This window comes from Podarcis gaigeae (genome assembly GCF_964106915.1).
Source record: "Podarcis gaigeae genome assembly, chromosome: 6".
Lineage (NCBI taxonomy): Eukaryota > Metazoa > Chordata > Lepidosauria > Squamata > Lacertidae > Podarcis > Podarcis gaigeae.
In genome coordinates, this window is record NC_139682.1 from 88277204 (window position 1) to 88564323 (window position 287120).

Genomic DNA, 287120 nt, shown 5'->3' on the forward strand with positions numbered 1-287120 from the left:
GTTGCGTGGCGATTCCCGCCCCCTCCCACAGATGGAGTAAATAAAGACACCGGACACCAGAATTTAGGTTAATGGGCGAAAATGACCACAACTTTATTGATTACAGGTAAGAGTGGTATTGGCTTTTAGGCATTGGCCCTAACAGACTATCCGGTCTAACCAGGAAGGGTTAAGCACCAACAGGGGGAGCCCCCGAGATGCATATCCCTAGGCGCTCCCCAAGGGGTTACCGCTCGGGAGCGCGCTTTAGGCCCTAGCCTCCGTAGGTTTTGGACGAGGCAACGCCCCTTGGAGTCCTTTAACGAACTACCCTTCAAGATTTGGAACAGATGCAAGGCTAAGATCTGTACTCTGGAACAGATGCAAGGCTAAGATCCAGGGCTAAGAGATGGGGAGAATGTTCTGTTGTGAAAGGAAAAATCCCAGTGCTGATGGAACATTCGCTTTAGTGCTCTGTTGAATGCAACCCTTTTAAGTTTAGTTTCGTGAGCACTTATCAGACCCCCTTGAGGGTTTGCCTGAGTTTGTCAATAACACTTGGGGGTGCCATTGATTTTCAGAGCAAGAACAGCTACTCTCACCTATCCGTAATTTATTTTAAGCTGTGCACAAATGGACTCTCAAAATTCTCCACACTCTTTGTGGGACAGAGACGTTCACTGGCATGGATGGGGAGAGTCATTTAAACGAATTTCTCCACGGGGAGAAGACATTTCCCATTTTTCTTCAGGAGCAGGGCACACCGTTAGCAGGGGCAATGGCACTGCTTTCTCTTTTCCTGAGGTCTGTTTGTTAGCTTGCTCTGCTTCTGCAAATCTGTTGCGATTCTTGCCCACTGTTTTGCCTGTCCCACGGTGCCCTGGGCTTGTGGTTCTGGAGTATTGTCATGGAGAGATGGTAGCTGCCTCTAAAGTTAAACAAACAAAACAGTTGAGAGTATTCAGAGAAAATTCTTCCAGGCAGGATGAGAAAAATAAAAATCAGAAAAACCTCTTGCCAGGAATTTCAACTAAGCTCTAATTTATTTACTCCTGCTCTCTGCTTCCAGTTCTTTTAAGTTGCTACAGGGACTTGTCCTTCTATTCCACGACAGTTTAAAGTTCCTTAGGCACTTTGGGGGAGATAGTTTGTCGGGAGTTTTTGGGAAGTACAAATAAGGAATTGTTGTTGGCTCACACTCCTAACTAAGCCAAACGGCAAAGCAGGACTTCCTTTAAGAATGCTTTTTACCCCTTTGTTTTTTCTCTCTCCATGGCTCCCCGCAGGAAACCTAAGGAAATAATTACGCAGAGAGGTTGCCCCAACATACAGTTCCTTGTGTTGCTTGTTTGCCTCCCCAGAACTTCATTCTCCATATTGTCAGATCAGTTTCCGTCCAGCAGCACTAAATCCACTTGCAAGATTTACAGAATGTGGAAATGAAATCAATGTGGCTGTGTTTTGAGTTATGTGAATATAATAAACTCGGAGTGTCCTGCTTTAGATGCAGTTTGTGCTGCCCATAACTCATCAGCTTGTTCATTAAATAAACAAAAAGGAGAGGTAGGCAGCTGAGCTATTAGTAGACATCCCCAGGGGGGGAGGCAAAGGCAAGCAAATCTGGCCAGGAATACCCTGGGCTCTATCCAAATCCCACCGCATTAGCATTCTGCTCTCACCAACATCCTTTGCAAGCTCAACCAAATAGTCTCCCCAGGCAGAACGGTCAAAGGGCTGTCATGGAATTCTACTCAATAGGATGCAGAGCAGAACTCCAGCGCATAGTTAGCAAAGTAAAAACTTAAACACACTGCGGGATTCCCCCCCAAAATAGACCAGAGGCAATTGTATTTCATCCTGCAGAGCTTTACTGCCCCTGAAGGCAAATGAGCAGCATGGTTGCAAATCCAATACATCCAGGATTGGCACTGTCCATAAGAAATCCAGTTGTGGCAGACTTAACTTAAACTTACAATATCTTATAATAAGTCTAAACCTGAACACTAAGCATACTATGTACAGAACACTACACCAGAAGGGATAGAAAGAGAAAGTGAAATCCAGGCTCCTTCTGGCCTTATTATTATACAGTCAAACCTCCCGAACGACAAAAACCCGTAAGTAAATGCTCCGGTTTTCAAACATTTTTCGGAAGCCGAACATTCACCCCGGCTTCCGCTTGAGTGCAGGCAGCTCCTGCCACCAATCGTTTTGGAAGCTGAACGGGCTTCCGGAACAGATGACGTTCGACAACCGAGGTTTGACTGTAGTCAGCATGACCTTGACTAAAGAGATAACAGAGGCAGTTTAAGCCAGCTATACTCGGCTTCTCTGAAGGAATAACCCAAACATCATGAACCTTCTGCTTGCTTCTTTCACACAGAGAAGCTTCCAGAACCCTCTTGAATTAAGTAGAATAGGAAAGATCTGTCTGCACATCTGATCAATACTTTCTGTACCAAGAAATGCAAACTGCTGTGCATCAGCCGATACTTGATGCTGTCATTTCTTCATTCACCTGCAGGTCCTTAAATCTTAACAAAATGACCTCTCTTTGAATATTATTGTCAGGGTTTCAGGGACAGAGAGCGAGGGGGAGGGGTCCCAGGGCGACGAGGAAGAGGACGACGACGACCCGAGGTTGTCAGTGAGTCCGTCAAGTGAATCCGAGGATTCCCAAAAGGGAGCCCCCCTGGTCAGGCCAAGGGGCAGTAGAGAGGGAAGCAGTCAGAAGCAGGGGAACGAAGAGGGAATCCCCAGTGGGGGTTGGAGATCGGGACCGGCCTCTCCGTCGGAACGGAGTGAAGGGGGTGGAGTTACCAGTGTGTCAGAAAGAGCAGAACAGGGAGCAGAGAGGGGAAGGAGTTCGGAGCAGAACGTCCTGCCGGAAGGGGAGGAGTGTAGTACCGAGAGTAGCGTAACGGTCGAAAGGAAGGTCAGAGGCAACGTACGCGCGCCAAGTTCAAATGTGGAGGCGCGCGGAAATGAGGAGAGCCCTGAGGAGGAGCCTGGTCCCAAAGCACGAAGGAGGGGGGAGCAGGCGTCAGAAGACTCAGCCTCGGGGGAGTCCCGAAGGGAGGGAGCACAGGGGGGCAGGAAGACCCTGCGGAAAAGGAAGGAGAGGAAAAGGTGGAGCAGTACAAGCCTCTTAAGCTGGTGCAGGGGCGGGACTGACTCAGAGGGGACTTCTAACATCTAAGGGTAACAGATGCTGAGCCACGGAGCTTGGATGTAACGACAACAATGTTCTTCAATAAAACCTTTTGTATATAACTTGGACTGGACTTTGGTCTCTTGTGAGCTGGGACCTCGGGTGGCTCTGACAATTATGTTCAGTGAAAATGCATGACTATAGCTGCACATATATTAGGGTTGCCGTACAGCAGGCTGGGCTGAAATCTGGGGAAATCTGGACATATGGCACCCCATGTTGGCAGTGCCGTTTTTCCATAAAAATAGCTGAAAAAACAGCTTTTTGTGATTCCCCCCCCCCCCATTGCTTCAGGTGGGAAGAAAACTTGGTAAATTAGGATCTATGGGAAGTATGTAAGTTGCAGTAAAGTGCCATTGATCAAGTTGTGACCGTGGTCTGAATTTCATTTTGGAGCCCAGTACAAACATGTAATTTGGGTCCCCTTTCACAACCCCAGTTCCAAAACTCCACCCTCTCATGAGTCACAAAGTGGAAGTTTCTGCTTTAAATCTGAAATGCCATTTTCCACATGTCTGAAATCAATACCATACATGGGGTTTTCTGCTATGCCCCCCCCCATTTCTTTTCTTTTTGCTATTTTTGTAAAACATAACAGTCTGTTTGACTGTTTGGTAACATTTTCACTTACACAAATAAAGATATTGTCCTGTTGGTGTTTTGATTTTTAAAAATATCCTTATTATAGACGGACATGACTGCAACCTGCTTAGAAACAGACCACTTCACTTCATAGCTTGATTTTTCTGGTCTTTTTCATTTCATTTCTTTCCACTTGTTCTTCAGCTAAAAGGATGGTCGGGTAAAAATAATGAATTAGCCCTCAAAGTCGATCTCTTTTGCAAGTTCACATTTACTAGACAAAGTAACTTGGTTAATTGCTGCCATCAGTCAAGCACCAGCAATTTGAATTGCACTCGGAAACATACTGGGAGCCAGTGTAGGTCTTTCAGGTGTTATATGGTCTCGGCAGCCACTCCCAGTCACCAGTCTAGCTGTCGCATTCTGGATTAATTGTAGTTTCCGCGTCACCTTCAAAGGCAGCCCCACATAGAGCGCATTACAGTTGTCCAAGCGGGAGATAACGAGAACATGCACCACTCTGGCGAGACAGTCTGTGGGCAGGTAGGGTCTCAGCCTGTGTACCAGACGGACTGCTAGACAGCTGCCCTGGACACAGAATTGACCTGCGCCTCCATGGACAGCTGTGAGTCCAAAATGATTCCCAGGGTGCACACCTGGTCGTTCAGGGGCACAGTTACCCCATCCACGGCCAGAGAATGAGATTCCAAAAACTATCAAGACCAATACTCATTCAGTGTGAGCTCTTCTTTCTTCTCTTCTTCCATTTACTATTCTGCTGGACCCGGGGGGGGGGGGGTTACCGAGAGGCATGGTCAGAGTCCGGTCCTGAGTCAAGGGCCTGGAGACTGTCCACCAAGGGCGAAGTGGGGTCCAAAGCAAGAAGCCGGGCGTGGTCAGGAACTCCGGAAGAACAGGTCTGGGTGCTGGCAGAAACAGGTTTCCAACGACGTTGCTCCCACAATCTGGGACTGGGCTGACTGGCCTTTATCTTCTCTGAGGCCTGGGGTGGTCCCGGCCCACAGGAGCCCCGCCTCTCCTGGCCTTAAGGCGAGGACTCCTCCTGAGAGAACTTAGTTCCCTCCGCCTCTCTGCCCTGAGCCTCTGCAGCTCAGGAGAGGCTGGAGGGTTACTGGACCCAGGGGCAGCTTCACCTTCCCCTGACAGGGCTGGGAGAGGTGCATCTGCAGGCAATGGGTCCTCAATCACCTCTGGAGCCAGAGTAGATACATCTGGTGTCTGCTCCTGAGGATGCAGCATAGGTGAGGACCCTTCAGATTCAAGCCCCAGCCCTGGCTCAGCCGGTCCTGGAGGCAGGGACTCCTGTGCAGGCTGGGACTCCTCAGGTTCAGCTTCTGAATCAGATTCCCAGGCCATCACAACTATGCATTTTCCTCACAGGTGAGGTTTCTTGTTATTCTGCCTTTTCCCCCCCTGAGCCCCATCATTGCCTCTTCCCCTCTTGACACAGCAACCAGCGGCTGGTTGTAAACTGATTAGGTATATTAGTAGCCATTTAACATTCAACACTTAGACTTCATAACTCTTCCCACCTTGTCATTCTTTATACTTATAAGACATCTGGCAAGTAATTGATCCTTGTTGGGACCTGCTGGTCATTCTCATTGGCGTATCTTTCACACAACGGGGCAAACCAGAGATTTATAGCAGCCACTAAAGGTTGCTTCCAAAAGTAGAGTCTCTCTCTCTCTCTCTCTCTTCCCCTTTGTGTATATGCTAATTTCTAATAACTCTTAGGCATGATAGCAATTACTGACAAGAGCCAGCCTCTGTTAATAGTTTATCACAGTTCATCATACATCCTTTGTCAGTGGAAGCACTTTGACAAGCCTGGGGTTAATTAAAACCAAGAAGACAATAAAATACACCTAATCAAACATTACAGGTACAGAAATCAATTAGCAGATTTATGGTTCTTTGGAACTTTCTATAATGTGCCAAATTCAAAGAAAACTGTCAGCCCCGTCTCCCCAAGACAGTGTAATTGAATTTTTAATTGAAACTACCTTTCAATGAGTAACACAATCTAGCAAAGTTTGGTTTGCATAAAGGGAGGTCTACAGAGGCCAAAAGAAGCCCAAAAGAACCTGCATCTCCCAAGCTGCTTCCTCATTACAGCCATGATTTCAAGTGTTTGGAATCAATACGATGTAGAGGAATTGCTTCTGATGGATCTCGGATGGTGTCATATCCTGGCCAGGAAAGCTGAACTGTTCCTCAAAACAAGCGCTTGGAAGACTCACCCCATTAATGCAAACACACTAATCAATAATTCCTATGCCAGACCTATAGGATAGATAGATAAAACTTTATTCGCATTAGCCAATGGCCATAGCAACAGTAAAACATTCCAGTATACGCAGAAATTTGATATAAGAGCACAATTTAAAGTCCTGAATCAGCCGTCAGTTAGTGGCCCTTATTCTGATTGCCCCTGCTATGAACCTAGCTACCTTTGCTGTTATCTGCTCATTTTGATCTGATGGAAGAAAGGACATTGTGGCAGTGGTTGAGCGCCCTGGGGTGGTTAGTACGAGTGGGATGATGATTTCGTTCCTCAGGTCTTTGTACAGCACAGGAGGACATGAGCCGCTGTTTCGGTGCTACCATCTCCATAGGGGCAAAGACATTTCTCAGGCGGGATCTTTTGGAATCGACCCTCAAATACCGCAGATGGCAAAACATCCAGTCTTGCAAGTGTAAAAGCACGTCTGTATTTTGGGATAATAAGTTTGTGCAGATATGGGGCCAGAGAATCAAAATGGAGAGGTGGAAAATGAACATACCAAGGGCAGAATTTCCTTATAGTGGCCAGGTTGTTCTGATGCTTGATATCTTTTAGACGTTGACCAATTAGACTGTTTGCTTTGTAGGCTGATCCAGACCTATATGGATTATATGGCATAATGAAGGCTCCATTTCAGAACAAGAACCCCAAAGCTCAGGGCAGTCTCAGAGTTGCACCACCAGCTCCTGACTCTCTTGTCCCAAATATGTGGAATGGAGACCAGTTCTGGTTACCTGATGATGAACGAAAAACGCTTGGTCTTTGCTGAGGGCACTAGGGCTTTACAGGAGATGCTAATGGATCTGAGTATGAAAGCTGGTGCTAAGGTTAATGCTTGGCTCAAATTAAGCCCCGGAAGGACCGAGAGTCCAGCGGCTTGGAGGGACCATGGTGGGGGAATATGAAGAAGAAGAAGAAGAAGAAGAAGAAGAAGAAGAAGAAGAAGAAGAAGAAGAAGAAGAAGAAGAAGATTTATACCCCACCCATCTGGCTGGGTTTCCCCAGCCACTCTGGGCGGCTCCCAACAGAATATTAAAAACACGATAAAACATCAAACATTAAAAACTTCCCTAAACAAGACTGCCTTCAGGAGTGAAACAGACAACGTCGGGATTTGTTTTGGCAAAAACGTGACCCAAATTAGACCCAAAGTCTAATTTTTTGGGGTGCTGTGAAACGTGAGGTTTTCACTGCCAAACATTTTAGGGGGTCTTTTGCGAGTATTTGGCACCGCTTTTGACTGAATCCTACAACGTTGGGTTTTCAGTGAAATTGTGACCCTTTGGGTTTGGGGGCCGAGGGCTCATTTTGTGGGGTGCCGTGAAACTTGGGGTGTTTCCGAAAGCAGAAATCTTGCAGTGGAATCTGACTAAGTCATTTTCAAAGTGGACCCCCAAAAGAAATAGGCAGAGTTAGTCATGATGATGAAGTCTATTGATTTCAACACGTCTACTCAAAATATGACTAAGTCAGATATCACCCATTGGAATGAATGTTCCGCTGCTCCATGATGTCACAGAATTATTAAACCTTTTAAGCTGCAATCCTAACCCCAATTACCTGGAAGTAAGACCCTCTGAATTCAATGAGACTTCTGGTTAGACATGGTGAAGCTTGCAGCCTTGCTTGTATATCCTCGCCAAGCTTTCACAACGAGGGTGGCTAAAAATCGGAATGACTTACACCCATGTGCAAATTAATTGAAATAAACAATGTAGTTTATTGTACAAAACTCACATATACATATACAAAACTCACTTATACGTACATTAGTAATGGATATGACCTCTGCTATTTTTAAGCAGCATTTGAACACAGTTTGGCATGGAGTCTACTAATTTTGAACAGTCACTGTTGATTTTTGGATCCCTGTAACACACTTGACGCGGGTGGTGCTGTGGGTAAAACCTCAGTGCCTAGGACTTGCCGATCGTATGGTCGGCGGTTTGAATCCCCGCGGCGGGGTGAGCTCCCGTCTTTCGGTCCCAGCTCCTGCCCACCTAGCAGTTCGAAAGCACCCCTAAGTGCAAGTAGATAAATAGGTACCGCTTTATAGCGGGAAGGTAAACGGCGTTTCTGTGTGCTGCGCTGGTGCCGGTTCGCCAGAGCAGCTTCGTCACGCTGGCCACGTGACCTGGAAGTGTCTGTGGACAGCGCTGGCTCCCAGCCTCTTAAGTGAGATGGGCGCACAACTCTACAGTCGGACACGACTGGCCCATAGGGCAGGGGTACCTTTACCTTTAACACACTTGAATCAGCGCCTGAATGAGCTTCTCCATAGTCGTATAGTCTACAGCACGCAGGCGACTTTTGCATATAGCCCACAAATTCTCAATGGGATTTACGTCCGGGGAATTCCCTGGCCAATCAAGTACCTGTATTTGCTACTCTGTCATGAATTGCTTCACCACTTTTGACGTGTGACAGGGGGCCAGGTCCTGCTGCAATATCCCATCACCGTCAGGATACCTCTTTTCCAGCTCTGGAATTAATCTCTTTCGTAGAACCTCAATATATTGTGGCGAACGCATCATTCCTTCTATTGGTTGCAGGCTTCCAACACCATAATGATCAGCTGACTTTTCGTGTTTGTTTTGAGTACAGGATTACGAGTAAGACAGAAAACGTGCTTTGTGTCAATTAATTTGCACAAGGCTGTAAATGTGTTTGGATATGTGTAAAAGTAAAGAGAAAGGGAAGAAGAGCTCAGTGCAGTTTGAACAATTGCCCTGTCCAAACAAAGAGTTGCAACTACCATTTTTAAAGGTGGTTTCACCAATTCGCAAGAAAGTTTTGGGGAAAGGACTGTCAGAAGCGTGAATACGTTTCGGCACTAGATTTACAGTGTCAGCATTATATCATAGCAAATATTGGCAACTACTACTTTTATTTTTAAAATTTGTTTATTTGATTTTAAAATCAAAATTTTACAATATCATATCCAAATATATAACCTAGAAACAAGATTCCAAGGAATCTTCTGGACTTCCCCTTTGTGGGTCCTATTGTCAATCATTTCCTTCTACATCTTTTATAATAAACCAAATATTTTAAATCTCCATTATATCCATAATTGTAGTTTAATTCACCATTAAACTACAAGTGCTAACAGTTTTAACTGTTTACAATGGTTTTTAAGATAAGTTGTAATTTTCCCCCATTCCTTATTGAAATTTTGGTCTTTCTGATTCTTCTGGTCATTTTGGCCAATTCAGCATAATCCATCAACTTGATCTCCCATTCTTCTCTGGTAGGGACTTTATATTCTTTCCATCTCTGGGCCAGTAACAACCGCGCAGCCATAGTCTCATACATAGTCTTTTCTGCTCCCTTGGGATTTCGGCACCTAAGATTCCTAAAAGAAAAGCTTTGGGGTTTTTAGAAAAAGTTATTTTAAACATTTTTTTCCAACTCATTATAAATCATTTCCCAAAATTCAACTACCGCTTTTCAACACATTTAGTATCAATGATGTGTTAGAAATGTACGGCAACGGCTTGCCGAGCTTAGGGTCAGCCTATGTTCTGTGAGAAATTTGCTAAAGGAATGTGGGCAGGTGGGGGGAAATAGAGGTGCTTAACGGGTTCATAAAATCGTAAGATTGAAGAGTTGGAAGACACCCAGACAATCTTCTGGCTCAACCCCTGCTTTGTTCCTCTGAAGTTTTGGACTAGCATTACAAGAGTTCATTTTAGATAGAGAATGGTTTAGATCCTTCCCAATCATTTTTATACAAACACCTATTCAAAAGCATTTATAGAATGCTTAAGATTTCAAATATCACCACACAAAAGTTTAGGGGAAGAAGAGTGAGGTTATTTTGGAAAGATCTGCCTGTAGGCATGTTTTTGAAAGAACCAGACAAAGATGGCAAAACAGATCCCTCTGCTTTGGTGATCCATCGTAGCCAAATAAAATTGTCTTCCATGAACACGATCTTAACAGTGGTTCCATAAATGACTGTGGAGGCCAATTCTGGATCCACGTGTCCTTCCACAGTGAGGACATAGGTTTCCGGGCGGGAGTTGATCATGGTGAGAGTTGGCCAAATGTGCCTTCTTCTTAGCTCCCTTTCGTCCGAATTCAAGTGTCTTCAAAGCCCATGACACCTTTGGAAAAGGCTGTTCTCCAATTGGAGCGCTCGCAGGCCAGAGTTTCCCAGTTGTCAGTGTTTATACTACATTTTTTAAGATTTGCCTTGAGAGAGTCTTTGAACCACTTTTGTTGACCACCAGCATTACGCTTTCCATTTTTAAGTTGGGAATAGAGTAGTTGCTTTGGAAGACGATAATCAAGCATCCGCACAACATGACCAGTCCAACAAAGTTGATGTTGAAGAATCATGGCTTCGACACTGGGGATCTTTGCTTCTTCCAGTACAATGGCATTAGTTCACCCGTCTTGCTCCAAGTGATGTGTATAATTTTTTGGAGACACCATTGAGAGAATCTTTTGAGGAGTTGGAGATAGTGTTTATAAGTGGTCCATGTTTTGCAAGCATACAGTAAGGTTGGTACAGTGGTACCTTGGGTTAAGTACTTAATTCGTTCCGCAGGTCCGTTATTAATCTGAAACTATTCTTAACCTGAAGCACCACTTTAGCTAATGGGGCCTCCTGCTGCTGCCGCGCCGCCAGAGCACGATTTCTGTTCTCATCCTGAAGCAAAGTTCTTAACCCGAGGTAATATTTCTGCATTAGCGGAGTCTGTAACCTGAAGCGTATGTAACCTGAAGCATATGTAACCCAAGGTACCGCTGTATTACAATGTAAACAAGCATTTTGGTTTCCCTGCAAATGTCCTGGTTCTCAAACACTCTGCACTTCAATCGGAAGAAAGCTGCACTCGCAGAGCTCAGGTGATGCTGGATGTCAGGCCTTGTGGAAAGATAACTGCCCAGGTAGGAGAAGTGATCAACCATTTTCCAACGTTACACCACTGAGTTAGATTTGTGGCGCTGCAGAGGGGTTATTTTGTGCTTGTTGGTTTTTTGGATGTTGAGCAACAGGCCAAGGTTTTCGTAAGCTTCTGCAAAGATAGCAGGGTTTTAGATAAGGTGGGAAAGTTAGGTGGTTGGCAGCCAGGCACTGAATTAGCGGCTGAATTTCTGTTAAAGCAGAATTTTGAGATGAATTTAGAGGTTTTGGTTTGATGGGAATTCCAAGGAATTTTAAGCAATGCAAAAAGAAAAATGATTTGTTACAACCAGTGAGATTCCTGGGGCAGGGTCCACACATCCCTTGACCATGATAAGAGGGCAGAGTAAAGTTGGGTGTGTTTTGACTCTGGCTCCAGAAGGCCCTTTCCTTCCAGTCTTTAATGTGTTTTGCTTAGAAGTCTGCATCTTTTGTATATCTGCAATTTATTCATGTTCCTTTGCAATAGATAAAATTACTTGAATGCCATTCTCTGTGCTCGCAATAATGAGATTGAAGAGAAAATGCTTCTCCCCTTTCACCCTTCTACTTCCTACATTAAAAAAAACCCGACTCGCAACCCAGCAGTTCACAAATATTACTCATGTCATTTGCGTGAAGAAAAGGGGAGCTGAATTAAAAGTGTTCAAACTGCACACAAGGAACATTGTTTGCATTATCAGAAAAATTAATCTCCATAGAAAAGCACGAGAGCCTGCAATTCAAAAAGCAAAGAATTAGGACAGCCCAGCTGAGGAAAATTTTCTAGCCAGTTAATTTAATTGCATAAATCATTCCTTTGTTAGCAATAAAGAGATATAATTAAAATGAGATTGCTTCTCATTTCTATTCTCTGGAAATTAAAGGAATTGATTCTGGGGCATGCATTCCCGAATACCACATTGGCAAATTACACACACCTTTTCAGAAAGGCTACACCATCTTGTGCCAATATTGTGGAGAGGTTTAATTAATTATAGATATGCCATATGATCTTAAAGAAATAATTTACTTAATACCTACTGAACTGAAATTTGCAAATGTGTGCATACCCTTTGGACAGAAGGTGTTCTGATTTCTACAAACAGGTTGGGAAGTCTAACTGGTAGAAGTCAAGGGAAATGCAAGGAAGCACAAATTAATATGATGGTAACCAGGGGAGGAAGCAGAAGGCAAGAGCTGCTTTGCCCTAAATGAGACCAATGGTCCATTGCATTCCCATCGGCTCTGCTAAGTAGCAACTGCCCTTCGGGGTTTGCAAGTTACAACTCCTCCATCTCCATATGACGGTTTGGACCATCTGACTCAACGAGCGATGGTTTTGCTGCATCAACTTTTCATTTCAACTGGCTATGAAATGGTGATCCAAAGCGTTTGGAGGATCTCCAAAGATTTAACAGATTAAAATGGAAGATGCGTCAGAGAGAAGCGACGAAATACCAGCTAAAGAACAACGGCAAGAGAAATTGATGGGATGTGCTGAAATGGCAAAGTTAACTGAAAGACTTAGAGATAAAGACAAAAGAGACTTTAAAAAAGACCGGGAACCATTTACCGTATTTTTCGCTCCATAAGATGCACCTGACCATAAGACGCACCTAGTTTTTAGAGGAGGAAAGGGGGAAAGCCCCGGTTTTTTGAGGATCAGCTCAAAGTTGTTGAGCTTATGTTGCAAAGGGAAAAAATCCTGTTTTTATGGGGTTCAACTCACAGTTCTGCAACTTCTTTAGGAAAGGAAAGGGAGCCATTTCTACAGTTTCCAGACAGATAATCTAATCAGCCAGTCACATGTCACTGGGGAAACAAATAGCCCCCATCTGCAGAACATTCAACAATGGAGGCCTGGGCAAGGGGGTGGGGCCAGAAAGGGAGACAGCGATCAACCACACATTCGCTCCATAAGACACACAGACATTTCCCCTTACTTTTTAGGAGGAAAAAAGTGTGTCTTATGGAGCAAAAAATACGGTAGGGTATATTTACGGAATCAATGTAAAGAAATGGACTCACTAGTAGGGTTTCAGTAAACACTTACAACGAACAAAACCAACATAGAAGCTATAAAGATGACGTTAAAGTGATAAGAATACAACAATATCTGATTCAAAGAACATAATTTTGAAGCAGGACAAATTCATACGTAAAAAAATCCAGAAGGGGAATTTTGGGGTAAGGGGCAGATTCAATTTTTTATTATTTGTTATGATGTGAGTGTGATAAAAATGCAAAACCCAATAAAAATATTTTAAAAAGAAGATATGTCAGAGAAAATTATATGAAAATGATATATCAATGGTATCTAACACCGAGTGAATGGGCAAAATAACTACCTGACATTCAGAAGACATCTTAAGGCAGCCCTGTTCAGGGAAGTTTTTAATCTGTGATATTTTAGTGTATTTTTGGTTTCTATGGAAGCCGCCCAGAGTGGCTGGGGAAACCCAGCCAGATGGGTGGGGTACAAATAATAAATTATTATTATTATTATTATTATTATTATTATTATTATTAGTGTTGAAATAAAAATAAAAATAAAAAATTGTCCAGTAGCACCTTAGAGACCAACTAAGTTTGTTCTGGGTATAAGCTTTTGTGGGCATGCACACTTCTTCAGATACATAAAAATGTATAAATCTAAATCAAATAAGTGTTGGAAATGTAAAGAGAAAGAAGGTTCTTTTTAATCATATGTGGTGGTCTTGCAGTAAGGTTAAAGCTTACTGGGAAATGATATATAATGAAATGAAAATGTTTGAAATAATGTTTGTAAAAAAACAACAGTCAGAAGCTTTTCTCTTGGGAATTATAGGGACAGAACTACCCAAATTGTTTGGAAACTTATTCATGTATGGCAGTATAATGGCAAGAATGTTTCTCTCCCCAAAATGGAAAGAAGAAGTCCCAGCAAAAGAAGAATGGATACAAAAGCTTGTGGAACATGCAGAAATGGAAAAACTGACCAGAAGAATAAGAAATCAAGACAACAAACTTTTTATAAAAGAATGGAAATGGTTTATTGAATATTTACAGATAATTTGTAAACAGATAAGAACATTGGAAGGATTATTGTAATGACCTGCAATCTGATAAGGGTATATATTTGTAATGGTTCTACGGGTTGCTCGTGCGTAAGTTGCCGCCACTCCTGGCTAGGTTGCCTGGTTGAACCCTTTCTCTCTGGACAGCCTTGCACTCGTGGCTGTCTCAGTCGCTGGCAGAATCCGTCAGTGGGCGTTTCTTGAACTTCTTCCAGCAAAGAAGTTCTTTGACGCCAAGTCTCCTCCTACTCTCCCTGCGCGGAAGTCTTCTGCGCAGGGAGGGTGTGGGCAGCGGAGGACCCGTGCTCTCCCCACTGGTCTCCGGTGAAGAGTCCTGGAGCCTTCTCTCCGATTCCCCCATCTGCCCCCCTTGTCCACTGGTGTTACGCTGATTTCCTTCCCCAGAAGATGGGCTGCTTCTCTCCCTCCCGGGACGCTCTCCGGCATCCCTCTGGAGCCCTCCCTCTCCCTCTGGCTCCGATGGCAGTTCCCTGACAATATTTATAGAACATGAATAAATGAGCAAATTAAGTTAATTAGGATATGCAGAAGATATTGAAAATAAATTTAAGCAACCGCAGAAAGAGGGGGAAGAAAGTCAAGATTTGAAATGCTAAAATGATTGTAAAATCAGTGAATTGTATAAATCTGAAAAGTATAAATAAATAAAAATACATATTAAAATAAATATTTTCACATTGCCAACCGCCGCCCCAATATTTTACTTTATTTTATGGCAATTCATAATTTCAGAAATGATGTACATAGTTCCAGTTTAGGACAGTAAGTTAGGGCTTGTATTATATTAAATGGCCCAGATTGGGTGCTGGTCCCAAACAAGACTGGTTGGGTATCTTACAATGCAGCAATGTGGCTTCCACAAAATAGAATCATAGAATCATAGAGTTGGAAGAGACCACAAGGGCCATCGAGTCCAACCCCCTGCCAAGCAGGAAACACCATCAGAGCACTCCTGACATACGGTTGTCAAGCCTCTGCTTAAAGACCTCCAAAGAAGGAGACTCCACCACACTCCTTGGCAGCAAATTCCACTGTCGAACAGCTCTTACTGTCAGGAAGTTCTTCCTAATGTTTAGGTGGAATCTTCTTTCTTGTAGTTTGGATCCATTGCTCCGTGTCCGCTTCTCTGGAGCAGCAGAAAACAACCTTTCTGTAGTAAAAGTAGTAAAAGTTTAGCTGTGTACCCTATGTTATAGGAATTCTAAGGTCTTATATATAAAAAATAAATGTTCATAAATGTACAAGGCAATCACATACATAAGTATATAAACCACATGTCTGAAATAGTACAGGAGAACAATCCTGAAGCCATTTTGACTCTCCCAAATTGACCTCAAATATTTCTCTGCAAGGAGGGAGGAAATGGGAAAAGCTTTCTGATTCTCTTTGGACTATTACACCTCCCTGTAAATACAGTCTGGCAAGTATCTGTTAAGCTGAGCACACTATCAATATGGGTAAGAGATTCAGGAACTTAAGTATTTACCATCTCAAAGGAATGGCCAGGCTACCCAGGAGAGGCGATCAGATAAGGCATTATCAGGTATCCTGGCAGACAGGAGAGAAGCAACACACTCAAATTTCTGCTGGGGACCACCTCTTTCCATGATGTATGTATGATGTTTTGGGGGGTGGTCTTGAGCTAAAGGGTGGCAATTTCAAAAGTCTATATAAGGGCTTGCACCCCATTGTTATGGGTTCCTCCTCCTTTCCAACGTGTGAGGGGAGCACCCTGTTGCAACAGAGCAATAAAGATCAGGCTTACTAGCTGTTTTGCTTCTCAATATTCTCCGGTTGGCCTCTGTTATTTTCTCCTACCAATAGAGAACCTACTTAAGGACTCTATATGGGCTCTTAGATACCCCATAAGGGAAAGGGAGCAGTATTTTTCTGATAACACCTACGATGCAATTGTTACCAGAATCTCCATAAAAAGCATGAGAGCTTACTAAGCATTTCGGCAGTTACCATATTTTTCGCTCTATAGGACGTACCGGACCACAAGATGCACCCAGTTTTTAGAGGGGAAAATCAAGAAATCAAGTTTCTCGCGGCTGCGGGGGAAGCCTGGGTCCCCCCCCCCCCAGCCCCAAAGAGCAAAGAAGCCAAGACAGCGAGTGGGATCCATCCTGCTGGCTGTCTTGGCTTCTGCCATAGCCGCGCAACCTCTCCAGCCGGGAGCTAAACCTCTCCAGCGTGGCTAAAGAAGCCAAGGCAACGAGCATGATCCATCCCACTCGCTGCCTTGGCTTCCTCTTTAGCTTGCGCAGCCTCTCCTGGCTGGAGAGGCTGCGTGCGACTATGGCAATTCCCCCACCTCCCGCAAAAGCCCACAGGAGCTGTGCACCCTTTAAGGAGCACGCGGCTCCTGTGGGCTTTTCTACAAGGAGGGAGAAGGGCTTCTCCCTCCTGGGGAAAAGCCCGCAAGAGACACGCGAAGCTTGTGTGCAGCTCTTGGGGGCTTTTCCTGCCTGCCTCCCCCCTGCATTCGCTCCATAAGACGCACACACATTTCCCCTTACTTTTTAAGAGGGGAAAAGTGCGTCTTATGGAGTGAAAAATACGGTACCCATAAGACTGGCAGTTTTGGAAACGCCATAATTAGTGTCGGATATCTAGATAGCCAGACCTTTCGTATCTTCTAATGTTAATGTTATTACTTTAATACTAGGCTCTTGAACTAAAAGCAGCATGTGTGCTAAACAAAACACTAAAATTAAAACCACTTTCACTCTATTTTTAGCTATGGTCTTCTACTTCCTCCATGGAAACATGAGACTGTAGCATTCACAAGCACTTTTGCAGAGGTCTGGCTCCTAGCGTTCAGAGAATTTCAACTGCAAGTTTCCATTGCAACGTGTCAAAGTGGACAAAAAATCCCAACAGTCAGTTTAACATACAGTGGTACCTCAGGTTACATACGCTTCAGGTTACAGACTCTGCTAACCCAGAAATATTACCTCGGATTAAGAACTTTGCTTCAGGATGAGAACAGAAATCATGCTCCGGCGGCGCGGCGGCAGCTGGAGGCCCCATTAGCTAAAGTGGTCTCCAGGTTAAGAACAGTTTCAAGTTAAGAACGGACCTATAGAGCGAATTAAGTACTTAACCCAAGGTATCACTGTATAGAACAAGAGAACAAGAAGAACATATGTTTAAAGAAGATTGGAAAACGTTTATTGAATATATGGGAAATAATTGTGTACAGCTGAATACACTAGCAGCATTAAGATAAATTCAACAGTGTAAATAAGTTTTGATGGATGCAATAATGGATTACTGAATGGTATAGTTTTTCTAAAATATGCAGAGATTTATGATCTGTAAAATGAACCATGGAAAGAGAAGAAGGGGAGTCACTGATATCTTAAGGATGTAAAATGAGTATTTTAAATTGTAAAACAGAAAAATTAATAAAAATTACATACAAAAAGAAAACCCAACAGTCAACATTTGACTTCAAATGAGGAAACATCTAAAAAGGAGACTGGTAAAACAAAGTTAAAGGGACAGTCAAGAATTCAAAATCTTCCCAGAATGCCAAAGACAGCACAATGTCTTCAAAATGCGGCCAGGAAGCTGTTCAAAGCAAACACTTCTGCTGTGCTGATAATTTCGGCTGGTTTGGGCTGTGTGAGTTTCACCATTTGCCGTGGGAAAGGGATGCAAAGAGGCTGTTCACAAAAAGGTGCGAGTTCAGACATTTGTGTGCACATTTCTGGCGCAGGGAGTGTGCTTTGAAGGTTTGTATCTTGCTTTAAAATCACAAGGTGTCAAAACAGAAATCAAAACAGCATTGCACCGGCTCCTCAGCCTCCTGTGCTTTTTTTAAAATGCCCATCTAGATGACATTACACCAGAACCCCATATAAAGTAGCCCTCTGAGAGTCCTAAAATTGGAGCCCCTTTCCTGGGCTTTGGGTGAGGATGAAGAAATAGCTAATGGGGAGGAGTTGCCGATGCAGAGATTGCTTCAAGCAGTTAAAAGGGTAAAAAGGTAAAGGGACCCCTGACCGTTAGGTCCAGTCGTGGCCGACTCTGGGGTTGCGGCGCTCATCTCACTTTATTGGCCGAGGGAGCCGGCATACAGCTTCCGGGTCATGTGGCCAGCATGACTAAGCCGCTTCTGGCGAACCAAAGCAGCGCACGGAAACACTGTATACCTTCCCAGCAGAGCGGTACCTATTTATCTACTTGCACTAGTGTGCTTTCGAACTGCTAGCTTGGCAGGAGCAGGGACCGAGCAATGGGAGCTCACCCCGTCACGGGGATTCAAACCGCCGACCTTCTGATCGGCAAGTCCTAGGCTCTGTGGTGTAACCCACAGCACCACCCGCGTCCCTAGTTAAAAGGGTACCAATTTATTAACTTGCTGAAAAAAGCAAAAACCATCCAACATCACAGAAGACTCATCTCCAAGCCTGTGATATGAATTGCACAATAGGTGTTTGCACTGACTTTTAGTCGGTGGCTGTTTTATTGTTTTTAACCTTAGCTGCTTGTACAATTTCAAAGTAAAAAAATTAACTGAGTGTGGTTTTCATCAGAATCCATTGACAGCCCAATTACTTCTACTTCCTTCCTGCCCACCCGGTCCTGTTTCCTCCTCCTCTAGGAATTTATTCTGCAAGCTCCCTCTGCCTGTAGCTTGTTACTCCTATAGAGCACCGTGCATATCAATGGTGCAATATCAATTATACCCATAATTGCTTAGAAATTATAATAAAAACAAATTGAACTGTTGTGGGAACCTTAAGACTCTGGATGGCCTTTGGCTAGGACAAATTAAGTTTCACTTGGAAAGAGCTTCGTGGCACAGGAACTCCTAGTTTAAAAGAAAATTAATTGACTTAAAGGCTCATCTCATTTGAGACACGCAGGATGCAATACACTTCGTTTTTAAAAGTTGCCTTTTCAGGTGGGGGATTCAGCAGAATTTCAAATCTTGCTAGCCCCTTTGCTGGAAGTTCTGAGAGGCTTCCTACATGAGACAGTAGCATACTGCGCCCCTCCCAAGAAATACCATCTTCCTAGAACAGCAGTGTCCAGAGACCCAGTGTGGTGTAGTGGTTAAGGGCAGTGGACTCGTAATCTGGTGAACCGGGTTCGCGTCTCCGCTCCTCCACATGCAGCTGCTGGGTGACCTTGGGCCAGTCACACTTCTCTGAAGTCTCTCAGCCCCACTCACCTCACAGAGTGTTTGTTGTGGGGGAGGAAGGGAAAAGGAGATTGTTAGCCGCTTTGAGACTCCTTAAAGGGTAAAGGGAGCCCTGACCATTAGGTCTAGTCACGGACGACTCTGGGGTTGTGGCGCTCATCTCGCTTTATTGGCTGAGGGAGCCGGGGTACAGCTTCCGGGTCATGTGGCCAGCATGACTAAGCCGCTTCTGGCGAACCAGAGCAGTGCACAGAAATGTCATTTACCTTCCTGCTGGAGCGGTACCTATTTATCTACTTGAACTTTGATGTGCTTTTGAACTGCTAGGTTGGCAGGAGCAGGGACCGAGCAACGGGAGCGCACCCCGTCACAGGGATTCAAACCGCCGACCTTCTGATCGGCAAGTCCTAGGCTCTGTGGTTTAACCCACAGTGCCACCCTTGGCCCTTGAGACTTCTTAAGGTAGTGATAAAGCAGGATATCAAATCCAAACTCTTCTTCTTCTTCCAAGCTTTTTTCAAAGAGGACCAGATTTGATGAAGTACACATGTGTGAGGGCCGACCATTTTGCCTGACATTATTTGTTCCCCCAAAGCTGTTGGCCCTTTTTTAGGATTGTGCAGGGTCTCACAATTCTTAGGAAATACCTTTTGGAATAGTGGAAACTAGGTTCATACGCAGAACAGAGAGCCAAACAGCGGGCGGCAGAGTGAGCAGGCAGTGATCTAAGGTGAATGGCTGCGTGCGGGAAGGGGAACGAGATTCCAGGGGCTTCGGCGCCTGATCCTCGCAGGCTGCTGCAGAATTGCCCTCTTGCTTCGCCTTGCCTGCTTCGTCCGCACCGCATCTGCACGCTGAGCTCCCGACAAACGGTGCAACAAGAGTAGTACCGCCCAAGCAATCAATCACGCAGTGCCGCCGCCGGAGATGCACCAATCGCAGCCCGCCCTGCCCGCCTCTAACCTTCCTTGGCGGAGTGTTGGAAATGTAAAGAGAAAGGAGGTACCTTTCACCGTATGTGATGGTCGTGTAAGGTAATAAAAGCTTTCTGGGAAATGATATATCATAAACTGAAAAAAATGTTTAAAATAACTTTTGCAAAAAACAAACAAAACCCAGAAGTTTTTTTATTAGGAATTCTAGGTGCTGATATCCCAAAGGAGCAGAAAAGACTTTTTATGTATGCGGACAGCCACACAGATGCTACTAGCCCAGAGATGGAATGAAGAACGAGTCCCTACCAGAGAAAATGGCAAACCAAGCTGTTGGACTACGCCGAAATGGCAAAAGTGACCGGAAAACTCAGGAAGCAAGAGGACAAAAACTTCAAGGAAGAATGGGGAAAGTTTATAATTTATTTAGGAGACCACTGTAAGCAAATGAAAACATTAGCAGGGTTTTAATCTCACTTGTAATGTAACAAATACTATGGATAATATGGATAGATATAAAATATAGATATAATATGCAGTTGAAAACTTTGACAATAGGACCCATGGAGGGGATTGTGGGGGGAAAATCTCAATATTCAGAGAAATCTCTTTCTATGGGAATATAAAGAGCCCGCAGACTGTCTCGCCTAAGTGGTGCATGCTCTAGTTATCTCCCACTTAGACTACTGCAATGTGCTCTATATGGAGCGACTTTTGAAGGTGACCCGGAAACTACAACTAATCCAGAATGCGGCAGCTAGACTGGTGACTGGGAGCAGCTGCCGAAACCACATAACACCAGTCTTGAAAGATCTACATTGGCTCCTAGTACGTTTCCGGGCACAATTCAAAGTGTTGGTGCTGACCTTTAAAGCCCTAAACGGCTTCGGCCCAGTGTACCTGAAGGAGCGTCTCCACCCCAATTGTTCTACCCAGACACTGAGGTCCAGCGCCGAGGGCCTTCTGGTGGTTCCCTCACTGCAAGAAGCCAAGTTACAGGGAACCAGGCAGAGGGCCTTCTCGGTAGTGGCACCTGCCCTGGGGAACGCCCTCCCACCTGATGTCAAGGATAACAACAACTACCAGACATTTAGAAGACATCTGAAGGCAGCCCTCTTTAGGGAAGCTTTTAATGTTTGATGGACTACTGTATTTTAGTATTTTGTTGGAAGCTGCCCAGAGTGGCTGGGGAAACCCAACCAGATGGGCAGGGAATGAGTAAAATAAATGTATTTGGTTTTGTTATAAATTTATATTTGTAAAATCAAATAAAAAAGATTTTTTTAAAATGCACCTGCATCTTCCTGGCTGTAAGAAATCAGCGCATCCTATAAACTCTCAGGCTATTCCCCAAGGCTGTTTGTCTCTTGTCTTCTTTATCCTCACCGCACCCCAAACTCAGGACTCTTTTTTCAGTTTAAGAAAAACCAAGTAGCAATTCAAAGTTTGCATTGACTATAACCCAGCATACTTTTTGCTCTGCTTCTGCATGTTAATGTAAGAAATTGGTCACAGGCATTTTGACTAAACCCCTCTGGATCACCGGCAAGAGCATATAAATGGGCAATGGAAGCATGCAGGCTTTTTGGAGCAATCATGGTGACATGCAGGTCTTTCAAAGCTTCCTTTTGAGGAGCTGACAAGAGGATTCACCTTTGTCCTGGAGGCTGCAAATAAAGATTTGTTCAGCTCAGGCGGAATATAAATTTCAGGGTGCAACAGTGTCACCCAGTGGACACATGTGGAACTTTTTTGTACAGGCACACTTCCTTATTCTATCTATTCTAGAGAATGCAAAGGGAAGTGGGATATCACAAACATAAAAACTTGGGCATCCCAACAAAATATGATAATGCAACATTCTTAGTAGCACAAGTGACCTACTTCACAGCAATAAATTAATTCCAAGATCCAAATTCTATCTTCACCACTGAATAGATTTCAAAGAAATAATATCTAGCATCTACATAGTGGCGCTGTGGTCTAAAACAGAGTCTAGGACTTGCCAGTCGGAAGATTGGCGGTTTGAATCCCCGCGACGGGGTGAGCTCCCGTTGCTTGGTTCCTGCTCCTGCCAACCTAGCAGTTCGAAAGCACGTCAAAGTGCAAGTAGAGAAATAGGTTCCGCTGCGGCGGCAAGGTAAACAGCGTTTCTGTGTGCTGCTCTGGTTTGCCAGAAGCGGCTTAGTCATGCTGGCTGTTAAGTTGTGGGCAAACATATTAGACGACACAGCGATTCTTCCAAAGCAGCTCTTTATTTGTAAGCTGGGACAGAACTTAACTGAGGAGCTCAGTCAGCCTGCTTATATAGAGCTCCACTAGAATGCAACAGTAACCATTTTCTGTAACTGGCCAATCACTGAACATCACTTTTGACCCTTCATTTGCATAATTATCTACAGTATCCCCCTGCTGGCCCAGGGTGAGAACTTCAGTACATAACACTGGCCACATGACCCGGAAGCTGTATGCCAGCTCCCTCGGCCAATAAAGCGAGATGAGTGCTGCAACCCCAGAGCCGTCCGTGACTGGACCTAACAGTCAGGGGTCCCTTTACCTTTTTACATAGCATTTTCTGTGAATTACATGCACTCCACAAACACGCATCACAGTAATCTTACATCAGCCTCTCTTGCAGATTAGGGACTTAGGCTCCCTTTTATAGTGTTACAGGAATTCTAAGGTCTCAAATATAGAATGTTGATAATTTCACAAGGTAAACACACATACATAAGTTACATAAGTATATAACCCACATGACTAAAATAGTACAGGAGAGCAACCCAAAAGCCATCTTGGTTCTTCTAAAGACTCTCAATATTTCCTCTGTCTCCTTAATCCCCCTTGCCTGAGAAAACACAGTCAGATAACAGTCAGAAGGAGTTCCTGAAGGGATTCCTCTCCTATATCTATGAACCTCCTTGGTATCATTGTTTGCCCAGATGCTCTGCATTGAGGGATGTCTGACAGGCATCCTGATTGTCTTATCAAACGCTAATCTTTTGTGTAAACTTTGTCTGGAACTATGTGAAATTTGCTAAATCCTCAGGAATATCACACCTCAGCCTGCCTCCATCCAATCCTCTCTGACCAATCATGGACTTAGGGGACACGGTGTCCCATGGGGAGTTGGTCAGCAAAAGCCGAACACCCCTATTTTTCTAGGTAAAGGTAAAGGTACCCCTGCCCGTACGGGCCAGTCTTGCCAGACTCTGGGGTTGTGCGCCCATCTCACTCAAGAGGCCAGGGGCCAGCGCTGTCCGGAGACACTTCCGGGTCACGTGGCCAGCGTGACATCGCTGCTCTGGCGAGCCAGAGCCGCACACGGAAACGCCGTTTACCTTCCCGCTGGTAAGCGGTCCCTATTTATCTACTTGCACCCGGAGGTGCTTTCGAACTGCTAGGTTGGCAGGCGCTGGGACCGAGCAGCGGGAGCGCACCCCGCCGCAGGGATTCGAACCGCCGACCTTTCGATCGGCAAGTCCTAGGCGCTGAGGCTTTAACCCACAGCGCCACCTGCGTCCCCCTATTTTTCTACATCAATAGAAAAAGGCCTCGTAGTTCAAGCTATGGTTTTCCCAGTAGTGATGTATGGAAGTGAGAGCTGGACCATAAAGGCGGTTGATCACCAAAGAATTGATGCTTTTGTATTATGATGCTGGAGGAGACTCTTGAGAGTCCCATGGACTGCAAGAAGATCAAACCTCTCCATTGTGAAGGAAATCAGCCCTGAGTGCTCACTGGAAGGACAGATCCTGAAGCTGAGGCTCCAATACTTTGGCCATCTCATGAGAAGACTCCCTGGAAAAGACCCTGATGTTGGGAAAGATGGAGGGCACAAGGAGAAGGGGACGACAGAGGACGAGATGGTGGGACAGTGTTCTCGAAGCACCAGCATGAGTTTGACCAAACTGTGGGAGGCAGTGGAAGACAGGAGTGCCTGGTGTGCTCTAGTCCATGGGGTCACCAAGAGTCGGACACGACTAAACGACTAAACAACAAAGGAAAAGGCTGGTGAGAAAGTAGTCTGGGGAAAGGGCAGCTTGCACAGAACAGCCTGATCTGTCACAACACAGAGAGAAACCTAGAATCCTAACAGGTACGTTTGTTGACTCCAACACACTCAAACCCCTGGGAATGCTAGGACAAAGCATTCTACACAGGTAAGGGTCAACAAAAGCCTTATAGGATAACCACTCCAACCCCCTCTTCTATATTCCCCCAACCTCATCCCTGTGTTACATGTGAATGCTGTGAAAGTGTGCAGCCTAACCCATCTCTCTCCACAAAGCAGCGAACAGTGTCCTCCAAACAGTGGGAAGGCACACCCGTTGCCACATGTAGGCAAGCCCTCCTCCACCTCAGCTTTCTTCTTCCTTGGCGATCATGCATAGCTGAGTAAGATTGTCTTCCATGAACGCAGTCTTAACAGTGAGTCCGTAAGAGACCAAGGAGGCAAATTCTGGATCCACACGTCCTTCCACAGTGGGGACATAGGTTTCCAGGCGGGAGTTCATGGTGAGGGTTTGCCAAGCGTGCCTTCCTCTTAGCACGTTTCTCCCTTTCATCCTGAGTTCAAGCGTCTTCAAAACCCATGACACCTTTGGCAAAGGCTGTTCTCCAACTGGAGCACTCACAGGCCAGTGTTTCCCAATTGTCAGTACTACATTTTTAAAGATTTGCCTTGAGAGTCCTTAAACCTCTTTTGTTGACCACCAGCATTATAATAATAATAATAATAATAATTTTTTATTTATACCCCGCCCTCCCCAGCCAAGGCCGGGCTCAGAGCGGCTTACAAGCAATAATAAAAACAAGATGAATGATTACAAACTTAAAAACAAAAATAAAACACAATTAAAATAATGGAACATTAAAATATTAAAATGTAGCCTCATCACAGGAGAAGGAAAAGAAGGGGGGAAAAGGAGAGAGGGGGGGGGAGGGAGGGAATCAAACTGGCTCCAAGCCAAAGGCCAGGCGGAACAACTCTGTCTTACAGGCCCTGCGGAAAGAAATCAGATCCTGCAGGGCCCTGGTCTCATGAGGCAGAGCGTTCCACCAGGCCGGAGCCAGAGTTGAAAAGGCCCTGGCTCTGGTCGAAGCCAATCTAACTTCCTTAGGGCCCGGGACCACTAGGGTGTTGTTATTTATGGACCTTGAGGCTCTCCGTGGGGCATACCAGGAGAGGCGGTCCTGGAGGTACGAGGGTCCTAGGCCGTGAAGGGCTTTAAAGGTCAAAAGCAGCACCTTAAATCTGACCGACCCTGTACTCCACCGGGAGCCAGTGCAGCTGGAAAAGCACTGGGTGAATATGCTCCCATGGCAGAGACCCCGTGAGGAGCCTCGCTGCAGCATTCTGTACCCGCTGGAGTTTCTGGGACAGCTTCAAGGGCAGCCCCGCGTAGAGCGAATTACAGTAGTCAAGCCTGGAGATGACCGTCGCATGGATCACTGTGGCCAAGTCAGGGCGGGAAAGGTAAGGGACCAACTGCTTGATGCGGCGAAGGTGGAAAAATGTCGCCTTGGCTGTTGCTGTAACCTGCGCCTCCATACTTTCCATTTTTAAGTTTGGAGTAGAGCAGTTGCTTTGGAAGACGTGGCTTATACCAGATATAGTGAACATGTGTGTGCGTCAAGAAAATATTGGGGGAAATGGTTTCAGATTTAATGTACTGTAATAAAGAAAACTGATTATCTCCATGTGTATTAATCTTTATTGCATACATTAATTTTTTTAAAAAAAATAATGGTTCCCAGTTGTAACGACAAAATCACATGCTTCCATTTTCAAGGTGTGGGAAGCCTCCAAAGCTTACTAGCAGAAATTGACATGAACTGGAGCTTGAATTTTCTGACATCAAGGACATGGCCTGTTTGCGCAGCCCAGCCATTCCTTAGAGAAGACCAAGCCTACCACTAAAGATCTGCAAATGCTAGAACGGTTGTAGCATAGGAACAAAATGAAATAGCAAACAGAAATAAAGTACAGAAGGCCTGAACAAAGCACTCCGGCAGGATTTATTGGTTGGTACAGCTAGGTCTAGTTTTGCTCCCCTCCCTTGCCAATCAAGGCCAAAAGAATGCTTATTTTACCATTGTTCACGCACAGCTGAAATACAACCTTAAAGATGAACGAGACAGAACAAAATATGTACAAATCAGTTGCAGAAAGATGAACTCAAAGCAGTTTAGTTAACTCGGCGATCTTCTCTTCTCTTCCAGATGTCGTCTTTTCCACTATACTTGCCAGAAGTTCATGGTATTTATCCAAGCCAACCCTCAGGCTAAGGCAAATCTCCTTTTGGGGTCAGGGTGGGGGAGAGATAGGTAGAGTTACTTGTTACGAGCGAGGAAAAAGCATGCTGGACAAACCTATAGGTGTCAATATCCCTCTGCTATAATCTATATAGCTCAGCATACTTCTGTCATGTGCTAAGCTCATCAGAGCAGGACAAAACTGGACTGCTGTCTTCAAAGCATTTCATTTAATGGTATCATCTGCAGCCTCATCTCATCTCTGTCACATCCATTTGAGGGCCATGCAAGGACTTTATATGACCCTTAGCACATGATGCATAGTGAAGCTCTATAAATGACAGCCGGTGTTTTGTTGCTGGCAATTATGGAATTGTGGGCCGCAGGTGGCGCTGTGGTCTTAACCACTGAGCCTAGGGCTTGCCAATCAGAAGGCAATTCGAATCCCCGTGTGACGGGTGAGCTCCCATTGCTCGGTCCCAGCTCCTGTCAACCTAGCAGTTCAAAAGCACGCCAGTGCAAGTAGATAAATAGGTACCACTCCGGCGGGAAGGTAAACGGCGTTTTCGTGCACTGCTCTGGTTTCGCCAGAAGCGGCTTAGTCATGCTGGCCACATGACCCGGAAAAACTGAGGGCAAATGTTGGCTCCCTTGGCAAGTAAATGAGATGAGCACTGCAACCCCAGAGTTGTTCACGACTGGACTTAACTGTCAGGGGTCCTTTACCTTCACCTTTATTATGGAATTCTATACAAACTGCACCACGCTTTCTGCGCTGGGTCCTAGTGCTTCAATGATATTTCCCAAAATTTTAAGCGCATAACTCGGTCATTTTTCTTGGCAAAGGCTTTACCAGCATACCCACCATTTTACCATCTTGGATTAGTAATAATAATAATAATTTATTATTTATACCCCGCCCATCTGGGCGGCTTCCAACAAAATATTAAAATACAACAATGCGTCAAACATTAAAAGCTTCCCTAAACAGGGCTGCCTTCAGGTGTCTTCTAAACGTCTGGTAGTTGTTTTTTTCCCTTTGACATCTGGTTGGAAGGCATTCCACAGGGCGGGTGCCACTACCAAGAAGGCCCTCTGCCTGGTTCCCTGTAACTTTACAGGCAATGAGAACATGTTTTATATTGGGAACCTAGACTTCCGGGTCGGCGCCATCGCCGAATGGCGGGCTCCCTCCGAGCTCCGGAGGGAGCCGGCTTGGCAGGGGCTGGGTACTACCGCACCGGCGATGCGGGGACCCTTAAAAACCACGGCCAGATTGAGGCCGTGGACATGGAGACTCAGCTGGCACCGTTAGCGCTCTCCCGACTCGTGAAGGAGCCTTTTTAAAGGCTACGGATCGGGTGCCGGGGAGAAGCGTGGTGCTTTGAGTTCTCTGCTATCCCTGCCGAGCGCAGCCGCATGCCATCCGGCGGAGAGCGCTGACTTCTTCTATTGAAAATTCGGCTCTAAAGAAGAACCCGTGAGTAATTGGAATATGGACTAAAAAAAAGGGGATAAATTTTTAAAATTCGGAGCGAACGGGGAGGTGGAAAAAAGGAAGTCAGCCCACCCCTAAATTGTAGAAGAGCCAAAACAAAGGACTGGACAACTAAGATCGAGTGTAACCTTATCTTGCCGAATCAGCAACTTCGCGAGGGAAAATTATAAGATTGAGCTGGAGGAGAAAAGTGGAATTGTTTTAAAAAAAAGCAACCCCCCCGGAATCCCTGGAGCGATTCGTGAAACTGCCTGGAGAAAAGTGATGGAGGTATTGACAGCTGTCAAAGAGCTGTCAAAAAGGAAGATTAAAATAGAGACTTTGTTATGAGGACTTTGCCGGTTATATTTGTTACAAATTGAATACAAACTGTTTTAAATATCGGTCAACAAGCTACTTGGTCTGGTGGATGTGATTCTGGAAGGGAACTTTGTTACTGCAATCCACCTAGAGGAGCCGAGGGACATTGCATGTGTTTTTCACAGGAAATGTGAACAGCTGAATGGAACTTTCAATCTCCTGGGAAACTGCAGGAATGGAACATTATTTTGTCTACAGAGGTCTACACACTACAGGAAACAATGGAACTATTTGTTGGAAAATGAAAGGAATACGATGCAATGCTTTGCTCCATGAATAACAAACCTCTGCAGAGATACTAGAAACTTTTGGAAAAAGAACATTTCTGTGGGAGAACAGAGAAATAAAAAGGAGGAGAATGATTGATAAGAACAAGGAAACAACAAGAACTGGACAGAACTGGGGGAACATTTGGGATATTCAGGTTTGACAAGCTTATGGATACAAAATTGGAGTTTTTACTCCTGGATATAAAAACCTGGATAGAAGAAATGGGCCCTTATTTGATAGACTCCTTCTACGATTGGACATCCGTAATTAAAGACTGGCAAAGAACCGGAGGGACATAGTGTAATGTGGGAACTCCAGGAAGATATTAGAAGTGGAGGGATAGGTGAAACGCAAAGGGGAAAGAGGGGAGGGAAAATTGGAATCCAAAGGCTGTAAAATTATTATTCATATTTATCTTATTTTCATCTGTACTATGTTTGAAAGGGGGAAACTCGTGGAAGGGTATAGATCGATCTTAGGGGATGAGAATTTGGATAAATTGGGTTATTGATGAAGAGTGTAATTTGGGGATAAGAATTTGTTGAATTTAATTGCTTATTTGGAAGATTTGGAACACAAGAGGGGGTAGGGAGGGGAAGTCCTAGTTATTGGCAATAGATTGGATTTAATTTGTTTTGATTTGTTTTAATTTGGAAAACCTTAATAAAAATTATTATAAAAAAATATATATATTGGGAACCTAAATATGTTCAGGCCCATTGGCATGTGTGTTGTGTGTGTAGGAGGATGTGTTGATTTCAAGCAGAAAGAAACCTCTATAAAAATGTTCCACAGGTTCCTCTCTGGGTCCACGCACATTAAGTACTAGTGTGTATCTCTTCTCACCAGCAGACGCCCCATCAGCATGATCTACATTGGCTCGCAGCACGTTTCCGAGCACAATTCAAAGTGTTGGTGCTGACCTTTAAAGCCCTAAACGGCTCGTTCCAGTATACCTGAAGGAGCGTCTCCACCCCCATCGTTCAGCCCGGACACTGAGGTCCAGCTCCGAGGGCCTTCTGGCGGTTCCCTCGCTGCGAGAAGCCAAGTTACAGGGAACCAGACAGAGGGCCTTCTTGGTAGTGCCACACACCCTGTGGAACGCCTTCCCACCAGATGTCAAAGAGAAACAACTACCAGACTTTTAGAAGACATCTGAAGGCAGCCCTGTTTAGGGAAGCTTTTAATGTTTGATGTATTATAGTATTTTAATATTTTTTGGAAGCCGCCCAGAGTGGCTGGGGAGGCCCAGCCAGATGGGCAGGGTATAAATAATAAAATTATTATTATTATTATTATTATTATTATTATTATTACCCACTTGGTTTGTGTGAAGTTTGACCTATCCCACTTATGCATGTGTCGGCGTCATGTCTAATCTTTGCACTCACCTGAGCTTTCAACTTCTCTTTCTCCGCATTGTAATTTAGCTGCCGAATAGCACTTTTGAGCTGCTTGATTTCTGCATGAGTTGCTGTTAACTTCTCACAGACAGCTCCTCTCTTCTCCTGAAATTTGTTGCAGTACCTAGAAAATAATTAACGAGTTATTGCAGCACTAATCACAAATAAAACCACATAGATAAAAATTGTACTAGCAGCAAATGTCAGTTCACATACTGGCGATTCACTACATCTGGGGTTTTTTTCATGCTTTATCTTGTAATAAGACAAAAGCAGAACTGGGTTTCTCTACTCGTGAATGTTTAGACCAGTTTCCCAGACTTGGTTCTCCAGCTGTTTTGGGACTAAAATTCCCATCATTCCTAGTTCTATTAAGTAGTAATGATGGGAGTTGTAGTCCAAAAACAGCTGGAGCAGTTTCTCAAGTTTGGGGAACCCTGGTCTAGATTAATATTACTCTATTCACAAAAAAATGCTGTGGAATGAGGATTTTAGAATATGAAACATATAGCTGAGTTTACTAACGATGTCAATTGTTTCTGAAGTTTTGAAAATAACTTTGGGAGACGTTTTGCTTGAATTCAGTTCTATTGGCATGGCAATAGAGCTACCTTATTTTTTTATCATAGCTATCTTTTTTAAAAAGCTCCTTTTTCCAAAGGAGAGCAGTTTTAAGGATTATTCTTGCTTCTCCTATTCCGTCCCTCCATGAGCTCTCCCTGTCACTACTGCCCAAATTTACCAATTACAGTGGTACCTCAGGTTACATACGCTTCAGGTTACAGACTCCGCTAACCGAGAAATAATGCTTCAGGATGAGAACAGAAATCGTGCTGCAGCAGCGCAAGGCCCCATTAGCTAAAATGGTGCTTCAGGTTAAGAACAGTTTCAGGTTAAGAACGGACCTCCGGAACGAAATAAGTATTTAACCAGAGGTGCCACTGTACATAGGTCCAGTCGTGACCGACTCTGGGGTTGCGGCGCTCATCTCACTCTATAGACCAAGGGAGCTGGCGTACAGCTTCCAGGTCATGTGGCTAGCATGACTAAGCCGCTTCTGGCGAACCAGAGCAGCACACGGAAACGCCGTTTACCTTCCCGCCGGAGCGGTACCTATTTATCTACTTGCACTTTGACATGCTTTCGAACTGCTAGATTGGCAGGAGCAGGGACTGAGCAAAGGGAGCTCACCCCGTCGCGGGGATTCGAACCGCCGACCTACTGATCGGCAAGTCCTAGGCTCTGTGGTTGAATCCACAGCGCCACCCACGTCCCACAGACTTTTGCTTATTTACTCAAAGACCTGCTGCTCACCTTGAGCCTCCAATCCCCTTTCTGCCCTGAGGGCTGAGATGGAGAAATAAGAATGGGCTTTGCATTCTAAGTAACTCAGGAGCTAAGCTGCGTCAAAGTCCTAATTCCTTGGAGGGGATTGGAACTGTGATGCGGCAAGTGTTGCCATATGAATCTGCTGCAGCAGAAAGAAGAAACAAATGAACGAACAAGAGATGTGTTGCATCTCTTTCGGAAACAAGAACAAAAATTCCCTACAGGTCTCGAGATTCTTGATAACCAGAAGAGGCAGAAAATTATGAAAGATTCATGAAAGGCAAACGGACTTTCGAGGGAACCTTTGTGGCTTTTTTACAAGAGAATGAAAGAAAGAAGCCTTAAATGAGGACTGTGCTCAAAGTCAACTTGCATTGCGACAAACCACCTGCCAGAAGCAAAACTGTCTTCACAAAGTAGCAGAACCCCTTCCCAAAGGGTGTCATAAACATGTATGCTTTGGTCAGAATGCAAATTTTGAAACTGTATTATGATGTTTTAAGATGCCAAGCAAAATAAGAACAGAAATATTAACTCATTCTTACTGAGTTATTGCTTGCTTGCGCTGTTCAATATCCTCACATGTCTTTTTAAGTTTGATTTCAGCAGTGGCGAGTTTCTCCCGCTTCACAGTCACTAGTCTCCTCAAGGTTATTTCCTCCATCTTGGCATTCTTTAATTCACTTTTGTTGCTCTCTATCTGGTCCTCTAGGGTTCGGATCTGATATGCAAAAAATACAAACAGCGGTTATATAGAGTCACTTCACAGTATTGTTGAGCTACTGAGTTATGTTTGGAATTTGTTTGGGTTTTTTTAGAAAAGAGCGTACCTGCCCCCACTCACATCCGATTGGCTAAGATATAAGCCAAGCTATTTATGGTCAAATTGGCAAATAGGTCAGTTCATTGCACAGAAATGTTTCTTGTCTTGCTGGGGGTAAGAGGGGAATAATTCTCCCCCAGTTTAGACATTAACCCAAGCTAAACTGACTTTGGTGGAGAGCCACAATAGAAATGTTAGTTCCCAATTACATTAACATTTCTTATTCTCAGGCAGAGGAAAAATGCCTCTATAGTAATAAGCTTAGCTAAAGTAGACGTTCTGATCATAGAACAGTAGAGTTGGAAGGGACCTTGAGGGTCATTTTGACCAACCCCCTGCAATGCAGGAATCTCAACTAAACCGTCCAAGAAAGATGGCTGTCCAACCTCTGCTTTAAAACCTGCAAGGAAGGAGTCCACGACCTCCTCAGACCATTCCACTGTTGAATAGCTCTTATTGTCAGGAAGTTCTCCCTGAGGTTTAGTTGGACTCTTCTTCCTTGTAACTTGAACCCATTAGTTTTGGTCCTACCCTCTGGAGCAGGGGAAAACAAGCCTTTTCCATCTTCCATGTGACAGCCTTGAGATATTTGAAGATGGCTATCAGATCTCCTATTATGCAAGGCTGAACATACCCAATTCCCTCAACCGTCACTCAAAAACCTGGATTTCCAGAGCCTTGATCATCTTCGTCCTCCTTTCTACATGCTTGTCAATATCCTTCTTAAACTGTGATGCCCAGAACTGGACATAGTACTCCAGGTGTGTGTGTGTTTTGCTGCTACATCACATTGTTGACTCATGTTAAGCTTGTGGTCTACTAAGACACCTAGATCCTTTTCACATGTACTATTGGCAAGCCATATGTCCCCTGTCTTACAATTGTGCATCTGGTTCTTCCTGCCTAACTACAGAAGCTTTATCCCTATTGAAATTCATTTTGCTAGTTTGGGCCTAGTTCTCCAGTCTGTTAAGGTCTTCTGCGGCATTAGCTACCCCTCCCAGTTTGGTGTCATCTGCAAATTTGATGAGGGCCCCATGTGCATAATTCCTTTGTCCAAGTTGTTTATAAAGACGTTGTACAACAACAGGCCCAGGACAGAATCCGAAGCACCCCATTTGTCACAGGGTGATGAGGGACCATTATGGGCTGGACCAGTATGCAGATGATACCCAGCTCAACCTCTCATTTGAATTGGAATCAGGCACACAGGCAATGTGAGTTTCTGGATGCGGTTGGAGGAGGGATGGCGTTCAATGGATTGAGGTTGAATCCCAACATAATACTAGAATTCTGGGAGCATTAATTAAACTGAATGTTGAAAGATTCAAGAAAGTCAAAAGGAAGTACTTTTTCACAACGCTTCATAAAAACTACATTTGCTCCCACAATATGTACCTGGATAGCTTTAAAAGACAAAATCAGAGGACAAGACTATCAATGGCTACTAGCTACAATGACAAGTTCTACCTCCAGTCTCAAAGGCATCCGAATAAGACAAAGGTAAGGGACCCCTGGACACTTAAGTCCAGTCAAAGGGGGCTATGGGGTTGCGGCACTCATCTAGCTTTCACCAAGGGAGCCGGCGTTTGTCAACAGACAGCTTTCCGGATCATATGGCCAGCATGACCAAACCGCTTCTGGCGCAACGGCACATCGTGACGGAAACCAGAGCATACAGAAACGCCGTTTACCTTCCTGCCACAGTGGTACCTATTTATCTACTTGCACTGGCATGCTTTCGAATTGCTAGGTTGGCAGGAGCTGGGACAGAACAACAGGAGCTCACCCTGTTGCGGGGATACGAATTGCTGACCTCCTGATAGGCAAGCCACCTGCATTCTACATCTGAATACTAAAGAAGCGCAAGAGGGGAAAGCGCTGCTGCACTTTGGTTCTGCTTGGGGACATTTCATAAGCACAGGGTTAGCCACTGTGAGAAGGTTGCCGGCCCAGCAGGTTCTCCTTATTTCCTTACATCAGAATTAGATGGTTGTGTGCTGCAAAGATTGCCCTAAGTCCACAGCACCTTTTGAACTTTCCCCTTCCTCTGCACACACACAGGGACTGCCACACAATGTGTCTTATTTTTCTCATTTCCCCATCAAGTCCTCCATCTTGATACCAGGAACCTACCAGGAATTAACCTCAGAATTGTGCTAATGCCAAAAAAATAGATTTAACAACAGTTCCATAGCTAAAATGTAAAGGAGAGAAATTTGTAATACATACCTCTGCTATTATATTTGACAGCTTAGCCACATTGGCTACTTGGGTTTCCATTTTTTTCTGGTACAACTGGATCTCCTGCTGGCACGGTGGTAAGATTTCTACCAGGTCTCTGTAACTTTCATACTTCTTAATCACTTCTTGCTTTATAATTTTTTTTGAAAAATTGAGCAGAATTTTAGCATCCCATGCACTTTGTATAGCAACATTTTTCAGAAAACCTACCATACCTGGCCACTTTCAAGAACGTAGCAAAATTTTCTGAAGGATTTGTATGCATTTATTATTTATTTAATAAAATTTATATATAAAAGGGAAAAGAATAAAATGAAATTATTAGCAAACGCCATTAAAAGATTAAAAAAATTAAAACAGCAATAAGCTATAAAAACACATCAGCATTCTAGATAGATATTCTATTATACTTTTTCTGAAGGGTGCAGAAAAAGCATTCAATTCCTCTTTTGATGCAATCATACAGATAAGCAATCCTAAGGCAGAAAAGGAAGATTTTCTGCATGTGAAGCACACAACAAGCAAGAGGAAAGTTGTTTTTGCTCACTTGTCCAGCAGGTTTAATTGCTGCTGATATATAAAATACAAAGGGGAAAAAAGATGACTCACCTTGTCTTTCTTGAGTTTTTGCACAGTCTGCTGGAGTTGTTCTTTACGAGTAGCCAGCTCCTCTGGATCATCTGCGATTTTGGACTTTAGTTGTTTTTGTTCTTCTTTTAGATTACATAGGGTTAGTTTTTGCTCATTCTAATTAACAAAGAATATAAATATTCTTAATGTTACCACAGGTTTAAATTAGATATTGAACAACTGTTTTGAAGCACATTGTCAGGGAACTGACATCGGAGCCAGAGGTGGAGGCAAGGCTCCCAAGCGATGCCGGAGAAGGGCCCAGCAGGGAGAGAGGGAGCTCATCGGCTGGGGAAGGAAATCAGCGTAACACCAGGGATAAAGAGGGGCAGATGGGGGAATCGGCGAGGGGGCTCCAGGACTCCTCGCCGGAGACCAGTGGGGAGAGCACGGGTCCTCCGCTACCCACACCCACCCTGCGCAGAAGACTTCCGCGCAGGGAAAGTAGGCGTAGACTTGGCATCAAAGAACTTCTTTGCTGGAAGAAGTTCAAGAAACGCCCACTGACAGATTCTGCTAGCGACTGAACAGCCACGAAGTGAAGGGCTGTCGAGTCAGGAAAGGTTTAACCAGGCTACCTAGCCAGGAGTGGCGGCAACTTACGCACGAGCAACCCCATATAACCATTGCACACATCTTTTACTGGACTGAAGATAGTTACGATTAGACTTTTTCTGCTTTCAAAACAAAGCAAAACAAAGCCATTTCACTTAATTAAAGTAGTCAAGGCTTTTATTTCCACGTGCATACTTTGGAGAGCGGCACAAGGAGTGCAACATTTCTGAATTTCCAAACTCTGGAACCTGTTCTACAAGGAGCAGCATGCCGGTAATTCTGCCTTAAAGTAGAGGAGATGCTTTATTCAACACTATAAAGAATTGTAAACAGCTGAATACAGAGTTTATCGAAGTTTTACTTTACAAACTAATAAAAGGTATTGGCATTGCAGTGTCCATGATCACATGCTAGTTTAAAATATAACCTCCTAGATTAAAAAGGCTGTTGCTGTAAATGAGGCACAAAAATACCTCATGTGAACCTGGGTCACTCAGAAGAACAAAAGTAGAAACCAAAATCATGAGATATTTCAGGACTTGTGGAATGTTGAGAGCACATTGTCTAGAGATGAAACGTGTGGCTTAATGCCAAACACAGAAATTTCTCTCTTTGCTGCTACGCTTTGTCTGGGGGATGAGCCATGTTACTGCTCTATCACAATAAACACACAAGACGTAACTGGCTGTACTTTTGAATAGATAAAGTATACTATTCATTGTATCAAACTGTAAATTTCAACAGAAGTCTCAAAGTTCAACGAAAAAAGTAGACGACCCAGTGGATCAGTTCATTCTCTAACAAAGAATTTCTATCTGTGCGTTACTTATAAGGACACACTTTAATTCTTGATTCATCCACAAAAAATTCTAGATGATGAAGAAAGGGTAAATGATGTGGGCTTAATGGATTATTGGACTCCAGGAAATAGACACTTATACATGTATGGACTTTATGCATGAACTGATTAGAGAATGAACTGATCCACTGGGTCTTCTGCTTTTTTCATTGAACTTTATGAGACTTCCGTTGAAATTAACAATTTGATACAATGAATAGTATACTTTAGTTATTCAAAAGTACAGCCAATTACGTCTTGTGTGTTTATCGAGTACGTTTCACGTAACCATAGGTTTGTTGTTGTTTTGTTACTGCTCTATCACAAGCATCACATGAATCTTTTTTTTTTTTTTTTTTGGAGGGGAATGAAAATTTGTAAATGCTTAGGACAGAATTTACTCCAGCAAATTACTTTTCAGCAAATTTGTTGTCGTAAGTTGCTGATGGTAACCAATAACAAATACCTCTCAAATGAAAATTTCAGTGACAGGCATTTCTTAAGACTGTTTTAAAACTAAGGATTCCCATATCAAATATAGCTAGTTGGAGATAAATATATGCTGCTATTTCTTCAAGACTACCATTCCAGCTCCCCACTGAGCTCCACTTACCAGCTTCTGTGCTTTTTCTGCAACTTCTGTTTTCTTCTGGGAGATCTGTTCTTGCAAAATAGCCTAGTACGAAAGAACAATCACTTTTGCTAGTCAAGAAATGAAATTCGAAAGGGCTCACTCTGAACTCTAGAAGAACCTAAGACTTTTACCTCACATGTCGTCCTTCAGATTATAGAGCCGTTTTGTAGAAAGCTAGGGGAATAACATACCCACAGGACCATAGATGAAATAATGGCAGTAGATAGATGCCCAATGCAAATAAGCTGGTCTCTTTCTCTCATATTGCTCCTGCACAGGGCTGTCATAAGCCCCCACTCAAATGAGAGAGATGCCAGCATGTTTCTATGGCTGCTCTAGTAATTCAGAATTATTCCTGGAATCAGCTGTCTTTTATTTTCTTGCTCTTATCTACAGCAGCACAGCATAATGAGCAAGACCGCGGAAAAGAAGCAAGATTTTTCAAACATATTTTGTTAAAAAAAGTGAATAGATTTTTCCATATTTGAACCATTTTATGTTGCCATCTCCTTTTCAGTTATTTTGGAGGTGGCAACCATTTTGCTCAGTCGCACCCCTAGCAACAACCATTTTGGGACTGGTGCCCATCATCTTAAAATTCCAAATGCACCCCCAAAAAGAGAGGCAACCACTCATGCCATTGACTTTAATGTTCTGCAAATGGCAACAAGAGAAATTTAAAGGACGAGGTGTTCAACACTCTCCAGCAAAGACAAAAACTAAACAAAAACCACAAGTATTACTAAATAGCAAATTTTAATAGCAAAGCAACTTTGGATCCCCAGCTGACTTCCGTAAGAAAGAACACACACCGTTTTCTGCCGATATTCATGGTTCAGTTTTTGCTCCAGCTCTTGAATATCTTGAGAGAGTTCCTTGAACTCTGCCTCTTGATCTGCAGGAACAGTACTGCACATACAGAGAAAGGGTATTTGTACTTGCCGTGTATGTTCACAAAGACCTACTTGTTTTCACTTAGTTCAAAAGCTCATTTTAATGCAATTGCCTTACAATCTTAGGGGTGGTATTCCACCAAAGGCTCTGCATGCAGCTGAGATTTCCCTTGCCCATTCCCTGTCTGGTGGCAGGGAGAGCAATGTAGGAGAGAAGACAGGGGAAGTTCTGGTGGGTGAGCTGAAGTTCACAAGTGCAATGACTTCACTGGATTCAACCCCAATTTTCACAACATACAGGATGCTGCTAAATTTAGGATTTATTTATTTTTAAGTGTATAAACGTGAAGCATTCTCTCAACTAACATCTCTCAGATAGATTTGCTTAAAAGACTTGTCTAAACCAAATGTAGTCCTACTGCATAGGAGCTGTACAGTCTTCTTGGTAGTGGCACCCTCCCTGTGGAACTCCCTCCCGTCAGATGTCAAGTAGATAAAGAACTACACAACTTTTAGCAGATATCTGAAGGCAGCCCTCTCTAGGGAAGTTTTTAATGTTTGTTATTTTATTGTGCTTTATATATGCTGTGAGCCACCCAGAGTAGCTGGGGAAAACCAGCCAGATGGGCAGGGTATAAATAAAAAAAATATTATTAGTAGTAATATTATTACCAACACCACCCGTTCACTCAGTTTAGAGAGGTTTTGAAGCTCTTCGAAATCATCATCTTCTTTTTTAATGACCCTGTACAATTTAGTCCCAATTTTGGGAAGCGGGTGGCGCTGTGGGTTAAACCACAGAAGCTAGGACTTGCCAATCAGGTTGGTGGTTCAAATCCCTGAGACGGGGTGAGCCCCCGTTGTTTGGTCCCTGCTCCTGCCAACCTAGCAGTTCAAAAGCACTTCAAAGTGCAAGTAGATAAATAAGAACCGCTTTGGCGGGAAACTAAACCGCGTTTCCGTGCGCTGCTCTGGTTCGCCAGAAGCGGCTTAGTCATGCTGGCCACATGACCCGGAAGCTGTACGCCGGCTCCCTCGGCCAGTAAAGCGAGATGAGCGCCGCAACCCCAGAGTCGGCCACAACTGGACCTAATGGTCAGCGGTCCCTTTACCTTTACCTACAATTTAGTATCATCAGCAAACTTGGTCATGTCACTGTTCACTCGTAACTCTAGGTCATTTATAAACAAGTTTAAAAGCATAGGTCCCAGTGCTTGCTAGCACGGTAACCTATTAGCATGGTCAGCAGACCTCTGTCTGCAGATTCCTTTGATATTGCATATAAATTCCCTCCCACTTAGAAGACAGAAGTATTTATGCACAAGGAGAAAATAGAACAGTCCAAAAGTGAGCTGGAGATTAGGCTTTACTTTACTCTCCTGTAGGCAGGGGCTGACTTCTGTGGGAGAAAGGTAAAATGATTCAATCTGACAGCACCCCCTGAACTTGCTGTGTGTTACTCCCTACCAGAGAAAAAGAGAGTTACAATTTCCTTAAAGTTTGTAGGTTCAAGAATGCATTGGCACGCTGGAATTAATGTTCAGCACTGAACAATTCCATCTAAGGTTAGTTGACACATCGAACTAGCATGGCTTTATATGCAGCGGGATGTTAAAATGTAGTGGGAGGAATGAGCTGCATTGGCCCTGGCCCTGTGAGGCACCAGGACGGATGCAATTTGTTCCTCCTTTAGCTGCCGTTCCCACCTAGGGAAATGAGGTGGTTTCCCTCCGGTGTCTTGGCCAATACAGCTCATTCCTCCCTCTGCTTTTCAACATCACAATATTGCAATGTTTGGCTGGGGATACATCACAAAGTTGGAAACTGGTAGCGCCCAGCCCTAGTAGAATGCAGGGAGAGATTGCACAGAGGACAGGTAAGCACTGTTTATTCTTGCCAGTTCCAAGTAAGACTACAGATTGTATGGAAAGGCATGCATGTCTCAAGGCGTAATTCATGTATTTCCATACTCTGGAGCCCTAGGAACTGTCCCTTAAATTTCAAAGGTTGCTTTAAAGCATGGGTAGGCAAACTAAGGCCCGAGGGCCAGATCCGGCCCAATCGCCTTCCAAATCCAGCCCACGGACCATCCGGGAATCAGCGTGTTTTTACATGAGTAGAATGTGTGCTTTTATTTAAAATGCATCTCTGGGTTATTTGCGGGGCATAGGAATTCATCCATTCTTTTTTTCAAAATATAGCCCGGCCCCCCACAAGGTTTGAGGGACAGTGGACCGGCCTCCTGCTGATAAAGTTGGCTGACCCCTGCTTTAAAGTGAGGTATCCAACCCTTAGTTGACTTACTCAAGTTTCTCCAACTTCAATGTTGCCTCCTGAATTGCTGTTTGAAGTCGCTGCTCTTTTTCCACAGCTGATTTCTGCAAAAAAACAAACAAACCGGTTTACATTGCATGCACCTCAACTTGGGTCTACAAAACAGTTTGATCTTACAGGCCAGAAAACTTGCATATTACCTGGGCCTGTGCTTAGGTCCAACTGAAGCAGGGACTGTTTTTAGCCTATAGTACTGTACTTTATAGACTCAAGATTCCACAACTTTCTGAAGACAGTTGAATGTCATATAGAGTGATGAACGTCTGCAAGGTTCATTAACCTAGAGGCCTATCATGCTGGGGGGAGTCAAAACCATGAGTGGCTCTTCCTAACTTCCACAGTGGAAATAGGAGCACTTTCCATACAGGGAGTCGCTGCTGCTGCTGCTACAAAAGTAAGGTGTTCCAGCCTGATTTTTTTTAGATTGGAATTCCAAACTTACCACACGTTATTCCTGCACCCTGATGGTAAGAGGACTGATTGTCTGAAGGCAAGGCAGGTGGGGGAAAGATTTCTTCACTTTCTTACATTTATATACACTGCCTTTCTTCCACCATGGGACCCAAGGTGGCCTGCAAGGAGTTCCCAGACATTCATGTACACGGGCACCAACTGCACCCAGACCCACTTCGCTTCAGCAAAGTGGCCCTTCAGCCCCATCAGACCACATCCTGGTAGGCATATTTAGCAGAAGCACGCGGAGGAAGAAGTAAATGAAAGGCCCTGCAGTGCGGTACCTCTAGGTACAAGAACTGGGGAGAAACTTCTGCTGCCAAATACGGCTGGGGGGTGTCTGGTTTTCAACATCGGAATGCATCACCAGCCAAAAACTGTGGTCTGGCGATACATTGCAATGTTGAAATGAGCTGCATTGGCCCCAGCTTGCAAGGTGCGGGGTGAAACTGCCTCAGCTCTCACCACAGAAGCCAAGGCACTTTTCACCCCAATGCCTCGCCGCTGGAACGCAGCTTGTTTGCAAGGCACAACTGGGGAGAGAGAGGGTTCCTGTCCCCCAACTGAGCGAGCCCCATACCTCTCCAGCTTGCATGTACATTGCACCCCCAGCGGTACACTGCAGGTGAAACCACCGCCGAGTCCCTCTGCTACCAGCAGCCCGATGTTGAAAGCAGCGCTGGTAGCAGAGGGACTCAGGAGCACCATCAGTTTCACCTGTGATATGCCACCAGGTGAAGCTGCCATCAGTCTGCCCCTTATACAGGTCCTGGGCGATGCACCGATACATCACCCAGGCCTACTACCAATTCTACGAAGCATGTCTCCAGTGACTGATGTGAGAACTCACACTGGATCTCCTCCTATTCTGAGAGAGAACCAACTGGCTAATTATCAGTCTGTGAAGTTCAGATCCCCATACCCTTCCCTCACTGCCTTTTGGGTTTTGCCACACTTGTTAGCCTTTATCTCCAGAGTCCTGTATCTTAACTAAAAGGTTGTTTAAAAGGGAATAATTTCATTATGGGTTTTTCTCTTAGTTCTGGCAATAAATAGGTGACATTCCAAAAGAACAAGAACCCACCTGGCAATCCTATATCCGCCTTGGCTTCCTACCCCACAACCACCAAATCCCTAAACTTTGCCTCTGAAGTCCCTTTCTGCTCTCACCTATTACACCCCTATCTCTGTCTGAATCTTCTTCCCCTCCTTGACCCGCCTTTCGTTGAAACCCATGCCTCCACCACCCACTATTTCTCATAGTTGCTGTCGAAAGGAAGATTTGAGGTGTCCTGTAGAACAAAGAACTGGCAGGGAGTTAGACAAACTAAAGGAAGTAGGATCGACTTCCTAAACTGGGATATTTTCCTAATGAGATTTACTACCCTTAGCCGTTTTATCTTGCTTCTGCTGTCCCACTTTCTGCCAAACTGACCTTTATTAAAAAAAAACTGAAATACTGCATATATCCTATTGCCCTCAGCTTCATTCTGTCAGTACTAGTCTACGATTCTATGAAATGATACTATGGAGTGATCTTTGTGTTGTGACATGCAAAGTCTAGAAACCCCAAACCCTGCAATTAATCTTACAAACGTGCTCTGGATTTCCAGGTAGACCTCACGACGCGAGTCACGGAAGAAAAGGAAGTTAATGAGGCCACTCAAAAAACGAGCTGTCCTCTTGGCTTCTGGAAGAGCAACATAAAAGGAAATGCTTTTGTAAGACATATGAGGCATACAATTTTTCAAATTCAAAAAGCTGCCTGATGTTTAAACCCACAATAGATGGAATCTACCACATACAAATGATACGTAGAAACTCTGGAAGCCATGAATATCGTGTGTGGGGTACAATCAAGGGAGTGAATCGTAAAGTTTCAGAAAAGAGATCCCCTTTGAGCTGGCCACAGCATGTCTAATGGAATATTTTCAGGAACTGTACATGTAGTTCTGCTATTGTTTTTGCAGACTTTATCCTAATGCTGTTGTTGGAAACTGCAATAAGAACCGGAAAACTGAACTTTCACACAAAAATTCATCACAACTGTCACCATTCCCAGTATCCCAATTCAACAGCCTAAAACTGGGTGGGTGAGTTTTTACTATTATCATGCAATCTTGCTAACCTACTGAAAATCACCCAGAGATCAACACTAGTAGATCCTGATCAATCTCTGCAATAAACAATATGGCTCTTTTTGCATTTAACACCAAGCCAAAACCAGGGCTTTACACAAATGCACAAGTTCCCAGAAATAAGAACGGTACCTATGCATTCTGCCCCCTGCCCCATCTCCTGCTGCCATGCTACTAGAGCTAAGCCACGGTTTGGCTCAGTGTGTCATCCAAACCTGGATTCATAGTTTGCCCCCTCCAGACAAATCATGAATTGTAAACCAAGAACGAACCTTAATTACAGCTAAATTACTAAAAAAATGTGCAAGCTAGTGACTCTTATGGGCTCATTTATGTATTAAATATCTGTACTGCTTTTCATCTGAGGATCACAGGGTGGTTTGCAATATGAACACAAAAACATATAACACAGTAACTAACAAAACAATATTTACAGGGCTGTCGTAAAGATCCACCAGGAAAATGAATTAATTAAAACTTCAGTTTTCACGCTGGCGGGGTCGTAAGACGAGAGGAACATACTGGCATACATGGGGGGATGTACCGTATATATGCCATGCATGTACACAATTTCTAAAAGCGGGCTGCTATGGAGATTGGGACCCAAGGTGGCCTGCAGGCACCTTGTTGGCAGGCAGTTCGCCTTGGACGCTAAGGCATGTCTCTTATCCGTTTTTGATGATAAAATGTTAATGGAATAAAGTTCAGGACTTGTTTCCTCCTCCTGTAGCAAGATGCGCCTTCCGCTTGGCTGCAATTCTACCCTGTGACGGCAACAATTGTAACCCGAAGACCTGACTGGCCCAAGGTTCCCCCCGTGATCTTTACAGCTTAACCAGCGATACAATAATCTTTATTGTCATTGTCCCATACAGAACGACGAAATTGAAAATCTACATCAGACATTCAGAAACCAACAAGCCTGCTATCCCAGCCTGGTTAGCCCCCTAATAACTCTGATACCCCATAATTAAATACAATATACTCCCATAGAGATTACCTTTAAAGGTATAGGGACTCCTGACCATTAGGTGCAGTCGTGACGGACTCTGGGGCTGTGGTGCTCATCTCGCTTTACTGGCTGAGGGAGCCGGCGTACAGCTTCCGGGTCATGTGGCCAGCATGACTAAGCTGCTTCTGGCAAACCAGAGCAGCACACAGAAATGCCGTTTACCTTCCCGCCAGAGCGGTACCTATTTATCTACTTGCACTTTGACAGGCTTTCGAGCTGCTAGGTTGGCAGGAGCAGGGACCAAGCAACGGGAGCTCACCCCATCGTGGGGATTCGAACCGCCAACCTTCTGATCGGCAAGTCCTAGGCTCTGTGGTTTAACCCACAGTGCCACCCGCGTCCCTAGAGACTACCTTACACTGCGTTTAAAACCAAAATTGCATTTGAATAGAAACTGTTTCTCAGGCGGCTAGTCCTAGTCTTTATAACCCTGTACCTTCTTCCAGTGGGACACAGGTGGCGCTGTGGGTTAAAGCCTCAGCGCCTAGGACTTGCCAATCGAAAGGTCGGCGGTTCGAATCCCTGCGGCGGGGTGCGCTCCCGCTGCTCGGTCCCAGCGCCTGCCAACCTAGCAGTTCGAAAGCACCTCCGGGTGCAAGTAGATAAACAGGGACCGCTTACCAGCGGGAAGGTAAACGGCGTTTCCGTGTGCGGCTCTGGCTCGCCAGAGCAGCGATGTCACGCTGGCCACGTGACCCGGACGTGTCTCCGGACAGCGCTGGCCCCTGGCCTCTTGAGTGAGATGGGCGCACAACCCCAAAGTCTGTCAAGACTGGCCCGTACGGGCAGGGGTACGTTTACCTTCTTCCAGAAGGCCAAAGCTGAAAGAGATCATTTCCAGGGCGCGCACTATTCTGCACTAATTTGAACCTGGGCCTGAGCAGTCCTAACAAACTGTAGGACAGGCAGTTGTGCAATAAAAATCCATGACTGCACAACACATCCTGGGTAGTGCTAGTGCGGAAATTCCCCCAGACGAACCCTTGCTGTGGGGAACACTGCGACTGCGAAACAGAATCCCAACCAAACTGCAACCAGTGAGCCCTCGGTGGCAATTCCCTTAAGATGAAACCGAGAATTGTTCAAGACACAACACATTAGAACACACAAGAGACATTAAAAGCTTACTTGGATTTAGAAGGTCAGCAATCTGGAAGTCGTTGACACGGCAGAGCGGAAAAAAGCGTTCCCTGTCAATTGTACAAAACATTAAGCATTTTTAAAATAGACTCAACATATACTTATAAACTTATTATTAGGGCAAACGATTAGAACCTGACAGATCTTTTAATGGGGTTACTCCCTAGTAAACATGTTTAGGATTGCAGATTTTATCTTAGCGCTCTGAATCCGAAGAATTAAAATTTGTTGTTGTTTTCAAAATAAAGATATCTAGCAGAAGCATGGGCTTAACTCTATGAAACACACTTCATGTGACACAGCACTTGAAAAAGCTGTGGTGCAAAGCCCGGCTGAGTAGAACTTTGAACTCTGCTTGCAAATTTAGCAGAACAAGATCAGCCTTTACACAAGATTTATGTATTTAAGAAAATATATTTATGTATTTGAGAAAATGCTCTTCCCTCACTATTACAACGCCCATGTAGCTTCAAGAAAATTTAAAATTGCAAAAATGAGTCAGTGCAATAAAAGCAAGAGATGGGCACAACAGATTAAAAACACACTGAGGACGAAGGATCACTAAGCTATTAAAAACTCAACAGCCCCAGCCTGCTGGAACAAAGAAAAGTTTTTTAAAAAGCATCAGGAGGGGCTAGATAGATCTCCTGAGCCAGGCAGCTCCATAACCCAGGCAAAGCCACAGTATCTATACCTGAACTCACAAAACCTGCAACAAATTTAATGTCTTACTAGAATAAAAGATGAACACAATGAAAAAAATTGAATCAAACCATACAAAATTCATTCACAGATCCATTTCAAAGGATAAAAATGAGTGTACAGAATGTGATTTCAGCATACTCACATGTTAGTAAAGAGATTCGCTATTGGCAGGAAGCCATCAAAAATCTGGGGATATGGAGTTTCAAAGGACACTGGCATCTAGGAATCAGTAAACAGAATCAGTAAAGAGATGCATTTTCTTTACTTAATTCTTCAGACAAATCTGAAAAATTTCTTTTCGTAGTATTCTTATCTGCTCACCCCCTCCAGGGGTAACACAGCATTTGCGGCTCAGTGCCTTTACTGCCACCACCTGCCATACCACTGTGGGTCTTGCTTCCGGTGACCAACATGAGACAAATTCCCCTCTCCTGGTGGCCTGGAATTCAGAATTCCTGCCTGTGATTTGTCCAATCATGTGCAGACAGAGCATGTGGGCCTGAGGCTGATTCTCAGGAGTCTTCAGGACTCCCGGCATTTAAAAGCCAGAATGGCCTTCGCTCGAGACCTATATTCATGGTTTATAATGTTCTGTTTTTCAATTGCCTTGTTACCTTTATGGACTTTGCTGCAGTCATTACTGTCACCGTATTTGGGTCCAGGCAGGAATTTCTCCCATCAGACAAATTGGGTTTTGCCTTCCTTACAGCCATCGTCACAACACTGGAAGATATGGCATTTGGGTAGGTTCCTAGTTGTTGGCAAAGGGGGAACTGGGAGCCTCTGCTTCCTGCTCTGGGGTGGTGTGGTATCCCATTAAAGGAATCCCAGGGAAGGGGCTTCTGTTCATAAGCCCAGGCAGGGGCTGAGGGCCACAGCACTACACAATGCAGCAAGACTGTGGGGGTTGCATCCATTTGATGTATGCCATGGGTCAATCCTTGATTCAGCCTTGACCCCTCGTATCCCTCCAGCCCACCTGCTGGATGGTGACTGACCCAGTGCCATGCCAAACTCACTGACATTTGCAATCAATAAAGTTGTGGACCAATTTTAACCCATAAAATGTAGCCTGTGGTTTTGGTCTACTGAGATGTCCTGATGTTCATGGCACCAAGGCGCACAAAACTAAGCTGCTTCTGGCAAAACCAGAGCAGCGCACGGAAACGTCATTTACCTTCCTGTGGTTTTGGTCTACTGAGATGTCCTGATGTTCATGGCACCAAGGCGCACAAAACTAAGCTGCTTCTGGCAAAACCAGAGCAGCGCACGGAAACGTCATTTACCTTCCCACCGGAGCAGTACCTATTTATCTACTTGCACTTTGACGTGCTTTCAAACTGATAGGTTGGCAGGAGCTGGGAGCTCACTCCGTCGCAGGGATTTGAACTGCCAACCTTCCAATCGGCAAGCCCTAGGCTTGGTGGTTTAGACCACAGCGCAACCCGTGTCTGCTATAACTCTGCATAAATACACAAGAGCTTCAAATTAGCATTATCTCCTGGGTTGTGAAAATGACTGACTGTTCTGAGTGGGGAAGCCATGTTTGCTGTAATAGGCTAAGAATGTTGAAGACTCCTTAAGGCCTAATGTTATTTCTTGCAGCCTAAGCCAAACAACGGCTGCACTCACACACCACAGAAAGCCCTAGTGTGGATTCCAATAAACAATGATCCCTGGTTTGGATGCAACACTATGTCACAGATTGTGGCTTGCTTTTCCTCCAACGTGAAAAAGGAGAGGCTAAATGGGCATAATTTGCTTGTGAGTGCTGAACAATGATTTATAGTTTACCACGACTGGCAAATACAGCAAATAAATTTGTTGTTTTTTAAGGTGCCCCAAACTCTCCACTAAAAATAACTACGGTTCCATTATACTCTGGATTCATTGCACTTTTCCCCCATGTCTTGTTTATATACTTACCATATAAAAGTGTTCCAGGCGGATTCCATACACAACTTGCAAGGCTCTCATAAAGATCATCTGCAGCACTTCAGGCTAAGAAGAGGTGAAATTTTATTTGCCATGGCAAACCAGACTAAGTTTAGATTTTATTTGTTTCACTTTCCACTGCCAGAGGCAATTTTTTAAACAAATGCATATATTAATAATAGTATGTTTCTGCACAATAGCAACATTTGAATGCCACACTAAACCATGGGGAATGAGCTACAGGAAGAGACTCAGGTTCACACTTCACCCTCATGACCAGTACAAAAATAGAACATAAGAAATTATAAAAACAGCCACAGATCTTAACTACGGCTAGTTGGAAGTCAGCTTGGTAATCCATAGTCTGACGCTGGTTGGTTTTCAAGAAGCAAGTATTAACATTAACCAGTTTGTTGGTCCAGATGATGCAACAAGCTATGGTTAAACAAACACAGAACAAAATGCTTCGAAACTCCTCCCTGAAGCGTGGGAAGCGGGTTTGTGGGTGCCAGCCCAATACTTGCTGCATCTCATTGATATTACACTAGCCATATGGAAGATGGAGCAAGCTTATTTTTTTCCTGATCCAGAGGCTAGAACACAAACAAAGAGATTCAAGTAACAAGAAAGGAGATTCCAACTAAACATCAGAGAGGTCTTTCAGAAAATAAGAGCTATTTAACAGAGGAATGGACTCTTTAAGAAGTTGCTTAACTCCTTCCTTGGAGGCTCTTAAGCAGAGGGTGGATAGCCACCTGCCATGGCTGCTTTAATTGAGATTCCTGCATTGCAGGGGGTTGGACAAGATGACTCTCGCGGTCAGTTCCAACTCTACAATTCTACAATTCCACCCCCTGAGCTGGGTCTGTTTTGCCATACAGTCATATGCTGCGCTACCATAGCGCTGAGTTAAAGCGACATATTTACATGCAAACAGCTACTTTGGCTAAATTCACACAGGGAAAAATCAAATGCATATTTTACCCACTGCAGTGCTGCACTTTGATTCTGTGCAATAAATCCACTCTCTTACAGCACTTACCTTGACGTTTGGAAATAAGTCACCCTTGGAGAAGGTTTTGGCCTCGTTCGCTGTGAGCAAGCAGCTGCGGATGTGCGTGATGATGTCATTCTCACTGTACCTCGGAAAGGTGCAATTATCCATTTTGTAAGGCGGTCTACCCTAAAAAGAAAAAGTCAAGTACAACTTTTAAACCGCTGCCAGGTAGGGAGGTGGGAGGAATCAACGACCAGTTTCTGCAGTCCCTGCCCAAATTCTCTCACCAGCCTTTGTGAAATGTATGCGTGCAAAGGGGTTGATACCGAACAGGTGATTGCTTATTTTTAATTTCAGGGGTTCTTGGGAGCTATTGGGGGGGGCGCGGTTAAAGGTTCCCCTCCCGCCTGCTTATTTCGCCCATGTTGGGTGTTTCTTTACTTTTCTTGAATTTTTATGCTGCAATGTTGGGACAGAGAGCTGCCTGTGAATTTAACTAATACAGTGGTACCTCAGGTTAAGTACTTAATTTGTTTCGGAAGTCCGTACTTAACCTGAAACTGTTCTTAATCTGAAGCACCACTTGTTTAGATAAGGCTGGGCAACAAAAACAAAGCAACCTCATTTAGCAGTGTCATGGAATTGTGTTTAAATGTTAGGGTATGGTTCTGCTTCATAGCAGCACTTTAACACCATTAAACACTTAATAAAGAAAAAGAAAAGTTTCACTGAATAATAATAATAAAAATAAAAAACCTTGTTCAACAAAAAGCAAAAAACAAGGTAGCGTCATTTTACCAGTGCAGTGGAATTGTGTTTAAATCTTAGCCTAAGGTTCTGCTTCATAGCAGCACTATAACACCATTAAACACTTAAAAAAGAAAAAAGAGCTTCAATAGAATAATAAGAAGTAAAATAAAATAATAATATTAATAATAATAATATTAATAATATTATTAATAATAATAAACCCAATATAACAACAGCAGCAGCAGCAGCAGCAATAAACTATGTTCGCGGTGGGGAGCTATAACAATAATACTAATAATAATAATCCATGTTTTGGGGGGAGGGGCTCTTTCTGGTTCCTGCCGAAAAACATTCCTACCCAGAGGCCTATGAAGTCGCCGTTTTATCCTCGCCTGTCTGTTTACCGCAACCGAGCAGCGGAAGTTCCTCTCTCGGGAAGCGCGGCCTCCTCGGCGCTGAAGCCTCCCTTCTTCAAGCCCGGACGAGCCGACGCCTCCTCTTCGGCGGTTTGAATTTGGCGGGTAACGCCTCGCGCACGCCCGCACAAACACCAGCCCGGCGCCTCGGATGACGTCACGCCCAATCAGCGGCCCGGCTCACGTCGTTCCGCTCCTTCCCTCGCTCGCGCGTGCGTGCGTTTGCGTCTTGCCCTTGACGTCACGCCCAATCGGCTGCCGAGAAGCCTTTTGTTTTCTTGCTCACCTTCTCTCCTCCACGCCCCCCCCTCCCCGCTATTCGGTCCTTGAAGGTAACACGTGTCAGGATTTCTGTTGGCCGCCCTCAAATTTAAAAAGTTTTTTAAAAAGCACACTTTAAAAAGAGTGGAGAGTATGAGACAAATGGGGAAAAGGAGGTGGGGAAATTGCTCCGCTCTTTATTCTCCTGACGGAGCTGTGTTTATTTTACTCAGCTGCCAGGAGGGTTTCTGCCTCTCTTGCCTCTGGTGTCATGGCGGCGGGAATTAACGCAGTAGAGTGACGAAAAGGTCAAAGGGGATAGAGCAGTGCTCTGAACACTGAATTCCCTTCCTGTTTTCATTTATTTTATTTTCCACCTCGCGGGGAACAACAACAACAACAACAACATAAATTAATAATAATTTTATTATTTATACCCTGCTGAGCAAACTTGGGAGCTTACAGAACATAAATTGTAAAACATTAGACATTGAAAAAATCCTCATACATGGTTGCCGTCTGATGTCTTCTGTAAGTCAGATAGGGGAGTAATAATAATAATAATAAAAAAAAAATTTTATTTATATCCCGCGCCCCCCCAGCCGAAGCCGGGCTCAGAGTGGGTAACAACAGTAAAATAATACTACATTCTCAAATATTACATTATAAAATCAGTTCAAATCAAATTAATGGCAACTATTGGGCTAGAGTTCTGTGAGGATTGCCAAAGGAGGGGGTCAGACTGTGCCTTGGCCAAAGGCCTGGTGGAACAGCTCTGTCTTGCAAGCCCTGCGGAAAGATGTCAAGTTCTGCAGGGCCCTAGTCTCTTGTGATCTCCTCTGATTTTTATATGAATATAATAGTTGCTGTAACTGGGACTGTTAACCCTGGGAATGCCTTTCCCACCTCCTGTCTGGGTTTTTTTTTTTGGGGGGGGGGAGCTTTCTCCCCTTCCTTATTTAATTCCCACAACAGCCCTGAGATGTAGATTAGGCTGAGAGGGGGTGACTGGCCCAAAGTCGCCAAGTGAGCTTCATGGCCGGGGATTTGAGCCCTGGTTTCCCCAAGTCCCAGTCCAACACACTGAGCACCACACTATGCTGACTTCCTGTCTATTTACCTGGGGAAAATATTCCAAAACAAGGCTAGATTTAAGATGCTACAGCCACAGGGTGTCACTGATGTATTTTTTCCACTTGGCATTTGGGATGACAAGCAAACTAATGCCAGTGTAGTGGAAGAAGCAAAGATCCCCAGTTCTGAAGCAATGATTCTTCAACATCAACTTCTTTGGACTGGTCATGTTGTGTGGATGCCTGGTTATCATCTTCCAAAGCAACTACTCTATTCTGAACTTAAAAATGGAAAGTGTAATGCTTGTGGTCAACAAAAGAGGTTCAAAGACTCTCTCAGGGCAAATCTTAAAAAATGTAGTATAAACACTGACAACTGGGAAACACTGACCTGCGGTCGCTCCAGTTGGAGAACAGCCTTTACCAAAGGTGTCATGGTCTTTGAAGACATTCAAACTCAGGACGAAAAGGACAAATGTGCTAAGAGGAAGGCACACTTGGCAAATCCTCACCGTGATCAACCTCAGCCCAGAAACCTATGTCCCCACTGTGGAAGGATGTGTGGATCCAGAATTGGCCTCCATGGTTACTTACAGACTCGTTGTTAAGACCATGTTCATGGAAGACGATCTTACACAGCTACGAGTGATCGCCAAAGAATCCACTCAAAGCCAGTTCGTCTTGGGGGAATCTCTACGACTTCTTCTGGTGCCACTCCAATATAAGATTGGAGGATGGATGGCGGCGAACAAATTAAGGTTGAATCCTGACAAGACAGAAGTACTTTTCTTGGGGGACAGGGTGTGGGGGACTCCCTGATCCTGAATGGGGTAACTGTGTCCCTGAAAGACCAGGTGCACAGGCTGGGAGTCATTTTGGACTCACAGTTGTCCATGGAGGTGCAGGTTCATTCTGTGTCCAGGGCAGCTGTCTACCAGCTCCATCTGGTATGCAGGCTGAGACCCTGCCTGCCCGCAGACTGTCTCGCAAGAGTGGTACATGCTTTGGTTATCTTCTGCTTGGACTACTGAAATGCGCTCTACGTGGGGCTACCTTTGAAGGTCACTTGGAAACTGCAACTAATCCAAAATGCGGCAGCTAGACTGGTGACTAGGAGTGGCCGCCGGGACCATATAACACCGGTCCTGAAAGATCTTCATTGGCTTCCAGTACGATTCTGAGCACAATTCAAAGTGTTGGTGCTGACCTTTAAAGCCTTAAATGGGCCTCGGCCCTGTATACCTGAAAAAAGCTACAGGACTGGAAAAAAAAGGAATCTGAACAATCAGTTTGTTCAGAAGCACCCTCAGCCAAGGGCAAGCAGTACATGTAGGTTTTGTGTTTTGTGGAATGAAAGCATGAAAATATGCTTAAATAGATATCACCGTCTCATTTCAAAGCTTTACTGAAATCCACATTGAAGAAGCTGAATTTCAGTGTTCTGTTGCAAGGTTTTATGGGATGCTATCTATTTGAAAAGATAAAGTGACAAGGAAATGGGACGGACAGGCTAAATATTAGAGTTTAGCAAAGGAAGAAAGGATTTGCTGAAGAGAGTTGGTGCACTTGAGAATTATCTCAGCTTATCTCATCTTCACTCACTGAGTCTGGGAATGGATTGTCTATGTCCAGTTCTGGCACATTCAACAGATACTTGTTTTTATGGAAGGCTCCCACGTCTTTCTCTGCCATTCCTACTTCCCATATGGGAAAATTAGGAGCCGTCTTTAACCAGTAATCTTCCATGGGACTTTTGCCAGTGAACCACCACTCCTAGGAGAAATAAGGAAACAGGAACTGTTCAGAATGTTACTTGAGAGAGTCCGTTTGGGGTAGAGAGAGGGGAGCGGAGAGGAATCCATTCATCTTTTGCCTGGTACTATCTCTGCACCCTAGAATCGTGACACAGTTGTGAAAGGGCCACTTTCTGGCCAGCACACCATTCTGCTAGGTGGGAATTGGCAAGGAACATAGCCAGTGCTATTTTTCCAGGGAAAGAGGTGTCAGAACTCACCATGAACTTCTTCCTTGCTGGGACTGAGTTCTGGCTGAAAAAAAGGTTCCGAGCATACCACATGGAAAAGAGCAGGCTGCGCAAGATATTAAGCCACTCTGATGTTTAATCGTGTGCAATTGAGGTTTTTTTAAAGTTGTTGCCTTTTTATTAAGAAATACAGATCAATCAAAAGTCCACACCAGCCATGCCATTCTGTATATAGTCGTCTCCCAGGAATATTGGTCCAATCTCAGGATTGTCCCATTTATATCTATATCTATATCCCCTATTTCATTTACTCTCAACCTGTTACATACCACCATGTTATTCTTGGGCATCACAAATAATAATAATAATAATAATAATAATAATAATAATTATTATTATTATTATTATTTTACTATTTATACCCCGCCCATCTGGCTGGCTTTGCCAGCCACTTTGGGCGGCTTACAACATGTCTAAAAACATAATGAAAACATCCTTTAAAACGACCCTAAACAGGGCTGCCTTCAGATGTCTTCTAAAAGTCAGATAGTTGTTTATTTCCTTGACATCTGATGGGAGGGCATTCCACAGGGCGGGCGCCACTACCGAGAAGGCCCTCTGCCTGGTCCACTGTCCATTGTCCCTGGAAAAATATTTTTTACTGACTGGCGATCTCAAGACTTTACCTTGGTAATTTCCAGCCAGGATTGCTCCAAATGGTTTCCATACATCTCGCTGACCTCAAATGCCTTCTCAAGGAAGCTTTGGCTGTTTTCGTCCTGCCCAAGCATGAGTTCGACGTAGGCCTTCATATGGTAAACCCTGGAATAGTAGACGGGGCTTGTGGAGCACTGCGTAATTGCTTGTTCCAAATTCTAATGGGAGCAATAGAAGAATCAGGCCAGGCAAAGTCAGAAGGATGGTGAGGTTGTTGTTGAAATGGAACACTCAAGATGAAACTGTTAAATCTGCTATGATTAAATGGGCACAAGATGTTGGACATAACATTATGTTTGCTGACTGGGAGCAGTTGTGGACCACAGGTATGAAATTTACGGCTTGTAATGCCTTAAGAGAGAATATTATGAAAATGATATATAGGTGGTACATGACCCCAGTCAAGCTTGCAAAAATCTATCATTTGCCCGATAATAAATGTTGGAAATGTAAAGAAAATGAAGGTACATTTTTTCACCTTTGGTGGACGTGCCCAAGGATTAAGGCTTTCTGGGAAATGATATACAATGAAATGAAAAAGGTATTTAAATATACCTTCCTGAAGAAACCAGAGGCCTTTCTCCTGGGCATGGTCGGCCAATTGGTGCCAAAGAAGGACAGAACATTCTTTATGTATGCAACAACAGCAGCAAGAATACTCATCGCAAAGTACTGGAAGACAAAAGATCTACCCACCCGGGAAGAATGGCAGATGAAGGTGATAGACTATATGGGACTGGCAGAAATGACTGGCAGAATCCGAGACCAGGGAAGAGAGACGGCGGAAGAAGATTGGAAGAAATTTAAGGACTATCTTGGGAAATATTACAAAATTAATGAATGTTAGAATGATGTTGGTTTAGAAACTAAGTGGTTTTCAGCTGTAATGATTAAGTAAAAAGAAAAGAAAGGTTGAAAATTAAATGACAATTAAGGGTGAGGATTTGCTGAATTAATAATTAGAATTGGAATACAAAAAGGGGAGGTATGAGGAGGTCTGGGAAGTAAGTTATAAGAAAATAAGGGAATGAAATCTTACTTGTTTTTAAATTGTTTTTAGTTTTGTATTTTTTATATTTGATATGTTTTTTGTTTGTGTTTTGTTTTTATTATTGTTTTTCTGTATAACTTTTGAAACGTTAATAAATATCTTTTTTAAAAAAACAAACAATTGGTGTCAAAGAAGGATAGAACTTTTTTTATGTATGCTACAACGGCAGCAAGAATACTTCTTGCAAAATACTGGAAGACACAACATCTACCCACTCTAGAAGAATGGCAGATGAAGGTGATAGACTATATGGGACTGGCAGAAATGACCGGCAGAATCCGAGACCAGGGGAAAGAGTCAGCGGAAGAAGATTGGAAGAAATTTAAGGACTCTTTACAGAAATATTGTAAAAATAATTAATGTTAAAATGATGTTTGATAGAAATTAAGTGGTTCCCAGCTGTAATGCTTTAAGAGACTATGAAAATCAGGGTTTTAGAAATAAGTAATAACTATTGGTGAGGATTTGCTGAGCTAAAAATTTGAATTGGAATACAAAAAGGGGAGGCGAGAGGAGGTCTGGGAAATAAGTTAAAAGAAAATAAGTAAATGGAAATTTTATGGGTTTTTAATTGTTTTTATGTTGTATTTTTGTTATTTTTTCTTTCTTTTTTGTTTTTTATAATGTATTATTTTTGAAATGTCAATAAATATTCTTTAAAAAAAAGAGAGGAAAAAAAGAAGGATGGCAAGGTTGAATAGGAGAAGAAGGATGGGAAGCAAAGACAAAACACGACTTCTCCCTTTTTAGTTCGCACAAGACAGGGAGCCAAACTGCTGTCCAAATTGTGGCTTGCGATGAAGCCCTCACCTCACTAAAGACAAACTGTAGCCAAGGTTTCTTCTTGGATGCAGCTCAGGGTTAGAGAGGAGATAGCGTAACCGCAGGTCACAGCTCAGGCAATAAACCTCGGCTTAGCTCAGTATGGGACGCAGGTGGCGCTGTGGGTTAAAGCCTCAGCGCCTAGGACTTGCCGATCGAAAGGTCGGCGGTTTGAATCCCTGCGGCGGGGTGCGCTCCCGCTGCTCGGTCCCAGTGCCTGCCAACCTAGCAGTTCGAAAGCACCTCCGGGTGCAAGTAGATAAATAGGGACCGCTTACCAGCGGGAAGGTAAACGGCGTTTCCGTGTGCGGCTCTGGCTCGCCAGAACAGCGATGTCACGCTGGCCACGTGACCCGGAAGTGTCTCCGGACAGCGCTGGCCCCTGGCCTCTTAAGTGAGATGGGCGCACAACCCCAGAGTCTGTCAAGACTGGCCCGTACGGGCAGGGGTACCTTTACCTTTTTTTAGCTCAGTATGGCAAGGAGCAAAAAGACCCAAGGAGAAGCAACATAGTCCATCCCAGAATCAGCTATTTGGTGGCTATTATCTTGTATTTAATGTGTTGCAAAAGTGTAGTCTCAAGAGGCTAAGGGAGACAATACATGCTGTGACTCCTATCTTTTGGTGTACTGTAAAGGTAAAGGGACCCCTGACCATTAGGTCCAGTCATGACCGACTCTGGGGTTGCAGCGCTCATCTCTCTTTATTGGCCGAGGGAGCCGGAGTACAGCTTCCGGGTCATGTGGCCAGCATGACTAAGCCGCTTCTGGCGAACCAGAGCAGCACACGGAAACGCCGTTTACCTTCCCACCGGAGTGGTACCTATTTATCTACTTGCACTTTGACGTGCTTTCAAACTGCTAGGTTGGCAGGAGCAGGGACACTTGAGACAGAGGAAATTTCCAGAGCCCACCTCCAAGCCCTTACTTTTGTGATCTTGTTGCGCATCTCACGAGCCTTCCCGGGCCTTTCCTCAATATATTTTCTCAGCAGCAGAGCCTCACACTCCACAAACTTGCAGAATCCATGGTTAGCATAAAGCGACGCGCTCGTTCTCCTCACCAACCTTCTCGCCTGTTCAAACAGCTCCATAAAGTCATCCCACTCTTGAAGTCTGCCACACCTGTAAGACGGAGCGATGTCAGTTATAGGTCAAGAGGAGAGTCCTCTTTCTAAAGCTGTAGCCTCTAAGCTCCAATTTCCAGCACAAATGGACAATAGATCTAAAAGACTGTCAGAGGTGGATTTAGGGCAACGCGACCAGATTCCCCACAAAGAGTTCAGGGGCCAAGTGGATGCCTTTCCACCATCTTCCCAAAGGCCAAGAAGCACTTGCTTTGGGAAGGAGGCTATAGCGCAAGGGTGCTGACATGTCCTAGAATCCTCCCTTCTTCTTCCTAAAGTCCTGCATGTGCCTGCCCAGTTTAGGGAAGGAGCTGGGAGGGCTCTAAGACCCTCCTAGAGCCGCTGCGCCTCCTACCCAAAGCCCAGCGGCCTACTCACTGTGAGTTGGGGGGGCAGTGGATAAGGGGCACGTCAGATTTTGGCCTTGTAGAGGGTGCCCTATTACCAAGGTCCAGTGGCGTAGCGTGGGGGGTGCAGGGGGGCCGGTCGCACCGCACCAGGCACAACATCTGGGGATTAGGGTTAGGGGGCGCAAATCCACGGGTTAGGGGTCGCAAATCCATGGGTTAGGGGGCGCAAATTACTTGCCTTGCCCCGGGTGCTCACAACCCACGCTATGCCACTGCCAGGTCCACCCTTGATGCTGTGATATTTCTAAGGTTGCAAGCACCTTGCATTATCTTAAAATAATAATAATAATAATAATAATAATAATAATAATAATAATAATAATTTATTATTTACACCCCGCCCATCTGGCTGGGTTTCCCCAGCCACTCTGGTCAGCTTCCAACAAAACACTACAATACAGAAACCTATTAAACATTAAAAGCTTCCCTACACAGGGCGGCTTTCAGATGTCTTCTAAAAGTTTGGTAGCTATTTTTCTCTTTGACATGTGATGGGAGGATGTTCCACAGGGCGGGCGCCACTACCAAGAAGGCCCTCTGCCTGGTTCCCTGTAACTTGGCTTCTCACAGCAAGGGAACTGCCAGAAGGCCCTCGGAGCTGGACCTCAGTGTCCGGGCAGAATGATGAAGGTGGAGACGCTCCTTCAGGTATACTGGACCAAGGCCATTTAGGGCTTTAAAGGTCAGCACCAATACTATGAATTGTGCTCGGAAACATACTGGGAGCCAGTATAGGTATTTCAAGACCGGTGTTATATGATCTCGGCGGCCGCTCCCAGTCACCAGTCTAGTTGCTGCATTCTGGATTAGTTGTAGTTTCCAGGTCACCTTCAAAGGTAGCCCCACATAGAGCGCATTGCAGTAGTCCAAGCAAGAGATAACTAGAGCATGCACCACTCTGGCCAGACAGTCTGTGGGCAGGTAGGGTCTCAGCCTGCGTACCAGATGGAGCTGGCCGACAGTCGCCCTGGACACAGAATTGACCTGTGCCTCCATGGACAGCTGTGAGTCCCGAATGACTCCCAGGCTGCGCACCTGGTCCTTCAGGGGCACAGTTACCCCATTCAGGACCAGTGAGTCCTCTACAACCGCCCATTTCCTGTCCCCCCAAAACAGTACTTTTGTCTTGTCAAGATTCAACCTCAATTTGTTAGCCACCATCCATCCTCCAACCACCTCCAGACACTCACACCTTCACCGCCTTCACTGGTTCCGATTTGAAAGAGAGGTAGAGCTGTGCAACTGAAAAGTGCAACCTCAAACACTGCCCCCTCCAAACAGAGTGGCAAATAAACATAGTACTGTATTGGCCCTAGAATAAATGGCTTAAACATGGAAATTAGTGTGTGTTGCTTAAATATTTTTTGGCCTTTTTCACCCACAACATTTTGTTTCTTTCTAAGAAACTAGGCAAGTGATGCAGGGACGCCATCTATGGGACAGCCCCACCACCCATTCTTTCTCTCTCTCCAATTTTTATTAGATTTTCTGTTTTGCAATTTAAAAAACTCGTTTTACATCCTTAAAATAACAATGACTTCCCTTCTTCTCTTTCCATGGTATTTTGCATATCATAAATCCCTGCATATTTTATATAAACCATATCATTCAGTATTTTGTTATTGCATCCATCAAAACTTATTTACACTGTTGAAGTTATCTTAATGCTGCCAACGTTTTCAAGTGTACACGGTTTCCTCCTATACATTCAATAAACGTTTTCCAATCTTCTCTAAACCTATGTTCTTCTTGTTCTCTTAATTCTATATGTTAGGTCTGCAAGCTGCACATATTCCATCAGTTTAAGTTGCCATTCTTCTTTGCTCATTTTCCATTTTGGGGCTAACAAAACATGGGCCACAGTAGTAGCATACATAAATAAGCTTTTCTGACACCTGGGAATTTCAGTCCGAATTATCCCCAACAAAAAGGACTCTAGGTTTTTTTTGTTTTTTTTTTGAGGAGGGCGTTGAAAAGTACTTTTAAACATTTTTTTTTCTCCAATTCATAGTGGATTATCTCCCAATACTCTTTTACCCTTTTACAAGTCCACCAAATGCAGTCTTAAGGTTGAGATGAGAAACACCGAGTGCTAAAATTTACCAAATCGCCAGAGAAGAATACAGGCCAAGCATGATGCTGTTTTGAGACATAAGGATGCAGTTCATTTGCTGGTTCAAAACAAAGTCCAGGCAGAAGTCAAAGGACTTAAATGAAAAACCTGCAAAAGGAAAGACACTTGTAAAAAGCAGCCTGCCTCTGATCTCACAGGGAACGAAATAAACGTATGCAGTGCTTTTTCTGGGGGTACGCATATCCCTAAACATTCTGTGAATTTAAGTTTGGCCTCATTGAGGGGTAGTATTTCAATATGAGTAGGAAAATGAGAGTACCCCCTAACGATTTTTTTATATAGAAAAAAAGCATTGAACGTATGGATTTCAATTTTGAAATGACATCCTCTGCATTTATGAAATTTCATCGTGAAGTTCAGTTGGGACATTCCAAGTATTCCCCAATGCAGAGAGCCGGCCCGTCCATGAGGCAGGGTCATGCACTCGCCTCAGGCAGCAGAAGTCCAAGAGGTGGCACTCTGTCTGCCCCACTGCTTTCGTAGTCTTGAGGGAGGAGTTGCCTACAGAAAACGCTTTTCCAACTTGAAAACATGCCCTTTGGTACAAACCTCATCCTTCTTTTCCTTTAACCAACTCCTTACCAGCCTTAACAGCTGTACATTTTGAGACCCATGCTTTCCAGTTACAGTGGTACCTCGGGTTACAGACGCTTCAGGTTACAGACACTTCAGGTTACAGACTTCGCTAACTCAGAAATAGTACCTCGGGTTAAGAACTTTGCTTCAGGATGAGAACAGAAATCGTGCAGTGGCAGCGGGAGGCCCCATTAGCTAAAGTGGTGCTTCAGGTTAAGAACAATTTCAGGTTAAGAACGGACCTCCGGAACGAATTAAGTTCTTTAACTCGAGGTACCACTGTACTTGCTTCCTTTCTTTGGCATTCCTCTCTGTTTTCTTCTTCTCAAGATGCCTTGAGAATATTTTGCTACAAGGTGGGCTATCGATGTTTCAGATAGCTACTTGTTTCTCGGACGTCACACGCAGTGCTATTTTTCTAGAAAAAGAGGTGCTGGAACTCACCACGAAAACCTCCCTTGTTCTCTTGGAATGGCAATGGCGCTGTGGCGTTTGCCTCCTAGGTGGGTCATAAGGAAAGGGTTAAATGAGTGTGAAGTGATTGGCCGGTGGGAACCGAAGGGGAGGAGTTAGAGTTGGAGTTGTGTGGAAGTCAGCTGGGAGCTGGAGAAGGAAGAGGGAGGATAAGTCTGTGGGTTGGTCTAGTTTTAATGTGAGAGAGTGAGAGGACCTGTTAGGTGGAGTCAGATAGAAAGTTGGGATAATCAGTTTGAAGTTGTTAGGAATGTATACATCAATAAAGAAACTAAGATTAAGAAACTGCCAAGAAAAATGAACTGAAACCATAAACTTGTTCATGCTTATAAAATAAATTGATGATTTGTTCATGTTAACAACTGTCTGGACTCGTGTGTACCCGAGAGAAACGGGTTGGTGGCAGCGAGGAGGCAATCACAGTGGTGGCACAGGGTCAATAGAGCATTAAAGGTCCAGGGACCCTGTGCGCCCACCTGAGAGGTGTCGGAAATGAGTTCCAGCGAGTTCCAGCTGAAAAAAACCAGCCACATAGTGATAAGCGCACAGTTCTTACCAGCATAAAGCATGAGATCGAGACAGCCAGTCACAAAGCAGGCCTGCCCAATGACATTATCATCTCGCATGGATAAGTCCTCCAGCCAGCTCAGCACATGCACAGAGTCCTGGTATCTAGAGAGAAGCACAAGGGTTGGGGGAAAAGTCTCTCCAGGCAATTCTGGTAAGGTACTGCAGTTCTTCCCAAAGCTGGCTTGGTTTGTTGTCAAAACTGTTAGACTTCCTGCTCCATGACTGCAGTCATGGGATTTTTGTATATCACATGACAGTACCAGTGGTACCTCGGGTTACATACGCTTCAGGTTACAGACTCCACTAACCCAGAAATAGTACCTCAGGTTAAGAACTTTGCTTCAGGATAAGAACAGAAATCGTGCTCTGGCGGCGCGGTGGCAGCGGGAGGCCCCAACCTAAAGTGGTCTTCAGGTTAAGAACAGTTTCAGGTTAAGAACGGACCTCCGGAACGAATTAAATACTTAACCCGAGGTACCACTGTATATGTTTTGACTCCACAGAGTGGGAAGTGACAGAGACAGGATGTTTGTGTTACTGTGTTACGTGAAGTGGGACTATTGTCCTTTGTTCTTTCTCTCTTTGCTTTCTGATGCTAGAGAGAGAGAGAGGGAGCCATGTTGCAGTTCTCTGTGTGGGTTTATATGTAAATAAAGTAGATTAGCCAAAATGCTGAGAGGCTAAGGTCTGTTACGCAACTGCACAAACTCTGCGGATCCCTGAGTGTGCCTGGTGTCGGTTGGCATCAGTCGCTGTGATGTTCGGGCTGAAGAAACCTTTGAATCTCCGAAACAATCGACCAGGGGGGAGGGAAAATGCCAGTTGGGCATGTGTCTCTGCCACGGTCCTACTCGAGTGCAGGCTGAACTCCTGACAGCAACATGGTGGGTGGGCATTTTTCTGGCCATACTAGGCAGCCGCTAACTTATCATAGCTGTGCACTTCATGTAGGCTTTCCAAACTGTTTGTTGCCCAAAGCGCTTTTTTTGTGAGAATGCAAAAGCTGTGTTGTCCTCTTTGCAATGTCGTTCACAAGAAATAGCATGTGAGGGGCTTAAAGGTGACTTGAACCCAGTGCTGGCTTTACGTATAAGCTAAACAAGCTATAGCTTAGGGCCCTATTCTCTTGGGGGCCCCAAAAAAATTAAAGGAAAAAACCCCCACTATATGTACATTTCCAAAATATAAGATATAAAACAAATAAAATAAAACCTACATACAGCAACAGTGTTTTGTGTTGTTTAGGCTCCTATGATGTAAGTAATGGGGGCCCCCTGCTAGCCTGCTCCCTAAAATATCACTGGCTTGCTCATTTCTATATACAGTGGTACCTTGGTTCTCAAACTTAATCCTATTTGTTATGTGCAAATGGCTTTAGATACCTATTAGGTCCATAAAATACAGTGGTACCTCGTGTTACGTACGGGATCCGTTCCGGAGGCCCATCCGTAATGTGAAATGCCCACAACTCAAAGTGCTGCGTCTGCCTGCGCAGGCACACAGCGCAATTTGGCGCTTCTGCACATGCGCAGAGCATGATTTAGTGCTTCTGCGCATGTGCGATCGGCGAAACCCAGAAGTAAACTGTTCCACTACTTTCGGGTTGCTGTGGGACGTAACGTGAAAAGACGCAACATGAAGTGGAAGCGAGGTATGACTGTACCGTATAGCATATATTCAACACAAAAAACAGTGGCAATTTGTTGTCAACAAAGGACAGCTAGACATATAAAGGGCCCCATTACCTTCAGTAGCTTAGGGCCTCATCAAACCTAAATCCGGCCTTGCTTGAACCTCAAGGATGAAAGCACACTGTTGTATCTACACTACAAACTGGTGTCAACATGGGGCTTGAAAGATCTGTCCGTAACATCCACCCATAGTATTGTTGCTACAGGAAACATAGGTGTCCCTCACCAGATAATGTCAGTGTATCCCACTGTAATTCATGTTTCTGCATAAGGTGTAGAGCTACTTTTCTGCATAAGGTGTAGAGCTATTGTGATGGGCTTGATTCTTTTTCATCTTAGGGGAGGAGGGTCATTCTCTGTGACAGAAACTTTAAAACTGCCGTTTTAGTGTATGGGCAATCTATCTGGAAGATCAATTGTACTTTGAGGAGTTCGTGATCTTCCTGCCTCTGTTCCTTCAGTTCTTTGATGGCCTGAAGAACAGCATTTAATGCCCTAATCGGTTGGAAGGAAGTAATAGTGCTGGGTACTGTTAAGTTGTGGGTGAACATATCAGACGACACAGCGATTCTTCAAACAGCTCGTTCATTCACAGGCCAGAACAGAACTGAAGGGTTCAGCCAGCCTGCTTATATAGAGCTCCAGTACAATGCAACAGTAACCATTTTCTGTAACTATCCAAACACTGAACGTCACTTTCAATCCCTTATTTGCATATGTGGACCTGAGTGAAAACTATCTACAGTATCCCCCTGCTGGCCCAGGGTGAGAACTTCAGTACATAACAGGTACCTTCTTTGATGTTGGACATTGTTTTGAGAAAGTGGGGCATTGGGAGGGGGTAGCTAACGAATAATCTGCATGTAACCAGTAATGAATGATCTGCACATATCCAGTCGGGCAAGCCACACAAGCTAGCTAGCTATAAATCAGATGATTTTGGGCAGAGTCTTTAGAGAGAAGCTCATGCATGGTGGCCGTGTAAACTGAGGCTACCTAGGGGAGTCACTTCACCGCTTCTTGAGAGCTTCCAAGTGGCAGATTGAAGTGCTTGCTTGGTTTTCGAACAGCTTAGTTTTCGAACGTTTTGGCTCCCAAACGCCACAAACCTGGAAGTGAGTGCTCCAGTTTGCAAACCATTTTTGGAAGCCGAACATTCAACGGGGCTTCTGATTGGCTGCAGGAGCTTCAGGTGCCACGCTTTGGTTTTCGAACGTTTTGGAAGTCGAACGGACTTCCAGAACGGATTCCGTTCGACTTCCAAGGTACGACTGTATATTGCTTGCTGTTTAGAATAAAATCTTTAATCTTCTCATTCACTTGTGTTTTATATTACTTCTGAGTCTCATTTTTTAAAAACTACCTTCATTTGGCAAGACAACAATGGGAGATGCACGAGGCAAAGTACCTTGTCCTGAGAAAAAGAGCGTTGAAAAGGTCATTGAGAACAATGCAGTCGAGTTTGGGCTTCTTCAGTTGCACACACAGCTCATGCGCCCGGTAACCTGAAAAGAAAACAATGCATAAAATTGCCTCTCTTTCGATCCCAAAAGTCATATTTGGGAGCCGGCCAGCTGACTTACCAAGCTGGACAGCTAAAGGCAAGTTCCCCAAGCAGAGCTTCATGTAGGCTAGTGACGTTGCCAGCTTAGCTATGATTAAGAGCTCTTCTCCAACAACTCGAAGGTGTGCGCTACGTTGGATAGCCATTAACTCATATTTCATCCATTCATGCTGGTAGCCCATCAGCTGACAGCAGAGTGAGAATTCCATGTAGGAGGAGATTATCTGTGGCGATGCAAACAATAAGACAAGTGAACTTTGTTGCCTATTGAGAGCTCTCAATCAGAGAGCACTCGAAATGGATTTAAGGAAGCATCTTGATAGATCAGAAGCCCTCTGAATTGATGCTGTTCTTCCCTTGATAACAATAACTATAACTGTAATTTTCAATAAGGCTATGATTTATGTTTGTCTGTTTTGTGTGTACATTTGTTTATAATATTGTGAAAACTAATAAAATTTTTGGGAAGATGCTGTTCTTCCATTGACCCTTTTCATTTTTTAAAATTTTTATTATTAAAATAATTCAAGATTAATACATACATGTTACGAATATACAAACATACAAACATACATTTTGTACAATCCTTAAGAACATCCATACATACCTACACTCAATCCCACAAATACTTCATTTCCCCACCACCATCCCTCACCCCTCACCCCACCCTTGTGATAAACTTCCAATCTACTCAATTGCAATTTCTTTCCACTTCTATTACTTTCTTTCACATACTTTTAAACCAGTTTTCTGCTTCTTTTTCTGTTACACATTGTTATCCATCTTATTTAGTATTTCCATATTTATAACGGAACTTGTTTATTCTAATAGGAGTTCTGATTTTTCAATATAATTTTGGAAGTATCCTTTAAACACCTTCCAGTCCTTTATCTTCTCTTTTGAGATCCTTCCAATTTCTCCCATTGTTTTGGATATATTGCAATACTCCAATAATTTGGCAAGCCACTCTGTTTTTGTCGGTATAATACCACTTTTCCAATTTTTCGCAATCAATAGCCTTGCGGCTACTGTTGCATATAAATATAATGCCTTGTCTTCTCCCTTTAGACTTCCTGGTACTAGGGGAATAGGACCCTTTTCATTCTGACTTCCACCCCAGTGAGAGGGCCAAGGGGGGAGTCAGTGACTCTGGTGGGTGGGTAACATTTCTCTGGAGATGACCCAAGTTTAGGGTCCTGTGCACACCCAGCCCAGGAAGGACAAAGGGCCAGTTGCAAACATGAACCTCAGGGAGCTAGTAAGGTGCACTAATGCAAACACATACACACACACTTCTGCAGCTGGTGCGCCTCCCTGGACTTCTTCTCTGAGCTGCACTGTTGGTAAGGTAAAGGACCCCTGGACGGTTAAGTCCAGTCAAAGGCAACTATGGGGTTGCAGCGATCATCTCGCTTTCAGGCCGAGGGAGCCAGCGTTTGTCCGCAGACAGCTTTCCAGGTCATGTGGTCAGCATGACTAAACCTTTTGACACAACAGGAGACCGTGACGGAAACCAGAGCGCGCAGAAACGCCATCTACCTTCCCACCACCTATTTATCTACTTGCACTGGCGTGCTTTTGAACTGCTAGGTTGGCAGGAGCTGAGGCAGAGCAATGGGAGCTCACCCCGTCGCGGGGATTTGAACCGCTGACCTTCTGATCGGCAAGCCCAAGAGGCTCAGTGGTTTAGCGCCAGCTGTGCCAGGACTGTTGGAGCAATGGATGGCAATGTATACACTACAAAATCCAGTATCCTCGTCTGACGGTCTAGCACAGACCCCTCACCTTCTTCCAGCTCTGGCACAAAACCCCATAAATCTCTACCCCCTTCCCCTGCATCGGCCTCCTGCCCCCCCCAGCTAATCCTACCACTCCTCAGAGCCCTGCTATTCCCTGACATTTAGAGGCGATAAGCCTACTTCTGAATGATGTTGTAGGTGTGACCTTTTGCTTTGCTTTTGGAGAAATACAGAGCTAGGTGTGTCCTTTTGGGGGGGGGTCTCTAATTGTCACTGTGGGTTAAACCACAGAGCCTAGGGCTTGCCGATCAGAAGGTTGGCGGTTCGAATCCAGCTCCTGCCAACCTAGCAGTTCAAAAACACACCCAAAAGTGCAAGTAGATAAATAGGTACCGCTCCAGCGGGAAGGTAAACGGTGTTTCTGTGCGCTGCTCTGGTTTGCCAGAAGCGGCTTAGTCATGCTGGCCACATGACCCGGAAGCTGTACGCCGGCTCCCTCGGTCAATAAAGCGAGATGAGCGCCACAACCCCAGAGTCGGTCACGACTGGACCTAATGGTCAGGGGTCCATTTACCTTTACCTAATAGTCCAGGAGGCTTTCCCCTCTTTTAGATTGCTATGCTGGTCCTTACTTCCATATCGGCCGGGTTCTGATCATTGCAATGCCATCTAAAGAGAGCTGCCAACGAAAATGATTTGGAAGATGCAGTCGGTGCCAAGTGCTGCTGCACACCTCATGGGCAAATTTTCCCATGAAGGAGTGGCCAGCAAAAAGGCGGGAGCAAAAGCTTTCTGTACCTGGGACTCGTCTTGAGATTCCTCTGCACAGTTCACATTCATGAGAGCTGCTAAGCGGGAGAACTTTTTGCTGCTGCTGGCAAGATCCAGGCTGAAGAGCTGCCACAGCAGGGAAAGGCAGTGCCCTTGCTGGTACAGAAAAGCTAGTTTCTTCTCCCTGCTATAAAAGATACCATAGGAGTGCAGGGGATCAGAAAGCCTCAGGCTACCCACTCTCCTCACAATCCCTCTTCCTATCATTGAGATAATCCAGGAAGTTCCAATTTACTGGTGCAATAAGTCCGCTTACACCTTACTCTAAGGTAGGTCTCAGCTAAGTACCGTATTTTTTGCTCTATAAGACTCACTTTTTCCCCTCCTAAAAAGTAAGGGGAAATGTGTGTGCATCTTATGGAGTGAATGCAGGCTGCACAGCTATCCCAGAAGCCAGAGCAGCAAAAGGGATTGCTGCTTTCACTGCGCAGTGATCCCTCTTGCTGTTCTGGCTTCTGAGATTCAGAATATTTTTTTTCTTGTTTTCCTCCTCCAAAAACTAGGTGCGTCTTATGGTCTGGTGCGTCTTATAGAGCAAAAAATACGGTACCTCTTTTGGTCGCAGGGCAGCAGAGACTCACCTGGGACCCCAATGAGAGAGGCATGGCCTCAGTGCCCCTTCTGGATGGCTGTAAGGTTACCAGACATCCTCATTTCCTGGGGACAGTCCCCGGATTTACAAGTCAGCCACCATACAAAATCCACTGAAGTTGAAAAGTGTCCCTGGATTCACTGGAAAAAATCTGGTAACATTACTTCACCACCTATCAGGAGCCGAATCCTAGCCTGCACCCCACTTTGGCGAATGAGGAAGCAAGCTCGGACATGGGCTGTGCCAGGGGGCAGAGCTGCGGAGCTGGAAGGCTTCCCTTGGGTCCGCCCCCTGGCCATTTAAATAGCCCTCACCCAGGGCCCTGCTGACTTTCCTTTGTCGGGTTCCCCTGCCCACCCACCTCGGTTTAAGCTGTTAGTCAAGGACTTTGCTGTGGCTACAGAGGTCGCCGTTTTATGGGGCCAGGTAGGAATTTGTCTGATCGCCGAAGAATTGATGCTTTTGAATTAAGGTGCTGGAGGAGACTCTTGAGAGTCCCATGGACTGCAAGAAGATCAAACCTATCCATTCTGAAGGAAATCAGCCCTGACTGCTCACTGGAAGGACAGATCCTGAAGCTGAGGCTCCAATACTTTGGCCACCTCATGAGAAGAGAAGACTCCCTGGAAAAGACCCTGATGTTGGGAAAGATGGAGGGCACAAGGAGAAGGGGACGGCAGAGGATGAGATTGTGGGACAGTGTTCTTGAAGCTACCAGCATGAGTTTGACCAAACTGCGGGAGGCAGTGAAAGACAGGAGTGCTTGCTGTGCTCTGGTCCATGGGGTCACAAAGAGTGGGACACGACTAAACAACAACAGGAATTTGTCCACTGGGCTAATTGGCTCTGGCCCAGTGGTTTTGCCTACCTCATAGCAACCGTCACAACTGATTGTGCATTGAGACAATCCTTTGTTTTGGATGGAGGGGAGATTGTAGTCTCCGCCTGCCCCTCCAGACGCTGGGGTATCCTGTTAAAGGGATCCAGGGGGAGTGGACATGTCCTCCTGCCCAGGCGGGGCCAGGGCCGAAGGCACTCCCCCAGACAGCGGTCCTTCTGAGGGTCACCCTATTTGATGTAAGTCTTAGGAATCCCCACCTGGGTTGGCCTATGCATCTTAGCCGATGGGACAGGTTGGAGTTACAAGGCTGCAAGGTGACCTGTCTTGCACCAGGTGATGTGGAAGCACAAACATAGGTGCAGATGCAGAGAAGAATGTACAGTGGTACCTCAGGTTGCTGATGGGATCTGTTCCAGAGATCCCAGAGGGACCACTTCTGCACATGCGCGTGGCATGGTAGAGCGTTTCTGCGCATGTGCGTGCGATGAAACACTTCCAGGTTTGCCGCTTTCGCAACCCAAAGTTTACGTTACCTGAGGGTAGCATAAGCCGAGGTGCTACTGTATTTCTCATCCTCTCTAAGAAGATGAGGAACAATTGTCCATCCTATGCAGAGTGACTGGGATAAAATCCAATCCAACACCTTACTCTAAGGTAGGTCTCAGCTAAGTACCGTATTTTTTGCTCTATAAGACTCACTTTTTCCCTCCTAAAAAGTAAGGGGAAATGTGTGTGCGTCTTATGGAGCGAATGCAGGCTGCACATCTATCCCAGAAGCCAGAACATCAAGAGGGACTGCTGCTTTCACTGCGCAGCGATCAATTCTGAGATTCAGAATATGTTTTTCCTTGTTTTCCTCCTCCAAAAACTAGGTGCGTTTTGTGTTCTGGTGCATCTTATAGAGCAAAAAATATGGTATATTATGAGAAAAGTTTATGGCCCAAACAGCAGTTGAAGACAACAATATGCTGCCTAGAGGGGGACAGAGTTGGAACAATTCCTCAGCTTGAGAAGCTTCCTACTAGAGGCTTGACAGGCACCCAACTCTAGGTTACTTGAGATCTCGGCAGTGGACCTGTTGATCCACAATACCCCTTTCAATTGTATAACTCAGCAGCACATCCACTCCACCCTCTAAAAACAATTTGCCAGAATCACCATACCCACTGGCCATTTGCCAAGGAACCTGCTTCTTCTGATGAGACAAGTGTTTGGAAGTTTCCACCATGGACTTGAAAAAGGCTCCTATAATGGTCATTGGGAAGCTTCTCTTCAATAAACGCAAAGCCTTCTTCACCAGTTTTTTTGCCAGATTGATTTGACCCATGTTGTAAGAGACCTACAGAGACGTGCGGGAGACAACAATGCAATGGTTATTGGCGAGTTCTTTAGTATCACCTGATAACTTCGCTTCTCGCAGTGAGGTAACCAGCAGAAGGCCCTCGGAGCTGGACCTCAGTGTCTGGGCTAAACAATGTGGGTGGGGATGCTCCTTCAGGTATACTGGGCCGAGGGCATTTAGGGCCTCAAAGGTCAGCACCAACACTTTGAACTGTGCTCAGAAACGTACTGGGAGCCAATGTAGGTCTTTCAGGACCAGTGTTATATAGTCCTGGTGGTTGCTCCCAGTCACCTGTCTAGCTGCCACATTCTGGATTAGTTGTAGTTTCCGGGTCACCTTCAATCACCCCACGTAGAGCGTGTTGCAGTAGTCCAAGCAGGAGATAACCAGAGCATGCACCACTCTGGCCAGACAGTCCGCGGGCAGGTAGGGTCTCAGCAGGCGTACCAGATGGAACTGGTAGACAGCTGTCCTGGACAGCTGTGAGTCTAAAATGACTCCCAGGCTGTGCACCTGGACTTTCCTGGGCATGGCTACCCCTTTCTGGACCAGGGAGTCCCCCACACCCACCTGCCCCCATCCCCCCCCAAAACAGCACTTCAATCTGATAGCTGCCATCCATCCTCCAGCCGCCTCCAGACACTCACACAGGACCTTGACCACCTTCACTGGCCTCCCCCTGAATCCCAGACACCTTGTTTAACCATGGACCTACAAGAGAGCCTCTTGGGCACATCTTTTCGTGGGGGTGGGTTGATATGGGGCAAGGAGTATTGCATTTGTGCAGCAAGACTCCAACGGAAATAATGTTTGGCCATGATCATCCATGTTGCCTAGGCAGCGATTGGGAGTATGTGCCTACAAGAGGGGCTGCTGCAAGAAGCAGAGTGAAGTTGCTCATAAAAGTGAACACCACTACTTAATGTTTGCAAAGAAAATCGTTTGGTGTGCACCAGCTCTGCTCACCACACAGCAGCAACGACTTCTGTAGGAACTATTGTAGCCAGTTTTCCCAGAGGGGATGAGAAAAAGAAGGAACTTACTCAAGAGGTGGGAGGTGAAGGTTATCCCAGTGTGGAATGCCCAAGAGATGGGTTACCCTCAACCACACCACGAGGACAGATCAGTTGGTGGAGCACAAGACTCTTAATCTCTGGGTCGTGGGTTCGATCCCTGCATTGGACGAAACATTCTTGCACTGCAGAGAGTTGGACTAGATGGTCCTCATGGCCCCAGAGCCATCTTTCCCATAGGGCTTAGTGGTTCATTGCGCCAGGGCGCTGGCCTTTCAGGGACGCCCCAGTGAGTGGGGGAGCTGCGCACCTTGCCGGTGGTCTCCCCTTTCCCCGCACGCCCAACCATATGGCTGGTGGGCGTGCAGCTTGCCTCCCAAGCCTCCGCGGGAGGAGAACAATCCCTGCAGAGGCTTAGGATGGAAGCTGCACCCCGCCAACTATATGGCTGGTGGGCTGGTGTGGAGCTTCCTTCCCAAGCCTCCCTCCCTCCCTCACCCCATACCCCCCGTCTTCCCTCTGTGAAAGTAGCATTTATTACTATTCGGGAGGAAGTGGCGGAAGCAGCAAGATAAACATTTGGGGGTGCTGGGCAGATCTTTGCACCCTGGCATCACATATGCTAAAGACGGCCCTGCATGGCCCCTTGCAACACTACAATTCTATGATTCTATTATCTGATTTTGCCATTGCAGGGTCTTTTTCCTGCCTCCATGTGAATTAGTGGCTCCATTAGTTCCTATGGGGGGTGGAGAAACAGCTTGTGGGAGGAGCAAAAAGGTTAAGCCACCCTTGCCGGTCATCCACAGGGCGGTGGCTTTCTGCCCATACTGTCCAGTATTAACCAATTTGATTTTTAAGAATTGAGAAGGTTGCTATTTTTAAAACCCTTCACTGCTTAATGAATAATAATTTCAATTTTAACAAATAACTTGAGTGGAATTAGCATCTCGGCCTGCACAAGACTTCTGACAGAGCAACTGGGTAGGAAATGATGGATTGATTTAAAAATAGAGATGTGGGGAAAGGGGTCATACTTGAGAAGAAAGGGAAGCCCCATAGCTCTAGCCCTCAGGGCATCTCTATGGGCATGTGTGCACCAAGTGATAAGGTGCACATTGTTAGTTCTGCATGCAGACCAACCATTAAAAACTAATAGAATAGAATTAAGGGTGTGTTTGTGCATGTGTGTAAGATCTATTAAAGCCATACAAATAAATGCAATTTAGAAAGCACAGCGTCAGTCCCCTCATTAAAAGCAGTCAGCTCCCAAAAGACTGTTGGAAGAAGGAGGTCTTCGCCAGCTGGTGATGCAACAACAAGGAAGGAACAAGTCGGGCATCTCTAGGGAGGGAGTTCAAGAGTCTGGGAGTAGCCACCGAGAGGCCCCTCACCCCAGGGTGCTTGTGAGAGTGGCAGGACCAAGAGACAGGTCTCGCCTGAAGATCGCAGAGCCCAGGGAGGTTCCTATGAAGGAATACAGTCTTCAAGAAAGCCTGGACCCAATCCATGTAGGGCTTCGAAATTTCCACCCTCCCCGTATCAACCAAATCCAGCAGGTCCTCTTACCTCTCCCTTGAGGCTGTGCAAGACTGACTCCTCAAACAAGCTAATGTTTCTTTGCTTGGGATTCACAGATTTCAGCATGAGCTCTGCTGTGTTCAGATATGTAAAAGCCTTAAAGAAGGACAACACAGAACAGAGTATTTACTTCCTTGATCTCTGTTTACTCCCATCCCTTGCCCATATTCCGGTGCATCTGGGGTTGAGCTCAGAACTCTCCATTCATCAGAGGAGTACGAGGAAACGGGCAAGGGGACAAGATTTCCTCTTTGCCTTTCTGACAAGTCCGCTCACCCCTCTTAGCGCCATGGCATTGCGGGATGGCAGAGGCTTCAAAGAGGGAACTGGAACTTCAGGGCCCTTCCTGATAGGCGGTGGGAGCATAAGCCCCCGTCGCCTTTCGGAAACCAGATCCTAGCCTGCATCCTGCTTTGGCAAATGGGGCTGAAGGCTGAGATTTGGGCTGTGCCAGGGGGCAGAGCTGACGGAGCGAGTGGGCTTCCCTCGGGTCTGCCCCTTGCCCATTTAAGCAGCCTGTACCTGGGGCACTACCTGTTTGTTCCTTCACCAGGTTCCCCACCCACCCTAGGTTTAAGGTGATAGTCACTGATTTTGCTGTCGTTACAGTCATCACCACTTTATAGGGCCGGGTAGGAATTTGCCCACTGAGCTAATTGGCACTGTGACCCGGTGGTTTTGCCTACCTCATAGCAATAGCAATAGTCACAACTGATTGGGCATTGGAGCAATCCTTTGCTTTGGATGGAGGGGTGGTTGTAGTCTCCGCCTGCCCCTCCAAACGCTGGGGTATCCCGTTACAGGGATCTGGGGGGAGTGGCCATGTCCACGTGCCCTGGGGGGGCCAGGGCTGAAGGCACTCCCCCAGACAGCGGTCCCTGTGGGGGTCACCCTATTGGATGTAAGTCTTAGGAACCCCTGCCTGGAATGACCACGGTGAGCGGACCAGAAGTACTGTATTTTTCACTCCATAAAACGCACCTGACCATAAGTCCCACCTAGTTTTTAGAGGAGGAAAACAAGAAAAAAAATATTCTGAACGAAACAGTGGATGCATGATTTTTGTGGTTCATGCTGTGGCCACAGACATGATATGTGATTTGACGGTGAGTTTCTCTCCTCATTGCTTGCTTTAGTATTCCTGTCTCCTCTCTTTGCAAGTTTGCTGTCTTTACCTCCCCCCTCCCGGGCAGCCTCCTTTATCGCCAGAGTCCTTTATCTCCCTCCCGATCGCTTGCTGATCAGCTGCTCAGCGGCTTTGTTTCAACACCCCCTCCCCTCTTTCTGGAAAAAAAAGGCACGATCTGCTTTTTGCCCCTGGGCAATTTAGCTCCAGGGACCATGCATTCGCTCCATAAGACGCACAGACATTTCCCCCTCCTTTTTAGGAGGAAAAAAGTGTATTTAGATTGCCCCATGTATTTAGAGTGTATTTACAGCGAAAAATACGGTATTTAGATTGCCCCATGCCCATGCCCAAACTCTTTCACCTGTATTCAATAATGTTGTGGCATGTTTTGACCCAAAACCAGTCTTACTGGACTCTTATTTATATGGGTTGGGGTATGGGGAGCCCAGTGTCTGGTCCTGCAAAGCTCGAATAGTCACCCAACCCCAAGCCATTTTTGTCCATTGACAAAACTGACCCTCTCACCCGCTCAACCAACAGAAGAGGGGGAGCAAACTCACCGAGCAGGGGAAACTAGCCTGCAGTAGATTAAAATAAAACTAGCAATGGTTCTGTTCCCCACGTGGAACTACATATAAGAGGACAAACTTCTACCATACACAGTTTTGCCCTACCTCTATCGTGAGGCTTGGACTTTCACATAACTTGACACATGCAATGTTGTGCGTGTTTAGGGTAGCCTCTGACTGTGGAGAAGTTGAGAGGGATGAAGGACATGGGCAGCTGGAGTGGGGAAGATGGAGTAGGTCTTACTCACCATATAATTGTTGGAAAGGTGGACATAACCACATGCAGACTCCAACAAGTAATAAAAGGCCCGAGGGGTATCTTCCACAGCCACGCAGTGTTGAGACAAAGGTATGATGATGTACTCCACAATCTCTTCACATTCACAGGAGCTCAGGTTCTTGAGTCTTTTCTTGCCCATCTCAGTAAGCATGATGATTTCATCCATCCTCTCTAAAAACTTCATTTCTATATCTTCCGCTCTGACCAAATGGGGACAGTGGGGGGGGGGATCTCAGCAACTTCTAACATGTGCTTGGCTCCTCAACCCAGGACAGAAGGACTTAAGGCTTGTCCACCCTTACTTTTGCTACGCATTTCTGATATTTAGAATATACTGGACCCCATTACGTTTGTTTAAAAAAGGACTACCTAAGGTAGTTTGTTTCAGGGGCCTAATCCGGCCCGCTGGCCGGTATAATCTGGCCCCTGTGGCAGTTTATTTCCTGGGGTAAGATCCTTAAAAAAAAACCTCCACAACTTCAACCCTAAAAGAAGCTCAACTACCCCAATCTAAAAGAAAATTTTGTGGTAAAATCATAAAACAGCTCAACAACTTCAATCCTTAAAAGAGGTCAACAACCTTGGTTGGCCCTTTGGTCGGCCCTCACAGCCCTTCACTTCATCAAATCTGGCCCTCTTTGAAAAAAGTTTGGACACCACTGATCTAAGGTATCTAACTGTTGGAGATGCATTAGGGAGAATGCTTCTCTAAAATGTATGTCTTTTGATTGTCCTATATGGAAAGATTTTTGGCAGAAGGTAACTGAAACTATCAACAGACGTGTATGGAACAACCTTACATTTACAGAGCAAAACATTCTTTTGAATTAATATTTTTTTTTAATGATATTTATTACTTTTAAGAATTACAAAAAAGGAAAAGAAAAGAAGAGAAGACAAGAGAAAAAAACAAAAGAGAAAACAATACAATACAATACAAAACACAACCTAAACACATTAAACTAAACTAAACAAAACCCGGGACGCAGGTGGCGCTGTGGGTTAAAGCCTCAGCGCCTAGGACTTGCCGATCGAAAGGTCGGTGGTTCGAATCCCTGCGGCGGGGTGCGCTCCCGCTGCTCGGTCCCAGCGCCTGCCAACCTAGCAGTTCGAAAGCACCTCCGGGTGCAAGTAGATAAATAGGGACCGCTCACCAGCGGGAAGGTAAACGGCGTTTCCGTGTGCAGCTCTGGCTCGCCAGATGCAGCTTTGTCACGCTGGCCACGTGACCCGGAAGTGTCTCCGGACAGCGCTGGCCCCTGGCCTCTTGAGTGAGATGGGCGCACAACCCCAGAGTCTGTCAAGACTGGCCCGTACGGGCAGGGGTACCTTTACCTTTTTAAACAAAACCCTATCCCCAACCCTAACCCTAAATAAAACAAAACAAAAACAATTTAAAAACATACATCACACCTTTTCCATACTCCATCTTTCATTCCCTTGTTTCCTCGACCTCCTCACACCTCCCTTTTTGTATTCCACTTCTATTAATTGTTTCAGCAAATCCTTTCTATCTTTCTCTATTTTCTTTTGAATTATATGCCCAGCACATCGAACCTTACAAAAGGACAATGTGAGTGGACTCTCTGCGCCCTTACCACAGCAAAAAGACTGATGCTGATGAATTGGAAAAATAAAAGTGCAGCTTCCCTTCTACGATTGAATTGAAGACTTATACAAACTCGCAGTGTATGAACAACTTGCAAATAAATGCAGACTTGCCATGGACAAATTCAATGATATTTGGAATCCACTTGTCATGGACACGACAGAAAATCGTGAAGAGTAGCCGGAGCTAGAAAGCGGGCAGGCAGAGGAAGGACAGGAGACTGACAGATTTCTCAGGCAGCGAGAGACAGTGGGCGAATGCCTCCCCTTTCTGAAACCGTTAGGAATGCTGCTTATCAGCAAAGCGAAAGTGGGCTGGATGAGAGCCAGCTCTCTGAACCTGTCAGTCCCAAAACTAGGTGAATGGAAAGGCTCAAAGACAGAAGGAAAACCAATAAATGTAAGGGGAGAAAGTTCAGGATATTCTGCAGTAGCCGGAAGTATTCTTCAGAAGACTCAACTTGATCGTGATTTATGGACGCTCTGAGAGACAGCGGCCAGAGGCTAATTGCTTGTATGCAATAAATCTTCTGTAAATTACTGCTGGCGTGTTGTTTTCTCAAGCCGGCAGCTGGCCAGCTCCTGACACCACTCTTACAAATACTGTAATAGGTTGAAATCTGGTGCAGTACAATAACAACTTTGTAAAGTATACAGTTTTTTGGGGGTGGTTTCCCCTGCCCCTTTTATTTTCCCTTATACACAGGTACTGTTCACCCCCCTCTTTTATTTACGTCTCATCGTGTTTAGTTGTACTTTTTGAACTTTTTGAAAATTAAACAAATAAATACAACCTTTGCTCCTTATTTCTAGGCACAAGTCCAGGCTTTTCAGGTCCAGATCCGAGACTCCTTTTTATTTTAATTTTTTTGCCCCAGTGCTTTCCCCATGAAAATCAGCTCTTTATGACTAAATTGGAGCAAACAGCAATCTGTGGAAAATCCAAGTTGCTGTTTCCTCCAGTTAAAAGAATCTCGTGAAAATTCATCAACCTTCATGTGCAAATTTCTCCTAATCAACATTCTTATTTGCGCTTTTGCCTAATATATACATTTCTGTATGATATTTGCACTAATATAGCCAGCTCCTTCAGCCGTTCCTCATAAGGCTTAGTTTCCAGACCCGTGATCATCTTAGCAGCCCTCCTCAGCACACATCCCAGCTGGTCAACGTCCTTCTTAAACCGTGATGCCCAGATTTGAACACAGAACTCCCAAGTGTGGTCTGACCAAGGCAGAAGAGCACTATTCCTTCCCTTGACCTGGACACTAGACTTCTGTTGATGCAGCCTAGAATAGCATTAGCTTTTTTTTGCTGCTGCATCACACTGTTGACTCATTTTAAGCTTGTGGTCCACCAAGACCCCTAGATCCCTTCCACATGTACAGCTAGTAAGCCAGGTGTCCCCATCCTATATTTGTGCATCTGTTCCTTCCTGTCTTAAGTTCAGAATCTGACATTTGTCCCTACTGAAATTTGTTGTGGCCCAGTTCTCTAGTCCAAGGGTAGGCAATCTAAGGCCCGGAGGCCAGATCCAGCCCAATTGCCTTCTCAATCCGGCCCACAGATGGTCCAGGAATCAGTGTGTTTTTACATGGGTAGAATGTGTCCTTTTATTTAAAATGCATCTCTGGGTTATTTATGGGGCCTGCCTGGTGTTTTAACATGAGTACAATGTGTCCTTTTATTTAAAATGCATCTCTGGGTTATTTGTGGGGCATAGGAATTTGTTCATATTTTCCCCCCAAAATATAGCCCGGCCCACCACATGGTCTGACGGACAGTGGCTGAAAAAGGTTGCTGACTCCTGCTCTAGTCTGTCAAAGTCCTTTTGAATGCCGATTCTGTCTTCTGCGCCATTAGCTACCCCTCCCAGTTGGGTGTCATCTGCAAATTCGATGACCGTCCCCACAATTCCTTCATCCAAGTCATTTATAAAGGCGTTGAAAAAAACAACGGGCCCAGGATAAAACCCTGCAACACCCCAATCCACAGAACTGCTTTGGAGCAGAGCAGAAAGTTAATTAACTATCGCAGATAGAAAAATAGGGAGCACCTGAGAAATGGGGCTTCATGGAAACCATGAAGAAATGTGGTGAGGTGGGGGGAGATGAAAAAATGAAAAAGTACAGAACTATCAAGGAAGCTAAAGCATTCTAGGGAAGGGAGAGAGAGAAAGAAAGGGGGCAGTGGGGTTCAAAAGAAACCTGTGGAGAGGGAAGTATATTTTGGGGTTATGAAGAATAAAGATGATTAATAGACAATGGCTTTAAAAGAAAACATGGGATTGAAAAATCAACAAAATATTTTACTATATTTTGACTGAGCCATCTTTTGAGTCAAAATATAAAACTGGTAAAGGTAAAGGGACCCCTGACCATTAGGTCCTGTCGTGGCCGACTCTGGGGTTGCAGTGCTCATCTCACTTTAATGGTCAAGGGAGCTGGTGTACAGCTTCCAGGTCATGTGGCCAGCATGACTAAGCCGCTTTTGGTGAACCAGAGCAGTGCATGGAAACGCCATTTACCTTCCCACCAGAGCAGTACCTATTTATCTACTTGAACTTTGATGTGCTTTTGAACTGCTAGGTTGGCAGGAGCAGGGACCGAGCAATGGGAGCTCACCCTGTTGCAGGGATTTGAACCACCGACCTTCTGATCGGCAAGCCCTAGGCTCAGTGGTTTAGACCATAGCACCACCCGTGTCCCTATAAAACTGGACCTCAGAGCAATTTCAGTTGAAAAGAGCTGAGTCCCCAATTCTAACCTCTAAGGAAGCTCACTGTGCCATATTTATGATGACATAATCATATCACGAGTTTCCCCATTTCTGCTGCACGTAATTACAACTTGGGGGGGGGGGGAGGGAGGGAGTAGCAATGTCACATCAAGCGATGAGTTGCACCAAATTACGGGAAGCAGACTGCCCTGTGTCTCCCAGATCTTTAGTTCTGCCCTAAGCTACTGCCCTATGCTGGTGGCACTGTGGGTTAAACCACAGAGCCCAGGGCTTGCCAATCAGAAGGTCGGCGGTTCGAATCCCCACAACGGGGTGGGCTCCCATTGCTCGGTCCCTGCTCCTGCCCACCTAGCAGTTCAAAACACGTCAAAGTGCGAGTAGATAAATAGGTACCACTCCGGTGGGAAGGTAAACGGCGTTTCCGTGTGTTGCTCTGGTTCTCCAGAAGCTGCTTAGTCATGCTGGCCAAATGACCCAGAAGCTGTACGCCGGCTCCCTCAGCCAGTAAAGTGAGATGAGCGCCACAACTCCAGAGTCATCCACGACTGGACCTAACGGTCAGGGGTACTTTTACCCTTTAAGCTACTTTGCACTCTTTGCAGAAAGGGTGGTGAAATGCAGTCAAGAAAAATGAACACTGAATCTGCCAAGATACAGCAGATATGGATTCACGCATGGCAAAAAGCCCTGCCTGTAAGCTCTCTATTTTCTGACTCTTAGTAGACAACCTCTGGTAGTCTTCTGATAGTGACAACTATCAGTGGGCTTCTTATTTAATCCCCTACATTATCTCTAAGCTAAGGGCTCTCAGGTGAACAGAGCTGAAAAAGACCCCCAGTCAGTGGCGTAGCGTGGGTTGTCAGCACCCGGGGCAAGGCAAGTAATTTGCGCCCCCTAACCCATGGATTTGCGCCCCCTAACCCTAACCCCCAGATGGTGCGGCCGGCCCCCCCTGCACCCTCCACGCTACGCCACTGCCCCCAGTTGATCAACTGGATATACAGTGGTACCTCGGTTTAAATACATAATTCATCCCGGAGGTCCATACTTAACCTGAAACTGTTCTTAACCTGAAGCACCACGTTAGCTAATGGGGCCTCCTGCTGCTGCCATGCCGCTGGAGCACGATTTCTGTTCTCATCCTGAAGCAAAGTTCTTAACCTGAAGCACTATTTCTGGGTTAGCAGAGTCTGTAACCTGAAGTCTATGTAACCTGAAGCGTATGTAAACCGAGGTACCACTGTAATAACAAATACCAGCCAACGCTTTTAGTACTGGGTAAGATGAACTATTACTCTGATTTCATATAAGAGAGATCCTTGGACCCTTAAAGCACCCCAGTCATAGCAGAATGCCAAAGAATATAGAAGTTCTTTTCATCAAACCTAAAGGACTCTTGCAAGCTGGGTCTCCCCTGAAGCTCTTCTAGAAAAGGAAGGGAAGGGAAGAATGATAAATGCATTGCTGCAGACATTATGGTTTCTTGTTAAGTAAGAAAAGGACTAAACCAAGACTAAACCAAGCATTCATTTGGATGTGTGTGTGTGTGTGTGTGTGTGTGTGTGTGTGTGTGTGTGTAAACATGGAAGCATCATATGGAGATTTTTCAGTCGTGAACTGTTAAATACGGTTGAGCCTACCTGTGCTAAGATTGCGTCTTGTGATTCTATTTTCCTTCCAGATGTCAGAAACAAGATTTTCTGAGGGAGGAAAAGAAAGCAAAGGAAGATGCATCTGATATAATAATAATAATAATAATAATAATAATAATAATAATTTTTTATTTATACCCCGCCCTCCCCAGCCAAGGCCGGGCTCAGAGCGGCTTACAAGCAATAATAAAAACAAGATGAATGATTACAACTTAAAAACAAAAATAAAATACAACATTAAAATAATGGAACATTAAAATATTAAAATGTAGCCTCATCGCAGGAGAAGGAAAAGAAAGAAAGGAGAAAAGAGAGAGAGAGAGAGAGAGAGAGAGGGAATCAAACTGGCTCCAAGCCAAAGGCCAGGCGGAACAACTCTGTCTTACAGGCCCTGCGGAAAGAAATCAGATCCTGCAGGGCCCTGGTCTCATGAGGCAGAGTGTTCCACCAGGCCGGAGCCAGAGTTGAAAAGGCCCTGGCTCTGGTTGAAGCCAATCTAACTTCCTTAGGGCCCGGGACCACTAGGGTGTTATTATTTATGGACCTTGAGGCTCTCCGTGGGGCATACCAGGAGAGGCGGTCCCGTAGGTACGAGGGTCCTAGGCCGTGAAGGGCTTTAAAGGTCAAAAGCAGCACCTTAAATCTGACCCTGTACTCCACCGGGAGCCAGTGCAGCTTGAAAAGCACTGGGTGAATATGCTCCCATGGCAGAGACCCCGTGAGGAGCCTCGCTGCAGCATTCTGTACCCGCTGGAGTTTCTGGGACAGCTTCAAGGGCAGCCCCGCGTAGAGCGAATTACAGTAGTCAAGCCTGGAGATGACCGTCGCATGGATCACTGTGGCCAAGTCAGGGCGGGAAAGGTAAGGGACCAACTGCTTGATGCGGCGAAGGTGGAAAAATGTCGCCTTGGCTGTTGCTGTAACCTGCGCCTCCATGGAAAGGGAGGCATCAAGGATTACACCCAAACTCTTAACGGAAGGCAATGGCACTAATTGGGCCCCCGCAAGAGAAGGGAGTTGGTCCCTCATCCCCATGCCATCCCGACCTAGCCATAGGACCTCTGTCTTCGAAGGATTTAGTTTCAATCGGCTCCCACGAAACCATCCAGCCACAGCTTCCAAGCATCTGGTCAGTGTGTTCGGGGCTGAGTCAGTGTGGCCATCCATCAGCAGATAGAGCTGAGTGTCATCAGCATATTGGTGACAGCCCAGCCCATAGCTCCGGATAATCTGGGCAAGGGGGCGCATAAAGATGTTAAAAAGCATCGGGGAGAGAATTGCGCCCTGCGGCACTCCACACACCAAGGAGTGGCGCGACGACATTTCCCTCCCTAATGCCACCCTCTGTCCCCGACCAGGGATAAAAGAGCACAACCAGTTACGGGCTATGCCCTGTATCCCTACGTCTGCAAGGCGGTGGTCCAGAAGATCATGATCGACCATGTCAAAGGCTGCTGACAAATCTAAAAGGATCAGCAGTCCTGACCTGCCTCGATCCAGTTGTCTACGGAGATCATCTGTTAGGGCAGCCAGAGCCGTCTCCGTCCCAAAACCAGGACGGAAACCGGACTGAAATGGATCTAATGCCGATGTTTCCTCCAGAAACCTACCAAGCTGTTCAGCAACCGCTCTCTCAATTACCTTACCCAGGTATGGAAGATTTGAAACTGGGCGGTAATTGGATAGGTCTAAGGGATCTAATGAAGTTTTTTTTAAGAGTGGACACACCACTGCTTCCTTCAATTCCCCTGGGAATGTCCCCGTGTCAAGGGACAAATTGATAATTTCAACCAGGGGGGTCCGCACAACATCTGGACACTCCCTAATCAGCCAAGACGGGCACGGATCAAGGAGGCAGGTGGTGGGCCTACCAACTTGGAGGAATCTATCCACATCAGTAGGGAGTATCCGATTGAAATGGTCCAACACTGGACCTGAAGTCAGTCGAGGGGCCTCCAGTTCAGTCACTGTATCTAAATTGGCAGGGAGGTCACGGCGGAGCAACAGGACTTTCTCCGCAAAAAAACTCGCGAATGCCTCACAGCTGTGGGTCGAATTTGTGCTTAAATTTGGTTGTCCTCCTAAGGACGTTATTGACCTAATTATTTTAAAAAGTTGTGCCGGGTGAGAGCTAGCGGATGCAATGGAAGCTGCAAAGTAAGATTTCTTAGCAGCTTTCATAGCCATCTCATAGGCTTTCATAAGCGTCCTATAAGATGTTCTTGAGGCTCCATCACGAGTCCGTCGCCATACTCGCTCTAGCCGTCTGAGATCCCGCTTCATTTTCCGGAGCTCCTCAGTAAACCAAGGGGCCCGGTTTTGACAGGGTCGCAGAGGGCGCTTAGGCGCGATCTCATCAATGGCTGCCAAGAGCCGGTTATTCCAGTCCTCAACAAGGTCATCTAATGAGTCGCCAGGAGGAGCAGGGTTCCGCAAGGCTTGTCGGAATCTATCAGGATCCATCAGTTTTCGCGGACGAGCCCAAATGGGTTCGCCACCCGAGCTGGGGAGGAGCGGGAAGTCTATCTTGGCTTTCAGAGCGTAGTGATCAGACCATGGCACTTCCATAGCAGGGAGCATGATCACATCTATGCCAGCCCCAAAGATCAGATCCAACGTGCTTGATGAGTGGGGCCCAAAACAACCTGGGAGAGCCCTAGTGTTGCCATGGAAGTCACTAAGTCCAGAGCCTGTGAGGAGGGAGCGGCATCGGCATGGACGCTGAAGTCTCCCAAAACCAGTAGGTTTGGGAACTCCAAGGCCCAGCCCGCCACCACCTCCAGCAGGTCTGACAGGGTGGCTGCAGGTGTGCTGCGTGGTCGGTACACCAGCCAGACAGCCAAGCTCTCCTTGGTGCCCCACACGAGACCAACACATTCAATGCCGGAGATCGCCGGTGATGGCAGAGCCCTGAAAGAGCAATCCTCCCGGAATAACAACGCTACTCCTCCCCCCCAACCCACAGTCCGCGATTGATGGAGGACAGAGAAACCTGGGGGTGTTATCTCATGTAGGGAGACTACTTCGCCTTCCCGTACCCAGGTCTCCGTCACGCAAGCCAGGTCAATCCCCTGCGAGACAAAAAAGTCACGCATGGTGGCGGTTTTGTTGCCTATGGACCTGGCATTGCACAGCACCAATGACGGAGGTGTGTAATCCTTGCTCTCCCTACCCTCATCCCTTGGGATGGGGCATAGATTGGAAGGGGTTCGAGGATCACTGCATCTCGAAACCCTTCGCCGATAGAGATATCTAGCCCCACCGCCATTCCTCCCTAGCCCTTCAATTGTGGAAATCCCAGATCCCATACTAGCCTCCCCAATAGATGGGTAACATCCCCTCAATAACAAGTCATCCTTGGGCCAGGACTCATGGGTCAAAATGGTATGGGAAAGAGGTGGAGGTCTGATAGGGTAAGTATCCCTAGAAGATAAAACCCAACCAACCGCACCCCAAGCGGGGGGGACAGTCCCATGGTGTTTCATTAACTGTCAATCCCCCTCTCCCTCCTGGGTTAATTGGAGGATTGTTGGTTCTATCTGTGGCTGTGGAAGTATTAATGAGGTATGTGTTATAAAATGTGGATCACTGGCCAACAAAGAGCCAGATTTGAATTCGGAAGATCCGTCCATCCTGTCTCGCCAGGAGTACAGTAGAGAAGGCTGATCATTCTGGTAAGTTTTTGATTTGATTTTGATATGATTCCATCATTCAAGAAAGCGGTTAATTGTGTACATCTGGGGTTTTGGTGAAATTGGTTTACCGTTACTTGATCCTAGAAAACGATCTGAAGCACAATGTTTAATGCTGGATAGGTATACTGTAAAACAAACAAAATTCAAGAATAAGTCCAGTGTTAAGCCTACTAGCACCTCTCAGTACCTGCATTAACATCACTGTTTCTTGGTTATGGGACACTGGTTTTCAATCAGTTTATTGTGCGTAACCAAAGGCCGCTACAATGCATAGCAGAGGGCAAGGCAAGGTTTCCCTCTGAAATTGCATGATAGATATACCCTATAAAACGTTTACAGCATAAAACTTTAAAATTAACATATCCAGAACAGAGCTTCTTAGGTGTCAGAGCAAATTTGGCTACCAGGTGCATAATCTGTAGGTCTTTATCAGCTAGGAGCTCAAGCATCTCCTCCTGGGGTATCATTCTGAGAGACAGTCAGTCAGTCAGTCAGTCAGTTTTATTGCACATAGCCAAAGGCTGCCGCAATGTACACAGAATTATTTGACAATTAAAAGAAAATATACTGAATTGATACAAAAGACTTAAGACATTTATATTATCAAAACATTACGTACTCTAAACAGAGCTATAAAAGTACCCCAATGTACAAATCAAGACATTAAACAATAAAATTCATAAGCTAAAATCATGACATGGCCACTAATGTTCAAAACAATGTCAATTAATACAGTGTGCAATTTATACTCAGAGTTTGGTGACAAAGATAGCGCATAGCCTGAAGTAGATAGATAGGATCAAATGAATTCACCCCCTTCACAGTTAATGGCCACCTTAGCTATATAATTTGCTCTAATTTTCCTAGCAGCAGTTGCAAAAAGTGCTACATGCCAAGTCAAATACTTATCTGTGTCTGCGAGGAGATATAAAATCATGTCAAAGGGGTTCTGGCCAGGGGACCTTGTCATTATAGGTACTAAAAATATTTTTCTTGCATCATTATATAAGGGACAGTGCAAGATAAAATGCATAAGGTCCGCTACTTCAGAACATCCCCTAATGCAAACACGTTCGTTTGTTGGTATGCCTCTGTGTTTCCTATCTCTATAAGCAGAGTTTATTGTATTTAGTCGTAATTCTGTAAAAGCTTTCCGAAGTTGTGCAAAAGTCAAGAGAGACAGTGAAGAACAGGGGATAAAAAAAAAATCTCTGGGGATTCAATATAAGGGGCATAGCAGCAGGTAATGCATGACACCCTTAACCTGATTGCATCCATAAATGCACTTGCGTTCCATATGGGCAATTCCGAGGTACCGTATTTTCCGCCCTATAGGACGCACCGTCCCATAAGGCGCACCTAGTTTTTTGTGGGGGGAAATAAAGGGGGGAATATTCCCCCCCCCCCCAGGCACAGGGCCCAGAACAGGCAGCTCTCTGCAAGCCGTGGGAGCCCAGCACCGGCTCCCGCTGCTTGCGGAGAGGTGCGCGAAGCCTGGAGAGCGAGAGGGGTCGGTGCACACCGACCCCTCTCGCTCTCCAGGCTTCAGCAAAAGCCTGCATTCGCCCCATAGGACGCACACACATTTCCCCTTCATTTTTGGAGGGGGAAAAGTGCATCCTATAAGGCGAAAAATACGGTATTTCCCCTCTAAATACACCGAGGGCATCTGTTGGAACCTTAGTTCAACAAACGCCCTACACAGCTGCAGGAAGTCAGTGTCTCAAGGTAATGAAGGTTTAAGTGGTTGATCTTGATTTGGGGGTACCAAGCAGAATAACGGGCATCCATAATGAATGTTCTATCTTGGTGGGCATCCTGATCAAAGATCCAATTTCGCATGGACTAAGGGCTAACTCAGGGCTATGCCAAATTACAGGGAGCCAGGCAGAGGGCCTTCTCGGTAGTGGCACCCGCCCTGTGGACTGCCCTCCCACCAGATGTCAAAGGGAATAACAACTACCAGACTTTTAGAAGATATCTGAAGGTAGCCCTGTTTAGGGAAGCTTGGTTCTCTGTAACTTAAAGCCTCATTACCTTGAGACACTGACTTACTGCAGCTGCGTGGGGCGTTTGTTGAACTAAGGTTCCAACAGATGCCCTCGGTGTATTTAGAGGTGTATAGCTGTCAACCTTCCCTTTTTTTGCGGGAAATTCCCTTATTCCAGTGCTGTTTCCCGCTGCTTCCCGCTGCTATCCCGGGTTGTTAGATATCCCGTAGACTGCCCCTGGGACAGGTGAGGCTGCTGACCCCTTGTTTTCGAGGCTGACGATCCCTTATTTTCAAATCTGAAAGTTGACAGCTATGAACAGAACAACATTCCACTGGATCCTGCCTCCATCCATTCTTCTCTGACAGATCATGGCCTTAGGGGACTCAGAGCCTCATGGGAAGTTGGGCAGCAAAAGCCAAACCCCAAATTTCTACATCATGCTATCCCATTCGTCCTCCAATCAATATAAAACTTCCAGAAGGAGTTTTACCTGTTTCTGATGTTGGAGAAGATCTTGCAGTGCTGCCTGAAGATTGCAGCGGAACAAACACTGAGGCATCTTCATTCAGACCTGCAGTTAAAGGGAGACAGGAGCTGATGTGAACACTTCTTGCATTTGTATTTAGCATCAGTACAAACTATGGGCTGCACTACAGAGGGATGGAGAAGCTTTTGCTCCTTGGGCGACCATGTCCCCATGAGGGGGCCGCATATCGGCGGTGGTGGGTGAAGCAGGGCCACAGCACAAAGCTAGTGGACCCAAAGCGCAGATAATAGGCATATATCTCACACAGCACATAGATATGTTTAACATATTAAAGGTAAAGGGACCCCTGACCAGTCATGGCCGACTCTGGGGTTGCGGCGCTCATCTCGCTTTACTGGCCAAGGGAGCCGGCGTACAGCTTCCAGGTCATGTGGCCAGCATGACTAAGCCGCTTCTGGCAAACCGGAGCAGCGCACAGAAATGCCGTTTACCTTCCCACCGGAGCGGTACCTATTTATCTACTTGCACTTTGACGTGCTTTCGAACTGCTAGGTTGGCAGGAACAGGGACCGAGCAACGGGAGCTCAACCCATCACGGGGATTCAAACCGCCGACCTTCTGATCGGTAAGTCCTAGGCTCTGTGGTTTAACCCACAGCGCCACCCGCATCCCTATTTAACATATTAAGCAGTTTATAAACAACATATCATAGTTAATGGAGTTGGACTAGATGCCTTTGAAGGCCATCCTATTTTCAGTTTTTGTTTCCATCTTTACCTTTCATCTACAGTTGTCAGGATTCTGTCAGCGGGCCACGGCTGGTTGCCCAGGAAAGTATAAAGACAAGGGAACGTTTCTTACCATCCTTTTTTATTTCAGTGTTACAGAGAGAGGCTATAGAACCCAACCTCTTGGATAATGGTGTTGTCCCGAGTGAATCTCCACACACACCCTGCCCCTGTCTCTCCCACTTCCTCGTTCCTCATTCTCATCCTGTCCTCTAGGGTTCCTGCTACGTGCCCTCTGCCTTTGAGCTTTTTGCTCTCTTACTTTTAAGGCTCGCCAGTTCTGGGAGATGGAGGGTCTGGGATGCTTTCTAATGACAACGTGTCAACTGGGTGTTTTCCCAGCTGCCCCATGATTTCCCAGCCTCCCCCCTCATCTGCCTCTGAGCTGAAACCTCCCTCAAACCCCTGTTGTAAATCTATACTGTCTTCTTCCTCTTCCTCCTCCCTGGGAGGGTCAGGATGGGGAGGCTGTCTCCACCATTCCTCCTCTGCCCGGTCCCTGACAACAGTGCTCTCAGAGACTTCAACTGATCCCTTGAGTTTGTTGGGATTCACAGAATGCTGTGTGAGATAGTAAGTCTGCAGGCTTGAGTTTGCTAGCTGATGCAACTGGCTGATGCAATCAGCCTGCAATAATTTCTATGGAAGTGCTGGGTCAGAATGACTCAGCAGTAATGTGCTGTCAGTTGATTGGCTGTCATCGGTTTAAAAGCCAAACCTGTCCAGCAGTAAGGACTTCCTATTTGCGTTAAGGTGCAGGCAGGTACTCTGTTTGACTGTATGAACTGCTTGTGCATTATAGCCTGTAGATAGATATGTGTATATACAAAGGTAAAGGACCCCTGACCATTAGGTCCAGTCGTGACCGACTCTGGGGTTGCAGAGCTCATCTCGATTTATTGGCCGAGGGAGCCGGCGTACAGCTTCCAGGTCATGTGGCCAGCATGACTAAGCTGCTTCTGGCGAACCAGAGCAGCGCACGGAAACGCTGTTTACCTTCCCGCCGGAGCGGTACCTATTTATCTACTTGCACTTTGACGTGCTTTCGAGCTGCTAGGTTGGCAGGAGCAGGGACCGAGCAACGGGAGCTCACCCCATCGTGGGGATTCGAACCGCCAACCTTCTGATTGGCAAGTCCTAGGCTCTGTGGTTTAACCCACTGCGCCACCTGCGTCCCTTATGTGTATATATAGCTCACAATAAATATACTGGAACCTGGAACTCTGAGCATTTCTGCTAAAGCGCCGCGGAGAATTCATGGCAGAGTTTCCGTCCATTACAGATTACTTCCTGCCCTCTGGGCTCTCTGCAAAGTGACGACGCTCGCACCCAAACACTCCCGTCCTTCACGCGTCACCAGAGTTTCGCACCTGCTAAGGTCATGGCTTTTACCTCCTTGATCTGTTTGCTCCAGTTTTTTCAGCGTTACAGAAACGATGATGGAGGCGGCCTCGTTCAGGATGCTTTCCTTGCTTCTGGTCGCTTTCGTTCCCTGCGGGTCTATGTTGTGCAGCATGCCATCCACGGCGTAGCGGTGGAAGGGGATGAAGTCTCCTCCTCCACAGCACAGGCATCGGTGAGCCTGGCTCTCCAGGTAACTGGCGCATTTGAGATGCAGGGCTCTCTTCTGGCTCTTAAGCCACAACTCGTAGGCTGCTTCTTGTAGCAGGGGTGTGCAAAATCCCATCACCTTACACTGCATCACGGACTCCTCTTGCTTCAGCCTGTTGGCAACGACCATTCCAAGATCTGAAAGCCAAGGCGGGGTTTGCTCTCAGCTCTATTATTATTATTATTATTATTATTATTATTATTATTATTATTATTAATAATAATATTTTATTAGTTGAATATAAGAACAACATATAATCAAATATAGTGGTATCTCAGGTTACATATGCTTCAGGTTACAGACTTCGGTAATGCAGAAATATTACCTTGAGTTAAGAACTTTGCTTCAGGATGAGAACAGAAATTGTGCAACGGTGGGTTGGTGGCAGCAGGAGGCCCCATTAGCTAAAGTGGTGCTCCAGGTTAAGAACAGTTTCAGGTTAAGAACGGACCTCCGGAACGAATTAAGTTCTTAACCCGAGGTACCACTGTACAGTCATACCTCATGTTACGTCCGCTTCATGTTATGTTCTTTCAGGTTACGTCCCGCGGCGACCCGGAAGTACCGGAAAGGGTTAGTTCCGGGTTTCGCCACTTGCGCATGTGCAGACACGCAAAATGACGTCATGTGCATGCACAGATGTGGCAGATCGCAACACACACATGCGCAGACGCGGGTTGCGTTCTGCTCATGTTGCGAACGGGACTCCAGAACGGATCCCGTTTGCAACCAGAGGTACCACTGTATTATTATTATTATTTTGAATATTTTATTAGTTGAATAGAAGAACAACATATAATCAAATACAAGCAATCAAATGCAGTTTCCCCCCCCCTAACCACCCCTCTCGCAAAACAGCCCCAACTACGTCCAGGTAATTACATTAGTAATATAATCAAAGAAAAAATTATTTCTACAGTTGCTGGTTTAAAAAATACCATTCCACATGCTCCCACATGTCTTAGGTGGTTTAAATGCATGCTCTTTCTTTGATGCATATGTAATAAAGGAGGACCACGTTATGTAAAAGTTATGTAGTTTCTCATGTTGCTTTCTTTCACGTACCCTTTCTGTTAACTTTTCCATCAAAATTAATTTTAATATTATTATAACATCTTTATTGAAAGTTCAAAGGTACATAATTATATGTGCACTAAACATTGTGAGACATTAATAGAAGACAGGAAAAGAGAAACAGAACCCATGTAGAAGAGGAAATAAAGGCGAGGGTTGGAAAAACCCAAAACTGTATATTTTACAAAGTTATTATTGTACTTTACCAGATCTTAACCTATTACAGTATTTGTAAGAATGGATTCCAAATATCATTGAATTTGTCCATGGCAAGTCTGCGTTTATATGCAAGTTGTTCATATGTTGCGAGTTTGTTTAAGTCTTCAATCCAATCGTAGAAGGGAGTCGCACTTTTATTTTCCCCATTCATCAGTATCAGTCTTTTTGCTCGTGGTAAGAGCAAGGAGAGTCCAATTGTATTGTCCTTTCGTAAGGTTCCATGTGCTCTCAGCTCTTATCAAAGCACAGAATCCCTCCCACACAAACTGCAGCGGCTAGAATTTCAGTGTGGTGTAGTGGTTAAGAGCAGTGGACTCGTAATCTGGTGAACTGGGTTTGATTCCCTGCTCCTCCATCTGCAGCTGCTGGGTGACCTTGGGCTAGTCATACTTCTTTGAAGTCTCTCAGCCCCACTCACCTCAGAGTGTTTGTTGTGGGGGAGGAAGGGAAAGGAGATTGTTAGCCACTTTGAGACTCCTGCGGGTAGTGATAAAGCGGGATATCAAATCCAAGCTCTTCTTAAACAGTAAAAGGTAAAGGGACCCCTGACTGCTAGGTCCAGTCACAGACAACTCTGGGGTTGCGGCGCTCATCTCACATTACTGGCCGAGGGAGCCGGCGTACAGTTTCTGGGTCATGTGGCCAGCATGACTAAGCCGCTTCTGGAGAACCAGAGCAGCGCACAAAAACGCCATTTACCTTCCCGCCGGAGTGGTACCTATTTACCGTATTTTTCGCTCTATAGGACGCATTTTCCCCCCTCCAAAAATTAATGGGAAATGTGTGTGCATCCTATGGAGCGAATACAGGCTCCTTGGCTTTAGCAATAGCAATGCGAAGCCTCCGGAGCGCAGTGGGACCTCCCACTGTGCTCCAGAGGTTTCAGGCAGCTATCCCTGAAGCCTTCGGAGCGCAATGCAAGTTCCCGCTGCACTCTGGAGGCTTCAGGTTCCTTTCGCTGAAGCCAGGAGAGTCTATCCCTGAAGCCTGGAGAGCGAGAGGGGTCGGTGCGCACCGACACCTCTCCTTCTCCAGGCTTCAGCGAAAGCAACGCAAAGCCTCCGAAGTGCGGAGGGAGTGCTCCCTCTGCGCTTCGGAGGCTTCACGTTGCTATTGCTGAAGCCAAGGAGCCTGCATTCGCTCTATAGGACACACACACATTTCCCCTTAATTTTTGGAGGGGGAAAGTACGTCCTATAGAGCGAAAAATACAGTACATATACATTACCAGTTTGACATGAAATGCACATATAGAAACACCCAAGATCTTGTGAAATCACCCTTTTCCTTTTGAGTAACCAACTTGGAATATTCTGAAAAGCATCAGTTTCCTAGGAATGTGCTTACCGGACTCTTGTCCCATTGATTTCACAGCTTTGGGGGAGAAGCAGAGCTCATTAGAAAGTTCATCCTGAATTTGGTTGGTGTTCATTTCTTTCCTTTCCCCAAAACACTTGAAGATGTGAGATTCCACCAGGGCTGCCAAGGTCTGGTTCATCTTCATCTTGGTCCATTCAGGGAGGATGTGAAACAGCAACTCTGTAGAGAAGGTCACACCAATAATAGCTGCACATTTCACCACCATCTGCTCAGAAGGGTTCATGTTGTCCAACTCAGCCAGAGCAATCCCTAGACAGGGGGGAAAAAATTAAGTCATGAAGTGAGAAAACAGGCCAACATTAAAAATGTCGCCGAAGGATGAATAGCACAATCAAATGTCAGCTTTATCAGAGAGGGTAGCTGGATATTCTGTCTAAAATCCTTGACTTCTATAATTTGTACAAAGATACTCAGCTGGCTAAAAACCCCTCTCAGGGAATTTCCTCCATATGTGGTGGACCTGTTCTAAAGTGAAAGCCTTCTGGGACACAATATATAACAAACTGAAAAAGGTTTTAAAAGATAACTTTAATAAAAAGCCAAACGTCCCATGCTGTACATACTTCAGGAGGAAGGATTTCACAGAGACGGGCCCAATGCCTCACCTTTTAATGTCGGAGGGAGCATTATGTTGTGCATCTTCACGTTCTGTGTGATGGTGCAAATGTATGAATCCGACTCACTGGAGGTCCTGGAGGTTTGAGTCTTGAGAGCAGTAACAGCTGCACGGAGAAAGAACAACGAGATAACAGGGTTTAAATACCGTGTTTTCAAGGGTTTGGGGAACAAATATCACAACTGGAGAGAGACCTGTTGGAATGTAATGTAAAAGTGCTGTCTAAAATGTGTAAAATATTATTGGAATGGGAGACAAAGGATGAGGAAGTAAAATCCTCAGTGAAACATTGGGCAATAGATATTGGTCATAATATAGACATGGAAGCGTAGGAACGATTGTGGAATAGGGATATAACATTTACAGCATATTATAATCAGAGAGAAAATGATATGAAAATGATATACCGATGGTATGTAACACCAAGTAAATTGTCAAAAATGTATAAATCTCAATCAAATAAGTGTTGGAAATGTAAAGAGAAAGAAGGTTCTTTTTATCATATGGGGTGGTCTTGTAGTAAGGTTAAAGCTTACCAGGAAATGATATATAATGAATTGGAAAGGATGTTTAAAATAACGTTTGTAAAAAAAAACCAGAAGCTTTTCTATTGGGAATTATAGGGACAGAACTACCAAAACTGTACAGAAACTTATTCATGTATGAGACTACAGCAGCAAGAATGTTACTCTCCCAGAAATGGAAAGAAGTCCCAGCAAAGGAAGAATGGATATAAAAGCTTAGTCACGACTAAGCAGGGTAATAATAATAATAACAATAACAATAATAATAATTTTATTATTTATACCCGCCCATCTGGCTGGGTTTCCCCAGCCACTCTGGGCAGCTCCCAACAGAATATTAAAAACACGATATAACATCAAACGTTAAAAACTTCCCTAAAATGGGAAGTTAGACCAGACTTCCGGTTGGCCGCACGATTAATGGCGGATGGGAGTTCTTTCGGTTGAAAGAACCCCAGCGCTTTGAAGATTGGGGTGACCACGAGAGTGTCGCGCAACCCCAAAAAACCCTCAGATTGAGCATTCTGAGGACCTGGTGTTCCTGCGGGTACCCCTTGTGACTCCCCTGCTCCCCAGTAAGCAGTGACTCCTCTTGGATTTCCCTGCAAAATCTGCTGGTCTGCGTCTTGTTGCACGGCCGGCTCCTGCTGCCGTTGCAGGCCAGCTGTGTGTTAATGAGCCTTTCCTAAAAGAGATGTTAGGATGCTGCCAAAATGGGAGAGCCATCGCTAGCACCAAGCGCCGGCCATTCTACAGGAGAATTGGCACAGAAATCCAGGCCAGTTAATAAGCGGCCGCTTACTGAAAAGGTTGTCCCACTCGTCTTCTCTCTCTTCGTCTTCCTCTAGCATGTGGAACTGAAGGACGTTGTTTAAGTGGAGGTTCCGCAGGAGTTCCTCGCAGTACAGTGGATTCCCATGGCTTCTTTGTATTAAGAACCTGGGGGCAGAGAGTCACAAGTGAGTTCTAGGATAAGGTTACCAGATTTTTTTCAATGAATCCGGGGACACTTTAATTATTATTTTTTAAATTTGCATTTTATTTATTTGTTAACTTTCTTATATTAAATCAGTAAATGTTGTCATATTACATTACAGGACTTACTATAATATAATTTCCAACATGTATACAAAAATTATATACAAATTTTATATACCTAGAAAGAAAATGAAAGAAAAAAGAAAGAAAGAACAAAGAGAAAAAACAAAAACAATTTCCCCCAAAAAATCATATACATACCAACACACTAGACTTCCTGTCTTTCCTGTTGTATATTCCTTTTTACAAATGAATGTACTCTTATTATTGTATATTTCTTTGCATATTATCTAATACATACCTATATCAATATGTGCTCTTAGTCTCAGGTTACATATGCTTCAGGTTACATACACTTCAGGTTACAGACTCCGCTAACCCAGAAATAGTGCTTCAGGTTAAGAACTTTGTTTCAGGATGAGAACAGAAATCGTGCTTTAGCGACATGGCGGCAGCAGGAGGCCCCATTAGCTAAAGTGGTGCTTCAGGTTAAGAACAGTTTTAGGTTAAGAACGGACCTCCGGAACGAATTAAGTACTTAACCCGAGGTACCACTGTAGTGATGTATGGAAGTGAGAGCTGGACCATAAAGAAGGCTGATCGCCAAAGAATTGATGCTTTTGAATTATGGTGCTGGAGGAGACTCTTGAGAGTCCCATGGACTGCAAGAAGGTCAAACCTATCCATTCTGAAGAAAATCAGCCCTGAGTGCTCACTGGAAGGACAGATCCTGAAGCTGAGGCTCCAATACTTTGGCCACCTCATGAGAAGAGAAGACTCCCTGGAAAAGACCCTGATGTTGGGAAAAATGGAGGGCACAAGGAGAAGGGGATGACAGAGGATGAGATGGTTGGACAGTGTTCTCAAAGCTACCAGCATGAGTTTGACCAAACTGCGGGTGGCAGTGGAAGACAGGAGTGCCTGGCGTGTTCTGGTCCATGGGGTCATGAAGAGTCGGACACGACTAAACGACTAAACAACAACAAAATGGTTCAAGAGAAAAATTTAAAAGATCCACTGGACAAGCACTTCCCACTTACGTCTCCAGCTCCCTGGCAATGCTGACCACCCCAAGATCTTGGCAGGCCTTCTGAACGATGACTGAAGGGGTCAACTCCCTTAGCTGAACGTAGGTGGTGTCTTCGCTGCTCATGAGCCGCGCTGCGGCAGCGCAAGGCAGTCTCCCCTTGCGGGGTGATGGAGACAATGACATGACCACAAAGATGCCGATATCGCTTAGCAGGTTCTCCAGGAAGTCCCACGACGCCGGATCCATGAACTGAGCTTCATCAATGACAAAAATGAGAACTTCTTTCATCACTGCCTAAAATGACAACAAACCCCACAAAAAATGAAGTGATAACTCCTGCAAGGAACAGTACTTTTTAACTGTTCCCTGGGTTACCAGGAGCTTTTATCTTAGGTGGTTCGTGTCTGGTACACATTTTAAATTGTTTCATTTCTTTCTTTACACTGCATGGAAGGCATTATAGAAGAGTTCTAATAAATAAACTCACTGTTTAGCCTTTGATTTAGTCACTACATATATTTTTTGTTGTTGTTCTTAATTTTATTACTTATCGAATTTATAGCCCACTCTTCCAAAGAATGTACCTAGAGGCAGAAAACTGAATTTTCTTAATCCAGTTTGCATGATGCTACTGGTGGTTTTTAAAAAAGTAACTGTAATATTTTCAAAACCACCCTGCAACCTGATGGTCCCCTCTCTTTCCTGTAGTTACTACTATTTTTCCTAATACTGTACTAGTCATTGTAAAACTAAAAAAAATCTTCTCCCCTCCTTACGGCTGAAACCATGACCAAAGCAGTTTCCACACCATGATTAAAATGTGTGTGGCTGTTAAGAGAGAATTACATGAAAATGATGTATAGATGGTATATTACACCAGTGAAAATGGCTAAAATGTTTAGGAAAGAAAATAATAGATGTTGGAGATGTAAGGAAAAGGAAGGAACTTTTTATCATATGTGGTGGGAGTGTAAATGTATTAAAAATATTGGGAAATGATATATAATGAATTGGGGAAAATGTTTAAAATGAATTTTGTTAAACATCCTGAAGCCTTCTTGTTGGGTATTTCAAATCAAGAGCTGCCAAAAGAAAAATGGACACTGTTTATGTATGCCACAACAGCGGCTAGAATGTTAATTGCACAACATTGGAAGACAGAAGAGATACCATCAAAGGAACAATGGCAAGAAAAACTGATGAATTATGCAGAATTGGCTAAGCTAACAGATAAACTACAAGAGAAGGACAAAACGGACTTTAAAAGAGTCTGGGAACCATTTACAGTCTGTTTGCAGAAACAACAAAACGGACTGGATTCATTGGCAGGTTTTGAATAAACGTTCACAACTTTATTACAGTAACATATACAGTGGTACCTCAGGTTACATATGCTTCAGGTTACATACACTTCAGCTTACAGACTCCGCTAACCCAGAAATATTTGCTCAGGTTAAGAACTTTGCTTCAGGATGAGAACAGAAATTGTGCAACAGCGGCACAGCGGCAGCAGGAGGCCCCATTAGCTAAAGTGGTGCTTCAGGTTAAGAACAGTTTCAGGTTAAGAACAGACCTCCAGAACGAATTAAGTTCTTAACCCGAGGTACCACTGTAATTTAGAGAAATGATAAGGGAAGTTACTTTTATATAAAAAATGCAGGAGACAATAAATAAAATCAGACAGAAGAGGGGGAGTTGAGGGAAGTACAGGGGGAAGGGAGGGAGAATAAATGTATATAATATGACTGAGATTTGTATTTTTATTTGTTATAAAATTCAATAAATATTCTTTTTTTAAAAAAATGTGTGGCTGTCAGGGGTGAGATAAAGATTGTATTGAGAAATGGATCCATGTCATAGGGACCCAGTTGATCAGCCATGTTTCAGTGGTTAGGATCTATGGGTTTGCCTAGAGATAGATTCCCATATACCATGGTCTGGTTCTACAAAATCAACTTCAAAACAGAAAGATTATGGCATCAACTGAATGCAGATGGTTCTGACATTGTCGTGGGGTAGTAAATGTGATAGAGATCAGTGGGTCAGTCTTTCCTTTTTATATATAATTTTATATATAATTTTTATTAAATTTTCTATTTTACAATTTCAAATACTCGTTTTACATCCTTAAGATATCAGTGACTTCCCTTCTTCTCTTTCCATGGTTCATTTCACATATCATAGAATCCCTGCATATTTTACAAAAACTAAACCATTCAGTATTCCATTATTACAGCCATCAAAACTTGTTCACACTGTTGAATTTATCTTAATGCTGCCAGTATTTTCAGCTGTACACAGTTATTTCCCATATATTCAATAAACGTTTTCCAATCTTCTTTAAACGTATGTTCTTCTTGTTCTCTTATTGTGTATGTTAAGTCTGCAAGTTGTGCATAGTCTGTCAACTTAAGTTGCCACTCTTCTTTGGTTGGGACTTCAGTCTCTCCTGAACTTGGGTCGCCAGGTGTTTTGGGACTACAACTCCCATGATCCCTAGCTAGCAGGACCAGTGGTCAGGGATGATGGGAATTGTAGTCCCAAAACAGCTGGATACCCAAGTTGGGGAAACCCTGCAATGGGTGTTAGCCATACTTGGAGCAGACCCAATGAAATCAATGGACATACTTAGGTCCATTGATTTCATTGAGCCTACTCTGAGTAGGACCTAGTTTATATCACCCAGCCAGTTTATTGGGAGCTGCCAAGAATATAATAACTACTGCCCACCTTGCAGTTCTGCATGATGAAAAGTATCACTTACATTCTTTAGAATATTGACGAGAATGTTCTCCAGCTTTTCATTCTTTGCTTCATTACTCATTTTGGAAACCTCTTCTGATGTGGGGAACTGACCAGAGAAACCAAACAAAGAAATCACACAGTGCTTTTGTTAGCAACAGAGAGTTCTACATTCCTTGTCAGAAGTGCATATGTTAAGAAGCAACCTCAAATCCATTTGAAGCCTCAAGGTATTGATTTCTCACCCTGTGAACTTGGGACTCAGCCAGACTGATAAGGAAAAAATTGTTTTATATGTGTTGTATATGCATTATAAAGGTAAAGGCACCGCTGACCGTTAGGTCCAGTCGTGGACGACTCTGGGGTTGCGGCACTCACCTCACTTTATTGGCTGAGGGAGCCAGCGTACAGCTTCCGGGTCATGTGGCCAGCATGACTAAGCCGCTTCTGGCGAACTAGAGCAGTGCACGAAAATGCCATTTACCTTCCCGCCGGAGTGGTACCTATCTATTTACTTGCACTTTGATGTGCTAGGTGGGCAGGCGCTGGGACCGAGTAATGGGAGCTCACCCCGTCACGGGGATTTGAACCGCCGACCTTCTGGTCGGCAAGTCCTAGGCTCTGTGGCTTAACCCACAGCACCACCTGTGTCCCTAGGATCGTAGAATGCAACAACTGATTGGCCTGCAGGAGAAGACCAATCAGGCTCCAGGAGGGAAGCAGAATCAGCCAATCAGATGGGACTCATTGTGTAAATAATGTATATAAAAGCCTGAAGTTTGGGGGGCAATTCAATCACTGTTTTACAAGCTGCAATAAAGAGCATGAAATCACTACAGGACTCCGAGTACATTTCACAAACCAACTACCAAGCACCCAGAAAATGAATTCAGAAGAGAAAGGTCTTGCCTGCTTGCATCTTTACCTTAACATGATAGAGATTGTTGAGAAGGCAGAAATACTCTTCCTGAACTACTCCTCGGATTCGGGTCACAAGGATATACTGTCTTGCATCGTAGGTCTTGCAAGTATCAATCCCCAGAAACATAGCCATGAGGGTCCGGATGACAAAGAAGTTCTGCCACACATTGATCTTTGTGAGCTCCATCGCCACCACCCTGCATGATGACAAGAACTATTGGTGAAAAGGTTTCACTGCCTCTTCCACGACCGATGGAGAAAAATTAGTTGCTGGGTGGGGGAAGATCAGACCCTTGAACTGGGTGGCTAGCCTCCTCTGCCTGAACGTACAAGGGCACAGGTGGCTGTTGCCCACCAGAAAGTAACAGCTGGGAAGGGCTTCTGGAACGGATCCTGTAGGGAAACTGTGTACGTGCAGCTACTCACACAGAGTCAATTAAGGTTTGGCAGACAGCCACAAGGCAATCTGAAGGAGTAAGTCTGCCTGGTGATAACAGAGGCATGGAGACAGCTCCCTGATTGGTCAAGCTCTTTCAAGGGAGTGATAATTAGAAGAGTTTGGATTCGATATCCCGCTTTATCACTACCCGAAGGAGTCTCAAAGCAGTTAACATTCTCCTTTCCCTTCCTCCCCCACCACAATCACTCTGTGAGGTGAGTGGGGATGAGAGACTTCAAAGAAGTGCGACTGATCCAAGGTCACCCAGCAGCTGCATGTGGAGGAGCGTAGACGCGAACATGGTTCTCCAGATTACGAGACTACCACTCTTAACCACTACACCACACTGGCTCTCAATTAATTTATGGCCTACTAACTGGAATGTGTTAGTTCAGTAGTTCAGTATTCAGAGGTTCAGAGTTCTGTGTGTCAGTGTAGGAGTTGTGAGTCGTGTCAGAGAGAGCTAGCAAAAGATCCGTGTTCTGTTCCTGTAAATAGTCCACTGTATATAATAAACACCTAACTACAAGTTCCTGGTTCCTGCTTCGTCTATCCTGTCTGCAGCCAAGTTGCCAATTGCTTCCGTGGATTCTGCATGTACTCTGCTAGGTCTGGCTAAGGTCCTGCAACTAGTCAGAAAGTTGTGAAACACCAAATAGGTTTTACCAATAGATCCTGCTTACACGGGGGACAGGGAAGTGTTTCTGGAGTTAAAGACTCTTGCTGCCCAGCCCTGAGTCAAGAGAGTTTGGAATACACAGCAAAGTACGGTTAAAAGCATTAACCTGTGGCCTGTGTCCTGTCCTAAGAAGGCAATCTCAGCCAACAGCTGGCTTTTACCATATCCCATGAGGCCTTCGTAGATGATAATGCGGCTTTTTCTGTCGGCTTTAAAATCACTCAGCAAGTTTTCAAAGAGGTCCGTCTCCTTCTTGCGGCCTAGGGGAAGCAAATAAAGCCAGTGGGACTTCTTCAAAAGAGGAAGCCTTGCACAACTCAAACAAATATTCATGAAATTGTTCATATTTTGAATTCAAAATTTACATTTGCATTCTGAATGCAAAAAACCTCCACCGGTGCTAACATTTCAGTGCTGTCCTACACCTGAATTTTTGAGTGCTTCTTTGTTTTTGTTTGTTTGTTTGTTTGTTTGTTAAACCCATACCCCACTTCTTGCGTGCTGTTAGCTGCAAGTCTACGCTTTAAGAAGCTTGTGTTGGGACAGACCCAGGAGTCGAGAAAGGAGGTGGGAGGATGGAGAACAAAGAGGTAGAGAAAAATATTCTCAGGATGTGGCATTATGAAGTGTGTTCTTTATGGACCATATCCTGGTTTTTCTGACGACGCACTATTTCTACATGCCTATCCCCAGAACGAAAGCCCTGCGTCAGATGCGAACATAGTGTATATAAATAAACGCTGCCAGATTTAAAAAATAAGCCATTTTACATGAAAGACATAATCAAGTCTAAGCTTAAGCATGCAGCAGCCCCTTTGCTCTCAGTGGGAGGGTTAAGCCTAGTGGGGTTTCAAAATCTTTTAACTCTCACTTGATTAAAATGTCACTGGTCTGGTCTGGCCTGGTTTTGTTTTGTTTCTACAGGTTAGCATGGCTCCCTTTCTGAAATCTGGCTGGATTGTATTCTTGATACTTAATGATATCATTTGATCCTCTAGGGCAGTGATGGCCAAACTTGGCCCTCCAGCTGTTTTGGGACTACAATTCCCATCATCCCTGACCACTGGTCCTGTTAGCTAGGGATAATGGGAGTTGTAGTCCCAAAACAGCTGGAGGGCCAAGTTTGGCCATCACTGCCCTAGGGCATTGCAGCTTTTGAAAGTTCCCCTCTTAAGATTCCTTTTGGGGAGGAGGGAGGGTGGGGGTTATGTCTGCAAACCTTGCCCCCCCCCACCCTACTGGTACCTCTTTCTGCATGGGTGGTGCTGTTTGGGCTACAAAGGCAACAGCAATTGCACCTGAACATCAATAACAGAGCTTATTATAATATGTAACCATTTGAATATCACAGATCCATAGCCTTTTCTCTCTCTTGCTCCAATAAATGATCATCATCAATGTCGCTGAATGAAGAATATGTCACCTACCCAGCAAAGGGTAATATTCGCATCTCTCTCTGCTCAGATATGCTTTGTAAATCATTCTAAAGGAATGAAGACAAGAAAAGGAAACCTCGTAAGTTCTTCAACTCAAATTGGGGGCTGCTTTCGTTCCCTGAGCCCATTCTTCATTCAAAAGTGTCCCACGCCAGGGTTTTAGTAACCCATCATGACAAAAAAAAACCCCACCCTTTTATTGCCCGGCTGTACACGAAGCTAATACTTACGTTTTCTCCGTGACCCCAAGGAATTTATAGACTGTCCCAGGGTTCAGAACACCTTTCATCTCAATTAACGGGAGCTCTTCAAAGAAATAGGATGGCAACTTGGATTTGACGCAAGTGACAGCATCACAGGTCACCACCCCGGGATAATACATCATCATTCGGGCCGCAAGGTTCACTTTCCGGCCGATGACTGTGTCATGGGAAAAACAACAAGGACAAGACATGCTTTGTCTTTCTTCTAGCTGGACTCTTAGCACAGAGAAACAGGAGCGGCGTTATGTCTGGGCCACCTCAAGCACCACCTTGCCCCAGACAACACTTCTGACAAGACAGAAGTACTGTTTTGGGGGGACAGGGAGCGGGCTGGTGTGGAGGACTCCCTGGTCCTGAATGGGGTAACTGTGCCCCTGAAGGACCAGGTGCAGAGCCTGGGAGTCATTTTGGACCCACAGCTGTCCATGGAGGTGCAGGTCAATTCTGTATCCAGGGCAGCTGTCTACCAGCTCCATCTGGTACGCAGGCTGAGACCCTACCTGCCCGCAGACTGTCTCACCAGAGTGGTGCATGCTCTAGTTATCTCCCGCTTGGACTACTGCAATGCGCTCTACATGGGGCTACCTTTGAAGGTTACCCAGAAACTACAACTAATCCAGAATGCGGCAGCTAGACTGGGGACTGGGAGCGGCCACCAAGACCACATAACACTGGTCTTGAAAGACCTACATTGGCTCCCAGTATGTTTCCGAGCACAATTCAAAGTGTTGGCGTTGACCTTTAAAGCCCTAAACGGCCTTGGTCATGTATACCTGAAGGAGCGTCTCCACCCCCATCGTTCAGCCCGAACGCTGAGGTCCAGCGCCGAGGGCCTTCTGGCGGTTCCCTCATTGCAAAAAGCAAAGCTACAGGGAACCAGGCAGAGGGCCTTCTCGGTAGTGGTGCCTGCCCTGTGGAACGCCCTCCCAAGCGATAAACAACTACCTGACATTCCAAATACATCTTAAGGCAGCCCTGTTCAGGGACGTTTTTAATGTGTGACATTTTAGTGTATTTTTGTTCACTGTGGAAGCCGCCCAGAGTGGCTGGGGAAACCCAGCCAGATGGGTGGGGTACAAATAATAAATTATTATTATTATTATTCTGCCAGACGAAAAGATCGAACTTCCTGTGGCACAGCAGCAGCCGGCAAATTAATGACAGAAGTGCCGCAGGCCCATCTCATGGAAACTTGCTTGATTCCCTCCCTTCACAACACTAGGTCTCAACAAGACCTGATGGAGGACTCTCTCTGGGAGGGAGCATCTGCAGCAGGGAGATTTAGAGGTGTGGTCTGGCTGTTAGGGCACCGAGTCTCTTTCCTTGTGGCCGCCTACTCTGGATGTCTCAGGGCTCGCCCAGACTTCTGTGTGTCCCTTGCTTAGAAAACACAGGGGCCAAGTGGTTTTCTGCTTTTCCAGTACAGTGGTACCTCAGGTTAAGTACTTAATTCGTTCCGGAGGTCCGTTCTTAACCTGAAACTGTTCTTAACCTGAAGCACCACTTTAACTAATGGGGCCTCCTGCTGCTGCTGTGCCGCCAGAGCACGATTTCTGTTCTCATTCTGAAGCAAAGTCTCATTCTGAAGCCCTATTTATGGGTTGGCGGAGTCTGTAACCTGAAGCGTATGTAACCCGAGGTACCGCTGTAGTGGTTTTGCCTTTGCTGCACAGCTTCCCCAGAGAAAACCCACCGCTCTTTAGCACTAAATCAGAGCAAATGGCAATTCATGTTTATAATAATAATAATAATAATAATAATAATTATAATTATTATTATTATTATTATTATTATTATTATTATTATTATTATTTATACCCCACCCATCTGGCTGAGTTTCCCCAGCCACTCTGGGCGGCTCCCAATCAAGTGTTGAAAACAATACAGCATTAAATATTAAAAACTTCCCTAAACAGGGCTGCCTTCAGATGTCTTTTAAAGATAGGATAGCTGCTTATTTCCTTCACTCTGAAGGGAGGGTGTTCCACAGGGAGGGCGCCACTACCGAGAAGGCCCTCTGCCTGGTTCCCTGCAACCTCACTTCTCGCAATGAGGGAACCACCAGAAGGCCCTCGGCTCTGTATCTCAGTGTCCGGGCTGAACAATGGGGGTGGAGATGCTTCTTCAGGTATACAGGACCGAGGCCGTTTAGGGCTTGAATTCAGTGCTAAACCACAGGAGTTTCCCAGGAGAAAGCAGCAGAGTGAACCGAAGAGTGGATCAGCACTGCATCTTGTTGTTTCTTTAATGTTGCTGTGCATTCTAACACTTTATTTGGGTTTTTTTTATTATTGAACTATTTTGTTGCTATGATATGTTTCTTTTAATGTAAGCTACTTTGGAGGCTTAAACATTTGCATAAATAGAGGACACAGGAAAATAAATAAATAGAGGACACGGGAAAAACCAATGCTATAAACCAAAAGGATTTCAGCAGCCAGATTTCTTTCCCCCCTTTTTTTGGTATATAATTTTTGCTTTTTAATTATTGTTATTATTTTTAATTTATTACATTATTTTGACAAAGTAATAATCATACATAAATAAGAATAAAATGTGCACCCCACTCCCGAGATCATTCCATTGTGACTATCCAACCTCCCAAAATTTCAACACCTCTTACAATGGTTTGACCCCTTTCCATTTTAACAGTACAAGTTCTCCAAATACCCTTCAAAATCATTTCTCCTGCATAATCAACGTTTTACCTTAATGGCACATGTTAATTTATCATTACTAACTATATCCCACCATATACCATTCTTTCATATACCATATACTATATCCCACTATATACCATTCTTTCATTTTATATTCTGCTTGCCCCTTCCAATTCCTAGCTATCATAATTCATGCAACTGTCAATAGATTTGTGAGCAATGCAAACTTTCCACCCCATTGTAAGCAGCAAGATTTCTGCCCAGTTGTGCAGTACGGGAGAATCCTTAGAAGCAACAACCTAGAGAAGGCAACCCACCAAGAGATGATGATGATGAAGAAGAGTTTAGATTTGATATCCCGCTTTATCACTACCCTAAGGAGTCTCAAAGCGGCTAACATTCTCCTTTCCCTTCCTCCCTCACAACAAACACTCTGTGAGGTGAGTGGGGCTGAGAGACTTCAGAGAAGTGTGACTGGCCCAAGGTCACCCAGCAGCTGCATGTGGAGGAGCGGTGAAGCGAACCCGGTTCACCAGATTACGAGTCCACCGCTCTTAACCACTACACCACACTGATGAAACACTAGTTGGGTTGAGCAGCAAGGCAAAGGCTCCAGGCAGCGGGAACAGGAGCAGGAGTCTGCAGGTGAAGGAAGCCGGTGCTGGGAGTTTGCCAAAGCACAGGCCATGAGGGGGCGAACAAGGAAGCAGTGCAGGGAAGCACTGAGGTGGGAGCAAATCTTTCACTTACTGCACGAACATTCGTAAAACTGGCCTTGAACACAGGGAAGGTACAACAGTCACGATACCTGTGTATTCATGTCTCAAACGATGGCCTACTACTCCACAGAAAACTGGCCCACTGGTGACCCCAATGGAGACAAGTCTGAAAGCACAAGAGAGGGCAAAGGTAAAGGTAAAGGACCCTTGGACGGTTAAGTCCATTCAAAGGCGACTATGGGGTTACGGCGTTCATCTCACTTTCAGGCTGAGGGAGCTGGCGTTTGTCCACAGACAGCTTTCCGGGTCATGTGGCCAGCAGGACTAAACTGCTTCTGGCGCAGCAGGACACCGTGACGGGAACCAGAGCCCACAGAAATGTTGTTTACCTTCCCACCACAGTGGTACCTATTTATCTACTTGCACTGGCGTGCTTTCAAACTGCTAGGTTGGCAGGAGCTGGGACAGAGCAACGGGAGCTCACCCCGTTGCGGGATTCGAACCACTGACCTTCTGATTGGCAAGCCCAAGAGGCTCAGTGGTTTAGACCACAGTGCCACCCACGTCCACCTGTGTTGATGTGCTCCCCAGCCCAGTTCTATAGCATCGTGTGAACTTTTTGTCTCTGGCGAGTGCTTTTCATTCCTGCGGTATGCAATATTGCACCTACAGGGAACTTGCAGCTTATGCGAGGGTTCAGTTCTGGGGGGTCCACACAGAAATGCAAAACTGCGTAAAGCCGGGAACCCCAAGAACCTCCCCCAATGAAACCATCTCTACCTGTCCAGAGCAGGTCTCACCCTCTGCCTTGCTATCTGGGCAAATGAATACAATTACGTAGATGAAACATTCGTAACAGTGTGATTTTGACTCCCACCTTTAGGTTTTTCAAATTCTAAGGACAGGATTAGAGTTGACCCTGCGGGCCAAGGTGTCAGATAGCCAACACCTTTCCTGGACTTCTGAGGCCCACTTTTTCTTAAACCATAATGGAAACTCAGTTTGGAACTGGTTCAGCAATTACAAGCATCATTGGGGTGGGCAGGGGGAATTGGAAAAAAATCAGTTTCAAGAGTTCTGGATCAACTGGCGATTTTGGCTGTATGCCTTACTGTTATGTACTGAGCTGAATCCTAGAACAATAGGATCCAGAATGTAGCAGCCTGATTGGTCCGCAGGAGCCACCCAATCCAGCTCCAGGTGGAGGTGGAAGTGAATCAGCGACCTGGTTGGCCTGCAGGAGCAGCCAATCAGGCTTCTGGAAGAGGCGAATCCGCAACCTGATTGGCCTACAGGAGCAGCCCGGAATTAGCCAATTGTGTAAATAATGTATATATAGCTAGACATTTTGGGGAAAGTTTCATTCACTGCTACTATGAGCTGAATAAAGAGCATGATATTCACAATCGACTCCGAGTATATTTCACTTATACTGGCTTCCTATTATATACAACTAAGCTTGCACCAGGATCCAGCAATGCTGTTGTGCTCTTTGTTGGAATGCCTTTTGGAAAACAGAAAACAGACAGTCTCCTCCCCTTTGAAGCAGAAAGAGACCAGCCAACCACACCCAACCGCCGAAACTCCTCAGGGCTGCTCAGCCATTCTGGTTTGCATTCCTTCCCCTAGCACAGTCCTTTCCCTTCAGCACTGAGTGATATGTCTGGGCTGAGGCCTCTCCTCCTCACCCACATCTACACTTCCACCTCTTTCCACTCGAAGCAAATAGTACTGCGATAGAGGAGTGGGAGACAAGGGCCACCCATTGCCCGCTGCATTCTAGGGCATGCCAGACACCTCCACAAAACTGGATGGGCCCTAGTTTCCCAGTACCTTGCTCTGTTGCATTGAACCTGTTATGAACTGAAGTTCTCACCCTGGGCCAGCAGGGGGATACTATAGATAGTTATGCAAATGAAGGATCGTGTGCTGGTCCCGGGGGGAAGGTACTGTTACCGTAGTCAGAGTTCACAAGATGTGGGGCGAGGTCCGATTTTTCCCTTTGACATCTGGTGGGAGGGCATTCCACAGGGCGGGTGCCACTACCGAGAAGGCCCTCTGCCTGGTTCCCTGTAATTTGGCTTAGCCCTGAGTTAGCCCTCGGTCCATGCGAAATTGGATCTTTGATCAGTATGCCCACCAAGATAGAACATTCATTATGGATGCCCGTTATTCTGTTTGGTACTGTGCTGGTCCCGGGGGGAAGGTACTGTTACCGTAGTCAGAGTTCACAAGATGAGAGGCGAGGTCCGAAACAGGGAGCCGGGCGGGGTCAGGAACACTCGAAGATCAGAAGCAGGAAGCCGGGCGGGAACAGGAACACTGGCAGTTCAGGTCTAGGTCTGGGTAAGAGCAGATACTCCACAATGACGTTGCTCCCGCAACCTGGGACCGGGCTGACCGACCTTTATCTTCTCTAAGGCCAGGGGCGGTCCCGGCCCCCAGGAGCCCCGCCTCTCCTGGCCTTAAGGCGAGCACTCCTCCTGGGAGCAACCAGTTCCCTTCGCCTCTCTGCCCTAAGCCTCTGCAGTTCAGGAGAGGCCAAAGGGTTACTGGGCCCCGGGGGAGGCTCACCTGTAGACACTGAGTCCTCAAGCACCTCTGGGGCCAGAATGGTTTCACCTGGTGCCTGCTCCTGAGGATCTGACACAGGTGCAGGCTCCTCAGAATCTAGGACTTGCCCTGGTTCAGCCGGCCCTGGAGGCGGGGACTCCTGTGCAGGCTGGGATTCCTCTGGTTCAGCCTCTGAATCGGAATCCCAGGCCATCACACCATCCCCCCTCCCAGGCCCCCCCCCTCAATCGAGGGTCTGGACCCGGCTTGCTGGGGTACGCCGCATGGAACTCTCGGAGGCAGGCAGGCGCGTGGACGTTGGCCGCTGGTTCCCAGGAACGGTCCTCCGGTCCATACCCCTTCCAGTCTATGAGATACTGCAGCTTTCCCTTGCGGTATTGGGAGTCCAGAATGCATTCCACCTCGTACTCAGGCTCTCCCTGAACCAAAACTGGCTGCGGTCGGGGACAGTTCGGGTGGAACTTATCGGGTGGTGCCACCGGACTCAGAAGGGACCTGTGGAAGACCGGGTGAACCTTCAGGGTTGCGGGCAACCGGAGACGGAATGCCACAGGTGAGACTTGGTCCACGATAGGAAACGGGCCGGTGAAACGGGCGTCCAACTTCCGCGAAGGTTGAGAGGGGTGGAGGTGGCGAGTGGAGAGCCATACCAGGTCACCAACGTGAAGTTCCGGCCCCACCTGGCGGTGGCGGTCGGCCTGGGCCTTGTACGCCTCCTTGGCCTGGTGCAGTTGCTCCATCAAAAGCTGTTGCTGGGACTGGAGCTCCTGAAGCCACTCCGTCACCGCAGGGACCGCGGATGCCGGCAGCACATCTGGAAACAGCCGTGGATGATAACCGTAACTGGCCTGGAACGGGGTCTGCTGGGTGGACGCATTCACCGCGTTGTTGTAGGCGAACTCCGCCAATGCTAGGTGGTCGACCCAGTCATCCTGCTGGTAGCTGCAGTAACACCGGAGGTACTGCTCCAGCACCGCGTTCGCCCGTTCCATCTGGCCATCGGTCTGTGGGTGGTAGGCTGACGAGAGACAGACCTCTGTCCCGAGGGTCTGGTGCAATGCTCGCCAGAACCGGGATGTGAACTGAACGCCCCAGTTGGACACCACACGCTCAGGTAGGCCATGCAGGCGGAAGACATGCTGAAGGTACAGCTGAGCGGTTTCCTTGGCTGTGGGTACAGATGGGCAGGGGGCACAGTGCACCATCTTAGTGAAATGGTCGGACAAAACTAGAAGGCAGGTACAGCCACGAGATGGGGGTAAGTTCACTACAAAGTCCAGCGAAACCGTGTGCCAAGGACGTGGTGGAACTGGCAATGGCTGCAGTAGGCCGGGGGGTCGCCCGGTAGGGCCCTTGGCCCGCCGGCAGACATCACAACCAGCAACGTAGCGAGCCACGTCAGCCTTCAGGCGGGGCCACCAAAACTCATGGCTTACCAGATGGGTGGTCCGATACCGCCCGAAGTGCCCCGCTGCTGGGGCATCATGGGTCATCCGGAGAACCTCAGTCCGTAGTGGCCCTGGTGGGATGTACAGGCGACCGTGGTGCAGCAGAAGGCCCTGATGCAAGACCAGCCCTGGATACTGAGGGCTGGACCCTTCAGCCAGCTCCCGGAGACGTTCCTGGGCCCAAGCATCGACCCGCTGCTGTTCCCGCACCCAAGCCTGCAGTGGCTCAGCCTCCTGGGTGGCCAGGAATGCGGCTGGTGGTAGGATCGTGGTGGGTACTGCTTGCTGTACCGTGTCTGCATTGTCTTCAGGTTTCCGGGACAGGGCATCCGCCTTCTGGTTTTGGGAGCTAGGGATATAGCGGATCCGGAACTGGAACCGGGAAAAGAACAACGCCCACCGGATCTGCCTTTGGTTTAGCTTGCGAGTGGTCTGGAGGTACTCCAGGTTCCGGTGGTCGGTTCTCACCTCCACCGGGTGTCGTGCCCCCTCAAGATGGTGGTGCCAGACCTCAAAGGCCACCTTGATGGCCAGTAGTTCCCGCTCCCACACGGTATAGTTACGCTCTGCTGGAAGGAGCTGGCGGGAATAGAAGGCACAGGGTAAGAGTGGCGCTTCAGGTCCATACTGCTGCGACAAGACAGCACCGAGAGCCGTACTGGAGGCGTCGGTCTCCACCACAAAGGGTCGAGAGGGGTCAGGATGTTGCAAGATCGGCGCCCTCTGGAAACAGGCCTTCAACCCCTGAAACGCCTCCTCTGCCTCCTTGTCCCAGGAAAATGGCATCTTAGGGCGCAGTAGCCGGGTCAACGGGGTGGTGCGATGAGCATAATCTGCAATGAAGGTCCGGTAATAGTTGACGAACCCCAGGAAACGCTGTAGGTCCTTGCGGTTCCGAGGTGCCGCCCAATCTCGAACCGCTGCCACCTTCCCAGGATCCATCTGCACCCCATCTGGAGAGAGCCGGTGACCAAGGAAGTCCACAGACCGCTGATGGAACTCGCACTTGCTGAGCTTTGCATATAAACAGTGCTCGCGCAAGCGCTGCAGTACGGTCCGGACATGACCCTCGTGGCGAGCCGGGTCACGGGAGTAAACCAGAATGTCATCCAAGTACACCACCACGTACTTGTCTAGCAAGTCCTGGAACACGTGGTTGATGTACCGTTGGAACACAGCAGGCGCGTTGCACAAACCGAAGGGCATAACCAGGTATTCGAACTGCCCGTACCGGGTCCCGAATGCTGTCTTCCACTCATCCCCTTCTCGGATCCAAATCAAATTGTAGGCCCCCCGGAGGTCTAGCTTGGTGAACACCTGCGCCCCTTGCACCCGCTCCAGGAACTCCGAAATAAGGGGCAAGGGGTACCGGTCTGGGATGGTAATTTTGTTCAGGGCCCGGTAATTATGGCAAAGGCGGAGCTCCCCACATTTCTTCTTAACAAAGAGCACTGGTGCAGCGGTGGGCGAGGTAGAAGGCCTAATGAAACCACGCTCCAGGTTCTTGCGCAAGAAGTCCTGCAAAGCCTCGCGCTCTGGCTCTGTTAGAGAGTATAAGCGACTCACCGGTAGGGGCACTCCGGGCTGGAGGTCTATGCCACAGTCAAAAGACCGATGCGGTGGCAGCTGGTCTGCCCCCCGTTCATCGAACACGTCTTGGTAGTCCCGGCTGGGAGCGTGGGTGCTGCCTCCTCCGTGGGTGCGGCTGCTAGCATCTCGGTCTGAGCATGGGAACATGGGTCTGAGAAGTGCACAGTCCGTTTGACCCAGTCAATCTGCACATTGTGAGCCTCCAGCCAGTACATCCCGAGCACCAGGGGGAACCGGGGCATGGAGGCAATGTCCAAGGTTCGCATCTCCCGGTGCTGCTGGAGACACAGGACCAAGGGCTGGGTCTCCTGAGTAACGGCACCCGAACGCAGGAGCCGTCCGTCGATTGCCTCCACCTGTACCGGTTCTGGCTTGTTCTGAAGTGGCACCCGATGATGGGCAGCAAAAGCAGCGTCCATATAGGAGCGGGTTGCCCCCGAATCCACCAGAGCATGGGTAAGAATCCAGGGCCCACCTGGAGGGTATAGACGTACCAGAACCATAAGGTGTTGCAATTCAATTGGTGCAGCCCCATTCTGTGCTGTTTGGGACCCCAGGTAGCCAGGGCCATCAGCTACTGGGGTTGGCGGTTTCCCCTATGGCTGGCGCTTCTCAGGACAGGACCGGGCGTAGTGTCCGCTTCCGCCACAATAGAGACATAGATTCCCCTCCCGACGCCGCGTCTTCTCTGCGGGGGAGAGGCGTGTCCGCGCTGCCCCAAGCTGCATAGGCCCCTCCGATGACTCGGCTGTGGCCGTGGAGTTGCTGGTAGAAGCTGGTACCGAGAACTGGAAATGCCGGCGGCCCCGGGCCTGACGACGGTCCTCTAGCCGATCGTCTATCTGTAGACTTCGTTGAATGAGGGTGTCTAGCGTGGTGGGGCGTTCCATTGTGGCCAGCTGGTCCAGTATCTCATCTGAAAGCCCCTCGAGATACTGGTCCCGAAGAGCAGAGTCATTCCAGGTCAAGTCCTGTGCCAGCAGCCGGAATTCTGTGGTGTATGCGGCCACAGTGGACTTGCCCTGTTTCAACCGCCTGATTGCCCGGTTGGCTTGACTCCCCTTCTGGGGGGTGCTGAACGCGGCCTCCAAATGATTGCAAAACCCCATATAGTCTGTCAGCAAGGGGGAGTCTTGCCTGAGCAGCGGCAACGCCCACTTGGCCACCTGGTCCTTTAACAAACTAATCAAGAAGTGCACCTTGGTGCGGTCGTCAGGGAAGTTCCGGGCTCGCCCCTGAATATACAACTTGGCCTGGGCAAGGAACATGGGGAAGCTGGCCGGGTCCCCATCAAATTTCTCTGGCAAAGCCACTGGGTACTTGCCAGGAGCCGGGGCGTCGGCCCCAGGAGCCGGTAGGGCATCCAACCGCTGCTGAAGTGCCGTAACCGCATTGCTGAGCTGCTGCACGGTGAGAGTCAAGGCCTGGTTCTCCTGGGCGATTGCCAACAGCGTAGCCGCTTGGTCGGCCATGGCTTCTGGCTCTTCCCGAACGCACCCCAACAAAGAGGGAGTGCGGGTGTGGCGGGAGCAAACTGTGCTGGTCCCGGGGGGAAGGTACTGTTACCGTAGTCAGAGTTCACAAAATGTGGGGTGAGGTCCGAAACAGGGAGCCGGGCAGGGAACAGGAACACTGGAAGGTCCGAAGCTGGAAGCCGGGCGGGAACAGGAATGCTGGAAGGTCAGAAGCAGGAAGCCGGGCGAGGAACAGGAACACTGGCAGTTCAGGTCTAGGTCCGGATAAGAGCAGATACTCTACAACGATGTTGCTCCCGCAACCTGGGACCGGGCTGACTGACCTTTATCTTCTCTAAGGCCAGGGGCGGTCCCGGCCCCCAGGAGCCCCGCCTCCCCTGGCCTTAAGGCGAGCACTCCTCCTGGGAGCAACCAGTTCCCTTCGCCTCTCTGCCCTAAGCCTCTGCAGTTCAGGAGAGGCCAAAGGGTTACTGGGCCCCGGGGGAGGCTCACCTGTAGACACTGAGTCTTCAAGCACCTCTGGGGCCAGAATGGTTTCACCTGGTGCCTGCTCCTGAGGATCTGACACAGGTGCAGGCTCCTCAGAATCTAGGCCTTGCCCCAGTTCAGCAGGCCCTGGAGGCGGGGACTCCTGTGCAGGCTGGGATTCCTCTGGTTCAGCCTCTGAATCAGAATCCCAGGCCATCACAGATCGAAAGTGACGTTCAGTAATTGGATAGTTTCAGAAAGTTGCTACAGTAACGTTGTACTGGAGCTCTATATAAGCATGCTGATTGAGCCCTTCAGTTCAGTTCTGTTCTGGCCTCTCAATAAACAAGAGCTGTTTGAAGAATCACTGTGTCGTCTGATATGTTCACCCACAACTTAACAGAACCCACATCCCAGCTGCCATGTTTCTTACGATGCTCAGCTAGGGCTGTGGCACAAGCATCGCCAGGAAGCAGTAAGAGGGTGGGACTGACAACAGCCCCGTTGGGTGGCAAGCCAGGGGTGGTGATTCTGGTGTGGGCGGCACCCGTAACCCTGCCAAAAATATATCCCCGGCCCACTCAGTCACTTACCTTACTTTCATGAGAGCCGTGGAACAGAAAGCATGGATTTTATTGGCACTGTCCAGAGCATTTGCACCCTCGTCAGACTGTTTATCCCCAGGGAGGCCAAAGATGCACAGCAACGTGCAACCCTTATGGGGACAGGAGCAAGAACATCGGAGAAGTTGTTATAAGAGCAGCTTATTGCCATTTGCAAAATGCAGATATTTACGCATGTAGGGTTTCTGTGTGCAGATTTCCAGGCTATGGTCTCCCGAAGCCGCCATATAAAATTCTAAAATAATTGTCCCATAAAATTAATACATGAAACAAAGCTAAGTACAGTGGTACCTTGGGTTACAAACGCTTCAGGTTACAGACTCCGCTAACCCAGAAATAGTACATTGGGTTAAGAACTTTGCTTCAGGATGAGAACAGAAATCACGCAGCAATGGCGCGGTGGCAGCGAGAGGCCACATTAGCTGAAGTGGTGCTTCAGGTTAAGAACAGTTTCAGGTTAAGAACAGACCTCCAGAACAAATTAAGTTCTTAACGCGAGGTACCACTGTAGTAAAGGTAAAGGGACCCTTGACCATTAGGTCCAGTCATGACCGACTCTGGGGTTGCGGCGCTCATCTCACTTTATTGGTCAAGGGAGCCAGCATACAGCTTCTGGGTCATGTGGCCAGCATGACTAAGCCGCTTCTGGCAAACCAGAGCAGCGCATGGAAACACCGTTTACCTTCCCGCTGGAGTGGTACCTATTTATCTACTTGCACTTTGACGTGCTTTCGAACTGCTAGGTGGGCAGGAGCAGGGACCGAGCAACGGGAGCTCACCCCATCACGGGGATTCGAACCGCCGACCTTCTGATCGGCAAGTCCTAGGCTCTGTGGTTTAACCCACAGTGCCACCCGCATCTCACCACTGTAGTAGGGAACCCTAATGTCAAGTAAACCATACAATAAAATAGAAGAACACTATGTTTTCAGCACTGGCGGGTAGTTCTGACAGAGAGTGTTTACAGTGAGGATGTCGTAACTCCAACTGGCCATTGACCAGCTCTGAGGGTGGTGTTGCCATGATTCAAATCCTGGCTCATTCGTGGCACTCACTGGGTGATGTTGGCCAATCACTGCCTCTAAGCCTACCTTGTAGACTTTTGGGGAGGGTAAACTGAGAGGGAGGAAGAAAGGTGATTCTTCTTTTCTTGGAAGAAAGGTGGGTTAGTAAACGTGTTAATTAATACTGCACTTTATTCATTCCTTTTGGGAATTATAGGAACAGAACTACCCAAACTGTATAGAAATTTATTCACGTATGTGACTACAGTGGCAAGAATGTTACTTGTCCAAAAATGAAAAGAAGAAGTCCCAGCAAAGGCAGAACGGATACAAAAACTTATGGAATATGCAGAAATGGCAAAAATTACCAGAAAAATAAGACATCAAGATAGCAAACTTTTTATTAAAATAATGATAATCGTTTATTGAATGTTTACAAACAAACTGTAAATAGATAAGAACATTGACGGGATTATTGTAATAACCTGCAGTTTTGTAATAATCTGCAGTTTCATCACCAGCTACTCATACCACATGACTGCAACAAAATTTCTGAAAGACCTACATTGGTTCTCAGTACGTTTCCGAGCACAATTCAAAGTGTTGGTGCTAACCTTGAAAGCCCTAAACGACCTCGGCCCAGTATACCTGAAAGCGTGTCTCCACCTCCATCATCCAGCCCGGACACTGAGGTCCAGCGCTGAGGGCCTTCTGCCATTCCCTCACTGCGAGAAGTGAGGTTACAGGGAACCAGGCAGAGGGCCTTCTCGGTAGTGGCACCCGCCCTGTGGAACATCATCCCATCAGATGTCAAGGAAATAGAGAACTATCGGACTTTTAGAAGACATATGAAGGCAGCCCTGTTTAGAGAAGTTGTTAATGTTTGGTGTTTTGTCGTGTTTTTAATATTCTATTGGGAGCTGCCCAGAGTGGCTGTGGAAAACCAGCCAGATGGGCGGGATATAAATAAATTATTATTATTATTATTATCTGAGGGCACAGTTCAAAAGTGCCCACAGCCACCCCAATGACATGAGTACATCATATAAAGAATGTCTGTAGGACCCTCCCTCCTACAGTGATCTGTGCCAACTCCAACTCTTGCCATGCTTTGCTGATAAGGACCATGCTTGCAGGTGACTCACTTTGTCAAACATGAAGACCTTGTTAATCTTGCCACTGAGCGGGTATATGATCGCCGCAATCTTCGTGTTGGCATCCTGGATGGCCTTACAGAGATGGTGAGTGTTGGCACTTTCGTCAAACTGCAGATTCACAAAGACGATCGTCACAGGTCGAAGCTCTGATAAATATTCCAGGGGCTGGTTGTCATCGATCTGAAAAACAGGACAGGAGAATGTACAGGATGAGTAGTAAGACATGTTGGAAATGCAAGGATAATAATCCTGCCAATGTTCTCATTCTTGATTTTTTATTCTTCCGGTAAGCTTCGCCATTTCTGCATATTCCATAGGTTTTTGCAGTTTTACGAGTATATATTTAAAGAAGATGAATAAATGAACAAATTCAGTTAATTTGGATATGCAAAAGAAGATATTAAAAAGAAATTTAAGGAACCGCAGAAAGAGGGGGAAGGAAGTCAAGTTATGAAATGTCAAAATGATTGTAAAATCAGTGAAATGTGTAAAATTAGTGAAATGTATAAACTTGAAAAGTATAAATAAAGAAAGAAAATATCAGAAGACACCCCCCAAAAAGAAGTGGCTCTGTGCCGGATGACAAATGAATGGGGGCCCATACCTCAACTGCCTATTAGTAAGACAAAAAGGCGGAGTTGGGGCTAGAAGTTAGAAGCTGGGCAGCTGAGTGACAGAGCCATGCTTGATTTCTTATGGAATGCAAGGCTATGGCTATGAGATAAGCAAGACCATCTTGCAGTGCTGGTGCTGTAAACTCCTCCATCGTAGGCTCAGGTTGTTGTTGTTGAGTCGTTTAGTCGTGTCCGACTCTTCGTGACCCCCTGGACCAGAGCACGCCAGGCACTCCTGTCTTCCACTGCCTCCTGCAGTTTGGTCAAACTCATGCTGGTAGCTTCAAGAACACTGTCCCACAATCTCGTTCTCTGCCGTCCCCTTCTCCTTGTGCCCTCCATCTTTCCCACCATCAGGGTCTTTTCCAGGGAGTCTTCTCTTCTCATGAGGTGGCCAAAGTATTGGAGCCTCAGCTTCAGGATCTGTCCTTCCAGTGAGCACTCAGGACTGATTTCCTTCAGAATGGAGAGGTTTGATCTTCTTGCAGTCCATGGGACTCTCAAGAGTCTCCTCCAGCACCAGAATTCAAAAGCATCAATTCTTCGGCGATCAGCCTTCTTTATGGTCCAGCTCTCACTTCCATACATCACTACTGGGAAAACCACAGCTTTAACTATACGGACCTTTGTTGGCAAGGTGATGTCTCTGCTTTTTAAGATGCTGTCTGGGTTTGTCATTGCTTTCCTCCCAAGAAGCAGGCATCTTTTTATTTCGTGACTGCTGTCACCATCTGCAGTGATCATGGAGCCCAAGAAAGTAAAATCTCTCACTGCCTCCATGTCTTCCACTTCTATTTGCCAGGAGGTGATGGGACCAATGGCCATGATCTTCGTTTTTTGGATGTTGAGTTTCAGACCATATTTTGCACTCTCCTCTTTCACTCTCATTAAAAGGCTCAGGTCGTGTATATGTGTAAATAAACCATGTATTCTGGAGACACCAAAGTGTGCCTCAGTCTGAGGAAACCCAACCCTGGGAAGCACAAAAAAACCCCTGGAATCTCACACAGCTCAGAGATCAGGGTGTTGTGGAACAATATATAAAATTGCCACAGCGATCATTCACTAACCAGGCTGAGGGTAACACAAACAACACAGAATTGATAAGCTGATGATAGACATTATCTCAATTCAGACCATTGGGATAGAAGTGGACTTATTGATGAGGTGCAATTTAGCGGTTTTATGTTAGAGACTCCTTTTGAAGTTCCTTTGTTCAAGAAAGGTAACTTTAAGGTCTGTGACTCAGGAGGCTTCATACATGGAAGAAATATGCACATTACCCTAATTTTAAAAATAATAATAATACACAGAGAATTGCAATAGCACTGCCTGTTTGCTACACGCCACGTAATAGTAAGAAAGCAACCGTCAAGCACTGAAGTACCTTCTTTAGGATATTCCTCATCACGTATTTTCTCAAACACTTCTCAAGTTTGTCATTTGGAGGCAACACAGACGCATTTCTCAAAATCTCTAGGGAGGAAAGGGGAGAGCATTTTCACGGAGGAAAGAAAGACGTGATTAGGAAAGTTTAGAACAGGATGGAAGCTTCTCCTGTTATAGCCCCACAAATTGCGAGTCGGTTATCCCTGCGCTAAGTAATTTTGGGGTGGTGGAGGGTCTGGTGCCATTTGCTTGAGCCACTATGATGTATATATGTCACTAGACATCACACATATTTATGTTAGGCAACTATTACACCTTCTGCCCAGACACTGAGGTCCAGTGCCGAGGGCCTTCTGGCGGTTCCCTCCCTGCAAGAAGCCAAGTTACAGGGAATCAGGCAGAGGGCCTTCTCGGTAGTGGCACCCACCCTGTGGAACACCCTCCCAAAAGATGTCAAAGAGAAAAACAACTACCAGACTTTTATAAGACTTCTGAAGGCAGCCCTGTTTAGGGAAGCTTTTAATGTTTAATAGATTATTGTATTTTAATATTCTGTTGGAAGCCGCTCAGAATGGCTGGGGAAACCCAGCCAGGTGGGCAGCGTATAAATAATATATTATTATTATTATTATTATTATTATTATTATTATTATTATTGAAATGCCCAACCAATGTTTAAAATGTAAAAAAGACTCAGGTGTTTTGGCTGCAACAGACTAACCCTCTGTAATATCTTGGACTAAATGAGTTGTTCTGTGAACACAGGGAATGAGTGAATGAGTTAAGAGTTTCTTGGTCTGTCTGAGTGTGTTTGAGGAGGAGATTTAATTTTTTAGGATAATGCCTTAGAGCTTCCTTATGGCGAGAGTCCCTTTCCTTTCCTTGACAAGGGCAAAAAATGATTGCATGAGCGCTGTCTGTGCACGTGAAAGAAACAGTCTCTCTGTGTCGCCACCTTTCAAGCACTGGTGCTTTGTGCCCCATCTCAAAACTGGGCATATGTTTCCTAGGAAATCTTCTACATTTGCAATTTATTGCATGAGGCATTTGATGTGTGGTATGACTTGAATCTGTGGCTTGGCTCCTTTCTTGAAAGTTCTGCTCTTTACAAAGGCAATTTGCTGCCTTTGATATTTGTAGTGCAGGCGCAGTGGGTTAAACCACAGAGCCTAGGACTTGCCAATCAGAAGGTCGGCGGTTCAAATCCCCGTGACGGGGTGAGCTCCCGTTGCTCAGTCCCTGCTCCTGCCAACCTAGCACTTCGAAAGTACATCAAAGTGCAAGTAGATAAATAGGTACCGCTCCGGCGGGAAGGTAAACGGCGTTTCCGTGCGCTGCTCTGGTTTGCCAGAAGAGGCTTAGTCATGCTGGCCACATGACCCGGAAGCTGTACGCCGGCTCCCTCGGCCAATAAAGCGAGATGAGCGCTGCAACCCCAGAGTCGGTCACGACTGGACCTAATGGTCAGGGGTCCCTTTACCCCTTTATATAGCCCGGTCTGAGTTTTACCATGTGTGAATAGTACTGTTTGATACTGCAGAGGACTTATGAACATATAGATAAGGAAGGCCTTACCCAGATCTGTGTAACAGACAGGGGAAAAAATTGTGCTGTCTTACAGCTCGTCTACATTTCCGCTTCTGTTTCCATGCCTAGAAAGCGCAGTTTCAAGCAGTTTTCAGCTTGGCCTGAATTTTCTAGGCATGAGTCCAAGGCAGTTTCCCCCTTACCCCTGGGAAAGCTCCACTCTGTAGCTTTAAATCAGAACAAACCCCAATCTGCAGAAAACCCGATTGCTATTTGCTTCGATTGAGCACTAAAAGAGCAGTTTTCCCTGGGGGAAAGAGGTGTGGATAATCCCAAAGGGTGGGTAAGCCCTTAGAAACGACGGGGTATAATGCAATCCCAAATATCCTAATATGTTTTTTGTGACGTATGCAGATTTTAAAAGTACTTAGCAATGATATGGCATGTGCTTTGTATGCATATAGTTTCAGGTTCACTCCGTAGCACTTATTTAATGTATTTTAGGGCTCTTCCCTATTATTGGTGCCTTTGCCTTCTGGTTCACACTGGGAGGCAGATTTCGCCTGCAGAAAATGAGAATGGGAGCCCCCACCATATGACTTGCTCCAGCCCAGCACCCCTTCAAGGGACATCTTTGCATTCTTTCTAGACATCTTAGAATAGCCAAAGAACTCACCAAAATTGTCACAGATGCGGTTTTGGTACAGGTACTGTGTACATCTATCAAAGAACTCCTCAGTGTCAAAATCCAGGGTATTTCTAATGTATCGAACCTGGCAAACAAGCACATTTCCTTGGATGCAAATTACCATCACATTCCCCCCTTATCTGTCTCCTCATTGAGGCATCTAATCATAAGCCTGCATTTTTATCAAAGCTTATATGTTTGATCAGGGCTTGTATTTTAAAATGAGCTTAAAGATTTTCAAATGTTTCATGCCAGGCAGAAGTCCAGCTGCCTAAGAACCTTGGCAATGTTTTTCCTCCTAGACAAGGGAGGCCCCTGATTTATATCAGAAAACAATTCTCAAAGTCGTAAAAAGGGAATTACAGGCTGAGAGCAGGACACTGACCTTGCATGTTACAGAGTACAATTAAGCTGTAAGAGTGGTCAAAATTAAGAGTGGGTAAATAGTAAAATAAAACCATTGTGCCTCCCATTAAACTTGAGCCATATTTTCCTAAGGTTGAAAGGTCAAGAGCAAATTGAAAAGCAACTGGTCTGGCTGGCAGAAAGGAAGGATTTTTGGAAGCCTTTTCTAAAGTTGTTTCTTTCTTAAACTGAGATCCTTTTAAGATTTCTTTTCCTTTTAAAAGGTTATTTATGTATTAAATATATTGGCTTAAATGTAATTATGCAAAGGATTTAAGAAACGCTAGATTCTTATTTCATATAGTTGTAAGAGTTGTAACTATCCTGAAATTAAGTCAGCCACCAGCCCAGCCCCCCTGCCAAGCAGGAAACATCATTAGATATATGGTTGTCAGGCCTTTTGTTTAGAGACCTCCAAATGAAGGAGATCTTTCAATGTTGATGTGAACTCAAGATCCTTGAAGATAAAAAGTTAAGATTAACCATCTGTTTTGGAAGGCAATAGGGCAAGGAGGGCAAGAGGTGAGCTGGTAATTAAGATTCCTTGTTGAGACACATGTAAGATATATTACTACTTATTTGTCATTTATAGATAGCAGAATATATAGCTTTTTGTGTCCCATAAAAGGGCGAAAGGAAATGGGTGTATCTTTTGTGATTGGTTCTAGCAAACAGCCAATAGGAATTTCAACCAGGCTGATTGGACAGAGGCAGCCACAGGAGGAGCAAGGGGGCTGGATTAAGGAAATATAAGTGCTGGCCAGAATGGCAGGAGGCCAGGCCAGAGCTTGGTAACCATATACCACTGTGCCTCTCATTTATTTGTCTGACAAATAAATTACTATTTTAATTTCTCTATTGCTGCGTTGAATATTTCATTCCAGCTAAGCGTTAACCACAAGCAGGGTCCTACATCATGTCCCTACCCTGTTCAGCACCAGTATGATTTTTAAGTCCAGCTACACATGTAATAGGAGGGACGTGGGTGGCACTGTGGGTTAAACCACAGAGCCTAGGGCTTGCCAATCAGAAGGTCGGCGGTTCGAATCCCCGCGATAGAGTGAGCTCCCAGCTCCTGCCAACCTAGCAGTTCGAAAGCACAAAGTGCAAGTAAATAAATAGGCACCACTCCGGCAGGAAGGTAAATGGCGTTTCTGAGTGCTGCTCTGGTTTTGCCAGAAGCAGCTTAGTCATGCTGGCCACATGACCCGGAAGCTGTCTGCGGACAAACGCCGGCTCCCTCGGCCTATAGAGCAAGATGAGTGTCACAACCCCAGAGTCATCCGCGACTGGACCTAATGATCAGGGGTACCTTTACCTTTACACATGTAATAGGCAGTATTTTTCTTACAGTTGCAAATCATAAATGCTTTTGGTTGTTTTTCCCCCACTGTAAACCCTGTATGTCACTGCAATGCATTGCTCTGAAGTCATTTCTGCACCACGTAATGTAATTTCAGCCCCCCAGTTTCCCCCACAGACCTGTCCCTGTCCCTGTCACTCTCCCTGTCCCGTATTTTGCCCAACCTGTCCTTTATCATGCCTGACCAAAGGTGGCAACCCTAGCTAAGGGAGGAATACTTCCCTTCTGAGTTAGTGGGGAAAGCCACAACCAGAACACCTGTGAGACTGAGCCCTGGGGAACAGAAAGAAGCTCTACCAGGAGGTGGTTGGGATCGGGAGAAGGACAACGCAATCCCTGTTCCTGTATGAAGCGCCCTCTATCACTCTCCTTGATCCCAGGGCTAGGAGGAGGAGCGGGTGGGGAATTGCAGAGCTTCAACAACACACCTGCGCCAGGGCCATCAACCCTCTGGGTGGGCTTGCAAGGCTGACTGTGGTGGTGCTATTAATCCCAACCTGATTCCATCCCTCCCTGGAGAATACATTCTGCTCCCCCAGTTGCACACAGAAGTAAAACACTACACTGTGATGGGAGGAATTGCTACTGCTAGTGAAAAATTCTCCTTCTGGTTCTGTGCGTGGAATCCTCCATTTTTCAAGAGTTGCCTTCAACAGAGAAGCCATTCCCCATATATGTAGAAGAGCACAATGCCCGGAATGCGGAAGGTTCCGGGTTCACTCTCCAGCTTCATTGGTGTAGGAAAGACCCTAGACGAAGGGCTTACTCACACTAACCTTTCCTCCGCTCTTTCCAGGCATGCTCTGTGATTTAAAGCTCTGTGTCTATTCGCCCTTTTTTCCGCTCTGGATCTTCCCCCGTGATAATCTGCTCTTTAAAGCACAATTGGAACAAACAGCAATCTGACTTTTGTTCCAATTAGCTTTAAAGAGTGGGCTTTTGCAGGGAAAGCTCAGGGCAAGCAGCAGCAGCAGCAACAACAACAACAACTGCTTGGTCACAGAGTATTAAAGTGTGGACCTCTACCTGGAAAGAATGGAGCCAAAAGTACGTGTGAATAAACCCTAACACCACAGAGTGTAGCTGCCTTTTCTAGCAAACAGCACTAACCTAGGAGGGCCAAGGATCTTGAACTCAGCCATGTTCTATTTCCTCCACCAGAAGTTTAAACTTTGTTTTTCTTTTTTTTCAATTTTTTTATTGATTTCCAAATTTATAAACAAGCAAACAAATATAAATCCTAGCTGTAATAATTCCTCTTTTGTTGACATTATTAAGTGACTTCCTCGAGTCCCCCTGGCTGAGTTTCAATGTATATCATTGTGACGGTTTTCCAAAACTAATTTCTTATAAAATTTACTTAATCAAGTAACATCTTTCTTTCTTTTCATAATAACTTTAAACATATTATTCTATAACATCACATATTTAAATCCTAAGCCAATCTGGTACTTGCAAGTATTTCTAATTACCGTTTTTTTCGCTCTATAGGACGCACCCGACCATAGGACACACCTTGTTTTAGAGGGGGAGAACAAGAAAAAAAAATTCTCCCCCTCTCTGCGCAGCACCCCTTCAGCGAAGCGGCAGGAGAAACGGAGCCCCTTCCATTTCTCCTCCCGCTTAGCTGAAGGGGCGCTGCGCCTTGGCTGAAGGGGCACCTACCCTTCAGCGAAAGGAACCCAAAGCCTCCGGAGGTTTCAGGCGGCTATCTTTGAAGCCTGGAGAGCAAGAGGGGTCGGTGCGCACCGGAGAGCACCGGAGCGCTCTGGAGGCTTCAGGTGGCTATCTGGAGAGTGAGAGGGGTTGGTACGCACCGACCCCTCTCGCTCTCCCAATAGCCCCGGGTTCCTTTCACTTGTGGGGCTGGCAGTGGGGAAAGCCGGGCTTCTCTCACCGCCAGCCCTGGGAAAGCCACTGACAACCACAAAGAGCAGGTCGAGGAGCGACGGAAAGGCTGCGCGCAGCCTTCCCACTACTCCCAGAGCTTGTCGGGGCTGGCGAGGGAAGTCCAGCCCCAGGGACCACACATTTGCTCCATAAGACGCACAGACATTTTCCCTTAGATATTAAGAGGGGGGAAATGCGTCTTATGGAGTGAAAAATACGGTAAGTTATTAGAAGTTTAAACTTTGGATAGAGAGAAAGGATGCCGCAACAGGCAGCGGCAAGTGTGTCGTTCACTGCCGGCACTCACCTACCTTGACAGCTCGCTCATCTTTGATTTTTTCCACCTCAATTAATTTCCGGTCACAGAGCTCCCAGCAATTTGGTGACAGGATAATTTCACTTGCTTTTGCCAAGTTCTGGGCCAACCGCACTTCATCCACTGCCCGGCCGATTACCAGGAAATACTGGTGCCTGTTGTCTCCGACCACAACTTTTGAGATGTGACCCGCAGATAGCCCTGGAGAAAGGTACAACATTGTAATCCATTTAAACACCTCACACAAATGGCTAGATTAACAATGGGGAGAATGCATGAATGAAAACATATAAACAAAACAAAATCTAAAGGGACAGCATACAACACTGACAAAAATCAGTAGTTAGGGATTGAAATAATATTTGCTGAAGCAAAAGATGTTTGTTAAGCATCCCAGGTATAACATGAAATCATACGTTGCAATGGAAATTAATTCAATAGTTCATTTTGCATGGATATAATTCCCACCATATCTAGGGACATAGCATATCCTCTTGTCAGTGGTGCAGTTGGGACTTAATGGTCTTTTTTTTTTAATTATCTTTATTAGTTTCAGTTAGAAAAGGAGAAGTCTATATATACAACAATATTCAATACAAAAGCTGGAACAAAGAAGAAAAAAGAAAAGAGAAAAGAGAAAGAGAAAAAAGTACATAATTTTATACAATTCTTCTGTATGAATATAATAACAAATTGTCTTTTATGTTCATACAAATACAATTTCGTAAAAAGAAAGCAAAAAGAAAAAAAGATTTCTATAAATAAACTTTAAAAAGACTTCCAAAAATTATCGTTTACTACGTCTATTCTTTCCTTTATAATGCACAGCCTCATATTACATTCAGTTATCTTCATATGTCCTAACATAATATTATTTACACTTTTTGTTTTGCAAAAATCAGTCTAGCTCTGCCAAGAGAATTTTATTCTTATAATGATTTTTAAAGTATTCTTTAAATATTCACCATTCCTTATAGACTCTCTATTTTGTGTCGTTTTTCACTCTTCCTGATAACTTTGCCAACTGAAAGTGTTCTTTCATTAGAGCTTGCCACTCTACTATTGTGGGAACAGTTTCGTTCTTCCAATTTCTCCATTAATGGTCTTAAGGGTGAGGGGGATTTAGGTCTATCAAACTATTGTCTGCTTTTCTGACTTGGCCCTTCCCTTAGGGTTGCCATATTTCAAAAAGTGAAAATCCAGAAATAAAAGTTGTTGAGCTACTTTAAGGACATTCACCCCAGAATCTACACTTCTGACATGGGAGTTTCCTAGACATTTCAGAGATTACTGCCCAGACACTGTTTCCGACGGCCAGTTCCCAGGTATGTCTGGGAAATTCCAAACAAATGGCAGCCTGACGTTTCCTCCTTATGGCTCCTTACAGTCTGGAGAACAAGGAGCTACTCAAATCTTAAAAAACGTAGCATAAACACTGACAACTGGGAAACACTGGCGTGTGAGCGCTCCAGTTGGAGAACAGCCTTTACCAAAGGTGTCATGGGCTTTGGACGCTCAAAGTCAGGATGAAAGGGAGAAATGTGCTAAGAGGAAGGCACGCTTGGCAAACCCTCACCGTGATCAACTCCCGCCCGGAAACCAATGTCCCCACTGTGGAAGGACGTGTGGATCCAGAATTGGCCTCCACAGTCACTTACAGACTCATTGTTAAAACCATGTTTATGGAAAACAATCTTACTCGGCTACGAGGGATCGCCAAAGAAAGTGTTATGTACTGACGCTCTCGCCCTGGGCTAGCAGGGGGATACTGAAGATAGATTTCACTCAGGTCCATATATGCAAATAAGGGATTGAAAGTGACATTCAGTTATTGGATAGTTACAGAAAATGGTTACTGTTGCGTTCTAGTGGAGCTCTATATAAGCAGGTTGGCTGAACCCTTCAGTTTAGTTCTGGCCTGTGAATAAACAAGAGCTATTTGAAGAATCGCTGTGTCGTCTGATATGTTCACCCACAACTTAACAGAAAGAAAAAAGACTCTGTGAAATGAACAGTTAAGTAAAGGCTCGTCGACACCTTACAGGGGTCCATGAGGTTTTCCACACGCCCCATGCTTTCTAGCGGTTTTGACTTTAACCTGCCTCTTTCCCCGGGGAAAGCCGCTCCTTATCACTGAATTGGAGCCCACGCCAATGTGTGGGAAACCTAACCGATGTGTGCTCTGATTCCGCAGTAAAGAGCTGGTTTTCCTGGGGGCAAGCAGCAGGACAAGTGGGACTATATTACTTCTGTGTAATACATGGCTGTTAAGTGAGAGGGATTGCCTGCTGGCTAGAACCAGGGGTTGATTCCATCAACATGTCTCCGAAAAAATTTACCCATCACTTGGGAAGTCAGGCACACTAATGCCAATGTACTGGAAGAAGCAAAGACCACCAGTGTCAAAGCAATGATTCTTCAACATCAACTCAGTTGGACTGGTCATGTTGTGTGGATGCTGGTTATCGTCTTCCAAAGCAGCTACTGTATTCCGAACTTTAAAATGGAAAGCGTAATGCTGGTGGTCCACAAGAGAGGTTTAAAAAAATGTAGTATAAACACCGACAACTGGGAAAGAAGAAGAAGAAGAAGAGTTTGGATTTGATATCCCGCCTTTCACTCCCTTTAAGGAGTCTCAAAGCGGCTAACATTCTCCTTTCCCTTCCTCCCCCATAACAAACACTGTGAGGTGAGTGGGGCTGAGAGACTTCAAAGAAGTGTGACTGGCCCAAGGTCACCCAGCAGCTGCATGTGGAGGAGCGGAGAAGCGAACCCGGTTCCCCAGATTAGAGACTACCGCTCGTAACCACTACACCACACTGGCTCTCTGGCCTGCGAGCACTCCAATTGGAGAAATCATGTCCTCCCTTAAAAACGGCACGTGTTGTGGTGAAACCTGGAGACTGACCAACTCTGTTGTGGGTGGCTAAGATTGGTCAGCCACAACACCCACTTGGTAGGTCCCTCAATGTTGGGTTCAATCTGGCCAATGGGGCGTACTCCAAACAGATTGAGGGACCTATATATGCCCATGCACGTGACCCAGAGCTTCCTCTTTCGGCTCATGCAGTTGGAACACCCGCCCACCTCTCCCTACTTTTAGGGCATTTTGCGCTTGACCTTGCTATGCCGTCATGTGTCGTCTGTCGTTGGGACAGGGGCATGGCAGGAATTTCCCCCACTTGGCTGATTGGCTGTTGCCATTTGGGTTTCACCTGCCACACAGCAAATTGTCGCAACTCGTAAGGTTGCGGATAGGCTCTGGTTCAGGTGGTAGGGATGGGAGAACACTCTCACCATCCCTATGTGAAGGGTATTCCATTAAAGGAATCCAGGGACTCAACTTGGTTTGGTCAACCTCTGAGAGGGGGTTGTGCCCATGCCTGAGTCCAGGGGGGCATCTGGGTGGTGAACGTAGTCTGTTCCCGGCTTTTCGCCTACCCAGGTGTTCACCCTTGGCTGACCTATGCTGGTGCCCTGGGTCAGTGCTGTCTGCAAGGGTGCAGGGAGCTAGTCGAACCAGAGCCTATGCAACCACTCACCTTCTGTAATCAATAAAGTTGTGGCCTAAATTCTGCCAAAAACCAAAACCAAAATTTGAGTCAAGTGTGAATTTATTTAGGGGGGAGGTCTCTGGGTCTGAACACGCAACAGCCTTTACCAAAGGTACCATGGGCTTTGAAGACGATTGAACTCAGGTCGAAAGAGTGCTAAGAGGAAGGCACATTTGGCAAACCCTCACCATGATCAACTCCCGCCCAGAAACCAATGTCCCCACTGTGGAAGGGCGTGTGGATCCACAGTCACTTACGGACTCACTGTTAAAACTGTGTTCATGGAAGGCGATCTTACTCGGCTACGAGTGATCGCTAAAGAAGAAGAAGAACCCGGGGGAAATTATAGCAAGGACCCCTGAGAGCTCCTGCCTTGCTGTGCCAGGCTGTGCTCCTGTCTCTCTCAGGCAGAGGCACACATTTTGACTTTCCAAGCATCACAGGCTCTGAGCTCCATGTAGGGGGGGGGGATGCAGTACCTATCTTAACACGCAGTTCCAGTCCCACCTCCGTATCGCGAACCCCGTATTCTTGCTGGATGCTGAAGCTACATTTCAGTGCCAGAGTGATGATGTCATTTATATGGCATCGTTCCACCTTCCAGAGTGCCAGCAATGCATCCCCTACAGAAGAGAATAACAATAACAATAATAATTATTATAATAATAATTTATTTATACCCCACCCATCTGGCTAGGTTTCCTCAGCTACTCTGGGTGGCTCCCAACAAAACATTAAGAAGAAGAAGAAGAAGAAGAAGAGGAGGAGGAGGAGGAGGAGGAGGAGGAAGAAGATGATGATGATGATGAACCATCAAACATTAAAAAATTTCTTAAACAGGGCTGCCTTCAGATGTCTTATAAAAGTCAGATAGTTTTTTATTTCCTTGACATCTGATGGGAGGGCGTTCCACAGGGTAGGCACCAATACTGAGAAGGCCCTCTGCCTGGTTCCCTGTGACCTCACTTCTCACAGTGAGGGAACCACCAGAAAGCCCTCAGCGTTGGACATCAGTGTCTGGGCTGAGCAATGAAGGTGGAGACCCTCCTTCAGAAAGACTTGGATTTGTGACTGAAATTCCCAGGGGTCAGGAAAGGTTATTTATGCATGCCACTGCTGCGGCCCGTGTTTCGTTAGCTCAAAAATGGAAAATGATTGAGGTCCCAAGCAACGAAGAAAGGCAACTTAGAATCATAGAATCATAGAGTTGGAAGAGACCACAAGGGCCATCGAGTCCAACCCCCTGCCAAGCAGGAAACACCTTCAGAGCACTCCTGACATGTGGTTATCAAGCCTCTGCTTAAAGACCTCCAAAGAAGGAGACTCCACCACACTCCTTGGCAGCAAATTCCACTGTCGAACAGCTCTTACTGTCAGGGAGTTCTTCCTAATGTTTAGGTGGAATCTTCTTTCTTGTAGTTTGGATCCATTGCTCCGTGTCCGCTTCTCTGGAGCAGCAGAAAACAACCTTTCTCCCTCCTCTATGTGACATCCTTTTATATATTTGAACATGGCTATCATATCACCCCTTAACCTCCTCTTCTCCAGGCTAAACATGCCCAGCTCCCTTAGCCGTTCCTCATAAGGCATCATTTCCAGGCCTTTGACCATTTTGGTTGCCCTCCTCTGGACACGTTCCAGTTTGTCAGTGTCCTTCTTGAACTCTGGTGCCCAGAACTGGACACAGTACTCCAGGTGAGGTTTGACCAGAGCAGAATACAGTGGCACTATTACTTCCCTTGATCTAGATGCTATACTCCTATTGATGCAGCCCAGAATTGCATTGGCTTTTTTAGTTGCCGCGTCACACTGTTGGCTCATGTCAAGTTTGTGGTCAACCAAGACTCCTAGATCCTTTTCACATGTACAGCTCTCAAGCCAGGTGTCACCCATCTTGTATTTGTGCCTCTCATTTTTTTTTGCACAAGTGCAATACTTTACATTTCTCCCTGTTAAAATTCATCTTGTTTGTTTTATATAAGCTTGCAGACTTATATAAAATAAGTGAACAAGAAGAACATACGTTTAGAGAAGACTGGAAAACATTTGTTGAATATATTGAATTGTCTACAGTTGAAAAAGCTAGCAGCACTAAGATGAATTCAACAGTGTAAATAAGTTTGGGTGGATGCAGTGATGGAATACCGAATGGTATCGTTTTTGTAAAATATGCAGGGTATTATGATATGTCAAACGAACCATGGAAAGAGAAGAAAGGAGGTTATTGATATCTTAAGGATGTATAAATGAGTACTTTAAATTGTAAAATATACAATTTAATAAAAATTATATACAAAAGAAGAAAGACTTGGATTTTATGGAACATACAATTGAAAGCACACACACACAGGTGTGACACCTGCCCACAGAAGGGTCCTACCTGCAAATTTCAAGACATCGCCTCCAAACACCAACACCTCTGCAAGGGAAAGAGAAAGGGAGAAGGGTTACAGAAGTAGCTTCCATTGCTTTCACAGTTCTTCTAACTCTCTGTGTGCTCTTAATACCTTAAGAAGACAGACAAGGGTATAAAGTTTTAAATTGGGGTTGTTTACTTCACCACCTCAGCCCCTAAGGTAAAGGTAAAGGGACCCCTGACCATTAGGTCCAGTCGTGACCAACTCTGGAGTTGTGGCACTCATCTCGCTTTATTGGCCGAGGGAGCCGGCGTACAGCTTCCGGGTCATGTGGCCAGCATGACTAAGCTGCTTCTGGCGAACCAGAACAGCGCATGGAAACACCGTTTACCTTCCCGCCAGAGCGGTACCTATTTATCTACTTGCACTTTGACGTGCTTTCGAAGTGCTAGGTTGGCAGGAGCTGAGACTGAGCAATGGGAGCTCACCCCGTCGTGGGGATTCGAATCACTGACTTTCTAATCGGCAAGTCCTAGGCTCTGTGGTTTAATCCACAGTGCCACCTGCGTCCCACCTCAGCCCCTACCAGGAGGAAAAAAGAAAGACAACTAAAGTTACAACCCAGAAAGGGCACTGCCACTTTCTGCTGCTTTTCCTCCCTGTGGGCATTAATTAGAGGCTGTTATTAGTCCACCAGTATCGATCGCCCTTATAGCAACTGTGGGTGCTGGTGGGCCACAATTCCCAGGTAAATTCCAGGCTCGAGCCCTCAGGAGAGCTCAATGATCCCAAGATGATCTGAGATTTGAACCTTGATCCAATCAAGAGTGTGTTCTGAACTTGGGCTCAGCCATGGGACAGTGCCAAAAGGGGGTGCCCTCCACTTGCTCCCCAATTTCTGGACTCATGGAGTCCAGGTTTTGGTCCATCTGGCCCTCGATTGCCTGTTGTGACTGGCAGTGGCAACAATAACGCCCCAACCTTTTCGGCTGGAGTCTCTCCTAGCCCTGATGTCAGAAATCCTTTGAACAAAGGTGGCAGCGACTGAAGCCCATTCCAACCTCTGATCTTTCACTTTCTACCTAGGGCTTAGGTCAGCTCAAAATTGGTCCTGGCCATATTTTAGCCCTTGCAAGATCGCCTGGCACTTCCCAACACTGTGTGAGTGCTGGGACGATAGAATATCTCTGGAACCAAAGTGAGGGTTCTGATATGAGGTTGTAGCCTCTACCTGCCCCTCCTCATAAGGGTATCCTGTTCAAGGGATCCGGAGGTGTGGATCCTGTCCGATGCTCAGACGTGGGCTTGGGACATGCCACAACTCCAGTAGGGACCCCTCGGGGTGCCCCTATATGATGGCCTGGGAATCCGATTCAGAGGCTGAACCGGAGGAATCCCAGCCTGCACAGGAGTCCCTGCCTCCAGGGCCGGCTGAGTTGGGGCAGGGCCTTGATTCTGAAGCGCCTGCACCTGTGCTGGATCCTCAGGAGCAGGCACCAGGTGAATCCACTCTGGCTTCGGAGGGGGTTGAGGACCCATTGCCTAAAGGTGCGCCTCTCCCAGCCCTGTCAGGGGAAGGTGAGTCTCCCCCTGGGTCCAGTAACCCTCTAGCCTCTCCTGAGCTGCAGAGGCTCAGGGCAGAGAGGCGGAGGGAACTGGGTTCTCCCAGGAGGAGTGCTCACCTTAAGGCCAGGAGAGGCGGGTCTCCTGGGGGCCGGGACCTCCCTTGGCCTCATAGAAGATAAAGGCCAGTCACCCCTGTCCCAGGTTGCGGGAGCAACGTCGTTGAAGAGCTGTTTCGGTCAGCACCCAGTCCTGTTCCCCCAGAGTTCCTTCCTTGCCCGGCTCTTGCTTTGGACCCTGCTTTGCCCATGGAGGACTGTCTGCCGACCCTCGACTCAGGTCCTGCACCTCGCCCCACGGTAACCTCCCCCCGGGACCAGCACACCCTATTTGATGTAAGTCATAGGTATTGGCAAAACCTATTTGGTGTTTCATAACTTTCCGACTAGTTGCAGGACCTTAGCCAGACCTAGCAGAGTCAACGCAGAATCCACGGAAGCAATTGGCGACTTGGCTGCAGACAGGATAGACGAAGCAGGAACCAGGAACTTGTAGTTAGGTGTTTATTATAAACAGTGGACTATTTACAGGAACAGAACACGGATCTTTAGCTTGCTCTCCTATACACGACTTACAACTCCTACACTGACACAGAACTCTGAACCTCTGAACTCCTGAACAAACACATTCCAGTTAGTAGGCCAATATTTATCACTCCCTTGAGAGAGCTTCACCAATCAGGGAGCTGTCTCCATGTCTCTGTTATCACCAGGCAGACTTACTCCTTCAGATTGCCTTCTGGCTGTCTTCCAAACCTTAATTGACTCTGTGTGAGTAGCTGCACATACACAGTTTCCCAACAATAGGGCTCTGTTGGTGGTTTACCCTTAGTTGGATGCCCTGCAGACGGGCAGGAGTCAAGATATAGCCTGGCTTCACCCCAATGCATAAGCCAAACCGCTTACATCTGTAACCAATAAAGTTGTGGCCTATTTGAACCCATAAACCAAAATGTGGAGTGATGGGAATGTACAGTCATATGTGGTGGGATTGTCCATTAGTTAATGAATTTTGGAAACAGATTGGTATAGAAATATCGAGAATTGTGGGAAGGAACGTGGAAATAACTAAATTAATGGTTCTCATTACCCTGAGTAGTACGGTTACCGAGTTAAAAACAAAAGAGGAATGCAAATAGGTAAAATTGATGGTAATTGCAGCCAGACAGGCTATAGTGAATAATTGGGGAAATGCCGAAGAGCTAGGGGTGAACCAATGGAGGAAAAAACTGAATAATATTATAATTTTAGAATGCCTAACTGCGAAGATACATAGAATGAAAGGGTTTGAGGTCAGTGAGAAAGAGGAGGATTAGTTTGAGAAGATATTGAATTATTTGAGTAGGTTTGAACAATTTGGGGCAATTAAAATAAACCTTGTGGAGGGAGGAGTGTTAAGGTATATGGAAGTGTACATATGGTTAATTTGAATATGTTATTATTGAACATTATTGAATATGTATATTACTGAATATTGTATACCCAATGTATCAGCCACCTGGGGGGGTTTCACTGTTTTTGTTTTGGTGGTGGGTAAAAATAAAAAATATATAAAAAACCAAAATACTTGTGTACGTGTGCTCATTATCTATTAGAGAACTGCGGGGTCACGGGGTCTTGGCATTCAGGTTGCTCTCCTTACCTTCCACGATGTCTCCCACATAGTTATTAAGGGCCAGCGTTAGCTCATCAGCACCGCGGTCGAGGTTGGTGGTCATGCTGAACTTTTCGGTCAGTGCCGTGAAACCTTTAAGATATGTAAGCACTTGCTATTAGTGAAACACAGCTTGAGTTACAGCCAAGAGGATGGAAGTGGGAAAGGCAGGCGGAAGGTTTCACATCACTTTGGGAGATGGTTTCTTTTCTTCCCTTCCCCCCACCCCCAATATTTTATTATTGGGGGCTGACTGCTTTTATGCATGGCTGGCTTCTGGTTTGGATCCAAGCCTATGAGAGAAGTGAGAGAGCCTCTCGGGGTGCAACGCTTTGAACTCCTCCCCATCAGGCTCAGGTTGTATATCTGTGTAAATAACCCATATGTCATAAAGACACCACAGTCTCCGCTTTGCTGCATTTCCAAACTCTGCGTAAGCACTGGGACCCCTGGATTCTCACCCTGCTGAGGAGTTTGGGGTGGCATGAAGCAATATGAACACCTGAGAAGCTGGGTTTATTTTCAGTATGGAGGGACTTGCGCATCCTTTATCCATCAGGACAACAATTTGAAGTCCCTCAACTCTCTTCCTTTCTTTCTTTGAGGTGCCTCCGAAATCTGCTCCCGTCCCTCCCTCCCAACGCCAATCTCCCCTTGCCTACCTGAAATGTCCACAAAGAGCAACACGCCATCGAAGCTCTCAATGAAAGGCACTTCCTGGGAGAAATCACCATAAACTATGAGGTCGGGGACATGAGCGGCTACTTTGCCGAGGTTCGAGATCTCAAACTGCTTCTTGTCCTCACTCGTCATTCCTGCTGAGCGTTTATGGAGACACTGTCTCAGAGCTGCCCGAGAGAGGCATTGGGACTTCTTACCTGGTGCCTAGGGACCGGGAGGGGAGGGCTCCTTCCCGCACCTGTGTCGGCAGCATCTCTTTTGTCAGCCCCATGTCACAATGAAGTGACAGAGGGCTCTTCTCCAATAGCAGTTACTTAAAGTTGTTTCCTCCCTAACAACGGTTGCTAGGCTAAACGTACTCGTTTTGCCAAGGGACCTACTGGGACGCGGGTGACACTGTGGGTTAAACCATAGAGCCTAGGACTTGCCACTCAGAAGGTTGGCGGTTCAAATCCCCGCAACGGGGTGAGCTCCCGTTGCTCGGTCCCTGCTCCTGCCAACATAGCAGTTCGAAAGCACATCAATGTGCAAGTAGATAAATAGGTACCGCTCCGGCGGGAAGGTAAATGGCATTTCTGTGTGCTGCTCTGGTTCACCAGAAGTGGCTTAGCCATGCTGACCAAATGACCTGGAAGCTGTATGCCGGTTCCCTCAGCCAATAAAGCGAGGTGAGCGCCACAACTCCAGAGTCGGCCACAACGGGACCTAATGGTCAGGGGTCCCTTTACCTTTTCAAAGCTGTTTCCTTCCTAACAACTGTTGCTAGGTTAAACGTACTCGTTTTGAACCTACTGGGCCAAGGGCCACTGCTGGGCCAAGGGCCACTGCAGGCCCCCATCCAACCCAAAGGGCAAGCTAAACTCAAATTCTTTTAGCCGCTGGCTGGTCCACTGTCCCTTGTGGTGGGCCAGGGTAGCGGCACTGGGGGGCAGAGCTGGAAGAAGAGGCGAAGGGGGCAAGTAGTACCACCCCCACCCCCCAGCCCCAGCCCCTGCTTAAAATGACGCTCAGCCAGCTCAGCCCAGCCCCCTTCCTCCTCTAGGCAGGGCAGGGAGAAGCCATTTTGCATCCTTAAGATATCAGTCACTTCCCTTCTTCTCTTTCCATGGTTCATTTTACATATCATAAATCCCTGCATATTTTACAGAAACTATACCCATTCAGTATTCCATCATTTTGTTGTTGTTTAGTCATTTAGTCGTATCCAACTCTTCGTGACCCCCTGGACCAGAGCACGCCAGGCACTCCTGTCTTCCACTGCCTCCCGCAGTTTGGTCAGACTCATGTTTGTAGCTTCGAGAACACTGTCCAGTCATCTCATCCTCTATCGTCCCCTTCTCCTTGTGCCCTCCGTCTTTCCCAACATCAGGGTCTTTCCCTAGGAGCCTTCTCATGAGAAGAGTATTGGCGTCTCAGCTTCATGATCAGTCCTTTCAGTGCGCACTCAGGGCTGATTTCCTTAAGAATGGATAGGTTTGAAATTCTTGCAGTTCATGGGACTCTCAAGAGTCTCCTCCAGCACCATAATTCAAAAGCATCAATTCTTCAGTGATCAGCCTTCTTTGTGGTTCAGCTCTCACTTCCATGCATCATTACATCCATCAGAACTGTTGAATTTATCTCAATGCTGCCAGTGTTTTCAGCTGTACACAGTTATTTCCCATTCAATAAAATCCCATTCTATTCAATAAACATTTTTCCAATCTTCTCTAAGCATATGTTCTCCTTGTTCTCTTATTCTGTATGTTAACTCTGCAAGCTGTGCATAGTCTGTCAACTTAAGTTGCCATTCTTCTTTAGTTGGGACCTCGCTCATTTTCCATTTTGGAGCAAACAAAACATGGGCCGCAGTAGTGGCATGCATAAATAACCTTTCCTGACCCCTGGGAATTTCAGTCCGAATTATCCCCAACAGAAAGGACTCTGGGGTTGTTGGGTTTTTTTTGGGGGGGGGAGTATTTTAAACATTTTTTTCAATTCATTATAGATCATTTCCCAATACTCTTCTACCCTTTTACCCTTCCAAGGGCAAATCTATAGCACAGACTTAAAGTAGCTTTACTCCCAGGGAACTTTGGGAACTGGCGCTCTGAAGGGATGCCTCATGCCCCCTCCCACCCCAGTTAGAATTCCTGGGATATTTGGTGAGAAGCCTTACTAGGTAAACTTGCATAAGACCAATATTGGCTTATGGTGTAGACATGTCCAAAGAGAAATAAAGCCAGTTTTACCCGTATCCTAGAGCCTTATCGGCACAAAGGTGAAGAACAAGTCTAGTACCCGCCAAGGAAGAATGGCAGTGTAAAATGTTCAAATATGCTGAACCGGCTGGTCTGGCGAATAGGATAAGAGAAAACGAAGATGAGAAATATAAGGAGGGATGAATAATGTTTATTGAATACTTCAAGAACCAGTATAGACAAATACAGTGGTACCCCAGGTTACAGACACTTCAGGTTACAGACGCTTCAGGTTACAGATTCCACTAACCCAGAAATAGTACCTCAGGTTAAGAACTTTGCTTCAGGATGAACATAGAAATTGTGCCACGGCGGCACAGTGGCAGCAGGAGGCCCAATTACCGGTAGCTAAAGTGATATCTCAGGTTAAGAACAGTTTCAGGTTAAGAACGGACCTCCAGAACAAATTAAGTTCTTAACTTGAGGTAACACTGTACATAGCTTAGCAGGTCTCGAGTAAATCCAGCAGATATATATATATATATATATATATATATATGCTTTCGTAACAAGAAGCCGAAAGCACCAGCCTGAAGATGACGAGTGAGACCTCGTCGAAACGTCGCCTAGACACCCCAACTTTTACACGGGAAGACACCCGAGGACACCAAAACCTGCATATATATATATATATATATATATATATATATACTAAGCTTGTTCTGGGTATATAAGCTTTCGTGTGCATGCACTGAAATACAGTGCATACACTGAAATGGAAGACACCAGACCCTTATATATAGTGGGAGGGTGAGGTGGGGTATTTCTCAGAAGGGTAGTAGGAAATGGATGATTGACTCAATGGGTATGGTAAACCTATTGACGACTGTTAATGAACACAATTAGTCCTATAGGAAAAAGCAAGGGATAGTATGCAGATGATTAGCATATGTAATAAGGCAGAAATCCAATATCTCTCTTAAGACCAGGTATCTCCATAGTTTTCAGTTTAGTAATAAACTGCAGTCATTAACAGTTGTCAACAGGTTTACCATACCCGTTGAGTCAATCACCCATCTCCTACTACACTCCTGAGAAAGAAGTGTGCATGCACATGAAAGCTTATACCCTGTGATGGCCTAGGATTCAGACTCAGAGGCTGAACCTGAGGAATCCCAGCCTGCACAGGAGTCCCCGCCTCCAGAACCAGCTGAGCCCGGGCTAGGGCTTGAGCCTGAAGGGTCCTCACCTGTGCTGGATCCTCAGGTGCAGGCACCAGCTGAGTCTGCTCTGGCCCCTGAGGTGATGGAGGACCCATTGCCTGCAGGTGCTCCACTCTCAGCCCCGTCAGGGGAAGCTGAGGTTGCCTCTGGGTCCGGTAACCCTCCAGCCTCTCCTGAGCTGCAGAGGCTCAGGGCAGAGAGGCGGAGGGAACTAAGTTCCTGCAGGAGGATTGCTCGCCTCTAGGCCAGGAGAGGCCATTCACCTGTGGACCGGGGCTGCCCTGTGCCTCGGGGTAGATAAAAGCCAGCCAGCCCCAGTCCCAGGTTGCGGGAGCAACGTTGTTGGTAGCCGGTTCCTGCCTGCACCCTGACCTGCTCTCCTGCTAGAGTTCCTGACCTCACCCGACTCCCTGCCTTGGACCCAGCTTCAGCCTTGACAGACAGCCTCCATACTGCACCATCGACCTCAGACTGGACTCGGACCTCACCTCTCGGGTAGCCTCTGGGACCAGCACATACCCAGAACAAACTTAGTTGGTCTCTAAGGTGCTACTGGACAATTTATTTATTTTTATATATATATTTCGACTGCGTCAGACCAACACGGCTATCTACCTGAATCCAGCAGATAGAGTTTTTAATAGATAACAAACTGGATGATTAAAAAGACGTGGATTACGTGGAGCAGTAGAAAAGCAAAAGGAACCAGGAAAAGGATGGAAGGGAAGTCATATGGTATATGTATACATGCTGTGTTTGGTATGAAGTTGTAAGTGGGACAGGGGGAGGAGGGGTTAAATATGCTCTTTGTTCCTGTTTTTGAAAACACAGTTTTTTAAAATTTAAAACAAACCCAGAATATATGACCTAGGCAGTAACTCCTTGATACATCATCACTCCAGATTTGTGGGCCAAACTGCTGATGTCATAAAGGCAACTGGTACCAACTGGGATGACATGGGAGCTGGTCCAGCAACAGGAAACACTTCTCCTTTAGCGCTGAAGGGAAACCCTTCTTCTTCCGTTTAAGGTGTATATTATGGGCTATCTTATTCCGCCCTCTTTCCGTACTTCCACACCCTTGTGGATAGCCATTCTCATTGTAATCAAATGGACAGGAAAGGGCCTTAGCTGTCCGTCAAAGTGCAGCTGTGAGCAAAAGGCAGTGAACTGCAGCATGAAGGCTTTAGACAAAGTTCCGGGCTCAATTCCGCTGACCACCAGGGAGTTGATTCTGTCCTACAACAAACTCGTCACGTTGCCAGTGTTAGAGATGAGCTATCTGAACGAACTGGTCTATCTGGACTGCAGCCACAACCTGTTAGAAATGGGCCTGGATTTCACCTTTCCCGGTATAGTCAAGTTGACGTACCTAGACCTCAGTTTCAATAGACTCACCTTTGTAACCCCTTACACTTTCTCGCAACTCAACAAGTTGCTGCTGCTGAATCTCTCAAGCAACCGGTTGTTGGTGGAAGTGAAGAACAAAGCCTTTGACAGCAACCCCCTTCTGAGATTTGTGGATATGAGCGACTGCGGTTTGACGTACGTTGGCGGCGACTTATTCAAAGATCTGCACAACCTTCATAGCTTGAGACTGAAGGGGAACCCCTGGAATTGTGACTGCAGTTTTTTGGAGTTTTGCAACTGGATAAAGAAAGCTGATGTTGTGTATCCAGGTGAGACCTTTTCCCAGGTGTGAATTCTGTGGGGCGTCTTCTCAGTGGCGTAGCGTGGGTTGTCAGCACCCGGGGCAAGGCAAGTAATTTGCACCCCCTAACCCGTGGATTTGCGCCCCCTAACCTTAACCCCCAGATGTTGTGCCCGGTGCGGCCGGCCCCCCCTGCACCCCCCACGCTACACCACTGCGTCTTCTCCTGTTCGCAGGCACTCGGGGACAGCCCACCAAGGACGCGGGATGAGCACCCGAGAAGTGGTACCAAGGAGGAAGAGGAAGATAAGCATGGGGAAATGGGAGACAAATCTTCAGTGATACATTGGACAATAGATATTGGTCATAATATAGACTTGGAAGCATGGGAACGATTGTGGAATGGGGATATAAAATTTACAGCATGTTATAATCTAAGAGAAAAATGATATGGAAATGATATATCGATGGTATCTAACACCGAGTAAATTGGCCAAAATGTGTAAATCCAAATCAAATAAGTGTTGGAAATGTAAAGAGAAAGAAGGTTCTTTTTATCATATGGGGTGGTCTTGTAGGAAGGTTAAAGCTTACCAGGAAATGATATATAATGAATTGGAAAGGATGCTTAAAATAATGTTTGTAAAAAAAACCACAAAAAACAAAAAACCCCGGATGCTTTTCTTTTGGGAATTATAGGGACAGAACTACCTAAACTGTATAGAAATTTATTAATGTATGCAACTACAGTGGCAAGAATGTTTCTCTCCCCAAAATGGAATGAAGCAGAAGTTCCAGCAAAGGAACAATGAATGCAAAACCTTATGGAACATGCAGAAATGGCAAAACTTACTGGAAGAATAAGAAATCAAGATAACAAACTTTTTTTATAAAAGAATGGAAATGGTTTATTGAAGATTTACAGCTAAATTGTAAACAGATAAGAACATTGGCAGGATTATTGTAATAACCTGCCGTTTCATAAGAGTATATATTTAAAGCAGATGAATAAATGAGCAAATTAAATTATTTGGGATATGCAGAAAATATTAAAAATAAATTTAAGGAACCGCATTATACATTTCACTGATTTTACAATCTTTTTGACATTTTAAAACTTGACTTCCTTCCCCCTCTGTCTGCAGTTCTATAAGTTTTTGTATCCTTCTTCCTTTGCTGGGACTTCTTCTTTCCATTTTAGGGCGAGTAACATTCTTGCCACAAATATTGCTCTATTTCCTTCACCGCCCCCTTTTGACACTTGAAGTGTAGATTTTTAAATATTGTGTTTTAATGTTGTAACTCATCTTAGGACCTTAGGGTGAAGGGCAGGTAAGTCACGATGGTGATATGCTGCTACTGATGATGAAGAAGGCAAAGAATACAGTGGTACCTTGGTTCTCAAACTTAAACCGTTCCGGAAGTCCGTTCCAAAACCAAAGCATTCCAAAACCAAGGCACTCTTTTCCATAGAAATGCAAAATGGATTAATCGGTTCCAGACTTTTATAAACAACCCCTAAAACAGCAATTTAATATGAACTTTACTATCTAATGAGACCATTGATCCATAAAATGAAAACAATAAACAATGTACTGCAGTCACACAATCAATCAGTAGCTGAACTGGGTTCCACACAGTCACACACAAAAAAGAGCCGCAAAAGCAAAAACGCAAAATAAATAGCAAAAACAGACAGCGTAACACTCAAAACAGAAGTGTGGCACTCAAATCGGAAGCGTAACACTCAAAATGGAGCACGTTCGGCTTCTGAAAAAAGTTCTCAAACCGGAGCACTTACTTCTGGGTTTGCAGTGTTTGGGTTCCAAGTTGTTTGAGTACCAAGGCGTTTGAGAACCAAGATACCACTGTATATTAAACTTTAAATCTAGCTTATGTGGAGGAAGGTCAGAGAAGGTGGAAATTGTTCATAATATACTGGTGGTGGTGAAAGAGGTCTGCTCTAGAGCATGAATATCTGACCCAACTGAAGATGCCCTGGACTTCTGTGAGCCAGAGAAATTTCCTCCCTTCCATGATCTCTCCAGGGTTCCTTACTCGCTTTTTGCTTGTCCTTGGTCTGTTAAGGTACATTCCTATTATAGATTTACCAGCCACGAATTAAAATGCCGACTGTAACTCCTCTTAAATTTGTTTTTCCCTCTCCCTCAGACTCTGAGGAAATGACTTGCAACAAACCGGAACTTCTCAAGGGTCTGACAGTCAATGTGGCCGAAACGAAGCTCCACTACCTCTGCCTTGTCCATTTAGACTTCCAAGATTTCATCTTCTTGGGTCTGATGGCCATCTGCATCTTTTTTGGAGGAACTCTGGTGGCCTGGCTGGTTGGCCTAGCCACAGTGATCTATTATCACCCCGTAATGAAGGTGGACGAGGAATTGGACGAGGAGGAATACAGAATGATTTAGACCTGCTGTTTTGGAGCTCTGAGGAGTGTCTATGGCTTGTAGCCCTTCTGTTTCATTGCAAAATCCATTTGCTGGCGTTTCCCCACCTTTTGAGGATGGTCTCACTGTGGTCCCTCCTGTGTGTGCACAAGTATAACCTTGCGGTATAGAACGGGGCCTGACTCTGCCAGGTGTCAGCTCCAGGGTAGAGGACATGGGAGACTGGGTGCATCCGGGTGTGCTGGGCCCAGGGGTTAACCTGAAGGAGCGTCTCCACCCCCATTGTTCAGCCTGGACACTGAGGTCCAGCTCCAAGGGCCTTCTGGTGGTTCCCTCATTCCGAGAAGTGAGGTTACAGGGAACCAGATAGAGGGCCTTCTCAGTAGTGGCACCCGCCCTGTGGAACACCCTTCCTTCAGATGTGAAGGAAATAAGCAGCTATCTTCTTTTTAAAAGACACCTGAAGGCAGCCCTGATTAGGGAAGTTTTTAATATTTAATGCTGTATTGTTTTTAACACTTGTTTGGAAGCCGCCCAGAGTTAATTTGTGCAAGTCCAAGTCTTGGCCCCCGAGACATCAAAGGAGGCAAGTGGGAAGGAGGTTCCTGGGGGGGCGAGTGTGATAGCCAATAACTGGTGCCCTACCTGCTCCGTAAGAGCTGAGGACATTTCTGAAAGTGCCCCCAAGCAAAGGACAATTGCGGCCATTGATTTAGAGGAGTGGGGTCAGATGTTGTATTTGTCTCTGGGAGCCTGTGTGCGCTTCACACATGACCTTCAAACATGCTTGCACAAAGGGAATCTTTTATGTGGGTCAGCAGTCCACCATGCTGGAAAAAAATGTTAAAAAGAGCTCCAAAGTCAGAATTTCATTCCCACAACAAGAGCACAAATTTACCGTATTTTTTGCTCTACAAAACTCACTTTTTCCCTCCTAAAAAGTAAGGGGAAATGTGTGTGTGTCTTATGGAGCGAATGCAGGCTGCACAGCTATCCCAGAAGCCAGAACAGCAAGAGGGATTGCTGCTTTCACTGCACAGCGATCCCTCTTGCTGTTCTGGCTTCTGAGATTCAGATTTTTTTTTTCTTGTTTTCCTCCTCCAAAAACTAGGTGCATCTTGTGGTCTGGTGCGTCTTATAGAGCGAAAAATACGGTAAATGGCGTTCCTTACAGGGGAGGGAGAGGGGAGAATTCTGTTAATCAATAGGGTCAGCATTGAAACCAAATCACGAGTGCCTTTCCCCTAACACCTACTACATTCACACTCCTAAACTAAACAATAAATTCCTAAAAGAGAGAGAGAGAGAGAGAGAGAGAGAGTACTCATACTAACAATAGCGGTGGAAAAGGGGTGGGAGCCTGTTCATTCAACAAGAAAACTCCCCAAAATAGAGAAAGATTGAAAGTTACCTATTTGGTGCTTAAGAAGAGCTCTTGCAGATATAAACAGGTTGCAAATCTCTCTCTCTGTGTGTGTGTGTGTTTGTGTGTGTTTTATTAAGTATTATTATTTTATTTTGACAAAGTCATAATCAGGGGAAAAAATGTGCTCCCCACCACTGAGACCATTCCATTGTGCACTAGTGGCCAAAATTGTGGAAACATTTTGGTGAAAGTGTATTTCCGAGGTTTGATGGCTCACAACACCACTTTTGGGGGCAGTAACACCATAAAATTATATATCAATGGAAAGATAATTTAATGAAGAACGTACAGTAATTGAAATACTTTATTGTCACTTGTACAACTTGTATACAGTGAGATTACACAAGCACCCCCCACTCAGCTTAGTCTTAATTCCCCTCGTTTACTGACGCACACCCACCAAACCCCAAAGTCAGTTGCCCTTCTTGTTATCTTTTCATTCAGCAGCCTAACAGCCCACGGACAGAAGCTGTTCTTTACCCTGTTGGTGCAACTAATCATCCTTCTATATCTTCTGCCTGAGGGCAGGAGATCAAGAAAGTGCTGGCCAGGGTGTGAATCATCCCTGAGAATTTTCCTCACTCTACTGAGGCAACGTTCTTCCGCTATTTCATCCAGCAGATTCATGGGACAGCCCATAATATCTTGTGCTGTATTCACCACCCTCTGTAGGCGCTTCTATCAAATGATGTCAAACCAGCGTACCACACCATGATGCACTAAGAAAGGACACTTTCTATTGTTGACCGGTAGAAGGAGATCATCAAATGTTGATTGACATCGTTCTTCCACAATACTCTGAGGAGATGGAGTCTCTGCTGGGCTTTCTTAACCACTTGGGCATAGCTGTCAACTTTTCCCTTTTCTTGCGAGGAATCCTATTCGGAATAAGGGAATTTCCCTTTTAAAAAGGGGAAAGTTGACAGCTATGCACCTGGGTTGTATTTATTTATGTAATGCACTCAAAAAAGATGGGGACGGGGTTAAAAAAGGTAAAGGTAAAGGTACCGCTGCCCATACGGGCCAGTCGTGTCCGACTCTAGGGTTGTGCGCCCATCTCACTTAAGAGGCCGGGGGCCAGCGCTGTCCGAAGACACTTCCGGGTCACGTGGCCAGCGTGACAAGCTGCATCTGGCGAGCCAGCGCAGCACACGGAAACACCGTTTACCTTCCCGCTAGTAAGCGGTCCCTATTTATCTACTTGCACCCAGGGGTGCTTTCGAACTGCTAGGTTGGCAGGCGCTGGGACTGAACGACTGGAGCGCACCCCGCCACGGGCATTCGAACCGCCGACCATGCGATCGGCAAGTCCTAGGCGCTTAATTAGATAGATAGATAGATTCTTTATTGTCATTACACAAGTGCAACATTGCACAAGTGCAACGAAATTGGATGCCATCCCTTAAAAACAACAAAAGCAACACAACAACAACAACCAAACAAACCACATTCCAGCCACACCCACACCCACACCCATCAAACTCCCAGGTCACACTATCGAGTTACTGCATTTAAGAAGGCCACAGCTCTTGGATAGAAACTATTTTTCAGTCTATTTGTCCTTGACTTGATGTTTCTGTATCTCCTGCCAGAAGGCAGTAGTACAAACAGACTGTGTCCCGGGTGAGATGCATCCTGCAGGATATTGTTTGCTTTCCTAAGACAACGGGAACCGTACAGTTCTTCCAAAGATGGGAGGGGATGACCAATAATCCTTTGGGCTGTGGTTATGACCTTCTGGAGCACCTTCCTCTTCCTAGCTGTACAGCTGGAGAACCAGGCACAAATACAGTATGTGAGAATGCTCTCTATGGAGCCTCGGTAGAAGGACACCAGCAGTCTCTCACTCAGATTGTTCTTCTTTAAAAGTCTGAGGAAATAAATTCTCTGCTGGGCCTTCTTCACCAGAGCAGTGGTATTTGCGCTCCAAGTCATGCCCTGATCGATAGTCACTCCCAAAAACCTGAATTCCGCCACCCTCTCCACCCGTTCCCCATTGATATACAAGGGCTGAATGTCCGCCTTTTTTTTCCTGTAATCCACCACCAATTCCTTGGTCTTAGTCGTATTAAGAGCCAGATTGTTCTCTCCACACCAAGCACAAAGCCGCTCCACCTCGTCCCGATAGGCGGACTCATCCCCTCCTGAAATGAGCCCCACCACCGTAGTGTCATCAGCAAACTTGATGATTTTGTTGCTGGAATAAATGGCTGTACAATCATACGTATAGAGAGTATAGAGCAGGGGACTCAACACACAACCCTGTGGTGAGCCGGTGTTAAGGCTAAGGGCTGTGGACATATGTGACCCTACTCTAACCCTCTGAGAACGTTCTGACAAAAAGTCCAAAACCCAGAGACAGGTGGAGTTGGAGAGTCCAATCGCCTCTAGCTTGGACACCAGTCTATGGGGGAGGATAGTGTTAAAAGCAGAGCTAAAATCCACAAACAGCAGCCTCACATAACTCCCCGGCTGCTCCAGATGGATTAAGTTAATTAAGTTAATTAAGTTCCATCACACAAGCCCTGCCTGCCTTCTCAGCCTTGGACTCTCTAAAATTTTCTTGGTGATTGTCAGGCACCTTAGTCTGCCTCAGGTACAGAAGACGTACACTTTCTTTCTTTTTTCCAATTTTTTTTATTGGTTTTCACAATATTATAAACAAACAAACACATAAGACAAACAAACATAAATCATAGCCTTATTGAAAATTACACTTATTAACATTGTTAAGTGACTTCCTTGCTTCCCCTTGGTTGAATTTCATTGCATATCCTTTTAACGGTTTTCCAAATCACAATTCTTATAAAATTTAACTTAAACATTAACATCCTTAAATCTTCACATTATGAAATTAAACATATTAATTCATCACTTAACATAAATAAAATCCTAAGCCAATTAAGTATCTGCAAGCTAATTTAACTTAACATATTTAACTAAATAATCATTAAATTTAATCCACTTTTCCTGATACTCCTCCTCCTTCGGGTCGGGGACTCTTCCGGTTAGGTTGGCTAGCTCCGAAAAATCCATCATCTTCATCTGCCAATGGCAGAAGACGTACACTTTCTCTTGTGTATACACACAAAGCATGCCCAAAACCTGTGTAGGGATGAACCTTGGATGACATAAAGGTGTCAACTGGCAGTCAACACGATACAGAGCAGCAAGTGGCCGTTTTGCACATTCAAGAAAGTGAGCTGTCTGCCCCAGGTGCTTCAGTTGGCAGTTTGCCCGAGATGTTGACGAGCAAAGAGTTTGCAGAAAGCAGAGCACCTTGAGCTCTCCACAGGATTTGCAGAGAAGAAATGGCTCCCCGCCCAGAATGGAGTGGAAAAGATCGGGGTGCAAAGGGAGCCGGGTGCTGGTTGTGGTGGGTGGTGTTGCTCCTAGGAATTGGCTGGATGGCAGAAGGTGTGTCGTGTCCCCAGGGGTGCACTTGCGAGTATCTGGCCGTGAACTGCACGGGGAAGAGGCTCTCAGAGTTCCCAGTGACCATCCCTCTGGACACCAGGCAGCTGATCCTGGCTCAAAACCAGCTCAGCTACTTGCCATCCGTGGAGCTGAACTTCCTCAGCGACTTGATCTATCTAGACTGCAGTGGCAATGCTTTGGGCCAGGACCTGGATTTCACCTTCGTGAGCATCATCAAGCTTGTCTACTTGGACCTCAGTTTCAACAACCTCACCTTGATCACGTTTGGGACCTTTTCCCAGCTCGGCAGCCTGGTTGTGCTCAAGCTCTCCGACAACCCCGGCCTGGTGGAGATTGAGAAGGACTCCTTTGCCAACAATACCTGGCTGAGGCACCTGGATGTGAGCCGCTGTAGCTTGACGTTCATTGATGCAATTACCCTCAGGGACCTGCCCAACCTGAGAAGCCTGGGCTTAAGCGGGAATCCCTGGTTCTGCAACTGCTCCTTCATGGAACTGTGCAGCTTCATAAAAGAGAGTGGCATAACTATCCCAGGTAAGTGGGAAATGCTGAACATCTAGGGCAGTGTTTCCCAAACTTGGGTCACCAGCTGTTTTCGGACTACAACTCCCATCACCTCTAGCTAGCAAGGCCAGTGGTCAGGGATGATGAGAATTGTAGTCCGCAAACAGCTTGAGAACTAAGTTTGGGAAACACTGATCTAGGGGACGGTTTCCCATCTCCAGGTGAGCTGTAGGGTGCTCACTCAGCTGCTGGTCTGAGAGGGTGAGCAGTCTGTGGACTCAGGACAACTATGGCGTTTAGCCTTTAAAAATAAGTCCTCTGCATTCCTATGCTTAGAGCAAAGGTATGTACCACTACTTCGCTCCTCTGCCTCAGAAGAGTCAAAGCCAAGGAGGGAAAGCAATAATATACTTTTCAATGAAGTGGCAGTACAGTGGTACCTCAGGTTACAGACATTTCAGGTTACATACGCTTCAGGTTACAGACTCCGCTAACCCAGAAATAGTACCCCGGTTTAATAACTTTGCTTCAGGATGAGAACAGAAATTGCGTGGCGGCAGCGGGAGGCCCCATTAGCTAAAGTGTTACCTCAGGTTAAGAACAGTTTCAGGTTAAGAACAGACCTCCAGAACAAATTAAGTTCTTAACCCGAGGTGCCACTGTATAACTATTGCACCAGGAAGGTACTTTCTTGCCGAAGTTAAGGGGAGAATAAGAAGCTCTTTGAAAATGTCAAGCAAACACACACAAATATTTTGTCTTGCCCCCTTCTCCCCTCATCAGCCATCAAGGCAACAGAGAGCCCTGGTGCTGTTTATCCTGAATTTCTTGTGATTCCAGAGTCAAAATATTGTGTGCAAACTTCTCCACTATTCTGAGCTGAGTGTTTCTTGCTTTATTATGTGCGGTTTTGCTGATGCCATTCTTTTCAGCTGTTGTTGCTTCTTATTGTTGAAGAGCAATCTAAAAGGTTTGCCGTATTATCATGGTAGTTTTTTGGGGGGGAGGGGGAACCCATGCAATTCACAAAGTTTCTTTTTTATGTTACAATATTATTATTATTATTATTATTATTATTATTATTATTATTATCAATTCTTTATTGATTAAAAGGTTTGCATGTCTATACAAACATTATGTACTATCTCTTAACAGGTTTTAAAAAAAGAAATTATATAAAATAGAAAATTTATAAAGAAATAAAGAAGTAACAAAGATCAGAAACAAAGAAATCAAATTTGAAAAAAGAAAAAAGAGACAGAGTTATTTACATAGTAAAAGTACTCATCAGCACAATCCTTTCCACCCTTCTCATCATACTGTTTGATATAACATTCTTTTTACACAGGTTTACACTGTATAATATCATTTCTTTCTGCTTTGTATATATTCCTTCGATCTTTTTCTTTACAAATATCACTCAATTTCTGCTAATACGGAGTTTCAATCCTACCCTCATGCGTTTACCAAAGCGGAGGCCCTTTCCCATTAATTCCAATACACAACTCCCTTTCTGGATCCTTCCCTCCCTTCCCATATTCTAAGCAGAGACAAAGCTATGCTCCCAGAAGAATATTTCTATTCCTGCGTCGTGACTCTCAGAGAAGGGGAAGAGGAAAGGAGAAGGAGGCTGCTTATATGTCAGGGGAGGCAGTTCTGTTTCCCACTTATGTCACACAACTCACCTTACAGCCTTGCCACGGCTGTTTCAAATAGCGAGCAACACTGTTGGTGTGTGAAACAGACACGTCCCTTTGTATTCCTCTGCGCCTTGTTTGAGAGCAGCGGTTAAACTTTAATGCTGGCTGCAAGCTTATCTGGAAACGAGAGCTCCTCTTTCCTTCTGGAAATGAAATAAGACACACCATGCTCCATGCCAGCCAGTGGCACAAGATGGCACATCATGATGACTTTGTGGCTCCACTTGACCGCTGTCTTCTACAGTATGAAAGTGAGTTCACGGCAGGCAACCTGTCTCCCTCCCAGTCTTTGAGAGCTGCACTAGGCGAATGGTGGAAGTCCAATAAAACTAGGCGGTTCTGGTGCCAGAGTTGGGTGGTCCAACACTGCATGAGTTCTGCCAATGGCATCACCACCGTTTGGGCAACTTAGGAAACGGCTGGCACTGTGCTCTAAACGACTGAGCCTCTTGGAGTTGCCAATAAGAAGGCTGGCGGTTCAAATCCCCACAACAGGGTGAGTTCCCGTTACTCTGTCCCGGCTCCTGCCAACGGCTCCGCAAAGATCTCTCCAAACTAGGAGATGGGTATCAAAATGGGCAAATGAGGTTCTGTGTAAGGAAGCACAGAGGGACCACACCGTCACAAAGATGGAGTTGGGCTACGTCATCTAGCCCAACTCCCAGCCAACCCAATGCTACAGCATCCTTGGTACATGGAGGATGCGGTGGTCTAAACCACTGGGACTCTTGGGCTTGCCAATCAGAAGGCTAGCGGTTTGAATCCCCATGATGGAGTGAGCTCCCGTTGCTTTGTCCCAGCTCCTGCTAACCTAGCAGTTCGAAAGCACGCCAGTGCAAGTAGATAAATAGGTACCGCTCTGGCGGGAAGGTAAATGCCGTTTCTGTGCGCTGTGGTTTCCGTCATGGTGTCCCGTTGCACCAGAAGTGGTTTAATCCTGCTGGCCACATGACCCAGAAAGCTATCTGTGGACAAACACCGGCTCCCTCGGCCTGAAAGCGCCCCATAGTCGCCTTTGACTGGACTTTACCGGACTTTACCAGGCCCATAGCCAGGTGAATGTGACCCATCTGCAGGGCTGGCCCAAGACATTTTGGCACCCGAGGCAAACCACAAAATGGGGGGCTTGCCACTGGCAGGGGAGAGGGAAATAATGCTTGCGCATGCACACAAGCTATTTCCAGTGCTGCTCCGACCCGGAAGTGGGCAGCTATGCAGCGCAGCACCAGTAAGAGCGGGCAGCGGCAGCAGGCGGTGGGGGTCGCCACCGGCCGGATAAACGAGTCCCTCGGGCATTATCTGGCCCACGGGCCTTAGTTTGGGGACCCCTGTCATAGCCAAATCACCCTTGGATTCGCTCACTATCATGGACTAATAATAGCTTTTCATTCAGTATTCACCAAGACAATTATTTCAGAAGGATTACCCAAAAAACAAACCTCAGCTGCAGAAATCTTTTCCCCCAAAGTGATGGAGTATTCTGCCTCCCCCTCCAAGAATATTTGGCCCCTGGGAATGGGTCCAGTAATCAGTCTATTGAGCAGTAAGCACTCCGGTAAGCCATTTTAGATGCTTAGTAGAAAGATAACAAACAAAAATGCTGATTTATTTTGTTTCCTGAAATATATATATACCACTTGACTGGAACAAACATGAAAGCAGGTTAGGTCTGAGTTTGAAGGGGAGGGTGTCTTACTGGGTCTGGAGAACATCAAAGCCACAGGCCTGTAGACATGTCCTTAATTTACATGTTTTTTATGCACAAGTCGAGACTTGTTGTCACCCTTGCATTTCCTCTGCAGACCCTGACAACGTCACCTGCTACAGCCCAGCTTTTGTGCATGACTTGAAGATGCTGGAAGAGGCACAGGAGCAACTGAATTATAAATGCTTCATCCATTTTGACGACCAAGACTATCTTTTCCTGGGTCTGGTTGGGTTCTGCATCTTCTCTGCCGGTACGGTGTTTGCCTGGCTCTTGGGAGTTTGCGCGGTTGTATACAAATTCTTAACTGCGACAGGAGATGATGAAGACAAAGAGGACTGGGACGAATGAGCCTAGTAGACTCTGAAAACGGACTTGGTGATATATTGAGAGCGTCGTCCTATGTATCTTTACTTGGAAGTAAGCCCAGCTGATCACAATGTGACTAAGACTGCAGGCCACCACGCATGTCTTAGGAAGCGATCTTTTTTGAAAACAGTGGGGCATACTTCAGAGTAAATAAGGGTAAAATGCCTGAAAATAAAGACATCCTCAGAATGGTATTTGAAACTCTATGACAGTAAATGCCAGCAAATTACCTTACTGGAATAGTTTGGCTTTGGAGAGTGATATTATTCTGTTAAGATGTTGCTGCTATGCCTGGCGCTAGATTGGAGTACAGCTTTCCTCATACTTGGTAATGGCTCAGAATTGCTTTTTACTTGCAATAGAAATATTATTAGCGAGATGCAATGCAATAGCAACCCTTTCAGATGCTTACTGAAAACATGAGATGTGAAGCGCATAAAATTCGCTCCTTTCCAGCACGAACACTACTGACTGCCAAGGAAAGACCACCCCCAATTAATTGAGTGTAACTACTGTATATCTCAGGTTGAAACAATTTTTCACTGGCTTTCCTCCTCAGCCTGATATGGCTGACCTTAGAAGCCGTAAATGGCTTTGGCTCAGTATACCTGAAGGAGCATCTCCACCCCCATCGTTCAGCCCGGACACTGAGGTCCAGCTCCGAGGGCCTTCTGGTGGTTCCCTCACTGCGAGAAGTGAGGTTACAAGGAACCAGGCAGAGGGCCTTCTCGGTAGTGGCGCCTGCCCTGTGGAACGCCCTCCCATCAGATGTCAAGGAAATAAACAACTACTTGACTTTCAGAAGACATCTGAAGGCAATCCTGTTTAAGGAAGTTTTTAATGTTTGATGTTTTATTGTGTTTTTAATATTCTGTTGGGAGCTGCCCAGAGTGGCTGGGGAAACCCAGCCAGATGGGTGGGGTATAAACAATATATTATTATTATTATTATTATTATTATTATTATTATTATTATTATTCACAAATTGACAAAGTGAAAGTTACTTTGGCATGCAATAAATCAGAGGTAGCTGTGAGTGGAGAAATTTCACAAATCAATGAAGTATTAACCTCTCTTACTTACCCTCTCTCAAACCCACTGCCATTCAGCTTCCTCCCTTTTTGAGGAGTTGCACAAACTTGATGTACCAATAAAGACTTGTGCTTGTACATAGCCTTGGTCGATGCATTGCCTTTTTCTTCAGAAACTGTGTGTCATAAAAGAATTGCCAAGTCTTTGGTGTTTTGGCCTCCCTAATCTGATATGTAAGTGTATGACATAACCTCCCACATTTTTTGCCATCTAGTCCACATGGCTGGGAGAAGATGGAAGACGCCACTTGCTCAGCCGAGCTGTCGGAGGTACCAGAAACAAGCAACACAGTGATTTTCTTCACAGGTACAACAGATAGTCAAGGCAGAAGATACAGATTCAAAGAAGAGAAATATAAGTGGTAATATAAGTACAGTGGAAAGACCCCGACTAGATCTGAAATCAGGTTCAGTAATAACTCTTCCAAATAGAGCCAACACTGGTATGGTAAAAGGTAAAGGTAAAGGGACCCCTGACCATTAGGTCCAGTTGTGGCCGACTCTGGGGTTGCGGCGCTCATCTCGCTTTACTGGCCGAGGGAGCCGGCGTACAGCTTCCGGGTTATGTGGCCAGCATGACTAAGCCGCTTCTGGTGAACCAGAGCAGCACACAGAATCGCTGTTTACCTTCCCGCTGGAGCAGTACCTATTTACCTACTTGCACTTTGACCTGCTTTCGAACTGCTAGGTAGGCAGGAGCAGGGACCGAGCAATGGGAGCTCACCCCGTCGCGGGGATTCAAACCACTGACCTTCTGATCGGCAAGCCCTAGGCTCTGTGGTTTAACCCACAGCACCACTCGTGTCCCTTACATTGGCATGGAGTGAATGGTATATTGAGTGTTTGTTCATATATGTTACAAAGGGCCTCTATTCTGCAGCAGATGCAGCCTTACCACTGGCAACGTTGAGTGTGTGGGTCAGTTTTTTCTAGGGCAGTGATACACAAAGTCTTTTTGAACCAATGTCCAGTGTGAAGGTCAGAGCATCTGCCCGGCCTTGAGGAATTGCTCGCCATGCCACAACCAGAATAAACTGGATCAGGGTTTTTAACAGAAATCCAGAATCTCCTCTTTTCTACCCATCTCCAAGCGATACAAAGGTCTTTACCCACAGGCTCTGTTATGTACTAATCTTGGATCCTAGACCTAGAACAATAGGCAGGTAGGATCCTAGAATGCAACAACCTGATTGGCCTGCAGGAGCAGCCCAATCAGACCACAGGAGGAAGTTAATCAGCCTATTAGGCTGGTAGGATACTAGGATGCAACAACTGATTGGCAGGCAGCAGCAGCCCAATCAGGCTCCGGGAGGGAAACATAATCAGCCAATCAGACGGGACTCATTATGTAAATAATGTATATAAAGCCTGAGGTTTGCGGGGTTGAATTCAATCACTGTTTCTATGAGCTGAAATAATGAGCATGAAATTATTACTCAACTCTTGAGTATATTTCAGGGTCGCTGCAAAGCATGTGAGGCCTCAGTATGGCCTTAGTACTTCTCAGAGCTTTGTTATGTGGAGTGTGTTGGTGCGTCTTTAGTGTGAGGGCTGGGGAAGGAGGGTATCACATTTTGGGCTTACTCCCTGTCCCTCCGCCCGTTCAACAAAGCAGTGTGCAGCCTGTAGGTTATGGTTACCAGATTTCCCCCCCCAATGAATCTGGGGCCATTTTTCTTTTTTCTTTTTGAAGCTGAGTAGCAACAGGGAGTCTGTAGTGGGGATGGTAAGGCAAAAGACCCTGGGCCCAAGCACACATGCATATTGTATAAAGGTGCAAAGCCCTTCTTTCACACCCTGTGAAAAATAAATGCACAGAGTTTTTTAAAAAACTGGGCAACGGCAGGCCGCCCGCAACTCCCGAGCCTCTCCCAATCAGTCAAAACAAAGGGGGAAGAAGGCAGGAGATTGCGTAAGATACATCATATGGGGACTTCTGGCGAGGAAAAATGGCGGGCGCCAGGACAGCAAGCAGCTCCTGAAGCCAGCCAGAGCCAACTGCGCTACCAGGCTGGCTCCGGGCTGCTGAGACTGCCGCTGCCACCTTTTCCGGGGATACATTTGCAAATCTGGGGACATTCCGGGGACTGAATTTGTCCGGGAACAAATTTGCAAATCCGAGGACATCTGGCAACCCTACTGTAGGTTGTGTGTTGAAATACTCTTGCAGCTCACTTTTTGGTATGAGACGTTGGGCCGCCTTGAAGTGCAGGATAGATAAGGGCTGCAGGTGGCGCTGTGGTCTAAAACCACTGAGCCTCTGGGTTTTGCCAATCGGAAGGTTGGCAGTTTGAGTGACAGAGTTCGGAAGAACGCCAGTGGAAGTCCCAGCAAAGGAAGAATGGATACAAAAACATATGGAATATGCAGAAATGGCGAAACTTACCGGAAGAATAAGAAATCAGGATATCAAACTTTTTATAAAAGAATGGAAACGGTTCCTCAATATTTACAAAATGTAAACAGATAAGAACATTGGCAGGATTATTGTAATAACCTGCAGTTTCATAACAGTATCTATTTAAAGTAGATGAATGAGCAAATTAAGTTACCGTAATTTGGATGTGCAAAAGAAGATACAGTCATATCTCATGTTACTTTTGCTTCAGGTTGCGTCCCATGGCGACCTGGAAGTAACGGAACAGGTTACTTCTGGGTTTTGCCACACGCGCAAAATGACGTCACACGCATGTGCAGAAGCAGCGAATCGTGACCCGCGCATGCACGGATCCCGTTCGCAACCAGAGGTACCACTGTAAATTTAAGGAACCGCAGAAAGAGGGGGAAGGAAGTTGAGTTTTAAATGTCAAAAGGATTGCATAGTTAGCATAGCTGTCAACCATCCCTTTTTTTTGCAGGAAATCCCCTTATTCCAGCGCTGTTTCCCGCTGCTTGCCGCAGCTATCCCAGATTGTTAGATATCCTGTAGACTGTCCCGGGACAGGTGAGGCTGCTGATCCCTTATTTTTGAGGCTGCTGATCCCTTATTTTCAAGGCTGTTGATCCCTTATTTTCAAATCTGAAAGTTAACAGCTATGTAAGTTAGTGAAACGAAGATCATGGCCACTGGGCCCATCACCTCCTGGGAAATAGATGGGGAAGAAATGGAGGCAGTGAGAGATTTTACTTTCTTGGGCTCCATAATCACTGCAGGTGGTGACAGCAGCCGCAAAATTAAAAGACGCCTGCTTCTTGGGAGAAAAGCAATGCCAAACCTAGACAGCATCTTAAAAAGCAGAGACATCACCTTGCCAATAAAATTCCGTATAGTAAAAGCTATGGTTTTCCCAATAGCGATGTGTGGAAGTGAGAGGTGGACCATATAGAATGCTGATTGCCGAAGAATTTATGCTTTTGAATCATGGTGCTGGAAAAGACTCTTGAGAGTCCCATGGACTGCAAGAAGATCAAATGTATCCATTCTTAAGGAAATCAGCCCTGAGTGCTCACTGGAAGGACAGATCCTGAAGCTGAGGCTCCAATACTTTGGCCACCTCATGAGAAGAGAAGACTCCTGGAAAAGACCCTGATGTTGGGAAAGATGGAGGGCACAAGGAGAAGGGGACGGCAGAGGACGAGCATGAGTTTGATCAAACCAGCATGAGTTTGATCAAACTGCGGGAGGCAGTGGAAGACAGGAGTGCCTGGCGTGCTCTGGTCCATGGGGTCACAAAGAGTCGGACACGACTAAACGACTACAACATAAACCTGGAAAGCATAATTTATTTTTTAAAAAGGCTAACTAGGCAATGCTTTTTAAAAAAACATTATTAAATTTTATTTATACTAGGCCTAACTAGACCTAACTAGGCAATGCTAATGTTCACACACACACAGAGAGAGAGAGAGAGAGAGAGAGAGAGAGAGAGAGAGAGAGATGTACTCAAACTTTCCTTTCTCCATTGGAGAGGGCGCTCTTGCGCGCTCTGCGTTTCGGAGCAGCCGCGCCCTCGGGTGGATCCGCCCCGACGTGGGCCGGGCTTCCCGGGCAACCCTTCGCTCTTGGCCCGGGGCGGCGCTGCGTTTCTCGGCGTGCACTTGCTGGGCGGCAGCGGCGACGGTGGTGGTGAGTCCGGGTCGACGGGGCGGGCGGGCGGACGGGAGGACGAGGGTCTTCGGAGCCGGGCAGAGCTTCCCGCAGCCGTGCGCCCTGCTCGGCCCTTTCCCCGGCTCTTGGGGCCCGGTGTCCCCTGGCTCAGCTCGGGCTTCGCGGGCCAAATTCCTCCCGCCCCGTCCGCCGGGGCGCTTTTGCCCTTCGCGGGCGGCTCCCTACCCCGGCGGCGGCGAAGCGGCTGCTGGCGGCTCCCGGATCTCGAGTGCGAATCCTGCCGGCTGCAAGCCGCTGCCATTCGGGCTGAGATTGTGGCGAGGCTTGACAGCGCGTCTGTGAAAACGGCAGGGCTTGTGATCAAATAGCATAGAGATCATAGGGGTGCAAGGGGGCCCTGGGCATCATCTAGTCCAGCCCCCCTGCAATGGCATTAATATGCAGCTGTCCCATGCGGGGATCGAACCTGCAACCTTGGCGTTCTCAGCGCCACGCTCTCACCAACTGAGCTCAACATGCCAGAAGATGGGGCTTTTGTCCAGGGCTGGCAGGATGCTGCCAGCCCCTTGCCCGGGCTGGGGGTGGGGGGGGGGGGCGTCCTTCAGCAGGGTGTGTCTTGACTTTCAGCCTTGTGGAATGAGCAAGGGCTGTTAGAGTTGTGCGTTGGCGGCAAGTCGGTTCCCTCGCATAATTTTGCCCCAAGCAACTGGTTTGCGATTTCCTAGTGCTGTTCCCATTCTCCGAAACCACATGCTAGGCTTTTCACACAAGCAGTTGACTCAGTGGAGGGGCTTTCTCCCCTTTGTGGCAAACGGACACCTCTGGAATGAAGTGTGGGCTTGACCTGATATGTTGTTGTTGCTGCTGTTTAGTCGTGTCCGCCTCTTTGTGACCCCCTGGACCAGAGCACGCAAGGCACTCCTGTCTTCCACTGCCTCCCGCAGTTTGGTCAAACTCATGCTGGTAGCTTCGAGAACACTGTCCAACCATCTCGTCCTCTGTTGTCCCCTTCTCCTTGTGCCCTCCATCTTTCCCAACATCAGGGTCTTTTCCAGGAGTCTTCTCTTCTCATGAGGTGGCCAAAGTATTGGAGCCTCAGCTTCAGGATCTGTCCTTCCAGTGAGCACTCAGGGCTGATTTCCTTCAGAATGGATGACCTGATATATCTGGGGCAAATCACGCCGGCTGCCACCTGCTCCGGAGGACTGAGCCTTGCAAGGGAGGTGGGCACGGCAGTTCTACAGTTTAACTTGCTGGGGTGAAAGGACATCAGGTTGCAGATAAGCCGCCCCTGTGTGTTTGGACTTTGCACCTTAACGCCTCTTGGTGGGGCAACTTTACACAAGGTGAACTCGCTCGCTGTTGCTTTTTCTTCCAGACCAGGCCTTCAAGTCCCTGGGCCCTCAACTTTGCCCAGACTTGGCTGCCTCACGAAGTGCAATTTCCTTTGTCACTGAGACATAGTAGAGGGAAAATCCTGCAAAAAGCCAATCTGTGCCCCAGAGCACTTTATAGCTGCCTCCTGGCATCCTTTGATCTTTGTCTTCCTCCTTTCCTGTACTTCAAGCTTAGGCGGTTCCTCTGGGTTCATCGCTGGGGTTTTCAGCCTAGGATTTTTGCTATTGTGGGAGGGGGGTGTTGCTTGCGAAAAGCCTCCCTTGAGTGTATTGATTTCAACATCATAGGCAAGTTTGGCAGATACCCGGAGATCTGGGGTGGTTGGTTAAGACAGAGTGGAGTATCTGGCATGTTTGATGTAGGCATTTGGAGATAGAGAATGCCAGGGGGAAACATGCCAGTAGTTTGAAACAGTGCTTGCACCCTGGCGCATGGATGTGCTTCAACAGCAGCTCTTCATTCTTCGATCCTGCAAGGACTTGTTGCAAAGGCATCAGCTGTCTGTCTGATCTGAACATGCGCAGATTGACACAATAATCTAGAGTCAGGGGCATTTTGGGGCACATTAATTTTATTAACAGCCACTAAAATCAGACATTGCCCTCATGGGGCTTGTTTATGGAGGAGAGATAAGATTGTTGGCCTCTGGAAAAATAGTGCTGGCTCTCATTTCTGACTCCTCAACAGTAATGTTGATGGCTCTAGCGATAATAGTAGAGAAATAAACATGTTTTTCATGGGGGTCAGAAAAATGGCCGACAGCAGAATCGATAAATCTCAGGAGGGAAGGAGCTCAGTGGCAGAGGCACCACCACAGAAAAAGCCCTGTTGTTACTTGCTGTTTCATTATGTTTGCATTGCTTGTTGCGTTGCTTTAATTATTCTTAAACTATAAGCCACATTTGCCATTTTACAGCTGAAAGAAGGAACTGAAATTACTACAAGAAAAAGGGGATAAAGAAATAGGTATAGGCCATTGCCCAAAATGAAGTGAACTGCCTGGGGCTACAACTCTACACAGTGGTACCTCGGGTTACATACGCTTCAGGTTACAGACTCTACTAAGCCAGAAATATTACCTTGGGTTAAGAACTTTGCTTCAGGGTAAGAACAGAAATCGTGCAGCAGTGGCAGCGGGAGGTCCCATTAGCTAAAGTGGTGCTTCAGGTTAAGAACAGTTTCAGGTTAAGAACAGACCTCTAGAACGAATTAAGTACGTAACCAGAGGTACCACTGTAGTTACTTACTGAGGGAAAATTCCACTGAATTTTGCAGGTCTTACTTCCCAGCAAACATGGAAGTCAAGCTGTGTAGGGAGAGCGAAAGAGCAGAATATGTCCTGGGAGGAACATGCAGCTGATCTGCACCAAAACTTTGTGCATTTTAATTGAGGAGGAAACAGAGAATGTGGGCTGCAATGCAGACTGTGCTCCCACTCTCCAGAATATCAGCAAGGCTCGTCCCTTAACCCCACTCCGTCCCTTAACCCCTTTGGTGGTTGCAACTCACCCCGGTTCTGAAATTAAGACTGGAGGTCAGCGAATTCGGGAGGAAGGCAGCAGAAATGCAGGTTGAGTAGAAGTTAATTAAAGGCACAGATAGTTCTGTTTACAATACAGTGGTACCTCGGGTTAAGAACTTAGAATCATAGAATCATAGAGTTGGAAGAGACCACAAGGGCCATCGAGTCCAACCCCCTGCCAAGCAGGAAACTTAATTCATTCCAGAGGTCCGTTCTTAACCTGAAACTGTTCTTAACCTGAAGCACCACTTTAGCTAATGGGGCCTCCCGCTGCTGCTGTGCCGCCGGAGCACGATTTCTGTTCTCATCCTGAAGCAAAGTTCTTAACCCGAGGTACTATTTCTGGGTTAGCGGAGTCTGTAACTTGAAGCATCTAACCTGAAGCATATGTAACCCGAGGTACCACTGTACATTTCAGTATGTTCTTCTGACCCCTTACACCCAGTGCCGATATATCAAGGGCTTTTGGCATCTTTTCTCTACTTGGAGTTAGGGTAGCAATGGAACTGGAAGCCGGCTTCTGCTGTGTTGTTGCTCTGCACCCTTGGTATTTCTCACGGATCCCTTTCCTATTGTGCTCAGGGCCAGGAGGCTTCTTGCTGTGACCTGTTGTCTGTCTCTTGCTACCAGAGTGATGGGTGCTTGCCCACTCTGTGTCTCTTGGGGAGCGGGGAGCAATTCTGATTCTTGGGCTTGAACTAACCTTCCCCTTTCGTCCTCTCCTCAGTGCCAAGATGGTGGTTCTCTCGAAGGAATACGGCTATGTGATTCTCACCGGTGCTGCCAGTTTCATCTTGGTAACACACCTTGCCATCAATGTGGGGAAAGCCCGCAAGAAATACAATGTTCAGGTGAGTTGCTGCATCACGACTCTGGGAAGACAAGAGTAAAGACACAGCTTATCCAATATAATCTGATCATTCTGCTTATTTCCTGTGGGGTCTGTTCTTCCTTTTTTCAAAGAACCATGTTTTTTCAGACCTCATGGCCAGTGGCATGGGATTTCCCCCCTTTGCTGGCTGGAAAGTGGGTGGGTTCCCTCCCTTTCCTTTGGTGCGCTCTTGAGTAAGCCATGTGGAAATGGAACAATGCAGGCAGCTATTGCTACTTTCTGCCAGGTGACATGCTGCCTCAGTGGAACCGCCATAGTCAAAGGCAGTGTACCGCTGAGATGGCTCCTCCCTTCATGTCCTGCTTGCAAACGCCCAAATAGCACTTGGATGGCCGTTGGTGGAAACGGCCTAGATAGACCTTGAATCTGTTCCAGTTCTGGTGTTTGCACGCATTATGTAGGCAGGCCTTAAATCCCCCACGGAGAGCCTCAAGGTCCATGAATAGTGACACCCTAGAGGTCCTGGGACCTAAGGAAGTCAGATTAGCCTCAACCAGAGCCAGGGCCTTTTCAACACTGGCTCCAGCCTGGTGGAACGCTCTGCCTCATGAGACCAGGGCCCTGCAGGATCTGATTTCTTCTTTCCACAGGGCCTGTAAGACAGAGTTGTTCTGCCTGGCCTTTGGCTTGGAGCCAATTTGATTCCCTCCCCCTCTTTCTTTTTTTCTTTTCCTTTCTCCTGTGATGCGGGAATTTTGTTTTTAAATTGTATTCATTCGACTTGTTTTTATTATTGGTTGTTAGCCGCCCTGAGCCCAGCCTTGGCTAGGGAGGGCGGGGTATAAAAAAAAATTATTATTATTATTATTATTATTATTATTATTATTATTAAAGGTGGCTCAGGGCATCCTTGACAATAGATTTGATCTTCACATCATAGCTCCCAACTCACTCTGGTTTTTCAATCTGTGAGGACTTGGGCAAGGAATTTGGGAGTTGGCTTTTGCAAACGCCCACAGCTGGCAGCGCTGCACAAATGTTTCTAGTCTGAAAGCTGCCGCAGGGGGAACGTGCAGTATCGCCGCTCTTGCTAGTGTGATTCTCAGCTGCTAGCATCGCTTGGGGAGAAGATGAGCCATTTTGCAGGGGTCTCCAAAACAGAGGAGTCTTGTTAGAGACCCTCCGCTCCAATTTGTGCACAGAAAAAACTTCCTCTCCTCTTCCTGGAAGGCTTTGGTTGGGAAGGAGGCCAGAGGGTGTGTCTGCTCTGCTCTGCGTTGGTGAGTCATAAGCCCCTCTAAAAACAACTGGAGCCGGGCTTTGTGAATGGTTTCTCGTGGCTCAGGGATGGGTGGGGGACTTCAGCCACAAGACTGGCAAGCCGTGTCCCTACCCCTCCTCTTCCTTGACACTCTCACTTCTGTGTTAGTTAACTCCTGCAAAGAGCCTTTGAAATGCACTTTGCAGGCAAACATAAAGGGAGAAGAAGCAACTTGGGAGGGGAGGGTTGCTGCTGTTGTGTTTGGGCTCTTATTCCCCCTTGTGGCGGATCACCTGGCTTGTCTCACCTGCTACTGTTTGCTGAACCTTTTGTTGACTTTTGCTTGAGATGCCATGGCTGCTTCTGGGTCTGGGGAAAAAGAGAGTTTCTTCCTCTGCTGCCATGGTGGGAAGACTTGTAGCAGAAGGCAAGGGAAAGATGGAAGGAAATAGCAGGAAAGTCTCGTACAGACACAAAGTTTTAATTCACCCACCTGACATGGTATGTCTATGAATGTGTTTCCGGCAAAGTGCAAAACAGAAGCCCAATCAGTCAGTTGCTACCATGGCTCCATTCTGTGTGTGCCCATTGGGTATGGGAATAGAGTAACACATTGATCACTAGGTAGCACGTGGAAAACGTAAATGGCTCAGGACCGCAATACCTCAAGGACTGCCTCTTTCCATATGAACCTACCCGGACCCTGAGATCATCTTCTGAGGCCCTCCTTCGTGTGCCTCCTCTTGGAGAGGTCCAGAGGGTGGCAACACGAGAACAGGGCCTTCTCAGCAGTGGCTCCCCGTCTGTGAAATGCTCTCCCCAGGGAAGTTCACCTGACACCTTCATTATACACCTTTAGGCACCAGGCACAAACATTCCTTTTTAACCAGGTCTTTGGTCAACCTGATTGACATCCTATGCCCTTTTAAAATGTGGGTTGCTTTTTTGTGGGGGGCTATTGGGTTGTTGTTTTTATTTTTATTATGTATTTTGTGGTTTTATATTTTGATTTTATTCTGTGAACCGCCCTGAGACCCCCGGGTATAGGGCGGTATATAAATTACAACAACAACACTACTTTTCTCCTCCAACTCCACAGTTGATGAGGTGTGGACATTTACTCTCTCTCTCTCTCTCTCTCTCTCTCTCTCTCTCTCTCTCCCCCTTCCCCCACTAACCTTCCTCAAAAGTACCCAAACATGTACAGCACAGACCCTGAAAATGGACATCTCTTCAACTGTATCCAGAGGGCACACCAGAACACGTGAGTAGCCCTCGGCACGAGGAGTTTAATTTTGGTTTCTTAAGTGTTTAATGCCTCGACTGGTGCAGCTGCTGCTGTTTTGGGAAACCATTCTCAGTTCAGCAGTCCCTGCCGTGCTGCCTGTAGCAGCTGTGATAAAAAACACTTGAGGAAATCCATATTCGAAACGCCTGTCTGGCCCCCTGCAATGCAGGAATCTCAGCAAAAGCATCCCTGAGAGATGGCCATCCAGCCTCTGCTTAAAAACCTCCAAGGAAGGAGAGTCCACCGTGTTCCTAGGGAGTCGAATGGCCCGTACCATCAGATACTTCTTCCTGGTGTTTAGCTGGAATCTCCTTTCTTGTAACCTGAAGCCCTGGGTTCGAGTCCTGCCCTCCAGAGCAGGAGAAAACAAGCCTGTTCCCTCTTCTGTGTGTCAGCCCTTGAGATTGCCTTTTGACTGTCGAGTGTCTTGCTACGGCCAGTGGCTTGTCAGCAAAAGGCTTGTCGGAGGCAGGTTGTTCAGAAGTCTGCATTGCTGGAGCACAGAGCTCATGCAACAGCCAGGAAGGTGGGTTACGGAATCCCGGGGAAATTTCCAGCTTGTGGAAGCGAAATTTTGCTGACCTTTCCTGCCGAGAGAGAGCATGCGATTCCTACATCAATATATGTTGGGAGTCCCTGTCTTTGGACCTTTGCACATCAACTGTGTACCTGCCTTGGCCTTCATCTCCTCCCCTTTATATACCAGTCCTTGATATTCTGCTCTGAACCTCCTCTTACTGTATTTTTCGCTCCATAAGACGCACCTGACCATAAGACACACCTAGTTTTTAGAGGAGGAAAAGAAGAAAAATAATACTCTGAATGAAACAGTGGATGTATAATTTTTGTGGTTTATGCTGTGGCAGCCTCCTTTATCGCTAGAGTCCCTTATCTCCCCTCCCGATCACTTGCTGCTCAGCGGCTTTATTTCAACACCCCCTTCCCTCTTTCTAAAAAAAAGAAGAAGCATGATCTGCTTTTCGCCCCTGGGCAATTTGGCTCCAGGTACCATGCATTCACTCCATAAGACGCACCATCATTTCCCCTTACTTTTTAGGAGGAAAAAAGTGTGTCTTATGGAGCGAAAAATACAGTAATTCATGTGTGCACATCCCAGAGGTTGAAATGGGGAAGATGCAATAAGGGATATACTGTGCAATAAGGGATACACTCCATGGTGCCCTGACAGAGCTGCAGAGGCCCGACTTTCCCGTAACAGGAAGGAATCATTGCAAGCGTGCAAATTATTCAGGGACAGCTGTGAAATCTGCTGCCTTCTTCCTTGCATTCTCTTGTGAGAATGATGTCCTGGTCTCTGACACCAACTGGTAAGAATGAGGGAGCTCATTCCAGGCCATTTAAAAACAGAAACAAAGCCACAACGCACACACCTGTCTCTGTCCTTGCAGGTTAGAAGTGTATTCCTCCTTCTTATTCTTTCTTGGAGTGAGCGGAGTCTACTTCCCGGTAAGTACCAAGATGAGAGACTTGGGGGTTTGTTTTTCCCCAGCCTGCTCAGTGGGAGCAAAGCCCGAGAGTGACTGCGAAGCCCAAAGTACTTGATTCCATGCTATAGTTTCTCTGGAGAAGAGCTCAGGAACACCCACACAGTGTGGTGTGGTGGTTAAGAGCAGTGGACTTGTAATCTGGTGAACCGGGTTCGATTCCCCGCTCCTCCACATGCAACTGCCGGGTTACCTTGGGCTAGTCACACTTCTCTCTGAAGATTTTAATGTTTAATAGGTTATTGTATTTTAGTCTTCTGTTGGAACCCAGCCAGATGGGTGGGGTATAAAGAATAAATTATTATTATATTATTATCTCTCTGCCTCACTCACCTCACAGAATGTTTGTTGTGGGGGAGGGAGGAAAAAGGAGATTGTTAGCTGCTTTGAGACTCCTTAGAGTAGTGATAAAGCAGGATATCAAATCCAAACTCTTCTTCTTCAAATCTGGTATGCCTCGAGGGGACAAATTCTACTTTGAATCTCAAAGTAAGAACAAAGGGCAGTCTTTACAAGAGGAAAACATATCTTACTGAATGTCTCCTTGTCTGTTCATCTGCCGTTCTCTTCTCCATAACTGCTGTTCTCTGAGACAGGACCCCCCCCCCTTCCCGGCCTTCTGCCAGTCTTCAGAACCACCTTAGTTTTTTCGTTTCCTCCATTCCTTTGGGGGGGGGGATCCTACAGAATGCAGGTATCAATTGTTACGCTGTTCCAATGTTAGAATCTTACAGAAACAGCTGCTGAATTCAGGAAATGAAGAAGGAGAAGAATTTATTATTTATATCCTGCCCATCCGGCTGGGTTTCCCCAGCCACTCTGGGTGACTCCCAACAGAGTATTAATAGTAATAATAAAAAATTAATAGTAATAATAACAAGTGATAAAACATCAAACATTAAAAACTTCCCTAAACAGGGCTGCCTTCAGACATCTTCTAAAAGTAAGGTAGTTGTTTATTTCCTTGACATCTGATGAGAGGGCGTTCCACAGGGTGGGCGCCACTACCGAGAAGGCCCTCTGCCTGGTTCCTTGTAACCTCACTTCTTGCAGGGAGGGAACCGCCAGAAGGCCCTCGGAGCTGGACCTCAGTGTCCAGGCAGAATGATGGGGGGGGGGGGGCGGGAGACGCTCCTTCAGGTATACTGGGCCGAGGCCATTTAGGGCTTTAAAGATCAGCACCAACGCTTTGATTTGTGCTCGGAAACGTACTGGGAGCTAGGTCTTTCAGGATCAGAATCTGGTGAACTGGGTTTGATTCCCCGCTCCTCCACATGCAGCTGCTGGGTGACCTTGGGCTAGTCACACTTCTCTGAAGTCTCTCAGCCCCACTCACCTCACAGAGTGTTTGTTGTGGGGGAGGAAGGGAAAGGAGACTGTTAGCCACCTTGAGACTCCTTAGGGTAGTGATAAAGCGGAATATCAAATCCAAGGAGGACCCCAAAACTCCTTTACAGGAGAGTGTAATCAAGTCCAGAAAAGGCAGTTGACCAATTTCCTGGACACGGGAACCACCGCTTAACTGGGTCTCTGCCTTCTCAGGAGTGAAACGCAGCTTATTGGTTCCCATTCTGCACTCCACTGTGTCCAGGCAGCTGCTCCTGATTCAAACGTTGCCATAGAATTGTTGCAAGGGACCCCAAGGGTCATCCAGTCCAACCCCTTGCAATGCAGGGATCTCAACTAAAGCATCCATGACAGATGGCCGTCCAGCCTCCGCTTAAATACCTCCAAGGAAGGAGAATCCACAGCCATCTGAGGGGAGTCCATTCCACTGTCAGAACAGCTCTCAGTGTTGTCATACTGATGACCACTCCCTCCAAAGCCTGTTTAATAATAATATTATTATTATTATTAATACCCCGCCCATCTGGCTGGGTTTCCCCAGGCACTCTGGGCGGCTTCCAACAAAATATTAAAATACAGTAATGTATCAAACATTAAAAGTTTCCCTAAACAGGGCTGCCTTCAGATGTCTTCTAAAAGTCATATAGATGTTAAAACCAAACTGGGGACAAAATGGAAGCTGATGTCCTCTTCCCTGTTGCACATTCATATCAGTACCAGTTCTCTCAGTGAGCAGTGACTATTTATGCTTTTCCCTCCCAGCGGGTCGCTACAGGACTCGGTGCATCTTGGATCATCGGAAGACTGCTTTATGCTTATGGCTACTACACAGGAGGTGGGTTTATGGGGCTGGTTAAACGCAGTCCATTCGGCGCCTGCAGAGCTGCTCCGATTGGACAGTTTTCCTTGGATTCCCAATTGGATCTGTTGCCAAACTCTTCCATGCAGCATGCAAGAGCTTGGAAACCAGAGCAAACAGTTGGTAATCAAGAGGAACGGTCTATCTTATGCTTCCCGCCCCCATAAGGGAAGCTATGTTTCGAATGAAAATAGTGGGATTTTATCCCATTATGCCATGGGTAGGCAAACTAAGGCCCAGGGGCCGGATCCGGCCCAATCGCCTTCCAAATCCAGCCTGCAGACTGTCCGTGAATCAGCGTGTTTTTACGTGAGTAGAATGTGCCCTTTTATTTAAAATGCATCTCTGGGTTATTTGTGGGGCATAGGAATTTGTTCATTTTTTTTTCTTTCCAAAATATAGTCCGGACCCCCCCCCCCAAGGTCTCAGGGACAGTGGACTGGCCCCCTGCTGGAAAAGTTTGCTGACCCCTGCTTATGCAATGCCTTAACTCCATCCTTCTTTGCCAGAAAAAGAGAAAGCCCTATATATTCTCTGGAGCACATACTGAAGTGTTGACTCAAGAGTAGAGAAGCACGCTGATAATTTCATTGCTTTTTTTTTTTTTTTGCAAACTGCTTTGGGGTGGTGGTGGTGGTTGTTTTACAATCAAGCAGAATATAAATTTTGGGAAATAAATAAAATAAATATATTCACATATGGAACGCTAGATGATGTACACAGGGGATCTCAAGGTTGCGCACACACGCATCCCCCCCCCCAAACACACCCCGAAATCTCAAAACTACCAGACTTCTCCCCGCTTAGAATCAGCAAGGCTGCTGGTTTTTGTTATCAAATTTATTTATTTGCAAAATGCTTATAGACCACCATCTCATGCATAACATCAAGGCAGTGTGCAGCAATATTTTACAAATACCGTATTTTTTGCTCTATAAAGATGCACTTTTTCCCTCCTAAAAAGTAAGGGGAAATGTGTGTGTGTCTTATGGAGCGAATGCAGGCTGCGCGGCTATCCCAGAAGCCAGAACAGCAAGAAGGATTGCAGCTTTTAGAATATTTTTTTCCTTGTTTTCTTCCTCCAAAAACTAGGTGCGTCTTGTGGTCTGGTGCGTCTTATAGAGCAAAAAATGCGGTACATTGTTGTTCTTGTCATCCATCTGTCTTGAGAGACAGTGGAGTGCACCTTCCAGGGTGAATTCAAACAGCTGGAGAATCACAGTGCCTGCTGTGGCTGCAGAAACTGGTAACTCGTAACTGCTGCCTCCTGCATTGTTTTTCCTGCGTTAGCAGTACCAAAGTGACCTCTCTGGGGTGCAAGCCTGGGCAATGTGCATGGAGGTCCTCTCTGGAAGGTGTGAGAAGGAGCAGTCTAGGAAAGCAGAAATAGTAGTTCATGAACGTGTGTCCTGCTGATATTTGGCCGCCAAAGCCTCTTTTTGTATTGAAGCCTGTGTATTGCCTTTGATAGGATATCTTGAAGGGGACGGTAAAAAATTAAAACCTCATGTTTTAGAGCAGGCATAGGCAAACTCGGCCCTCCAAATGCTTTGAGACTACAATTCCCATCATCCCTGACCACTGGTCCTGTTGGGTAGGGATGATGGGAGTTGTAGTCCCAGAACATCTGGCGGGCCAAGTTTGCCTGTGCCTGTTTGCCTGTACAAAAGTTTACCTGTGCAAAGTTTGCCTGTACAAAACAACCACTGAGAAGTTTATCCTAGGTAGATTGCAGTACAGTGGACGCTCGGGTTGCGAACGTGATCCGTGCAGGATGCACGTTCGCAACCCGCAGCATTCACAACTTGCGTCTGCGAATGCATGGGTTGCGATTTGGTGCTTCTGCGCATGCACAAAGTGCGATTTAGCACCTCTGCACATGCTTGACCAGCAAAACCCGGAAGTAATCCGTTCCAGTACTTCTGGGTTTCGGCAGTCCGCAACCCGCAAAAACCCAATCTGAAGTGGCTGTAACCTGAGGTATGACTGTATACTGTGCACGCCAAATGCCCTTTCTCCATCCTGCACGCTTTGAAAGTTTTGGCACTCTGGCTGGGTAGCTGAAAAGACAGGCTTCTTGCAACAAGTGAAGCTGGGATATCAGCTGCTCACCTTGCTTCCCATACCGAGAGTGAGTCGTGTGAACCTCACCTTTTCCTTACAGATCCCAAGAAACGAAACCGAGGAGTCCTCGGCTCTTTGGCGCTTCTCGGATTGGCAGGGACCACTGTTTACTCTGCTTTGGTGCATCTTGGCTGGGTGTGCGATCACTAGATGACACCTCTATGGCTTCCTGGGAAGCCTTTAAATCTTTCAATAATGCAATTATATTTTAATTATAAAAAAATCAAATAAAAGCCAACATTAACCATAACTGCTCTTTTTCCCTTCGTTCTTGGTATGATCTGTTTATAAGCCTTATTCCTCTCCACACCAGACACTGTCCTGTGGCCAAGAGATCTAGCCCTTCACAGGCAGCACATGGTAAAAACTGTGGTTCTTTTTTAATTATTATTATTTATTGAATTAATATACTGCCCTATACCCAGAGTTCTCAGGGCGGTTCACAGATAAGATCACAATATATAAATTCAAAATAAAAACAATAACCCAATAACACCCTCCCAAAAAACCGACCCACATTTTAAAAGGGCATAGGATCAGGTCAACCAAAGGCCTGGTTAAAAAGGACTGTTTTTGCCTGGCACCTAAAGGTGTATAATGAAGGCGCCAGGCGAGCTTCCCTGGGGAGAGCATTCCACAGACAGGGAGCCACTGCAGAGCAGGCCCCGTTTTTCTGCTGCCACCCTCCGGACCTCTCGAGTTTGTGGTGCTTGGCAGAGGGGTGTGGAAGACCTGCCAGGGTGACCATGCCCTGTGGAATTGTATGCTTAAGAACATAAGACGAGCAGATCTAGTCCAGCAATTCTGTTCTCAGAGTGGCCCACCTGATGCCTCTGAAAAGCCCACACGGAGCCCATGACTGGGTCAGCGCTCTCCCGCCAACTGGTTCTCGGACGTACGTTGCCTGGGCCATAGTTTTAGGTACTGCCGTGGCATCTGCCTACCTGAGTTTCCCCATAGCTGCTCTCACACAGCATAATCCAACTTGAAATTTTATGACGAATCTTGGAGAGCGATAAACATGGTTGCTGTTCTTCAGACATGTATCGGTGGACAGCAGACTCTGTCCATGTCTGCCCTGCCAAGCCAAAATGCAGGATGCCACTTGGAAAAGATGGCTCACGCACTGCCAGTTCATTTTTGCCCGCTGCTGGCATGAGACGGGGGACAGAGGGCTGGAGACTGCTTCCAGTGTCCCTGTGAGGAGCCCTTCCCTCCCGAAAGCGGGCCTTTGTCTCATAAACTGGCCCAAGCTGGTGGTTCCTCTAGACCTGTCCTCCTTGCCATTTGTTTTAGGGTTGCTGGATCTCCCGCATAGAAGCCACAGCATAGGAGCTAAAAGTGGGGTGTCTGGGAGATAAAAGGTGCAGCTGCTTTAACAGGGATGGAGCCAGGTAGTGACAGATGGTTTGGGCGAGGATTGGAGCCTGGTTACAGAGAACATCTTGGAGTTTGCAGCCTGTTAGTTCTGCAGTGGGGAAACAACTAGCGTATTTTTCACTCACTAAGACGCACTTTTCCCCTCCTAAAAAGCAAGGGGAACTGTGTGCGCGTCTCATGGAGCAAGTGCAGGCTGCGCAGCTTTCGCTAAAGCCAGGAGAGCAAGAGGGATCCGTGCGCACCGATCCCTCTTGCTCTCCTGGCTTCTGGGATAGCTGTGCAAAGCCTCCTGAGCGCAGCTTTAGCTATGATTCACTATGAGTGAATCATAGCTAAAGCCTAATTCAGATGGCACTCCCCTAAGTGCTAACTCCCACCACAATGGGAAATATGTAAAATAAAAAATAGTGCGGATGCCACTGTCAACAGTCCAGTGTTGCCTGCTGTGTTATAAAAGACACAGCCTCAATTCTATACCTTCTTGTCGAGTAGGGCCTTTTCGTGTTTCACTGAGCTTACTCTGAAGTATGTGTAGACTATTCACAAACACACACACACCCCGCCAAGCCTGAGCACGAGGAGGTTTTGGCCGGAGCAACCCAGATTTTGCAAAGCAAACCTGAGGCTCCAAAGTTACTACCCCCCCCCCCAATGCACAATTCTGCACACCGGCTGTACGTGGTGAATGTCAGATCACTAGGTCTGGGAACAGGGAAGCAGGCAGAGGGCCTTCTCGGCAGTGGCGCCCGCCCTGTGGAACGCCCTCCCATCAGATGTCAAAGCGATAAACAACTACCTGACATTCAGAAGGCATTCAGGGAAGTTTTTAATATGTGACATTTTAGTGTATTTTTCATCTTTGTTGGAAGCCGCCCAGATGGGCGGGGTACAAATAATAAATTATTATTATTATTATTATTATTATTATTATTATTAGTAGTAGTAGTAGTACCAGTGATCAGAAAAACACTGAAATTCCATGTTCAGGGCCCTCAACACAACGGAGGGGAGGAATGCAAGCTCCAAAAGGAAGCTTGAAAGGTTTTTCTACCATATTTTACGGTATTTTCTGGGCGCGCAAAGCCTCCTGAGCGCAGCGAGAGCACTAAGCCAAAGACCACCCCATAAATCATCATATACTGTATACAGTATACATATTTAGTAAATTTGTGTAGCGCCCTCCATCCGAAGAGCGCCCCCTGCAGGCCACTTTACTGGTCTCTCCGCGGCCCTAGCGCTGGTTAGCGTCGGAGGGCCTCCGCCGCGCATGCGCGTGCTCCCTGCCATGCGCAGTGAGCTTCGAGGCGCGAAGACGAGGAGTAAGGGAGAAGGCGGAAGGGCAGGTGTCGGGAGGGGCCCTGTCGCGCATGCGCCCGCCGTGGGCGCTCGCGCATCCTGTCATGCGCAGTGAGCTCTGCTCCTCGCTTTGAGTGACAGGCGCGAGGAGGAGGAAGGGAGGAGGGTAAAGGGGCGTCGGAGAAGGAGTCGGGAGGGTCCCTGCCGCGCATGCGTCCGCGCCTCCTTGCTCATGCGCAGTGAGCTCCGCGCCTCACTTTGAGCGAGAGGCGCGAAAGGGAAGCGGCGCTGAGGGCGATGGCTGCGCGGGCGGCGTCCGCGTCGCGTCTCCCGGCGGCCGTGGGGGCTCTCGGCGCCGCCTTGCCAGGGCCCCGCGTCCCCCCGGAGGCCTTCCGCCTCGCCAAGCTCGGCCGGCCCCATGCGGTGGGTGGAAGGCGCGCGGGCGGCCTGTCTATGAGGGCGGGCGGCCTGGCGGGATCTCTCAGCCTCACGCCTTTGTTTCGCGTAACACCCCCAGAAAAGCAGCAGGAACCTCGAAGCGGTTGCAGGGGGGGAAATAGGAGAGAGGTTTTAAAAAACCGTAATATTAAAAATTAGAAGTTACTTGAAAGTACCCAACAGGCCTAGGATTAAACCAAGAGTTAGTAAATAAATGAGATCTAGAATGTCAACAAAAGTTAAGAAATTTGATTACATATAGAATATTATTTTTGAATAATGATATTGGAAAACTTACATTCAGATACAAGGAAATTAGGATGGGAAGGATTAGAGGAAGTCAAATAGCATGTTTAAGAGATTGAAAGTTTAATTAATTTGTGGTGTTTATATGCTTCTTGTTATATTTTTTCTTTTTATTTGCTTTACTAGTTTTATTTCTTTTCTTTTTTTCATATTTGTTTTACAGTATGTGTTATATTTGGATGAAACTTAATAAAAATTATTGGAAAAAGATTTTTAAAAAGGCATTGCCTCACAAAAAGTTTTAAGTTCCCCATGGCGTTTCCGAGCGCCCGGGGTCATCCGTTACCCATCAGGTGCCGAAGCGAGCGCGGCCTGTTCTCAAGAGGCAGGGAGTTCCGCAGGGTGGGCGCCACCACGCTCCGTGGAGAAATAGGTGGGGGTTATTTCGAATCCCTGCGACGGGGTGAGGTCCCGTTGCTTGGTCCCTGCTCCTGCCCACCTAGCAGTTCAAAAGCACGTCAAAGTGCAAGTAGATAAATAAGTACCGCTCTGGCGGGAAGGTAAAGGTGTTTCCGTGCGCTGCTCTGGTTTGCCAGAAGCGGCTTAGTCATGATGGCCACATGACCCGGAAACTGTATGCCGGCTCCCTCGGCCAATAAAGCGAGATGAGCACCGCAACCCCAGAGTCAGCCACAACTGGACTTAATGATCAGGGGTCCCTTTACCTTATGTGGCACCTGTAGTCGGGTTGCTATTCCCCTGGTAGAAAGGGCCTGTCCGCGCCCCCCAAAGGCGATCTCGTGGGCAAAGTGGACCCGAGTTCGTTAAGAGCCTCATATGCTCCCTCAACTCGAACCCCCCAGCAGATCGGCAGTTGGGCATTAATAGAATTAAAACTTTAATTTTTTAAAAAAACTATATATAAAATGTAGGTAACTTAAGCAAAAGCAGCACTGTGCAGCCCTTTAGATGTCAGTTCATAAAAAGGAGGAGGGCCCAGCCCAAGTGTTTGCATAAAAGATATCCTCTCCTCCTCTTAGGATCCCCATTCTGCAAATCCACGAGAGGAAAGCTTTGCTCCTTTCATTTGTGGCTGAGCTAGATGTGGGGTGGGGGGAAGGCTTCCAGAGCTATTAAGGCCCATTGCTGTAAGGTTTGGCTTCAATCCTAAGCACATTTATAAGGGAGTGAAGTCCCACTGAATTGGTCACAACTGCACAGTTTCTATAGCAGAGCTTTCCAAACTGTGTATCGACACCTTAGTGTGCTGGCTGCAGTGTGTAGGTGTGATGTGAACGCTCCCCACGCTCCTCCCGGGGCTGGAAAGGGTTAGCGTTAGTTTAACAGGTCTGTAAAACCGAATTACTGTGTCACAAAATGATGCAAAACTGAATTACTGCGTCACAAAATGATGCATGTCTAAAAAGTGTGTCGCCAACATGAAAAGTTTGGGAAACTCTGTTCTAGAGCCATCTGCGTTTGTCTTGGCCCAAATGTTGTGATCCTTACATATGGTGGTTTGGGTTTTTTTGGGGGGGGAGGTTAACATTGGGGTAGATTTGCAGCTCAGGCCTGCCTGGATGTGACCTGGATGTGTTATCAGCTAAGGTTACTCTCTCATGAGAATTGCATTCTGTTGGTTTAATGTTTTATGAGTGGTTGGCATCTTTAAGGAAGGCAGCCTTGCTCCCCCCCCCCCCCCCCCGTTAGTGGGGACAGCAGAGCAGAACCTGCATTCTTCAAGTTCCACTGCAATTTGTAATCCCAATTTCTCTTGACACGTTCCTTTTTGAAAAATGAAACCACCTAAAATTGACTAAAAGCACTGAGTGGTTTTCAGCTGAGTGGTTTACTTAGAGCAGACCCATGGAAATTAATAAGTTAATGCCATTGCTTTCAGTGGGTTTAAATCTTAAGTTGAGTACCACGCACTGTGGTATTCTTTGCTCCCCTCTGAACCATCAGAGGGAAGCTTGGGTTTGGGTTTTTGTGTATGCGTGTTTTGCGGAAGGAGAACCCAATTGAATTGCATTGTAAACAATACAGCAAATGTTTTAGTGCTGTTGTCTTCCTTAAACAGACTGTAGTATTCTGGAAACTACTGTACTCTCTTCTGAAGCAATTCCAAGGTGGAGGATGGATGGAGCCTGCTGACACAGGTAGCAAATTACTATTAATCTGGGAACATATTAATTTTTTGGCAAAAATTAGTGATAAGTGTATGCATAATACAGACCTTTTTGTTTGTTTAATAGAGACTTCCATTTTAAAAAAACCCAAAGTAGAACAGCCACATAAGGAAAGAGCCACAATTAGTAAAACAGGAGAGTAAAAATATCTCATAGCTATAACCAAGTCTGCAATCTCCTCAGCTGTTGCAATGCCTTGGGAAATTATAGGCTTCTGGCCTGGCACCAAAAGGGCATTTACATGATCAACAGAAACTCCCTCAAAGAGAGTATTCCATGCTTTGAAAGCAGCCAGTGAACTTGCTGTAGGAAGTTAGAGGGGAAGGTTGCATTGCGGTTAGTTGCATAGCCCACCTGCAGTGTGAATTTGTTCTGGAGCTTTGTTCCCCCAGGACACAGTTGATTTTAAAATTGTGGAAAGTGACAACTGCTGCCTTATCTACCTTCCCTGTATAGGGAAGCTTTTTAATCCGCAAAGTTTTTAATAATGTTTTTATGTATGTTGGAAGGCACCCAGAGTGGCTGGGGCAAGCCAGTTATTAAATGGGCAGAATACTACAGTGGTACCTCAGGTTACATACGCTTCAGGTTACAGACTCCGCTAACCCAGAAATAGTACCTCAGGTTAAGAACTTTGCTTCAGGATGAGAACAGAAATTGCACAGCAGCGGCGTGGCAGCAGCAGGAGGCCCCATTAGCTAAAGTGGTGCTTCTGGTTAAGAACAGTTTCATGTCAAGAACGGGCCTCCGGAACAAATTAAGTACTTAACCCGCGGTACCACTGTACTATTAATAATAACCATCATCACCTGCTTTGTAGGTACCCAAGTCAGATTCGTCAGGAGTGTAGTGTTGAGCCTTGGCTATAGAAGACCAGAATTTTATCAGCTTCCCCCTGATGGTTCAGAGGGAAGCAGAGAACTACTATTGCTATTTTCCTGGCTTCTATGCAGAATCAGCTTAATGGAGCAGTTACTGGCCCGAAATAGAGTGAAACTTTGGGATGAAGCAACTGTTTGCATGGTGAGTACTTTTTCTGTTAATAATTTTCAGGTATCCTTTTTTTTAACTAGGAACAGGATATTGGAGGGTGGGGCTGGACTTGTTTTGTTTTGTTGCTGTTGCTTGTTTCGTGAAAATGGCAGTGCTGGTTTAAGAAAAGACTCTTATACAGTAGGTGTGGTTCCCAATGCATTTTGAGGAATATATTTAATTCCTGGGTTCAAGAATAATCTGATGTGTACCTTGTTGGATACATTACATTTTCGTCTGCTTAGGTGAGCTGAATTACAAAAGTGGTCTTGATCTATTTTTAACAAGAAGCATTAAGTATCTTTTTTTAAAAAAGATATTTATTGCGATTTTCAAACAATACAACAAACCTCACACTCAAAGCCGAAATAAAAAAGGACAAAAATAAAAGAAAAAAACACCATCACAATCAATCAATCAAGCAAAAACAGAAAAATGCAACACGAAACATAAAAAACAAAAAAAGAATAGACCTAAAAAAATTCATATATATCCAGTTTCTTACCCATTATTTTCATATCCTTCTTTCCTGACTTCCTCACATCTCCTTTTCCTGTGTTCCCTTTTTACACAATCATATTCAGCAATGCCTAACCTTTTTTCAGATCTTATTCTGTATTGTACCTTTCATCTATTATGTCTCCAATTTTTCCCCTTATAACCTCTTACTTAAGTTTGACATAATAATATTCTAACTTTTCAACCTTATTTCTCATAAAACATTTTTACATATTCCTTTCAACTATGTCACTAATGCCATATTGTCTTTATATCCTGCATCACTTTAACATTCAAATATTTTGCAATGTTTTTGCAGGTAATCTTTAAATTTCTTCCAATCCTCTTCCGTTTGCTCTTCTCCCATGTCTCGGATTCTGCCAGTCATTTCTGCCAATTCCATGTAGTCTATCAGTTGCATCTGCCATTCTTCCAGAGTGGGCAAATCTTGTGTCTTCCAGTACTTTGTGATAAGTATTCTTGCTGCTGTTGTTCAAGAAGCATTAAGTATCAAAGCTTTCCTGAAAGACATCAGGAAACATATTAGTTGTGTGCCGCAATTCTTTTCATTGTTGCATTTTCTGCAACTGTTGTCAATCTTCTCTGCATGCAATGTCAGTCCAGTAGTCCCTTCTGTGCCTTTGGGGTCACATTGTAGTGGAGGAGCTGACAGGTATGGTATGTGTTTGTGCTCTCTCTGTCTTCTGTAATTTATCGAACTTTGGGTTATTGGTAGGATAGATTTGCCAACAGACCGCCAGAGTAATGTTAAAGGAAACAGTTGTATTCATTGTGAACTGATACTGGATAAGTTAACTTATGCAAAAATCTAGTTTTATGAATAATTAGTATCCCACTATTTTTTTGAAACTTTATTCCGGACAGTCTGCCACTTAAAAATAAAACCAAAGTAGAAGCAGTTAAAAACATTACAGAAGAAACATATTTAATTTCAAAGTCTACTTGGACTTTGTGGGAGCTGGGGCCAGGCACATTTCCGTTTGCCATGGGGAAGCAGGTCTGAAGAGGGGAAGCCCAGGACCAGATCCAGAGGTTTGGGGGCCAGAGGTTCCCTACCCTTGTTTTAGAGGAAGCCCTCATGAGGCAGTTTACATGGGGGGGGGGACCATAAAACTGTAAAAATTAGACACCAGAGACCAAAGCTGGAGCTTGTTGTATAGTAATGCCTGGTTTTAAATATACTACTGCTGTAGTAGCCTCGGAATTGAGTCATTAATATATCTCTTGGTTGCCTGCAAAATGGGTTTCTTGAACTTTGTACCTTGTTCCACAAGCCACTTCTGTAAGTGCTGCTTAAATTGCCAATAGGTGGCAGCACAGTTATAGTGGAAAGTCTTTTCAATAGGAAAATTGTTCCATTGAGCAATGTTTTACACTTGTAGCAATGCAGAGGCATCTTGCACTTGCTTTTCCTTGCAGAACACATTTCCCCAGCTTGCTGGTTATGTTAAAAATGATTGAAATATAAATATTTGATGCTCCCCAAGATAGTGTAATTGTGCCACAAGTATGACTCCAATGGGCCTCTTTGAGAGTTTGCAGCATCATACAGAATCTACAGGCAATGTGTTCTGCAACACAATAGGGTTTGGAGTAGCTAAGAGAACAAGGGCACAGGTCCTTCCTCATTTTTACTGGCTCATTGCACCCTCAAGAATTCAGAATGATTTTTAAAAGGTTTGCAAAAGATTTATTAGCTTTTGTGCCAGCCTTGTTCATGTGATGTGCTGGTGGGTGATTCAGCTGGCTCCCCCCCCCCCCTGCTCCTCGTCTCCCATCTCTGCCTGAGTCCAATAACTTAGTTGTCCTGGTTGTGGACTTTATGGGGAGGACATTCATATTTCCTGCTTCTTTAAATGGATTCAAAATGCTCCCTAGCAATATGGCTTCTGTGAGAATTGCTTTGCTTTGTTGCGGTCACTATTCTCTGCCTTTTCTTCTGAGGTTTAGAAAGTTCTCTGAATCTCCTGAATCTTTTGTTTTATTTATTTACTGAAAACATTTTACTCCACTCTTGAGCAGAAAAAGGCTCCCACTTGCAATGATCAAGAATAATAATTCATTTTCATTTCATTGGTTTCTTTCTTATATCCTGATTGTTTCTCCTGAGGGACGCCTAAAGCGGCTCACAGAAAACAGCAACTTGATTAACACAAAATATCAGAATGAAAGTCAGTATAGCAGAAAAACATATTTGCCATTATAAAGCATTATCGGTTGTGTGAAAGCATGAACTTACTTTCAATAAATCTATTAAATCCATAAGAATTAATTCTGCATCTGTGTACAATGATGAGAGCTGCCTTGCATTCGTGGGGCTGCCTCGACCACCTTAGCACAAGCAGGCAGGCGCTAGAGGAGTGGCAGATTTGCCCTGTGCCTCCTGGGGCTGGGTCTCCTTCCTCTTGGTGCTAGAGGAGGCGGTGGCTTTGCCCACCCAGCCTCGACAGGAAGAAGCAGAAGCTGTGCGTGGTGATGCTAATTGTCTCTGTGGCTGTGTGTATGCATGTGAAAGCATTCATGTGAAAGTAGGTGGGGGGCCACACCAACTGCTGGTTTGCATCCCCCAGAAGAGTTGCAGTGGCAGACTGTGGCTCTTTGATCCCAAAAGCTTAGCCATTCCTAGTCTAAAGATAAACGTATTGGGGGAAAGTGTTTTTCAAGATTTTGTTCCTTTCTTCCAATTTTAGTGTGATACCCCTTTGAAAAGCCTGCAGGGTGGAGAAAGCCTGGCTCCAAAATCTCATATGAAAGACCAAAGGGATGTCCGATATCTGCAGTGGTTAAATGGCCGTCTGCAGTTCCAGTGGCGAAAATGCCACACTGAACAGCAAGAACAATGCAAGCTCCTAAATAAGGTAATGATTTGGCTTGTAGATATTTGATCTTTCTGCATTAAGCTTAAAGTAAAACTAGTTTTGGGTTGTAGATGTAACCCATCTAACATTGTTTTGCTGCAGACTACCTTTGCAGGAAAAAATAATAACAGCAAGCTGCCTTATTCAAATCCTGAAAATTTTTCTTTCTAATTTTGAAGACTATGGAGATCAAAACAGAATGAAAATTCATTCATAGTTTTCTTTAGAAATTGACATGCGTGCTCGTAATCTGTTAGCCTCAAGTGTACCAATAGTATTAATGTATTGATTATGTGATAGGTGGTGTGTGCATGTATACAGATAGATATAATTTCTAAACCCACATCTCTCTGTTCCAGGTACATTCATACACAATTGGTTCTCATACTGATCCTATTATTGGCCATTTCTCCATCACAGAAGCAGATGTTGTAAGGCAACCAGAGAATTACAAACAGGTAATCCTTTTGTGGCATAGTGCTATGTTAGAAACTATGGAGAATTCTCTGAATCAATATGTATGCCAGAATTGGAGGACTAGATTTTCAGCCCTCAAGCCATAATCCACCAGAAATGGAAGACTTCCTAGCTCCGTGATTCCCCAAGCGGACTGGCTGGTCTCTTGATGTTTCTGGGTACCTAGATGCAGGCTGATGCCATTGGACTGTGCCAGCACCTTGAGGCCTTCGCAAGAGAATTGTTACAAGTGCTTGTAATCCACCCTTCAAGGTCCCAGAGTGGGGAATACATATCTGTTAAAACCAAAAGTTGATAATATAAACTAAAAAAACCCACATCCGTATCATTAACAGTAAGCTTTAACAGTAACAGTTCGCAGTAAAATCCCAGTAAGAAAGCTGAAAAGCAGCAAAAATGAGGCAGAAGCACTCTCAGTCCTCAGTGCACCATAGCCCTCCCCAAAAGCCTGGACAAAGAGGTATGCCTTCATCTGTCTCCAAAAGGAGAGCAGTGCCAAGCATAATGCACCTTAAAGAGGAGGTCATTGCATAAGCATGGAGACACCACAGAGAGAATCTTCCCATAGTCACACACACACACACACACACACACACACACACACACACTGTGGACCTCACTTGACAGGGGAGCATGGAGAGCCAATTTGTGTGTTGTGTAGGTTGCATGCATTCCAAAGAGCATAGCACTCTCACATATGCCTAGATTCATAGGAAATTCCATTCTCTATAGTATGTACACTTAGAAAGGTCAGATTCCAGCCTCTAACTTCCTTGAGGCACAGGAAATAGAGCTTTGGGCTCTTCCCCTTCATGCTAATAGATTCCAGTATCTTTTTCCATAGAATCCTTTCGATCAGCTAGCAAGGATCTACATCTATTTTGCTTCTAATTGGTGGTATTAAGCATTTGTTGGCTTTGACTTTCCTTTATCTTTGTCCCTATACCTGTCCCAAGTTTTTAAGTCCTTTTTTGCTGATTGTCCAGTCTACTCAGGCCTTGGTGCCAGGATTTTGTTACGTTTTGGACTTCATAGCTTAATGTTTACTGCTCTTTGGACACAAAACAAGGAAAACAAAAACACCAGTGAGTGCTATCTACTACCTGAGGGTGGCTCTACGTTGGCTTGACAGTAGAGAAATATCCAAGTGTTTGGTGCTAAGCAGGAAAAAAAACATTTAAATAATTCACATACAGACATGTTTTTGAGAATCATCCAGCTAAAGCCTAAGTGGCCTTTTGCAAATTCAAACCATGCCACTCTGGCATAAGTCACTTTGTTTATTTAAAGGATTTTGCTTCAATTTTCAGCTTCCAAAGACCAGATGAAAAGGCAATCTCTGCCCTCTGGCTTACAGTCTAACAGGAAAGGGGATGAGAATGGAATAGGTAAAAAGCAAAGCCAGGCACCAGTTCTTAGTTACAAGGTTCTGCAGGCCATGCAGCACAGTGGGGGGGGGGGGGCTGCTGCTTCCTTTCCTTCTAGGAGCCTCAGTTGTGGCAGTCGGTAGCTGCAGGGAGCAGGGATCTCACCTGAAAGCCAGGTGAGATCCAGACATGATGGAAGGTAACAGGCGGCAGCTGCTACTGCTTTTCCTCTTCGGTGTCAGCATAGCTTGGCATAATAGGGAGACGGACCTTTCTCAAAACTGTATCACACTTCAGTTATAGTTTCTTTGAATAATTATACCACAGTTGAATGAAAAAGCCAGCATATTAGTATAAAAGGTAAAGGTACCCCTGACCGTTAGGTCCATTCGCGGATAACTTGGGGGTTGCGCGCTCATCTCGCTCTATAGGCCGAGGGAGCCGGTGTTTGTCCGTAAACAGTTTTTCTGGGTCATGTGGCCAGCATGACTAAGCTGCTTCTGGCGAACCAGAGCATGGAAATGCCGTTTACCTTCCCGCCGGAGCAGTACCTATTTATCTACTTGCACTTAACTTGCTTTCGAACTACTAGGTAGGCAGGAGCTGGGACTGAACAAGGGAAACTCACCCCGTCGCGGGGAGTCGAACTACCGACCTTCTTATCGGCAAGCCCTAGGTTTAGACCACTGCACCACCCGCATCCCCATATTAGTATAAAAGGTAGAGGGACCCCTGACCATTAGGTCCAGTCGTGGCCGACTCTGGGGTTGCGGCGCTCATCTCGCTTTATTGGCCGTGGGAGCTGGTGTACAGCTTCCGGGTCATGTGGCCAGCATGACTAAGCTGCTTCTAGCGAACCAGAGCAGCGCACGGAAACGCCGTTTACCTTCCCGCTAGAGCAGTACCTATTTATCTACTTGCACTTTGACGTGCTTTCAAACTGCTAGGTTGGCATATTAGTATATCTTACCTCAAATAGCCCCTTTTCTTTTTGATGGTGATGATGATACAAACTACTTTGTGTTCTAGCTTCCCCTCAAAGGATAGACCTATTCAGTGTTTGTGTCTGCCGCTAGCCATCCTAAAAGTGTTAGCCTGCTTTTAGTGAAGCATATAATTCATTTTCATTGAGAACTATCATAAAGTGAGCAATCTGGTTCTGACAGATAAGGTGTAATTTTTTTTTGGGGGGGGGAGAGGAATGACAGGACGTTTCCAATTAAAATACAGCTATTTCACCAGCTGTCAGACTTCAGCACCTGCTTTTAAATGTAAAGAAATTGCCTTTCAAAGTTTCTCTTCAGCATAGTTTTATCTGTGGATATTTCCAGTCACTATTTTTGTATTTAATTTAAAACTATCATCCATCCATATTCCAAAGGCTCAGATGACTAGCAACACTTTTAGTATTAACATAAACTGTTCAAACAGATTTGTATAATATATCAGAATGATGGTCACATCTTGAAATAACAAGTAATCTGGGTTTCCAATCTGAGAGGGTTCCAGGTAATCAGCTACTATGTAGAGATAGATCATAGATGTGCAAGCAGGTTGCCCTGAAATTCAAGTTCTTCTTCTCTGCAGTGTAGTTTGTGTGATCACTGAAGGCAGCCCTTTGCTTCTCTTCATGGTGCTCTCTGGCAGGTCACTGCTGCCTCTCCTGTTCTGTTTGTTGTTCTTTAGTCCCTCGACGTGTCACTGCTCCCTTTCTTGCTTGCCTGCTTCAGGTTTGCAAGGCAGTCACAATGGACAAAAATGCAAGCCTGAGCCAGGAGTGTCCTCAGGGAAGATGAATGTTCTTCATGCTTGACCTCTTGACAGGGTAGATGGCAGTTTCCTGGGATTGCCATTCAGTAGGTAATGAGACAAATGGGAAAACTGTCTGGCTTGCTGAGCAAATGATGAACATTGTGGTGACACTTTTGCCACGTGGCCAGTTGCAATACACATTCGTTCTCCTGAGATCACCGTGTGCAAATCATCCTATTCTGATGGAACTGTATTGCAATATTTTGTAATGTAACACAATTATTGTGCTGTAGAAATATTTGTAATAAGCTCTTATAGTAGTTTACAATTAAGATAACCAAACAACAGCAAATACTGTATATAATATGAGCTGAAAGCAACAATGCAGCAATCAAAACAAACAAGGCTGAGCCGTTGTTAATTCTCAAAGGCCAACTGAAGCAACAACATTTTTACTTGTCTGGAAAAAAAGGTTGTTCCCTACAAATGAAATTCCATTTATTTAAATCATTTTTACCATCCTCTTCAAACTAAAAAAAGGCCCCCAGAAGTACTATTAATAGAGATACAGTGGTACCTCGGGTTAGGTACTTAATTCGTTCCGGAAGTCCGTTCTTAACCTGTAACTGTTCTTAACCTGAAGCACCACTTTAGCTAATGGGGCCTCCTGCTATTGCTGTGCCGCCAGAGCACGATTTCTGTTCTCATCCTGAAGCAAAGTTCTTAACCTGAAGCACTATTTCTGGGTTAGAGGAGTCTGTAACCTGAAGTGTATGTAACCTGAGGTACCACTGTACTAGTAGTAAAACCATCTCTCCCCTCTGGCTCAGAGACTGAAACAAAAAAAGACTCAAAAGGTAAAGGGTTTGGATGTGCTTTCAAGAAATAGCCTGTCATCCTGAGCTTCCTTGAAGTGACTGTGGTTTAGGGTGTGGCCTTGCTTGAATCTGCCGGTAATCTCATTGCACATGCTGCAGCAGTAAAGGTTCAGGGGAGTCCAAGTGACACACCTACATGCCAGGGCAGAGGGTCCTGCTGCTCTTCCTCACATTGGTTCCAATTGCCTCTGGGAGGGGAAAGGCTCAGTCCACCAAAATGGACTGGCCTGTAGAAAAAGTGTTGTCCTTGCCTTTCCCATCGCCTCCACTAAGAATCTTTGGCAGGGCCTCATCTGCTGCTGCCCCAAGTTTGGTAGCCACTGAGACACCTGCATAAGCAGGCTGAAATATACCTTATCTCCACCACTGGCAGAATATGGCATCATCCTGGCTACAAGAGACGATGCTGTAATTTCTCTACTGGCAAATACAGATGATAGATGGATGGATGGATGGATGGATGGATGGATGGAAAAATAGATGATAGATAGCACTGCTGAGATACCAAGGAATACATTAATCTGCCCTTCACATTAGAACAAGTGTGATATTTGAGATCCAGAGTACCTGAAGCTCTGCTTGTGGGGGTGAATGCATCTGAGGTCCCCTGCAACATATTTCTTCAGGTATTATTTTTTTAGCTAGGCAATTAGTGCCCCACTGGGAAGCCCTGGCACCGTTCCAGTAATGTTTAATAATGTTCAAGCTGGTCATTTCTACTTGGCGGCATTATTGCCTTGAGCTAAAATTTTCCCTTGGCCATAATCTGTCACCTGTATGTGCCCTCAGTTGGAAATTTTCCACACCAGAAAGAGAATTAATAGAGCTGCAGTGCTATAGTTGCTGTCACCGTTTTAAAGGGAAGCTTCAGAAAAGAGTCATTGCTTGCCACGTTTTATTGGCTAAGCACGTGGAGTTATTGCTTCTTGAAAAATGATACTCTGGCTTATCAAGGCCTTTATAAATTACTGGACTGTGTAGCAAGCATACTTTTTTTCTGATGGTTACTGTATATGGTGCCCCTCCCCCCCCCCAAAAATGGAAGTCTGTGGCCACCCTTTCCAGAGATTTAACCTGTCCTGGGGCTTGATGGTTAAGGGCAGGTACTAAATTGAAATAATTATAATATGCTCCACTCTGAGAACACTTTGGTGGACATGAAAATGTGTTTCTGTGCAAAATTTTCTGTCTACTCTTGATTATTCTAGTTGGAAAGAAGCAGAACACTTTGCATAGCTTTAACCTATAAACTTGCCCCTATAATAAACTTGCTTATTATAATTATTTATAATTGAAATAATTATAATATGCTCCACTCTGAGAACACTTTGGTGGACATGAAAAGGTGTTTCTGTGCATAGCTTTAACCTATAAACTTGGCCCCCCTGTACCTTCAGTATCTCTGTCTTTCCTTTGTCCCTGCATGATCTCCCAACACTGACCTTGTAGCAGGTGGAACAACAAGATTGTAAAACAGTTAACCTATTAAAAAAAGATGTCAAGGATTAATCACTTGATATATCAAGCACAGATTTAAAATGTGGGTGTTAATGGAAGGTAACTGATGCAAACATTCAAAGAATTTCTGGTTGTCATATTCGTTCCTTTCTTAGGAGAACTGGAAAAGCAATATACAATATTGACAAACTCGAGTGATCATTCAAACAAATTAGGAAGGATGTGTGGTCTTCCCCTCTATACCTGTTGAGTTTTCCTAATCATTATTTGTTCAATTTTCTCACCCTGGCCCCAATCCCCGGACTTGATGCAGATTTCTTTTAGTCTTGCTACAGAGTTTTTTCTTAATAGATTCAGCAGCATTCTAACGAATGCATTAAAGCCAAAAATATTCAGATTCTGAATGGTCTGTGAGGCAAACTAGCAAAACCAGGCAAGTCCATAGCTGACATCTTTGGGGAGTCAAAAGAGGGAGAAACAAACTGCAGCTGGGCGCTGGAGGCAGTGGGACTCAGAAGTGACAGCAGTTTCACCAGCGATATACTGCTGAGTGAAACCACCATCATGGTCCACCTCTCATACCGGCAGAGGGGAAAACAATTGGAGAGGCACTGGTACAGCTTATTCCTCCCACCGATGCCCCAGGTCCCTCTGGCTTGCATGAGAGCAGGAGGGGCCTGGGGATTGCTCAGCTGGGGGGCGAGAGCCTTCTCACGGCCCGGCTGGCCTTCTTGCTCACAAGGAGGCAAACACACAGCCAGCCAGGCAGAGGGAGCCTCTCCCATCTTCCTGGCTGGCTGCTTGTTTGCCACCGGGGGAGCCAGCGGGATGGGCAGCTGGTCTTTTTCCTCCAGAGCGATCCACCGGGAGGAAAGAGATTGGATTGCACCTCCCAGCTGAACAGTCCTGATGCTTCTCGGGCTCATGTTCAAGCCGGAGAAGGATGGGGCTGCTCAGCTGGAAAGTGTGAAGCTGCTTCCTCCCTGGTGTGATGAGGCACTGGGGTGAAACTGCCTCAGCGATTTCACCTCCACGCCTAGCAGTGCTGTGGTGGGAAGCAGTGTTTTGAACATCACAGTAGATCACCAGATCACAATATTTGCCTGGCGATATATTGCGATGTGAACCTTGGGTGAGCCTAGACAGCATCTTAAAAAGCAGAGACATCACCTTGCCAACAAAGGTCCGTATAGTAAAAGCTATGGTTTTCCCAGTAGTGATGTATGGAAGTGAGAGCTGGACCATAAAGAAGGCTGGTCGCCAAAGAATTGATGCTATTGAATTATGGTGCTGGAGGAGACTCTTGAGAGTCCCATGGACTGCAAGAAGATCAAACCTCTCCATTCTGAAGGAAATCAGCCCTGAGTGCTCCCTGGAAGGACAGATCCTGAAGCTGAGACTTCAATACTTTGGCCACCTCATGAGAAGAGAAGATTCCCTGGAAAAGACCCTGATGTTGGGAAAGAGAAGGAGAAGGACAAGGAGAAGGGGACGGCAGAGGACGAGATTGTGGGACAGTGTTCTCGAAGCTACCAGCATGAGTTTGACCAAACTGCAGGAGGCAGTGCAAGACAGGAGTGCCTGGCGTGCTCTGGTCCAGGGGGTCACGAAGAGTCGGACACGACTAAACAACAACATATTGCAATGTTGAAAACCTGACATCGCCTAGCCCTAGTGTGAGGGACACCTCATGAAGAAGTGCCCAATATTTCTTCTTCCGTGTAAAATTGCTGGTTACTAAATCTGAGTAAGGCAGCATACCTCATTATAATAGTAAAGTACGCCTCTTTTATAGTGCAGATCTATTAGTAAATACCCTATTTCAGGTTTTGGCAATTCATAGTTCAGCATAATTTTATTTGCGTTCTGGTCTATTTTGAAAAGTTTGTTGAACGTTAACTAAAATCCTTCTTTTTTTTTTTCATTGTAATGCACTGAATTAATGTAATACATTGAGGCTGCATGCTAAATATTATATTAGTAGTCTTTGGAATTTTTATTTTGCATTTATATATTGCTTTACACTGTTCACACATAAACTACCACAGTCATTCTTACTACAGCCTTTTAAGGTATGTATTTTTTAATCACTATGATGCCTTTGGGTGGTTGAGGCAGAGAAATATGGGCTAGCCTCAGACCACAAGTACATTTGTGGCTGAGATAAGATTTGAAATGAACTTTGTCGCCACTATAATATGGAGGGAGAGTGAGGAACAGGAATTCGGGGGCAGCTGGGAAACCTCAGATGTACAGCCCTACAGAGACTCCTTTCTAGCTCTAGAAACCTACATCAGCAGTTTGCTTTTGTCGACAGATGGCTGCCAGAAGGCATCCTTGCCATTTTGCTTTGATGACTCCAGCATAGTATATTTTGATTTCAGTAAAGCCTTTGACAAGGTTCCTCATAATATTCTTTTTGGCAAGCTGCTAATATGTGGGCTAGACAATACTGTCATTAGCTGGATTTGTAGCTGGTTGATCAATCATACCAAAAAAAGTGCCAAGCAACAGTTCCTCATCAACCTGGACTGGAGTGGCTTGTGGGAACTACACGGCTCAACTTCTTTGTAAATGATTTGGACAAAGGAATAAACCATCATATTTTTTGCAGATGGCATCAAGCTGGGTGGGTTAGCTAGTGAATCAGAAGACAGGAACTGAATCCAATATGGTCTTGAGAGGGTGGAGAACTGGGCCAAACAAAATTAATTCTCTCAGAGATATATAAACTTTTAGGCAGAAAGAATCAGATGCACAACTGGCTCGACAACAATAGAACGCAAACTAACCAGCTCTGTGATGCAGCAAAAAAAAAAAAAAAAAAAAAGGCTAATGCAGTTCTCTGCTGCATCCACAGAAGTGCAGTGTCCAGATCACAAGAAGCCCAATTGTTCTGTTGGGCTTGGCCAGACCTTACTTGGAGTACTGTGTCCATTTCTGAGAACCACAGTTTAAGAACATTGGCAAATACCCAGTGGAGGGTGGCAGATGGCGCGTGGCATGAAGTCCAAGTGCTAGGAGGAAAGGATAAAGGAGTTGAGCAGTTTTGTCATGTGTGGCTCCAGACAGTAGGGCCCAAAAGCAGCAGCTTCCAGTTACAAAACAGGATTTCATTTAAACAGCAGGATGAGCTTCCTTTGCGTATGAGTTGTTTGACAGCAGAATAGACAGCCTTGGAAACGGCTAGGCTCTCTTTAGTTAGCCATTTTTAAGCAGAGGGCAGGATGGCCTCATCCTAGGGATGCTGTAGATGTAGATTTCTTGCATTTGCAGAACTGGGTGGCCTTAGAAGCCCCTTCCAGCTTTATTCTTATTTGCCTTGGAATGCAACTTTACTTTCAACAAAGCTAGGACTGTCACTGACTTTGGTTTTATCTTGGATACAATGAGGCCCAGCGTGCTTTGGAATAAGAGCTGAGATTGCCAATGAAAATTGAAATGAAACAGATGACTAGGAGGGCAGTGGAGGGGCTGGGTGCAGCCGCAAAATGAGGATGGCATGTGTTGCTTTGAGAAGATTGCCCAAGAGCTGCTCCTCCAACTTTCCCCTATGTTGCAGCTGATCATTTGACAGTGAGATAAGGTGTTTCATTGTTAGTTGTATACCGTATTTTTTGTACCATAGGACGCACTTTTCCCCTCCTAAAAAGCAAGGGAAAATGTGTGTGCGTCCTATGGAGCAAATGCAGGGGGGAGGCAGGTGGTAAAAGCCCCCAAGAGCTGCATACAAGCTCCGTGCGCTCTTGCAGGCTTTTCCACAGGAGGGAGAAGGGACTGACTGGCCGCATCAGTCCCTTCTCCCACCTCCCAGAAAAGCCAGGAGAAGCCGTGATCTCTTTAAAGGAGTTGTGCGGCTTCTGCCGGTTTTGCGGGAGGTGGGTGAATCCCCCCACCTCCCAGTAAAGCCAGGAAAGCCCTGCGCAGCGTCTCCCGGCAAGGAGAGGCGGCACGGGGCTATGGAGTCTTTAGCCCCACGTAGCCTCTCCCGGGAGGCTAAAGGGGAAGCCAAAACAGTGAGCGGGATCCATCCCGCTCGCTGCTTTGGCTTGCTCCATAGCTGCACGCAACCCCTCCGGCAAGGAGAGGCTGCACGAGGCTATGGAGTCTTTAGCCCCACGCAGCCTGTACGCTGCTCTTTGGGGCTGGGGGGGGGATTTTTTTTTCTTGATTCCCCCCCCCCCAAAAAAAACTGGGTGCGCCCTATGGTCCGGTGTGCCCTATGGTGCGAAAAATACAGTATATTATACAGTGGACCTTCCGGATACGAACTTAAATTCTCCTGGGGGTCCATACTTACCCCAAAAAGTCCATATCTGGAGGTTCCGCTTCAGCACGCAGCACGATAAAAGGCTTCTGCACGTGTGTGTGCAGCGAAACTTTTGCCACGTTCGTAACTTGAAATTACGTTACCCGAAGGTAACGTAACCCAAGGTACCACTGTATCTGTATTGTTCAGCTAGATATGTGAAGTTCCGGGGAGAAAAACTGGTGGGTTTCTCCCCCCAAAGACTTCTTTCTGTTTTTCCAACAGCAAAGGAAATTTTGGAGGACACGGAAAAGGACACTCCTGTGAAATACGTTCCCTTCGGAAGGAATGAAATGCTTTTGGGGACATTCAAAATGTCTAGTGTGAATTTTTTTATGCAAGGCAGTTTTCAGCATTAGTAAAGGTAAAGGTACCCCTGCCCGTACGGGCCAGTCTTGACAGACTCTGGGGTTGTGCGCCCATCTCACTTAAGAGGCCAGGGGCCAGCGCTGTCCGGAGACACTTCCGGGTCACGTGGCCAGCGTGACATTGCTGCTCTGGCGAGCCAGAACCGCACACGGAAACGCCGTTTACCTTCCCGCAGGTAAGCGGTCCCTATTTATCTACTTGCACCCGGAGGTGCTTTCGAACTGCTAGGTTGGCAGGCGCTGGGACCGAGCAGCGGGAGCGCACCCCGCCGCAGGGATTCGAACCGCCGACCTTTCGATCGGCAAGTCCTAGGCGCTGAGGCTTTAACCCACCAGCATTAGAGAATGGTAATTCCTGTGTGTTCTGTGGATCAGGGCTGGCTAACCTTTCTGGCCCAGGTGCCAACACTCTGGGGCTGCATCCCAGCCATGGGTATCACTGAAAATACACAAATGCACTTGCTGACTGACACAGGGATGCAGCTGCCATGCAGACCAGCCGAGGTAGGGTGAGTTCTCCCCACTCCTCAAACACCAGGGGAAGGTATGATTGGCATCCCCCTGCCTGCTCCACTGCTATGTCTTCTTCTTTCCCTTTCTGCTGCAGCTGCTGACATCAGTGGGGGCTTGAGGGACTGCATTGGGACCCTCTGGTTGTTGACTGTGAGAACAGGACGTTGGGCTGGATTGGCCATTGGCACATTGGCTCTTCTTACCTTCCTCCACCTCTGCATTAGGCGGATGTGATCTACCCCCCGTCCCCAATATACGTGAAGAATTGTAAAGTGATACATAAATGCAAGGGACGTGGGTGGCGCTGTGGGTTAAACCACAGAGCCTAGGACTTGCCGATCAGAAGGTTGGCGGTTCGAATCCCTGCGACGGGGTGAGCTCCCGTTGCTCGGTCCCTGCTCCTGACAACCTAGCAGTTCGAAAGCACATCAAGTGCAAGTAGATAAATAGGTACCGCTCCGGTGGGAAGGTAAACGGCATTTCTGTGCGCTGCTCTGGCTCGCCAGAAGCGGCTTAGTCATGCTGGCCACATGACCCGGAAGCTGTGCGCCGGCTTCCTCGGCCAGTAAAGCGAGATGAAGTGCCGCAATCCCAGAATTGGCCACAACTGGACCTAATGGTCAGGGGTCCCTTTACATAAATGTGAAACATTGATATTGATGGGAAGCAATTTTTAAAAATCTGGCTTCAAAACCTTGGTGGTTGGTGTGCAGAATTTGGATCAACCTGTTACAGAATCCTATCTGAGCTATGCTGAGTGGCTGTATTACTTTCAGTCTCCTAGTAATAGTGAAAAACCTTCCTCCCCCCCCCCTTTTTTGTTCAGTTGTTGCAGTTGGTTGAATCGGATAGCTCTCGACTGGAAGCCTTTCTCAAGTGGAAGCTGCTGGAACCAGTTTACTGGCATTGGATGGTATGATTAAATACTTGAGGGACAAGTTGTGTATTTTTTTCTGGGAGTGGGCAAAATGTTACACAGGTATATATTCCTCGCCTTTTGTTTCAGATGATCATAGCCAGCAAGAGTTCCTGCTTAAAAGGTGGAGAAGATTATCATTATGAATAGAAACCTCATTAAAAGCTAGGCAATGTACAATGCTTGCTTTAGATCTAAGACAGTATTTGTGGTGGGAGCTTACGTTGAGGCCTATGACAGTGCATGGCTGCCCTCTTTGCTGATGAGAATGTCAAAGCAGTAATGTAAACTTGGTTCTTGTAAGTCTTGCTCCACTCCAAAACATTCTCTGGCTCATTCGGCACCATGCCTGCTCTCCTTCCCTGCTATGAGAAACGTAACTCTCAAATTAGGAGATCTTGCTTCAAACCACATGTATTCCATTTTTTTTTTAAATTTTTTTGTGGATTTACGAGTACCAGTGAGAGAGCTTCCTAAGAACTCACTATGCTGCTTAATTTTATCTCAGTTGCAATGCTGGACTTTGGCCGACAGGAGCAAAGCGCCATGCCATACATCTGCAGAAATTGTAAATGAAAGAAATGTCTGTTCTTCTCCTTTTGTACTTTGTAAAATATGACAGTATAAACGTTGCTGTAAACAAAATGCCTTCATTACAAACTGCAGGGCACTAAATTTTGTGAGCCACTAGAATTGCAGTCAGGTAGCATTGTGGAATTGCAGATTTCCCTGGACAGTGTTGAATGATTTTAAGAATCAATAAAATCCTCTTTGCATCTGATGAAGGCTTCAAGAGCAAGTGCATATATAACCATTCAGCACATTTACAGCTGCGGAAAATATTCCTTAAAGACAATGAGTTGACAGAATGAGTATTTGGATTCTGTTCCCATGTAGCAAAGAGGTTAGGAATCTTTCTGTAAAGTAGTTCAAAACCCACGAATGCATTTGCATTGACTTGCATAGGAGCCAATAACACTTTTGCACACCAACTTGATCACTGGTGAAATTGTGCAACGTTTCCAGATATTCAGATGCACCAACAGCAAATAGCTCTTGGATTTGGAAAGCATTTTGAAGTCTTAAAGAGGGTGGTTTGTTTTGTTTTGTTTTTTAAAGGGACTAGCTCTACATAGAGGCAAGCACCCACTTTCTAGATTCCAGACCTGGAGCTCTTCCAGCTCTGCTCGAATCTTTTAAATATTTGCAGTAAATTCAGTTAGACAAGTTCTATAGCAAGCAGCTGTTTTTGCAATATGTTAATCAGCAATATAATCCCTTAATGCAGAAATGGTGTAATATTCTAAGGTTTTTCTCCCTCTTTTTAAATTTAGCAAGGTTAGGAATTTTAATTTTGGGCAATTCTTTTTAAAGTGATGTGTCTGTGTTTCCTTCCAACACAGCCATTAACAAAAGGCTCAGAAGGTGGTGTGGTTTTATTTGTTGTGACAGAGATTTAAGAAGTCTTGCATCTGCTTTTCTTGCAAAGTCTCTCCCGACACTCACAGTTTTTTGCTCTTATGAGGTACCAGTTTCCATTTGCAAGTGCCTAGACAAATCCTTTTGCTAGGAATAAGCAACTTTTCTGTATTCTCTGAGAATAGAATTATGTTGCTCAAGAACTGCATACCTTTTCACAAACAGAGGTTGGATATAAAGTTAACCTGGCTTGTTTATCTGTTGCACCAGTCTCTAGACAAATGTGGCAAGAAGTTCCTCATTAAGAAAAATTAATACAACTCCTTCCACCTTCCAGGAGACCCTTTTCAGTCCTGAACCAGAAGATGCAAAACCCCACAACACGTTTAACAAGGACACTATTTTGCCAGGTGCTGATCTGTATTGTTATGGCATTAAGAGAACAATTCAAGAACTGGACAGATACAGGAAAGATCTGTTGACTCTATATGATGGGCTGGGTGAGCTTATAGCCTTCAGGAAACTGAGCTGCTGTGGAACGGTAAGGGTTGATTTGGGGGCCTGTTAGAAATCTAGACAGATTGATTTCATAAAACTAGACTGATTGATTTCAGAACTCTGTATTTATGTTTTTGGCCTGTTAATAGAAAATGTAACAAGATGCCTGGGGTCCTGTTTATAAAGACAACAAGGTTTCATTGAGCTCTGTTAATTAACTAAGACTGACAAAATAAAACTCTATTCTCTCATTGCTCTTTTAGAGCACATATCAGCTGAGTTGTCCTTTCCTCTTCATAGGTCCGAACAAGAGAGCAGGAGGAGCTAGGAGAGAGCGAGTTTTGCACGGCTGTCCAAAAAACACAAGACGTCGTGGAGCTGAAGCTGTCTGATCTGAAATGCCACAGTAGTGGCAATAGAATCGGCGCGATGCATGGACCATACAGACTTGTATTTAAAGGCAAGTGTTTAAAGACCAGCAAAACGGTCAGGCCAGCAAAGCCCCAGAAATCCATCGCAGAAGGGTCAACAGCAACAGTTGTGATCAGGGATCTGAGAAAAAAAGAAGCAAGGCTGAAGGCAGAGCTGAAGCGGAGACAGGAAGAAGGCAGGCAGAAGGTTTATGAAGCTGCCCAAGGACTTGGCCAGGTGCTGTGCATCCCACCCATGAAAAGAGCACAAACCAGAGATGCCGACTGAATGTAGAAGTTGGTGCTGTTCATTATCTTTGAAGGGACAGTCTTGGGCCTTCCATGAGGCTGTTGTCCATGCCTGCTCCTATTTTCTAGGAGCAGCTATGTTGTCTATGATTACTGTGATTTTTTCACATCTTGGGTTTTGCTGTAGAGTGTGTGTGTTAGAGAGAGAGAGAATAAAATTAATACTACATTTGTGTGTGTGTGTGGTTTTTCAAATTACAGTTTTACAATCACATATCCAGCATAAATACAAGATTTCAAAGAATCTCCTGGACTTCCCTCATCCCCTTTGTGGATCTTCTTGTTAGTCATTTCCTCCTACATCTTTTATAATAATCCAAATCTTTTACAACTCCATTATACCCAAAATTCACCATTAAACTACAAGTGTTATTCCAACCCTACTAACGATTTTAACTGCTTACAATGGTTTTTAGTATAAATTTTCCCCATTCTTTATTTAAATGTTGGTCTTCCTGATTTCTGATTCTTCCGGTCATTTTTGCCATTTTGGCATAATCCATCAATTTAAACTTAAGCAGAAAATTAATATTACATTTAATTAACTACTTAATTGATATAATGACTGAATTAATGTTAGCAGCAGTCTGCAGGCAGGAGTTACAAGACTCCCTCCCCAATCCCTTTACTTTCTCGTGTGTGTATCTGTCATTCAGTGCTCGGTTTCAGTGGAGATAAAGCAGTCCTCAACCAGGCTGAGAGCACTAAATTGCCATGCTAAATATACAGACAAGAGGTGTTAGTTGTAAAAAGGGGGGGGGGGTACCATAAGCAGCTTTGCTTAAACTAATGTAAAGTTTTGTTGTCGTTTAGTCGTGTCCGACTCTGCGTGACCCCATGGACCAGAGTACACCAGGCGCTCCTGTCTTCCACTGCTTCTCGCAGTTTGGTCAAACTCATGCTGGTAGCTTCAAGAACACTGTCCAGCCATCTTGTCCTTTGTCGTCCCCTTCTCCTTGTGCCCTCCATGTCTCCCAATATCAGGGTCTTTTCCAGGGAATCTTCTCTTCTCATGAGGTGGCCAAAGTATTGGAGCCTCAGCTTCAGGATCTGTCCTTCCAGTGAGCACTCAGGGCTGTTTTCCTTCAGAATGGAGAGGTTTGATCTTCTTGCAGGCCATGGGACTCTCAAGAGTCTCCTCCAGCACCATAATTCAAAAGCATCAGTTCTTCGGTGATCAGCCTTCTTTATGGTCCAGCTGTCACCTCCGTACATCACTACTGGGAAAACCATATATTTAACTATATGGACCTTTATTGGCAAGGTGATGTCTCTGCTTTTTAAGATACTAATGTAAAGTACCCTTTGTGAAATCTGTTTAAAGGGTGTCACAAAATACAGCTTTTTCCTCCCTGTATTAGACAAAAGCTGGGCTTTCTTTCAGCTCTATCCTCTAGACTACAGTGGCACCTAAGAAACAGCATCACTGAAGCCCTTTGGAAGGGGCCACCCATGGAGATGGGAAGTACTGACTACAATGAGCATGGCTGTGATCCATTGGTTTCAGTGGATCTATTCTGAGTATGACTTGGTTGGATGCCATCCGTTGCTTTTAAGTTCAGGAAGAAGACCTTTATCCAACTGTGGAAGTGGCATGTCAGCCAGCAGAGTGTGATCGTGTTTAACATCATATAAATAGGCTTTTTTATTTGCGTTGGTTCTGTGGGTGTCCTCAAGATAGCACTTTCCTTGCAGTAGCACTGAATGTTGGGAAAATGTAGACTTTCTACTGGGAAGATGGAATTCATTCTCTTAGTAGTGCATCCAGTATTGTGAATGCTCTGCAAAACGTGGTCCCAAAATGTTCTGCACCCATACACAACAGTAATGAGATATTATGCTACTGTTTGTAGCCTGGAGCAGTTGCAAATATAACATTAAAATGCCTTAGAAGCGAACAAAGATAACATACAGTGGTACCTTGGTTCTCAAACTTAATCTGTTGCAGAAGTCCCTTTGACTCCCGAAACATTTGAAAATCAAGGCGTGGCTTCCGATTGGTGCCAGCGCCCCGGAAACAATAGCTGGCAGCCACATCAGACGTTCGGCTTCCGAAAAACGTTCTAAAACCAGAACACTTCCAGGTTTTCAGCGTTCAGGAGCCGATTAGTTTATCCTTAAGCCATTCGAGAACCAAGGTTCCACTGTACTTGTATTTGCAAAATGTGTTGCTTCAATATCCTGTTAATGTGGTATCATGAATGCCACACCAGAAAGCACCAGCCTCGTGGGATGAGGGTAAACATCTTAAGCACTCCAGAATCATCCATAAGACTGCACAAATCATGCTTGCCACTTCGCTTTGTACCAAGAATCAAGCATATGGTTCTATATTATCCTTGCAGCTCACAATAAGAATGAGGGGGAACAATGTCTACATCTGGACTCAGCAAAATTTATGGGACAGTCTTTTGTCATCAGCTTTCAGAGCCCATGTGGTGAAATCCAGCCCCCGGTGAGTGATAACTTAATCTCTAGTGTCTGCAATGAGACCGCCACCTCCATTTCTGGAAGAAGAAGATATATGTGATGTAATGTGATATAAATACCCTGCAAAAAACTTAATTAGTTTTAGTGGTGCTGTCTTGCCCTACTAAGGACTTCTGAACTTTCACCTGTATGGGAATTCCCCATCTCCTGGGACTGGTGAAATAGAAGAGCTCCACGACTGCCTCCCTTGGTTGAAGCTGACATAATTATTTGATTGTTTTAATGTTATGGAAAGATCTACATGCGAGGCTGCTCAGTCACCCAGCTCGTCGGGCAGAGCCCGTGGGTCCCTGCGGAATAAAGGAAGGAGTCCAGCCACCAGCCGGAGCAAATAGCTGTAGACCAAAGTTTATTGCGCAACAGGTTCAAAGAGGAATTTTGACCTCCGAGTCTGGGGTGAAAAGGACTTTTAAAAGTTTCTATCTTATCCCAGCACACAGTTCATTAAGCATCATCACTACATCATTCCTACATGAGAAAAGAGGAGGGTTATACATGATTAACATAGGAGGAATGTGTTGGGGCAAAAGGCGGATACAGGATATGTATTGGGAAGTACATTCTAAGTACCTACTACAAAGGGACAATAGAACTTTGGTTTTGCATAGTCTGCCACCTGGGTAAGTCTGGAGGACTGCCTTTGCCCAGCGATTGGCGGGAAGGTAAACGGCGTTTCCGTGTGCGGCTCTGGCTTGCCAGATGCAGCTTTGTCACGCTGGCCACGTGACCCGGAAGTGTCTCCGGACAGCGCTGGCCCCTGGCCTCTTGAGTGAGATGGGCGCACAACCCCAGAGTCTGTCAAGACTGGCCCGTACGGGCAGGGGTACCTTTACCTTTACCTTTAACTTCCCTGAGCTGTCAAGTCGAAAGGATACCTTTATGCATAATATTTGTAACATTTAACAACTTTAAAGATGTGCCCCCCCCATAATTTCCATAAGACGTTTTTATAGCCTTCAAGGTATCTTACAAAACCAGCAGTAAGTGCAGATAGATTTATAAAAATAAGTTGCTAAGTTCAAAATGGTGGGTGGAATAATACATGTTTTGGAATCTGATGCCCTCCACCCTAGTGCGAAAGAAAGAAAGAAAAATCTGATACTTTCTGTCTAAAAGGTGCTGTAAAAGGTCAAGCTGCACGTCTAACAACTGTTCACCCGCAAAAAGCAGTTCAGGGGGTGTTCTGTGTAGATTGGAACTGGTGTGAGGAGAAGGGGCGTTAATCCTTTCCTTCCTGAGCTGTATTCCTCCCTCCCGCAAAAAAAAAAATCACACTACTATTAGCATCCAAAGATGCTGTATCTGGCAAATAGCACCTTGGAGGCAAATTATGACGACAGGATGGTTTTCAGTGGGAAAATAGCGCAGAGATGAAAAAGTTAAATCTGCCTGTCCCTGTGCTTTGGTCCCTATCCAGGCAGGGATACTCTCCCTCCTGCTCCCAGACACACATTTATCCAATTTATGCCATCCCTTTAAAAGCTGCTTCCCAAGGCAAAAAAGTGGGAGACCATCTAAACCCTGGGTGCTTTTGGCACTGTCAGTCTCTTCTTTCAACACAGGGGTTCCGCCCTGTGGGACGCCCTCCCATCAAATGTCAAACAGATAAAACAACAATCTGACTTTTCAAAGATTTCTGGAGGCAGCCCTGTTCGGGGAAGTTTTTAATGGTTGATGTTTTAATATTCTGTCGGGAGCTACCCAGAGTGGCTGGGGCAGCCCAGTCAGATGGATGCCAAATACAGTGGTGCCCCGCAAGACGAATGCCTCGCAAGACGGAAAACTCGCTAGACGAAAGAGTTTTCCGTTTTGGAGGTGCTTCACAAAACAAATTTCCTATGGGCTTGCTTCGCAAGACGAAAATGTCTTGCGAGTTCCTGCGGGTTTTTTTCCCTCCCCCCCCCCCTTTTTCTAAGCCGCTAATAGCGCTAATCCGCTAATCCGTCAATGGCTTGCTTTGCAAGACAAAAAAACCGCTAGACGAAGAGACTCGCAGAATGGATTCTTTTCGTCTTGCGAGGCACCACTGTAAATAATAAAATTATTGTGGTTGCTGTTACAGGCAAAGTAAAGTCATCTGTCTGCCGTTTGGCATTTTAAACATTTAAACAACCTAGCTCCCAGAAGTATGACTCCAAAATAATGCAGCCATCTAAGTAGTGTACAACTGCTGGTATTTGGGGCAGAGAGAGAACTTTATGTTTCAATGACGTCCTGGTTTTTACTTTAAAGAGTAATGCACCCGTTTACGTTTGACAGTTCCCTGGCAAGCAATCGGCAGAGGCATCTGAACCTTGCCACCCTCAGCTTGGCAATTGGAACGTGGTGAGCCTGCCTTAGCCTGCATGTTACAGCCTTTGGTTTCCTTCCTTGGAGCTTCCAGTGGGTGAATTGTAGCTCTTCCTACACCCCCCCCCCAAAGCCACTACCAGCTGCGGAACCAAACAATAAGGTCAAACTATAATAATAAAAGGGACACGGGTGGCGCTGTGGGTTAGACCACAGAGCCTAGGACTTGCCGATCAGAAGGTCAGCAGTTCGAATCCCCGCGACGGGATGAGCTCCCGTTGCTTGGTCCCGGCTCCTGCCAACCAAGCAGTTCGAAAGCACGTCAAAGTGCAAGTAGATAAATAGCTACCGCTCCAGCGGGAAGGTAAACAGCATTTCCGTGTGCTGCTCTGGTTCGCCAGAAGTGGCTTAGTCATGCTGGCCACATGACCTGGAAGCTGTACGCCGGCTCCCTCGGCCAATAAAACGAGATGAGCGCTGCAACCCCAGAGTCGTCCACGACTGGACCTAATGGTCAGGGGTCCCTTTACCTTTACCTATAATAATAATATTTTTATTATTAAAAAGAAAAATTGAACAATTTTAACAAACAAATTATCAATCAATATAACCAATTACGTCCCCCCTTTTATTCCCTCCCATTCCTCCCTTTCCCACCCTCCAGAGACTTCCCTCCGCTCCCCTCTGATTTGTTTGCACATATTATTCTCTGCATGTTATATATGTTCTACCTTATCTATCCTATGTTCTACTAATAAATGTGTGAATGTTTATTAAATAATAATAGTAATAATAATAATAATAATAATAATAATAATAATAATAATAATAATAATAAAATAATTTATACCCTGGGCAAAACCGGGCTCAGGGCGTCTAACATCAAATATAAATACAGTAAAAACAAAAAAACCCAAACAGTTGATTAAAATATAAGTTAGAATACAGCTTAAAATGCAGCCTCGTTTTAGTGGTAGCCTATAGATCAAAGCCGTAAGGGGAGAAAACGTCAAATTTATATACAAAATCCCATATGAGGGGTTCCATCAAAAAATAAATGGGGGGCGGGTTAGACTGAGTGCAACCCAAAGGCCAGGCAGAACAGCTCCATCTTGTAGGCCCTGCAGAAAGATGTCAAATCAGATAAGAAGATGAGAAGTCAGCACTGGAGCTTGCAGTTAGGAGCTAGCATAGAAATAACAAGCAGTTTAGCAGGGAGGAAGAATATCCTATATTTGTGTTCAGTGTTTTGTTTTCAAGAAATTTGACAAGAACAGATACAGAACTCATGCTGCCTTTTCTATCATGGCACTCAAGCGGCAGCCTTGCCCAACCTGCTGACCATTTGATGTTTTAGACTGCCTGTGCTGACTGGGGCCAATAGGTGTTATAGTCCTAACCATCCCTAATGGGATGTGCTGGCACTGTGGTCTAAGCCACTGAGCCTCTTGGGCTTGCCGATCAGAAGGTTGGCGGTTCGAATCCCCGCAATGGGGTGATCTCCCTGTCCCAGCTCCTGCGAACCTAGCAGTTCAAAAGCATGCCAACGCAAGTAGATAAATAGGTACCACTGTGGCGGGAAGGTAAACCGTTTCTGTGCGCTCTAGTTTCCGTCACAGTATCCCATTGCACCAGATGCAGTTTAGCCAAGCTGGCCACATGACCCATAAAACTGGACAAATGCCAGCTCCCTCAGCCCGAAAGCAAGATGAGCAGCGCAACCCCATAGTCACCTTTGACTGGACTTAACCGAATGGAGTAGTTGTTTTGGAAGACTATAATCAGGCATCCACACAACATGACCTCAACTTTGTTGGACTGAGATATACAGTGGTACCTTGGGTTAAGTATTTAACTCATTCTGGAGGTCCGTTCTTAACCTGAAACTGTTCTTAACCTGAAGCACCACTTTAGCTAATGGGGCGTCCTGCTGCTGCCGCCGCGCCGCCAGAGCCTGATTTCTGTTCTCATCCTGAAGCAAAGTTCTTAAGCTAAAGCACTATATCTGGGTTAGCGGAGTCTGTAACCTGAAGAGTATGTAACCTGAAGTGAATGTAACCTGAGGTACCACTGTATTTGTTGCTAGAGAAAGCAATTAACGTATTTTTCGCTCTATAAGACTTACCAGACCACAAGTTTTTGGAGGAGGAAAACAAGATGAAAAAAAATTCTGAATCTCAGAAGCCAGAACAGCAAGAGGGATCTCTACGCAGTGAAAGCAGCAGTCCCTCTTGCTGTTCTGGCTTCTGGGATAGCTGCGCAGCCTGCATTTGCTCCATAAGACGCACACACATTTCCCCCTTACTTTTTAGGAGGGGAAAAGGGAGTCTTATAGAGCAAAAAATACGGTATTTAAAATCCAGTTTCTCACAAAGGAACGTCTTAAGATCTTGCAAGCCTCCCCCTGTCCTTTCTCCTCCCTTTCCTTCCTGTTGCCCCTTTCTTTGCTGGTCAGTGTGGCTCCCAGTGACCTGTGCAGACCAGCCAAGTGGCAGGGCAGGGGAGCAGGTGCTGGCAGCAGCCTTTGCTGGGAAACAGCAAAGATCAACAGCACCAATGCCCCAGTAGATGCAGAGCCAGTCCACCCCTTCGACAATAAATACTGAAAAGTGTGAAATGAGATTTTTTTTTAATAAAAAAAAAAATCCAGCTGCTTTTTATTTGTTGGATATAATAGTCTATTTTGGGCTTCTTGGGCATTTAGCCTGCCATTTAAAACCTAGAACAATTAGTCATTTATAAATGGCTGTAGCACATCTGCAACGTTATAGCCATCGCCATGGCAACAGCCTGCAGAAGCCGAGGAGAGGAAGTGCAGAGAGGAAAATGAGAGTCCTGAGCTTTTGAGCATCCCCAGAATGGGCTAGTAGATTGCGAGGCTGCCACACCCGCAAGAGTAGGCACATCCTCTGTTTGATAGTCATTTAGCCCTTTGAGTTCCAAACTGCTCTGCAGTCCTTTACTTATTTACCCGGACAGTGTCCCTGCTTGAAATTCGCTCTCACTTTGCAGCTGGAGAAGAGAGGGTGAGAGCAGCTACTCCGTTAAGGCCACAAGGAATCTCTGTTCGTGCAACAGATGCAAGGATACGTGAGACCATGACTTCTAGCCCTACCCTAACCTTAGCACAGGTTCCCCTGGGGCTCTGAATGCAGCCTAGGTGCATGCATATGAATGGAGGCTGGGGCAGAGGCCAGCAGGCAGAATCCTGCTTCCAAGAGTTCGTGCCCACACATACATTGTTGTTGTCGTTTAGTCGTGTCCAACTCTTCGTGACCCCCTGGACCAGAGCACCCCAGGCACTCCTATCTTCCACTACCTCCCACAGTTTGGTCAAACTCATGCTGGTGCTTTGAGAACACTACCCAACCATCTTGTCCTCTGTTGTCCCCTTCTCCTTGTGCCCTCCATCTTTCACAACATCAGGGTCTTTCCCAGGGAGTCTTCTCTTCTCATGGGGTGGCCAAAGTATTGGAGCCTCAGCTTCAGGATCTGTCCTTCCAGTGAGCACTCAGGGCTGATTTCCTTCTGAATGGAGAGGTTTGATCTTCTTGCAGTCCATGGGACTCTCAAGAGTCTCCTCCAGCACCATAATTCAAAAGAATCAATTCTTTGGTGACCAGCCTTCTTTGTGGTGCAGCTCTCACTTCCATACATCATTACTGGGAAAACCATGGCTTTAACTATACGGACCTTTGTATATGAGTGGAATTAGAAGCTGCAGCAAGCATAGTGGGAACCTGAATCTAAAACCCAGGATCAGCTCAAGGGAATGTCACCGCTCTGAACCACCTGTCTCAGAGCGCCTGTTGGCCGTGGTGTAAAAATTGGGATTTCGCTTTTGCTGCCCAACTCCCCATGGGCCTCTGCTAAGTCCATGACCAGTCAGAGAAGAATGGATGAAGGCAGGATCCGGCGGAAAGCAAGGCAGATCTTTATCTTTTTGTTGCAGCAGAGTTCCCTCCCCTCCTTGCAAGGAGGGAGAGACCCCGAACAAAAGTTTGCAGGAACCTTTAAAGACTTTGGACATTGCCCAACCCCCTTAGCCAAGGTAAGGTAAAGGGACCCCTGACCGTTAGGTCCAGTCATGTCCGACTCTGGGGTTGTGGCGCTCATCTCGCTTTATTGGTCAAGGGAGCCGGCGTACAGCTTCCGGGTCATGTGGCCAGCATGACTAAGCCGCTTCCTGCGAGCCAGAGCAACGCACGGAAATGCTGTTTACCTTCCCGCCGGAGCGGTACCTATTTATCTACTTGCACTTTGACATGCTTTTGAACTGCTAGGTTGGCAGGAGCAGGGACCAAGCAAGGGGAGCTCACCCTGTCGCTGGGATTCGAACCGTCGACCTTCTGATCAGCAAGTCCTAGGCTCTGTGGTTTAACCCACAGCGCCACCCGTGTCCTCCCTTAGCCAAAGACCACCCCAAAATCATCATACATACATTATTGGAGGCAGGTCTACAGCAGAAATCCTGTCTGTTAGGATACCTGATCATGGTCGCTGATTCCATTACCTGGGCAGCCTGGCCATTCTTTGGTGATGGTTAATACTTTAGTTCCTGAATCCAGGTCACAGGCTTACCCTATTCATACTCAAATATGCCATTAAAACAAATATGCCATTAAAATATGCCATTAGATAAATAGGTACCGCTCTGGCGGGAAGGTAAAAGGTGTTTCTGTGCACTGCTCTGGTTCACCAGAAGCGGCTTAGTCATGCTGGCCATATGACCCGGAAGCTGTACGCCGGCTCCCTCGGCCAATAAAGCGAGATGAGCACCGCAACCCCAGAGTCGGCCACAACTGGACCTAATGGTCAGGGGCCCCTTTACCTTTACCTTTACCTTTACCTGGTCTGTAGAAGAACCAATAGAGTCAATCCTGGCAGTATTACAACAGAGGGGAAAAAAAAAATTTGGGTGAGGTAGCAGGTCTTAAGATTCATAAAGCTAAAACCAAACTCTTGGTTAAAAATATGAATGATGAGAGTAAGAACAAATCACAAGATGTATCTGGATTAAAGATCGAAAGAAAGGTTAAGTATTTAGGTGTATGGGTAAAAACAAACAATATAAATTTGTATAAAGATAATTATTTAAAAACCTGGGAAGATATTAAAAGAAATTTGCAAATTTGGAACAGAACGGATCTTTAACTATTAGGCAAAGTGTCAACTATAAACATGAATGTATTACCTAGGATGTTATTTCTGTTTCAATTGATTCCGGTGATTGGCAAGACAGATTGTTTCAACACATGGCAGAAAGATATTTCTAAATATATTTGGCAAGGGGGAAAAACCGAGAATAAAATATAAAATATTGATAGATGCAAAAGAGAGTGAAGGTTTTTCCCTCCCTGATATGAGACTATACTATGAAGCATCTTGTCTTTGTTGGTTGAAGGAATGGATGGCATTAGAGAATTCACATATTCTAGACTTAAAAGGTCAGGGTAATATTTTCAGTTGGCATGCTTATTTATGGTATGAAAAGGTGAAAGTACACCAAGGACTTGCAAATCATATAATCAGGAAAAAATTGTATAGATTATGAGATAAATACAAAAATCTATTAGAGGTAAAAACACCACTTTGGCTCTCACCGTTTGAAGCTATAGTGGTAAAGATGTTGGCTGTGAGATTTCTCTTTCTTTGGCAATGTGTCCACAGTTCTTCCTTTTCTAAGGTTGAAACTGGTTAGAATAGAAATGTTACCCCAACTGGTCCTTACTGAGGCTGAATAGTCTTTGTTTAAAATGGGAGAAGCAGCTCATCTTTGCTGTCCTAAATGGGATGTCTCCGACATTCTGCATCTGGCTTAAGCAAATAACATAATGCTAAGTGAAGATTTAGTTAAGCTGCCTTATATTCATTTTGCTTTGCTTTCTGTCATTCTACAGTATTTTTAAAAGTTGATAACGCATTGTTTAAATTCCTTTTCATTCATTCGTTTTGCTGAGCTTCTCTGCGCGACTCCTGTCATTCATTCCCTTACTCACTTCTGGCATTTATGAATCATTCCTCCCCAACACAGAGTAGCAAACAAAATTCATAGAACATTAATGTGTAAAATTAACCCTTAAAAAAACCCCCAAAATTGAAAAGCCAGCTGGAGTTACAATTACAAAATATGCCAGTCAAAAGGAAACAGGTTTTGAAGAGCTTGCTGACAGAATGACAACAAAGATGGTGGTCAAGAGTTAGGGGTATATGCACATATGTGGTGGGAGTGTATTTGTGTAAAGGAACATTGGCAAAAGGTTATAAAGGTTATTTCTGATGTATTTCAGGTTAAGATAGAAGGCAATAGAGAAATGCTTATCTCAGGAATACTGGGGAATAGTAAAATAGAAAGAAAAGAGCAAGATTGGTATAAAATTATTATCTTAGCTGGTATGCTTGTTATTGCATCAGGATGGAAAGAAAAGGAAAAATGGAAGGACTATGTTTTTGAATATATACAATCTGATATATTTGAACAGGTAATGATGGAAGATACATGGGAAAACAAATGTCAAAAGATTTTGAATAAATGGACAAGTTATAGGAATTGGATAGCATGGGGGGGGGAGCCAACCCAAGCATCCAAATTAGAATGAATAATCTGTGCACATGGTTAAAATTTTGAAGAGAGAACTGGGTTAAAGGGGAGGGAGAAAGGGGGGGAAATTAGGATAAATGAGTAGGGACAAAAGAATATACTGTTATGCATAACTAATAGGAGGAGGATTTTGATGTATGTTATAGTTAGATTTTCGACCGAATGGTTTTTTTGTAAGTTATTCAACGTCCCTGGAGGAAAGTGTGATTATAAAGAATAATAATAATTAATAAAACAAAAAACAAAGATGGAGCCAAGTGACTTTCCGAGCGTGCATTGCCTAAAGTGAGCCCCACGACTGAAATAAGAAAACAGGGAGGAACAAATGACTCTCCAAATCCTACAGGAAGCGTGGAGGTCGGATGGAGAACATACTATTGCAAAAGAGGCAGGACCTGAAGTTCTTCTGAATTTAATTTGCACAAAATAAATAGTACCGTATTTTTCGCTCTATAGGACGCACCCGACCATAGGACACACCTTGTTTTAGAGGGGGAGAACAAGAAAAAAAAATTCTCCCCCTCTCTGCTCAGCGCCCCTTCAGCGAAGCAGCAGGAGAAACGGAGCCCCTTCCATTTTTCCTCCTGCTTCGCTGAAGGAGTGCTGCGCAGCTCTCCCTCCCTGCTGAAGCCAGGAAAGTCTTGCTCTCCCGGCTTCAGCAAAAGGAACCCAAAGCCTTTGGAGCGCAGCGCGAGGTCCCACTATGCTCCGGAAGCTTCAGGCAGCTATCCCTGAAGCCTGGAGAGCGAGAGGGATCGGTGCACAAAGACCCCTCTCGCTCTCCAGGCTTCAGGGAAAGCAACGCAAAGCCTCCGGAGCGTGGAGGGAGCGCTCCCTCTGCGCTTTGGAGGCTTCGCGTTGCCATCGCTGAAGCCAAGGAGCCTGCATTCGCTCCATAGGACGCACACACATTTCCCCTTAATTTTTGGAGGGGGAAAAGTGCGTCCTATAGAGCGAAAAATACGGTATTTTGCAGAGCTGGCATAATGGGAAACGGATCTCCGTATTGTGTTGGTTTTGATAAGCTATGTTTAACTAGCCTGCTCTGGTCCACCTTGTTGCTCAGACCTGCTGCTTCTGAGCCTGTTGGGGAAGATTTCATACTCGGGGGGGGGGGGGGGGTCATGGGCTTCAAGCATAATCTTTTGCTGGCTGGTACCAGTTCATATTTAGATTTAAACCTATTGGCTTGCATACAGACAAGGTAAAGGTACCATTTTAAGCTAAATTGGCAAGAAGGTATCTCAGTGGTCAGAGAGAGTTGCAAGGGGAAAAAAGAAAGAAGAAAGAAATTAAGTAGATTGATTTTCAGTGAAGAGCCTTTCATAAACACAAATCAAGAAGCCCACACTGGGATGAAGGTGGTCTCCCGTTAGGTTCAGATCTGGGCCTCCACATGTACCTCTGGGGCAAGAATCAGCTGGCAGGGTTGTTCCAAGTCTTGCCTTGTTGTTACGTGTTCCGCCTGGTAACGAATTACTTTCTTCTTGGGAAACTTCCCTAACTAGAGTTAAAGGACCCCTGGACGGTTAAGTCCAGACAAAGGTGACTATGGGGTTGCAGCGCTCATCTCGCTTTCAGGCTGAGGGAGCCGGTGTTTGTCCACAGACAGCTTTCCGGGCCATGTGGCCAGCAGGACTAAACGGCTTCTGTCGCAACGGGACACTGTGATGGAAGCCAGAGCGCACAGAAACAACATTTACCTTCCCACCGCAGCGGTACCTATTTATCTACTTGCACTGGTGTGCTTTCGAACTAGGTTGGCAGGAGCTGGGACCAAACAACGGGAGTTTATTCCACCACGGGATTTGAACCACCAAACTTCTGATTGGGAAGCCCAAGAGGCTCAGTGGTTTAGACCACAGCGCCACCAGCATCCCTTGCATACTAAGGTAAGTGAACTGAAAGAAGTTCATGGGAGGAAAGTTTCTCTCCCTAGTGCCTGAGCCTGCCTGAAAATCCTCTACAGGGAGTTGAGGACCCTCTGGAAGAGTTTGGGGTGGGTGGGTGGGGGGCTGCTGGAGGGAGCGGATTCACCCCTGATCAAGTGGTCCTTGGCTCAATTTTGACCAGTCTGCCACACTGTTCAGGATGATTCCTGACCCTTTGAGGCAAAGGATGGGAAACACCCTTCCATTCATTTAGCTTTGGATTCAAGCATGGAAAATGGAAATAATAATAATGTTATTACAGTGGTACCTGAGGTTACCTACGCTTCAGGTTACATATGCTTCAGGTTACAGACTCCACTAACCCAGAAATAGTGCTTCAGCTTAAGAACTTTGCTTCAGGATGAGAACAGAAATTGGGCTCTGGCGGCGCAGCAGCAGCAGGAGGCCCCATTAGCTAAAGTGGTGCTTCAGGTTAAGAACAGTTTCAGGTTAAGTACGGACCTCCGGAACAAATTAAGTACTTAACCTGAGGTACCACTGTATAGATGTTACTGAAACAAAGAATATAAAATAAACAAAAATAACAAACACCAATAAATATGAAAAAATAATAATTTCAATAAAAATCAAGCTAGCCGCAGAAAATAAGAAGCATGGGAACAGAGTACTCCCAAGGAAAGGCAAAACTCCACAACTGAGTACATGACAGGACAGTGCAGTTCAAAATGCCTGTAAAGTGGGGACTAATGGGGCTCTGGAGAGAGCAAGGGTCAGAATAACCGAAAAGGGCTTGTTCTGTGTCCCAGCCAGCCTCGCTTCTGGTGATTAGTGGGACCCAAAGCAGTGGGTGGGCAGCAGGTTAAGTGGGGAAAGAGTGTCTTAATCTCCATTTTACAAGAATTTGCCTTGTGGAGAATGCAGATGAAGTTGTCAGGGTGGCCTGGGACTCTCTGATAGATGATGACAAGCCTAGCCATGAGCGCCGGACTCGGAAGACATTGCTGGGCTCGGAAGATGTGAAACTCCCTGTGCCCAAAGTAGCTGCGCCAATCCATCTTCAACCTGACCTCCGCTTGCCTCTCCTTGCTTATAGCGTGCATAACACTGACCCACCTGACTGTTGTGTGCTGCATTGCAGAGTGACCGTGGCTGTGAACTCCTCCTGTTCAATTCTGCTATTCAACAGGGGTTACAGAATGACCGCTCCCCTCAATAAATGGGGGACGCCCTTTGCGTGGTCGTGCGCAGCCCCTGGACCCTATGCGGCACCAATAGCACAGGCTTGGCTTTGCCTTCCCCAGGTGGGATACCTGGAGGTCTCTGCCTCCCTCAGCCAGTTGCCCAATCCCGCCTAGGGAGGCGTTGCCAAGGTGATCAGGCCAGGTAGGGGGAGGGACCACCTGCCCACACAATAGGGGGAGGATCTCACCTGGGAATCATCAGTTGGCTCCAGAGCTTCTGCCACCCTCCTCTCCCTCAGTTAAGACTTCTTTTTCAGGTTAACCTTTTCTCCACAGGTACGCGGGCGCTGCTAAGTCAAGGTCGCTGTTGAAGGGCCGGAAAGGAATTCTCCTGCATTGGCAGATTTATCTTTCCCGTAGCAAAACGTCCCAACTTTGGCGGTATCAGGCCTTGGGCGGAATCCTTTAGTCTGTCTTCCCTAAATGGGGGTGGGCATGTAGCGGAGACCCACGCCCCCTCCTCTTTGTGGCGGTGATACCAGGGTTCCCTGTTAAAGGGGTTGTTTTGAGGGGAGGCTTTGGCCATATGCCAAGAGGTTGTTATTGCTCTCCCCTGCGACAGCGGCGTAACGGGGACGGGCTCTCTCTGCTTGAACAGACGTTCTCCAGGGCCAGCTCAGTCCCCACACATTCTGGATAACCCTGATGTTCCCCAGATCCCCGGCGGGGGACTGGGAGGGATAAACGCCCACTGCCTGAGCCAGGGTCTACCCACATCTGAAACATAATAAAGTTGTGGCCAAATTTAATCCCATAGCACGTTGTCTTGAGTCATTAGTCCACATGGGGCCACCCAGGGTTTGGGGGACTCAGCCTGTCCACGCAATATGGTTTGGGTCGTGGTTGGTATCAGCCAGGAGGTTGAACTAGTGGTCAACAGAAGAGGTTTAAAGACTGTCTCAAGGCAAAATTTTAAAAATGCAGTATAAACACCAACAATTGGGAAACACTTGCCTGCGAGCGCTCCATTTGGAGAACAGCCTTTACCAAAGGTGTCATGGACTTTGAAGACGCTTGAACTCAAGATGAAATGGAGAAACGCGCCAAGAGGAAGGCACGCTTGGCAAATCGACAGCGTGATCACCTCTCGCCCGGAAACCAATGTCCCCACTGTGGAAGGACGTGTGGATCCAGAAGTGGCCTCCACAGTCACTTACGGACTCATTGTTAAACCCGTGTTTATGGAAGACAATCTTACTTGGCTACGAGTGATCGTGAAAGAAGGAGGAGGAGGAGGAGGAACTAGTGAAGCAGAGGATCTATTACAAAACCTCACAGTTGTTATTCTAGTATTTATTTACTGCACCAGTTCCAAAATTTGGAGCAGATTTACACCAAGACCAAGCGAAACATTGAAGGTGGTGAGGAGAGTACTAAATCAATATAAATAATGGGAAAGGTAAGGAATGGGATAGGAGGCTGTATTTAGATTAATGTGCAGCCTTGTAGGTAATTATACCTTCTAGCTGTTGTGCATCTTTAGGAAAAGGGTGCCAGGAAACAAAGTTTTTCCATTAAAGTTCAAGTGACTGCACTTATTCGGATTCAATAGGCAAAAAATATAGGGGCCCGTCAAAATGAAAACAAAGGCAGCACACTGGCTGTGAGACGAAGGCCTGATTCATTGATGTCATCTTGTGGAAATTTTTGTTTCTGGCTTGACCCCTGTACTTACTTAACTAGGACTTACTTCTGAGTATAGGATTGCACTATGCCCACTTAAAAAAAAATGGCAACATTACAAAAATGCATTTAAATTATCAAAATCTAGCAAAACAGTAAAACACACACAATATATACAGCACTGATCCATTTGAATAAGTCCATAAGCACATCTAAAGATAGTGACCTATTTCCTTTATTATTTCAACCTTTATTGATGCAGTTGAACATATTTCTAAGGAAATTAACAGCCCAGCCCTATACGTGTCTCCTCAGAAGGAAGTTTCATTGAGTTCAATAGGGCTTGCTCCCAGGTAAGTGAGTAAAAGATTGCCACATTCTTTGATAGGTTGTAAGTGAACACTGTGGCGTTAAACCACAGAGCCTAGGACTTGCTGATCAGAAGGTCAGCGGTTCGAATCCCCGCAACGGGGTGAGCTCCCGTTGCTCGGTCCCTGCTCCTGCCAACCTAGCAGTTCAAAAGCATGTCAAGGTGCAAGTAGATAAATAGGTACCACTCTGGTGGGAAGGTAAACAGCATTTCCATGTGCTGCTCTGGTTAGTCAGAAGCGGCTTAGTCATGTTGGCCACATGACCCGAAAGCTGTACGCCGGCTCCCTCGGCCAATAAAGCGAGATGAGTGCCGCAACCCCAGAGTCAGTCTCGACTGGACCTAATGGTCAGGGGTCCCTTTACCCTTTACTTTTAAGTGAACATAAATAGCACAAATGTGTTTGTATTATTGTTTTTGCATATTTGAGTATTAGTGTTTTGCTCAACTCTGCCTCCCTCCCCACTTGCCCAGTTGTTGTTTCCACCAAGTCAGAATAGAAAACCCCAGGGCTCATTTGGGGTTACTCTATTCTGAATGCTTAGGACACATCTTGAGAACTGGTATTTACTAACATAGGGTTGCATGGTAATTGTCAAGAGGTTCTCAACTCAGCTGCAGCCACCCATCACTAAAATAATCAATGCAATCAGTGCACATGATCCGTCTCTGTGATAAGAAGAGGATGTTCACTACATGTCTTTAAAAAACTAGGCTAAGAAAGGCCTATAATGGTGCCCATGCCCCAAACAATCCCAGACAAGAGACCTTTAAGACAATGGTCCAGCTGGAGAAGACTTCTCTGTTGGTAAACGGTTCTCTCCCTGCAGTCTTAAGAGCAACTTCCAGGAATGGATCAGACTTTTCCTGATGGCTTCATTATTTTTGTAAGTGAAGAAGCCTTCAGACCATCAAGGTTTGGAAGAATTGGCTAAGTCCTTTGTTGGTTATACTCAGCATACCTGCCTGGGAATTCCATCACCTCCTGACTGCAGTTCCTTAAAAAAATTAAAAATAAAATAAAATATATATATTTGCTTTTTAATTATATTTTGCCGTCAACACTCATGCATCAAGTAGTAAAGAAATAATATAGATATATGGCACAAAAAAAGGATAACAACAGCAACAACAACAGATCTATATTGCTCCAAATTATTTAAATCCTATATATCTTAACTATTAAGTTTCCATGGTTTCCTATCTACTTTCCTTTAAACTGTGTTTTCTTAATCTACTAAATTGTTTTCGTTACCGTACGTATTCTCACATTACAACATCCCCTGCTGAGTATTTTTTTCCAAGCTGTTATGCTTATTTTCTTGTTATAATTTCCCCCCATATAATCTGTATGTAATGTCCAATCCTCTTTCAGCCTCTTGTCATCTTTATTTATTAATCTACCGGTATTTGTCATACTGGGTAGTTCTATATATTCTAATTATATTTTGAGAGGTCATTCTTCTCCTGATGGGACTGTATCTGTTCCCCATTTTTGTGCAATTAGGACATATACATCCATAAAGGAAATTGTTTTTTGGGGGGCAGATTTTGTCGTTATTATTCCCAGAAGAAAAGCCTCTGGATTTTTAGGAATGAGGAAGTTCCTACCTCAACCCGTAAAGGTAAAGGTACCCCTGCCCGTACGGGCCAGTCTTGACAGACTCTAGGGTTGTGTGCTCATCTCACTCTAGAGGCCGGGAGCCAGCGCTGTCCGCAGACACTTCCGCGTCACGTGGCCAGTGTGACAAGCTGCATCTGGCGAGCCAGCGCAGCACATGGAACGCCGTTTACCTTCCCGCTGGTAAGCGGTCCCTATTTATCTACTTGCACCCGGGGGTGCTTTTGAACTGCTAGGTTGGCAGGCGCTGGGACAGAACGACAGGAGCGCACCCCGCCACGGGGATTCGAACCGCCGACCATGCAAATCCTAGGCACTGAGATTTTACCCACAGCGCCACCCGCGTGCTCAACCCATTCTCACATTAACCCATGCTTTCCCCTTTTTGGGGAAATGCTCCTGGTTTCCAGAACATGGCTTCAAGCTGTGAGTTCCATGTTGAAGGTCCAAAGAACAGCCTCACATCCTACATGTGCTGGGCCTGGGGGTAACCCATGAAACGCGGTCCAGGATTGGTCCAGAATCCAAAGGTTCCACTGGGAGTCAGTCCAACAGGGCCAAGGCAGGACACGAGGCAGGAAACCAGGCAAGGACAGATACAGGATCTCAGGCAAGATCTAGCATACAGCAACATTGCTCCTGCAACCTGGGACAGGGTCCAACAGCCTTTTATCTTTGTCAGGGTAGCGGCCGGTCCTGATCCCCCAGCAACTCACCTCCCTGTTTCTCCCGAAGGTGAGCACTCCTCCTGCGAGTACTCAAGTCTCTCCTTCTCTCAGACCTTAGTCTCTGCAGCTCGGGAGACGTCGGTGGGTTACTAGACCCAGGGGCCACCTCAGCCTCTCCTGACCCAACCGGTAGTGGAGCAGCTGTAAGTGATGGCCCAGCTGAAGGCAACAAGGTAATCCCCGGATCTGGAGCCAGGGCAGGCTCAAGCCCCTGACTCAGCCCAGCTGGTGTTTGTTGCAGGGGAACCTGTGCGGACTGGGACTCTTCAGGATCAAGCCCCAGACTCTTGGGAAACTGTGTACATGCAGTTACTCACATAGAGTCAATTAAGGTTTGGAAGACAGCCAGAAGGCAATCTGAAGGAGTAAGTCTGCCTGGTGATAACAAAGACGTGGAGACCGCTCCCTGATTGGTCAAGCTCTTTCAAGGGAGTGATAATTAATGGCCTGCTAACTGGTAGTTCAGTGTTTGAGTTCAGAGTTCTGTGTCAGTGTGGGAGTTGAGAGTTGTGTCAGAGAGAACTAGCAAAAGATCCGTGTTCTGTTCCTGTAAATAGTCCACTGTATATAATAAACACCTAACTACAAGTTCCTGGTTCCTGCTTCGTCTATCCTATCTGCAGCCAAGTTGCCAATTGCTTCCGTGGATTCTGCGTTTACTCTGCTAGGTCTGGCTAAGGTCCTGCAACTAGTTGGAAAGTTGTGAAACACCAAATAGGTTTTGCCAATACAGACTTGGTTCAGATGATGGATCCAGTGCAAAGGATCCAGTGCAGACTGAGTCTCCTCTGGTTCTGAGTCCGAGCCCGAGTCCCAGGCCATCGCAGTACAGGGGGAAAACCACAAAGAGCCCTGTGTTTTCACTGTGGTTTAACAGCATCCTTTTCTGCGATGTTTGGAAAGGATTCACATAGCTCAGGAAGGATATGGCGAGTGCTTCTTACCACATGTTTTCAGACACTTCAAACCCTCCAGAAAAGACAGCCAACCCACAGCGGCAACCTGGCAATTGAGCTTTTACCGTGACAGGCAAAGCGATGCTTTGATGGTCACAGGAATACCCAGTCCAGGAGGTGATTTGTTTCCCACATACCCTGTGGAAAGGAGAATTAAACAATGAAAAATTGATTTTCCAATTACTATCAATTATCTTTCTCACTAGAATATTAAATTACTCTGAGGCCTTGGGGACCGATGTGGAATTCAGCAAGATCCCCACTTTATATGGGCAGACAATTAATTCCGAAATTCATTATGGCCCTTGTAGTAAATGAGAGTGCATGAAACCAGTAAACATCTTTAATTAGGGGTCCTGTGTTTGCTCTCAGGAGCTTCGGATACTCAAGGCACTGTTGACACTGGGTGGGCTTTCATGCCGGATAGCCTGACAAATTTAATTACTTCTTTATTACTTGGGGAAATTGACAGGAAACTAGAATGATGCAGGATGCTCCACAATGAATAGTTGATTTGCACTCCCAGCCTCAGCTAGCTGGGGACACTGCCACTTTTTTTTAAAAAAAAGTGCTTTTTACTGCCACTTGCACCAAGTACACAGGCATATTCAGAATGGTCATAGTTATAAAGAATAAAAGCAGAATTTCCTGAATGCCTAGATTCAGGTTTTAAGCAAGTACAGTACTGTGTTGGTGAGGGAGCCCCAGCAAACATTTTAAATCACAAAACAAAACGTGGAAATATGGGCTGTAAGAACTTTAATATATCCCCTTCTAAGTTGTTGTTGTTGTTTTTTACAAAGCTTCCTTTAGCATAGAAAGATACCACATGTTTGGTAAGTTAAAGATGATTTACTTACAAACTCTTCAAAGGTCAGATTCATGTGCTTCTCCATACAGCAACAAGAAAAGACAAGCAGTACAACTTAGTTTTCAAAACTGGTGTTTCTAAATATTTGTATAGAAACATGGAGGTGGCTTGTTAAAGCCACACAGTCTAAGCTTGGAGCATCCAGCTTAGACATCCTTGCTGGTCACATGGTGGAAAAAGAGGCAAGGAGTTTGGTAGCCCTTCCTCGCAAGGTGAGCGGTTGTGACCTAGCTAATCCTGGCAGACAGCTTAATCTATGGTAACGTTACTTATAAACATGGGCACAATTGCATGCTTTGGTGGTGGTGCCTGCACAATTCAAAATGATATCAAATACAGTAGTACCTTGTGTTATGAACTTAATTCGTTCTGGAGGTCTGTTCTTAACCTGAAACTGTTCTTAACCTGAATCACCACTTTAGCTAATGGGGCCTCCCGCTGCTGCAGTGCCACCACCGCACAATTTCTGTTCTCATCCTGAAGCAAAGTTCTTAACCCGAGGTACTATTTATGGGTTAGCGGAGTCTGTAACCTGAAACGTGTATATAACCTGAAACGTATGTAACCCAAGATACCACTGTACCGTATTTTTCCGTATGTAATATAAGGTTTTTAAAAATTAAAATAGCATGTTAAATTTTGGGGCTCGTTTTATACACGCGGGTGGCGCTGTGGTCTACACCACAGAGCCTAGGGCTTGCCAATCAGAAGGTCGGCAGTTCAGATCCCCGCAACGGGGTGAGCTCCCGTTGCTCAGTCCCAGCTCCTGCCAACCTAGCAGTTCGAAAGCACGCCAAAGTGCAAGTAGATAAATAGGTACCGCTCTGGCGGGAAGGTAAACGGCATTTCGATGTGCTGCTCTGGTTTCGTTCTGGCTTAGTCATGCTGGACACATGACCCGGAAGTTGTACACCGGCTCCCTCGGCCAATAAAGTGAGATGAGCGCCGCAACCCCAGAGTCGTCCGCCACTGGACCTAACGGTCAGGAGTCCCTTTACCCTTTACCCTTAGTGCACCAGGGGGACATGTTATATGTTGCTTTCGAGAGGCGGAGACTGTCCTTTGCTATTGGGCCTGTTATTGGTGGCTGCAGCAAGGGCTCAGCTTGATTGGCTGTTGGTGCAGCAGTAGGGTGGGCGATTGGAGGCATCTGCCAGTGAGGGGACAGTGGATTGGTGGCATTTGTGACGTGTGCGAGTGGCAGCGTAGGTCAGGCGGGTGAGCGATTTTCAGCTCAACAACTCTGGGCAATCTTCTCCCCCCCAAAAAAGCTCAACAACTGTGGACATTTCCCCCCATTTTCTTAATTTGGAGTCCCCAAAATAGGGGGCGTGTTCTAGACGGGAAAATACGGTATATACCGATTACTTGACTTTCTTAGGGGGAAGTACGGTATGTGAGATTTTAGAGTTACACCTAGTGCCTTGAATGAGAAATTTGATCTGCCAGCATTTCTGTATGAAATATAATGCTATAAGGTCAATTTCCACCTTGAATTGCTGACATTTATGTTAAAAACACTGCATGAGATAGATAATATGCTGTTGCTTTAATACAGGAATACAGTTCAGTATGCAAGTACAACTATGCAATTATATCTATCTATCTATCTATCATCTATCTATCTATCTATCATCTATCTATCTATCTATCTATCTATCTATCATCATTATCTATCTATCTATCTATCTATCTATCTATCTATCTATCTATCATCTATCTATCTATCTATCTATATATCATCTATCTATCTATCTATCTGATGTGAGGAGTCTGATTTACCGGTACTTGCATTCATGTTTTCTTTTTATCCATGTATTTTAATGTGCCAGGAGAGAGAGAGAGAGAGAGAGAGAGAGAGCGCGCGCTATCTGATGTGAGAAGTCTGATTTACTAGCATTCATGCTTTCTTTTTATTTGTGTATTTTAATGTGCCAGGAAGTCCTTTGGAAAGTGAGTTACCAGGTCATTTTCAAGGTCACACGTTATTGCATGCACTGGCGGAACAATTGTCACAGGACTGCATGAAATTCCTCCTTATTTATTTATTTATTTATTTATTTATTTCTATTATTATTTAGAAAACAATTTACTACACCAGAATTCAACTTGGACCACATCCACACCATAAAGCATTTTTATACCGCTTTAAACAGTTGTGGCTCCCGAGAATCCTGGGAGCTGTAGTTTGCTAAGGATCCTGGGAGTTGTTAGAAGGCCCTAATTCCTCTGGCAGAACTACAATTCCCAGAGTTCCCCAGGAAGAGGGATTAGATGCTAAACCACACTGGGAACTGTAACTCAGTGAGGGGAACAGGGAATCTCCTAAAATCTCCCAGCTCCCTTTGGAATTCTTTGGAGAAAGCCATGGTTGTTAAATTGGTTCAACTTTAAATGTGCTGCATGTGGAGCAATGTTTTGAAAAAAAATGTTAGCACAATTACAAGACACTCAAAGGATGCTATTTAGGGCTTGATGGAGGAAGGAAGAAAAATGAAAGTTCACTTCTTGAACACAAAATGACGGTGAGACAGAGATGAATGAAAACCTGTATACAGTACAGAACAATATTTGTGAATGAATTTTTCCGTTCAGCAGCATTGATCAGAAGTCATTTAAACTGGTATTTGAGTCCTTTAAAAATAAGTAAAACAAATAATTCTGGGAGGCATTTGGGTTGAAGACGTGTTGTATTATAAGCAGATGCTGTTTGCGTGTGGTAGGATTCTGTGGTTTTGGAAGGAGGTAGCTAAAACTAATAAGAGCCTGAGTTACCATAAACACCATTAAAGCTGCTATTTGCATATTTGCATGACTATATATATATAATTTATAATTTTTAGGTTTATACATTTCAATAATTTTACAGTCATTTTAACATTTCAGAACTTGACTTCCTTCCCCCTCTTTCTGCGCTTCCTTAAATTTATTTTAAATATTTCCTGCATATCCAAATGAACTTAATTTGTTCATTTATTCATCTACTTTATATTTGCATGACTTGATACCTCAACAGAAAAAGTACTAGTATTAGATTTAATCATGACTGTAGAAGTGATTCCATAAACAGAAGGATTCACAAATTCAAGAAATTTAATTATAATAACATTTTGAAAGCTGCTGCTGATGATACATCATAAAATCGAACCAAACAACCATTTGCTAAATAGAAAACAATTTCTAATCATAATTTATGGCAAAATTTAAGGGAATCCATTAACAATATCTAACTTAGAAATGTTCCAAACATTCTAATCTTAAAAGTGCAGCTGACACAAGGTTTTCCTGTACACAGTCAAGACCTAATATCTTATGATCTCAGAGCAGAGTACATAACTGTGTAAAGGAAAACTTTTGGCTTGTTAAATTTTCAAGATGAGCATGTTTAGGGTGGAAGACCCTAACAAAAAATAAATTTAAATCAGGGCTCCTTAGCTGCCAGATATATCACTTCAAATGTTGCCCCATATTTGAACATAGCTGTAGAAAAATGCCAATTTACCCATAAGGCCATGGGAGAACTCAGCAAGGTGTGAGTGTGTCTGCATGTTACGAGGTCCAAACATTTCTGGGCGCGAGGACAAGACCTGCCTTATCGATTGTGGTAACCATACATTTGTCCCTACTGAAATTCAAAACTAGAAGAATGTATTCCCTGGTCTTGAATGGGGCAACTGTGCCCCTGAAGGACCAGGTGCGCAGCCTGGGAGTCATTCTGGACCCACAGCTGTCCATGGAGGTGCAGGTCAATTCTGTGTCCAGGGCAGCTGTGTACCCGCTCCATCTGGTACGTAGGCTGAGACCCTATCTGCCTGCGGACTGTCTCGCCAGAGTGGTGCATGCTCTGGTTATCTCCCGCTTGGACTACTGCAATGCGCTCTATGTGGGGCTACCTTTGAAGGTGACCTGGAAACTGCAATTAATCCAGAATGCGGCAGCTAGACTGGTGACTGGGACTGGGCGCCGGGACCACATAACACCAGTCCTGAGAGATCTGCATTGGCTCCCAGTATGTTTCCAAGCACAATTCAAAGTGTTGGTGCTGACCTTTAAAGCCCTAAACAGCCTCAGTCCTGTATACCTGAAGGAGCGTCTCCACCCCCATCGTTCAGCCCGGACACTGAGGTCCAGCACCGAGGGCCTTCTGGTGGTTCCCTCATTGCAAGAAGTGAGGTTACAGGGAACCAGACAGAGGGCCTTCTTGGTAGTGGCGCCCGCCCTGTGGAACACCCTTCCATCAGATGTGAAGGAAATAAGCAGCTATCCTATCTTTAAAAGACATCTGAAGGCTCAGGGAAGTTTTTAATATTTAATGCTGTACTGTTTTTAACACTTGATTGGGAGCCACCCAGAGTGGCTGGGGAAACTCAGCCAGATGGGCAGGGTATAAATAAATTATTATTATTATTATTATTATTATTATTATTATTATTATTATTATTTCAGTAGAGACAAAATGTAAGGTTCTATACTTAAGCAGGAATAACTAGCTGCATCAATATAAGACAGGGGAAACCTGGCTTGCCAGAAGAGAGAGAGAGAGAGAGAGAGAGAGAGAGAGAGAGAGATTTAGAGGTCTTAGTAGATCACAAGCCTAACATGAGTCAACCGTGTGATGCAGCAACAAAAAAAGCTAATGCTATCCTAGGCTGCATCAACAGTGTCCAGGTCAATGGAAGTAACAGTACCATTCTATTCTGCCATGGTCAGACCACATCTGGAATCTTGTGTCCAGTTCTGGTTACCACAATTTAAGAAGGATGTTGACGAGCCAGAATGTGTGCCGAGGAGGGCAACCAAGATGATCAAGGGTCTGGAAACTAAGCCTTATGAGGAACGTTTGAAGGATCTGGGTACGTTTAGCCTGGAAAAGAGGAGACTGAGAGGAGATCGGATAGCCATCTTCACATATCAAAAGGGTTGCCACATGGAAGCTGGAGAAAGTTTATTTTCTCCTTCTCTGGAGGGTAGGTTCCAAACCAATGAATTCAAGTTGTGAGAAAGGAGATTCTGAATAAAGACTGAGGGAAACTTTCTGATAGTAAAAGCTGTTTGGCAGTGGAACGGACTCCTCTGGGAGGTGGTAGACCAGGCTTCCTCAACCTCGGCCCTCCAGATGTTTTTGGCCTACAACTCCCATGATCCCTAGCTAGGAGTACCAGTGGTGAGAGATGATGGGAATTGTAGTCTCAGAAGATCTGGAGGGCCGAGGTTGAAGAAACCTGTGGTAGACTCTCCTTCCTTGGAGGTTTTCAAGCAGCAGTTGGATGGATGGTCATACGACATGGTTGCTTTAGTTGAGATTCCTGCATTGCAGGGGGTTGGACTAGATGACCCCTGGGGTCCTTTCCAGCTGCACAATTATATTATTCTATGATTCTATGAATGCAGTGGAGGACTAGAGATAGAAAGTGAGCTGAAGCAGAAAGTGACCCAGTGAGCATGTCAATAGAGGACTAATAAATCTCCATGTAGTTGCCATGGAGATGCTCTATAAAGGGAAGGAAGGTTCACGATAATCTCTGTAGCATGTAGCGTGGAAACATTTGCAACCCTCTTAGCCTTGACTCCCAGGAGATAGTCGGAAGCCTGTGGGCACATGCCCTTCTCCTGGGATAATAATACTTGAACTCACAGAATCTTGCTATTTTTAAAAAGCTACTCTAAGAATATTTATGCCCCCCTTCAATCATATCCATAGACAGGTTACAAGAAATAACTTAAACGTAAGTACGAAAGAAAGCCCATAATAATTTCTAGATCATAAATTCACACAAGCAGCGTAAACACAGTAAGATTGGGGAAATTAAAAAATGTTCGCCTCAAACCCCAAAGACAATAAAATAGGCACTAGGCGAATCTCTCTGCAGAGACTAATTCCACAACCAGGATATTAACAAGAGCTCTTTCTCTGGTATCCTCAACAGATAACGACAGGAAACCCACAGAAGGCTCTCTAACTTAAACAATATGAAGACAGGTATCTTGACAAGTGTTAGGAAAGCTTGTCGCTTGGGTGAATTAGATTGAAACGATCTCTTACAGTTTCTGGAGTTCAAAGGCTTTATTCATGAAGGAACTAAGTACAGGGATGAGTGGGAATAAGAGAGAGTAAGCAGCAGACATCTTTTCTCAACCTGTTGGGAGAGAGAGAGAAACAAAAATGGCTCAACTTTTAGAGGTGGAATTAACTTAGAGCAAGTGCTCTCATGCGGTTTAAAGTTACATATGCATTGGTAGATGCTCAAGAGAAGGAAATGGATTTGCTTTTCAAAAACAGCAAGGTTCCCACTCCTAAGCTGTGGAGAGCCCTAAAAGTCACAAACAGAACTTGGTTGGGTCTGGAAATGAACTGGAAGCCAGCATGTTTTATTTTTTTTATTTTATAGAATGTTTAAAACACTTTTCACCAAAGGTGCACAATGACAGTAAAATAATATAATCTATAAGCTACAAGCAGTTGAAATCAGATTCATACATTACAATGTAAATATTGCAGCATCAAAACAACATAATACAGACAGCATGGACCTAAATGTAAAGGTAAAGGTACCCCTGACCGTTAGGTCCAGTCGTGGAGGACTCTGGGGTTGCGACGCTCATCTCGCTTTACTGGCCGAGTGAGCCAGAGTACAGCTTCCGGGTCATGTGGCCAGCATGACGAAGCCGCTTCTGGCGAACCAGAGCAGTGCACAGAAATGCCGTTTACCTTCCTGCTGGAGTGGTACCTATTTATCTACTTGTATTCTGACGTGCTTTCGAACTGCTAGGTTGGCATTCTGTACATAATACAACATAATACAATATAAATACACAAACACACAATATACATAGATTGGCATACATAAAACAACGTAATACAGACAGCATGGACCTAAGCCAGAATTAAAGCTCAACAACTTTCGGGGTGTCCTGGTTTTTACTTTTTGAAATATGGCGCACCCCCAAAAAAGCCAACACTTGCTGGCAATCCTCAGCCCAAGTACTCTCAGAGTCCAAGCAGCCATGTAAACAGAGAGGCAGTAAACACTGAATTGGGCCTGGTCACATACAGGCAGCCGCTGCAAGATGGAGGGACGATGGCTCCTCTGTGGCTACTAAAAGTCTTGTGAATGCACAAGCTAGCAAAAGACCAACATTTAATAGATGCCATTTTTTAGTGGCACAGAAATGGGGTGTTTCCTCTTTGTCTGTTGCTGCCCCATTGTGAGATGTCCTTAATGCATGCAATATTGTTTCTTATCTTGGAATTCTTGGAAGGAGACTCAAGACTAAAATTCCCGCAGAAATGTCTATTATTTGGCTAGGCTCAAATGCTTGCTTGCTTGTTGATTCACTGCCTTGACAGCACACGTTTTCTTCAAGGAGCTCCAGATTGTGTACGCCGTTCTCCCTCCCTTCATTAGATCCCAACAACAGCCCTGTAGGGTAGGGTAGGTTGAGAGGCAGTGATTGGTCTGAGGTCAGCTCCTTGGCTGAGTGGGCATTTGAACCCTGGTCTTCTAGGTCCTTGTCCAGAGCTCTAATCACTGCACCAGAAAACAGCACAAGATACAGATGTAGACAATAAACAGATTATGTACACACATTTGCAAATACTTTACAGTGGTACCTTGGGTTAAGGATTTAATTCGTTCTGGAGGTCCGTTCTTAACCTGAAACTGTTCTGAACCTGAAGCACCACTTTAGCTAATGGGGCCTCCCGCTGCTGCTGCGCCACCACTGCGCAATTTCTGTTCTCATCCTGAAGCAAAGTTCTTAACCCAAGGTACTATTTCTGGGTTAGCAGAGTCTGTAACCTGAAGCGTCTGTAACCTGAAGCGTCTGTAACCCAAGGTACCACTGTATTTGCTATGATATGCATAAGTTCTCTGATTTATTCTGGGAGTAGGAGAATGAAACGATAGCAAACTGCTGCATCTAGTTTTGCTCAAGAGAAAATGGGCAATGACAATTTGAGCCCTGGAAGTTGGCACATATACGGTAATTCTTCGGCACCCATAGAGTTTCAAGTGAACTAAATAATCTCAGAAAGAAAGAAAGAAAGAAAGAAAGAAAGAAAGAAAGAAAGAAAGAAAGAAAGAAAGAATTGCTGCTCAGCCATCTCTTCTTCCCCTCAAGGTTTTCCAAAAGCTGCCTTTGAAGAGCTAGGAACAGCTCCGTAGAATTTCAACACACTAAAATGGCACAGGCATAAAATAGCCCAACATGCCACTGGTTGGGTTAAAAGCAAACTTGTCAAACAGCTTTTTCTGCTCATGTGGGGGCACCTCTGAGATCTGTGATTCCTCCTCTGGTATGAAGTCTCTCTCCTGAAAAAGGAACTTCATGGGATTTATCTGCACAATTTTATTTTATTTTTAAATCTGAAAGCACTGTGGCAAGCTCGACCCACCTTGTGATCATCCACCAAGGTGAGCCCAAACCCACGGACGTTTTATGGACGCAAGGATACCTAGGTGGGGGCAAATGCAGAGTTCTGCCCATGGCCTGGCAGACAAAAGCCGGTCCAATAAAATGTGTGTGTGCAATACATATAGCCTCCTAAATTCTCACCCTCTCCAAAATCAACTCTGTCCTCCCAAAATGTGCCACCTGCGAAGGGTGGCAAATTTAGAGGACGCGTAACAAGTCCTTGTTGCACTCGGTGCTATGGGCTAGGATAAAGGTAACATCTGAACCAGGCCCCTATTTTGCCTTTTTGAGCAGGGTGGAAGACCCTGGCTACCTCTCCACCCCACCCCTGCTGGATGCAAGGTATAGTTGCTGGCACTTCTGGGAACCCTCCGGCTCACTGTGGCTTAGTCACAGCGCCACCTGCGTCCCATTTGTGCAAACCCTATACTGCCATATAACACTTCAGAGGGGAAATGGGTGTGTCATGTGCACAAGAACCTCTGTCTGGGTGCAAAGGTGCTTTCAGGAAATGAAATGCTCTGGGATAGCGAACAGACTGAACAATTTTCACTCTCAGAAACTGGTTTGATTCAAAAACGAAAAGCGGAGATTGTGCTCATGCTGCCTTGAGCACAGAAATTGTCCTACTCCCGTTAGCAAATGCAGGAGCAATGTGTTGCTCCAAAGCAGGCAGGCAAGGGGTGGAGAGAGAGAGGTTTGAGATAAATTTGTGAAGAGATGAGGGAGCAGCAGCCCCGATACACTGGGCTAAAGAGTTTGGATATAATATTCAATTAGGATCATGGGAAAGGTTACAGGAGGAAGGTATTACTTTTACTGCATGCAGTGCACTTAAAGAAAATGTTATGAAAATGATGTATAGATGGTAATTAACACCAGCTAAACTTGCCAAAATGTATAAAACGAGAACTAATGAGTGCTGGGAATGTAAAGAAAAGGAAGGTATCTTTTAGCACATGTGGTGGACTTTTAAAGAGGTAAAGGCTTTCTGGGAAATGATATATAATGAGTTAAAGAAAATGTTTAAAAATACTTTATTGGATATAGTGGGTGAAGAGATACCAAGGAAAGATAAAAGACTGTTTATGTATGCAACAATTGCGGCAAGAATTACTTTAGCCCAGAAATGGAAACAAGAAGAAGTACCAACAAAAGAAGAGTGGCAGATAAAGATGATGGACTTTGCAGAACTGGCGAAGCTGACAGGAAAAATCCGAAACCAGCACGATCAAGCATTCCAAAAGGACTGGAGTAAATTTATACGATATCTCAATGATTATTGTAAGCAATTAATATCACTAGCAGGGTTGGTTGGAGACTTGTAATGAGAAGCTTTCTACCTTTCTATATTTATTTAAATTTTGAGTTACTTTGTAATGTGTGTAACTAGAATTGGAATACGTGCAAAATGCTATTATATAAAGGTTAATTTTGAAATTTATGAGGCGGGAGGGAAGAAAGTTGAGTGTTATGATGTGAACGTATATTATAAAATAGAAAATAAATAGAGATGTTATACAGTGGTACCTCGGGTTAAGAACTTAATTAGTTCTGGAGGTCCGTTCTTAACCTGAAACTGTTCTTAACCTGAGGTACCACTTTAGCTAATGGGGCTTCCCGCTGCCGCCACACGATTTCTGTTCTCATCCTGAAGCAAAGTTCTTAACCCGAAGTACTATTTCTGGGTTAGCGGAGTCTGTAACCTGAAGCGTCTGTAACCAGAAGCGTCTGTAACCCAAGGTACCACTATATATATGGAGCAGCAGCCCCGTGGAATTTGCTGAAAGTATAGAATGCAAGACAGTAATTTACTTACACACACACACACACACAAATATATATTTGCTCCCCATAACCTTTAAAAGCAACAGCAAAACCCCACTCCCTTCCCACCCTCTGCTTTGGAAACTAGACACTAAATGAATACCTAGTGATTACAGCTGCTGCAAACCTTTACTTATAGCTGACAATGAGGCTCAAAATTAAGCAGGCACAAGTCAGCTGTGAGCAGGCCTCTAATTTCCTTTGTAATACTGCGGTCTGGGTGTGTCTGAGGCCTGCCAGATGACAGGCACAAAGGAGGGCAGCCCAGCTGTGGAACCACGGAAGAGGTAGGCAAATTACAGAGCCCATGGAAATTCCTGCCAACCTCCTGGCAGTCTGCAGCCTCCAAGTGTCACTCCACAGAACATATCCTGGAAAAACATTTGATGCTGCATCCCAGGGACAGACTAGATGTCACGAGGAGATCAGTGGTCCAGATCACCCATTTTCAAGCAGCTGCATAAATCTGCTAATTTGACCTGTGATGTTACACTGAGGGAGCGGGCTGTTCTTTCCCTTACAAATTAAATATATGTTCTCTGCTTGGGAAAAGCAAACAGCAGCCATTTGAATTACAGTCATACCTCGGGGTACAGATGCTTCATGTTGTTCTTTTTGGTTAACGGACCACCGAAACCCAGAAGTACTGGAACGGGTTACTTCCGGGTTTCAGTTGTCGCGCAGGTGCAGAAGCTCTAAATCGCGCTATGCACATGTGCAGAAGCGCCGAATCGCAACCCGCACGTGCGCAGACGCGCCGGTCCGGGTTGCGAACACTGTGGGTTTCGAATGTGCATCTTGCACGGATCACGTACGCAACCCAAGCGTCCACTGTATTATATGCTTTCCTCTGTAGGAAAAATAGCAGCTTTGGGGAGGGTGGGGAGGGAAAATAGCAGCCTGGGGGAGGATTGCCTTTTTCCAGCTCAAAGAAGAAGCCTCATGGGTCTAATTTTTCTTTTTTCTTTTTTAAAATAATATTTATTAAGGTTTTAAAGGTTACAAAAAGAAAAAGTAAAAACACCATATTAAACAAAAACAAAACAACACATCACAATAAGGGGAAAAAAGAAAGAAAAAGAAAAAGAAGAAAACAGAAAAATAAAATCCATTAAAAAACACAGCGAATCTTCCCATAACTTATCTTTCATTTGCTTGTTTCCTTGACCTCCTCACACCTCCCTTTTTTGTATTCTAGTTCGGTTAACTATTTCAGCAAATCTATTCCATCTTTTCCCATTTTTGTCCTGTAATTTATCTTAATATAGTATAACTTTACTTTCCCTCCTTTCACCAATGAATTTTTCAAAACAAGCGTGCACACACTCACACACACACACACACACACACACACACGAGATCCTGAACACAGCTATCCCATGATGGCATGTCTGGTTGAGCTATCCCATTGAGCAATGTAGGGGTTAATCCAGGGGTAGGCAACCTAAAGCCCAGGGGCCGGATGCGGCCCAATTGCCTTCTCAATCTGGCCCACGGACAGTCCGGGAATCAGCGTGTTTTTACATGAGTAGAATGTGTGCTTTTCTTTAAAATGCATCTCTGGGTTATTTGTGGGGCATAGGAATTTGTTCATTTCCTCCCCCCTCCCCCCCAAAAATATTCTGGCCCACCACATGGTCTGAGGGAAAGTGGGCCGGCCCACAGCTGGAAAAGGTTGCTGACCCCTGGCCTGGGCAAGTGGGCCCAGCTAAAGGTAAAGGTAAAGGGACCCCTGACCATTAGGTCCAGTCGTGGCCGACTCTGGGGTTGCAGCGCTCCTCTCACTTTATTGGCCGAGGGAGCCAGCGTACAGCTTCCGGGTCATGTGGCCAGCATGACTAAGCCGCTTCTGGAGAACCAGAGCAGCGCACGGAAACGCCGTTTACCTTCCTGCTGGAGAGGTACCTATTTATCTACTTGCACTTTGATGTGCTTTTGAACTGCTAGGCTGGCAGGAGCAGGGACCGAATGACGGGAGCTCACCCTGTTGCGGGGATTTGAACCGCCAACCTTCTGATCAGCAAGTCCTAAGCTCTGTGGTTTAACCCACAGCGCCACCCGCGTCCCACGTGTGCCCAGCTGCCCCTGCGCAATTCACAGGCCTGACTTTGTAAGGCAGTGGGACAGATAGACTGCCCTGGGAGGTGGGAGCTCTCTTTCACTGTAAGCATTTAAGCAGAGGCCAGGCAAGCAGCTGCCAGAGACACCGCAGTAGCTGATTCTGCCCTGCCGATCCTGCACTGAGCTGCAGGTTCGACTGGACAGCCTCCTCCAGCTCTGAGATTCTAGGGCTTTTCGGTGATTAAATGAAACAAAAGTAGGAACCTTCAGAAGGAACTGGAAGTAAGAGCAAAAAGTGACAAGGGTAGGCCAAGGAGATATTTATTGATCCAACGCATTTCAGATGCTTCAGGCCCTTTAGGGAGATTAAGGGAAGCCAACCTTCAACATTTAGATGGGCTCCTTATTTTCTTATGCTCAGGTGATGAAAAGTATTTCCCTTGGAAGGAACGCGAAAGGACACCCTTCGTTGTGTAAAGGCTCACCGGGCGTTATTTCCGTGGAATAAACCTGGCGAATGCAATTCTAGCTTTTTATAAACAAATTTTCTAAGGGCACCTAATTTATAATTTAGTGAAATAAATATGAACATGTGATGTAATAACTATGACATCATAAAGAACTTTATCATAACAAGTCTGAGTCCACAATAGGCCAATTGCCCTTCTGCCATTGGTTTTGGGACTTCCTTCCAGTTCTCAGTGGCTTTTTGCCTTAGTCTGGATTGAATGTGGAGGGGCTAAATCATGACCGTGACACAACTGGAGAGGGACCTGTTGGAATATAATGTAAAAGTGCTGTCTAAAATGTATAAAATATTATTGGAAAGGGAGACAAAGGATGAGCAAGTAAAATCCTCAATGATAAAAAGATATTGGGCAAAAGATATTGGTCATAATATAGACATGGAAGCATGGGAACGATTGTGGAATAGGGATATAAAATTCACAGCTTGCTATGGTTTAAGAGAAAATTACTGTAGGACCTTGCTTTTCGAACAGCTTAGTTCCCGAACTTTTTGGCTCCCGAACGTCGCAAACCTGTTCCAGTTTGCGAACTATTTTTGGAAGCCAAACATCTGATGGGGCTTCCGCGTATTCTGATTGGCTGCAGGAAGTTCCTGCAGCCAATCAGAAGCCTCAATTTGTGGTTCGAGGGCCCGAGCCCCGCGAAGTGAAATGAAGACACAAGGACACGTGATATAAGGTTAATGGGCTAGAAAAGGCCACAACTTTATTGATTACAGCAATGAAAAGGTATTGGCTTAGGCATTGGATCGAAACAAGTGGGTTTATTCACCAGGGGTTCATCACCTGTTGATGCTAATCCAACTATAGGCTCACCCCTGCTGTCACCGCGGGTCGTGCCATGGCCTCCCGCCAAGCAGGCATCGGACAGAATACACGACCGCCAGATTCCTTTAACGGAATACCCCTAAAAATTGAAGGCATAGGCGATGGCCACACCTAGCACTTCGACACACCACAACACATTATTCCAATGCCTAACTTACCCACCAATACCACAAAAGTTGTGACGATTGCTACGAGGTAGGTGAAAAAACCAAAAAGCCTATTGCCAAATGGGAAAACTCCTACCAGGCCCCCCGGGCAACCAGGGCGACCAACCTAAGGTCCATAGCAAGGCCAATGACCTAAGCCCTAACTAAAAGGTAGTGGAGGGTGGGTGTCTCGTGACGGGACGACGATGAGGAATGAGGCCAGGGAAAGGCTGGCACTGCAGCAAAAGGCTGCTGAACACGCCCCCACCGCGGCACCTGGTTGGGTGGCCACCGGGGGGGCGTGAATGCCAGCCAGGTGAGCTGGAGGCAGGGGGCAACGCCCCCTGCTGGGCGGTGCTCGGGCTCCCGCCCACAACCACTCCCCTCTCTTTCAGGGAGGAGAGTCTTTGGTTTTTGAATGTTTTGGAAGTTGAACGGACTTCCGGAACGGATTCCGTTCAACTTCCATGGTGTGACTGTACGTATACAGAAATGATATATCGATTGTACGTAACACCGAGTAAACTGGCAAAAATGTATAAATCTAAATCAAATAAGTGTTGGAAATGTAAAGAGAAAGAGAGTTCTTTTTATCATATGTGGCGGTCTTGTAGTAAGGTTGAAGCTTACTGGGAAATGATATATAATGAAATGGAAATGATGTTCAAAATAACCTTTGTAAAAAACAACAGCAACAACAACAACAATCTTTATTACAGTCCAGAGACCCAACAAATCATTACAAAGCAATACACAATTCATACAGCCTACCTCCAGGTTAAACAAGCATTTTGTTCAGAATATAGGGATCATTGGTTCTTGCAACCACCAATAAAAACTTTGCCACTGCTAATGTTCTAGCATTTGTCCGGTCTTCCAATAGGAACCTGACATAGTGAGCCTTTGATTTTCCCGGGAAAGGTACCAGCAAGGATAGTATCAGTTCAGCCCTGGCTTTCTCATATTTTGCATAGTGCAACAAAATATGTTTTATGGAATCAATGTCTTGAGTAAAAAACAAACAAACAAACAAACAAACAAACAAACAAACAAACCAACCCAGAATCTTTTCTTTTGGGAATTATAGGGACAGAACTACCAAAACTGTATAGAAATTTATTCATGTATGCCAATTATAGTGGCAAGAATGTTACTAGCTCCAAAATGGAATGAAGCAGCAAAGGAAGAATGGATACAAAAACTTAGGGAATATGTAGAAATGGCGAAACTTACTGGAAGAATAAGAAATCAAGATAACAAACATTTTATAAAAGAATGGAAATGATTTACTGAAGAGTTACAGCTTAATTGTAAACAGATAACATGTGCCGGATTATTGTAATAACCTGCAGTTTTATAAGAGTATATATTTAAAGTAGATGAATAAATGAGCAAATTAAGTTAATTAGGATATGCAGAAGATATTAAAAATAAGTTTGAGGAACCGCAGAAAGAGGGGGAAGGAAGTCAAGTTTTGAAATGTTAAAAGGATGGTAAAATTAGTGAAATGTATAAACCCAAAAAGCATAAATAAAATGTAATGTAATGAAATGAAATTAGGCACTTCTCCCTCCTGGCCACAACTTCACATCTAGCACAGGAAAACAAAAGGAGCAATTACTGAGTGAAAATAAGCCCTGGAATGGTCATCCTGGCCAATGCTAAACTGAAATGTGGCTACAGCTGCTCTGGGGAACTGGCATGCAGTCCTTAATTAACTGCAGAAAGGAGTTTATTGCTCAGGAAAAGGCCAGTGGAGCAGAGCTCTTATCCATCGCATCTCTGCCTGGCCAGGCGCACTTATGCGCAGCTTGAAATGGCACAGCCCTGGTCCAGCGACAAACCCGACTGCTTCTCAGATGGACGAGATGAAGTCTCCGAAGAGCTCGCTAATTAAGGAAAGTGATACTTGCGAACCAGACACTGATTGGCCAAGCGCAAAACACTCAGCAGTGCCAATCTGTTAGGGTTTTTTTTCCTCCCCTCGTAGCTAAGCATCATGAAAGGCAACTAGGCAATTTTAATTAACATGCAAATAAGCGGTGACATGAGCATAGCACATGACTTGAGGAACCAAAAGAGCCTGCGAGGCGATACAGTAAAACATTTTCAGCTATAAGCGTGAGGGAAAAGATGCCCTTTGTAACTGAAAGGTCGCACCGCCAACTGCTCTCTTTATGGCGATTGTCAGTTGTGCCGTGTTTTTCAGGGCGTGAGGGTGCACAATCTGGCTGGCACTCCAAGCACAACCTCGGGCGTCTTCAGGTTCCCTCTGCAAAGATGTGTGCAAGCACAGCAGAGAAAGCAAAAATTGGGGCCTAGTTGAACTGTGCAGTGATGGTGAACCTTTTAGAACCTTTTAGACACCGAGTGCCCAAACCGCAACCCAAAACCCACTTATTCATCACAAAGTGCCAACACGGCAATTTGACCAGTATATCTCATGTTTTCTGTGTGTTTCACATTTCTTCTTTATGATTGCTGTTGTAAAAAATAATGCTTCATAAAAGTTATTGCATTACATTCTTGATTAAGTTATCTTTCCATTGATATATAATTTTATGGTATAACTCAGTGGTTTTTCCCTAAAGAAATATTGAGGGGTACTCTCATTTTGACACAAGGGATTCACCACCGGAGAAAAATAAATACAGTTCAAATCAGGAAAAATAAATACAGTGAATTTCTTCTCCCATTAAATTCACGAAATGTTTAGGGGTATGCATCCCCCTGGGTCCCCACAGGAAAAAAGCACTGGTATTACTCCAAAACAAAGTGGTGTTATGAGCCATCAAACCTCGGAAATAGTACATTTTCCCCAGAAAGTTCCACAATTTTGGCCACTAGTGTACACTGGAGGGCTGTACTAAGAGCCACCCTCTTCCAATTTTTAATAAGAGATAATAAAGATTGTCTGCATGCACACATACAGATAAATATATATGTTAAGTTGTGGGTTGACATAACAGACGGCACAGCGATTTCTCCAAGTAGCTCTTTATTTTGTAAGCTGGAATAGAACTGACTGCAAACAGCTCAGCCGGCCTGCTTTTATAGGCAGCCGGCTGTCAACATTGTAGCAACAACAGCCCAGAGTTTCCCGCCTAAAATAACTGACGCGGACCTGAGTGAAAACTATCTACAGACCTGAGTGAAAACTATATACAGTATCCCCCTGCTGGCCCAGGGTGAAACTTCACTACATAACAATATATATATTTATTTTTATTGGAAATTTTATTTACAACATAACATAAACCCCCCACCCCCCAATACAGAAATCCACCCTCCTTAAATGTACAGATAAATATAAATAAATAAATAAACCCAGCCAGATAGGTGGTGTATAAATAATATATTATTATATTTTGCCATTTCGTCGGCTGCCGTCAGATCACAGCCTCCACGGAATAAATTTCTCTGTTGGCTTCTGCAGGGAAGCCCAGTGAACATGTAAAACCAGCAGCCCCTTCTTAGGTTGCCATCTTTATATGCTTACTGACCTGGGAGTTAAGCCCTGCTGAATTCAAGGCAGAAGGCTCTGGAGCATCAAAAGTCAATGCCCGCTCAGCCCCTCACTCGCTCGCCAGGCCCTGATGCCGCAGACTTTGGACGGCGCGAGCCCTCCTCCTCTTCCTCACCCACCCTTGGCACGGAACTACGGCCCTGCTGGGGCGACAGCGCATGTGCCCACAGAGAGGGCTCTGAGTGCCCTCTCTGGCACGTGGGCCATAGGTTCGCCACCACTGCACTAGTGGGGCAAAGATGCGTTGATAAGCCCATTTATGGTATCTGAACTAGACTTGGCGAAAGTCCTTAAGCTACCCAAAGAGAGCAAGCTGAGGAGAGTGGGGGCTTTCATCTCCCTCCCACACTTGCTTATTTTGCTTTGTAAAGGAGAATACCACCCTGGCCCCGTTTTTTCAGCAAATGGACAAGTGCACATTTCACAGGCAAGCCTACATTTACAGTGTCCCTCAGGATATTGTGGACTCTCCTTCCATGGAGGTATGTATGTACAGTGGTACCTCAGGTTACATACGCTTCAGGTTACAGACTCCGCTAACCCAGAAATAGTACCTCAGGTTAAGAACTCTGCTTCAGGATGAGAACAGAAATTGTGCTCCGGCGGCGCAGCGGCAGCAGAAGGCCCCATTAGCTAAAGTGGTGCTTCAGGTTAAGCATAGTTTCAGGTTAAGAACGGACCTCCGGAACGAATTAAGTACTTAACCCGAGGTACCACTATGTATAATATATTTTTTATTAAATTTTCCATTTTACAATTCCAGATAAACCTTTTACATACTTAAAATATCAGCGACTTCCCTTCTTCTTTTTCCATGGTTCGTTTTGCGTATCTTATATCTCTGCATATTTTACCCAAAAAAACCTATACCAATCGGTTTTCCGTTATTACATCAATCAAAGGTTATTTACCCTGTTGGATTTATCTTAATGCTGCCAGCATTTTCCGCTGTACACTGTTATTTCCCATATATTCAATAAACGTTTTCCAATCTTCTTTAACCCTATGTTCTTCTTGTCCTCTTATTCTATATGTTAAGTCTGCAAGCTGTGCATATTCCGTCAACTTAAGTTGCCAATCTTCGTTAGTTGGGACCTTGCTCATTTTCCATTTTGGGGCAAATGGAACACAGGCCGCAGTTGTTGCATACCAAAATAACCGTTTTTGACACCTGGGAATTTCAGTCTGAATTATCCCCAACAATAAAACCACTTTAGCTAATGGGGCTTCCTGCTGTTGCCGCGCCGCCGGAGCACGATTTCTGTTCTCATCCTGAAGCAAAGTTCTTAACCTGAAGCACTATTTCTGAGTTAGCGGAGTCTGTAACCTGAAGCATATGTAACCTGAAGCATATGTAACCTGAAGCATATGTAACCCAAGGTACCACTGTAGTGATGTATGGAAGTGAGAGCTGGACCATAAAGAAGGCTGATCGCCGAAGAATCGATGCTTTTGAATTATGGTGCTGGAGGAGACTCTTGAGAGTCCCATGGACTGCAAGAAGATCAAACCTCTCCATTCTGAAAGAAATCAGCCCTGAGTGCTTACTGGAAGGACAGATCCTGAAGCTGAGGCTCCAATACTTTGGCCACCTCATGAGAAGAGAAGATTCCCTGGAAAAGACCCTGATGTTGGGAAAGATGGAGGGCACAAGGAGAAGGGGACGACAGAGGACGAGGTGGTTGGACAGTGTTCTCGAAGCTGCCAGCATGAGTCTGACCAAACTGTGGGAGGCAGTGGAAGACAGGAGGGCCTGGCGTGCTCTGGTCCATGGGGTCACGAAGAGTCAGACACGAATAAACGACTAAACAACAACAACAAATCTTCCTGGGACCTGGAAGGCACTTGGTCTTCCTGCATTATTGCAATGTGGCCAAAGTCATATCGGCGGCTCTGTGCTGGCTATTCTGAACAACTGTAGAAAAATAAACTCTACAAGCGATTGGCAATGGAATTAATTGGACGTGAGCATAATCTGCCTAAACGATGATCGAGGGCAAGTAAAATGCAGTGGTACCTTGGGTTAAGAACTTAATTCGTTGTGGAGGTCCATTCTTAACCTGAAACTCCGCTAACCCAGAAATAGTACCTCAGGTTGAGAACTTTGCTTCAGGATGAGAACAGAAATCACGCGGCGGCAGTGGGAGGCCCCATTAGCTAAAGTGGTACTTCAGGTCAAGAACAGTTTCAGGTTAAGAATGGACCTCCAGAACGAATTAAGTTCTTAACCTGAGGTACCACTGTATTGCTCCTCTCCTGTCGCATGGCCACACTTTCCAATGTTTCTGTAAAGGCGTTTCCTTCAATGATTTTTTAAAAAATTCTTCCAGTAGCACCTTAGAGGCCAATTCAGTTGATCTCTAAGGTGCTACTGGAAGAAGAAAATTGTTTTGTTTCAACTACGGCAGACCAACACGGCTACCTACCCGTTCCTTCAATGATGAGCAGCATGATTAGTGATAGCATCATGTGGTATGCTCCCTACTCGGTGAGGCTGAGCATATGGTTGTTAATTAGAGCCTCTTTAAAATGATTAATTAACAGGGGAGCTTCTCGTTTTTTTCCACAGGAGAACCTTAAGGATGCGCAAAATTCTCACATTTGTGCTCTATCTCAGGAGCTCTCTCCTAGGGCACAGTCACTAGGTGACCTGCTTATTTTTTTCTTCCATTCCAGTGCTGCTGCCACTGTTGAGATGCTTCCATCTCTCATGATCTCAACTGATTTTATTATTATTATTTTATGCTCAGCCCCATAGTTCCCGGGTGTCTGCAGAAATACTTCACCTTTCCTCTCCGTGCTTGACAAGCAGTGCAGAACAGAGAGCTCGCCGTTCGGTTTATCAGAAGCGGAGGATTACACAATCCAAACCTAGGTCTGTTTGTTTTGAAATAAGCCTCACCAAATTTAGAGGGTCAGAGAGGATGAAAAAGCAAGCAGAGTTTCAACCCGGAAAGGTCTGTTTGGGGGGGGGGGGTTCAGAAGGAAAATGAATTATTATTGATCTATATAAATTAGTAACTTTGTATTAAAGTAACATTTTTATACGTAACTTGTGTGGAAATGGGTTTTTGTTACTGCATTTGAAACTGGGATGCTGTGCCTCTATTTTTGGCCTTTGCATCTGATTTGGCTTGGTCGGGGGGTGCATGTTTTCTTTTTGGGGGGAGGAGGCTTAATCTTGCCAGCAAACCAGTCTTGCTAGCCATTAGGTAAAGGTAAAGGGACCCCTGACCATTAGGTCCAGTCGTGGCCGACTCTGGGGTTGCGGCGCTCATCTCGCTTTATTGGCCGAGGGAGCCGGCGTACAGCTTCCGGGTCATGTGGCCAGCATGACTAAGCGGCTTCTGGCGAACCAGAGCAGCGCACGGAAACGCCGTTTACCTTCCCGCCGGAGTGGTACCTATTTATCTACTTGCACTTTGATGTGCTTTCGAACTGCTAAGTTGGCAGGAGCAGGGACCGAGCAACGGGAGCTCACCCCATCACGGGGATTCGAACCACCGACCTTCTGATCAGCAAGTCCTAGGCTCTGTGGTTTAACCCACAGCACCACCCACGTCCCTAGCCATTAGGACTCAACCTTAAATGAGTCCCTTTTGTTTACTCATGAGGAGTGTGTGTTGCTGGGAAGCGTCATTCCACTGACTGTGGCCACAGGGAACTCAGAAGGGAATTCTGTCCCTGAAGGATCGCTGGTGAAAAGAAATCCTTTGGGACGCCTAAGCCCATGCATAAGACCCAGGTGTTCCGGAGAATTATGTATTCCATACAGCTGAAAACGCTGGCAGCATTAAGATAAATTCAACAGTGTAAACAAGTTATGATGGATGTAATAATGGAATACTGAATGGTTTAGTTTCTGCAAAATATGCAGGGATTTATGATACGTAAAATGAACCACAAAAAGAGAGGAAGGGAAGTTGTTGATATTTTAAGGATGTAAAAATGAGTACTTTAAATTGTAAAATAGAAAAATTAATAAAAATTATACAGTCATACCTTGGGTTACAGACGCTTCCAGTTACTTCCAGATTTTGGCGGTTGCGCATGTGCTAAATCGCGCTTTGCGCATGTGCAGAAGCACCAAATCACAACCTGTGCATGCACAGATGCACTGCTGCGGGTTGCGGACGCTGCGGGTTGCAAACGTGCATCCCGTATAGATTACGTTCGCAACCTGAGTGTCCACTGTATTTAAAGAAGAGAATTATGTATTCCAGACTCCCTGCTGTATTCAAAGATATACAGGCCCCCCAGTATGAAAGCTCCACATAGTGACTGTGGGGCTAGGATGGGCTTTCGTGGGGAGAGCTGGATGGGATGTCCTGGGTGATCTTGCAAAACAGAAAGGCCGTATGCAAATTAAAAGTGAAATGAACTAGTCGGTGGGAGAGCTCTGAGTTAAGGACATTGTTATGGGGGTCTAAGACCCGGATCTTTTCAACCAGGGCTTGAATCCACACACACACATGCATGCCTTTGCTGAAGGAGCTGTGGGCCACATTGCAAAGCATGGGAAGACACCAGGCAGCCACCATCTCAATTTGCACAGCCGTCTCAATGCACACGTGCCTGTTTGTGTAGTACACCCGGTTCCGCCCGAGCCCTGAAGGTAAGTGAGGAGGGGCAGCACGTTGGGGAAGCAACCTGCCAGCATTCGCTTGTGGATAACAGATACACCAAGCTTACTGGGAGATGATATATAATGAATCGAAAAGGATGTGTAAAATAACGTTTGTAAAAACAACCACCACTACAACCACCAAACCCAGAAGCTTTCCTTTTGGGAATTATAGGTACAGAACTACCTAAATTGTATAGAAACTTATTCATGTCTGCAGCTACAGGGATGTTCCTTGCCCCAAAGTGGAAAGAAGAAGTCCCGGCAAAGGAAGAATGGATACAAAAACTTACGGGATATGAAGAACTAGAGAAACTTACCGGAAGAATAAGGAATAAAGATAACAAGCTTTATATAAAAGAATGGAAATGGTTCCTCGAATATTTGCAAATAAACTGTAAGCAGATAAGAACATGGGCAGGATTATTGTAATAACCTGCAGTTTTACAAGAGTATATACAGTGGTACCTCTGGTTACGTACTTAATTCGTTCTGGAGGTCCGTTCTTAACCTGAAACTGTTCTTAACCTGAAGCACCACTTTAGCTAATGGGGCCTCCTGCTGCTGCTGCGCCGCCAGAGCACGATTTCTGTTCTCATCCTGAAGCAAAGTTCTTAACCCGAGGTACTATTTCTGGGTTAGCGGAGTCTGTAACCTGAATCGTATGTAACCCGTGGTAGCACTGTATTCAAAGTAGATGAATAAATGAGCAAATTAAGTTAATTTGGATATGCAGAAGATATTAAAAATAAATTTACGGAACCGCAGAAAGAGGGGGAAGTCAAGTTAAAATGTTAAAATGACTGCAAAATTAGTGAAATGTATGAACCTGAAAAGCATAAATATTTTTTTCTTTAAAAGGGAAACACCAAAGGGGGGTGGGGGTGGGACGCAAGTGGCTCCGCCACTTGGGGCATCCTATGGCGCGTCCAACCCCGGGGCAAGGAGGGCACCGTGCAGCGGCAGCCAGGCGCTCGGGGTCCTTTGGGCGCCCCCATATCTGCGCCCGCGGGCGCCCCGTCCAGCTGTGCTGCATCCTCCTGCCAGATGGGCACCTGCGCCTGGCTCCGCCACCCGGGGCATCCTATGGCGCGTCCATCCCCGGGGAAAGGAGGGCGTCCCCATATCTGCATCCTCCTGCCAGATGGGCGCCTGGCGCAGAGGCGGCGAGGCGCCCCTCGGGGGATTCCGGCGAGGCTCCTCTGGGGCGCCGAAGCCGGGCATCCCCCCCCCCCCGCGCGCGCGCCCCATCGGAGGCAGCTGGCTGGCTGGCTGGCGGCGGGGACGGGGGTCCTCCTGCGACGGGGGGGGGGGGGGCAGGCCGATCCGCGGAGCCGCGCCCCCGGCCGCGTCATCGCAAGCGGCGCGCCCGCGCGCGCTCCCGCCGCCGCCGCCGCGCCGCTCGCCCCGTCGCGCAGCAGCCCCGCCGGCCAAGCTCGCCTCGGCCAGCCCGGCGCCCGCGCCGAGAGGCGGGTCGGCGGCCGGGGACGCGCCCGGCCACGACGGGGGCTGGAAGCGGCCGTCGGAGCCCGCTCAGCCGATGCCAGGTAAGGAGAGCGCAGAGCCAGCCGGGCGCCCCCCATCCGGGGGATCTTTCGTGCCTCGTGGGCCGGGATCGGGGCCAGGTGCCCCGGGGGAGGAGGGCATCTCGGCGCCCCCCGCCCCGCCCAGGAAGTCGAGGATGCCGGGGCGCGTGCACGCCAGGGGGTGTTGGTGGCGGGTAGGGGTCGCCCCTCGCCCTCCCCCTCGGCGATGCTCTCTTCCTCCGGGCATCCCCGGGCCTGCCGGGCCCCATCCGCAGTCCCGCAGCCCGTCGGAGAGCGCGCAAGGTGGGCCAGGCGTCGCAGCTGGATGCTCTTCCGACCGAGCGCCCCGGATTCCTCCCTCCCCAGGGCCCTAGGGATGGGGGGCGGCTTTGGGGTGGGGGACCTCTCTGCTGGGCCGCCCCCGATGAGAGGGAAGGGGAGCAGCCTGCCCTGGAGGGGGGGGGCTTGAGCACACACGCCATGCCCTCCACCAGCCCCACGACTCGGAGGGCAAGCGCAGGGGAGCCAGGGGTGTGGGGGGCTAGGGGACCGGGGATTGCAAAGCTTCTCCAGGCGACTCTTGGCTCTCGGCTGTTCCGAGGAGGTGGAGCCGGAGAGGAACAGTGTGCATGCAAAGGGAGCGGATTCCCCCTGCTGCTACTCCCAGATGCAGAGACAAGGCTCGCATCCTCGCGAATTTTGCATCTTCCCAACTCTTGGACAAAGTCCCACTTCATCTTGACAAAGTAGGGCTCGCCAGGCTGGTGTTGCTGGGCGGATGTGGATTTGGGGCAGCGGTGGGGAGGGATTATGGCTGTCCTAAGAATCGGGAGCTGTTCTCCAAATGCTCCACTACTTGTAGCATGCAAGAGAGAATCCCAGCCCCAGCAGCCAAAGGCGGTGCAAATGCTCTCCAGTCGCTCTCCATGGTGCCTGGGTCAGGGAGGCCCTGGAACAGAAGAACCCTCTGGTTCTCAGGGCCAGCCTGCTTCCAAGATCCCTTGGCTAAGATGGCTGAGACTCGGCCGGTCGTGAGAGGAAAGGGAGCTTCTTTTCCACACATTGCATCCTCGCCGTTGTGCATGCAGACGGTGTCGGCATGATATTTACTGCTGCCGTTCCGAGTGTGGAGAACGTTGCTTTTCTGTGTGTTTTTAAATTGAGACGTCGTAGGGGCTTGTTAGCCACAAATGGATTTTCATTCTCCTTCGGAAAGGCTGGGGCTTTCCTGGTAAGCTGTTCAATATGCTCACTGAATAACCAGTTTACACCCCCCCCCAAAAAAAGAACCTGTGAATGAGAGGGTTGGGGTGAGCCTTTAGGAAAAGGACTGGCCTCCAGGCAGCCTGCAGCAGTACTCATTTGAGAAATGTACTGGGTGGGGTGTGAAGGTTTGTCCGTGTAAACCAGACAGCCCTAGAAACTCCTATCATCTATCTATCTATCTATCTATCTATCTATCTATCTATCTATCTATCTATCTATGTATCTATCATCTATCTATCTATCTATCTATCTATCTATCTATCATCTATCTACAGATAGGTAGCCGTGTTGGTCTGCAATAGTCAAAACAAAAAAAATTCCTTCCAGTAGCACCTTAAAGACCAACTAAGTCAGTTCTTGGTATGAGCTTTTGTGTGCATACACACTTCTTCAGATACACGGAATGTGTATCTGTGTATCTGAAGAAGTGTGCATGCACACGAAAGCTCATACCAAGAACTGACTTAGTTGGTCTTTAAGGTGCTACTGGAAGGAATTTTTTTTGTTCTATCATCTATCTATCTATCTATCTATCTATCTATCTATCTATCTATCTATCTATCTATCATCTATCTATCTATCATCTATCTATCTATCTATCTATCTATCTATCTATCATCTATGTATCCATCCATCCATCCATCCATCCATCCATCCATCCATCCATCTGTGACTCTCTCTCTCTGTGTTCCTGCTGGAGCTTTTTCTATGTGCTTATGAGCACTCTGTGCATTGCCTCTCTTTGGATCAAACATTGCTAGGGCATCGACTGACTTGGAGGTTTCTAATGCCGCTAATCTGAAACAGATGTGCTATAGAAGCACAGAACTGGAAGGGATCCAAAGGTCATCCTGTCCAACTCATGGCCAATGCAGGAAATCCATCACGACAGCATCCCTGATAGTTGGCCACCCGGCCTCAGGTTAGAAGGAGAGTCCCCGGTCTGTTTCGCTGTCAAACAGCTCATGCAGTCAACAAGTTTTCTGTCATACTAGTTCGACATGCTTTTTCTTCCAATTTGAACCCATGGCTACAGGTCCTTCCCTCTGAAATAGCAAGATGAATCTGTTCCATCATCTCTGTGATAGCCCTTCAGCTATCTGACGGTGCCTCTAGGCTATGCTTCTCCTTCAACCTTTCCTCCCAGGACTTGGTCAATGGCCCTCACTGCTTTTGTCAACCTTCTGTGGGCATTTTCTAGTTTGGCAGTTTCCTTCTTAAACTGCAGTGCTCAGAACTGAACCAGTGGTGTAGTGTGGGGGGTGCAGGGGGGGCCGGCCGCACCGGGCGCAACATCTGGGGGTTAGGGTTAGGGGGCGCAAATTACTTGCCTTGCCCCGGGCGCTGACAACCCACGCTACGCCACTGAACTGAACATCAGAACTGAGCTGACAAAGTAGAGTAGAGCAGCGCCGTTACACCTTACTAAAATGTCAATTTCCTTTTCATACTATAGCATTGAGATAGCCTGTGGAAACATTAAGCTTGTTTGCTTATCCAGTATTTAAGTGCTGGCATCTGTGAGTGCATTAAATGAGGCAGTGGCGAAATGAATATTACATTCATCTGCCAAGCGAGGTATCCTAAGTGGCCTGTACATTTTTAGAGACCGTGAACATAGCAAGCTGCCTCAAACCAAGGGAGTCCCTCTAGCCCAGTATTGTCCAGGCAGCACCTCTTCGGGCATTCAGGCAGGGGTCTTTCCCAGTCATGCCAGAGACTGAAACTGGGAGCTTTCCCATGCAAAGCAGGAGATCTGCCATGGAGCTATAGGCTGCTGCTTAATCCACAATTCAAGCTGATTCTTGCCTGCGCTACAGCATGCTTGTTAACACATTTCTAGGAGAAGATGCTTGATTACTACAAATTAGCGCTGATATGAAATCTGTGTATCTTTTCCTTTCCACTCTTGCAACATAGAAAGAAGCAGCTTTGTAGTTTCATTTGTTCATAGGGCTATCCAGTTGTTGGCCAATGGTCAGGGACAGAGGCATTGCGTCCTTTGCTGGTGCCCGGGGCGTGCACACCAAGCAGGACCAAGGGCTGGGGGGTGGAGGGTAAACAAAACCCACACCAGCCCAACCCTCACCACCACCACCAGGCGGGTATGGGGCACAGAGGCTGGCTGATGTGGCCCTTGGCAGGTGCATCCACACCAACACTGGCCAGGCGGACATTCAGCGAGGACCGGAGGCAAGGCCAGGCAAGGCTCTGGAGCCCAGAGAACCCCAGCGGCAAGCAGGGCAGGGATCCCTGTATGGGGGTGCCTGGCTTGCACCCCCTCAGAATCATGTGCCCAGGGCTATGGCCCTCCTGGCCCACCCCATGCTACACCCCAGTTCAGGGGTGAGGGACGTTGGGCTGCCACAGGTTCCCCACCTTTAGGTTTGGGTAGGAACAGCACAAAATGCATATTTTATTTACTCAGAAGTAAGTGCCACTCAGGGACGCAGGTGGCGCTGTGGTCTAAACCACAGAGCCTGGGACTTGCTGATCAGAAGGTTGTGGTTCGAATCCCCGCGACTTGGTGAGCTCCCGTTGCTCGGTCCCTGCTCCTGCCAACCTAGCAGTTCGAAAGCACGTCACAGTGCAAGTAGATAAATAGGTACCACTCTGGTGGGAAGGTAAACGGCGTTTCCGTGCGCTGCTCTGGTTCGCCAGAAGCGGCTTAGTCATGCTGGCCACATGACCCAGAAGCTGTATGCCGGCTCCCTCGGCCAATAAAGTGAGATGAGTGCCGCAACCCCAGAGTCGGCCACGACTGGACCTAATGGTCAGGGGTCCCTTTACCTTTACCTAAGTGCCACTCAGGGACATGGGTGGTGTGGTGGTCTAAACTGCAGAGCCTAGGGCTTGCCGATCAGAAGGTCGGCAGTTCGACTCCCTGTGACGGGGTGAGTTTCCATTCTTCAGTCCCAGCTCCTGCCCACCTAGCAGTTCAAAAGCATGTCAAGTGCAAGTAGATAAATAGGTACCACTCTGGTGGGAAGGTAAACGGCGTTTCCGTGTGCTGCTCTGGTTTGCCAGAAGCAGCTTAGTCATGCTGGCCATATGACCCGGAAGCTGTCTGCGGACAAACATGGGCTCCCTCGGCCTATAGAGCGAGATGAGAGTGCAACCCCAGAGTCATCCGTGACTGGACCTAATGGTCAGGGGTCCCTTTACCTTTATAAGTGCCACTCAAGGTGGTTGGGGGCCCTGTTGCAGTCCCCAAATAGGGGCTGATTCCCACTCTGCAAAAGGAACACATGGGACAGTTATTAAGCCTTGTGGTGGTATCTTAAAGACTTAAGAAATTTACCATAGCACAAGTCCTTGGGAACTGCAAAAAATTTACTGAACGTGTGGTGTTTCACAGCATCAAAAACATTTCGGAAACCTTGATAATCATAAAGAAAGTACTCTGAGCATTTTAAGTTCAGTTAACTCGTCCTTGCCTTTGCTGACTTCCTGTCTTGGGCCTGTCACCTATTCTCAACCTAAGCGACCTGACGCAACTCTAATGAATATAGACAATGGCAGCGAAAGGGGGTGAGTGCTTTTTTCAGAGATATCAAGTCTGGATTGCTTTAACCAGGTGATGTGTTTTTGTATGTAAAAGTTCCAATTTCTCTGGGTATGTTACCCCCACAAATTAGAACAGTTCCAAGGCTGCAAAGCAATCTTAACCTGGCCTGATTATTACATGTTTTAGATGGAGAGTCCACTACTCTCAGTTTTGGGTGCTGATGTACAAAAATGGGGTTTGGCTTTTGCTGCCCAGCTCCCCATGGGACACTGAGCCCCCTAAGTCTATGATGTGTCAGAGAAGAATGGATGGAGGCAGGATCCAGTAGAAAGCAAGGCAGATATTTATTTGTTCTGTTGCAACAGAGTTCCCTCCCCTCCTTGCAAGGAGGGAGAGACCCCGAACAAAAGTGTGCAGGAACCTTTAAAGACTTTGGACGTTGCCCAACCCCCTTAGCCAAAGACCACGTCAAAATCATCATACATACAGCATAGGAGACTGGTCTACAGCAGAAATCCTGTCTGCCAAGATACCTGATAATGGTCACTGATCGCAATACCTGGGCAGCCTGGCCATTCTTTGGTGATGGTTAATACTTTAGTTCCTGAATCCAGGTCACAGGGGCACCCTATTCATACACAAATTGGGCACCAGCTTGGCTGCAAGAGTTTCCAGAAGGAGGTGAACAAGGTGCCCTCTAACTGCCTTAGGAACTCCACTCTCAATTTGTGTAGGGTTGAGCCTGTTCTTCTCCTGAAGATGTCCTGCAAGACTGGGGACTTGCCTACAAATCACAGATATGACTTCCATCATTTGGTAAGAACACTGAGAAGTATGAGCAGCTCATCTCATAACAATCATTTAGAAAGTTGCCTTCATGTTTTGGTCTAGAACTTTGCTTCCAGGAGGGATTAAAACTTTGGGACAGATTCAGTCCTCACCCCCCTCTTCTGCTATCAGAAGCCAGCACAAGGATGGCTGCTAGTGTAACACAGCTCTCGTTCCTCTCCTCCCCACTAAATCCCAGATCTGCTCTGGAGAAGCGGGAGAAGGAGAGAGGGCAGTCTGTGCAACACTGAATTCTGCCGTTTTAAAAAATGAAAGCTTAGAACCTGAGGCCCTTGTTCCTGGTGCAATTGCTCCAATTGCACCATTATAATCTATCCCTGGTCCCACTGCATTCAGTCAGGCACTTCCAGATAAGTGTGCACAGGATTGCAACGCAATGATTCTCAATAAACAAAATCGATACTGTAAAATAATACCAAAAAATAAGACAGTGAAGCTGGCAATATTTCACAATAAAACATAGTTAACGTTAACATATCTAAAAAAGTGCTAGGCTAATAAAATGGATTTGACTTGACCCTGAAAGGAAATCAGCGCCAATTTGTGGTGAAAGCATTTCAAAGCAAGGGCACAGCTAGGAATTGTTCTTCTTTATTCCCAGTACTTTCCGATGCATTTTTCAAGGGAAAGGAATCAGTAAATTCAAGTCAAAATACAAAAGTCATAAACAACTGGAACAATTTATTCAGTATGGTATTCTGACATCAAGGGACGCAGGTGGCACTGTGAGTTAAACCACAGAGCCTAGGATTTGCCAATCAGAAGGTTGGCGATTCGAATCCCTGCCACCAGGTGAGCTCCCGTTGTTCGGTCCCTGCTCCTGCCCACCTAGCAGTTCGAAAGCACGTCAAAGTGTAAATAGATCAATAGGTACCACTCCAGTGGGAAGGTAAACAGCGTTTCCTTGCGCTGCTCTGGTTCACCAGAAGTGGCTTAGTTATGCTGGCCACATGACCCGGAATCTGTACGCCGGCTCCCTTGGCCAATAAAGCAAGATGAGCGCCGCAATCCCAGAGTCGGTCACGACTGGACCTAATGGTCAGGGGTCCCCTTTAAAGGTAAAGGTAAAGGTACCCCTGCCCGTACGGGCCAGTCTTGCCAGACTCTGGGGTTGTGCGCCCATCTCACTCAAGAGGCCAGGGGCCAGCGCTGTCCGGAGACACTTCCGGGTCACGTGGCCAGTGTGACATCGCTGCTCTGGCGAGCCAGAGCTGCACACGGAAACGCCGTTTACCTTCCCGCTAGAAAGCGGTCCCTATTTATCTACTTGCACCCGAGGGTGCTTTCGAACTGCTAGGTTGGCAGGCGCTGGGACCGAGCAACGGGAGCGCACCCTGCCGTGGGGATTCGAACCGCTGACCTTTCGATCGGCAAGCCCTAGGCGCTGAGGCTTTTACCCACAGCGCCACCCGCGTCCCGGGGTCCCCTTTACCTTTACCTTATTCTGACATCATACCGGACTGGTGCCCTCTTTAGGCATTCGGCTTGAGTGCGCAAAGAGGCAAGCAGCCACCCAGGGGAGGGCCTCACCCTCTCAACAGCTCAGCATCCTCCAGGCACCCCCCACCCCACCCCACCAATGCATGCCGGCTGCGCGTGAGTCTTAAGGGGGCTTAAGGAGAGCAGGGTTTCCAACATGGGGGCAGTGGCGGAGGGGCAAACATGATGTGCACCCAGGGGTGGAGTGAGCTGCCCATGGGGGCGCGCCAATCCTCCTGGGGGTGCCAGCGCCACCCGCCGGTCACGCAAATATGCCCGGCCTGTGTTTACTACTTTAACAACAAACAAACAGAGTGCATAGGTATACAGTGGTACCTTGGGTTACATACGCTTCAGGTTACACACTCCACTAAGCCAGAAATAGTGCTTCATGTTAATAACTTTGCTTCAGGATGAGAACAGAAATTGTGCTCCGGTGGCGCGGCGGCAGCGGGAGGCCCCGTTGGCTAAAGTGGTGCTTCAGGTTAAGAACAGTTTCAGGTTAAGAACAGATCTCTGGAACGAACTAAGTACTTAACCCGAGGTACCACTGTATTGGTCTGTTTAAATATGAATTTTAAAACAAATAAAACTACTTCAAGGTAAGGACATAATGTATGGCCATCTAATATATTGGATGCTAGTCGACTTGTGACGTGGCCCAGGGCACATTTTTAAGTTGCCCCTTGTCTCTGGAACTTGCTCCTTCCAGATAGTGCTATTAAGACTTCCAGTTAGCAAGAATTTTAGCACATTATTATTTTTAAAGAAACACATGCTATTATTACAAAAATCCACCAGACATGAAATGAAGCGTGCAAGTAAATGCACATGAGAGTTTTTAACCCTGCTGAAAAGGCTCCTCTCTGTTTCCCCCTTCTGACTCTCAAAAACAGGGTTAAAAACTCTCGTGTGCATGTACTTCCAGTTGGCAAGAATTTTGGCAACACCTCTTTCGAGAACGGCTTCCCTGGTACCCGCTTGAGATAATCTTTTCTGTGGCAAGCAAATGCCTTTCTTTTCTCCCAGGACTTTCAGTGGCTTGCAGCCATTTTTAACAATCTTGGCGTCTTTTATCAACCATCCTTTTAATATTGTTTATTGGGGCTGTTTAATCTGAGGTAGATTTGTGTGTCTGTGCTTGCAGAGGCGATTCTGTTGCGGTTGGCTTCTGTAGTTAAGCCATGGTACATTATGCTTTGCTCTTGAGAGCATGAGGCTCTTAATCGCAGGGCCATGGGTTCAAGCCCACGGTTGGGCAAAAGATTCCTGCAATGCAGGGAGTTGACTCGTGTGGTTCCTTCCAGCCCTACAATTCTATGATATATTGTATGCTGTTGATCTGCTTTAAATTGTCTACAGTAGGGTTGCCACATTTCAAACTATCTCAAGCTATTTCAAGGGGAAATCGGCACTGCCAACATGGGCTTCCATATGTCTGGATTTTTCTGGCCATTTAGCCTATTTCCGCCCAGACGCCACTGACAAATGTGGTATTCCTTATGTGTCCAGGAAAATCCGATTGTATGGCAGCCCTACTCTAGAGGCCATACATGTATGGAACAAATTTCCATGTACATAATCTTCTTCTTCTTTGGCGATCCCTCGTAGCCGATTAAAGATGGTCTTCCATGAACACGGTTTTAACAGTGAGACCGTAAGTGACTGTGGAGGCCAATTCTGGATCCACACATCCTTCCACAGTGAGGACATAGGTTTCCGAGCAGGAGTTGATCACAGAGTTTGCCAAGTATGTCTTTCTCTTAGCGCTTTTCTCTCTTTCATCCTGAGTTCAAGCGTCTTCAAAGCCCATGACACCTTTGGCAAAGGCTGTTCTCCAACTGGAGCGCTCGCAGGCCAGTGTTTCCCAGTTGTCGGTGTTTATACTACATTTTTTAAGATTTCCCTTGAGAGAGTCTTTGAACCTCTTTTGTTGATTACCAGCATTACACTTTCCATTTTAAAGTTCAGAATAGAGTACTTGCTTTGGAAGGCAACAATCAGGCATCCGCACAACCTGACCATTCCAACGAAGTTGATGTTGAAGAATCATTGCTTCGAAACTGGGGATCTTTGCTTCTTCCAGTAGACTGGCATTAGTTTGCCTGTATATGTATGTAATCACTATGTACATGATCCATGTACATATTCACTAGGCGGCTGAAATAGGGTTACATGTAACTTGGCAGAGTGTTGGTGCTGACCTTTAAAGCCCTAAACGGCCTCGGCCCAGTATACCTGAAGGAGCGTCTCCACCCCCATCGTTCACTAAGGTCCAGCTCTAAGGGCCTTCCGGCAGTTCCCTCACTGCGAGAAGTGAGGTTACAGGGAACCAGGCAGAGGGCCTTCTCGGTTGTGGCGCCCGCCCTGTGGAACGCCCTCCCGTCAGATGTCAAGGAAATAAACGACTATCTGACTTTTAGAAGGCATCTGAAGGAAACCCTATTTAGGGAAGTTTTCAATGCTTGGTGTTTTTAAAATTGTGTTGGGATCCGCCCAGAGTGTCTGCGGAAAACCAGCCAGATGGGCAGGGTATAAATAATAAATTACGGTATTATTATTATTATTTTAGCTCAAATGGGCACAGTGCTGCAAAAAGAGCTGTCCTTCGCTCAAGTGACTCTATAGAATCAACATCTTGTGTCTCCTAAGAATCCTCATACATCAGCACTCTTCCAGAACCGTTTCAATATTGGTCTGGCATGGCAGAAACAACAGAGAATCCTGTGTTTCTTAAATGCATAGTGGAATGTTCTCTCAGATGCACCAGTAAAGGTCAGGGTCTCATCTCTTATGTCTTGTATCATTTCATTTGTTGCACAATTGGAGGGTTTGATATTTGCTTTGTAAATGGTGCTATCCTGCCTTGCACACAACTCCCACCGGCCGAAGGCACCACCCTCCTTCGTAACACCAGGTCCCAAATGAGATACTGCTACATTTATTGTGGGTGAGCTTCATGAGGCTGGAGCCGAACTTTCTCATAGGCTGTGTGAGCCATGAAGATAGCAGGGAAGCTGTTGTGCATACAGAGTGAGATTACAAGACAACACCGACTATTCTGAAAGCAAAACAACATCTGTATATCAAATTGTACGTATATCAGACCTTCCTCAATACGATTTTGGCTCTCCGACAGTTGCAAGACAAGCAGAATTATAACACATGTTCAATGTGTAATGGTTGGGTAGATGTTATAGGAAGCTGTAGACAAGTAGGTTGTCTTCCAAGTCCTGCACAAATTGAACTTGATCACAGTTTATAGAACCCGATATAGAAACATATGTAGGGGCTTTCCCACAGTTCCGAGTGTGCAGCACACTGACATTCTCAATATAGCAAGTATACATTCAGTCTGAAAAGTCTGAATGTGATCAAGATGGTGAGAAGATCTGGTTGCCTCCCTTTTATAGTGCTTTGCCAGGGACATTACACTCAAGGTGATTTGTGGTAAAGCATGAAAAACCGAATCAATATAAATACATCAAAATAACATTCTTATGCCTAGCATGTTAACAAGAGAACTCAGAATGGTAAATCTCGGTGATGAAAACCAATGCATACTATGAAGAGCTCTACAAAGATCTCTCCAAACTAGGAGATGAGGAGCAAAACAGGCAAAAGAGCTTCTGTGTAAGGAAGCACTGAGTGACCACACTGCCACAAAGGTGGAGTTGGGCTATGTCATCTCGCCCAACTCCCAGACAACCCAATACTGCAGCATTCTTGGTACATGGGGGATACAGGTGGCACTGCTGTCTAAACCACTGAGCCTCTTGGGCCTGCCGATCAGAAGGTTGGTGGTTTGAATCCTCATGATGGGGTGAACTCCCGTTTCTCTGTCCCAGCTCCTGCCAACCTAGCAGTTCAAAAGCACACTAGTGCAAGTAGATAAATAGATACCACTGTGGCGGGAAGGTAAATGGCGTTTCCGTGTGCTCTGGTTTTTGTCATGGTTACCTGTTGCACCAGAAGCGGTTTAGTCCTGCTGGCTACATGACCCGGAAAGCTGTCTGTGGACAAACGCCAGCTCCCTCAGCCTGAAAGCGAGATGAGTGCTGCAAGCCCATAGTTGCCTTTGACTGGACTTAACCACTCAGGGGTCCTTTACCTTTCTTTTCTTTTACCTTTACATGGTCAACACTTACAATTTATTAGCTAAAGAGAGTCTACCACCTTCTGAGGCAACCTGTTCCATGCCCAACAACAGCTCTTATAATCAGGAAAAGCTTCCTAATGTTTAGTCTAAACCTGTTTTCTTGTAATGTGAATCTATTGCATCCGTAGGGGGAACGGAAAACAAATCTGGTTGTGTGACAGCCTTTCATATCTTTGACGATGGCTCTCCTCTCACCTATCAATGGTCCCACTTCCAGACCAAACACACCCTAACTCTTTCAACCTTCATAGGAGTTGGATTTCCAGGCCCTTCATCATCTTTGTCACCTTCTTCTGGACTTGTTCCACCTTCTTCTGCTGAGGTTCCGAGAAATAGGCACAGTATTCCTCATGAGGGCCGATCAAAGCAGACTAGAACAGTACCATTATTTCTAATGATCTGAACTCCCTACTTCTCTTGATCCAGCTTAGAATTGTGTTAGCCTTTTTTTAGCTTGTCACCTAGGTATTTATCACATGTTATCCATCCTCTGTTTGTGGATCCAATTTTCCCTACCTGTAAAAAGAGCTTTATATTTATCTGTTGACATGCATGTTGTTTGTTTGGGTCCATCCTATTCTCTTGGATCCTGTTTCTGTCTCCTAAGGCATTGGCTATCCCTCTCATCTTGGTGTCATCTGAGAATTTGATGAACATCCCTGCTTTTCCTTTCCACGAGTCATTTATAAATGTGTGGAACAGCTCTGCACCCGGAACAGAGCCCTTCAGCCGTTTGCTTGTCACTTCTTCTCAGAATGACAAGGAGCTATTGATGAGCCTGGTTTGGTCCAGCAAGCACCCCCCCCCCCCGCCATCAGCATTGTCTAGCCCACATTCTGACAATAGCATCACGGCACACTTTGTGGAAAGCCTTGCTAAAATGAAGGTATACTAAATCCACAAAAATCCCCCGATCTATCAGGCTAGTAGAGCTATCAAAAAGGGAGATAAGTTTAGTCTGGCATGACTTCTTGGTTTATGGGTTGCAGGTGTTTGCTGTGGTGGCAGCCGGTGAAAGCTTGAACCCCCACCCACCCCATAGGCAACTTTTTAAAAAACAGGGGGGAAAGTTTCTGTCACACCAGATAAGAAACAAAGCAGAAGCAGACCATGAGAAAACTATACAAACCCCTAGGATTTTTTAAAAACTGCCACCTAGTTTAACTAGATGCAAAATATCACCTGAACTGAGATATTATATTTAAATTTTAAAAGACAGTTGAATACAGTGGTACCTTGGGTTACAGACGCTTCAGGTTACAGATGCTTCAGGTTACAGACTCCGCTAACCCAGAAATAGTATCTCAGGTTAAGAAATTTGCTTCAGGATGAGAACAGAAATCGTGCAACAGCAGCAGCGGGAGGCCCCATTAGCTAAAGTGGTACCTCAGGTTAAGAACAGCTTCAGGTTAAGAACAGACCTCCAGAACAAATTAAGTTCTTAACCCAAGGTACCACTGTACTTTAAATAATTGGTTGTTAATTAACTTAGACCGCAATCCTACACCAGGTCTATGGCTACTGGAGGAGAGAGACTGCTGGAAAGATCCAGAAAATGTGCCAGGGTTATCCACCAACGCTGGATATTAATGGGAGGAGAAATGAAGGGAAACCCCTCAAAACAAAAGGGGGTGAGGACGACGACCCAGAAAAGCCCCTCTTCCTACTTGGTCAAAAGGGCTCTGTCATGGACCCTCCTCACCGCCTTGAAGATTGCTCAATAATAATTCTGAACCAGAAATCACAGGCACAGGATTTTAAGAGCTCTTCTGCAATAACTGTGAGAACCCAAAATCTGATGAGAACAAGAAACCGGAAACCTTACGGAAGCAGCTTTGCAAAATGAATGACCTTGGTCTCAGGGGGAGGTAATTGTGAATCCATGTCCCTTCTTTTGAAAACATTACCGCACTGTTTGTCCTGTATTAATGAATCCAAACAAAAATGAATCTGAAAGTGTGCCCGTTTTGTGAATTGGCATGAATTAATCTATACATACATACATAATGCACATCTTGCATTAAGACAAGCCGGGGGCAAGTGGGTACATTCCAGTCCTGTGATTCCATCATTCATCTAAATCATTCATGAAATGAAATTACCATGGTTAGTTTGATATGATTTGTTCTTAATAAATCCATGTTGATTGCAAATATATCATTCCTGTTTCTTCTAGATGTTAAAGTGAATCCCCCCCCCTTTTTTTTTATGTTGCTGCAATTACTTTCCAGGGATGTGACTTGCACTCAAGGCTTTGTTTGCAATTCTCCAGCCTTCTGGAAACTCGTCTCTGTTTCAATCACTTTCGGTGGTGCAATTTGTCAGGTCTTTCTGACTTGTAGTTAAAGACGCTGTTTGTGGAAGTCTTCTGCCATCCTGTCTTTCTGCCATATTTTTCCTCGGTTGCTACTTTCCCCTCATTGAAATGAAGCAGAGGGTGATAAATAGGGCAGTGCTGTGTTGGGGGGAGAGAGAGCTAAATATGGACAGAAAGGGTGTGCGGAACGGAAGGCATTGCAGCTTTTAATGCTCTCAAACCGGTAGCATAGCTGGGAGAGCGTTTGAATGTTTGGAGATACAGAAAGGTAACTCCTTGCTGCAGCTTGGTTTGGAATTGGGCTCAGCAAAACTGAGAGCCTTCTCTCTCAATAGATTATACCTTGGTTTATTATGAATAAGCTCCATTCTGAAATTCAGTCCCCATCACACCTTGAAAACATGATTAGAAGCAGTGGCATAGCATGGGTTGTCAGCACCCAGGGCAAGGCAAGTAATTTGCACCCCCTAACCCATGGATTTGCGCCCCCTAACCCGTGGATTTGCGCCCCTAACCCTAACCCCCAGATGTTGCGCCCGGTGCGGCCGCCCCCCCCCGCCCACGCTACGCCACTGATTAGAAGCATGAATGAATGAATGAATGAATGAATCTTTATTTGCATCAGCCATCAGCCATAGCAATAAAACAACAATACGATATACAAAGAACAGAAATAAAAAGTCAATTACCGGTATGTACAGTGGTACCTCCGGTTAATTCGTTCCAGAAGTCCGTTCTTATCCTGAAACTGTTCTTAACATAAGGCACCATTAGCAAAAGCATGCCTCCCTCTTCATGCGCACCTCTAGCGCATGATTTCCGCTCGCATCCCGGGGCAAAGTTCACATTGGGAGCAACTGCTTCTGGGTTAGCGCAGCTTGTAACGTGATGTGTGCACAACCAGAAGCGTTCGTATCCAGAGGTACCACTGTAAAATACATTTTAGGGTTTCGAATCAATAGTCAAATGTGGGTCTTATTCTGATTGCCCCAACTAAAAACAGGGCCGTCTTTAGCAGATGTGGCGCAAGGGGTGCAAATATCCACCCAGCGCCCCAAATTACCATGGATAGTGTTGGGGTGGCCATAGCTGTGCACTGCCAGCCATCGGGGGGGGGGGCAACTCTTCCCCATGCCGCTGCAGGAGAGCTATCCCCACAGAGGCTTGGGAGTGAAGTTGCGCCCCTCCCAAGCCTCCTCAGGAGAAGAAGAGTTTGGATTTGATATCCCGCTTTATCACTACCCTATGGAGTCTCAAAGCGGCTAACATTCTCCTTTCCCTTCCTCCCCCACAACAAACACTCTGTGAGGTGAGTGGGGCTGAGAGACTTCAGAGAAGTGTGACAGGCCCAAGGTCACCCAGCAGCTGCATGTGGAGGAGCGGAGACGCGAACCCGGTTCCCCAGATTACGAGTCCACCACTCTTAACCACTACACCACACTGGAGAAGAGCAATCCCAACAGAGGCTTGGGAGGGAAGCTGCACGCCCGCTAGCCTTATGGTTGGCGGGCGCAGCTGGCGGGCATGCAGGGAAAGGGGAGGCCACTGGCAAAGCTGCGCAGCTCCCCCACTTGCTGGGGCGCCCCTGAGAGGCCAGCGCCCTGGCGTGATGCACCACTAAGCCCTATGAGAAAAACGGCTCTGGCTAAAAACCTTAATGATCAGAAGCATAAAAGGACCTTAGTGCCTTCCCGATCTTCCTACAAAATCTTGCAGCCTGCTCCCTAGACCTATTTAAGGTGTTGTTGATATTGACATATACAACCCTAGCTATCTGAATAAATGTCTCATTCGTCTTCAACCTGCCTAGATCAAGAAGGGAGGCTCTTTTAGTGACAGGGCTGCCTTCCAGTGGCATAGCGTTGGGGGTGCAGGGGGGCCACCGGCCGCACCGGGCGCAACATCTGGGGGTTAGGGTTAGGGGGTGCAAATCCATGGGTTAGGGGGCGCAAATCCACGGGTTAGGGGGCACAAATTACTTGCCTTGCCCCGGGTGCTGACAACCCACGCTACGCCACTGCTGCCTTCACCTCCTGTTGCATTGTTGCATGCCTGGTGTGCTGCTCCTTTGATTTTGTGTTGTTTTGTGGTTTTAATTTAATATTTTCAATGAATTTTATGTAACTGTGTGGTGAAGGGAGGTCTGCAAGCAGTGCTTTTTTCTGGGGGTACGCAGGGGTACATATACCCCTAAACATTTTGTGAATCTGTGTATTTTTTTCCATTTGCTGTATTTATTTTTCCTGATTTGAACTATAAAATGGTGATTTTCTTGAGTCAAAACGAGAGTACCCCTAAACATTTTTTTAAGGAAAAAAGAAGCGCTGGCTACAAACCATTCCTCTACCCGTGGATACCAAATTGCAGTCCTCTTTCAAATCCCACCTACTCCATCTTGCCTTGTCACTCAAATTTTCTGCAATGCAGACTCTCTATTTCCCTTCTCTTGCTGTCCAGGCTGCTAATATTCTAAAGTATCTTTCAGCTGGAAACGTGGCAGCCACTGCCTAACTGTTTAGAGAGATTGCTCTCCCAGTCTGAGCTGAAGGGGAATCTGGCAGGGGGAATGAGAGGAGATGCTCAGAGCTCTCACAGGAGGAAACTCCCAGAGACCAAATGGCAGGAGGATTCTGGCTCTGTGTGTGCATGGGGAGGGCAGGGGCAGAAGGATTTCCTGTCTTTTATATTTAAAAGCTTATTGATCAGCAACTTGTGCACATGGTGTGAAATGAGGTGCTGTGTAGAGATGCTTAGATTCTTACACACACACACAAATACACACACACACACACAGAGAGACATATATATTAAAATTTTCTGTTTTACAATTTAGAATATTCATTTAAGCAACCTTAAAATTTCAGTGACTTCCCTTCTGCTCTTTCCATGGTTCATTTTGTGTAACATGAATCCCTGCATATTTTATATAAACTAAACCATTCAGTATTGCATTATTACAGTGGTACCTCGGGTTAAGTACTTAATTCGTTCCGGAGGTCCGTGCTTAACCTGAAACTGTTCTTAACCTGAAGCACCACTTTAGCTAATGGGGCCTCCTGCTGCCGCCGCACCACCGGAGCCCGATTTCTGTTCTTATCCTGAAGCAAAGTTCTTAACCTGAAGCACTATTTCTGGGTTAGCGGAGTGTGTAGCCTGAAGTGTATGTAACCTGAAGCGTATGTAACCCAAGGTACCACTGTACATCCATCAAAACTTATTTACACTGTAGAATTTATCTTAATGCTGCCCATGTTTTCAAGTGCACACAATTCCCCACCCCCATATATTCAATAAACATTTTCCAATCTTCTCTAAATGTAGGTTCTTCTTGTTCTCTTATTCTATATGTTAAGTCCACAAGCTGCGGATATTCCATCCGTTTAAGTTGACATTCTTCTTTTGTTGGGACCTCACTCGTTTTCCATTTTGGGGCTTACAAAACATGGGCTGCAGTGCTGGGACACATAAATAACCTTTTTTGACACCTGGGAATTTCCATCTGAATTATCCCCAACAAAAAGGACTCTGGGATTTTGTTTTTTGTTTCGGAAAAGTGCTTTAAAACATTTTTTCCAATACATTATAAATCATTTCCCAGTACTCTTTTACCCTTTTACAAGTCCAGCCCATATGAAAGAACGTCCCCTCAACCTCATTGCATCTGCAGCACTTATCTGATTCAGTCTGACACATCTTAGCAAGCCTACCCAGAGTTAGGTACCATCTGTAAACCATTTTCAAGTAGTTCTCCTTCAAGGAATAACATATAGAGTTGCCTAGATTCTCAAGACCCCATCTTCAACTTCCCTAAATTGTCAGTGAAGTCCACAGTCCCCGCCATCACTCCATGTCTTCTGCAGCACTTGGGATGGATCTAAGAGAGCAGTGACTCTCCTCCATTCTCCTCCTTGCTCTCTCACACCACTGTTGTTATTCTCACAATTACCATGAATTAATGGTAATTCTGGTCCTGAATGGGGTAACTGCGCCCCTGAAGGACCAGGTGCGCAGCCTGGGAGTCATTCTGGACTCACAGCTGTCCATGGAGGTGTAGGTCAATTCTGTGTCCAGAGCAGCTTTCTACCAACTCCACCTGGTAAGCAGGCTGAGACCCTACCTGCCCGTGGACTGTCTCGCCAGAGTGGTGCATGCTCTGGTTATCTCCCGCTTGGACTACTGCAATGAGCTCTACGCGGGGCTACCTTTGAATGTGACCTGGAAACTACAACTAATCCAGAATGCGGCAGCTAGACTGGTGACTGGGAGCGGCCGAGACCATATAACACCGGTCTTGAAAGACCTACATTGGCTCCCAGTACGTTTCCGACCTCAATTCAAAGGGTTGGTGCTGACCTTTAAAGCCCTAAATGGCCTCGGTCCAGTATATCTGAAGGAGCGTCTCCACCCCCATCGTTCTACCCAGACACTGAGGTCCAGCACCAAGGGCCTTCTGGCGGTTCCCTCACTGCGAGAAGCCAAGTTACAGGGAACCAGACAGAGGGCCTTCTCGGTAGTGGCGCCCTCCCTGTGGAACGCCCTCCCACCAGATGTCAAAGAGAACAACAACTACCAGACTTTTAGAAGACATCTGAAGGCAGCCCTGTTGCGGGAGGCTTTTAATGTTTGATGTAGTACAGTATTTTAATAATTTTTTGGGAAGCCGCCCAGAGTGGCTGGGGAAGCCCAGCCAGATGGGCGGGGTATAAATAATAAATTATTATTATTATTATTATTATTATTATTATTATTATTATTATTAATGTTACTCGCTTACTACAGTTTTAGCTACTTGGCATGTGTCATATCAGTGCCCTGATCTCACCATGTGATTTTTTTTCTCTCTCTCTCCTCACCTCACTGGCAATTCTGTCTGATCCATCCTGGAATTAGTAGCTGAGATTTTAAATGAAAATAAAGGCCAGTCTTTGCTCATGGATAATGCCTAGAAATTGGATTTGATTAACATTATTGACACTATATATTGTTTAATTAAGCACATGCCCACACAGTGCAGGATGATGGCATTTGCACGCAAGCAGAGAAGGCAAATTCAGGATTGGGATGAAGAAGTCCTCTCTAGAGTGTGAATCAGGTGCTCAGATATGAGTTATGGAAAAAGAGACCGCAGGTGGGCTTGCAGCCTGGCAGGCAGCAAAGAAGATGGACGAACCTCCTCAGCAGCAAATAGCTGAATGTTAGTGCAGCAGGCAGTGAGACAGGATTGGATCCCCGGCACCAGGTCATTCCCATGAGCAGAAGGAGTGTGCTTTGTGCTGCGAGAGCCCCAGCTTGAGCTGTCTGTGGGTCTTTCTCCTGACCAGAGGTCAGAGGCTAGAGAATCGGGGCCTTCCTTACAGCCCACCTTCCCCCTCACAATGAACTGAGGGCCAAATGATGTATCTTCTGTTCCTTCTTACATTAGGTTTGAAAAACAGTATTTCATATTTATGAGCTGCACAACTATGTCTAGAGTTCCTCAGAATTGTGATGGGAGACAAGAGTGGTCCTCTGGAACCGTTACCAGAATGTCTATATGAGCATTTTTATTTTATTTTTAAGTTGCAAAGTCACCAGTTTCAAGAAGAGTAATGCTAGATTTATGACAGATTTTACTTCCTATTCCCCCCCGCCACCTTTCTACCTTCATTTTCTGTTGCTAACTCAACTAGAGATTTTGCAGCTGGGATCAGCCTGGGACGTAAGAACATCAAACATTGCTAATTCTGGCTGAACTCAGACTGGAGCTCATTTTATAGCTTACTTGAGCAAGGAAGGGATACTTTTATGCCATGATACTGTTAGCACAACTGTCATCCAGTGAAAGCGCTATGGAGTAATTAACAGTGGCTTCCAGGTTGCTTATAGGAGAACCCAGGGCTGTCTATTCTTTGCAAATCTCTTGCAACTTGGCCTCCCATACACCCACCCCTCCTTAGCTTAGAATATCAATAATAATACAGCCGTACCTCGGATCTCAAATGCCTTGGCTCCCAAACAAATCGGCTCCCAAACAATCAAAACTCGGAAGTGAGTGTTCCGGTTTTTGAATGTTCTTTTGGAAGCCAAACATCCAATGGGGCCAGGGGCGCCGACTTATAAAAAATATTGGGGGGGCCCATACCGACTTATAAAAATATTGGGGGGGGGCCCAAGACCTCCAAACCGCTGCTGCTGGGGGAACAAAAGGGGCGAGCCCCGGGCTGCCCCGACCTTAAGTGAACCTGTGAGGGCCTGCCCTTTGCGGCAGCCGATTGGCTGCCGCCGTGGGCGGTGAATATTAATGAGCTAGGGGGAATCCCCGCTTCTCGCAGGGCTGACGCCAGCCCTGCGAGATTGTTGATGGGTTGAGAGCCCGCAACCCCACCCCCTCTCTAGATCGGGAGTGGCTTTGTTTTAACTCATTATTGAATGTATTTTAAAAGGTAACTATCGTCAAACAAGGAAAATAAAAAATACCAACATAATTTTGTGATTTTACAAAGCATAATATAACTAATAATTTTCTTAAATTATTGGGGGGGGCAGAGCCCCCCCAAACGAATTTTTGAGGGGGCTTGGGCCCCCTCAGGCCCCATGGAGTCGGCGCCTATGAATGGGGCTTCCGATTGGCTGCAGGAGTTTCCTGCAGCCAATTAGAAGCCGTGCTTTGGAAGTCGAATGTTTTAGAAGTCGAACGGACTTCCAGAACAGATTCCTTTCAGCATGAAAAAGCTTCCCCATACAGGGCTATATCCAGATGTCTTCTTCTTTTTTTAAAAATATTTTTATTAACCCATTTTAACAAAACAATTATCAATCAAAATAACCAATTACATTTCCCCCTTTTCCCCCTCCCCCCCTCTCCCACCCCCTAAGGACTTACCTCAGCTCCCTCCTCTGATTTGTTTGCACATATTATTCTCTGCATGTTAAAAATTGTACATATCATTACCTTATCTGTCATATATTCTACTAATAAATTTGTGGATGTTTATTCAAAACCTGCCAAGGAGTCCAAATCATTTTGTTGTTGTTTTTAGACAGTTTGTTAAGTTCCCATTCTTCCTTGAAGTCACGGTTGTCCTTATATGTCAGCTTTGCCAACTCCGCATAGCTCATCAGTTTTTCTTGCCATTGTTCTAAAGGTTGTCTTCTAAAGGTTGTATAGTTACTTATCTCTTTAACCTGGGGAGGCATCAGTTTATTCCCCCCCACCCCTCTTTAGGCAGCTTTTCAGACTTTCTCCTTTCCCCAAGGCAGTGTTCCTTATTCAAAAACCAATCTCCATCTATCTCTACAAGTGCACCTTTTCCTTTTCAGACAAATGTGGGGAAGGAGAAAGGGAGGCTAGGTGTGGATCTCTCATCCGACAGAAGCTGCTGTGTCTGCTGTGGCTGCCTGCCTGGTACAATTTTCCTCTAGAGAAGAGAATTGGGGAGCATGCAAGCAGGACTGGGAAAGGTGCCCACTTAAGGCTGACCCAGATTTTTGTTGCAGAAATCAAGCAGGGGTGCTCACCTAAGTGGGTAAAAGGTAAAGGTAAAGGGACCCCTGACCATTAGGTCCAGTCGTGGCCGACTCTGGGGTTGCAGCGCTCATTTTGCTTTATTGGCTGAGGCGTACAGCTTCCAGGTCATGTGGCCAGCATGACTAAGCCGCTTCTGGCAAACCAGAGCAGCGCACAGAAACGCCGTTTACCTTCCCGTCAAAGCGGTACCTATTTATCTACTTGCACTTTGATGTGCTTTCGAACTGCTAGGTTGGCAGGAGCAGGGACTGAGCAACGGGAGCTCACCCCATCGCAGGGATTCGAACTGCCGACCTTCTGATCGGCAAGTCCTAGGCTCTGTGGTTTAACCCACAGCACCACCCGCATCCCACCCATATATGCAGATATGGAATGGGGACGGGGACAGGGAAATAAACATTGACGTCATTCATTATCTATTTTTTTTAAAATAATATTTATTGAAATTTCCAGAAAAATACAAAATATAAAAGGAAAAAAAGAAAAAAAAGAAAAAGAAAACATTTGTATTTAGGCCTTTTTTTCATTAACATCTTCCCAGGACTTCCCTTCCCCACCCCACTCCCTCTTGTATTCCATTTCCATCAAATTAGTTCCACAAGTTCTTACCCCAAATTTTAAGCTTATTATCGTTATTATCATTGACCCAATGTTCAATTTAATTCATCTTATATAACCACTTTCCCTATATATTCCACCGTCCTTCCACTTAAAAATATTTTTTCCCCTAAGATCGACCCCTGTTCCCTTCCACGAATTCCCCTCTTTAATACACAGAACAGAATAAAATAACAAAATAAAGAACAAAATATAATTTTACACCCTTTGGATTCCGAATTTCCCTCCCCCCTTTCCCGGTTTCGATCCCCAATGTCCATCAATCTATCTGTTGTCAGCCTGGAGACCCCACATCCATGTCCAAATCTCGCTCAGCTCCACTTTGCCGTCTTTAGTAGTCTTTGCCATCTTTTTAGTACTTTAGTTTCAAACACCCAGTCTTGGAAAAGCTCTATCTCAAGAAGGTCCATTTTTTCTTACATCCAGATCTCTATATTTAAGAGTAAAGTTCAAATTTTGTTTCTTAGTCCTTTTTAAATCTGAATGTCCCAAATGCTCCCAGTTCCAGCTTTATCCAATTCTTGTTGTTTTTTTCCCTAACTTTCCTCAGGTTTCTTTTCCTGTTCCGCTGCAAAAACATTCTAGTTCCAAAAACTTCTAGTTCCACTACAGAGGCTATATTTATTCAGGAACAAAAACTTACGTCCAGTCCCTTCCGTTCTTCAATAGATATGTCTATTGTCTCCTTTAGTGTAGAGACCTCTGTAGACAAAATAGTGTTTCATTTTTGCAGCTTTCCCAGGAGAGAAAAAGTCCTGTTCAAATCCATGAGTATTTTTCCACTTACAGCGATTCTTGTAGTGTCCCAAAGCCCCCTCTAGAGGGATTATGGTAACTTTGTTTCCTTCCAGATCACACCCAAAAGTCAGACTAAGTTGTTATCCCTTGTTTTCAACAATTTATATCCAAATTGTAACGAATCTAACCGGCAAAGTCATCGTAGCAAAGTTCTTTTTTTGTTCTCTAACTTTGACAGCTACTTTGACAGCTGTCAAAATCTTTACATCTCCTCACCAGGCTCTCTCTCGGATCACTCCCGGTTCCCGGGGGGGGGGGGGTTGTACTTTATCTCACACGATCCACTTTTCTCCTCCAGCACTATCTTGTAATTTTCCATCGTGAAATTAATAACTTTTATCAATAAAAAACAGACCCTTCTCTCGATCTTAGTTGTCAGATCCTTGCTTTAAATCCTCTACAACAGGGGGGAGACGGACTTCCTTTTTGCACCTCCCCCGCTCGTTCCGATTTTTTTTTAAAAAAATTCCCTTTTAAATCCAGTTTCCCAATTACTCACGGGTTGTTGTTTTTAGTCCAAATTTTCAATGGAAGAAGTCAGCACTCTCCGCCAAATGGCATGCGGCTTCGCTCGGCAGGGGAAGCGGAGGACTCATAGCACCACGCCACCCCCCATCCCCCGCTCCGAAGCCTTTAAAAAGGCTCCTTTGTGGGTCGGGGGGGGGGGCGCAAACGGTGCCCGTCGAGTCACCAGGTCCATAGGCATCTGCGCCCATGGTTTTTGAGGGTCCCCGCGTCGCCGGCGCGGCGGGACCCAGCCCCTGCCGAGCAGGCTCCCTCCAGAGCTCGGAGGGAGTCCGCCATTCGGCGATGGCACCAACCCGGAAGTCCCATGACGTCATTCATTATCTAAGGTAAGGGTAGGCAACCTAAGCCCCGGGGGCCGGATGTGGCCCAATTGCCTTCTAAATCTGGCCCACGGATGGTCCCGGAATCAGCGTGTTTTCACATGAGTAGAATGTGTCATTTTATTTCAAATGCATCCCTGGGTTATTTGTGGGGCATAGGAATTCGTTCACCCCCCCAAAAAAAAATATAGTCCAGCCCACCACATGGTCTGAGGGACGGTGGACCGGGCCACGGCTGAAAAAGGTGACCTTGTTGCAGTCAACTAGCATGGCCACTCTGTAGACTCAGGCTGGCAGTGGATCCCAAGCAGAGGTGGATCCCAGTGCTTGATAAGCAGACATGCCAGGGTTCCACTCCCTCAGCCTTCTCCCAAATGAACAGTAGCAACCACTACCACCACCAGTGCCAGATTTACGAATAAGCTAAACAAGCTATAGCTTAGGACCCCAAAAAATTTAAAGGGAAAAAAACCCTGAATGTATATTTCCAATATGTAAGATAAAAAACAAATAAAATAAAACCTACAAACAGCAACAGCATTTTGTGTTGTGTAGGCTCCTATAGCCTGCTCCCTAAAATATCACTGGTTTGCTCATATCTATATATAGCAGGCATGTCAAAAATCCAGTCCGAGGGCCAAATCCGGCCCCCTGGTCGATTTAATCTGGCCCCCCAAACAATTCTGAGAAGTGAATCTGTTGCGGCCCCCGAGTGCCTTGTGGTCGGCTTCTTCTGCACAGAAACCAATGCATCTACGGAGAGCTGCAACTCTCCAGCGTCAACCCTTGGAACCACTTTGGCCAGGCCTCACGCATGTTCACTTCATCAAATCTGTCCCTCTTTGAAAAAAGTTTGGACACCACTGATATATAGGGTGCCTACATTCTGCATGTGCAAATGGCTTTACATTCCTATTAGGTCCATAAATCACCATATAGCATATATTCAACACAAAAAACACTGACCATTTGTTGTTGACAAAGGACAGCTGGACATATAAAGGGCCACATTAGCTTCAGTAGCACAGGGCCTCATCAAACATAAATCCGGCCCTGACCACCACCAAAACCACTTTGAAGGGCTTGGGTCTGCCTGCGTACTAGGGCTTGAGTTCAATGCTCCCCAATGTTTGGGTTTCCCTAGTCCAAAGTGCATGGAGCTGCCTAAGACGGATGACGGACAAGCTTTGCCTTGAGAGACATGTATTACCGTATTTTTCACTCTATAAGATGCACCGGACCACAAGACACACCTAGTTTTTGGAGGAGGAAAACAAGAAAAAAAATATTCTGAATCTCAGAGGCCAGAACAGCAAGAGGGATCGCTGCACAGTGAAAGCAGCAATCCCTCTTGCTCTTCTGGCTTCTGGGATAGCTGCGCAGCCTGCATTCGCTCCATAAGACGCGCACACATTTCCCCTTACTTTTTAGGAGGGAAAAAGTGAGTCTTATAGAGCAAAAAATACAGTATATTGAGGAGAAGAACTGCTTTTTACGGTATGTAGGAAGAGCCACGTTTTTCTTCAGTGCGTGGCTGCAGGCAATTCAGAACAACTCACAGAAAGGCAGAGACGATTTAATTAAATATTGAAAAGTAAGGTCAAGTTATTAAAATAATTCTGCCATTTTTAGGAATAAACTTGCCTTTGGTACCTTGCCGCAGGCTGTTCTGCTGCGTTAATGCTGGGAGTTCCACTTTTGCCGGCCCATGTCTTGCTCTTGCCAGGCAAATTCATGAGGGAAGCAAATATGCAAATTGGGTGTCTTTGCGGACTCATCTGGGATTCGAATCAACAAACAAACACTTTCATGCAAAACCAGAATGGAACCCCTGAAGTCATGAGCCCGACTGCCTTTGAATCTCCATTCCTTTGATCGCAACAATTGCTGATTGCCACGGCTCTGATTTCCATAGAGATCGTTGCTTGCTGCTGGGAAATGAATGAGAGCACAGGGACTGCACACAGAGAAAGGAATGGCTCAGCATTCTGACAGCGGCTGGCCAGATGCCACAGGGAAAGTCTCAGGCATGAAAAGGTGGCAGTATCCAGACCTTCCTGTTTGCTGGTCCCCACATCTGACTGCTCATCATCTCTGCCCTGGAAGTGCCAAGCAGTCTCCCCCAATATGATACCCCCCAGATATTTTAAACCAGCTGCCCTCCAGAGCTGTGCTTGCTGGGAAAGATGGAGGTTATAGTCCAAAACATCTGGAGGGCATCAAGTTGGAGAAGGCTGGTTTGGAGACTCTGATGCATCTGTGATCCAAGACTCATTGAATCTAGATTCAGGTAGGTAGCTGTGTTGGTCTGACGCAGTCGAAATAAATTAAAAAAAATAAAAAATTGTCCAGTAACACCTTAGAGACCAACTAAGTTTGTTCTGTGTATATGGAAATGTACAGAAAAAGAAGGAACATTTTATCACATGTGGTGGGAATGTAAAAAGTGAAAAGCTTCTGGGAAATGATATATAATGAGATGAAAAAAATGTTGAAATATACATTTATAAAAAAACCAGAAGCATTTTTACTGGGCATTGTAGGAGGTGATATAAATAGAAAAGAATGTAAGTTGTTTTTATATGCAACGACGGCAGCAAGAATAATATTGGCACTAAAATGGAAGCAAGAAGAATTACCGACGAAAGAAGAATGGAGGATGAAATTAATGGACTATGCAGAACTAGATAAACTAACAGGAAGGATTCGAAACCTGCGGGACCAGAAATTCACAGAAGACTGGTGTAAATTTACAGACTATTTGAAAAGTAATTGTGATGATCAGACTACGTTTGTAGGTTTGCAAGAAGTTTTGTGAGGTGAATTATTGGAACTATTGCAAAAATGGATAAAGGGGAGGATGGTTAGTTAACATAATTAAAGGCAATATGAATTTAAGAAATGCATAAGAAGTGGTTAAAACAGTGGATCATCAGAGGTGCTGATGGAGGTCCAAAAAAAGATTGTATAAGTGGTGAAGTTTTGTGGTACGTATTATAATTTATATGTTAAAATTAATAAAAATTATTATTTAAAAAAAAGTTTGTTCTGTGTATAAGCTTTCGTGTGCATGGTATCTGAAGAAGTGAGCATGCACACAAAAGCTTATACCCAGAACAAATTTAGCTGGTCTCTAAGGTGCTACTGGACAATTTTTTAATTTTTTTCATTGGATCTAGTAAACCCCACCAAGTGATTCTCTTTTGTGATCTCCCAGCTTTGCCTAAATGAATGAAAAATGTGATGTTTACTGGTGAGGGATTAGCTCAGATCCCGACCGGATAGGATGTAGGTTCTTGATACATCCTCTCATGTCTTTTCTTTGGTTTATTTCAGATCTGAATGGATGTCTCCCGGAAAGCGATGGCCGAGCAGAACCCTTGCTTGGAAATGCAAGTCTTGTTCACCATGGATCCTGCTCCAAATAGGTTTGGGTCAGGAGGAGCAGAACAAGTCACAGGAGAAAGGATACCCTGGGAAATGTCTGTGCTGGTCCTGTCTGCGGCTCTGGAAGAGTCTGAACCAGCTGAGGAGTAACATATTCCCCTTTTACACTGATACGGCTGTCCGATAGTTTCTCTAATTGTTGAGGAGCTGAACAAGTTGCTGCCAGGAGGTCCATAATAAAGATTGCCCTCTGGCCAGTGCGGGACTCCTCTTACCTCTAAGAAGGAAATTAGTACTGAAAAGTCGGAGAGAATTGAGAGTGGGAAGGGACGGAAGGGAGAGGAAGGGAAAGGTTGGTGCTTTCAGGGGTACTGAGAATAGTTTTGGGCAGAAGGCAACTCCAGTAGGAGGCAGCGAAGGATTTGCTTGAGGTCATTCCATGAAGGAACCTCCATCCATACGTTGCAAAGCCTCCAGGAGCAATGATTGTGTCGAGGGTGCGGTGTTTCTGGGCTACTGCAGCCTGAGGACATCACATGAAGTCTCTGGGCCATCTGCCATTGCTTTGCTGGAACTTCTTCTGCGGCAGAGGACTTCTGCTGCCCGCCTTGTGACACTACATCAGAGATGAGCGCAGGCCTGCCTTTGTAGCAAGGAGGCCCGAGGGAAGAGTGGGCGCCTCCATCGTCTCACCATGGTGCTTCCACCCCCGGACAAGCGGCATGTGTGTCTCACCACTATTGTTATAATGACCAGCATGGCATTCATGGATGCTTATCTAGTGGAGCAGAATCAGGGGCCCCGTAAGATTGGCGTCTGCATCATCGTCCTGGTAGGAGACATCTGCTTTCTGATTGTGCTGCGCTACGTGGCTGTCTGGGTGGGGGCTGAGGTCAAAACGGCCAAGCGTGGCTATGCTATGATTCTGTGGTTCCTCTACATCTTTGTACTGGAAATCAAACTCTACTTTATATTCCAGAACTACAAGGCTGATAAGAGAAACCTGGAGACAGTGGCCAGGAAGGCACTGACCTTGCTGCTCTCCATCTGCGTGCCAGGACTATACTTGGTGCTCGTGGCTCTGGACAGCATGGAATACATCCGCACTTTTCGGAAGAAAGAGGACTTGCGAGGAAGGCTCTTCTGGGTAGCCTTAGACCTCCTGGATATCTTGGACATTCAAGCCAATCTATGGGAGCCACACAAGACGGGGCTGCCCATCTGGGCAGAAGGTCTCATGTTCTTCTACTGCTACATTCTTCTCCTGATCCTCCCTTGCGTATCGCTCAGCGAGATCAGCATGCAAGGCGAGCACATTGCTCCGCAGAAAATGATGCTCTACCCTGTCCTGAGCCTGGTGACCATCAACGTCGTCACCATCTTCATCCGCGCCATCAACATGGTGTTGTTCCAAGACAGCAGAGTCTCCACCATCTTCATCGGCAAGAACATCATCGCCATCGCCACCAAGGCCTGCACGTTCCTCGAGTACAAGAAGCAGGTGAAGGAGTTTCCCCAAAACGCCATTGCGCTTGAGCTGCAGCAGAACTCGGTGCCCCACAACCAGACGGTCCACAGTTCGCAGGGCATTGCCCACGAGCAGTCGCCCACCAGGGAGATCTTGGACACATGACAGGGCTCCTCGGGCGTTGGCGCTCGCTCACCTTCCCTTGGCGGAGTGGGAGAGGGGGATTGTGCTCTCACCCCAGCACCCAGAGCTGCCCCCACCCCCGGCACAAGGTTCTGATCAAAGCAGTGGGACACCCCATGCATCTCAGGTATTTCCTTGGGGCCCTCTAGAAAGGAAACAAAACCAAATGGACCTCCGGAGAAGAACTCTGCCCCAGTCAGCATCTGATCTTTTCTATCTGTTTGTTACCTGTGCATCACAACATGACGGGAATGAGGATTTTTGTTATCACAGTCTTTTCTAAGGAAGGGGAGGGGAGGGCGGGGAGAATCGGGCCTTGCACTTTTACCAGTGTCCCTGTAAACATGGGTGTCTTATTTAAAATGGCTGTGTTTACAGTTTCTTATTTTTAAGACGAAAAAGCCACACCCGTTTGATCATTGCTGGGAACTCCAGCAGAGTCCGGACAGTTTTATAACATCCGGCAGCAGCTCCTGGTTCTGTTCAGCTGCTCACAGCAGCCATGCCGTTCTCTTCAGGCGTAGGTGCAAAAGTTGAGGCGTGGCAACTCTCTGGGAAAAGAGAACCTCCAACATGGCCAAAGTGCTAAGGCAGCCGCGCCAGGAACAGTGTTTGACAGCCAACGGAATGCTTTGTAAGGGTCATTCTGATGCTTTGTCAAATAATTCAGCACAAGGTTCCTGGGTTTGTTTTTATTTTGGGGGTGGGGGTGTAGGACGGTTTTCTCATTTTCCAACTCTCAGTCCTGGTGGCTTGATTTTTCCGGGGGGGGGGGGGGTCGCCAGAGGGGGTCAGGGTGAGGAGAGCTGCCAGATGGGGCTACAAGTGGAAGCTGCAACCATAAGGATGATGCAGGTTCATTTTTATTCTAGCAGCAGCGGCGGCAGCTGAATTTAAAACAGGGCTGCTTTTGTATAAACCACACAGTCTTTCTCTAGGTGAGAGCAGGAGCCGATCCCTCTGTGCAGGTCAGAGGAGCAGCAGTCAGATCCAGCAGAGGATGGGCAGCAGTCGGATCCAAGCACCATGAAAATGCTACCAAGAATGGAAGCCCCATCCAAGCCGAAATAAGGTCTTGCAGTGTCTGTGTCCTGCTTTGAAGCTGCTAGCAGCAAATAAGGCCGACACCCAAGCAGAGCCATGTCCCAGTGGCCCCTTCCTTATCGCTGATCTTTTCTCCAATTTCCACACCAACCTCTGGCTTCTCCTGGGCAGCCTCGCAGTGTCTGAGGGCAGCTGCTCCCATTGCATGTGTCATGCACCATGTGCCGTACACCTCCCTGCCCCCTTCAGCCATGAGGTCCATTGCTCACTTGCCCCGTTCAGCTGCACAGGAGAAGGAGTCCCATTTGGTGGCCTGCTGCCATAGCCCAAGCAGTCAAGTTCCCAATTGTGCTGAGGTTGCCACCGGCCCGTGTTTTCATTGTACATTTTGATCCCTCGGCCTGGGTGTCAGAACAGAATACATCAGTTCCCTTATGCAAACCAACAATGGGGTGCCTCTCTGAGGAGGTGGGCCTTGGTGCAAAAGGAAGGGGGCTGGCAAACCCCATGGGCTGCCATTTCTTCCTCTAACCTGCCCCCCTCAACTAGGCAAGCGATTCCCAGCCATTGTGTTCCATGCCACCATGCGGATGGCAGAGGAAGGAGAGGGACCCTGAGGCTCAGCGGCAGAGGAAAGGTTTGAGCTTTCTGACCCATGGAATTGTCGCTCCACCAAGTATGAGAGATATGAGGAGATGGAAACAGAGGGTGAGCAGAGGAGGGGTGTGTCCGGGAAAATGTGGGTGACTCAAGGGGGTCTGTGCTGCGGAGTCTTGCTTTGCAAAGTGTTGTGCTGGGAGCAGCAGCCTCTTGGGCCCTGAAACCATCCCTTCCCTCCAGGGGGGCCTTCATTGCATATCCACCACTCCTACGAATCCGCTACTCTCAGGCCATAACAGCAGGGTGTGTGTTTTGGAGTCATCCAGCTATAGCCGTCCCAAAAAGGAAGTAAGAAAGATGCCCAACAAGAGGGCACTCTCAGATCATGTTGTCATTTGCCTGGGAAGCGACACAGTTCCGAGGGAGAGTTTGGTCCCTGCACAGAACTCTGTTTTTATTTTGTTTGAAGACAGTTCTGTTTTTATGTAATAAAGGGTTCTGGACACCCAGCGGGCAGCTGCTTTCACTATCTGTGTGTCTTATTTGCCAACACTTCAATTTCATCCCTGCTCTTCTCCAGAAGTCCGCACAACATCTGCAAACAGCTGTACAGGAAGTCCATCTCTGTAGGATCCTCCTCCCGGTCTTTCTCAGGAGGCCAGCTAACCAGTTTCATGCAGCCAAGTTATGGCAGAGAACCCCTCCAGCTGATATTCTTCCCCAAACCCATCCTACTACCTTGCAGCCCCCGTTGCAGAACTAGGACCAGCTGGTTTTGTACCTCTGCATGCAGGAAGGTAAGGTTAAGGAGACAAGGAGCCCACTTCCTAGGAGCGGACCAGCACACCCCCAGGCAGTCCACCAGGAAGGCTGACAGCCGCTCTTGCCATCACCTGATGGGTTTTTGCTTTTGGGACTGGACATGGATCATTATTTTGTAGTGGTTGCTTGTTATAGGGATGCAAGTGGCGCTGTGGTCTAAACCACAGAGCCTAGGGCTTGCTGATCGGAAGGTCAGCGGATCGAATCCCCATGACGGGGTGAGCTCCCGTTGCTCAGTCCCAGCTCCTGCCAACCTAGCAGTTTGAAAGCACAGCAGTGCAAGTAGATAAAAAGCTACCGCTGTGGTGGGAAGGTAAATGGCGTTTCCATGCGCTCTAGTTTCCATCATGGTTTCCCGTTGTGCCAGAAGCAGTTTAGTCCTGCTGGCCATATGACCTTGAAAGCTGTCTGCGGACAAACACCAGCTCCCTCGGCCTGAAAGCAAGATGAGCGCCGCCACCCCATAGTCACCTTGGACTAGACTTAACTGTCCAGGGGTCCTTTACGTTTACCTTTAGTGGTTGTTTGTAAAAGAATATTCTGGTGTACTGGTTCACTTCCCCTTCTCTTGGATGGTGGGGATATCAGAGCAGCTTTTATGAAGCCAATAACATCCTCTGGAGAAGAAAGCAACACAAACCAAAGTCACAGACAGGTGCATTGTTGTCCCACTGTGCTGGTCCAGGGGGGAGGTTACCGTGGGGCGAGGTCCAGGACCTGAGTTGAGGGTCGGCAGACAGTCCTCCTCGGGCGAAGCGGGGTCCACAGCGGGAAGCCGGGCAAGGACAGGAACTCTGGGGAAAACAGGACTGGATGCTGGCCGAAACAGCTCATCAACAACATTGCTCCCACAACCTGGGACCGGGCTGACTGGCCTTTATCTTCTCTGAGGCCAGGGGCAGTCCCGGCCCCCAGGAGACCCGCCTCTCCTGGCCTTAAGGTGAGCACTCCTCCTGGGAGAAACCAGTTCTCTTCGCCTCTCTGCCCTGAGCCTCTGCAGTTCAGGAGAGGCTGAAGGGTTACTGGGCCCAGGGGGAGACTCACCTGTAGGCACTGAGTCCTCAACCACCTCTGGAGCCAGAGTGGATTCACCTGGTGCCTGCTCCTGAGGATCCGGCACAGGTGCAGGCGCTTCAGAATCAAGGCCCTGCCCCAGTTCAGCCGGCCCTGGAGGCGGGGACTCCTGTGCAGGCTGGGATTCCTCTGGTTCAGCCTCTGAATTGGATTCCCAGGCCATCACACCCACTCCAAATCATACTGGGAATGTGTGGAGTCTCTGCTGAGCTGTTAGCTAGGAGATGTTCAGTTCATTGGAGTGGAGGCTCTTTGGATAGTTCTCAATCATGGCAGGGACAGGCATTTAGTGTTGCTTTTTTCCCCCTTAGCACCCCACAATCCACTTAATCAAAAAGGTAAAAGGTAAAGGACCCCTGGACGGTTAAGTCCAGTCAAAGGTGACTATGGGGTTGTGGTGCTCATCTCGCTTTCAGGCCGAGGGAGCCGGCGTTTGTCCACAGACAGTTTTCCAGGTCCTGTGGCCAGCAACACTAAACCGCTTCTGTGACGGAAACCAGAGCTCATCTCCTGGCCAGGAAGTTTAGGGCTGTGCCAGAACATTGCCCTGAATTTGGCAGCTCCTTTTAAATTGCAACATCAGGACCCCTTGGGCCGGTTTTCCCAGATGGAGCTTCCTTGGAGGGCTACAGTGGTAGCAACATGGCCTGCCGTCCCCTGGCTTGCCCAGCAGGCAGAGGTGCAAAGGAACCTAGATGAAGGCAAGTTCCAGGGAGGACTCCAGGGGGCCGCCCCGAATTCAAAGGATACTGCGACTCACCTCTTAGCTAGGTGCTGTTGCTGCAGCTCTTCCCCTCCACTGCCCCAGGTACAGAGTGTCAGCATTTAATGGCTGTATTGTAGCACCCTGCTTGTGGTTAACGCTTAGCTGGAATGAAATATTCAACGCAGCAATAGACAAATTAAAATAATAATTTATTTGTCAGACAAATAAATGAGAGACACAGTGGTATATGGTTACCAAAGCTCTGCCCACTCCAGCCCTGATGGTCAGCACTTATATTTCCTCAGCTCAGCCCCCTTGCTCCTCCTTTGGCTGCCTCTGTCCAATCAGCCTGGTTGAAATTCCTATTGGCTGTTTGCTAGAACCAATCATAAAAGATACACCCATTTCCTATTGCCTTTTATGGGAGACAAAGAGCTATATTTCCTTCTATCTATAAATGGCAAATAAGTAGTCATATAACTTACATTTACGACCAGGCACCTTAATTACCAGATACCCTTTGGCACCTGTTGCCCTATTCACTGCACAACAGATGGCTAATGGTTTTAAATTTTTATTTTAAACAGATGTCAGAGATCTTGGGTTCACATTCTCACGCATCATCAATGAAAGATTTGCTTCTTTGGAGGTCTTTAAGCAAAGGCCTGACAACCATATGTCAGGAGTGCTCTGATGGTGTTTCCTGCCTGGCAGGGGGCTGGGCTTGATGGCCCCTGTGGTCTCTTCCAACTATATGATTCTATGAAATAAGAATCTAACATTTCTTACTTTCTAAATCCTTTGCATAATTACATTTAAGCCAATATATTTCATACATTAACATATATAGCTTTTTAGAAGGAAAGGAAAGGCCTTTTCAAAGTAAAAAGGGAACAAACTTAGTAAAAGCTAAATTCTCTAAGTTCTCTGAAGCTTCAAAGCAGTTTCAGAGAGCTGCTTTGCCTAGTTCAGCTTCTGTTTCTATTTGCCCTTTTCACCTTATGAAAATGTGGCTCAAGTCTCTAACGGGAGGCACAATAATTCTTACTATTTACCAACTCTTAATTGCAGCTTGATTGTATTCTGTAATTTGTATGGTCAGTGTGACCTTTTGTTCCCAGCCTGTAATTTCCTTTTACAACCCTGAGGCACTGCTATAGATCAGGGGGGCCCTTGATCAAGAAGATAAACAGCTGCCAGTCTTTTAGACAGCTGGTCTTCTGTCTGGCATTAAAACACACAAGCACCTGCAAATATATTTTTAAGCTCATTTTAAAATACAGGCCTTGATCAATAATACAGATCTTGATCAGATGCCTCAGTATGAGAGTCAATGATTCAGTCCCAGACTCGGAGCATCATGCTAAGCTTTCTGCACGCTGGGCATGGTCTATGCCATTAGAAAAGATGCTGCCGCCGAAGGGAGCAGTGGGGCAGGCATGGAGAGGGAGGCTTCTTTTGGGTGAAAGCCAGAAGGAAGGGGAGATGACCCATTTTCTTTCAAAGAATAAGCAATCCATTCGGAAGTGATGCTATGTGGTTCCTTGGCAGCAAATCCTTTCAAAGGACGAGGCTTATACTAAAGTAGGGAAGAGATCTCAGAGTCACAGTGGGAGGATAAGATTTTTATTTTGTGGGGGGAGCAGGGTGAGGAGTAACCGAAAGAGGCAGTTAAACAGCCACCAGCATGACTCGATGGAGGCTCCCTCCCCCATCATTTTAGGGACCATTCTCTGTCACTCCCTCTTATTTAGATGCTAATACTCAAGTTCCTGGTTGAACCAATCCTGCAACTCATAGGAGGCAGCTTAATGCAACCCCTGGCTCAGCCTGTGGCAGCTGTGAAAAGGGCAAATGTCATGTTAAGAGATCGTGGCACTGGCAGTCTTTTTTCGGATCCCTTTCCTAATGATCTTTTACCATTGTGGGAATGTTCAGGGAGGCAGGAGAGGATATATTGTTTAATGATATCCTTCCTAACTTGCATTAGCAAGCTCTATATGGTAGCAGAGTTTAAACATTCCCCTTTAAACGCACAGCGGTTTGCTTGTTGCAGGCTCATCTGAGCCTCTCTGTATAAGATTCCTGGTAAGATCCCTTCTTGTCCCTCTTAAAAAGAACAGACACGACAATCTTATTAAAGTCTGTATAAAAGCAATTTACTCACATTCATTCAGTTCACAGTTGGATCCCCGAAGGCAGACTTAGGTTACAAAAGTATACATACATGTGGAACTATCCCATAAGGGAGTTAGTCCCATGTGACTGCCGACAGTCACTTCTGCTAACACGTGAAGAAACAAAATGGAGAAAAGCAGCGAAAGAAGAACGTGTGCTCCCCTACCCAGATTAGACCACACCCACATCTAGTCACATGCAGAGGAAGTTTGTCCCAGCTCAGGAGGAAACAGGAAGTTTTCTCCTGGCTGGTACAAATCATCCCCTAGCATGACCATTCTAGGAATGTTGTACTTCACTGTTATGTGTTCCACATGCCACAAGCGTGGGGTTCACCTTGATCACAGCTGCCCTTTCTACAAATCTGTGGTGCAACCACAATTGGATCTTGTGTTCAGCTCTAGGCAGGCTTGTCTCCAAAGGGAAAAGGTTCAGGAGGAGGCTACTGAATGACCGGGCTGCCGAAGCAGGGGGAGAGGGAGGCTTAGCAATGATGGAGGAAGCATCATGGAGGAAGCAGGTTCTTTTCCCTCTCATAGTACAGTGGTACCTCGAGTTACATACGTTCAGGTTACATACGCTTCAGGTTACAGACTCCGCTAACCCAGAAATAGTGCTTCAGGTTAAAAACTTTGCTTCAGGATGAGAACAGAAATCGGGCTCCGGCAGTGTGGCAGCAGCAGGAGGCCCCATTAGCTAAAGTGGTGCTTCAGGTTAAGAACAGTTTCAGGTTAAGAACGGACCTCCGGAACAAATTAAGTACTTATCCTGAGGTACCACTGTACTAGAACTGAACTGGGAAGAGGGAAACTTCTCATGCCACCTTCAGCTCCTTGCATGGGACATGGGTAGCACTGTGGTCCAAATCACTGAGCCTCTTGGGCTTGCCAGTCAGAAGATTGGCGGTTTGAATCCCCAGAACAAGGTGAGCTCCCGTTACTCTGTCCCAGCTCCTGCCAACCTAGCAGTTTGAAAGCACAACAGTGCAAGTAGATAAATAGGTACTGCTGCAGCGGGAAGGTAAACGGTGTTTCTGTGCACTCTGGCACTCGTCACAGTGTTTGGTTATGCCAGAAACGGTTTAGTCCTGCTGGCCACATGACCCAGAAAGCTGTCTGTGGACAAACACCGGCTCCCTCAGCCTGAAAGTGACATGAGCGCCCAGGGGTCCTATACCTTTTACCTTTACCTTGGAGGAAAAGGGAGATCGGGGGCTGAAGTGAAAATGGTCGCCAGGGAGGGCCGGCTCGCTCATGAGACAGACTGAAGCAGCCACTTCAGGCGGCCAAATCCTGCGAGACAGTTCCCCGAAGCCGCCTCCCTTGGGCACACAGCTGCAGCAGTTTGTAGCTGGATCTTGTGGATCTCTTGCCGGAATCCACTGCTGCTGCAGAACCCTGGCAGGCAAGGCTTCCAGGATGGGGAAGGGAGCAGTGCCGGGGGGGGGGCACCTTTCCAATTTGCCAGGCTACCCCTGCCAGTAGGTGATGTACTGAGGGATGCTTCAGTGACAACAGTGACAACTCGTGCGTGGGGGGGGGGGAGCGGCAGTCTCATCACTGAAACTGTTTTGAATGTTTATTGTGGCAGCAGCTGTTCTTTCCTTCCCTTCTTAGGAGCTCCGCTGGACCTGACGAAAGGCTTATTTAATGCAGAATCCTCTTTCCCCCAGAGACCAACCATATGCCTCTGGGAAGGGGGGCAAAAGCTCCCTCCCTCCCCACGATTCCCCAAATCTGCCACCGTGAGGCTGCCTCTGGGCCTGAAGGCAGTATAAGCACCATCCGGATTAGTCGCCATTGGTGGTCTTCTACTCCATAATTCTGTCTGTGAACAGAATATTATAATTAATTATACCGCCCTATACCCAGAGGGTCTCAGGGCTCTTCACAGAACAAGATCAACATAAAACACCACAACAAATACAGTGGTACCTTGGGTTACAGACGCTTCAGGCTACATACGCTTCAGGTTACAGACTCCGCTAACCCATAAATTTTACCTCAGGTTAAGAAGTTTGCTTCTGGATGAGAACAGAAATCGCGCGGCGGCGGCAGCAGGAGGCCCCATTAGCTAAAGTGGTGCTTCAGGTTAAGAACAGCTTCAGGTTAAGAACGGACCTCCAGAACGAATTAAGTACTTACCACTGTTATCAAAACGGAAGCGACAACCCAATAACACTGCCCCCCTCCCCACCAAAAGACTCACGTTTTAAGAGGGTATAGGATGTCAATCAGGTCAACCAAAGGCCTGGTCAAAAAGGAACGTTTTTGCCTGGCGCCTAAAGGTGTATAATGAAGGCGTCAGGAGAACTTCCCCAGGGAGAGCATTCCACAGACAGGGAGCCACTACTGAGAAGGCCCCGTTCTCGTGTTGCCACCCTCCAGACCTCTCAAGGAGGAGGCACAGGAAGGAGGGCCTCAGAAGATGATCTCAGGGTCCAGGTAGGTTCATATGGAAAGAGGCAGTTCTTGAGGTGTTGCGGTCCTGAGCCATTTAAGGCTTGATAGCTCAAAGCCAGCAATTTGAACTGGGCCCGGAAACAAAGCTAGGAGAAGGAGGTGTTGGAAGCTGGAGAAGCAACAGGGTTTAGTGAGCAGGAAGCAGATGGGGCAGAGGGCAGTTCAGACTCAGAGGCAGGAGAAGAGGAGTACCAGGAGTCAGAAATCATACGGACTGCTGAAGAATCCAGGGAGTCTTCCCCTCCTGCTGCGACCAGTTCCCCTGCCCCTGGTTTCCCAGAACATGCAGATAAATGTAGAGGACAAAACAAAGGAGCCTTAAGCTGCTGGGGAAGGAGCCTTAGAGAGCGGTGGAAATGTGAGGACCTTCGGTCTTGTAACAGCTTCAGTGGGGCAAGACCTACTGGGAAGTCTGGCTGTGATCTCCAGGCATGAGCTGTTTTGGTGTGGGTTTTTTTTTAAAGAAAGAATTCACTGACAGCGGTTGTTTTATTGTTGATCTGCAACAGACTCCAGCTGCTGACACTCTCTCAAGGCATGAGAAGGCTAGGAATGTCCCACAAACAAAAATTTAAGTGCAGCTTAAATTTGCGACCTTACAAAAATTGGTTTTTATGATATCGTTGCTGAAACAGACATACGGTAAAATGGAACAGGTGTGAGGGCCATCAGAAAATTAAGGAAGTGTTTAAAAGCAATAAATATTACTTTTTTTAAAAAAAAGAAAATTAAGGAAGTGGCTTATATTTGGGTATTGTTTGTTTTTCTTTTCCCCCCTTTGAATTTTAAAGGTGCAGCTTATATTTGGGTGCAGCTTATATTCGGATCAATACGATATGTTGTGATCTTTTCTTCTTCTTTTATTAAATACTTTTATTTTGCTTTAAACAAATACATATAAATATAGACAACCAAAATTACAAAAGAAAATTCCTTAATAATAATAATAATGAAAAAAGCTTAAAAAACTACAAAAAAAAAATCAAAGTGCATGGCATAGAACATAAGCCATTATGGGAAAGAAAAAAGAAAAAGGAAAGGAGGAGGAGGAGGAAAAAAAGAGAAAAAGAGGAAGATGAGCCAAAACACAAGAAGGCTCATCTATTGTACGCTTCCGTCAAGGTCACAACAGATCATTATTCTTATCAATTCTATCTGCATTCCATAGATTTCCTCATCTTGGTATCAGGGAACATTTCCCTATGCGGTATCATTCTAAACATAACCAGGTCTTTCTTGATGAACCCTTATCCCCTAGATAATTATTTAAACATTCACATTCTTCTTTCACCATCTTTTTAGGTTTATCTCTTATTGCATCTGTCAGCTTTGCGAGCTCCAAGTACTCGCACAATTTGACTACCCATTCATCTTTAGTGGGTGTATTTTTATCTTTCCTGTGTTTTGCCACTATAACCCTTGCTGCTGACGTCGCATTCATAAATAACCTGTGAACCAACCTGAGACCTCCAGGTATAGGGCGGTATATAAAATATCATCATCATCTGCTCCCTCTTCTCCCTCTGACCATGCATCATTGTCCCATCACCAATCCCCTGGCTCTGAGCCTTCTTCCCCTGGGGGTTCCCAACTTGTTCCTCCCTCAGCATCCAGCCAGCCCAAGAAAGTGAATCTGGAAGCCTTAGGGCTTCATCTTGGTGTCACAGGTGGCTGTAGCAAAATACATGCAAATTGCACAGAATCCAGCTTTCGGGTGTAACTTTAAAGCAGTGGTACGGTAAAGGTGGAGTACTGTGTCACCTGGAGTACTGTGTTCACTGGAGTACTGTGTCCAGTTCTGGGCACCACAGTTCAAGAAGGACACTGACAAACTGGAACGTGTCCAGAGGAGGGCAACCAAAATGGTCAAAGGCCTGGAAACGATGCCTTATGAGGAACGGCTAAGGGAGCTGGGCATGTTTAGCCTGGAGAAGAGGAGGTTAAGGGGTGACAGGATAGCCATGTTCAAATATATAAAAGGATGTCACATGGAGGAGGGAGAAAGGTTGTTTTCTGCTGCTCCAGAGAAGCGGACACGGAGCAATGGATCCAAACTACAAGAAAGAAGATTCCACCTAAACATTAGGAAGAACTTCCTGACAGTAAGAGCTGTTCGACAGTGGAATTTACTGCCAAGGAGTGTGGTGGAGTCTCCTTCTTTGGAGGTCTTTAAGCAGAGGCTTGACAACCATATGTCAGGAGTGCTCTGATGGTGTTTCCTGCTTGGCAGGGGGTTGGACTCGATGGCCCTTGTGGTCTCTTCCAACTCTATGATTCTATGATTCTATGAAAGGTAAAGGGACCCCTGACCATTAGGTCCAGTCATGACCGACTCTGGGGTTGCAGCACTCATCTCGCTTTATTAGCCGAGGGAGCTGGCGTACAGCTTCTGCGTCATGTGGCCAGCATGACTAAGCCTCTTCTGGCAAATCAGAGCAGCTCACGGAAACACCATTTACCTTCCCGCTGGAGCAGTATCTATTTATCTACTTGCACTTTGATGTGCAACTGTTAGGTTGGCAGGAGCAGGGACTGAGCAACGGGAGCTCACCCCGTTGCGGGGATTTGAACCGCCCACCTTCTGATCGGCAAGTCCTAGGCTCTGTGGTTTAACCCACAGCGCCACCTGCGTCCCTTGCAGTGGTGCTTCGCAGTAAATCAGGTGGTACAAGTTCAACCACCTGAAAAGCAGGGCCTTGAGACATTGTGGGTGGAAGGGGGAGGGGAGAACCCTGCAAAACTTGTTCAGCCAGAGACCATGGAAACCCTGACAAACCCAGATGTGTCCTGCTGGCACCATGGGCTCCTCAGCCCTGCCTCCCGGTCTATGAAAAGCCTATGGATCTGTGCTATAAATAACATTGCTTGTTAGAGATCTGCGCTGCTCCCACACCTGCATTTTCATGTAAATTAATTCTTGAGGAGGAAACTGGAGCTCTCGGAGGAGTTTCCATGGCTACTGGTGCATGGAGGTCCAGTTGCACGCACTTAATGACTGCGCCTTCTCGCTGTTTATGGAAATAAAACAAATACCTCTGGTGAGCGTATTCTCAAAATGGGAGAAAATGTCAGAGTTCGGGACAGAAGCATAACAGACAGATGAACTGTGAGAATTGCAGCCTGTGATCAGCTACTCGGCCAGAGTAGCACATTAGTTAAATGCCCGTCTCCCCCCTTGGGAGCAGCCAGGAGTTGACGTTGGAGAGCATCCTTTGCAGCCACAGTCTCATCCCTTTTGGATAACGCTATGATTAATTGAAATTAAATTGAAATACTTTGTTGTCACTTGTACGACTTGTATACAGTGAGATTACACGAGCAACCCCCACTCAGCTCTCTTAGTCTTAATTCCCCTCGTTTACTGACGCACACCCACCAAACCCCAAAGTCAGTTGCCCTGTTGTTATCTTTTCATTCAGCAGCCTAACAGCCCACGGATAGAAGCTGTTCTTTACCCTGTTGGTGTGAGTAATCATGCTTCTGTATCTTCTGCCTGAGGGCAGGAGATCAAGAAAGTGCCGGCCAGGGTGTGAATCATCCCTGAGAATTTTCCTCACTCTTCAGGGTGTGAATCATCCCTGAGAATTTTCCTCACTCTCCTGAGGCAACTTTCTTCCGCTATTCACGGGACAGCCCATAATATCTTGTGCTGTATTCACCACCCTCTGTAGGCACTTCCTATCAGTTGATGTCAAACCAGCGTACCACACCATGATGCAGTATGAAAGGACATTTTCTATTGTGGACCGGTAGAAGGAGATCATCAAATGTTGATTCACATCGTTCTTTCGCAATACTCTGAGGAGATGGAGTCACTGTTGGGCTTTCTTAACCACCCGGGATGTATTGATTTTCCAAATAAGGTCTTCACTGAGATAAACTTGTAATCACTGAGCAATCTGCCCGCACGCAGTGAACCTGCAAGCTTTACCGTTCCTAACCTGGAAAAATGTGAGTAGGGGATTCAAGTGTAGAGTTAAGAGATGCCCAGAACATCTGGCCCAGCTCCCAATGTTCTTTCATATGTGGTGGACATGTAAAAGGCTAAAAGAATATTGGGAAATAATCCATGATGAATTGAAAAGCATGTTTAAAAGTACTTCCCCCGCCAAAAAACCAGAGTCCTTTCTGTTGGGGATAATTCGGACTGAAATTCCCAGGTATCAAAAAAAAAGAAAAGGTTATTTATGTACTCTACAACTGCGGCCTGTGTTTTGTTAGCCCCAAAATGGAAAACGAGTGAGGTCCCAACCAAAGAAGAATGGCAACTTAAGTTGACAGAATATGCACAACTTGCAGGGTTAACATATAGAAGAAGAGAAGAAGAAGAACATACGTTTGAAGAGGATTAGAAAAAGTTTATTGAATATATTGAATTGTGTACAACTTAAAACACTGGCGGCATTAAGATAAATGCAACAATGAAAATAAGTTTTGAGGGATGAAGTAATGGAAAACTGATTGGTATAGTTTTTGTAAAATATGCAGGGATTTATGATATGTAAAATGAACCATGAAAAGAGAAGAAGGGAAGTCATTGATATCTTAAGGATGTAAAATTATTTTAAATTATTATGCAGAATCATTATTTTTTAATCTTTTTTAAAAAATAACATTCCACATTCCAGCCTCTGTTGCAGATCTTACTGGTAACCATGACCATAATCATAGTTGTCATATACCAGTAATATGGCTAAAAAAGACAATGATTGTACAAAGAGGATCTGAGCTTAAAATAAGCAGAAAAACTACAGAACCAGGTGCTGACAAAAGACCAAAATTTAACAGCTGCCATTTTTCAGCGGCACAGAAATGGGGTGTGACACAATGGTTCCCTCTTTGTCTGTTGCTGCCCCATTGTAAGATTTCCTTAATGCATCCAATATTATTACTTATCTTGGAGTTATCATTGTCCAATTCACTCCAAAGCGGCGCCAAACTGTGGGAAAAGGCCCCCCCCCCCCACAACGTTTGGAAGTGAAAATAGATATATAAAAGTCAGTGCTTTATGTGATTCAGCCACATGGTGCAGCAATACACAAAGATTAAAGAAGCCATGATAGCCGGCTCTGAAAGGCTGGGATGGTTTGTGTTTTCAGAGACATGGCCACAAGGCTAGGGGTTAATGACTTTCAACACCTCACAGTCATGTTGACACCATGAACTGAAGGGTCCCAGTGTTACTCTGAGCCTCGGCCACAAGGAATGTGCAGCAGCAGAAAAATGCTAACGCTGCACCAACGGAAGTCCAGGGTCCTGATCAAGGGAAGTCATAGTCCTGCTCTCTCCTGCCTTGGTCAGACCACACCTGGAGTCCTGTGTCCAGTTCTGGGCACCACCATTTAAGAAGGATGTTGACAAGCTGGAATGTGTGCCGAGGAGGGCAACCAAGATGATCAAGGGTCTGGAAACTAAGCCTTATGAGGAACGCTTGAAGGAGCTGGGTATGTTTAGCCTGGAAAAGAAGAGACTGAGAAGAGATCTGATAGCCATCTTCAAAAATCTTAAGGGCTGTCACATGGAAGAGGGAACAAGCTTGTTTTCTCCTGCTCTGGAGGGTAGGACTCGAACCCATGGCTTCAAGTTACAAGAAAGGAGATTCTGACGAAATATTCGTAAAAACTTTCTGACAGTAAGGGCTGTTTGGCAGTGGAACAGACTCCCACGAGAGGTGGTGGACTCTTCTTCCATGGAGGTTTTTAAGCAGAGCTAGGATGGCCATCTGCCATGGATGCTTTTGCTGAGATTCCTGCATCGCAGGGGATTAGGCTAGATGACCCCTGGGTCCCTTCCAACGCTCAGATTCTATGATTCTATGAAAATGATCTGGATTAATGACTGCCACCCACCAATTTCATATTCAAAACTGCTTCCCACCCCGTTATTACTATATATAAAGAATACATTAAAGTAGACAAAAGACAACTTACAAAAAGGATCAATAAATGTGTCACCTTTATTATAATCACATGGCAGATTTTCTTTTGTGAATGAAATAAAATGGTTTCAATCAGTTTTTAATAACCAACAATCAAACGAAGAGCTTGGGGAGCATTCAGTGCTTTTTTTCTTTAAAAATGTTTAGGGGTACTCTCATTTTGACTTGATATAATCACCACTTTACAGTTCAAATCGAGGAAAATAAAAACAGTAAATAGACAAAAGTACAAAGAACATGCATTACCTCATATTACACAACACCTTTGTCCCATCTTTTGTTTTTACAGAGTCCTCATTAACTTTACACTTCTTTTCTGGCTGTGTTGATGAAAAATAGTTTGGAATTTTCCTACTCATATTAAAATACTGCCCCTCAGTGAGGCCAAACTTTCATCGCTAAAACACCACACATCCACATTTCACACATTAAACGCTCGCTTCCGTCTGAGACTCAGGAAACACCGGGAATGGAAATAAGGCTGCTATCGGGGGCAGCTTTGGAACTGACGATTCACCGTACTAGAGAAGAAACTAAGAAATTCTAAAATCTTTGTTTCTTCTCCTGTTAGATTCCCAAAATGTTTAGGGGTATATGTACCCCTGCATCCCCCCCCCCCCGAAAAAAGCACTGGGTAAATTTAAACATGGCTTAGATCAACTCCCTAGATGTTCAGTGTCCAGGGGTTCAGTGCCTGGCACCCACAAACTCATGGCAAAGGGGAGCCTGGCACCCACAAACTCATAACATTTCACTTCCTTGCAACCTAAGGAAAGCTGTTTATTGGCAGAACACACTGGGCAGAAACTGAAAGAAACAGGGGGATGAGGAGGTCTAAGGGTGAAGTCCTGCTCCTGTTCATCGTAATACTGGACAGAATACTATAGGGTGTTGAGAAGGGTTATTTTTAACTATTAAGTGAGAAACAGCATCCATAGTCTAGCCCAGAAGTGTTGTCCCTTGGTGACTCCGCCATGTTGAAAAGTGTGTGTTTGCAAGGTGTTTCTTTTTCCCCACTTTTTTTAAAAAAAAATAAAATATTTTTATTAAGTACAAATTAGAAAACATACATATTTACAACAAAAGAAAATACAAAAGAAAAAGAAAATACATATAACCAAGGGGAAAAAATTAGAGAATATTTTGTCTCTTTTCATATTTACAGTTATTTATACCTCTATAAAATGTTATTCACAATAAAGCAGTGAAATGAAAGATATCAGAAAAAAGGACAAAGAAAAATAAAGAAGTAAAAGAAAAAGATCATAGGTGAAAAATTTTAAAAATAGATAAGTACTCACAATACATAGTCATTTCCCATCTATATTTATATTCATTTGTATAATTTCATCTTGTCCTTATCTACCTTAAAAAAAGTGTGTGTGTTTTTTTAAAAAAAGACTTCCACCGTGTTTCCTGTCCTGTTCAGAAATGCACCGTGCCGGATGAAGCCAGCTCTAGTTCTTTTCTAAATTGAATAAAACCACTTAACCCACTGGAAGATATATCTGAAAAATAAATATTAAGGAGAGCAATGCCCATTGTTAAGGAAGGTAGCTAAAGTAACGGAGTCATGTTTTCCATTGTGACACGTCCCCTGCTGATTGGTTGGCTGAGAACTTTGGACGGAGCATCTATTAGAGAGAGCTTTCTGAGAGAAGGAAAGCAGGAGACGTAAATTTTGATTTGGAAAAAAAATGAAACCATCTCGTCTGTAAGTAGGATCTCTTATTCTTTCCCCTTTCTTTAGTTATTTCTTAAGATTTAGACACATAGGGTACCAGGTCATGGATAGATTAATTTTTAAAGATTGTCCTCAGGGGCCCCTTAGATGCTTTGAGGGAAATGACTTGCAGTGCAAGAATAGAGAGTATCGAGGAAATAACTAGAATCCATTTTGTGACCTTCTTCCTTTTGTTCCCTAGATGCTCCGGTCTGCGCAGGTTGAGAGAGCTGCTGGCCTCCAGTTGCCGCTCCATAAAAATCCATCCTCTGGACGAAGATACTGTGATGGTTGATGGAAGGAGGATTAAAGTGAGAACAATTTATGTGAGACCGAGAGACCAGGGGATGGATGCCACCAGTGCTTCCACCAGGGGTGAGTGTTGATCTTCATAAATGAAAATATTACGAATCCTTTTTCTTCTTTTCTCTTCCAGGCAGTGACAGCAGTGAGGCCAGAAGCTCCAGTACAGCTGCTCCCCTGCCTTGCCCAGTGTCCCTTCCCCAGAAATCCAGTTAGAAAAATAAATTGATAAATATTTCTATTGTTATTCCTTGGGGGTGCTTTTGTCCAACAGTTGTGGGCATGGGGGGGAAATCCCAGGTCACTTGACGCCTGGAGCAGAGCTTGATGGTTTCCCGTTTCTTTAGCTATTCCTAAATTTAGTGAGAGAGTGAATTTAGTGAGAGTGTGTTTGTGGACATAATGAAGGTTCCTTCATCTCGCTTGCAAGTAGGATCTCTTATTCTTTCCACAGTCTGTTTCTTTGGCTATCCCTTAAAGTTTAGACACATAGGGAACCAGGTCATGGTTTGATTAATTTTTTTAAGATTGTCCTCAGGGCCCCTTAGATGCTTTGAGGGAAATGGCTTGCAGTGCAGGGATAGAGAGTATCGAGGAAATAACTAGAATCCATTTCGTGACCTTCTTCCTTTTCTTCCCTAGATGCTCCGGTCTGCGCAGGCTGGGTGATCTGCTGGCCACCTGTTGCCGTTCCATCAAAATCCATCCCCTGGACTGTTTGAAGGAGGATACTGTGGTGGTTGATGGCAGAAAGATTAGAGTGCAAACGATTTATGAGAGACCAAGAGACCAGGGGATGGATGCCACCAGTGATTCCACCAGTGGTGAGTGTTGATCTTCATAAATGAAAATATTAGGAATCTTTTTTCTTCTTTTTTCTTCCAGGCAGTGACAGCAGTGAGGCAATGCCCATTGTTAAGCAAGGTAGCTAAAGTAACCGTGTCATGTCCTCCATTGTGACACGTCCCCTGCTGAGTGACTTGGCCGAGAACTTTGGACAGAGCATCTATTAGAGTGAGAGAGGGAAAGTGTGAGAAGTGAATTGTGGTTTGGGGGAAAATGAAACCATCATCTCGTCTGTAAGTAGGATCTCTTATTCTTTCCCGTTTTTTTAAGCTATTCCTTACGATTTAGACACATAGGGAACCAGGTCATGGTTAGATTAGTTTTTAAAGATTGTCCTCAGGGGCCCCTTAGATGCTTTGACGGAAATGGCTTGCAGTGCAGGGATAGAGAGTATCGAAGAAATAACTAGAATCCATTTCGTGACCTTCTTCCTTTTCTTCCCTAGATGTTCAGGTCTGCGCAGGATTCGAGAGCTGCTGGCCTCCTGTTGCCGTTCCATCAAAATCCATCCCCTGGACTGTTTGAAGGAGGAATGCGTGATAGAAATGGAAGAAAGATTAAAGTGCGAACAATTTATGTGAGACCGAGAGACCAGGGGATGGATGCCACCAGTGCTTCCACCAGTATTGAGTGTTGATCTTCATAAATGAAAATATTAAGAATCCTTTTTCTTCTTTTCTCTTCCAGGCAGTGACAGCAGTGAGGCCAGAAGCTCCAGCACAGCTCTCTCCCTGCCTTTGCCCCGTTCCCCTTCCCCAGAAATCCAGTTAAAAAAATAAATTAATAAATATTTCTATTGTTATTCTAATAAAGTCTTTGATCCTAGGGGGTGCTTTTGTCCAACAGTTGTGGGCATGGGTGGAAATCCCAGGTCACCTGATGCCTGGAGCAGAGAGCTGACCGCTGGTTGGTGGTTGCAAGGCTCCCAAATGTGGTGGGAGAGCAAACCAATGTTGCCTTCTTGCCTCCATCAGAAACACGTTTTGTGGAGGCACGCTTCCTAACCGAAAATTGCACCTCTTCTTAATCTTTTTAGCCATCTGCACAGCTTGGCTAGGAGCGCCCCTTGCCGTGCCCTTACGCGTGCCAGGTGGAGAAATGACCCCTTTTTGTTGGGTTGTGCTAGCAGGTGGCATGAACGGTGCTAATATTATTGTTACTATTACTATTATCAATGTTATTATTATCTCAATACGGAAAAGGACTGAAAAAAATAGGCCAGAAGGGAGTCTAGGCCAGAAGTGTTTTCCCTTGGTGACCCCCCATGTTGAAAAGTCTCTCTGTTTGCAATGTGTTTCCTATCCTGTCCAGAAATGCACCTTGCTGGATGAAGACAGCTCTAGATATTTTCTAAATAAATTGAATAAAACCGCTTAACCCACCGGAAGATATATTTGAAAAATAAATGTTAAAGGGAACAATGCCCATTCTTAAGCAAGGTAGCTAAAGTAACCATGTCATGTCCTCCATTGTGACTTGTCCCCCTGCTGAGTAACTTGGCTGAGAACTTTGGGAAGAGCAACTATTTGAGTTTAGTGAGTGAGAGAGGAGTTGGTTTCTGACTTGTGTTTTTGGACGAAATGAAGATTTCTTCATCTTGCTTGTAAGTAGGATCTCTTATTCTTTCCACTGTCTGTTTCTTTTGCTATCCCTTAAGATTTAGACACATAGGGAACCAGGTCGTGGTTAGGTTTATTTTTAAAGATTGTCCTCAGGGCCCCTTAGATGCTTTGAGGGAAATGGCTTGCAGTGTGCAGGGATAGAGAGTAGCGAAGAAATAATCAATTTCGTGACCTTCTTCCTTTTCTTCCCTAGATGTTCCGGTCTGCGCAGGCTGGGTGATCTGCTGGCCACCTGTTGCCGTTCCATCAAAATCCATCCCCTGGACTGTTTGAAGGAGGAAAGCGTGGTGGTAGATGGAAGAAATATAAAAGTGAGAACGATTTATGTGAGACTGAGAGACCAGGGGATGGATGCCACCAGTGATTCCACCAGTGGTGAGTGCTGATCTTCATAAATGAAAATATTAGGAATCTTTTTTCTTCTTTTCTCTTCCAGGCAGTAACGGCAGTGAGGATGCCCAATGTTAAGCAAGGTAGCTAAAGTAACCATGTCATGTCCTCCATTGTGACACGTCCCCTGCTGAGTGACTTGGCCGAGAACTTCGGGCAGAGCATCTATTAGAGTTGAGTGAGAGAGGGAAAGTGGTTTGGGAAAAAATGAAACCATCATCTCGTCTGTAAGTAGGATCTCTTATTCTTTCCCGTTTCTTTAGCTATTCCTTAAGATTTAGACACATAGGGAACCAGGTCATGGTTAGAATAGTTTTTAAAGATTGTCCTCAGGGGCCCTTTATATGCTTTGAAGGAAATGGCTTGCAGTGCAGGGATAGAATCGAGGAAATAACTAGAATCCATTTTGTGACCTTCTTCCTTTTCTTCCCTAGATGTTCCGGTCTGCGCAGGCTGGGTGATCTGCTGGCCTCCTGTTGCCGCTCCATCAAAATCCATCCCCTGGACTGTTTGAAGGAGGAATGCGTGATAGAAATGGAAGAAAGATTAAAGTGTGAACAATTTATGTGAGACCGAGACACCTTTTTCTTCTTTTCTCTTCCAGGCAGTGACAGCAGTGAGGCCAGAAGCTCCAGTACAGCTGCCCCCCTGCCTTTGCCCAGTTCCCCTTTCCAAGAAATCCAGTGAGAAAAATAAATTAATAAGTATTTCTATTGTTATTCTAATAAAGTCTTTGATCCTTGGGGGTGCTTTTGTCCAACAGTTGTGGGCATGGGTGGAAATCCCAGGTCACCTGACGCCTGGAGCAGAGCTTGATGGTGGTTGCAAGGCTCCCAGATGTGGTGGGAGAGCCAACCGCTGTTGCCTTCTTGCCTCCAACAAAACACGTTTTGTGGTTGTACCCTTCCTAACCAAAGAGTGTGCCCTCTTGACCTTCTTTCTTTTCTTCCTTAGATCTTCCTCTCTGCGCAGGATTTGAGAGCTGCTCACCTTCGGTTGCCGTTCCATCAAAATCCATTCCCTGGACTCTATGAGGGAAGAAAGTGTCATAGTAGATGGAAGGAGAATTAAAGTGAGAACCATCTATGTGAGACCGAAAGACCAGGGGATGGATGCCACCAGTGCTTCTACCAGTGGCGAGTGTTGATCTGTCTCCTGCTGTCGTGCCACTAAGTTCCATCCCTTGGACTGTTTGATGGAGGAAAGCATAGTGGTAGAAGGAAGGAGGATTAAAGTGAGAACCATCTATGTGAGACCGAGAGACCAGGGGATGGATGCCACCAGTGCTTCTACCAGTGGTGAGTGTTGATCTGTCTCCTGCTGTCGTGCCACTAAGATCCATCCCCTGGACTGTGAGGAGGAGGAGACTGTGAAGGTGATGGAGAAGGGAAAGGAAAGATAGAGAGTATCAAGGAAGCATCTAGAACCCATTCCCTGATTATTTTCCCTCTTCTTCCCTAGGTTTCAAAGTCTGAGAAGGCTCCATGGGCTGCTGGTCTCCTGCTGTCGCATGCCGAAGATCCATTCCCTGGTCTGTGAGAAGGATGAATGAGAGGAGGTGAACATCATAAAGAACGAGAAGGTGGAGAATGTGAAAATCCGAAGGATATATGTAAAACCATGGGACCAGGGGATGGATGCCACCGATACCAACATGGATGGTGAGTGCTGATCTTTGTTCATGAGGAACAGGGAGGCTGGAGAGAATCTGTCTCACTGAAGGGGGGTGGGGGAGAGGCAGCTCCCTTATTCAAGAAGAGTTCAGGAATGGGATGAAGACTTTGGGAAGAACAATTATTTGAGAGTCCATGTGAGAGGAGGACGTTTTTGAGGAAGCAAACATGTTTTCTAGTGCAAGGAAGAGACTTTCTTCATCTAAAGTGTAAGTAGGATTCCACATTCTTTCTGCATTCTGCTTCTTATGCTATCCCTCAAGATTTAGAAACATAGGGAACCAAATTCAGCACAGAGATAGAGAGTATCAAGGAAGTAACTAGAAGCAATTTCCTGACTATTTCCCCTCTTCTTCCCTAGATTCCGTAGTCTGCGTAGGCTGGGTGATCTGCTGGCCTCCTGTTGCCGTTCCATCAAAATCCATCCCCTGGACTGTTTGAAGGAGGAAAGCGTGGTGGTAGATGAAAGAAAGATTAAAGTGAGAACCATTTATGTAAGACCAAGAGACCAGGGGATGGATGTCACCAGTGCTTCCACCAGTGGTGAGTGTTGATCTTAATAATGAAAATATTAGGAATCTTTTTTCTTCTTTTCTCTTCCAGGCAATGACAGCAGTGAGGCCATAAGCTCCAGCACAGCTCTCCCCCTGCCTTTGCGCAGTTCCCCTTCCCCAGAAATCCAGTTAGAAAATAAATATAATAAATATTTCTATTGTTATTCTATTAAAGTCATTGATCATGACTTTATCCTTGGGGGTGCTTTTGTCCAACAATTCAAGATTGTCCAACAATTCAACGTTCAAGAAGACTTCCGGGACATCCCTTTTGAAGAAGAGAGAGAACAATTTCTCTTTAATTCTGTCCTTTTCTATTACGGTGTAGCGCTCACTGCAGTCTCTCAGGTTTGCAGGTGTGCCCATGGGTTCAAAGGGTTGGCAACCCAACTTAGACTGCTGAACTAGGACTTGGGGACCCAGGTTCAAATCCTGCCTCACCCATGGAACTTAATGGGTGGCCTTGGGTACTCACTGCCTCTTGATCTATCTCACAGAGCTGTTGTTGGGATGGGATGAGGAAGGGAGGCAGGGAGAATAGCGTTAGCCACCTGGAGATCATTGCAGGAAAGATGGGCTATCAACGTAATAATAAATGGGAAAATTAAAAATCTTTTCTTTTCTCCTCTAGGAAGCCACAACAGTGAGGCCAGCAGCTCCAGCACAGATCTCCCTCCCCCACCAAGACCCAGTTCCCCCTTCCCCACAAACCCAAATAGATAGATAGATAGATAGATAGATAGATAGATAGATAGATAGATATTATTATTCTAATAAAGTTTCCGTACGACCATGCTAGTCTGTGATCATCCTTTTGTCCTATGGGGTGCTTTTTCCTACATTTGCGAGCATGAGTGGAAATCCCGAGTTTCGCTGCAGGAGTCGACAGTTTGGCTCCTTCCCTTGTTGTTGCTCCTAGATGGAACTGCGCATGTGCAAAGACAAGGCAGAGACTTCCAAGCTGGATCAATAAACGTGTCACCTGTTGTCTGAAAACCACTGTCCTAATCACATGCCAGATTTTCTTTTGTGAATGAGATAAAATTCTTTCAAATAGTTTTTTAATGTTGGCATTTGTCTGTCTCGAGAAGCAATGGAGTGCGCCTCCGGGGGTGAGGTCAAAAGTCAAGCAAGGGTGTCAGCAGTCCCAAAGTGACCTCTCCAGGGAGCAAGACTGGGCAGTGTGTCTGGAGGTCCTGGGCTTCCTAGATGACAAGACTCCCTCTCTTGGCCTTGAAGATGTGTCTCCAAGGAAAGTAGAGTTAGGCACCAGTTGGGCTGCA

At 45.8% G+C, this 287120-nt stretch overlaps 7 protein-coding genes and 2 long non-coding RNA genes across 14 annotated transcripts in view; 6 read left to right on the top strand and 3 right to left on the bottom strand.

The window, feature by feature from the left end:
• Positions 1-26126: 26126 nt before the first annotated feature.
• On the bottom strand, positions 26127-50737 carry NUF2 (NUF2 component of NDC80 kinetochore complex). The gene is made up of 14 exons (XM_083743928.1): positions 49702-50737; positions 48639-48779; positions 47588-47662; positions 45804-45880; positions 44945-45006; positions 42259-42356; positions 40184-40257; positions 37799-37895; positions 36966-37028; positions 34939-35076; positions 34318-34458; positions 31808-31983; positions 29922-30057; positions 26127-26445 (listed from the first exon to the last, which is right to left on the bottom strand). Exons 2-14 carry the CDS (start codon positions 48759-48761, stop codon positions 26326-26328), a joined length of 1380 nt encoding a protein of 459 aa, XP_083600054.1. The 5' UTR covers positions 48762-48779; positions 49702-50737; the 3' UTR covers positions 26127-26325.
• A 1743-nt stretch (positions 50738-52480) lies between these two features.
• Positions 52481-133091, bottom strand: ADCY10 (adenylate cyclase 10). 3 transcript variants are annotated; one of them, XM_083743733.1, is made up of 35 exons: positions 133040-133091; positions 132150-132254; positions 128909-128947; positions 127008-127151; positions 122970-123175; positions 118989-119085; positions 116784-116872; positions 114771-114962; positions 112592-112713; positions 104533-104609; positions 101032-101221; positions 100793-100848; positions 99472-99625; positions 98252-98444; positions 97349-97435; positions 94595-94878; positions 93319-93455; positions 91982-92098; positions 91344-91625; positions 88484-88840; positions 86307-86387; positions 83891-83947; positions 80116-80175; positions 79861-79900; positions 74097-74328; positions 72139-72246; positions 69378-69553; positions 66749-66908; positions 64231-64435; positions 64056-64152; positions 60943-61058; positions 59306-59423; positions 56595-56790; positions 53764-53952; positions 52481-52866 (listed from the first exon to the last, which is right to left on the bottom strand). In XM_083743733.1, the coding sequence occupies exons 2-35, from the start codon at positions 132223-132225 to the stop codon at positions 52672-52674; spliced, it is 4929 nt and encodes a 1642-aa protein (XP_083599859.1). In that variant the 5' UTR covers positions 132226-132254; positions 133040-133091; the 3' UTR covers positions 52481-52671. The 3 variants fall into 3 exon arrangements, with proteins under 3 accessions (XP_083599859.1, XP_083599858.1, XP_083599860.1); XM_083743732.1 differs by having other exon boundaries at positions 132824-133074; XM_083743734.1 differs by lacking the exon at positions 88484-88840 and having other exon boundaries at positions 132824-133074.
• Positions 133092-137191: 4100 nt separating this feature from the next.
• Positions 137192-140331, top strand: LOC310847786 (leucine-rich repeat-containing protein 52-like). The gene is made up of 2 exons (XM_083745879.1): positions 137192-137924; positions 140069-140331. Exons 1-2 carry the CDS (start codon positions 137285-137287, stop codon positions 140323-140325), a joined length of 897 nt encoding a protein of 298 aa, XP_083602005.1. The 5' UTR covers positions 137192-137284; the 3' UTR covers positions 140326-140331.
• Positions 140332-145137: 4806 nt separating this feature from the next.
• On the top strand, positions 145138-149585 carry LOC310847734 (leucine-rich repeat-containing protein 52-like; the record flags this gene model as incomplete). The annotated part of the gene is made up of 2 exons (XM_083745792.1): positions 145138-145702; positions 149001-149585. The coding sequence occupies 2 exons, from the start codon at positions 145138-145140 to the stop codon at positions 149426-149428; spliced, it is 993 nt and encodes a 330-aa protein (XP_083601918.1). The 3' UTR covers positions 149429-149585.
• A 4893-nt stretch (positions 149586-154478) lies between these two features.
• Positions 154479-166971, top strand: MGST3 (microsomal glutathione S-transferase 3). Of its 3 annotated transcripts, none has more exons than XM_083744051.1 (6): positions 154479-154597; positions 158233-158356; positions 160789-160862; positions 162296-162353; positions 164501-164573; positions 166762-166971. In XM_083744051.1, exons 2-6 carry the CDS (start codon positions 158240-158242, stop codon positions 166869-166871), a joined length of 432 nt encoding a protein of 143 aa, XP_083600177.1. In that variant the 5' UTR covers positions 154479-154597; positions 158233-158239; the 3' UTR covers positions 166872-166971. The 3 variants fall into 3 exon arrangements, with proteins under 3 accessions (XP_083600177.1, XP_083600175.1, XP_083600176.1); XM_083744049.1 differs by having other exon boundaries at positions 154500-154603; XM_083744050.1 differs by having other exon boundaries at positions 154521-154600.
• Positions 166972-169633: 2662 nt separating this feature from the next.
• TEDC1 (tubulin epsilon and delta complex 1) lies at positions 169634-191525 on the top strand. Its single transcript, XM_083743929.1, has 8 exons — positions 169634-169820; positions 172162-172240; positions 173091-173293; positions 176512-176679; positions 177039-177137; positions 188628-188714; positions 190474-190677; positions 190935-191525. Exons 1-8 carry the CDS (start codon positions 169695-169697, stop codon positions 191331-191333), a joined length of 1365 nt encoding a protein of 454 aa, XP_083600055.1. The 5' UTR covers positions 169634-169694; the 3' UTR covers positions 191334-191525.
• Positions 191526-235436: 43911 nt separating this feature from the next.
• Positions 235437-264160, top strand: TMEM121 (transmembrane protein 121). Of its 2 annotated transcripts, XM_083743985.1 has the most exons (3): positions 235437-235536; positions 262201-263083; positions 263231-264160. In XM_083743985.1, exons 2-3 carry the CDS (start codon positions 262946-262948, stop codon positions 263882-263884), a joined length of 792 nt encoding a protein of 263 aa, XP_083600111.1. In that variant the 5' UTR covers positions 235437-235536; positions 262201-262945; the 3' UTR covers positions 263885-264160. The 2 variants fall into 2 exon arrangements, with proteins under 2 accessions (XP_083600111.1, XP_083600110.1); XM_083743984.1 differs by having other exon boundaries at positions 262201-264160.
• A 13794-nt stretch (positions 264161-277954) lies between these two features.
• LOC310846887 lies at positions 277955-283800 on the top strand. Its single transcript, XR_014565585.1, has 3 exons — positions 277955-278232; positions 280652-281253; positions 281903-283800. It is a non-coding gene; the product is annotated as an uncharacterized lncRNA (long non-coding RNA).
• Positions 283801-286589: 2789 nt separating this feature from the next.
• Positions 286590-287120, bottom strand: part of LOC310846884 — a 2446-nt gene continuing 1915 nt past the window's right edge. The window contains exon 2 of the long non-coding RNA XR_014565582.1: positions 286590-287120. This exon is cut by the window's right edge and continues 385 nt beyond it. This is a non-coding gene — a long non-coding RNA (uncharacterized lncRNA).

Coding starts and splice junctions, on each gene's coding strand:
- NUF2 (XM_083743928.1), bottom strand. CDS start 48,761: ATGGATAATTGCACCTTTCCGAGGTACAGTGAGAATGACATCATCACG. Junction 37,029..37,798: donor ATGAATATCGGCAGAAAACG/GTGTGTGTTCTT, acceptor CTTTCGTACTAG/GCTATTTTGCAAGAACAGAT. Junction 34,459..34,938: donor AAAAACTCAAGAAAGACAAG/GTGAGTCATCTT, acceptor AAAATTATAAAG/CAAGAAGTGATTAAGAAGTA.
- ADCY10 (XM_083743732.1), bottom strand. CDS start 132,974: ATGACGAGTGAGGACAAGAAGCAGTTTGAGATCTCGAACCTCGGCAAA. Junction 93,456..94,594: donor ATTGCCAGGGAGCTGGAGAC/GTAAGTGGGAAG, acceptor CTCTGCCCCCAG/GTTCTTAATACAAAGAAGCC. Junction 79,901..80,115: donor AAGACGCAATCTTAGCACAG/GTAGGCTCAACC, acceptor TTCCTTTTCTAG/AAGAGCTTCAGGGGAGACCC.
- LOC310847786 (XM_083745879.1), top strand. CDS start 137,285: ATGGGCTATCTTATTCCGCCCTCTTTCCGTACTTCCACACCCTTGTGG. Junction 137,925..140,068: donor AGCTGATGTTGTGTATCCAG/GTGAGACCTTTT, acceptor CCTCTCCCTCAG/ACTCTGAGGAAATGACTTGC.
- MGST3 (XM_083744051.1), top strand. CDS start 158,240: ATGGTGGTTCTCTCGAAGGAATACGGCTATGTGATTCTCACCGGTGCT. Junction 158,357..160,788: donor GCAAGAAATACAATGTTCAG/GTGAGTTGCTGC, acceptor CTTCCTCAAAAG/TACCCAAACATGTACAGCAC. Junction 160,863..162,295: donor CAGAGGGCACACCAGAACAC/GTGAGTAGCCCT, acceptor CTGTCCTTGCAG/GTTAGAAGTGTATTCCTCCT.
- TEDC1 (XM_083743929.1), top strand. CDS start 169,695: ATGGCTGCGCGGGCGGCGTCCGCGTCGCGTCTCCCGGCGGCCGTGGGG. Junction 176,680..177,038: donor AATGCAAGCTCCTAAATAAG/GTAATGATTTGG, acceptor TCTCTGTTCCAG/GTACATTCATACACAATTGG. Junction 188,715..190,473: donor CAGTTTACTGGCATTGGATG/GTATGATTAAAT, acceptor TCCACCTTCCAG/GAGACCCTTTTCAGTCCTGA.
- TMEM121 (XM_083743984.1), top strand. CDS start 262,946: ATGGTGCTTCCACCCCCGGACAAGCGGCATGTGTGTCTCACCACTATT.